This window comes from Hemitrygon akajei, chromosome 25 (assembly GCF_048418815.1).
Source record: "Hemitrygon akajei chromosome 25, sHemAka1.3, whole genome shotgun sequence".
In the NCBI taxonomy this organism is placed as follows: domain Eukaryota; kingdom Metazoa; phylum Chordata; class Chondrichthyes; order Myliobatiformes; family Dasyatidae; genus Hemitrygon; species Hemitrygon akajei.
In genome coordinates this window covers 43,731,786-44,020,143 of record NC_133148.1, presented here as the reverse complement: position 1 = coordinate 44,020,143, position 288,358 = coordinate 43,731,786, and the positions used below count along the sequence as shown (strand labels likewise).

The following is a 288,358-nucleotide window of genomic DNA, read 5'->3' as shown; positions in this document are numbered from 1 at the left end:
TGTTTTATGGGAAGGATGTAATAGAGAAATGGAGGTCATTTAAAGATGAAATTTTGAGGGTACAGAACCTTTATGTTCCTGTTAGGTTGAAAGGAAAAGTTAAAAGTTTGAGAGAGCCATGGTTTTCAAGGGATATTGGAAACTTGGTTCAGAAAAAGAGAGAGATCTACAATGAATATAGGCAGCATGGAGTAAATGAGGTGCTCGAGGAATATAAAGAATGTAAAAAGAATCTTAAGAAAGAAATTAGAAAAGCTAAGATACGAGTAAACACGAGGAAATCTGAAGATGCTGGAAATTCAAACAACAACACACACAAAATGCTGGTGGAACACAGCAGGCCAGGCAGCATCTATAGGGAGAAGCGCTGTCGATGTTTCGGGCCGAGACCCTTCGTTGACAACGCTTCTCCCTATAGATGCTGCCTGGCCTGCTGTGTTCCAAGAAGATACGAGGTTGCTTTGGCAAGTAAGGTGAAAATAAATCCAAAGGGTTTCTACAATTATATTAATAGCAAAAGGATAGTGAGGGATAAAATTGGTCCCTTAGAGAATCAGAGTGGACAGCTATGTGTGGAGCCAAAAGAGATGGGGGAGATTTTGAACAATTTCTTTTCTTCGGTATTCACTAAGGAGAAGGATATTGAATTGTGTAAGGTAAGGGAAACAAGTAGGGAAGTTATGGAAACTATGATAATTAAAGAGGAGGAAGTACTGGTGCTTTTAAGGAATATAAAAGTGGATAAATCTCCAGATCCTGACAGGATATTCCCTAGGACCTTGAGGGAAGTTAGAGTAGAAATAGCAGGGGCTCTGACAGAAATATTTCAAATGTCATGGGAAACGGGGATGGTGCCGGAGGATTGACGTATTGTGGACATCAGTGGTGGGTAAATTAATGGAAAGTATTCTTAGAGATGGTATATATAATTATCTGGATAGACAGGGTCTGATTAGGAACAGTCAACATGGATTTGTGCGTGGAAGGTCATGTTTGACAAATCTTACTGAATTTTTTGAAGAGGTTACGTGGAAAGTTGATGAGGGTAAAGCAGTGGATGTTGTCTATATGGACTTCAGTAAAGGCCTTTGACAAGGTTCCGCATGGAAGGTTGAATCGTTAAGTATTAATATTGAAGTAGTAAAATGGATTCAACAGTGACTGGATGGGGAATGCCAGAGAGTAGTGATGGATAACTGTTTGTCAGGTTGGAGGCCGGTGACTAGTGGTGTGCCTCAGGGATCTGTACTGGGTCCAATGTTGTTTGTCATATACATTAATGATCTGGATGATGGGGTGGTAAATTGGATTAGTAAGTATGCAGATGATACTAAGATAGGTGGTGTTGTGAATAATGAAGTAGATTTTCAAAGCTTGCAGAGAGATTTAGGCCATTTAGAAGAGTGGGCTGAACGATGGCAGATGGAGTTTAATGCTGATAAGTGTGAGGTGCTACATTTTGATAGGAATAATCCAAATTGGACATACATGGTAAATGGTAGGGCATTGAAGAATGCAGTAGAACAGAGTGATTTAGGAATAATGGTGCATAGTTCCCTGAAGGTGGAATCTTATGTGGATAGGGTGGTGAAGAAAGCATTTGGTATGCTGGCCTTTAAAAATCAGAGCATTGAGTATAGGAGTTGGGATGTAATGTTAAAATTGTACAATGCACTGGTAAGGCCGAATTTGGAGTATTGTGTACAGTTCTGGTCACCAAATTATAGGAAAGATGTCAACAAGATAGAGAGAGTACAGAGAAGATTTACTAGAATGTTACCTGGGTTTCAGCACCTAAGTTACAGGGAAAGGTTGAACATGTTAGGTCTTTATTCTTTGGAGTATATCAAGAGGGGGGACTTGATATAGGTATTTAAAATTATGAGAGCTATAGATAGAATTGATGTGGATAGGGTTTTTCCATTGAGAGTAGGGGAGATTCAAACAAGAGGACATGAGTTGAGAGCTAGGGAGCAAAAGTTTAGGGGTAACACGAGGGGGAATTTCTTTACTCAGAGAGTGGTAGCTGTGTGGAATGAGCTTCCAGTAGAAGTGGTAGAGGCAGGTTCAGTATTGTCATTTAAAGTAAAATTGGGTAGGTATATGGACAGGAAAGGAATGGAGGGTTACGGGCTGAGTGCGGATCAGTGGGACTAGGTGAGAGTAAGCATTCAGCATGGACTAGAAGGACCGAGATGGCCTGTTTCCATGCTGTAATTGTTATATGGTTATAAATAATGGAATCTTCAGCAACAAATAACCTGATGAGGAACTCAGTGTTCCAAGCAGCATCTGTGGGGGCGCTGGGAGGAATGTAAGTGTTTTCGCCTGAAGCCTCAACTTTTTTCCCTCCATAGATGCCGCTCAGCCCCAGAGTTCTTCCACCAGATTGTCTATCTGTAGAGAATGAACTGTTAGTGGAATAGTGAATTCCCGGGATACAAGGTTATAAATTAACAAGCCTGCTTCGGGCAAGTTTGATAATGTTTACAGAAAGAATTTTCACAAATCTGGCATTTACCTTCAGAACAAACTTTCTCTTTATAACAACCTGATGTCAACCGAGAAGTCACTCATTCTAGAATGAATGTTCCCCCATCCAAAGTTTGCATTATTCTTGTACTATTTCTTGTCTACTTTTCCACTATGTCTACCCCACATGGGCTGTATACACATAAAGTGAGGTAAGTCTTTTGTGCGTGAGCTGTGTGCAGTTCCACTTTTACTTTGTATATACAGTGGCAGGCTTCCATCTTGGAGCTTTATGAAGCTGTTGCTAGGCCAGGAACCAGGAATCCGTTCACTATGGTTCACTTTGGCCTACAGTCTGAGGCTCTGGCCAGTTCAGCCTGTTACAGACTTTCAGTGCCTGCTATCTTTATCTCTCTAGCTACATGCTCATCTGCTCATTCCTCATCTCTCTCTGCTGTGCTACAGTAATGACCTGTGGCTGCACTGAGCTCTGTATCCTTGCGTTCACCTTGTGAATGTCCTTGTTCCTCTCCCCTCCCCCTTTAAACTGTCAATGAACAACCTGAAGGTTAACAGGTCAGGCTGGTCAGAAACGTGTGTGTTGTTCTCTGCAACTGAAGGTTAACAGGTTAGGCTGGTCAGAAATGTGTATGTTGCTCTCTGTAACTCAAGTCAGGCTGGTCGAAACTTGTGTGTTGTTCTCTGCATCTGAAGGTTAACAGGTCAGGTTGGTCAGAAACGTGTGTTATTCTCTGAAACAGCACAAAAGAGTAATATATAGGAAGTTGTGGGAAGGAATGTATTGTCTGTATTTTTTTTTGTTTATCACACCATTCTCTGTAAACTCTAGAGCCTGTGTGCATGCAAATTCCAGGAGATGAGCAGTTTTGTGAGATACTCAAACCACCTTAACTGCAACTTTCAATTAATCTACAGTCAAAATCAATTAAATCACACTTATGTCTCATTCTGATGTTTGGTCTGAACAACAACTGAACTTCTGAATCTGTTAAGCCTACAAGCAAACAGAAATGGGACGGTTGAGCGTAGTGGGACTAATGTTCTGTGTCATAGAGTCATGGTCAAACCATGCTCTAACTTCTGATTCCTGACTTTGAGAATTTAGTAACCACCCACTATCTGTTTTGACACTCTGCTTCCCATCCCCCTGCAGCTCTAGGTTAAACACCCCTGTGCAGTACTAGCAAATCTTGCCACTAGGATATCGTTCCCCTCCAGTTTAGGTGCAAACCATCGGTTCTTTACAGGTCCACCTTCCCTGGAAGAGAGACAAATAATCCAAAAATCTGCTCTCCCACCTACACCAACTCCTTAGCCACATGTTAAAACTGTTTGATCTGTATGAACCCTGGAGGTCCTGACCTTTAACCTGGCACCTAACTCACTGAACTCACTTTTCAGAATCTCATCCCTCTTCCTACTTATGTCATTGGTACCTACAGCATATGGACCATGACCTCTGGCTGCTCACTGTCCCACTTAAGAATGCTGAGGATTCGACCTAAAGTGTCCAAGACTCTGGAACCCTGGGACAACGTATCATTCGGGAATCTTGTTCTCATCCACAGAACCTTCTTTTTGTTCCCCTAACTAGTTAATCTCCTATCACTGCAGCTTGCCTCTCTTCCCCGTCCCCCTTTCTGAGCCAAAGAGCCTGACTTAGTGCCAGAGACCTGACCACTGTAACATGTTTCTACTAGATCGTCACCCTAAACAGAATCAAAGTTGTTCACCTATTATTGAGAGGGATGGCCACTGTGGTACTCTGCACTAGCTGTTTAATCCCTTTCACCCTTCTGACTGTCACCCAGTTTCCTGTCTCCAGCACCTTGGTTTAACTACCTCTCTGTACGGCCTGCCTGTCACCCCCTCAGCATCCCAAATAATCCAATGTTAGAGTCATAGAATACAGCAGAAAAACAGGCCCTTCAGCCCATCCAGTCCATGCCAAACCATTTAAACTGTCTAGTCCCATCGATCTGCACTCAAACCGTGGTCCTCCATACCCCTCCCATCCAGGTACATATCCAAACTTCTCTCAAACCTTGAAATCGAAATTACATCCACCACTTGCACTGGCAGCTCATTACACTCTCTCACCACTCTCTGGGTGAAGTTTTCTCTCATGTTTCCCTTAAGCATTTCACCTTTCACCCTTAACCCATGACCTCTAGTTCTAGTTTCACCCAACCTCAGCGTAAAGAGCCTGATTACATTTATCCTATCTATAACCTTCATAATTTTGTATATATCTATTCAATCTCCTCTCAGTCTTCTATATTCCAAGGAATAAGGTCCTAACCTATTCAATGTTTCCTTATAACTCAGATCCTCCAGACCCAGCAACATCCTTGTAAATTTTCTCTGTACTCTGTCAACCTTATTTACATCTTTCCTGTAGGTAGGTGACCAAAGCTGCACAAAATACTTCAAATGAGGCCTCACCAATCTCTTACACAACTTCAACATCTTCTGTACTCAATATTTTGAACTATGAAGGCCAATGTTTCAAATTATTTCTTAAATACCATATCTACCTATAATGCCACTTTCAATAATTAAATAATTGTATTCCCAGATCCCTTTGTTCTACCACAATCCTCAGCACCTTACTGCTCACTGTGTAAGGCGTATCCTCTTTAGTCTCCTCAAAGTGCAACACCTCACATGTGTCTGCATTAAATTCCATCTGCCGTTTTTCCAGCTTGTCTAGTTCCCATTGAAAGCTTTGATATTTCATCTAGTTCCAACTCCAACTCCTCAAAGTGGATCGTTCGAAGCTGCAGCTGAATGCACTTTCTTTCAGGTGAAGCCAACAGTCATCAATTGTTATCAACTTCTTTCTTCATCCTTCTTCCCCCACCTACCTGGTTTCAGCAATCACCTCCTCCTCCCCCTCTCCCCACTTCCACGTCATTATTTTGGCATCATTTCCAGTCTTGATGAAGGGTTTTGGTTCAAAAAGTCAACTTTTTTTTCTCATTTCTGCACATGCTACCTGACCTGCTGAGTTTCTCCGGCATTTTGTGTGTGTTACCAATTTTCAGCCCATTTTTCTAGCCAGTCCAGATCTTTCAGCAAGCATTGATAGTCTTCCTCCCTGTCCACTACACCCCCAATCTTGGTATCATCAGCAAATTTGCGACCCTGTTTACTATATTATCAACCATATCATTAAAGAACAGATACGGTACTGATTCCTGTGGTACACCACTATTCACAGGCCTCCAGTCAGAGAGGCAACAATCTACCACCATTCCCTAGCTTCTCGTATGACACCAATGTCTTATCCAATTTACCACCTTCTCCTGATGCCGACATAGGAAAGCAGCATCCATCGTCAAAGGTACTCACCACCCAGGCCATGTATTTTTCTTGGTGCTGCCAACAACTTGAAGGAACAGGTGCCTCAGGACTTGCACCACCAGGTTCAAGAACAGTTACTGCCCCTTAACCATCAGGCTCCTGAACAAAAGAGGACAACTACACTCATCTATTGAGATGTTCCACATCTAATGGTCTCACTTTAAGGAATCTTTATTGTGTTATTTCATGTTCTTATTATTTATTGATATATATTTACATTTGCACTTGCACAGTTTGTTGTCTTCTATGCTCTTGCTCTTTCATTGATCCTGTTGCAGTTACTATTCTATAGATTTGCTGAGTACGCCTGAAGGGAAAAGAATCTCAGGGTTGTATGAAGTGATATGTATGCACTCTGATAATAAATTTTACTTTGAACTTTTTATGCCAAGCAACTGAGCCTTCATAAACAAACTCCTACACAAGACATTGTCAAAGGCCTTGCAAAAGTCCATGTAGACAACATCCATTGCCTTGCTTTCATCAACTTCCCTGGTAACTTCCTTGGCAAATTTTATAAGATCGATTAGACATGATCTACTATACACAAAGCTATCTATCCCTAATCAGTCACTGTTTATCCAAATTCTTGTATATCCAGTCTCTTGAAATACTTTCCAATAACTTACCTACTACTGATAGAGCCATAGAAGAGTCATAAAAAAGTATATCAAAGCAACAGGCCCTTTAGCCCATCTAGTCTGTGCCAAACTATTTAAACTGCCTGCTCCCATCATCCGGTACCGGGTCCTAGCAATAATGTACCTATCCAAACTTCTTTTGAATGTTGAAATCGAGCTCGTATGCACCACTTGCACTGGCAGCTCGTTCCATACTCACATAACCCTCAGAGTGGAGAAGTTTTCCATCATGTTCCCCTTAAACTTTCACCTTTCTCTCTTAAATTAATGACCACTAGTTGTAGTCTCACCCAACCTCAGGGGAAAAAGCAAACTTGCATTTACCCAATCTATGCTCCTCATAATTTTGTAACGTCTATCAAATCTAGCCTCAATCTTTTATGTTCTGAGCAATAAAATCCTAACATATTAAATCTTCCCTTCTAACTCAAGTCTTCTAGTCCTGGCAGCATCCTTGTAAATTTTCTCTGTAATCTTTCAGCCCTATCTACAGCTTTCCTGTAGGCTGGCTCACTAGTTTATAATTTCTTGGCTTATTCTTGGAGCCTTTCTTTATCCTCCTGTCTTCTGGCACCTCACCAGTCACTAAGGATGTTCTGTTAGGGCCATTGCAGTTTCTGCACTAGTCTCCCATAACATCAGAAGGGGCACCTTGTCAGGTCCTAAGGATTTATCCACCCTAATTTGTCTCACGAATGCCAACACCTTCTCCTCTGTAATCTGTATGGGGTCTGTGATCTCACTGCTGCCTTTGCCTCGCTACTACAGACTCTGTCCGCCTTCTGAGTAAATGCAGATGTAAAAAAATCTACTTGGGTCTCCCCCATCTCTTTCAGTTTCATGCATAAATGACCATTCTGTGTCACAGGTCCTGTCTCATTCCCTATTAGGAGATCACTCTCTCCAATTGGGACCTCTTGATTAAGGAAACTTTCCTGGATACAATTCACAAAGTTTTTATAGCCTTTTTACAGTATGTGAATATAATATCACATTACGTTTCTTAAAATAGTCTGCGATCTCTCTATAACTTTGCTGCTCTAAATCCTGTTGACTATAATATAGTTGTTATGAATGTGAAGCAACTCTGAGGGGCCGAAGGGTACAAAGTCGCCCCCTCCTTTTTGAGAATCGCAAGATCGCTACTAATTCGGGTCTGGGACCCAGGAAATGAGAGAGAGACGTCCAGAATACACAAGGTTTGGTATGTGTCCAGACCTCAGCGAAATGGAACCACTGATAATGGCTATTGTCTCTTGGAGACGGAATTGTGTATTGAGTACTGTACTATTCATTGAAACCCCTCAGGGGACAACCAGAGTGGTCTGGTTAAGGGATTGCATCATCCCAACCTGATTGACATCTGAGACCCCGTGAGTAAGGATAAAAGAGGGGTCTGGGAAACAACCCCTTTAGACACACCAGGAGAAATGCTAGAGATCCCGTGACAGCGTTTAATAGCGACAGCCGGTGGGGGCTCGTGTGCGTCCTCCCTTGCCAGGGTGGCGGGCTCATCGCGGAAGAACGGTTTAGCTAAAGGAGAGGCCACAAGTGAAAGGCCACGACAACGAGACTCCTGACGGATCGAAATCATAAAAGGAAAGTCGGCAAGTTTTTCTCCAAATCTCTCTCTCTCTCTCCACCAATTGCAACACAGCGGTCCCCAACGGCTGCAGCCTGCATGAACTGAGTGAACTTTATATTTTCATCGGACAATACATTATCCCCTAGACAACGATAGAGCTTATTTCTTATTGATTATTATTATACCCGCACTTTTAGATTTAGTATTGACGACGTATACTATCTGTATATTTGCATTGATATTATTTTTGTGTATTAACTAAGTGATGTAACTTAGGGTCATCAGGTGTTTCTGGTCTTTCTACGTCAGGCACCATCACCCAGGCGACCCAGCTGTCATTGATCAAGGCACGATTTGTGCTACAGATCCCCCTGGACTTGCTCTCTTCACTCAGGGACTCAATCCAAGATATCCCTGACCCCAACACCTGGGAGCCACAAAGCCAGAGACTTGACCACTGTGGCTTTCCCTTCCCCCAACAGTAACTGGGAGGAATGGCAACTGGGTTCTCTTCACTGGCTGCATATCCTTTCCTTTACCTGATGGTCACACAGTTATCACCTTGTGTGCAATGACCTCCCTATATCACCTATCAATTAACCCTCTCAGCCTTCTGTATGATCCTGAACTCATCTATTTCCAACTCCAATTCTTTAACATGGCTCATTGTTAATTGATATATGTGCCTACCTGCTGTATCAGATGACAGTTGTTACTGAGATCCCTCTATCTGTTTCAAGCTTCTTTTAAACACCTTTGGATTAAAAACTCTAATGCAGGTTCAAAAGAGAAACAGAGGAGAAAGTCCTGAGAGACTTCCTGCACTATAATCAATTTCCTGTAAGCACCTCAAGGGGAAAGGACTGATGAGAACACTGTGCCTTCAGCTATCCAACCACCTCATATGGTTCACACACACTTCAAATTCACTGCTTTTTTCTATATTATTCAAGGTGGAATAAAGATAAGATATATTCATACTGTAGATGTACATACATCTGAAAAAGATATATTAATACTGCATTTTTCATTGCCATACAAGGCCTTTTATCTCTATATTTATCTGTTTCCCTCATTTAGTTTTAAAATGTAGAATGTAGGTACAGCACATTACAGGCCCTTAAACCCACAATGTTGTGCTGACCATGCTACCAACTCTAGAGACTGCCTAGAATTTCCCTAGTGCATAGCCCTCTATTTTTCTAAGTTTTCTACCTATCATTTCTTTATTTGTTCCCTCACTATTTATCTCTTCTTTCTCTTACCCCCATTCTATTTTTCTTTCTTTCTCTTTCTCTCTTTTTGGCCTTTTCTCTTTTCCCATCCCTCTCTCAGTCCCTTTCTGTCTCTGCCTCTCCATCCCTCTCTCCCCCATCTCTGTCGCTCTCTCTCTCTGACTCTCTGTCTCTATTTCTCTCTCTGTCTTTTTCTGGCTCTTTCCCTCTTTCTCTTTGACTCTGTCTCTATTTCTCTCTGTCTCTCTGCTCCCCCCCTTTCTCTTAATTGTCACTTAATCCAGACAAAAAGTAAATAAGTGGTGTGTGCTGAATGGATGTGTTATTTTTCAGAGGTTGTGATAGGAGACTGGGTCTGATTAGCCTGTCTACTCAAGCTGTCAAAATGGCAGTGGTCAGATGCTATAAAATTATGCACAATTCATCATGCATGTAAAGTCGGCCTTAGCCTACACTTTTGTGTGAAACACACCCTGAAGATGTTGAAAGAGTTCTATAAATCAATAAAACCACATTTGTTTCCTCCTTGTATGGTTCTGTCTCTGGAATATAAATCCATCAAGCTGATCCTGCCTGTGATAACACTGTCACTGACTGTACAAAAACCATTTAGTTATCAGATTCTGCAGTAATTTGGCAGTGGCGGTCTCCAATAACTGGAAGCATTCATTGTTGTTGCTGAACTCTATCAATCTGTCATTCTTTTCCCTCTGATCTATAAATTATTAGTGTCGTGACTTATCTGGGCAGTACTCTATCACGAGCGGTGAACACAGATGCAGAGATCAGCAACAGAATTGCTAAAGCCAGTGCCGCCTTTGGGAGACTCCGTGAGAATGTATGGGAGCGGAGAGGACTCACCCTTACCACCAAGCTGAAGGTCTACCGAGCAGTGGTTCTCACCATCCTCCTCTATGCCAGCGAGACCTGGACTGTCTACAGCAGACACACTAAACAGCTCAACCACTTCCACTTGAGCTGCCTCCACAGACTTCTCCACGTACGATGGCAGGACAAAGTCCCAGACACAGAGGTCCTGGAGCAGGCTAGCGCTCACAGCGTCTACACCCTCCTACAGAAAGCCCAAGCCAGATGGGTTGGCTATGTCGTCAGGATGTCTGACAGTCGACTACCAAAACAGCTGCTGTATGGAGAGCAGAGCCAGGGCAAGCGCTCAGTTGGAGAGCAGAAGAAACATTTCAAAGACTGCCTCAAAGTGTCCCTCAAAGACCTCAACATCAATCCCAGTAGCTGGGAATCACTTGCTCTGGACTGCCCAACCTGGTGGAGCAGGACCACTAAAGGAGCGTATGCAGCAGAAATCAGATGCACCGCAGAGGCTCAGAGGAAACGCGCCGCGCACAAGTCTCGAACTACCTCCACTTCCACTGCAGCACCTACCCTCATGTGTCCCACATGTGGGCGAGCTTTCAGGGCCCGGATTGGCCTCAGCAGTCACCTCTGGACCCACTGTCACAAGCCCTCCATCTGACAGAAGTTGTGGTCGTCTTCGTCTCCGAAGGATGAACAACATAAATTATTTGTGTCCTGATATCTTTTTGTGGTTTTCAGGTGAAGGAGATTTACCTGGATCACAAATGCTACAGATGTAGGAACCTGGAGTAAACAAAAAGAAAACTTCTGGAGGAAATTGACACTTGCTCTCCCTCCTCGCCTAATGTTAACTGTCCATTTCCATCCTCAAATGCTGCCTGACTTGTCAAATTCCTTCCGGAGATTACTGGCCGTTGTTTCAGACTTGAATATTCTGCCTTAATGAATTCATTTCAAAAATTTTCTCTTTGATTTATCAGGGATTTGGCACAATCTTCTGATGGTTAATAAAACTTTAAGTCAGCTTTGAGACTTGTAAAAATTTGACATGTGGGCCAGGAATGAAATGACAGGAAGTGAGTTCAAAGGAGATGTGCAGAGTAAGTTTTCTTACAGAGACTTACAGATGCCTGAATGTGCTGCCAGAAGTGGTGCTGGAGGCAATTATGTATAGCTTGCTGTAAGGTTTCACTGCTGTGTAACATGCTGTAAGGTTTCATTGATAATGTAATGGTTTCTCTGTAGCAGCAATGGTTGGGTTATGACTAGAGATATTGGGGTTTGGAATGCTGTTGTTCTTTCTTGTGAGTCTGGAAGAGAGACTTTCGCAGGTTTTTGTCAGCAAGAGGAGAAGAAGGAAGACGCATGTGGAGAGGGCTGGAAGACCCCAAACGGAGTGGACTGCGAGTGAGGGTCCAAAGGTCGGCGAGGCTCGGAGGAGGTCGATGGTTAACGATCACTTATCAGTGAGCTTCAACATTGTGCACAGACTGTTTAATAAGATTAGACCTTTTTTTTCTTTTTTTCGTTGTCTTTACTAACCATATAGTCCAAATAAGAATTATAAAGCTTAATTGTTTAATCGCATATTGTGTACTGTTTGTTATTTCGGGGTATTGATTTGTAACGGGACACATCGCGCAGCATCCACCCAAACGAGATTTCTTAAGTTTGGCTGGGCCGGGAGCTATCACCCCCTATATTAAGCTACTAGCTGAAGTTACAAATGATAGAAGCATTTGAATATGCAGGGTGTGGAGGAATATGGACCATGTGCAGGTAGAAGGGACTAGTTTAATTAGACATCATTAGCTTAATTACTTCAGCACAACATTTGGGACAAAGGGCCTGTTTGTATACTGTACAAACGTGTACATGTATACATGTATTGGGCCGCTCTGATCTCTACCTACTCTATGCTTCCCAAATTACATCCTACAGGCATCTCAGGGTATGGAACCTGCCTCAGTGATTATCGTCCAGAAGCACTCAACTATCTGAGAGGTTGGGCGTGAACCATATTAACTCCTGCCTGAGGAGTAACCTGGATCCAATCCAATTTGCTACTGTCACAACAGGTCAACAACAGAAGCTTAAGGGGAGGGGGGGTGGGAAACAGTACAATAGAGCTGAAGGTGAGCCAGCAGGTTTACAAGTAGACAATGTAATATGTAATATGAATGTAATGAAAAATACAACTGCAGACAGTGCAAAGAGTAAAGTTGTACCACAGAGTCAAAATTCATAAAGGCGAAGAATGCAGGACTGAAGGTGCTGTACTTAAATGCACGTAGCATTCAGAATAGGGTGGACGAACTCATGGTGCATTAGAGATCAGTTGGTATGATGTTGTGGGTATCACTGAGTCATGGCTGAAAGAAGGTCACAGTTGGGAGCTTAACATCAAAGGATATACTTTGTCTCAAAAGGACAGGCAGGAAGGCATAGGTAGTGGTGTGATTCTGTTGGTAAGAGATGGAATTACATCTTTAGAAAGATGTCATAGGGTCAGAGAATATCAGATCTTTGTGGGTGGAGTTAAGAAACTGCAAGGGTAAAAATAAACATTATGAGAATCATATATAGGCCTCCAAATTGTAACCAAGATGTAGGGTTGAGATTGCAAAGGGAGCTGGAAGGGGCATGTAATAAGGGTAATGTCGCAATTGTAAAATCGGGGACTTCAATATGCAAGGGGATTGGGAAAATCAGGTTAGTGTCAGATTGCAAGAGAGGGATTTTGTTGAATGCTTATGAGATGGCTTTTTTGGAAAAGCTCCACTTTTTAAGAAGGGAGGAAGGCAAAAGAAAGGAGATTATAGGCTTGTAAGCCTATCTTCAGTGGTTGGGGAAGTGTTGGAGTCCATTATTAAGGGCGAGGTTTCAGGAATTTGGAGACTTATAAGTCAAAGTCAGCATGGTGTCTGTGAAGGGAAAACTTGCCTAACAAATCTGTTAGAATTTTTCAAGGGAGTAACAAGCAATGTGGACAAAGGAGAGGTAGTGGATGTCACTTATTTAGATTATCAGAAGACATTTGATAAGGTCCCTCACATGAGGCTGCTTAACAAGATTAAATTCTACAGTGTTGCAGGAAATATACTGGCATGGATAGAGGAATGGCTGACAGGTGGTTGGTTGCCAGTGACTGGTGGCGTTCCTCAGGGGTCAATATTGGGACCGCGACTTTTCGCATTGGTGTCAATGATTTAGATAGTGGAATTGATGGCTTTGTGGCAAAGTTTGCAGATGACATGAAGATAGGTGGAGGGGTAGGTTGTGCTGAGGAAGCAATGCAATTTCAGCAGGACTTAGACAAATTGGAAGAATGGGCAAAAAAGTGACAGATGGAATACAGTGTTGGAAAATGTATGATAATATATTTTGGTAAAAGAAACAATAGTGCAGATTATTCAATGGGGAGAAAATTCAAACATCAAAGATGCAAGGGGACTTGGGAGTTCTCGTGCAAGACTCCCAAAAAAGTTAATTTACAGGTTGAGTTTGTGGTAAAGAAGGTAAATGCAATGTTTGCATTTTATCAAGGGGAATAGAATATAAAAGCAAGGAGATAATGCTGAAGCTTTATAAGACACTAATCAGGCCACACTTGGAATATTGTCAACAGTTTTGGCCCCTTTATCTCAGAAAAGATATATTGTCATTGGAGAGAATCCAGAGGAAGTTCATGAAGATGATTCCGGGAATGAAGGGGTTAACACATGAGGAGCATTTGGCAGCTTTGGCCTGTACTCACTAGAATTTAGAAGAATGCTTGGTGATCTCATTGAAACCTACCAAATAATAAAAGGGCTAGATAAGGTGGATATGGAGAGGTTATTTCCTCTGGTAGAAGTAGCCAGAACTAGAGGGCACAGCCTCAAAATTGAGCGGATGACCTTTTAGAACAGAAGTAATGAAGAATTTTTTTAGCGAAATAGTGGTGAATCTGCAGAATGCCGTGCCACAGACTGCGGTGGAAGCCAAGTCTGTGGGTATATTTAAAGTGGAAGTGGAAGTTGATAGATTCCTGATTGGTCGGGGCATCAAGGGATAAAAGAGGGCAGGTGTATGGGGCTGAATGGGATAAGACATGCTGAAATGGCAGCACAGACTTGATGAGCTGAATGTCCTAATTTAGCTCCTATGTCTTATGGCTTTTTGGTCTAAGCCGTTTACCTGGCCCTTCATGCAGCTCTGGGAGACCTTGTCAATGAAGGTGACTACAGCTTGGTATTCAATACTATCATCCTCTAAAAACTCATCATTAGGCTCCAAGACCTGGACTTTTCATCCTCCCTGATAACAGTGGCCTCATCAGCCTCAGAAGCCACAAAACCAGGGTAGAAGCAAATCACCCTCAATCCCAGGAGACAGCATGAGAAGAAGAAGAATTGTTCAGGGAAAATGACATTACACGGAATAGACAATAGACATTCAAGACAATAGACATCCATTTCTTGATTTCGAGGATACCGCATGGAATAAGAATAAGAATTAATTTAGTTTATTTCATATGAGTGAACACTCTGGGTGAGAAAAGAACAGAGAGTTTCACTTGCAGAGAAGTAATCTACAATGATCATAGTTTATTCGTCAACATGATAGGAAACTTAGCTTAACAAGCTGTGGATGCTGGATCACTGTGTGAAGACCATAAGACCCAGATTCAAAGAATCATAGATAAGTACTGTACAGAAATAGGCACTTTGGCCCATCTAGTCCATGCTGAGCTATTTAAACTGCCTACTCTCATCAACCTGCTCTGGAACCATCACCTACCTTCAAAGTACTTATCCAAACTTCTGTTAAACATTGAAGTCGAGCTTGCATGCACCACCTGTGCTGGCAGCTTGATGGGTTGAATGGCCCTCTCATGACTCTGAGTGAAGAAGTTTCCCCCCATATTCCTCTTAAACTTCTCACCTTTCACTCTTAACCCATGACCTCTGGTTGTTTTCCCACCCAACCTTGGTGAAAAAAGCCTACTTACATTTACCCTATCTATACCCCTTATTATTTTGTATACCTCTATCAAGTCTCCCCTCAATCTTCTATGTTCTAAGAAATAAAGTCCTAACCTATTCAATCTTTCCTTATAACTCAGGTCCTCAGGACCCAACAACATCCTTGTAAGTTTTCCCTGTTCTCTTTCATCTTTATTTACAGTACATCTTTCCTGTAGGTAGGTGACCAAAACTGCACAAAACACACCAAATTAGACCTCACCAACTCGCGTACAATGTCAACATAACATCCAATCTCCTCTACTTAATACTTTGATTTATGAAGGTCAATGTGCCTAAAGCTTTCTTTACAACTCTATCTACCTGTGACACAACTTTCAATGAATTATAGACACATATTCCCAGATCCCTTTGTACTACAGCACCTCTCAGTGCCCTACCATTCACTATGTAAGACCTACTCTGGTTGGTCCTCCCGACGTGCAATACCTTGCACTTGCCTGCTTTAAATTTCATCTACCATTTTTCAGACCATTTTTCCAGTTGGTTCAGATCCCACTGCAAGCTCTGATGGTCTTCATACTGTCCACTAAACTCCCAGTCTTGGTGTCATTTGTAAATTTGCTGATCCAGTTATCTGCATTATCATCCAGATCATTGATATAGATGACAAACAACAATGGACCCAGAAGTGATCCCTGCAGTACTCCATTAGTCACAGGCCTCCAGTCAGAGAGGCAACCATCTAGTGCCACTCTCTGACTTCTCCCACAAAGCCCAAGTGTAGTCTAATCTTGAGTGTCAAGTGACTGAACCTTCTTGACCAACCTCCCATGTGGGTCTTTGCTAAAGTCACAGCTTTGTGGGCCGAAGGGCTTGTATTGTGCTGTAGTGTTTCTATGTTTCTATGTTTTCTAAGTCCACGTAGACAACTTCCACAGCCTTGCTTTAATCAACTTTCCTGGAAACTTCCTTGAAAAATTCTAAAAGATTAGTTAGACATGACCTGCCGTGCATAAAGGCTTGCTGACTATCCCTAAACCAGTGGTTCCCAACCTTTTTTTGGCCATGCCCCACCTAATCACCTCTAAAATCCTGATGCCCCCTGTGGTGATATATAATTCTTATTATTCAAAAAGTAAACTCCTATTCACCTGAAGGAAGCCTAAAAGACCATTAACTTGGTTTAAACAAGCTTCCAAAGAACATAGCATTCATGAAAGAGAAAAATAAAAGAACCAAAGGACTGTTAAAGTTCTAAGGAAGAAATTACTAAGAAATTGTAAAAAAAAAGAACATTAAGTGATATTAAAATAATAATAATAATAAATAAATAAAACAATGCCGATTTGTTTCTACAGCATACAAAGACAGATACACTGTTTAAAAGAGATGACGCAATGTACACACCTTCACACCACCAAGAACTGCAAAAAGCAGCATTGGCGCGACCTCGTACGAGTTTCTTATGCGTTTGGACTTGTTCATTCGTTCCTTCCTACATCAGTCAATTCATTAATTTAATTATGAAAGCCATTTGATGGTTGTAATGATGGTGATACACTATATATACAGTACATATGCAATTACAAGTATTTTTATGTATGCATACTGAATATACACATATGTATTAATTCACACACACACTCATACTCACACAGACTTACTAGAAAAAATTCACTGTTAATAACTCATTCTCGAATTGCCCCCCTTAAAAATCAAATTACCCCCCTGTGGGGCGTACGCCCCATGTTGGGAACCACTGCCCTAAACAGTCCATATATATCCAAATACTCATATCCAGTCCCTTAGAATACCTTCCAATAACTTTCCCATAACTAATGTCACACTCACTGACCTATAATTTCCTGGTCTATTTTACAGCCTTTGTTAAACAGTGGAACAACATTAGCTATCCTGTAATTCTCTGGTACCTCATCTGTCACTAACAATAATTTAAATATCTCTGCTATGGCCCCTGCAATTTCTATGCTTGCCTCCCACAGGGTCCTATGAGCACAATTAGCCCATTCGGCCCATTGAGTATTCTCCACCATTTCATCATGGCTGATTACTATCCCTCTCAAGCCCATTCTCCTGCATTTTCCCTGTAACCTTTGACACCAAGATTATTCAAGAACCTCTGAACCTCCGCTTTAAATATACTCAATGACTTGGGTTGCAAAGCCATCTGTATCAAAGATCTCCATGGGTTCACCACCCTCTAGCTGAAGAAATTTTTCCTCAGCTCATTTCTAAATGGACATTCCTGTCTACATTGCAGTACATAAGTAAGATATTGTTTCAGACCCCAATGTCACAAATTAGCAAACAAAAGTACCCAAAGATACTGTATCAAGTTCTGTTAAGCCAAAATCATTCAATGAACTAGAAAACTGGTGAATGCTAAACCAACAATGAATAATGAGATGGTTTAAACTGAGATTCAGTAACTTCATCATTCACTGATGAGACTCACCAACCTTACAAGGTGTAAAGTTATTTAATGTTAAAATTTGACTCAAAAGAAAGCTCCTTTCAAATGCTGAGGCCCCAGATCCAAAGCATTGTAAATCACATTATAAATGTATTGATTAATCGGAATCATGTTTAATATCACTGGCACTGGTCATGAAATTTGTTGTTGTCTTTGCAGAACAATACAATGCAATACCTAATAATAAAAAACAAATGTGAATTACAGTAAGTATGTATATATTAAATAGTTAAATACATAGTTCAAAAATGGAAATAAAATGTAGTGAGGTAGTGTTCATGAGTTCAACGTCCATTCAGAAATCAAATGGCAGATGGGGAGAAGCTAGTCCTGAATCTTTCAATATGTGTCTTCACACTTCTGCACCTCCTGCCTGATGGTAGCAATGAGAACAAGACATGACTTAGGTGATGGGAGTCCTTACGGTGGACACCACTTTTTTGAGGCATCACTCCTTAAAGATTCTTGGATACTGTGGAGGCTAGTGCCTATGAGAGAGATGAAACTCTCTGAGATGAAAAGAGAGAGATGAAAAGTAAGATAAAAGCTTACTTTTATCTTGTGCAGTAGCATCCCCCCCCCCCCATACTTGATGGTGATGCAGCCAATTAGAATGTTCTCCATGATACAACTGTAGAAATCTATGTGTGTTAGGCGACATACCAAATCTTCTCAAATTCCTAATGAAATATACCCACCGTCATGCCTTCTTTGTAGCTGCATTGATATGTTGGATACAGTTTAGATCCTCAGATCGTGACATCTAGGAATTTTAAATTGCCCATTCTCTCCACTTCTGGTGTGTGTTCCCTCTCTTTCCCTTTCTGAAGTCCACATCAGTTCTTTGGTCTTACTGATGTAGAGTGCAAAATTGTTGCTGCGACACCACTCAACTAACTAGCTCTCTTATCACCATCTAACCAAAATTGGAAAAAAGCCTTGCAGATCTTGTACAGCTGAATGAACAGTTGAATGTCCTGGAGATACTCAGCAGGTCAGGCAGCAACTATGGAGAAAGGAAACTACACTCAGAGGCCACTTTATTAACTCTCCTGCACACCGCATTTGTTATTTGAGTAACTGTCGTCTTCCTGTCAGCTTGAACCCATCTGGTCATTCTCCTCTGACCTCTCATTAACAAGGTGTTTTTGCCCACAGATGTGTTACTCACTGGATGTGCTTTTTTTTTCATTTTTCACACCATTCGCCATAAACTATAGAGACTGTTGTGTGTGAAAATTGCAAGAGATGAGCAGTTTCTGACATTCTCAAAATCCCCGTCTGGCAATCATGAAAATCATTCCACGGTCAAAGAAACTTAGATCACATTACTTCCCCATCCTGATGTTTGGTCTGAAAACTGAACCTCTTGACCATGTCTGCATGCTTTTATGCATTGAATTGCTGGCACGTGATTGGCTGATTATATATTTGCATTAATGAGAAGGTGTACAGGTGCACAAAGACACACATAAACACGCACCAACACAGAAAAACACACATAGACACACACCGACACAGAAAGACACACATAGACAAGGACCGACACAGAAAGACACACATAGAGACACACCAACACAGAAAGACATGCATAAACATGCACTGATACAGAAAGACACACATAGACACACACCGACACAGAAAGACACACAGAGACACGTATCAACATAGAAAGACACATATAGACATGCATCGACACAGAAAGACACACATAGACAAAGACCGACACAGAAAGACACACAGAAACACACACCGACACAGAAAGACACACATAGACACATACATATCAGTAAACTCCACTAGACATAAGAACAGCCATGAAATCACTTATCCATCCACAAACCAACACAATGCAGAATGCACACATACAGCGATGAGCACAAAGTTATGAAATGTTCTGTTTTCATTGGGTCTTGCACAATATTGAAACAGGTTCAGACTCATCTGTCTCAGACGCCAGCCTTTCAAAGTACGCCAAACCATAATAAAGAATTTCCTATAGTATGTTTAACCCTTTTCTAATGGCAATAACCTAACAAAAGACCTTTATTCACATTTGAATGAGTCAGTTTGTTAATATTAATAATTAATGTGAAAACAACCCTGTGGTATCTTCAGCTATCTCAGGTTATAGTGGTAGTAGTAAGCAGCCATCGATCCCAGGGGTAGACTGTGTCCTCTCCAGGGTGCAAGCCTGGGTGGGAAGATTTGAAGAACCGGCTGTTGCCCATGTAGCCGGTTCCCCCCTCCATGTCAATGACATGGTCAAAGGGAATGGCAAGTGTCAATACAGTTTGGCACCAGTGTTGTCACAGAGGTTGCCAGAGTAAAGTTGTAAACATCAATCTGCCTTAGGGACTCCAGCTCTGAAATTCTTCCTCAAGATTTACTACCAAAGCCTTTCCCATGGGTGAGTATGGCCACAAGGCAGTGGAGGTTTAAAATCAGAGTTTTTCTTCTCCTAGGCGGGCTACTGTCCAAAGCTGACGAGCCCCAACTGCCCAAATATCTCAGGCAATGTATAGTAAAAGTTGAAGTCCTCAGAACATCAGCCCCCAAACATCCACTGCTAGAAGCCATCAACATAAAGCAAGGTGCAAGAAATCAACAGGGAATTTGGAAGAAACCTTTACTCAAAGAATGGTGGAAATATGGAACTTGCTTGCACAGAGTGTGGACACTGCGGGGTAGGTAAGGGGAGGTTGGACAAGCAGTCAAGAGAAGGATGTATGTAAGGCGACACAGCGATTAAGCTACAAAAGTTGCCCCTAAAAACTGAAACTGAATTGGAGTCGCCAAATACAAAAGGTGACTACAAGAGCATGTTATAGGCTGAAATCCTAACTCACCTCCTATCTCCAGCATTGGCAAGGCTCAAGTCAGGAGTGTGATCGAACACTATCCTCTTGCCTGGATAAGTGTAGCTTCAACAGCACACAAGAAGCTTGACAATATACCGTCCACTTGATAGGCAGCATATCTACAATCTCCAATGCCAATGCACAGTAGCAGTTGTGTGAGCCAACTTATAGGATGTACTGCTGCAGCTCCTTAGATAGCATGATCCAAACACACCATCTCAAACAGTTGGAAGAACAAGGGTAGTAGAACAAGGCCACATACTTGGCCTCCACCACAGAATGTGTCTAAACTTGAAATTTTGCCAGTTCTTTCAAGAAGTGGGAGGAGCTAGAAAAGATGGCGCCAGAGGTTTTTGCGGACCAGGGCGACTTCCAGTTTGTCCACAATTCTTCTTTTAGAAGATAGAATATAGTACATAGAAAACCAACAGCACAATACAGGCCCTTTGGCCCACAATGCTGTGCCAAACATGTACTTACTTTAGAAATTACCTAGGGTTACCCATAGCCTCAATTTTTCTAAGCTTCATGTACCTATCCAAGAGTCTCTTAAAAGAGCCTATTGTATCCGCCTCCACCACCATCGCCGGCGGCTCATTCCACTCTCTGTGTAAAAAACTTAACCCTGACATCTCCTCTGTACCTATTTCCAAGCACCTTAAAATTTTGCCCTCTCATGCTAGCCATTTCAGCCCTGGGAAAAAGCCTTTGACTATCCATATGATCAATTCCTCTCATCATTTTTCCACCTCTATCAGGCCACCTTTCATCCTCCATCGCTCCAAGGAGAAAAGACCGAGTTCACTCAACCTATTCCCATAAGGCATGCTCCGCAATCCAGGCAACATCTTTGTAAATCTTCTCTACACCCTTTCAATGGTTTACACATCCTTCCTATAGTGAGGTGATACATACGTTTGGATGCTGTTCATAGACTTCAGTTCAGCATTCAACACAATCATCCCTCAGAAACTGATTGGAAAGCTGAGCCTACTTGGCCTGAACACCTCCCTCTGCAACTGGATCCTAGACTTCCTGACGGGTCAGTCAGTCACTCAGTCAATCTGGATCAGGAGCAGCATCTCCAACACCATCACACTGAGCATGGGGGCTCCCCAGGGCTGCATGCTCGGTCCACTGCTGTTCACTCTGCTGACCCACGACTGTGCTGCAACACACAGCTCGAACCACATCATCAAGTTCGCTGATGACACAACCGTGATGGGTCTCATCAGCAAGAATGATGAGTCAGCTTACAGAGAGGAGATGCAGTGGCTAACGGACTGGTGCAGAGCCAACAACCTGTCTCTGAATGTGAACAAAACAAAAGAGATAGTTGTTGACTTCAGGAGAGCATGGAGCGACCACTCTCCGCTGAACATCGACGGCTCCTCGGTAGAGATCGTTAAGAGCACCAAATTTCTTGGTGTTCACCTGGCGGAGAATCTCACCTGGTCCCTCAACACCAGCTCCATAGCAAAGAAAGCCCAGCAGCGTCTCTACTTTCTGCAAAGGCTGAGGAAAGTCCATCTCCCACACCCCATCCTCATCTCATTCTACAGGGGTTGTATTGAGAGCATCCTGAGCAGCTGCATCACTGCCTGGTTCTGAAATTGCACCATCTCGGATCGCAAGACCCTGCAGTCTTGCAGGGTCTCTCTTCCCGCCATCACGGACATTTACACTACATGCTGCATCCGCAAAGGAAACAGCATTATGAAGAACCCCATGCACCCCTCATACAATCTCTTCTCCCTCCTGCCATCTGGGAAAAGGCTTCGAAGCATTCGGGCTCTCACGACCAGACTATGTAACAGTTTCTTCCCCCAAGCTATCAAACTCCTCAATACCCAGAGCCTGGACTGACACCTTGCCCTATTATCCTGTTTATTATTTGTTGTAATGCCTGCACTGTCTTATGCACTTTACACAATCCTGTGTAGGTCTGTAGTCTAGTGTAGTTTTCTCTGTGTTGTTTTTTATGTAGTTCAGTCTAGTTTTTGTACTATGTCATGTAACACCATGGTCCTGAAAAACGTTGTCCCATTTTTACCATGTACTGTACCAGCAATTATGGTCAAAATGACAATAAAAATGACTTGACTTGACTTGACTTGAGAATTGAGCACAGTACTCCAAGTGGGGTCTGACATGAATTTTCTCAAGTCTCTTTTCTCTTTTCAAAGTGGCAGGGGTTCTGTCAGAGTCCATGATCTACAGCTGCAGCTCAAACTATGGTTCTCCATGAGTAGGTTCTCAGAATTGCCATGCAGCCTTGTGTTTCGATATCCTCAGGTATGGCCTAGAAGATATGCACCTTTGGGGTATGGTTACTTGCTGATATTGCCGACTGAAGTGCCATGGGAGACTGAAACTTCGGGACAGCAGACGTTGGGACTACTGTTGGATGAAGGCCTCTATACTCAAGCAATACTCTCTCTCCTTTGATGGTGAGTGAGAGCCTGTCAGTCCTTGAGCTGGGGGACTCGGAGAAGCGATGTGGAAGATTGTAACATCAAAACAGTGAGCTGCTGGTCTCCCACTCTCTATGGCAGAGGAGCGATACTAGTGAGAGAGCCTGTCTGAGGTACTGAGATGTTGGGATGGACTGTAGCTTTTGATGGACTCTAGATCAAGATCTTTCTGGTGGCTTTTGCTATTGCTTACACAGTGGCGGTGGGGATGGGGTCAGTGCTTTTGCTGGAATATGTGGAGGGAGGGGAACGGGAGGGTTGATGCTTAGCTGCTTTGTGTGTGGCAGGGGGAGGGGGGCTTTGAGATTCAGACATTTCTGTCATTCATTCTTTGGGGTTTTTTCCTGTTTCATGGATGTATGCAAAGAGTAAATATATCAAGTTGAATCCTGTATACATTCTCTGATATTAAACTGAGCAATTGAACAATTGAACCAAAAATGTAAAAGGAAATAACTTTTCATGGTGTGGAAGTTTTGGCTTCTGTACCTATTTTAGCTGTGAGAAGATGGCATGACCCAGATGGTGGGGATCTTTGATGATGGATGTTGCCTTCTTGAGGCAGTGTGTCCTGTAGATATTACTGACAGTGAGGAGGTATGTCTCCATGAAAGCATGGCGAGAGGAATAGAAGGATACCTTCTTGTAAAACAGAGAGAGATATTAAGTAGGTGTTTGTAATTCAGCTCCTTTATCACTGATATACTTGACAGCTTAAGACACTTAGCAGTAGATTTGTCACCAGGTTTGGATATGGCCCAAGTGTGGAATAAGAGACACTGAAGCAGGTCGATAGATCACAGTCTTTAATGCGAACAGTGTTAAAGGGAAAGAAATCAATAAACGCTAGGTCCAACAGGGCCATTAACTAAAATTCTCAAATGGAAAACGAAGCCTACACTGTGCCTGAAAAGAACAACTAAGCATTAAACGAATACCACTAGTCTTGAGATTCAGTTGACTCAATAGTCCAATTTCTCAGGCAAGGCAGAATACAGATAACGAAGCTTAACTGTGTCCAAGTCTCGACAAATGCTACGATGGAATGAATAGAGTTAAATATTATCACAATTAAATAACAATTAGCTGACACGTGCATATTCACGAGCGCAACTGCTGAATCTGCTGCGCTACTGAATCCATGGTTGTGACAAGATCACCAAAGGGAGCAGTGGTGAGTCCCCGGCTGTTTGCAATCAGTGATATGAATGGGCATGGGGGTAATCAAGAGTAATATATCCAAGAATGAGTGGCAACAAGAGTGGTGATGAAAATGAAAAACAGTCTTCAAGGCTTCAAGGAAATATAGTCAGGATATTATGGCAAATTAATATAAATGAAACAATTTAAAATCCAGTTTGGTAGAAAAAAAGATACATGTTGAGATATTGCAAAGTGTTGGACTTCAGAAGGACTTGGTAGTCCCTGACCATATGTAGATACAATAAGCAATAAAGAAGGCAAATGGCATATTGTCCTTTATTGGAGAAGGATTTCAGTATAAAAGATATCTTACTGTGATTATACAGAACATTGAAGAGATTGCATCGAGTGGCCTGGTTTCTCTAATGAAGGAAGGATACACTTGTCTTATAAGCTGAGCAACAAAGCTGTGGTTCTTTGAATGCAGTCTAAACATACGACCATTTCATGACTGATCATCGTTCATCACCACCAGAGTCAGATTGTTGAAAGCATGGCTGGAAAAGAGAAGGCAGAGATTTACTATTTGTGAGCATCAGGAGGCCTGTCCAAGCATGGCACTCCCACTGACTCAGATGATAAAGAAAAAGACCTGTAACATCATTCAGTTTGGCAACTTGCCCAAGACCGTAAAAAAATTGCAGAGAGATGTGAATGTAACCCAGTCCATCACAAAATCCAACCACCTCTTCATTGACACTGTCTACACTTCCTGTTACTGCAGGAATGCAGTCAACATAATCAAAGACAACTCCCCAGCCCAGTTCTTCTCTCTTCTCCCCCTCCCATATAACAGAAGATACAGCAGTTTGAGAACATGCACCATCAGGCTGGAAGGCTCATGAATGGATTTCTTATATATTGAAAATGAATTCTCTGACTCAGACTCTTGGTCTACTTTGCACATTATTTGTCTACCTCACTGCACTTCCTCCGTAACAACAATATGTTCTGCGTTCTGCTGTCTAGATTTGTAATACGCAGATGCATTTATCTATGGTATGATCTGCGTGAGTAACACACAAGCAAAAGCTTTCCACTGTTATCTGGGTGTAGATGATTATAATTAATTATCAATTATATAGCACCACCCCTTATAGCAGCATATCCTCTCCTCACTTCCTCACCATCACTGAGCTGAGTAACAGGAAATCTTAAAGCTTCGCCATGCAGGAAACACGGCAACCGAAATTCACACAGCAAGATCCCACAAGTAGGACTGAGGCAAACACTCTGATACCCTTGGAAAACTCCAGTATTCTGGCATTCAATTCTCTGGAAAGCCCAGCAATCCTACATCCTGCATCTGGTTTACCTGTTAGTCTGGAATGTGAGTCAGGGGTCCAGTGTGTGACCAGCGTTTGTAAAATCAGGGGAGCTGGAGTTTGGGTCAGAAATGCGGGAGATTTTGAAACCAGCTTCCCACTTCCATTAAACCTACTGTTTCACTGAAAAACTTATCATACTACTGTGGAACATGGAAATCAAAGGGAAATAAAATTGTATTTTGGTTATTTTTGGAGTAACATCCAATAATCCAGCAAATCTGCTAGTCCAGAACCAGAAAGAGTGCTGTGATAACCCCGTTTGGCCTCTCTGAGTTTCTGCACAAGCCATTTGGGCTGAAAAATGAAACACAGACTTTCCAACGACTGATGGACTCTGTATTAAAAGATTTAGATCTTCTTTATGTTTACCTGGATGACATACTTGTCGCTAGTGAATCCAAATCTGAACACCTATCCTGTCCCTGCATACTGTTTGAGCACTTAAGCTAGCATGGGTTGATTATTAACCCTGATAAATGCCAGTCTGGATGTCAACCATTGACTTTCTCAGCCATCGCATCTCAGTACAAGGTGCGAAACACTCCCGTCAAAGATAGTTGCTATTATGGATTTTCCACTTCCCTGCACTGCTAAAATACTACAGGAGTTTTTAGGCATGATTAATTTCTATTACTGCTTCATTTTGCAAGTTGCTGAACTTAGGCTCCCCCTGTGTGCTTAAAGGCAATTTCCCCTAATCAAGTCCTTGACTGATCAGTGGACATGACCAGGGCATTTGATGCTACCAAACGAGCTCTTTCAAATGACCCTACTGGCAGCCGCTTCCCGAAGCACCTTTAGCCATTATTACTGAAACTTCAGACTACGCTCTGGTTGCCGTGCACAGTTGATCAGAGTCATGTGGCAGCCGCTCGCCATCTTCAGCTGGCAGCTCCTTCTCTCCGAAAGAAAGTACAGCACATTTGACTGTAAGCTTCTCGGTCTCTATCTGACTTTGTAGCATTTTTGTTTTCTTCTAAAGGGTCACCACTTCACAGCATTCATTGACCACAGATTCCTCGGTGCACACAATGACAAATTATCAGACCATTGCATGGCAGCAACACCACCTGGCCTACATCTCAGAGTTCATAACTGATGTACAACGTATCAAGGGGAAAAATAATGCCATGGCTGATTTCCTCTCTCGGCCAGACATTGAGGCCATACACATAAGCCAACATGCCAGCCGACCAAGCAACTGACCCAGAGGTCCATGCTTACTGAACAGCAGTCACAGGCCTGTGGTTATAGCTGACATTAAGTTTAGGGAAGCTGGGGTTTCTCTCCTGTGTGATGTCACAACCGGTCACCCACACCCCATAGCGCCTACAAACTGGAGGCAGACTGTTTTTAACTCCATATGTGGTCTCTCGCATCCAGGCCGGAAGGCCTCACAGAAACTGGTTGCACTGAAGTTTCTGTGGCACAGCCTAGGAAAGGACGTGTGTGATCGGACTGCAGCCTGTGTGGAATGCCAGTGGGCAAAAAATAACCATCGTTCAGGCACCATTACCACCTTTTGAGGTCTCTGAGCAAAGATTTGACCATGTCAAAGTGGACCTTGTTGGTCCTCTTTACTCCTCCCACTGTTTCACGCACCTCCTTACCATGGTGGACTGTACCATCGGGTGGCCAGAGATCATCCTCTATCATTTATGACAGCCACAGATGTGGCTTGGGCATTCATCAGCACCAGGGTTGCGTGGTTTGGTTCCCCATCAGATATTTCTCATGACCGTGGTCCCCAATTCATTTCAAGCCTCTGGGCTGCAATGGCCCAGAACCTCAACATTAGGCTACAGCACACCTCAGCATATCACCTGCATTCCAATGGCCTATGTGAATGGTTTCACCGCTCCTTAAAGACTACTCTGAGGGCTTCCCTGACAGCTGAGTATTGGTATGATCATCTCCTGTGGGTCCAGCTGTGACTCAGAACAGCTCCAAATGAAGACCTGCAGTCATCCACAGCTGAGCTAGTATACAGGCAGCCATTATGTGTGCCTTTTAGTCCCAAATTATGAGTGATTTTAGTCCTGACGCCATGACCGCCTGGTTGGTCTCCCAAGAACATTGCACCTATTCCCTTGCACCTATTCCTACCTCCCATCATGGTGTACAGTGCTCTTGGGTTCCTGTTGAATTACATTCCGCCTTGTTTGTTTCCATCCACCACAATGCACACCCACATCCCTTAGGCCACCTTATAATGCCCGTTCTGCATTTTGGAATGGAGAGAAAAGACGTTTCTCATAGATAAGAGGGGTAAACCTGAATGTGTTTCAGTAGATTCTCTTAAACTGGCCCACCAATATTTGGAGGATTCCACCAACATGCTGTCCTGCCATTGTGACATGAGCATGAGCATGTCAACATACTTCTGGACGACCAGAGGCACCTGCTGTTCCTCCACCCGTGGAACACTGTACTCGAGCCGGGCGGCTCTGAGTTCCAGACAGGCTCACAATGTCGGTTTTAGTGAATCCTGGGGGGTGGAGGGATGGGGGGACTGTGTAGAGTAATGTAATTGGTGGAAACGTACATAATTCACAGCCACCGACAGTGAGTTGGGGTTCATTGTAAGAGGTTGGTCTGGTGTGATGACGTAATTGCAAAAAGGATTTTTAGCGCATTTTTTTGTTCAGGAATTGGAGTTCAATAAAATGTGTTACAGTTTTTCTTAAACGTAAACCTCCTCACTTGGTTTTATTTGTGAAAACCTACAACCTGTCCTGGACCCAGCATATAGTTGCGATCACAAGGAAGGTGCACCATCATTTCTACTTTTTTAGAAGATTAGAGAAGTTATCATGTCACCAAACACTAACAAGCTTCTGTGGATATACTGTTGAAAGGGTCCTGACAGACTGTATCATGGTCAGAACAGCAACTCAAATCCACAAGAACGAAGGAAATTGCAGAGAGTAGTATACTGAGCCCAAAACATCAAGGTCACATCTGTCCCCATCATCAGTAGTATCTACATGAGATGCTGCCTGAGGAAGACATTTATCATTAAAGGTCCTCACCATCCAAGTCACCTTTTGCAGCTACCATCAGGCATGAGGAACAGAATTCTTAAATCTCACACTGCCAGATTCAAAAGCAACTACTTTCCTTCAACCATTAAGTGTTTAAACCATCCTGCACAACTCAAATCACTACAGTTCAGCAACATTATGATCATGTTGCACTATAATGGATGTTTTTTCACATTCAAAGTGAAGTTAATTTATTATCAAAGTACGTATATGTTATCATTTGCTATCTTGAGATTCATTTTCTTGCAGACATTTACAGAAAAGTGAAGAAATACAATAGAAATGAAAAACTACACATGAACAATGACTGACAAGCAACTAATGTGCAAAAGAAGACAAACTGTGCAGATTACAAAAAAATACTAAGAACGTGGGTTGTAGAGACTTTTAAAGTGAGTCTGTGGGCTGTGGAATCAGTTCAGTGTTGAGTGAAGTTATCCATGCCAGTTCAAGAACTTGAAGGTTGAGGGGTAATAACTTTTCCTGAACCTGGTGGTGTGGGCCCGAAGGCTCCTGTACCTCCTTCCCAATGGCAGCCGCAAGAAGATAACATGGCCTGGATGATGGGGGTCCTTGATTATGAATTCTGCTTTCTTGTGGTAGCGCTCCATATGAGTGTGCTCAATGGCGGGGTGAGCTTTATCTGTGATGGACTAGGATATACCCACCACTTTTAGTAGGCTCTTCTGTTCTTGGGCTTTGGTGTTTCCATACCAGGCCTTGATACAACCACTGAGGACACTCTCCACTGTGCATCTATAGATGTTTATGTATTAGGAACAGAATTCTTAAATCTCACTCTGGAGGGCAGCACCAAAGGGAGAATCCAGACCCCCAACCTGGCATGTATGTGGCACTACATTGCCTTCGCTGTCTCCTTTCCTGGTCTGCTACACCAGGCAAACCCGTGGCTTAAGGCCTAGTCCTTGCTGTAAACCAAGACAATGCAGCTCCCCAGGCATCTGTCTCATCAATAATCAAGGAAAACAAACTTGCCAATGTCCAACAGAGTCTCGCGATCACAAAAGAAATGTCCAAGGCGATCTCTCAGAATTAAACTGTCCACTGCCTTCATGCATCAACTCTGATGCCTTCTTGTAGCAATTAGTAATATGATCTGCACCAAGTCTAGCTCCTCTAAGTCCTCTGCCAACGAGCAGCTTTTGATGGGGTAGACCTGCAGTACTTGAAGTTCTTAATGTTCAGCATTGTCTTGCAATTGTTAAAAAGACAGTTAAAAAAGACAAAAACACCATTGGCTGGCCTCCAAGAGGCCGTTGTATCTGAACGTGTTGCCACCTTATTGGAAGAAAGAAATTACCGATAGAAATTTATATAACTATATATAGTTATATAAAAATGTATGTGTGTATATGGTGTGGAAGTATTGCAGGAAGGTAGACAGGAGGGGCCAAATGGCCTGTCCCTCCCCTATCTACTTCTTAGTACCTATGCTCAAAGTTGAAAGTATTATTCAAAGTACATTTATTATTAAAGGGTTGGGGGCCTTCAAGATTGTGAGAGGACAGAAATGGGAAACAGAATCCAGTTGAAGGCAGCAGGGGTCAGGCTTGGAGCATGGGGATATCAGTCATGGTTAGGGAGTGTGTCTAAGGATCGAGGAACATACAAAGATGGAAACTGTGGGGAGAATTGGGGACAGAATGGTTGGGTGGATCTGAGGTGCAGTGGATGGTGAGAGGGTATTCACCTAGGTTGTCCATGAATATACAAGAATCCCTGTGGGTAAGGTTAGGTTCCACCTCAGTGGAACTGGAAACTCCTTCCTCATTAGTGAATCCAACTATTCCCCAATAGTCTCTCACCTGCATCACCTATGACTCAGACCTAGACATTGCAAAATGAAAGACCTCCTCGTTAAAAAGATCTGTCCTTTCTTCTCCAACTTAGCTTCCATTCATCACTGTCACTACCCCTTGAATCCATGTTTTTGAGTTAAAGCTTAGTTTTATTTGTCACAAGTACATCGAAACATAAAGTGAAATGTATCATTTTCATCAATGACAAACACAATCCTTGCTGGAGGCAGCCACAAATGTCCACACTTCTGGTGCTGACATAACTTACTCTAACCCTAACTGTACATCTTTAGAATGTGAGGGGAACCTGGAGCACCTGCAGAAAATCCACACAGTCACAGGGAGGATGTATAAACTCCTTACAGACAGTGGTGGGAATTAAACCCCATTTGGTGATTGCTGGAGATAAAGGGTGCAAACTATTCCCACCTCCAGAGAACTGGTGTGAGGCTGGGATCTGTGCTGAACAATATGAACATCACTCTGAACCTATTCCAGTGCCCTGGTTCTGACTTCCCTATATAAAGTCCAATTCTCCTGACTCTGTCCACCCTACACAAAGTCCCAGTACACTGGCTCTGACCTCCCTATATAAAGTCCCAGTCTCCTGACTCTGACCACCCTACACAAAGTCCCAGTCTCCTGACTTTGACCTCCCTATATAAAGTCCCACTGACCTGCACCTGGCCCATATCTCTCCATACACCTCTCATCCATGTACCTGTCCAAGTTTTTTTAAATGTTAAAATGGCTCTGACCATTTAAGAAGTATCTGGAAGAGCAACACCTGGCTACAGATCAGGTACCAGAAAATGGATTAGTATAGATGGGTGTTTAAAGGTGAGCATGGCCATGATGGACTGAAGAAGCTGTTATTGCACTGTACTGCAGACCTGAGTGTGTCATCCTCCAGGAGCTCTTCATCTATTCCAGCATCTTCTTCCCAAACTCCAGTAGGAATGTGTGGGCTGCAGGGGGAAAGAAATACCTGATTCATGATTCACAATCAATTGATCTCTTTAGCTTTGTGAGTGATCACGGCTCACATTGTTCCCATAATGTCCAGTGATAAATAATCTCCAGATACATCTCCATGTCTGTGCAAATCTTTTTGTCCATCAACATTAATCCTGTTTGCCTGCATCTAGGACCATTTCCATCTGTCCCTTTTCTCTGCTCTCCTTATCTACATACCTCTATTACTATTTCTCTTCTCTCCTATGCCCAACATATTTATGCAATTATGAAAAAGGCACAGCATTGGCTGTATTTCATTAGGAGTTTGAGGACATTTTATATGTCACCAGAGACTCTAGCAGAATTACACAGATGTATTGTGGAGAGCATTCTGGCTGGATGCTTCACTATCTGGTATAGAGGGGCCAATGTACAGGCTTGGTATAAGTTGCAGGGTTGTAAACTCATTCAGCTCCATCATGGAGCTCCCCACTACTGAGAACATCTTCAAAGGCAATGCTTCAAAAAAGGCATCATCTTTCATTAAGGACCCACACCATCAAAGACATGCCCTGTTCTCATTATACCATCAAGAAGGAGGTACAGGAGCCTAAAGGCACACATGCAACATTTTAGGAACAGCTCCTTCCCTTCTGCTATCAGATTTCTGAAACCCATGAATACTACCTCACTATCTTGCTGTCTTTTTGCACTGCTTTGTGTTATATATTGTAAATTGCTCTGTTTTTATGTTTTGCACTGTACTGCTGCTGCAAAACAATACATTTCATGACATATGGTGGGTAAAATCAGAGCTCATGGCATTGGGGGGAAGATATTGACATGGATAGAAAACTGGTTGGCAGATAGAAAGCAAAGGGTAGCGGTGAATGGGTGTTTCTCGGAATGGCAGGTGGTGACTAGTGGGGTGCCACAGGGCTCGGTATTGGGACCACAGCTGTTTATGATTTACATCAATGATTTAGATGAAGGCATTGAGAATAACATCAGCAAGTTTGCTGATGATACTAAGCTGGGTGGCAGTGTGACGTGATGAGGATGTTAGGAGAATTCAGGGTGACTTGGATAGGCTGGGTGAGTGGGCAGATACTTGGCAGATTATGTTTAATGTGAGTAAAAGTGTGAGGTTATCCACTTTGGGAGTAAGAACAGGAAGGCAGATTATTATCTGAATGGTGTAGAGTTAGGTAAGGGAGAAATACAAAGAGATCTAGGAGTCCTTGTTCATCAGTCACTGAAGGTGAATGAGCAAGTGCAGCAGGCAGTGAAGAAGGCTAATGGAATGTTGGCCTTTATTACAGAGTGAGTTGAGTACAAGAGCAAGGAAATCCTCTTGCATTTGTACAGAGCCCTGGGGAGACCACACCTGGAGTATTGTGTACAGTTTTGGTCTCCAGGGTTAAGGAAGGACATCCTGGCTGTAGAGGAAGTGCAGCATAGATTCACAAGGTTAATTCCTGGGATGTCAGGACTGTCTTACGCAGAGAGGTTAGAGAGACTGGGCTTGTACACACTGGAATTAAGGAGATTGAGAGGGGATCTGATTGCAACATATAAGATTATTAAGGGATTGGATAAGATAGAAGCAGGAAATATGTTCCAGATGCTGGGAGAGTCCAGTGGTTTAAGAATAAGGGGTAGGTCATTTAGGACAAAGTTAAGGAAAAACTTCTTCTTCCAGAGAGTTGTGGGGGTGTGGAATGCACTGCCTCAGAAGGTAATGGAGGCCAATTCTCTGGATGCTTTCAAGAAGGAGCTAGATAGGTATCTTATGGATAGGGGAATCAAGGGATATGGGGACAAGGCAGGAACCGGGTATTGACAGTAGATGATCAGCCATGATCTCAGAATGGCGGAGCAGGCTCAAAGGGCTGAATGGTCTACTTATGCACCTATTGTCTATTGTCTATTGTCTATATGTCACTGATAAGAAATCTGATGCTGTTTCTGATTATGATCTGGCTCCTCCACTCTCCATCTGCCCATCACCCAAACACTCCTCCCACTGGTCCCGTCTACCATTGCTTCCCTTTGTCCTCCCCATCTCCTGTCCTGCTCCACCTTCTATCACCATCAGTCCCTTGTCATCTTCCTAGTGTCATTCCCACTTTCTTCTGCCCAATCTGCCTATCAACCCCATCTCTCATCTGAATCTACCTACCACCTGCCTGCCCACTCCTGTCCCAGCCCTCCTGCCCACATTTTCATCCTGGTTATCTCCCTTCTACTTTCAGTTCACATGAAGAGATTCAACTTGAAATGTTGACTTCCATTTCCCTCCGTAGATGCTGACTGACCTGTTGAGTTCCTCCATCATTTTGTCTGTGGCTTCATATTCTAACATCTGCAGTCTCTTGTGTATCCATGTATTTCAATTCCTTGCCTGTTTAAAGTGTCTATCAAAATGCTTCTTAATGTAGCGGTTGCATCCAATTCCACCATCTCCTCTGGCAGCACTTTCCAGCACTCTTACCCCTCAGATCCTCTTTAAAACACCTAGATCTTATCTTAAACCCATGTCCTCTCATTTTTGACACCCTTACTATAGGTACATTGTACAGTAGCCTTGTGGCCAGACAAATTCCAGTTAAACTTCTTCCTCTAATGCTCTTGAGGGGAGAGAATGCCTGTCTGTAAAGTTGCTGCTGCCACCTGGTGCATGGTTTGATCAGAGTTGCCATGGTTATATTCTGTAAATACTCTTCTTTTAGAGATACAGCACGGTAAAAGTCCCTTCCAGCCTAATTACATCCTAGCAACCAATTAAACTACTAACACTTCGGATGTGAGTCGGAGCCTGAGGACCCAGAGGAAACCCTCATGTTTAGGAAGAGAACATACCGACAGTAATGCTACTGTCAGTATGTTCTCTGCCCTAAACAGGAGGGTTTCCTCTGGGTTGGTGTTATTGTCACTGTTTTTTTTTGTGAGGTAGGGGATTGAGGAGTTGGTGTTATTGTCACTGTTTCGAATTGAACCTGGGTTGTTGGCACTGTAACGATGTTACGCTCCCATGTTACCCAATCTAACCTGCCATTGGCACATGATAAGGCACAGCCAGTTTAGAGACTTGCATATTTTATACAGCAGAGCAGCATCAAGAGGCTTCGCAACTGGGCATTCCACATGCTTATTCTACTAATCCCATTTCCAGCATTTGCACTGTAGACATTACCTCAGTGATTCAAATGCAAGGTCTGTTTGTGAGAGGACTGAGTTGAGGAATTGGGATCTGATATTCTTGTTGCTATTTTTCTGTGTGGGTGATCTGTTAGTTTTTTGTGTGTGAGGGAGGGGGTGTAGGTTTTGATGTTATTGTTACCGTTCTTCTCTGAAAGGGAGGGGATGGTGGTTTTGATACTATTGTCACCATTCTTTTCTGCAAGGGAGGGGTTTGACGAGTTGGTGTTATTGTTGCTGTTCTTTGTGAGGGAGGGGTTTGAGGGGTTGGTGTTATTGTCATTTTTTTAGTGAGGGAGGGGTTTGGGGATTTGGGGTTTGATGTTCCAGCTGCCATTTTCCATGTGGGCAATATGTTAGTATTTTGGGCGATGGAAGGTTTGGTGAGGGGGGGGGTGGTTTGCTTGCAAGTTTCGTTTTTCTCTTTTTCATGCCAGAGGTGAAGTCTTTTCTTTCAACACACTATGATGGTTTTTACGTATGCCATGGCTATCTGGAGAAGACAAATATCAGAGTTGTATTGTACAGGTATACTTTGACAATAAATTAAACCTTTGAACCTTTGTTTCCCCTGGACTGGAGGAGGTTAAAGATTAGATAAAGACTAGCTTTATTTGTCACATGTGCTTTAAAACATACAGTGAAATGTGTTGTCTTGTGTGTTTTGTGTCAATGACTAAGATAATCCAAGGATGTACTGGAAGCAGTCCACAAGTGTCATCATGCTTCCAACACCAAGCATGCCCACAGCTTACTAGCATTCACTGATCCGGGTTCAGTTCCGCAGCTGTCTGAGAGGAGCTTGTTCGTTCTCTCCGTGACTGCAAGGGTTTCCTCCAGGTGCTCCGGTTCTCTCTCACATTCCAAAGACGTAGGGGTTAGTAGTTTAATTGGACATATGGGTGTAATTGAGTTGCATGGACTCATTGGTCTGGAAGGGACTGTAACCATTGTGTAGCTCTAAAAGGGAAAGATTTACAGAATATTACCATGACAACTCTGATCAAACCATGGACCAGGTCTTTGGAACGTGGAAGACCACTGGAGCACCCAGAGGAAACCCACATGGTTATGGGGAGAACATACAAACTCCTTACTGGCATCAGGAGGAATTGAACCCATGCTGGTGCTGTAAAGTGTTATGCCAACCCTATACTATTGTGCCATCCACAAAAGGTTACGAAGAAAGGACTAGAAATATTAAACTGCATGAAACTTTTCCCCAAATCAGAAATAACTAAAACTAGAGGAATCTGATTTAAGGTGAGGGTAATAGAATTAAAGGGAAACTGTATGGACCTTGTACCTCCAGAAGATTTGCAACTCTGAGACAAATCAGGGTGGATAAATCCCCAGGGTCCAACAGAGCTATTTAAAATATCCTTAACGACAAGAGGTACCAGAGGATTGGGGGATAACAAATGTTGTTCCACTGTTACTAAAAAAAAAGGCTCTAAACAGAAACTAGGCAATTATAGGCCAGTGAGTCTGACATCATTTGTGGGAAAGCTATTGGAAGGTATTCTAAGGGACTGGATATGTGAGTATTTGGATAGACATGGACTGATTAAAGATAATCAGCATGACTTCATGTGTGGCAGGTCATGTCTAACTAATCTTATAGAGTTTTTCAAGGAAGTTACCAGGAGAGTGGATGGAGGCAAGGCAGTGAATGTTGTCTACATGGACTTTAGCAAGGTGTTTTACAAGGCTCTGCATAGGAGGTTGGTCAAGAAGGTTCAGTCACTTGGCAGTCAGGATGAGGTGGTAAATTGGATTGGTCATTAGCTTTGTGTGAGAAGCCAGAGTGTGGTCATAGAGGGTTGCCTCTCTGACTGGAGGCCTGTGGACTAGTGGTGTACTGCAGGGGTCAGTGTTAGGTCCTTTGTTCTTTGTCAAGTGTATCAATGTAGACAACAAGATAAGCAAATTTGCAGATAACACCAAGATTGGGGTTGCAGTGGATGGTGAGGAAGGCTATCATGGCTTGCAGAGGGATCTGCATCAGCTGGAAAAATGAGCTGATAAATGGTAGATGGAATTGAAAACAGACAAGTGCAAGGTATTGAACTTTGGCATGACTTACCAATCTGAGCCTGCAGCTCTGAAGAAACAGAAACATAGCAAACCTACAGCACATAACAGGCCCTTCGGCCCACAATGCTGTGCTGAACATGTACTTACTTTAGAACTTACCTAGGGTTACCCATAGCCTTCTATTTTTCTAAGCTCCAGGAACCTATCCAGGTGTCTCTGAAAAGACCCTATCATATCTACCTCCACCACCATCGCCGGCAGCCCATTCCACGCACTCACCACTCTGCGTAAAAGACTTACCCCTGACATCTCCTCTGTACCTACTTCCAAGCACCTTAAAACTGTGCCCTCTCGTGCTAGCCATTTCAGCCCTGGGAAAAAGCCTCTGACTATCCATAGGAAACAGGGAGCAAATAAGGTGCTTGAAGAGTATAAAAAGTGCAAAAAATACCTAAGAAAGAAATCAGGAGGGCTAAAAGAAGACATGAGGTAGCTTTGGCAGTCAAGGTGAAGGATAATCCAAAGAGCTTCTACAGGTATATTAATAGCAAAAGGATAGTAAGGGATAAAATTGGTCCTCTTGAAGATCAGAGTGGTCGGCTATGTATGGAACCAAAAGAAATGGGGGAGATCTTAAATAGTTTTTTTTGGTGTCTGTATTTACTAAGGAAACTGGCATGGAGACAATGGAAATAAGGCAAACAAGTAGTGAAGTCATGGAACCTATACAGAATGAAGAGGAGGAGGTGCTTGCTATCTTGAGGCAAATCAGAATAGTTAAATCCACAGGACCTGACAGGGTATTCCCTCAGACCTTGAAGGAGACTAGTGTTGAAATTGCAGGGGCCCTGGCAGATATATTTAAAATGTCGATAACTACAGCTGAGGTGCTGGAGGATTGGAGGATGGCTCATTTTGTTCTGTTGTTTAAAAAAGACTCTAAAAGTAATCCAGAAAATTATAGACTGGTAGGTTTGATGTCAGCAGTAGGTAAATTATTGGAAGGAGTACTAAAAGATAGGATCTACAAGTATTTAGATAGACAGGGACTTATTAAGGAGAGTCAACACGGCTTTGTGCGTGGTAGGTCATGTTTAACAAATCTATTAGAGTTTTTCGAGGAGGTTACAAGGAAAGTGGATGAAGGGAAGGCAGTGGATGTTGTCTACTTGGTCTTCAGTAAAGCCTTTGACAAGGTCCCACATGGGAGGTTAGTTAGGAAGATTCATTTGCTAGGTATACATGGTGAGGTAGTAAATTGGATTAGCCATTGACTCAATGGGAGAAGCCAGAGAGTGGTAGTGGAGGATTGCTTCTCTGAGTTGAGGCCTGTGACTAGTGGAGTGCCACAGGGATCAGTGCTGGGTCCATTGTTATTTGTCATCTATATCAATGATCTGGATGATAATGTGGTGAATTGGATCAGTAAATTTGCTGATGATACAAAGATTGAAGGTGTAGTGGACAGTGTGGAAGGTTTTCAAAGCTTGCAAAGGGATTTGGACCAGCTGGAAAAATGTGCTGAAAAATGGCAGATGGAGTTAAATACAGACAAGTGTGAGGTATTGCACTTTGGAAGGAAAAACCAAGGTAGAACATGCAAGGTAAATGGTAGGGCACTGAGGAGTGCAGTAGAACAGAGGGATCTAGAAATACAGATACAAAATTCCTTAAAAGTGATGTCACAGGTAGATAGGGTAGTGAAGAGAGCTTTTGGTACATTGGCCTTTATAAATCAAAGTACTGAGTATAAGAGTTGGAATGTTATAGTGAGGTTGTATAAGGCATTGGTGAGGCCAAATTTGGAGCATTGTGTGCAGTTTTAGTCACTGAATTACGGGAAGGATATTAATAAGGTTGAAAGAGTGCAGAGAAGGTTTACAAGGATGTTGCCGGGACTTGAGAAACTGAGTTACAGAGAAAGGTTGAATAGGTTAGGACTTTATTCCCTGGAGCGTAGAAGAATGAGGGGAGATTTGATAGAGGTATATAAGATTATGATGGGTATAGATAGAGTGAATGCAAGCAGGCTTTTTCCTCTGAGGCCGGGGAGGAAAAAAACCAGAGGACATGGGTTAAGGGTGAAGGGGGAAAAGTTTAAAGGGAACATTAGGGGGGGCTTCTTCACACAGAGAGTGGTGGGAGTGTGGAATGAGCTGCCAGATGAAGCGGTAAATGCAGGCTCACTTTTAACATTTAAAAAAACTTGGACAGGTACATGGATGAGTGGTGTATGGAGAGATAAGGGCCAGGTGCCAGTCAGTGGGACTAGGCAGAAAAATAGTTTGGCACAGCCAAGAAGGGCCAAAAGGCCTGTTTCTGTGCTGTAATGTTCTATGGTTCTATCCACACGATCTATGCCTCTCATCATCTTATACACCTCTATTGGGTCACCTCACTTCCTCCGCCTCTTCAAGGAGAAAAGGCTGAGTTCACTCAACCTATTCTCATAAAGGAGATAGAATTGTGATCACTATCTCCAAAATGCTTTCCCTCTGAGAGACCTGACTCTGACCAGGTTCATTTTCCAATACCAGATCAACTATAGCCTCTCCTCTTGTAGGCTTATCTACATATTGTGTCAGGAAACTTTCCTGAACCCACCTAACAAACTCCATGCCATCTAAAACCCTTGCTCTAGGGAGATGCCAATCAATATTTGGGAAATTAAAACGTCCCACCATGACAACCCTGTTATTATTATTTATTTCTAGAATCTACCTCCCTATGTCCCTGTTACTATTGGGTGATCTATAAAAAACAGCCAGTAGAGTTATTGACCCCTTCCTGTTTCTAACTTCCACCCACAGACTCCGTAGACAATCCCTCCATGGCTTCCTCCTTTTCTGCAGCCGTGACATTATCTCTGATCAGCAGTGCCACACACCCACCTCTTTTGCCTCCCTCCCTGTCCTTTCTGGAGTATAGTAAAACAAAGGGATGTGGGAATATAGATACATAATTCATTGAAAGTGGTGTCATAGGTAGATAGGGTTGTAAAGAAAGCCTTTGGCATTTTGGTCTTTATAAATCAAAGTATTGAGTGTAGAAGATGGGATGTTATGTTGAAGTTGTATAAGACGTTGGTGAGTACTAATTGGGAGTATTGTGTGCAGTTTTGGTCACCTACCTACAAGAAAGATGTAAATAAAGTTGAAAGAGTGTGGAGAAGATTTACAAGGAGGTTCCTGGGTCTGGAGGATCTGAGTTATAAGGAAAGATTGAATAGGTTAGAACTGTATTCTTTAGAATGTGGTAGATTTAGAGGAGCTTTGATAGAGGTGTACAAAATTATGAGGGGTATAGATAGAGTAAATGCAAGCAGGCTTTTTGCCACTGAGGTTGGGTGGGATTTTAACCAGAGGTCATAGTTTAAGGGTGAAAGGTGAGAATTTTAAGGTGAACATGAGGGAATACTTCACTCAGAGAGTCATGAGAGCGTGGAATGAGCTGCCAGCACAAGTGGTCCATGCAAGCTTGATTTCAATGTTTAAGAGAAATTTGGATAGATACTTGGAATGTAGGGAAATGGAGGTATATGGTCCCAGTGCAGGTGGATTGGAGTAGGCAGTTCAAATGGTTTCAGCAGGAACTAGATGGGCCAAAGGGTCTGTTTCTGTACTGTACTTCTCTATGATACTATGGCTCTAAGGTGATGAGTACCAGAATGCAGTGGTGGAAACAGAGCTCCTGGCATCATTTAAGAAACGTCTGAACAAGCACTGGAATTGTCTGGGCATAGAAGGTTATAGGCCAAATGCTTGAAGGTGGGATTTTTACAGATGGGTACCCATTGGTTGGTGTACACAGGAGCCCAACAGCAAATGTCCTGTAACGTTTTGACTGTATGATATCAGCATTTCACCACATTCTAGGTCTTTCTCTCCAGCATTTCATGGGATGTGATACAGCACCTCTCCCTGGGTAGCAGCTTCCTCTGTACATGGCGAATCGAGGCATGGCGCAACTTGGCCCTCACCGTATCTGACAGCAACATCTTGCGGTACTGAAAGAGGCAATGCGCATCACATTACATCAGTGGCCACTTTATTAGATATACCTTTACACCTGCTTGCTAATGTAAATATCTAATCAGCCAATCATTTGGCAGCAACTCAATGTAAAGAAGTATGCAGACGTGGTCAAGAGATTCAATTGTTGTTCAGACCAAACATCAGAATGAAGAGGAAATGTGATCTGTGACCTTGACTGTGGAATGAATGTTGGTGCCAGACAGGGTGGTTTGAGTATCTCAGAAACTGTTGATCTTCTGGGATTTTCACACACAACAGTTCCTAGAGTTTACAGAGAATGGTGTGAAAAACAAAAATCATCCAGTAGGCAGCAGTTCTGTGGGTGAAAATTCCTTTCTTAATGAGAGTTAGTCGGAGGAGAATAGCCAGACTGGTTCAAGCTGACAGAAAGATGACAGTAACTCAAGTGACCAAGCATTCCAGCAGTAGTGAAGCACCACATGTCGAACCTTGAAGTGGATGGGCTACAGCAGCAGAAGACCATGAACATACACTCAGTGCCAGAATGTATGGAATAAAGTGGATGGGATGCAGCAGCAGCAGGTACTGATCTCATATCAGGCAATACAGAAGAATAGGCAGGAAGGTAAGTGAGGTGGTGTAGATTGATGAAATCGGGCCGATAGTGAGAGACGATATAAGATCTAAGGAGCAGTATGTTGAATCCATCTGGGTAGAGATTAGGAATAGTAAAGAGAAAAAATCCCTTTACTATTGGCTGGTGGGAGTTGGCTATCAGCCACTGAATAATAACATTACAGTGGCACAGGGAATAAACAGAAATATCTGAGGCATGTAAGAATGGAACAGCAGTTATCATGGGGTACTTTAACTTGCAGATTGGATGAATCAAGATGGTTGAGTCAGTCTTGAGGAGGACTTCATAGAATGCATCCGTGATGGCTTTCTTGAACAACTTGTTACTGATCCCTACAAGGGAACGTGCTATCTCATATCTGCTCTTGTGCAATGAAACAGGTAAAATTAGTGAACTTGTAGTTAGGAATCCTCTTGGAAAGAGTGATCACCGTATGATTGAGATGTTCATACAAATGGTGGGTACAATAGTTTGATCTAAAACTATTCAAAAAAGGATGTAGATAAAAGGCAGGTAACTATAGGCCAGTTAATTTAACGTCTGTAGTTGGGAAAATACTTGAAGCTATCATTAAAGAAGAAATAGCAAGGCATCTGGAAAGAAATGGATCCATCAGGCAGACGCAGCATGGATTCAGCAAAGGCAGGTTCTGTTTGGCAAACTTACTGGAGTTCTTTGAGGATATAATGAGCCCAGTAGATAGAGGGGAACAGATGGATGTTACTTACTTGGATTTCCAGAAGGTGTTCGATAAGGTGCTGCATAAAAGACTTATCCATAAGATAAGGATGCTTAGAGTTGGGGGTGATGTATTGGCATGGATAGAGGATTGGTTAACTAATAGAAAGCAGAGAGTTGGGATACATGGGTGTTTCTCTGGTTGGGAATCAGTGGTGAATGGTTTTTGCAGGGGTCAGTGCTGGGCACCGCAAGTGTTCATGATATACATTAACGATTAGAAAAGGGGAATGAGTGTAGTATCTAAATTTGCTGATGACACTAAATTGAGTGGAAAAGCAAATTGTGCAAAAGATACAGAGAGTCTGCAGAGAGATATAGATAGGTTAAGTGAGTGGGCAAGGATCTGGCAGATGGAATAATATGTTGATAAATGTGAGGTCATCCAATTTGGAAGGAAAAATGAAAGAGCAGATTATTATTTAAATGGTAAAAAATTGCATCATGCTGCTGTGCAGATGGATTTGGGAGTGAGTGCTTGTGCTTGAATCACAAAAGCTTGGATTGTAGGTGCAGCAGGCTACCAAGAAAGAAAATAGAACGTTGGCTTTCATTGCTAGAAGGATTGAACATGAGAGCAGGGAGATTATGCTGCAACGGTACAGGGTACTGGTGAGGCTGTACCTGGAGTACTGCATATAGTTCTGGTCTCCTTATTTGAGGAAGGATATACTGGCTTTGGAGGCAGTGTAGAGAAGGTTCACCAGGTTGATTTCAGAGATGAGGGAATTTGTCTATGAGGAGTGATTGAGTCGCCTGTGACTGGAATTCAGAAGAATGAGAAGAGATCTTATAGAAACATACATAATTATGGAAGGGATAGATAAAATAGAGGCAGGAAAGTTGTTTCCACTGGTAGGTGAGACTAGAATTAGGGGACATAGCCTCAAGATTTTGGGGAGTACATTTAGGATAGAAATGAGGAGGAACTGCTTTTCCCAGAGTTGTGAATCTGTGGAAATCTTTACCCAATGAAGCAGTGGAGGCTACCTAAGTAAGTGTATTTAAGACAAGATTGGATAGATTGTTGCATTGTAGGGGAATTAAAGATTATGGGGAAAAGTCAGTTAGTTGGAGATGAGCCCATGGCCAGATGAGCCATTATCTTATTGAGCGGCGGAGCATGCTCGACAGGCCAGGTGGTCTCCTCCTGCTCTTATTTCTTATGTTCTTATGTACCTAATGAAGTGGATGGGATACAGCAGAAGAAGACCATAAGTACACATTCAGTGGTCACTTTATTAGCAATTTTATTAGGATGAACAGTGACTGACAGATAAAGCAGTAAATGCTGATTATCAGATGGAAAAATGACTGACAGAAAGTTCAGAATCAGAATCAAGTTTGAGATCACTGGCATATATTATGAAATTTGTTAACTTTGCAACAGCAGTACAATGAAATAAGTACATGATAAATATAGAAAAAAATCTGTATTTCAGTAAGTATACATAAGTATATTAAATAGTTAAATTAAGTGCTTGACAGGTAAAGCAATTCTTAACAAATGGGACTGTGTCAAACAGACTCTTTTGCTGGTTCAGGAGTAGTTGTCTACCTCCGGCCATCGGACTCCTGGACAGGCTTCACTCACTTCAGTGCTGAACAACCTCCATGGGTGTGGCCTGTAGCTATTGGGCTTCTGGACTGGCTTCACTTGCCTCAGAGCTAAATGGAGTATTGTGAACAGGTTTGGGTCCCTTTTCTTAGAAAGGATTTGCTGAAACTGGAGAGGGTTCAAAGGAGGTTCATGAAAATGATTCCAGGATTGAATGGCTTGTCATGTGAGGAGTATTTGATGGCTCTGGGTCTATATTCACTAGAATTCAGAAGAATGAAGGGTGACTTCAATGAAACCTATTGAAGGGTGAAAAGCCTTGATAGAGCGGATGGGTGGAAGAGCCTAAAACCAGAGGACACAGCCTCAGGCATTCTTTAAGAACAGAGATGAGAAGGAATTTCTTTCGCCAGAGAGTGGCAAATCTGTGGAGTTCTTTGCCACAGGCAGCTGGGGAGGTCAAGTCCTTATGTATATAAGGACTCTGTGGTTAAGAAGGTATACAGTGCATTGGCCTTCATCGATCGTGGGATTGAGTTTGGGAGCCGAGAGGTAATGTTGCAGCTATATAGGACCCTGATCAGACCCCACTTGGAGTATTGTGCTCAGTTCTGGTCGTCTCACCACAGGAAGCATGTGGAAACTATAGAAATTTATAAGGACATTTACAAGGATATTGCCTGGATTGGGGGGGGGGGGCATAACTTATAAGAATAGGTTGAGTGAACTTGGCCTTTTCTCCTTGGATTGATGGAAGATGAGAAGTGACCTGATAGAGGTGTATAAGATGATGAGAGGCATTGATTGTGTGGATAGTCAGAGGCTTTTTCTCAGGGCTGAAATGGCTAGCACAAGAGGGCACAGTTTTAAGTGCTTGGAAGTAGGTACAGAGGAGATGTCAGGGGTAAGTTTTTTATACAGAGAGTGGTGAGTGCATGGAATGGGCTGCCGGTGACGGTGGTGGAGGCGGATTCGATAGGGTCTTTTAAGAGACTCCTGGATAGGTACATGGAGCTTGGAAAAATAGAATGCTATGGGTAACCCTAGGTAATTTCTAAGGTAAGGACACGTTCGGCACAACTTTGTGGGCTGAAGGGCTTGTATTGCTCTGTACGTTTTCTATGTTTCTATATTTAAGGCAGAAGTTGATAGATTGTTGATTGGTCAGGACATGAGGGGATATGGAGATAGGGGTGAGAGAAATCAGCCGTGATGAAAAGGTGGAGCAGACTCAATGGGCCTAATTCTGCTCTCTGTCTCCTGGTCTTATGGTCTAAATGGACTCTATGGCCATCGTGCTCCTGGTACAGCTTCACTTGCCTCAGCGCTGAGCTGGCTCTGTGCAGTGGTCTCACTTTCGGCCACTCTGCATGCAGTTCATATTCTGTGTGTTATTTGTTTATTTTTTATTGTTTGCACAATTTGTTATTTTTTCACATATTGGGTGTTTGATGGCCTTTATTGTGCATTTTTTTTAATGGATTCCATTGTGTTTCTTTGAGACTGCCTGCAATAAAACAGATCTCAAGGTTCTATACAACTCTGGCAGGATACTTGGGAGTGTGGAGGAGCAGTGGGATCTGGGGGTACATGTCTACAGATCCCTGAAAGTTGCCTCATAGGTAGATAGGATAGTTAAGAAAGCTTATGGAGGGTTAGCTTTCATAAGTCGAGGGATAGAGTTTAAGAGTCGCGGGGTAATGATGCAGCTCTATAAAACTCTGTTTAGGCCACACTTGAACTATGTCCATTTCTGGTACCTCACTATAAGAAGGATGTGGAAGCATTGGAAAGGGTACAGAGGAGATTTGCCAGGATACTGCCTGGTTTAGAGAGTATGCATTATGATCAGAGATTAAGGGAGCTAGGGCTTTACTCTTTGGAGAGAAGGAGGATGAGAGGAGACATGATAGAGGTATACAAGATATTAAGAGGAATAGATAGAGTGGACAGCCAGTGTCTCTTCCCCAGGGCACCACTGCTCAATACAAGAGGACATGGTTTTAAGGTAAGGGGTGGGAAGTTCAAGGGGGATATTAGAGGAAAGTTTTTTTACCCAGAGAGTGGTTGGTGCATGGAATGCACTACCTGAGTCAGTGGTGGAGGCAGATACCCTAGTGAAATTTAAGAGACTACTAGACAGGTATATGGAGGAATTTAAGGAGGAAGGATTTTTGGGAAACAGGGTTTAAGGGTCGGCACAACATTGTGGGCCGAAGGGCCTGTACTGTGCTGTATTGTATTATGTTCTATGTTCTAACACACACAAAATGCTGGTGGAACGCAGCAGACCAGGCAGCATCTATAGGAAGAAGCACAGTTGACATTTCGGGCCGAGACCCTTCTTCAGGACTAAGCGAAATAAAAGATAGTAAGAGATTTGAAAGTAGGAGGGGGAGGGGGAAATCCAAAATGATAGGAGAAGATAGGAGAGGGAGGGGTGAAGCTAAGAGCTGGAAAAGTGATTGGCAAAAGGGATACAGAGCTGGAGAAGGGAAAGGATCATGGGATGGGAGGCCTAGGGAGAAAGAAAGGGAGAGGGGAGCACCAGAGGGAGATAAAGAAAAGGCAAAGAATGATAGTGAGATAGTGATAGCCACCCCACTCAGGATAGAGTTCCCCTTGTCCTCACCTACCTCCCCACCAGCCTCCAGGTCCAACATATAATTCTCCGTAACTTCCGCCACCTCCAACGGGATCCCACTACCAAGCACATCTTTCCCTCCCCCCTTTCTGTTTTCCATAGGGATCATTCCCTATGCGACTCCCTTGTCCATTCGTCCTCCCTGTCCATTCCCACTGATCTCCCTCCCAGAACTTATCCTTGTAAGTGGAACAAATGCTGCACCTGACCGTACACTTCCTCCCTCACTACCATTCAGGGCCCCAGACAGTCCTTCCAGGTGAGACGACACATCACCTGTGAGTCGGCTGGTGTGGTATACTGCGTCTGGTGCTCCCAGTGCGGCCTTTTATATATTGGTGAGACCCGACGCAGACTGAGAGACCATTTCACTGAACACCTACGCTCTGTCCACCAGAGAAAGCAGGATCTCCCGGTGGCCACACATTTTAATTCCACATCCCATTCCCAAACAGTTATGTCTATCCATGGCCTCGTCTACTGTCAAGATGAAGCCACACTCAGGTTGGAGGAACAACACCTTATATTCTGTCTGGGTGGCCTACAACCTGATGGCATGAACATTGATTTCTCAACTTCAATTAATGCCCCTCCTCCCCTTCTTACCCCATCCCTGATATATTTATTTATTCCACCCTCCTTTTTTTTCTCTCTCTGTCCCTCTCACTATCATTCCTTGCCTGTTCTCCATATCCCTCTGGTGCTCCCCTCCCCCTTATTTCTCCCTCGGCCTCCCATCCCATGATCCTTTCCCTTCTCCAGATGTGTATCCCTTTTGCCAATCACTTTTCCAGCTCTTAGCTTCACCCGTCCCCCTGCTGTCTTCTCCTATCACTTTGGATTTCCCCCTCCCCCTCCTACTTTCAAATCTCTTACCATCTTTTCTTTCAGTTAGTCCTGCCGAAGGGTCTCGGCCTGAAACTTCGACTGTGCTTCTTCCTATAGATGCTGCCTTGGCCTGCTGCGTTCCACCAGCATTTTGTGTGTGTTTCTTGAATTTCCAGCATCTGCAGACTTCCTCATGTCTCAAGGTTCTATACATAGTTTGATAACAAATGTACTTTGAACTTTGAACTGGATTGGATCAAGGCTGGAGAAGCCAAGGTAGTTGCTGATTGGAAGGGTGGATTATGGATTACTGCTGTAGTTACTAACCTGGATCTCACTGCTCTGAGTGGCTATTTTTTCCTGTGTCAATGTCACCATTTTATCAATTGACTCTCTGAAGTGAGCAAGGTGAGGGTTTAAAACCTGAGCACAGTTAGAGAAAGAACATAATTAATAAAACTGGCCATGGAATCACAACAAGAGTCCATACTCATGTAACAGAGAGAAATGGGGGTGGGGGGGAGAGAGAGATAGAAATAGGGAGAGAGAGGGCGGGAGAGGAAAGGGACAGAAGGAGCAGTGAAGAGGGAGATAGAGAGATTCTTAAATATGTAGAGAGAGAGAGAATCAGAATCAGACAAGTTTATTATCATTGACATGTCATGAAATTTATTGTTTTGCAGCAGCAGTATAGTGCATTACATTAAAAAACAAAAGTTACAACTTATAAATTACTATAAGTTACAATAAGAAATATAAATATATAAATAAGTAGTACAAGAAGAGAGCAAATACTGAGGTAATGTTCATGGGTTCACTCCATTCAGAAATCTGATGGCAGAGGGGAAGAAGCTACTCCTGAACATTGAATGCGTGTCTTCAGGCTCCTGTGCCTCCTCTTTAATGGTAACAATGAGAAGAGGGTATGTCCTGTTTGATGGGGATCTTTAGTGATGGATGTAACCTTCCTGAGACATTGCCTTTTGAAGATGCACTTGATGGCGGGGAGGTTAGTGCCCAGGATGGAGTTGGCTGAGTTTACAACCCTCTGCAGCTTTTTCCAGTCCTGTGCAGTGACCCCTTCATATCAGACAGGGATGCAACCAGTTAGAATGCTCTCCAAGCTACATCTGTAGAAATTTGCAGGAGTCCTTGGTGACATATCTGTAACGAGGTGACTGTAGAATATCATTTTTGTATTGTTGAAGTATTCATCCTAGTAATGCTGAAATCGCTTCCTGAGCCTTTAAGAGAAAACGGTGACGTCATTTTGCACGGGTGGAATAGAACGAAGAGTTGCCCTGTTGTAGAGAAAATGATGATCGAGTGCTTTCCCCATGTCAGGTGAGGAAAGACTTGCCAGTAAAATTTATCAGCGCTGGATTGCGTGATTGGTGACGTCTCCTATCGGCCGAGTAAGTTAGTCTTTGTAGTAATTCAACTACAAGACAATGTATTGTAAAAGTTTATTTTTGTCTTTCTTTCTAGTTTCATGACTGGGTGTGAATGCAACAGAGTAACGTGAATCTCCGTTTAATCTGTTCAAGGTTTAATCTCTGTTTACGTAGCGTGAGCGAGGAGAACTCGTTTCAAGGTCTCGCCTGTTTGTGTTTGGAAGTAAAGCACGTGGGTGCCAGAATATATCAGTTGGTTGAGATGAGATGTGTTTATTAATATTTTCGATGTTGTGTATAAGGTACAGGGTTGGTGGGATTCTAACATTGTATTGTTTTTTTTAGAATTACCACTACCGTATTGGTTTTGTATATTTTGTTTTAGTTATTTTCATACTGCATACGAAACGAGTATGGTGTGGGCCAAAATTAAACTGAGATTTTAACAGCGGGAACTGTGTTCTTTTTAAATTTATTTTGTCGTTTTTATTTTGATACTCTCTTTCTGCATTAAAATATCTAAAACAGTTAAAGGAATTAAAGACCCGAAAAAGTATTTGTTGTCTTGCGTGTGCAATTTTCCCCAGGCTACAAAATATCAAATCGCCTCAAACTCCTAATGAAATAAGTCCACGTGCTTTCTTTGTAATTGTATTAATATGTTGGGAAGACAGAGAGCGAGAGAGAGGAGAGAACTGGATTCATGAACGACAGATGGATAGAAGTTTGGATAAAATAATAAAAATGAGCTCTATTTGTCACATGTACATTGAAACTTCGAATATATGCTGGGGTCAGCCTGCAAATGTTGCCATGCTTCCGGAGTCCCCCGCACAGTGACGGGGAGAAGGTACTAATGGCTGCCGCTGGAATAACATTATGTTAACCACTGTGGTACTGTGCTGCACCCAGATGGCAGACATACGCATAGGTAGATAGAAAGGACCAGGAAGTGATGGACAAATGGATGAAAAACAAGTGAGATAGAGGTGTATAAGATGATAAGAGGCATTGATCGTGTGGATAGTCAGAGGCTTTTCCCTGGCTGAAATGGTTACCACAAGAGGACACAGGTTTAAGGTGCTGGGGACAGAGGAGATGTCAGGGGTAAGTTTCTCACTCAGAGTGATGAGTGCGTGGAATGGGCTGCCGGCAATGGTTGTGGAGGCAGATATGATAGGGTCTTTTAAGAGACTCCTGGATAGGTACATGGAGCTTAGTAAAATAGAGGGCTATGGGTAAACCTAGTAATTTCTAAGGTAGGGACAGCTTTGGGCTGAAGGGCCTGTATTGTGCTGTAGGTTTTCTATGTTTCTAAGAAAAGGACAGAGATAGAAAAGGGCAGGTAGGAAGAGGTGTGTGGATGAATACATAGAGAGAAGGAGAAATACATAGAGGAATAGAGAAGGATGGAGATAAATAGAAAGATAGGTGTGAGGTGGAAAATAATAAATACTGTATATAGATCAGTGAAGAGATAAAAAGGAGAATAAAGATAGACGGATGAAGAAAGAGGGAAAAGGAAAGAATGATACATGTATAGAGGGGGAGGGAAGTAAGATGTTTATATGGAGAGATAAACTAGGAGAGAGGAGGAAAGAGTAACAGAAGAGATAATCATGGGCGATGTTTTGCATTATGTTCATTATTGCCACACTTCAGGCATGTTAAAAAGGACTGCTGGTCTCATCGACCTGAAAGGTGTTTATTTAAAAAATATCTTTCAATCCCCAATTCCTTTGTTGGTCAGCCATGGCTACCTGACCACAGTATGGGCTTATTAGTGAGGGTAGTACCAGGTGGCTGCAAAGCAACTTTCCCTCTAATTTGTAATGACCAGTGTGTGCACAAAAATCCTGTGCTGTGCAACATTTTACGCAGTGACGTGTACACTGAATAATTTCTTCAAAAAAAAAACAGTATAAATAAGCCTGTTCTAAAATCTGCAGGCAAAATCATTGTACATTGTCAACACCGTCCACATCAGAAACCAGAAAAGGAAATGTGATTATGTACAGTCCTGAAATATACTCAACATGCCAGCAAAGTAGAGGGTGGCAACCTTTTGTGCGCAGTTAAGATTCCTTTGTGTACTAGTAGCAAAATGTGCATGAACGCACACATGCGCATACCTTCGAGGGGATGTTGCTGCAAATGTCCAGCACAGCTGTGGCAGGTCTGTCGCACAGCATGCCCTGATCTGTACTCAGCATTACCTTTGCACTGAGCCTTTGCCCCTGTTTACTAGGTAGCTGTGGGGTTCCTGAGTGAGAGTCCCAGGTAACAGATACCTAAGTAGGGCCTCACCTGTGTGTATATGCCTTGGTCCTCCATCCCCTTTTGCTTCACTTTGTGGGGCATTTTAAGAAACTGGATCCTAGAAAAAGACCACATTGTAATTTTTAAAAAGCTGGCTGGCTGTAGAACTTGTGTATAATCTGCATTTAGTTTATCTTTTTCTTGTGAATGTTATTTCTCTAAACTGTAAAATCCCACAACGTTTGAGGTGGTGCAGTATCCCAGCAGCCTCCCAGCTCCAGGGACCTGGATTCTATCCTGCCTCTGCTTTTGGCTGTGTGGAATTTGCACTTCCTCACTGTAACTACATTGCTTCTATTGGGTGCCCTCGTTTCTTCCCACACCCCAAAGACAGTGTGTTAATGGGTTGCTGTAAATTGCTGCCAGTGGAGTGTAAAGTACCAGACGGCTTGTAGAATCAGAGGTTGGGGGACATGTTGATAAGAATGTCCCACACCACCAGGTTCAAGAAAAGAAAAGCTAATTCCCTTCAACCATTCAATTCTTGAGCCAACCTGTACAATATTAATCACTATCTTGGTCGAGCAGCACTATATAAAACCTTCTTGTAAAACCTGTGTATAATCTGCATTTAATTTATCTTTTTCTTGTGAATGTTGTTTCTCTAATCTTCTGTGCCTGTACATAGGGGGTGGCATGGTATGGTAGCATAACATTTTATAGAGCCAGTGACGGAGATCAGGGTTCAATTCCCGCCACTGTCAGTGAGGAGTTTGTAAGTTCTGCCCAATACCGCGTGAGTTTCCTGTGGGTGCTCTCGCTTTCTCCCACATTCCAATAATGTATGGATTAGAGTTAGTAAACTGTGGGCTGTGCATTGGTGCCAGAAGCACAACAACACTTGTGGGTTGCCCCCAGCACATCCTAGGACTGTTTAGGTCATTGATGCAAAAGATGCATTTAACTGTAAGTTTCAATGTTTTGATGTATGTGTGACAAATAAAGCTAATCTATAGAGAGAAATAAAAAGTCAGTGTTTTGTGCCGACCCTTCATCAGAATGTATCAGGAGTCCTGACGAAGGGCCTTAGTCTGAAACATTGACTTTTTATTCCTCTCCATAGATGCTGCCTAATCTGCTGAGTACCTCCAGCATTTTGTGTGTGTTATTCTGGATTTGCAACTGCAGAATAAATGTGCTTAAAGTTAATCAGATGCTGCTGCAGAGAATGGAGGGATATGGACCATGTGAACTCCAAAGGAATTCACTTAATGAGCCATCATTATCATAATAGGTTCAACATGATATTGTGGGCTGAAGGATCTGTTCCTACAGTCATAGAGAAGTACAGCACAGAAAAAGGCCCTTCAGCCCATGTAATCTATGGTGAAACCATTTAGATTGCCTACTCCCAATGACTTGCACTGGACCATAGCCCTCCATATCACTACCATCCAAGTACCTATCCAAGCTTCTCTTAAATGTTGAAATTGAACTCGTATGGACCACTTGTGCTGGAAGCTCATTCTACACTCTCACGGCTCTGAATGAAGAAGTTTCCCCTCATGTTCCCCTTTAACTTTCACCCTTAAACCATGACCTCTGGTTGTAGTCCCACCCAACCTCAATGGAAATAGCCTATTTACATTTATCCTATCAATACCCCCTCATAATTTTATATACCTCTATCAAATCGCCTCTCAGTCTTCTATGTTCTAAAGAATACAGTCCTAACCTATTCAATCCTTCCTTATAACTCAGGTCCTCCAGCCCTGGCAAAATCCTTGTAAATTTTCTCAGTACTCTCTCAACCTTGTTTATATCTTTCCTTTAGATAGGTGACCAAAACTGCACACAATACTCGAAATTAGACCTCACCAACATCTTAAGCAGCTTCACTATAACATCCCATCTTCTGTACTCAATAAATTGAAGGCTAGTGTGCCGAAAGTTTGTATGACACTCCAGCCTTCCTGTGTTCGAATGCTCTGTAAAGATCCTCAAATCATCAAAGGAAGCAGGTTAGGCAGCATCTATAGAGAGGAAAGCTGAGCTAATATTACAGGTACACTAGAACTGGCCAGTTTTAAAGGCAAGGCAATGTGTGACAGACATAGAAGGCAATACCACCTTCTATGTTCTTGCTCACTTTTTCCATTTCTTTTTCTTTTTGCTCTTCGATCCTGAATCCTTTTCCTCTGCAACCCCTTTCCCGTCGATTGACTCCTCACCGAGACTCCTTTCTGCTGGAGGAATCACATTATTTATCATAGCATTCTCAGAGTCCAACTACCAATAATCATAATTGCAATGTCTACATTGTGGCAGCAACTACACTTCAAAGTCATGCATATTGTCATTTGCACAAGTAGAGGTGCAGCAGCTTCACAGGCACATAGCATTAAATACAGACCATTCATGGGAGAAATATGTTAAACATACATTATATCAACTTATACACAAGCGAATGCAATCAGAACAAAAATACAAAGTCCATTTTAGTGCAAAGGGATCAAGGTGGTCATACAGTAGTTTTGCCATATTGCCATATAGTGATTAGAAATGTGCAGGTTGGTTTCAAGAACTGAATAACTGAAGGGAAGTCCTGAACCTGGTGGTGTGGGACTTCAGGCTTCAAGGAACATCATTGGCTACAGGAATTCCTGTATGGAATGTTATGGGTTCAACTCCCGTTTAGAAAGGAGCCTGAAGTTCCAGTTATTTTCCTACAATCATCAGATTCTTGAACTGACCTGCACAACTCTAACCCTCCTGCTTAGAGGATTAAGGAGGTTCAGCAGGTCACTAAAATTTCTACAGATTTATTTTTGAAAGCATGATGATTTGTTACAGCAATCTAAGAAGCTGCAGAGGGTAGTGGACTCTGCCCAGTACACCAGGAGCGTTTCTCTCCCCATTATCAGCAGTACGTACATCAAGCAGCACCTCAGAAAGGCAATGTTTATCATCAAAGGTCACCACCATCCTGGCCATGCTATTTTCTTGAATCAGCCTTCTGGATGGAGGTATACAGAAGCCTAAAGTCCCACACGACAGAGTTCAAAAGGTTCAAAGGTTCATTTGTTATCAAAGTATGTATGCAGTATTCAACACTGAGATTTGTCTTCTCTGGATAGCCATGAAACAAAGAAAACCATGGAATTCATTCAAAGAAAAACATCAAATCTCCCCTGCACCAAAAAACCTACAGTTTGCCCCAAATTTAAATCTCAAGGGCAACAGGAGCATCAAACTCACCCCTCCTCCCACAAAAAAACAAATTGGTGAGCTGCCAGAATAACCCATTTTTGCCTGTTCTTTCTTGTTGCCTTCTGAGCTATTGTATTTGGGGGAAGAGGTTGGCAATAAGAAAGAATGGACCAAAACACAGAATATAGAAGACATAAAACTGCAAAAATGCCAGTTCAGTCCATAAATCACAGAACTATGATGCCATCCTCCAGCAGCCTCAAGGGGCAGCTTAGGAACAACTACTTCCTTTCAATAAAAACACAAAATGCTGGCAGAACTCAGCAGGCCAGACAGCATCTATGGGAGGAGGTAGTGATGACGTTTCGGGCCAAAACCCTTCATCAGGAGGGTGATGAGCATTTTGTGTTTTTATTTATTTCCAGCATCTGCAGATTCACTCATGTCATACTTCGTTTCAACTCTGGTACTAGAGCCGGTTCAACACTACCTCAGTATAGCAACACAAGGACCAGATTGTCTTATGATGGACATCATGTTTCTTTTGTTCTAATTGTGCATAATTTATGTTTATCTTGTGAATGTTGTTCTGCTTTGTGTCTGTGATACAGCTGAAGTAAGTATAATTTATGCTTACATTTTTTTTGTAAATGCTGCTTATCTGATCGTGTGTCTGTGATGCTGCAAGTAAGGTTTTCATTGCACCTGTGCATATGACAATAAACTCAACTTTGATGTTTGGCTTTTGACCTCTTGCATTATCAGAGCCTTGTTTATAATTGTACACTTTTCAACATCATCATGTAAAATTTACATTCTTTGTTATCTACAGTACTGTGCAAAATTCTTGGGCACTATGTCTAAGTGCCTAAGATTTTTACACAGTACTGTATTTGTCAACATGGAGCAGAGAGTGAGTTTGTAAATCTGGTGGGAGCAAAGGAAGTTGGGAATGACTTAGGTGGAGTGGTGCAGGAGGGGTGTAGAACTGTGGCAGAGAAGGAGTGCCAGGGTGTGGTGTGGCATAGGTGCAGGCACACCCAGCCCAGAGACACCAGGCAAGGTTACTTGATTCCAAACAATCGGTTTATTGATCTTTACAAAATGTCTCTCTGGTGCTTCCCACTCCTTCCCCTCTTCCTTGCCAGTTCAGAATGAGGTTTATCATCACTCACATGTCCATAAGACATAGGAGCAGAATAAGGCCATTCAGCCTATCAAGTCTGCTCTGCCATTCCATCACGGCTGATCCTGTATGTCATGAAATTTGGTCTTTTTGTGACAGCAGTACAGTAAAGTACATAAAATTACTACACAGTGCGAAGTCTTAGGCACCATATAAGAGTCTAATATTTTTGCACTAGTACTGTAAATCTATGTGCCGGTGATGCAGCTGCAAGCTTGTTTTTCATTATACCCTTACCTCCCTGTACTTCTGCATATGAAAGGAAACGTAACTGTGCAGAGTAATCCTGGCTGTCCCTGAGGGAGTGACATATTGACAGGTTATGTTTCCTGAGTTAAACCAGTGAGGAGGAGGTAAAAGATCCCGTGAAACTATTTTGGAAAACAATTGATTTGTTCATATACTGCAGGTCAATATTTTACGTATTATATTGTATTTGCTTATTATGGCACATGTACCAAGACAGTGAAAGCTTGTCTTGCGTACTATTCATGCTGATCAAATCATTACATGGTGCATAGAGGTTAAAACAAAATTAAAGAATAATTCAGGGGGGTAGATTTAAGACGGAGATGAGGAGGAACTGCTTTCCCAGTGAGTGGTGATTCTGTCGAGTTCTCTGTCCAACGAAGCAGTGGACGCTACCTCAGTAAATTTATTTAAGTCAAGGTTGGAGAGATTTTTGCATAGTAGGGAAATTAAGGGTTATGGGGAAAAGGCAGGTAGGCGGAGATGAGGCCCTGTCCAGATCAGCCATGATTTTATTGAATGTTGGAGCAGGCTCAACAGGCCAGGTGGCCGACTCCTGTTGTGACACAGCTCAGTCAGTCATGGAAACTAGCCTCCCGTTCATGGGCTATGTCTACACTCCTTTCTGCCTTGATAAAACTGCCAACACAACTAAAGACTCCACTATCCCAGAAATTCTCTCTTCTCTCTCCTCTCAGAAGATATGAAAGCCCGAAAGCACATACCACATGCTCAAGGACAGTTTCTATCTTGCTGTTATAAGAATATTGAACAGAAATCTTGTGTGGTAAGCTGGAGTTTTGACCTCATCTTCTAACTTTATTAACTGCCTGCACTGAATTGTAATCTGCTTTAATACCAGACTTATGTTGCTTTATGGCAGCAGTACATTGCAATAAGAAAAATACTATAAATTATATAAGAAATATATAAAACATATTTAATAAGTAGAGAAAAATGAGAGCAAAAATAGGTGTGTTCATTGACTCATTGTCCATTCAGAAATCTAATGGCAGAGGTGAAGAAGCTATTTCTAAAAAGTTGACTGTCTTCAGGCTCCTATACCTCTCTTAGAAACATAGAAAACCTACAGCACAATACAGGACCTTTGGCCCACAAAGTTGTGCCGACCATGTCCATACCTCAGAAATTACTAGGCCCTCTATTTTACTAAGCTCCATGTACCTATCTGAAAGCCTCTTAAAATACCCTATTGTATCCGCCTCCACCACTGTTGCCGGAAGCCCCTTCCATGCACTCACCCCCACTCTCTGAGTAAAAAACTTACCCCCTGACATCTCCTCTGTACCTACTCCCCAGCACCTTAAACCTGTGTCCTCTTGTGGCAAACATTTCAATCCTGGGAAAAAGCCTCTGACTATCCACATGATCAGTGCCGCTCATCATCTTGTACACCTCTATCAGGTCACCTCTCATCCTCCTTCGTTCCAAGGAGAAAAGGCCGAGTTCACTCAACCTATTCTCATAAGGCATGCTCTCCAATCCAGGCAACATCCTTGTAAATCTCCTCTGCACCCTTTCTATGGCTTTCACATCCTTACAGTACTCCAAGTGGGGTCTGACCAGGGTCCTATATAGATGCAACATTACCTCTTGGCTCCTAAATTCAGTTCCATGACTGATGAAGGCCAATACACCATACGTCTTCTTAACCAAAGAGTCAACCTGCGCAGCTACTTTGAGCGTCTTATGGACTCGGAACCCCAAAGATCCCTTGGGGATCCTCCACACCACTAAGAGTCTTACCATTGAAGTAAGGGGAATTATGAGGCTATCAGGCAGAAATTGGAGGCTTAAATTGGAAACGGATGTTCTCAGGGAAAAGTACAGAAGAAATGTGCTATTATTCTGCCATCACATTTGATCTACCAAAATGAACCACTTCACACCCATCTGTATGAACTCTATCTGCCACTTCTCAGCCCAGTTTTGCTTCCAATATAACTCAGAGTCCTGCCATGTGCAGAAGTTCGCTGATGACACGGCCATAGTGGGGTGTGTCAGGAATGGACAGGAGGAGGAGGAGTATAGGAAACTGATACAGGACTTTGTGATATGGTGCAACTCAAACTACCTGCGTCTCAATATCACCAAGACCAAGGAGTTGGTGGTGGACTGTAGGAGATCTAGGCCTCATATGGAGCCAGTGATCATTAATGGAGAATGTGTGGAGCAGGTTAAGACCTACAAGTATCTGGGAGTACAGTTAGACGAGAAGCTAGACTGGACTGCCAACACAGGTGCCTTGTGCAGGAAGGCACAGAGTCGACTGTACTTCCTAAGAAGGTTGGCATCATTCAATGTCTGTAGTGAGATGCTGAAGATGTTCTATAGGTCAGTTGTGGAGAGCGCCCTCTTCTTTGTGGTGGCGTGTTGGGGAGGAAGCATTAAGAAGAGGGACGCCTCACGTCTTAATAAGCTGGTAAGGAAGGCGGGCTCTGTCGTGGGCAAAGTACTGGAGAGTTTAACATCGGTAGCTGAGCGAAGGGCGCTGGGTAGGCTACGGTCAATTATGGATAACTCTGAACATCCTCTACATAGCACCATCCAGAGACAGAGAAGCAGTTTCAGCGACAGGTTACTATCGATGCAATGCTCCTCAGACAGGATGAAGAGGTCAATACTCCCCAATGCCATTAGGCTTTACAATTCTACCGCCAGGACTTAAGAACTTTTTAAAAGCTACTATTAATGCTTTTTGAGATGGTGATTTAGATGCATATCATATTTTTTTTTACTGAGGTAAGTATTGTATGTAATTAGTTCTGCTACAACAAGTGTATGGGACATTGGAAAAAAAGTTGAATTTCCCCATGGGGATGAATAAAGTATCTATCTATCTATCAATGTCCCGCTGTAACCTCTGACAGCCCTCCACACTATCCACAACACTTCCAACCTTAGTGTCATCAGCAAACTTACTAACCCATCCCTCCACTTTCTCATCCAGGTCATTTATAAAAAATCACGAAGAGTAAGGGTCCCAGAATAGATCGCTGAGGTGCTCCACTGGTGACCGACCTCCATGCAGAATATGACCTGTCTACAACCACTTGCCTTCTGTGGGCAAGCCAGTTCTGGATCCACAAAGCAATATCCCCTTAGATCCCATGCCTGCTTACTTTCTCAATAAGCCTTGCATGGGGTACTTTATCAAATGCCTTGCTGAAATCCATATACACTACATCTACTACTCTTCCTTTATCAATGTGTTTAGTCACATCCTCAAAAAATTCAATCAGGTTAGTAAGGCACAACCTGCCCTTGACAAAGCCATGCTGACTATTCCTAATCATATTATACCTCTCCAAACATTCATAAATCCTGCCTCTCAGGATCTTCTCCATCAACTTACCAATCACTGGGATAAGACTCGCTGGTCTATAATTTCCTGGGCTATCTCTATTCCCTTTCTTGAATAAAGGAACAACATCCACAACCCTCCAATCCTCCAGAACCTCTCCCATCCCCATTGATGCAAAGATCATCACCAGAGGCTCAGCAATCCCCTCCCTCACCTCCCACAGTAGCCTGGGGTATATTTCGTCCAGTCCTGGTGACTTATCCAACTTGATGCTTTCCAAAAGCTCCAGCACATCCTCTTTCTTAATATCTACATGCTCAAGCTTTTCAGTCTGTTGCAAGTCATCACTAAAATCACTTTTCCATAGTGAATACTGAAGTAAAGTATTCATTAAGTACCTCTGCTATTTCCTCTGCTTCCATACACACTTTCCCACTGTCACACTTGATAGGTCCTATTCTTTCACGTCTGATCATCTTGCGCTTCACATACTTGTAGAATGCCTTGGGGTTTTCCTTAATTCTCCCCGCCAAGGCCTTCTCATGGCCCCTTCTGGCTATTCTAATTTCCTTCTTAAGCTCCTTCCTGTTCGCCTTATAATCTTCTGGATCTCTAATATTACCTAGTTCTCTGAACCTTTTTGTAAGCTTTTCTTCTTTACTAGATTTATTACAGCCTTTGTACACCACGGTTCCTGTACCCTACCGTAACTTCCCTGTCTCATTGGAACGTACCTATACAGAATTCTATACAAATATCCCCTGAATATTTGCCACATTTCTTCCATACTTTTCCCTGAGAACATCTGTTTCCAATTTAATCCTCCAATTTCCTGCCTGATAGTCTCATAATTCCCCTTACTCCAATTAAATGCTTTTTTAACTTGTCTGTTCCTATATCTCTCCAATGCTATTGTAAGGGAGATAGAATTATGATCACTATCTCAAAAATGCTCTCCACTGAGAGATCTGACACCTGATCAGGTTCATTTCCCAATACCAAATCAAGTACAGCCTCTCCTCTTGTAAACTTATCAACATACTGTGTCAAGAAACCTTCCTGAACACACCTAACAAACACCACCCCATCTGAACCCCTTTCCCAAGGGGTTCTCTGATGATTGTAATAAGAAGAGAGCACATCCTGGGAGGTGGGGCTTTTTAATGATGGATGCTGCCTACATGAGGTATTGCCTTTTGATGATGTCCTCAATGCTTAATGAGGCTATGGTGGAGGTGATGATGGAGCTGATTGAGTTTATAATAATATTCAGATTTTTCTTATCTTGTATAATGGTGTCTCGCTACCAGACAATGATGCAATCAGTTAGAATGCTCTCTACAGTATATCTGTAGAAACTTGTTTGACTGCTTTCTAAGTAACTGTAACACTCTATTCTGCATTTTATTACTGCTTTTCCTTTGTACGACCTCAATGTACTGATGTGATGAAATTATCTGTATGGATGGCATGCTAAGCAAAAGTTTTCACTGTATCTTGATACATGTGACATTAATATACTAATTAACAAATAACCATTTCCAAAGGAAGCAAGGAACCCCCCCCCCTCATTTCAGAACAAATGTCCCTCCCTGAAATGATATTATCAACCAAAATCAAACATTAAACCATTGGAAGAAACAATGCTTTGGGTGATAAACCTTCCCTGGTTTATCCTGACTTTGGTATCTCAGGCAGCCTTTTCATTTCCATTGTCTCAACATTGTGGGCAGGAGTCTCCTACCTGACATGTTACTGACTACGTGGTGATAGAGATGAGGGCTCTGATATTCAACAGAGGGAAGATGTCAGCAGTCGCGGGAGATGGTTGGTCAGCGAATGATCTCACATGGAGTGTGGAACAGGAGCACTGTGTTGGAAAATTGCCAGAGGTGGGTTGGAAGATCTCTGAAGAGATATGCTTCATCAAGTTGCTTGCAATTTGAATTAGAAGGTTAACACAGGGACCTCACTGGAGATTCATGACAGAGTGTAGATGCTTTATGATGTTGTGAGGATGCTTTTGTGACATCACAGTTGATGATGATAGAATTGCGGAAAGGTCAGGGAACAAGATGAGACCATTGAACAACAATTACACGTAGCCACTTTATTCAGTATCTCCTGTACTAATAAAGTGACCACTGAGTGCATGTCCATCATCTTAGAATGTAGAATATAAAATTAAACAGCACAGGAACAGGTCCTTTGGCCCACTACATTGTGACAAACCAATTAAATTAGCAACTAAATGGCTAACTAAGCTAATCCCTTCTTCCATTTTCCTCACATTCATGTGCCTATCTAAACATCTCTTAAAAGTCTCTAGTGCTTCTGCCTCTACCACCACTCCAGTCTATGCTTTCCAAGGACCCACCATGCTCTGTGTAATAAAAAAAAACTTGCCCTCCACTTCTCCTTTGAAATTGCCCTTTTACCCTTTCTCACTTTAAACACATGCCTCTGTTATTAGACATTTCAACCCCTGGAAAAAGTTATTGTCTGTCTATCAGTGCCTCTCATAATCTTACAAACCTCTTTCAGATCTCCCTTCAGCATCAGCCGCTCCAGAGAAAACAACCCAGATTTGTCCAACCACTCCTTATAGCACATGCCTCTAATCCAGGCAACATCCTGGTGAACATCTCTGCACCTTCTCCAAAGCCTAAATATCCTCCCTATAGCAGTACGACTGGAACTGTATGCAATACTCCAGAAAAGGTGCAACCAGAGTTTTATAAAGCTGCAACATAACTTACCAATTTTTGAACTGAAAGACTTAACTGATAAAGGCAAACATGCTGTATGCCTTCTCAACCACCCTCGCAACCTGTATAGCCACTGTCGGGGAGCTATGAACTTGAACCCCAAGATCTTGAGCATGTAGATATTAAGAAAGAGGATGTGCTGGAGCTTTTGGAAATCATCAAGTTGGATAAGTCGCCGGGACCGGATGAAATGTAACCCAGGCTACTGTGGGAGGCGAGGGAGGAGATTGCTGAGCCTCTGGCGATGATCTTTGCAAAATCAATGGGGATGGGAGAGATTCTGGAGGATTGGAGGGTTGCGGATGTTGTTCCTTTTTTTTCAAGAAGGGGAGTAGAGATAGCCCAGGAAATTATAGACCAGTGAGTCTTACCTCAGTGGTTGGTAAGTTGATGGAGAATATCCTGAGAGGCAGGATTTATGAACATTTAGAGAGGTATATATAATATGATTAGGAGTAGTCAACATGGCTTTGTAAAGGGCAGGTTTATTGAATTTGAATAATTTATTTGAATTTTCTGAGGATGTGACTAAGCACATTGATGAAGGAAGAGCATTTGATGTAGTGTATATGGATTTCAGCAAGGCATTTGATAAAGTACCCCATGCAAGGCTTACTGAGAAAGTAAGGTGGCATGGGATCCAAGTGGACATTGCTTTGTGGACCCAGAACTGGCTTGCCCACAGAAGGCAAAGAGTGGTTGTAGATGGGTCATATTCTGCATGGAAGTCGGTCACCAGTGGTGTGCCTCAGGGATCTGTTCTGGGACCCCTACTCTTCATGTTTTTTAAAAATGACCCGGATGAGGAAGTGGAGGGATGGGTTAGTAAGTTTGCTGATGACACTAAGGTTGGAGGTGTTGTGGATAGTGTGAAGGGCTGTCAGAGGTTAGAGTGGCACATTGATAGGATACAAAACTGGGCTGAGAAGTGGCAGATGGAGTTCAACCCAGATAAGTGTGAAGTGGTTCATTTTGGTAGGTCAAATGTGATGGCAGAATATAGTATTAATGGTAAGACTCTTGGCAGTGTGGAGAATCAGAGGGATCTTGGGTTTCGAGTCCATAGGATGCTCAAAGCAGCTGCGCAGGTTGACTCTGTGGTTAAGAAGGCATATGGTGTATTGGCCTTCATCAATCATGGAACTGAATTTAGGAGCCGAGAAGTAATGTTGCAGCTATATAGGACCCTGGTCAGATGCCACTTGGAGTGCTGTGCTCAGTTCTGGTCGCTGCACTACAGGAAGGATGTAGAAACCATAGAAAGGGTGCAGAGGAGATTGAAAAGGATATTACCTGGCTTGGTGAGCATGCCTTATGAGAATAGGTTGAGTGAACTCGGCCTTTCCTCCTTGGAGTGAAGGAGGATGAGAGGTGACCTGATAGAGGTGTACAAAATGATGTGAGGCATTGATCGTGTGGATAGAGGCTATTTCCCAGGGTTGAAATGGTTGCCACAAGAGGACACTGGTTTAAGGTGCTGGGGAGTAGGTACAGAGGAGATGTCAGGGGTAAGTTTTTAACTCAGAGTGGTGAGTGCATGGAATGGGCTGCTGGCAATGGTGGTGGAGACGGATACGATAGGGTTTTAGAGACTTTTAGATAGATACATGGAGCTTAGTAAAATAAAGGGCTATGGGTCAGTCTAGTAATTTCTAAGGTAGGGACATGTTCAGCATAACTTTGTGGGCCAAAGGGCCTGTATTGTGCTGTAGGTTTTCTATGTTTCTATCTCTCTACTTAGCTAGGGTCTTGTCCTTAATAGTGTACTGTAACTTTACATTTAACCTGCCAACATGCAACACTTCACATTTGGCTGGGTTAAACGTCATCTGCCATTTCTCCACCCATATCTGTAACTGATCTATATCCTGCTGTATTCTTTGACAGTCTCTACTCTATCCACAACACCATCATTCTTAATAACATCTGCATACTAACCAACCCATCTAAATTGTGTGTGTGTGTGTGTGTGTGTGTGTGTGTGTGTGTGTGTGTGTGTGTGTGTGTGTGTGTGTGTGTGTGTGTGTGTGTGTGTGTGTGTGTGTGTGTGTAAGTAAAAGTGTAACAGCAGAGGGCCCCAGTACAGATCCCTAAGGAGCACCAGTAATCAGAGGCCTCCAGTTAGAATAAGCTCTTTCAACTACTACTCTGTCTTTCTTAGGCAAGCTAGTTTTGAATCAAAATGGCCAATTCGCCATGGATCCCACACATCATAACTTCCTGGATGAGTCTCCCATGAGAGACCATATAAAATAGGAGCATAATTAGGCCATTTGGTCCATTGAGTCTGCTCCACAATTCATGGCTAATCTAATTTTCCTCTCGGATCCAATCTCCTGCCTTCTCCACATATCCCTCCATACCCTAACCAATCAAGAATCTATCAACCTCTGCCTTAAATATACATAAGGACTTGGCCTCCACAGCAGGGTGTGGCAAAGAATTCCACAGATTCACCACTCTGGCTGAATTTCTCTTGAACTCCGTTCTAAAAGGACGTCCCTCTATTCTCAGGCTGTGTCCTCTGGTTTTAGACTCTCACATCATAGGAAACATCCTCTGTACATCTGCTCTACCAAGGCCTTTCTGCATTCGACAAATTTCAATGAGGTCACCCAAAATTCTAAAGTCCAGTGAATACAAGCCCTGAGCTATGAAACGTTCTTCATATGACAAGCCATTCAATCCTGGAAACATTTTTGTGAACCTCCTTTGAACCCTCTCCAGTTTCAGCATATCTTTTCTAAGATAAGAGGCACAAACCTGCTCACAGTGGTCCAAGTGAAGTCTCACCAGTGCTTCATAAATTTTCAACATTACATCCTTGTTGGAATGAATTCTAACATTGCATTTGCCTTCCTTACCACAGATTCAACTTGCAAATTAGCCTGTAGGGAATCCTGCACAAGGACTCCCAAATCTCTTTGCAACTCAGTTTTGTCTACTTTCTCTCCTTTTAGAAAGTAGTGAAACCCTTTAATTTCTTCTACCAAAATGCATGAACATACACTTCCTGACACTGTATTGCATCTAGCATTCCTTTGCCCATTCTCTTAATCTGACTAAGTCCTTCTGTAGCCTTTCTACTTCCTCAAGACTACCTGCCCCTCCATTTATCTTCTTATCATCTGCAAACTTTGCAACAAAGCTATCAATTCTATCATCCAAATCATTGACATATAACATAAAAAGAATTGGTTCCAACACAGAAAAGGCCCCCTTTATACCCACTCTGTCTCCTGCCAATCAGCCTCTGCTTTATCCATTCTAGAATCTTTCCTGTAATGTTACGTGTGGCATCTTGTTAAAGGCCTCTGAAAATCCAAGTACACAACATCAACAGATTCTCCTTTGTCTATCCTGCTTGTTTTCCTTAATAATTTACTCCTACATCTTCTCTACGATAGAGGTCAGACTACAGTTGGCCTGCAGTTTCCTTGCTTCTGCATCTCTCCTTCTTGAAGAGTGGAGTGACATTTGCATTTTTCCAGTCTTCCAGGACCATTCCAGAATCTACAGATTCGTGAAAGATCATTACTAATGCCTCTACAATCAATTCAGCTACCACTTTCAGAATGTGGGGTGTATACCGTCTGGTGTATATGACTTTCATATGAAGAAAGACTGGATCGACTAGGCTTATACTCACTGGAATTTAGAAGATTGAGGGGGGATCTAATTGAAACGTATAAAATTCTAAAGGGATTGGACAGGCTAGATGCAGGAAGATTGTTTCCGATGTTGGGGAAGTCCAGAACGAGGGGTCACAGTTTAAGGATAAAGGGGAAGCCTTTTAGGACCGAGATGAGGAAAAACTTCTTCACACAAAGAGTGGTGAATCTGTGGAATTCTCTACCACAGGAAACAGTTGAGGCTGGTTCATTGGCTATATTTAAGAGGAAGTTAGATATGGCCCTTGTGGCTAAAGGGATCGGGGGTATGGAGAGAAAGCAGGTACAGGGTTCTGAGTTGGATGATCAGCCATGATCATACTGAATGGCAGTGCAGGCTCAAAGGGCCAAATGGCCTACTCCTGCACCTATTTTCTATGTTTCTATGGTGCAGGTGACTTATCTACCTTTAGACCTTTCACTTTGCTAGGAAACTCCTCTCTAGTAATAGTAACTTCACACACGTCATGACTCCTAACACCAGAAACTAGTGTCTTCCACAGTGAACACTGATGCAAAATGCTTATTCAGTTTGTCCACTATTTCGTTGTCCCCCATTACCTTTCCAGTATCGATTTCCAGGGGTCCCACATCCACTCTTGCCTCTCTTTTGCATTTTATGTATCTGAAGAAACTTTAGTATTAATATTATTGACTAGCTTACTTTTGTATTCCACCATTACCTTCTTAATGACTTTTTTTAGTTGCCTTCTGTTGGTTTTTGTAACAAAAAGGGCAATGTTACAATAATCATGGGGGATTTCAAAATGCAGATAAGTTGGGGAAATCAAGTTGGTGCTAGATTCTCTAATCCTCTAACTTCACAAAAATTTTTGCTCTAACATTTTCCCTCTCTTTGGCTTTTAATGTTGTCTTTGACTTGTCTTGTTAGCCACGGTTGTGTCATCTTTCCTTCAGAATGATTCTTCCTCTTTGGGATGTATGTATCCACTGCCTTCCAAATTGCTTCCTGAAATCCCAGCTGTTGCTGTGCTGCAGTCATCCCTACCAATGTTCTTTTCCAATCAATTCCTGCTAACTCCTCTGTCTTGCCTCTGTAATTTCCTTTTACTCCACTGTAATACTGATACACTTGCTTTTACCTTCTCCTCCTCAAATTTCAGGGTGAATTCTATCATATTGTGATTACTTTCCCTAAGATATCTTCAGCTCCTTAATCAATTCTGGTTCATTGCCGAACAGTCAATCCAAAATAGCTGATCCCCTAGTGGGCTCAACCGAGTTCACTGACATCAGTGGTTGGGAAGTTGTTGAAATCAATTGTTAGGGATGAGATTATGGTGTACCTGGAGGCACATGGCAAGATAGCCCAAAGCCAGCATGGTTTCCTGAAAGAAAGATCCTGCCTGACAAACCTACTGCAATTCTTTGAGGAAGTTAAAAGCAGGGTAGACAAAGGAGATGCAGTAGACATGGGGTACTTGGATTTTCTGAAGGCATTTGACAAGGTGCTACACATCAGGCTGCTTAGCAAGATAAGAGCCCATGGAATACAGGGAAGTTACTAGCATAGGTGGAACATTGGCTGGTCAGCAGAAAACAGAGAGTGGGAATAAAGGGATCCTATTCTGGCTGGCTGCTGGTTACCAGTGGAGTTCCACAGGGGTCAGTGTTGGGACTGCTGCTTTTTACAATTTATGTCAATGATTTGGACTATGGTATTAAGGGATTGGTGGCTAAATTTGCCTATGATACAAAGATAGGTGGAGGAGTGGGTAGTGTTCAGGAAACAGAGAGCCTGCAGAGAGACTTAGATATTTTAGAGGAATGGGCAAAGAAGTGGCAAATGAAATACAATGTTGGAAAGTGTATGGTCATGCACTTTGGTGGAAGAAATAAACTATTACCTAGATGGGGAGAGAATTCAAAATGCAGAGATGCAAAGAGACTTGGGAGTCCTTGCGCAAGATACCCTAAAGGTTAACCTGCAGGTTGAGTCGGTTGTGAAGAAGGCGAATGCAATGTTGGCATTCATTTCTAGAGGTATAGAATATAAGAGCAGGGATGTGATGTTGAGGCTCTTTCAGGCACTCGTGAGACCACACTTGGAGTATTGTGTGCAGTTTTGGGTTCCTTATTTTAGGAAGGATATACTGACATTGGAGAGGGTTCAAAGAAGATTCACGAGAATGATTTCAGGAATGAGAGGGTTACCGTATGAGAAGCGTCTGGCAGCTCTTGTGCTGTATTCCCTGGAGTTCAGGAGAATGAGGGGGGGACTCATAGAAACATTACAAATGTTAAAAGGCCTGAACAGATTAGATGTGGCAAAGTTATTTCCCATGATACGGGATTCTAGGACAAGAGGGCATGACTTCAGGATTGAAGGATGTCCTTTTAGAACTGAGATGTGTAGAAATTACTTTAGTCAGAGGGTGGTAAATTTGTTGCCAAAAGTGGCTATGGAGGCCAAGTCATTGGGTGTATTTAAGGCAGAGATAGATAGGTTCTTGATTAGCTGGGGCATCAAAGGATTTGGGGTGAAAGCAGGGGAATGGGGATGACTGGATGAAGTGAATCAGCCCATGATTGAATAGCGAAGAAGACTCGATAGGCCAAATGGCCTACTTATGCTCCTAAATCTTATGGTCTTATGAGATGCTCTCAAAAGCCATCTGATAGGCACTCTTTTCCCCATCCTGGAATCCAGCACCATCTTGATTTTCCCAACGTATCTGCATTTTGAAATCCCCCATGATTATTGTAGCATTGCCCTTTTGGCACGCATTTTCTATCTCCCATTGTAATTTGTTGACCACATTCTTACTACTGTTTAGGGTTCTGTATACAAATCCTATCAGGATCTTTTTCACTCTTGCAGTTCCTTAGCTCTATCTTCATCACATTCCAGCTCTATGTCACCTCTTTCTGATGATTTCATTTTTTTACCAACATTGCCCCTTCTGCCTTTCTGCCTGTCCTTTTGATAGAATATGTATTCTTGATCATTAAGCTCCCAGCTTTAATATTTTTACATCCATGATTCAGTGATGCCTACATCATACTTGCCAACCTGCAACTGTGCTGCAAGTTCATCCGCTTATTCCATATACTACGCATATTCAAATATAACCCCTTCACCTTTTTCAATTTTGTCCACCTTTTATGTTGCAACTCATCCCGTTGACTGCAATTTTGCCCTATCAACAGCCTCTCCTGCCTATATATTGCCTCTGTTTGTAGACCAGCTAACTCATCTTCAGGACTTTCCTATAATACCTCATGCATTGAAAAATACGCAGCTCAGGACAGTAGTCACACTATGTTCAACCTTTTGATTCTTAACTTTGAGGTTTCACTAACATCTGTCTACACAACCTCTCTACTAACTATGCAAACACAAGGAAATCTGCAGATGCTGGAAATTCAAGTGACACACACAAAATGCTGGTGGAATGCAGCAGGCCAGGCAGCATCTATAGGAAGAAGTACAGTTGACGTTTCGGGCCGAGACCCTTCGTCATACCCCTCCTCCCCTTCTTACCCCATCCTTTATTTATTTATTATCCTTTCTCTCTCCCCCCCCCCCCACCTTTTCCCCTTTTTTCTCTCTCTCTCTCTGTCCCTCTCACAATCACTCCTTGCCTGCTCTCCATCTCCATCTGGAGCTCCCCTCCCCTCCCCCTTTCTTTCTCCCTAGGCCTCCCATCCCATGATCCTTTCCCTTCTCCAGCTCTGTATCCTTTTTGCAAATCACCTTTCTAGCTCTTAGCTTCATCCCTCCCCCTCCTGTCTCTCCTATCGTTTCGGATCTCCCCCTCCCCCCTCCCACTTTCAAATCTCTTACTATCTCTTCTTTCAGTTAATCCTGACGAAGGGTCTTGGCCCAAAACATCGACTGTACTTCTTCCTATAGATGCTGCCTGGCCTGCTGCGTTCCACCAGCATTTTGTGTGTGTGTTGCTCTCCGCTAACTGGTTCCCATCCCCCTGCAGCTTTTGTTTCAACCCCATTGTGCAGTATTGATAAACCTTCCTGCTAAGATATTAGTCCCCTCCAGTGCTGGTACAAACTATCCCTTCCCTACACCTTCCCTGGAACTCCAAAGATCCACAAATCCTATGTCCTTCCTCCACCAACTCCTTAGCCATGTATTAAACTGTATAATCTTCCTTGTTCTGGTCTTACTAGCACATGGCACAGATCACAATCCTGAGATCACAACCCTGGAGGTCCTGCCTTTAACTTAGCATCTAACTCTCTGAACTCCCTATGCAGAACCCCGTCACTCATTCTACCCATGTCATTGGTACCTATATGGACCAAAATTTCTGACTGTTCACTTCCCACTTAAGAATGCTGAGAACTTGATCCACAATATCCCAGACTGTGACACCTGGGAAGCAATATACCTTCTGGGAATCTCGTTCTGTCCCACAGAATCTCCTGTCCGTTCCCCTATCACCACGGTGTCCTCCTTCCCTTCTAAGTCACAGAGCCAAACTCAGTGTCAGAGACACGACCACTGTGACTTTCCTCTGTTAGGTCAAACCCACCCCCCCAACCGTATCCATATCCAAAGTGATACACCTGCTGTTAAGGGCAATGGCCATAGGGGTACTCTGCACTGGCTCCTCAACCCCTTTTCCCGTCCTGAGTGTCACCCAGTTTCCTGTATCCTGCATCTCTATGTCTTATCTATCACCCCTTCAGCCTCCCAAATTATCCGGAGTTCATCCAGTCCCAGCTCCAATTCCTTTACACAGATTGTTAGAAACTGTAGCTGGATGCACTTCTCGCATTTGTAGTTATCAGGGACACAAAGTCTCCCTGCCTTCCCACATCCCACAAGAAGAACATTCAACTATCTTGCCTGGCATCTCTACTGCCCTAGCTGAACAAATATAAAGAAGGAAAGGAGAAAAAAACTTAACCATGAGCTTTTCTTTTCTTTGCTTTCTCTTAAGGCTTGAAGATCACCACTGACTCTGATGATACCACTGTCGTAGGCTGAATCAAAGGTGGTGATGAATCAGCATATAGGAGGGTTTAAAAATCTGCCTGAGTTGTGCTGCAACAACATCCAATGTCAGAAAGACCAAGGAGCTGATTATTAACTTCAGGAGCAGGAAACTGGAGGTCCATGAGCCAGTCCTCATCAGGGGATCAGAGGTAGAGAGGGTCAGTAACTTTAAATTCCTTGATGTTACTGTTTTGGAGGACCAGTCCTGGGCTCAGAACATAAGTGCAATTAAGAAGAAAGCATACCAGCATCTCTACTTAGGAGTTTGCAAAGATTCGGCATGACATCTAAAACTTTGAGATGTTTGGTGGAGAGTATATTGACAGGCTGCATCACAGCCTGGAATGGAAGCATAAATTCCTTGAACAGAAAATCCTACAAAAATGTGTCACAGACAAAACCCTCCTAACCATTCAGCACATCCATGCAAAATGTGGTCACAGAAAAACAAGAAAATGGATCTCATGGTTGTATATAGACAATAGACAATAGGTGCAGAAGTAGACCATTCGGCCCTTTGAGCCTGCACCACCATTTTGAGATCATGGCTGATCAATTACTATCAATACCCGGTTCCTGCCTTGTCCCCATATCCCTTGATTTCCCCTATCCATAAGATACCTATCTAGCTCCTTCTTGAAAGCATCCAGAGAATTGGCCTCCACTACCTTCCGAGGCAGTGCATTCCAGACCCACACAACTCTCTGGGAGAAGAAGTTTTTCCTTAACTCTGTCCTAAATGACCTACCCCTTATTCTCAAACCATGCCCTCTGGTACTGGACTCTCCCAGCATCTGGAACATATTTCCTGCCTCTATCTTGTCCAATCCCATAATAACTTTATATGTTTCAATCAGATCCCCTCTCAATCTCCTTAATTCCAGCGTGTACAAGCCCAGTCTCTCTAACCTCTCTACGTAAGACAGTCCAGACATCCCAAGAATTAACCTCGTGAATCTACACTGCACTTCCTCTACAGCCAGGATGTCCTTCCTTAACCCTGGAGACCAAAACTGTACACAATTCTCCAGGTGTGGTCTCACCAGGGCTCTGTACAAATGCAAGAGGATTTCCTTGCTCTTGTACTCAATTCCCTTTGTAATAAAGGCCAACATTCCATTAGCCTTCTTCACTGCCTGCTGCACTTGCTCATTCACCTTCAGTGACTGATGAACAAGGACTCCGAGATCTCTTTGTATTTCTTCCTTACCCAACTCTACACCGTTCAGATAATAATCTGCCTTCCTGTTCTTACTCCCAAAATGGATAACCTCACACTTATTCACATTAAATGCCATCTGCCAAGTATCTGCCCACTCACCCAGCCTATCCAAGTCACCCTGAATTCTCCTAACATCCTCATCACATGTCACACTGCCACCCAGCTTAGTATCATCAGCAAATTTGCTGATGTTATTTTCTATGCCTTCATCCAAATCGTTAACGTAAATGGTGAACAGCTGTGGTCCCAATACTGAGCCCTGTGGCACCCCACTAGTCACCACCTGCCATTCCGAGAAACACCCATTCACCGCTACACTTTGCTTTCTATCTGCCAACCAGTTTTCTATCTATGTCAATGCCTTCCCCCCGATGCCCTGAGCATTGATTTTACCCACCAATCTCCTATGTGGGACCTTATCAAATGCCTTCTGAAAATCGAGGTACACTACATTCACTGGATCTCCCCCATCTAACTTCCTGGTTACATCCTCGAAAAACTCCAACAGATTAGTCAAGCACGATTTACCCTTGGTAAATCCTGCTGGCTCGGCCCAATCCTATCACTGCTATCTAGATATGCCACTATTTCATCCTTAATAATGGACTCTAGCATCTTCCCCACCATCGATGTCAGGCTGACAGGTCGATAGTTCTCTGTTTTCTCCCTCCCTCCTTTCTTAAAAAGTGGGATAACATTAGCCATTTTCCAATCCTCAGGAACTGATCCTGAATCTAAGGAACATTGGAAAATGATTACCAATGCATCCGCAATTTCCAGGGCCACCTCCTTTAGTACCCTAGGGTGCAGACCATCTGGACCTGGGGATTTGTCAGCCTTCAGTCCCATCAGTCTTCTCATCACCGTTTCCTTCCGAATGTCAATCTGTTTCATTTCCTCTGTTACCCTATGTCCTTGGCCCATCCATACATCTGGGAGATTGCTTGTGTCTTCCTTAGTGAAAACAGATCTAAAGTACTCATTAAATTCTTCTGCCATTTCTCTGTTTCCCATAACAATTTCACCCAATTCATTCTTCAAGGGTCCAACATTGTTCTTAACTATCTTCTTTCTCTTCACATACCTAAAAAAGCTTTTGCTATCTTCCTTTATATTCCTGGCTAGCTTGCGTTCGTACCTCATTTTTTCTCCCCATATTGTCTTTTTAGTTAAGTTCTGTTGTTCCTTAAAAACTTCCCAATCATCTGTCCTCCCACTCACCTTAGCTCTGTCATATTTCCTTTTTTTTTTAATGCTATGCAATCTCTGACTTCCTTTGTCAACCACTATGGCCCCTTCCCCCCTTTGAATACTTCCTTCTCTGGGGGATGAACTGATTTTGCACATTGTGCATTATTCCCAAGAATACCTGCCATTGCTGTTCCACTGTCTTTTCTGCTAGGCTATCCGTCCAGTCAACTTTGGCCAGCAACTCCCTCATGGCTCCAGTTTCCCCTGTTCATCTGCAACACTGACACCTCCGAGCTGCCCTTATCCTTCTCAAATTGCAGATAAAAGCTTATCATATTGTGATCACTACCTCCTAATGGCTCCTTTACTGTGAGATCGCTTATCAAATCCTGTTCATTACATAACGCTAAATCCAGAATAGTCTTGTCCCTGGTCGGCTCTCGTACAAGCTGTTCCAAGAATGCATCCCGTAGGCACTCTACAAACTCCCTATCCTGTGGTCCAGCACCAACCTGATTCTCCCAGTTCATCTGCATGTTGAAATCCCCCATAACTACTGCGACATTGCCTTTACCACGTGCCAATGTTAACTCCCTATTCAACTTGCACCCAATATCCATGCTACTGTTTGGTGGCCTGTAGACAACACCCATTTGGGTCCTTTTGCCCTTACTGTTCCTCAGTTCTATCCACACAGACTCTACTTCTCCTGACCCTATGTCCCCCCTTGCAAAGGACTGAATCTCATTCCTCACCAACAGGGCCACCCCACCCCCTCTGCCCACATTTCTGTCCCTACGATAGCACGTATACCCTTGTACATTCATTTCCCAGGTCTGATCTCCCTGCAGCCATGTCTCCGTTATCCCAACAACATCATAGTTACCCATTCACACCTGGGCTTCAAGCTCATCCGCCTTATTTCTGACACTTCGTGCATTCAGATATAGAATTTTTAACCCATTTCTCCTCTCTCTGTTTGAATCGCTGCCTATTGTGCTTAACCCAGCTCCCCGAACTCCCATTGGGCTATACGCCCCTAGAATTTTTTTGTCCTTCCTAAATTTACTTATTCTTTCAACACATTTAACTCCATGTTCCGTCAGACCATCCCTCTGTACGAGTCCTCCTTATCACTTGTTCCGCCCCACCTTCCTCTACTACACACTTAATATTCCGGAACCGTGTAGTCCCCACCTGTCCTTTATTCTTCCTCTCGCTATCCTCTCTCACATTCTGGATCCCCGCCCCTGCAAATTTAGTTTAAACCCCCCCCCCCCCCCCAAGAAGCATTAACAAACTTCCCTGCAAGAATGTTAGTACCGCTCCAGTTCAGGTGTAAACCGTCTCTTCGGAACAGATCCCACCTTCCCTGGAACAAAGCCCAATTATCTACAAACCTGAAGCCCTCCCTCCTGTGACAATAAATTTACTTTGAACTTTGCTCCTCCCTTTTCTGCTATGGCCCTCTCTTCTAACAGATTCTTTCTTCTTATTTATCCTCTTCCACTCATCACCTCCCAGCTTCTCACTTCATCCCCCTTCCCACCCACCTACAATCCCCCTCACCCGGTTTCACCTATTACCTGCTAGCTTGTATTCCTTCCCTTCCCTTTCCAGACCTGATGAAGGGTGTTGGCCTGAAACATCGATTGTTTATTCCTCTCCACAAATGTTTCAGCATTTTGTATGTGCTTCTTCCTAAAGAATCCACCCCTCCCTCCCAAGACACCCCTCTCCAAATATCTCATATCCCACACTAAATAACCCTAGTCAAACTCCCCTCTGTTCTGAAAAACCCATCTCAGTTATCCTTCTCTAAACATTTCACCCTTAGCCATTCTAACCCAAACACAACCCACTTACCTGCGTCACCCACCAACCACTTCCTTTCCATCCCAATCCAGTCCATTACAGACCCCAACACATCCTCAGTGTCCCATCTGCTGATAGGTGCAGTGGGTCAGACGTTTATATCGTGAAGCCTTGCAACAGCAGAAACTTAATGTCTTACCCGAACTGCTGAGTTAGGGGGATTGCGACTCAGCAATTCGGCTAAGACATTAAGTTTCTGCTGTTGCAAGGCTTCACGATACAAACGTTACCTGATTAATTTTAGTTCAGTCCAATGACAATGAGACTAATATGACAATCATACTAATAAAGAGGATTTATTTAATAAAAAGCATGTACATCAATGTTTAACCGCGATACAGCTCTCAGCCTGAACAGCAACTAATAGATGCAATTAATTACAGCTTGAATCAAGTATATACACTTGTATAAAAACTTTTGTAAGAATAAGACCTGCAAAGATTAAGAAATCAATAATAGCACAAGCTTTGTCTGGAGTCTGCTACTTCCCAGGATATTCTGCTGCCAGGATATCTTGGACCAGTGGTAGGTGCTCTCTGTGGGTTTGGTTTGATGCAAAAGATTTTCAACTTTCAGATGTTTGGATATATAATCCCTCATCTTGGTAGATTTCACACAAATGCCATGTTTATGATGAAAACAGGTTGGAGATTGGGTAGAGTACTGGAAATGTTTGGAGTAGGAGTAAGGGGAATGGACAACAAAGGTCTTGGGTTACTGAGTAACCTTAAGGCATGATGGAGTCAGAGTCATACAACACAGAAACAGGCCCTTCAGTCCATCGAGTCTATGCCAGCCAGCCATTCACACTAATTCTACATTAATCCCCATTTGTTTATTCTTCCCTCATCCCCATCAACTCTCTCCAGATTCTACTGCTAATTGACACACCAGAATAATTAACCCACTAACTAGCATTAGTTTGGATGTGTGAGGAATCTGGAGAACCTGTGAAGAATCCCATATGGTTACACGAACAACACGGCGAAGAAACTGGAGAACCTGTGGAGAAATCCATGAGGTTACAGGGAGAATGTGATGAGGAAAGGAGAGAATCCGTGGAGGAACATGGCGAGGAATTTAGAGTACCTGTGGAGAAACCCATGAGGTTACAGGGAGAACATGCAGATTCAACACAGGCTGCACTGGTGGTCTGGATTGAGATGAGGTCACTGGCACTGTGTGCCATTTGTTCCATTGTGTTCCCCAGTGGCTCACAGGAAGGGCCAGGAGAAATGCAAACTAATGCACTCGGCAATCTTGGCCATTTGCTCCTTTGGAATGTTTCTTGCCCATAAACTTCAACAGATACCTTACTGAAATCGAAAAGTCAAGAGGGAATATTGTAGAAAAAACACATTGACCCCAGACCTCAAAGGTCAAAGTCATATTACTCCCAACTGTCAAGTTTATCCTGTTTTTCTTTGAGGGTAAATTTTGGTTCAGGAGAACACTTAACGCTTTTATTTTTGTTAAATTTTTAGTTAGAGATACAGCAGGGTAACAGGCCCTTCCAGCCCAATGAGGCTGTGCCACACAATTACACCCATGTCTCCAATTAACCTACTAACCCTACAACTTTGAAATGTGGAAGGAAACCAGAGCAACTGGAGGAAACTCATGCCGTCTCGGAGAGAATATACAAACTCCTTACAGTCAGCGGTGGGAATTGACTCCTTCAGGTGACTTGGTTCTGGCCTCAGGGTAGTTAAGAACCACCACTGCACAGGGAAGAGTTTTCCCACTCTGATTTTCCATCATTACTGGTTAGTAACCCAACCCAATTGGAGATAGGGAAGGTCTATTAGACTCTATCACCAAGTCCTCCAAAGGTCACTTTATCAGCTTGGACTTTATTTTTAGCTGCAAAGGTGTTAAATTACTGTGATGCTGATGTTGTATAGTAAATCCATTGAGTCCTTGCAAATGCTGGAAATCAGAAATATAAACTGAGACTGGTGGAAACTGTGGAGAAAGAGGAACATGCAGCAGGTCAGGCAGTGCCTGTAGAGAGAGGACTGGTTAATATTTCAGGTCACAGACCCTTTGTTAGATCTGAAACATTAACTCTGTTCCTCTTTTCACAGATCCTGCCTGACCTGCTGAGTGCTTCCAGCTTCTTATGATGAATAACTCTTCTGTCTAATTGCACACTGACAATTATACAGTACACTGACGCATTCTCTACAGAATGGCACATCCACCCATTCCTCTCACTGAAACCTAGTGTCTTAGACTTGAGGACAAACTTCTTTAGCCAGAGTGGTGAATCTGTTGAATTTATATCATTGGGTATATTTAAAGTGGAGGTTGGATAGGTTCTTGATTAGTAAGGGCATCAAAGATTATGGGGAGAAGGCAGGAGAATGAGATTGAGAGGGAGAATAAATCAGCCATGATGGAATGGAGGAGCAAACTTGTTGGGACAAGTGATCTAATTCTTCTTACTGTCTCAAAGACAGTCACAAACACACAGATGCATATTGCAGTCGGACAATTGAGTAGATTAAAAGGTAGGTGGCCAAAGATAATCAGGCTGTTAGCAGTGTGGTTAATATAGTTGTTGACTTTGGCAGTGTGTCTGAGTGGGGATGACAGAATTGTCCTGAATACTTCTGCAATGGTGAATAGCAACACTGAATCTCAGGAAGATACTTGCTGTTGTAGATTCCACCAGCATTTTGTGTGTGTTGTAGATTCAGTTGTGGTTATTGAAAATAGTATTAATTGAAGCCTGAATAAAAATGAAACCTTTGCTTGCCAAATTCCTAATGAAGTTCTGATGGGATTCTTCTGTTCAATCTTTCCTGCAGCCTTGCCCTCATATAACTGTGTTGTGTTGACAGTGGCCAATTACTCCAGTGTTGGTAGCTGTCTAACTAACCCAGAATGCTCGAAGGTGAGCCCCCTTCGTTGGTTAAGCATTCGGGCCCTGTACAGCCCCACTGCACCATGTGGGACCAAATGTTTTTGGCCTAGTACAAGCAACTGGAACTAACAGGTGGGCATGGACCAGATAGGCTGAAGGACCTGTTCCTATGCTGTCTGACTCTAAGACATAGCATGTTAATGCGGGGGACAGTTCATTCATAAGGAATTAAAAAAATCAACAATGGCAAATTGAATATGATAGAGCAATGAAAAAGTCAGTTTTTGATTGGTCAATTACTTTTGAATGTAGACAGTGGGTATCCCAGACTTCTCAGCGTACCATCAATGGAATAGGTATCTGGAAGGTGATTGGTCCATTTACACAACAGCCTCCTAATGAGTGCCATCCCCCTGGCTTGAGTTCACAGCAGAGTGTGCCTGAGGTCAAATGCCTCACAAAAACACCATATTAGTCTGCCCAGACACTGAAAGCCCAAAGATTGGGTCTCAATGGCTAAAACTGTCTTTTGCCCAAAGAGGTTTCTTTGGAACTAACTGCTGTCGGCGTTCAAAATTCAAATGGTTCTGGCTGTTGGGGTGGATGCTGACTCTCACCCCCAAAGCACCACTGCCAAGAAGTCTGATTTTCGCTCTCCTGGCTTATTTGGCTCCTTTTCCAAGCTACTACAGGCCTGGTTTGAAAAAGAGTTCAAAGTTGAGACACACCCAAATGCTTGCTAACAAAAAGCCAACTGCACAGAAAGCTGATGAAATATCTACTGGTTAAGATCACAATGAGCAGTGCTGGCCCACCACACTAGCAATTTTCCAGTAAGTTGGGAGAGGTGCAGAGTTATTGAGCTTTTGAACCAACACTTAATCCCAGAAGCAAAGTACCTAATAATTCAACCAGCACTGTGACACCAATGCTGGAACCCATGGTCTGGGTTTATCTTCCACACTGTGTGCAAGTGAGTCTAAAGTGCAGCATGTTCAATAGGCAGAGAGATCACAGTGTCTATACTTATCCAGCCCTCGAGACTGGTACAAAGTGCTCAATATTCAGCCTTTGAGTGATGTCTATGTGTTCAGTGTGGTGCTTGAGAAAGTCCCTTCCACAGAGGGAATGCTAACTATACCTCAGTTACCCAATAAGGATCCTTGCATTTATATTTGTTATCACTGAGATGAAATATGTCTGATTTTGAGTCCACTAGGGAGACACAGGAAGAAGCTTGGAAAGTAGCATGTTCTCAGAACATGGTCCTCTGCCTGTCTACACTTTGCTGCTAAAGTTTCTCCCTGTCATTCCAACTTTATCTTAAATAGTTAAGGAAAATATAAATTTTGAGGAAAACCTCATCTGATCCATTGTTAATAAATTTTTCTAAGTTACAAATATTTTCTTTTCCCATTGCCAAATATAAAAGTTAAAAAACAGAGTCCAAGGTTCCCGCAGAACTCACAACTCATTGACCATCAGTGAAAATGTAAGCTGGGTCATGGATACCCAGCATGCTAGGCCCCATAGTGACTGACTCCACCACCCCTCACCAACAAAAACTGAATTAAAATTCCAAAAGGTGCTCAGGATCCTGTTCTTGTTTGGGCGGCAATATCCCAGACTTCGCAGTGTGGTGTCACTGGGATAGGAAGCAGGGAGGTGATAAGGGAAAACTAGCTCCTGGTGAATGGAAGTCTGGAGATATCTCATCTTATGAATTCCACTTTAAAGGAAATGAAGAATGCCAAGCATTAACCAAGCAGGAAACTTTGCGTTTCATGGTATATGAGAGGTTTTGTGCTAAATAGATTGGGTTTGGGAATGGTTGATTTGATTGGTTTGTCTGTAACAATGGCTCCAGTTGCCACAGTTGCCAAGAAGTCTGTTCCCTGTACCACTGTGGTCATAGTGACTTTTGGAAGTGCCTGCTTGGAGCTGAATGGAGAGATTGTTGAAGGTAAGGCACTTGTAAACACAAAACATCGAGAATGGCACGCCATCTCTATCACTTGTACTCCTTCCCGCACAGCTCCTCCAGTGGAAGCTCATCAGCCAGGGAGCATGGATCATTGGCACTGGAGAGGGAGGCCATTGCCATGAGACGGGCTGTCTCAGCGGGCGGGCACAGGACGTAGCGGTCAACTGCGTCTGTCTGGTGGACGTCAACAGTGGTGGTGGTGGGCGCTTTGGAGAACTGCGAGCTGGAGTTCTTTAGACACTCCTCAAGGTCCCTGCCCCCCACCGCTCCCTGCTCGCAGTTGCTGTCCCGTCGCCCACAGGCATCTTCCATGTTGACGTAGAGGATCTCCTCTGGATCTGAAGGGTCTGGCAGGTCTTCTAGAATTTTCTCCAGCTGACAGCAGATTATCTCAAATGTTGGCCGTTCTCTAGGATTTAGTTGCCAGCAATAGTACATCAACTCGTACCTGCAAAGAGGAGTCAAGAGTCAATGGGAGGACCACACAGAGTTGGGGAGAGGGAGGGAAAGGGAGAGGGACAGAGAGAAATGAATAGGCCCTTCAGCCCATCAACTCTGTACTGAACACCCATTGTACTAATCCTACATTAACTCCTTTGGTTTATTATTGTACCAATGTACAGTGAAAAAATTAGTTTTGCATGCCAAAAATCCACAACACTGAGGAAGTAAAGAGGAAAACAATAACAGGATGCAGATTAAAGTGTTACAGTTACAAAGAAAGTGCAGTGCAGGTAAACAATGGCCATAATGAGTGGATTGTGAGGTCAAGAATCCATCTTATTGTACGAGAGAAACTCACTGCATAAAGAGAGGGACAGAGACTGTTTGAGCCTGGTGGCTCACGCTCTCAGGCTTTTGTGTCCTCTGCCTGATGGGTGGGGGCAGAAGAGAGAAGGTCTGGAGTGGGTGGGGTCTGATTATTTTTTGTTTCTCCAAGGCAGTGGGAGGTATAGACAGAGGTTGGTTTCCATGATGTCCCATACAGTGTCCACAACTCTTTGCAGTTTCTTATTTTCTGCCCAATTTCCCATGTACTTCCACAAGATTCTACCCCTCACCTACACACTCAGAGCAATTTAGAGATAGGCCTAATGTTTAGCACATGCCTACACCCCTCAAACACACTCTGTATTTAGAGTGAGTGGAACTCTGCCAGAGTCTCTGAGAATTGCTCATAATCCTAACAGACCATAACTCGGAAACCAACACAAACAGCGTGTGGGAGAGGATCATGGCAACTGTGGCAAAAGGAGAGTGAGCAGGCATGGGAAGAATGGCCACCAGGGAGGACCCCAGTGGAGGTCTCATTATGAAGGAGTCCTCCCACTTTACATTGGGGTCCTGGGGCAGAGCAGTACCATGCAATAAATTCTTGAATCAGTCTACGGACTCTCCAGCCATCTGACATTTGTGGCTGAGAGGAAACACTGCTTCATGTGTATATGGTGTGTGAGAGGTCACAGCCTCTGTTTGCATATCTGGAGGGGCTTCTCCTCCAGTTCTGGTGGCACTTCAGCCTCATATTCCTGATCTTCGGCCACACAGGGTGGAAGTCAGCGTGTGGGTGAGTCACTCAGGGATCTGCTGGGCCTGGCCATGCTGACCATTCATGGGTTCAGTGGCAGACAGTTGAGGATTCTGCCTGAGGTGGCTCCTCTCCCCTCTTTTGGAGTTATGTCTATGCTTGGGAAGTCCTATACATTATATTATAGCATGTTATGATATTGTGTTGTGTTACTTGAATAAACTTTTTAAATTAAGAAAAGCATAGCTGTCATATCTGTGAGTGAGTCTGTTCAGAGCTCCCAGCTCTGCTGCACACCAGCCCCTGAATGGGGAATGAAGGCCATGGAAATGCCCCAGTCCAACTGGACAGAAGATTCTGTGGATGCTGAAAATATTGAGCAACTGCACACAAGATGCTGGAGGAACTCAGCAGACAGGTGGCATCTATGGAGGGGAATGAAAAGTTGACCTGCCATTCAGGAGAAATTCTGTGCTCAGAACTGAAACTACAAATATATTAAACATTACAATGAAGGAATTCTCTATATTCCGAGTTGGAGGATACAGCATGTTTTGGGTGAGAGGGGTTAAAGGTTCTTACAGTACATCCAGACAGTCGGGAGGCTGTTTCAGTCTGTTGCCCTGCCGCAGGTAGTCGTAGATCTCGCTGTTCTCCACACCCGGGTAAGGGGTCTGTCCACGGGTTGCAATCTCCCACATGGTGACACCATAGGACCACTGCAAAGTAGAGAGAGAAAACATATCAGGCTGTGTCCCAGAACAGGCTGTAGTCTGGCAAATCAGACAGAACCCGGAAAACCCATCAGGCTGTCCCAGAACAGGCTTCAGATTGGCAAACTGGACAGAACATAAAACGTTCTAAGGACAGACCCTTCGGCCTACTAAGTCTCTACAGGTAAAACTGAGTCTCTTCTGTCTGCACGTGACCCATATCCCTCCATTCATATGTCCATCTAAAAGCCTCTGGAAGATCAATATTGTATCGACTTCCACCACTACACTGGCAGGTTAGTCACAGGATAGATTAAACAACCTTACCACTCTCATGTGAAAAAAACTTGCCCACGCATCCCCTTTAAACTCACCCCTCTCTTACTGTAATTGAAGTTTATTTAAATTTCTGTTCGCCCTGTTTGTAAAGTACTGTGTTGCTGCTGTAAGATTACTTTCATAATATTTATGCCTTAGGAAAGCCTTCTATGACAACAAATTTAACCTAAAGCCAAGCAGATTTAGAGAAAGGGAATAAAGACACAACCCAGACAAAATTGGAGACGACCAGAGATGCTGATGATGCCTCTCTAGTACACCCTATCCTCGCTATATGCATCTTCAGACTATGCAGATTCACAGTTATGCGAGGAACCTATTTCTACCAATGTCTTCTTATATGCATCCAAAACTCACAGTTATGCGAGGAGCACTGCTTTCCTGCCAATACAAGTCAGGTGCGTGCGCCTCACAATCTCACTCCCACCAGTCTCGCATTGGTTTTGGCAAGGTGTGGATGTGCGATCTTACGCTCTTAAACTTTTGTTGGTTTTACCTACGGTGCAGTGATTTTTTGCTTGAAATATTTAACTGTGCCTCCTAAGCATCCGATGTCATGTCCTGGGCCATCAGCTGAGCGGCAAAGAACTGCTTTAACACTTGAAAAAAAGTTGGAAATTATAAACAGCGTGGCATCAGGTGAAGGTAACACAGCTCTGGGACGCTACTGACTGGAACAGAATCTTGCCTTTAAAGTTCTTTTGTTGCTTGATGACGCACCAGCCCATCCTAAACATTTGGACAGCATTCATCCTAACATAACAGTGCGTTTCCTGCCGCCTAACACAACATTGCTGATTCAGCCACTCGACCAAGGTGTGATCCACATTCAGGGCGTATTTTCTTTTATGGCAAACTATCTCTCAGATGCTGCAAGCAACAGACGATTTTGAAAATCCCGGGAGGTTACCAACGGTGAGGGAATGGTGGAAGTCAGAACACTTAGCACAAATGGCAATGGACATGGACCCAAGTTTAGAACGGAGTCAGCATTTCAGTCGTTCCTTGCCGTCAACTCTTCTTCCTTACAAGCAAATTTATGCTGAAAAACAATATGCTGTGAAGCAAACAACCCTCACCACTTTCTTCAAACTGGTGCTGGCAGTTCTAAGAGTTCTGTGAGTCTTCCTTCACCCCTTGCTGTGTTTGGTATGATCCTGACGACCACAACCATCCATGCACCTTATCCACGTAAAGCTGCCCAACACCACAACAACCACTCATCTCCCGGAGTGAACACACCTGCTACTGTTGGTGAGTACGGTACACCCTAGTATGTTAACTTTCTGTGATTTATTACATTGAATATTACCTTAAATTGATGAAATATAATACTAATGTGCCTTGTGGTACTGCTTTTGTGTCGTATTGGTATGAAAAGTTACAGATAAAACATACTTAGGAAGCCCTCGGGAATGCATCACTATTTTTTCCATTTAAATAATTATTCACATTATGTGATTTCACATTATGTGCCGATTGCGAGGAACGTATCCCCCGCATGTAACGAGGATAGGGTGTACTACAAAACCACAGATTTCACAATATTCAATGTGTCAGTGGCAGTAAACCTGATTCTGATCTCTGGTGATGAGGATAACAAACTGATCGCTGCTCTCGGATCAATGCCATTCCCAGTCAACAGAAACATAGAACAGTACAGCATGGGAAAAGACTCTTCAGCCCATGATTTTGTGTCCAACTAATTAAACAAGAAATTAAATTACACTGATCCCTTCAGCCTATACAATGTCCATGTCCCTCCATTATCTGTCTGCCTAAAAGATTCTTACATGTCTCTCTGTATTTGCCACCATGACCTCCCAAATGCATTCCATATACTGACACAGAGTACAATGCATTCCAGACACCACCCAGTTTGTGTACAATGCATCTTAGACATCCCCACTCTGTGTACAATGCATTACAGACACCCCCAGTCTGTGTACAATGCATTCCAAACACCCCCCCAGTCTGTGTACAAAACATTCCAGACAGCCCCCCCACTCTGTGTGCAATGCATTCCATGCACCCCCGTCTGTGTACAATGTTTTACAGACACCCTCCATTCTGTGTAGAATGCATTCCAGACCCCCACACTCTGTACAATGCATTCCAGACCCCCACACTCTGTACAATGCATTCAAGACATCCCTCACTCCGTGTACAATGCATTCCAGTCAGCCCTATTCTGTTTGCAATGCACTCTAAACACCCCTACTCTTTGTGTAAAGGCCCATTGCATTAAAGTGTCATAGCTTAACTCCTCCTACATTTTCTTGTATTTTTCCTTATAGACATGTCATTTTTCAGTGAATTTTCAGTAATTGTATTATACCTGTTTCTGTATTTTTCTGGAAGTTTCTGAGTTTTACTGCTGTCACTCCACTTGATCCTACTTTATAGGCTATCTCAAATCAATGGAAATTGCCTTATCCCTTTGGACAGTGAGCTTAATGTATAAGATGACCTCAACTTCTTTGTCTTCTTGTCTTTTTTTAATCCTACTTTACTTTCTCTCCCTTACAGTAGAGTGAATTGGTTCCTGTTATTTTTAATTGTATGAACATAGAACATAGAAAACATAACAGCACAATAAAGGCCCTTTGGCCCACAAAGCTGTGCCGAACATGTCCCTACTTTAGAACTACCTAGGCTGCAACCGATGGCGACTCTACCAACTTAAAGGAGTACACAGCATTAGTGACCAGCTACATCAGCAAGCGCATTGATGATGTTACTCTGTCCAAGACCATCAATATACGCGCTAACCAGAAGCCATGGATGACCATGGAGGTGCGTGTGCTGCTGAGGTCCCGTGACTCCGCCTTCAGATCAGGCGATAAGGTAGTTCTAACAACAGCAAGGGCCAAACTGTCCCAAGCCATCAGAGGGGCAAAGCGTGCACACACCCAGCTAATCCACAGCCACTTCCAGGACAGCAGCGACACGCGGCGCATGTGGAAGGGCATCCAGGACATCACCAATTACAGGACAACATCACCTGACTGTGCAGGTGATGCCTCCCTCCCAGATGCGCTGAATAACTTCTACGCCCGGTTTGAGGCAGAAAATGACGTGGCAGCGAGGAAGTCCACCCCTCCTACAAATGACCAGGTGCTGTTTCTCACCATGGCCAACGTGAGAAGAACCCTGTGCAGGGTCAACCCACGGAAGGCTGCTGGACCAGACAACATCCCTGGTAGAGTGCTCAGAGGATGTGCAGACCAGCTAGCAGATGTTCTCACTGACATCTTCAACATCTCCCTGAGCAGCACCACCGTTCCAACGTGCTTCAAGGCCGCCACCATCGTCCCCATGCCGAAGAAGTCTTCAGTGTGCTGCCTAAATGAATACCGTCCCGTTGCACTTACATCCATCATCATGAAGTGTTTCGACAGGCTCGTCATGAGGCATATCAAGACCCTGCTGCCCCCCTCACTGGACCCCCTGCAGTTTGCGTACCATCCCAACCGCTCAACAGATGACGCCATTGCCACCACCCTCCACCTGGCCCTAACCCATCTAGACAAAAAAAGACACATACGTTCGGATGCTGTTCATAGACTTCAGTTCAGCATTCAACACAATCATCCCTCAGAAACTGATTGGAAAGCTGAGCCTACAGGGCCTGAACACCTCCCTCTGCAACTGGATCCTAGACTTCCTGACTGGGAGACCTCAGTCAGTCCGGATCAGGAGCAGCATCTCCAACACCATCACACTGAGCATGGGGGCTCCCCAGGGTTGCGTGCTCAGTCCACTGCTGTTCACACTGCTGACCCACGACTGTGCTGCAACACACAGCTCGAACCACATCATCAAGTTCGCCGATGACACGACCGTGATGGGTCTCATCAGCAAGAATGACGAGTCAGCTTACAGAGAGGAGGTGCAGCAGCTAACGGACTGGTGCAGAGCCAACAACCTGTCTCTTACTGTGAACAAAACTCCCCGCTGAACATCGACGGCTCCTCGGTAGAGATTGTAAAGAGCACCAAATTTCTTGGTGTTCACCTGACGGAGAATCTCACCTGGTCCCTCAACACCAGCTACTTAGCAAAGAAAGCCCAGCAGCATCTCTACTTTCTGCGAAGGCTGAAGAAAGTCCATCTCCCACCCCCCATCCTCATCACATTCTACAGGGGTTGTATTGAGAGCATCCTGAGCAGCTGCATCACTGCCTGGGTCTGAAATTGCACCATCTCGGATCGCAAGACCCTGCAGCAGATATTGAGGTCAGCTGAGAAGATCATCGGGGTCTCTCTTCCCGCCATCACGGACATTTACACTACACGCTGCATCCACAAAGGAAACAGCATTATGAAGAACCCCATGCACCCCTCATACAATCTCTTCTCCCTCCTGCCATCTGGGAAAAGGCTTCAAAGCATTCGGGCTCTCACGACCAGACTATGTAACAGTTTCTTCCCCCAAGCTATCAGACTCCTCAATACCCACAGCATGGACTGACACCTTCCCCTATTGTCCTGTTTATTATTTATTGTAATGCCTGCACTGTTTTTCTGCACTTTACGCAGTCCTGTGTAGGTCTGTAGTCTGACCAGGGTCCTATATAGCTACAACATTACCTCTCGGCTCTTTAAACTCAGTCCCACGACTGATGAAGGCCAATGCACCATATGCCTTCTTAACCACAGAACACCTAAAAAAAATTACTATAATTAAAAGATTGGCACCTTATTCTTAACTTCATAAGACTCTCTGTATGGCAACATCTCCAGTTCCAACAGGGAACTGCATACACTAAGATATTATTTTCCATGTTAAAGCTCCAAGTGGCTCAGGGTACAGTGTACATACCACATCACTCTTGCTTGTGTAAACTCTGTCTGCCAGGCTTTCGATTGCGATCCACTTCACGGGCATCTTTGAGATTCGGCCCTGGCGATAGTAATCCCCGTTGTAGATTTTTTTGGAAAGGCCAAAATCAGCCACACAGACACTCATGTTTTCATTCAACCTACAATGAGAGATAGAGGGGAGAAAGAGAATATGAAAGAGAGGTTGGAGAGATTGGAAAGGGAGGAGAAGGGGAGAAGGAAGTGGAGGGGAGAGGGAAGATGAGAAAGAAAGGGAGAATAATGAACCGAGACATCATACAGCCCACAGATTTTCAGTGACACTAACTGTGAGAATGAGTGGCTCTTAAAAAGCCTCTAAGAGGCTCTTAAAAGACCCTATTACATCCATTTCCACCACCGCTGCTGGCAGCCCATTCCATACACCCACCTGTGTGAAAAACTTACCCCTAACATCCCCTCTGTACCTATTTCCAAGCACCTTAAAACTATGCCCCCTTGTGTTAGCCATTTCAGCCCTGGAAAAAAGCCTCTGGCTATCCACACAATCAATGCCCCTCATCATCTTATACACCTCTATCAGGTCACCTTCTCATCCTCTGTCGCTCCACGGAGAGAAGAGCAAGTTCACTTAATGTATTCTCATAAGGTATGCCCTCCAATCCCGGCAACATTCTTGCAAATCGCCTCTGCACCTTTTCTATGGCTTCCACATCCTTTCTGTAGTGAGGTGACCAGAACTGAGCACAGTACTCCACATGGGGTCTGACCAAGGTCTTATATAGCTGCAACATTACCTCACGGCTCTTGAAGACAATCCCATGGTTGATGAAGGCCAACACACCATATGCCTTCTTAACAACACTATCAACCTGAGCAGCAGCTTTGAGTGTCCGATGGACATGGATTCAAGATCTCTCAGATCCTCCACACTGCCAAGCGTCTTACCATTAATATTATATTCCATCTTCAAATTTGACCTACCAAAATGAACCACTTCACACTTAGCTGGGTTGAAGTCCATATGCCACTTCTCAGCCCAGTGCTGCATCCTGTCAATATCCCACTGTAACCCCTGACAACCCCCCAGACTATCCACAACATCCCCCAACCTTTGTGTTATCAACAAACACTAACCAACCCTTCTACTTCTTCATCCAGGTCATTTATAAAAATCACAAAGAGGAGGGGTCCCAGAACAGATCCCTGTGGAACACCACTGGTCACCGACCTCCATGCAGAACACAAACCATCTACAACCACCCTTTGTCTTCTGTGGGCAAGCCAATTCTGAATCTACAAAGCAAGATCTCCTTGGATCCCATGCCCCTTTACTTTCTGAAGGAGCCTTGCATGGGAAAACTCATCAAATGCCTTACTAAAAACCATATACACTACATTCACTGCTCCACCTTCATTGATGAGTTTTGTTACATCCAATGTGTTCGTTTGACTCAGAAAACAACTGACTGAAACATAGAGAGAGTAAAATGGGTTTGGTGTAAATGGGAGTTCCGTAGTCAGGACCTACTGGATGGGCCAAAGGGCTTGTTTCAAAGTTGTATGACACTAATTCCAGGCTCGGAGTCGATGACTCAGCGTGAGATGGAAGAATCAGTGATTACAGCCACGCACACGCACGGTGCATGTTTGTGGATCAGCTTCCAACAAGACAACTTTAATGATTCAAAAGTTGTGTCCGGGTTCACGATCCCATGGATCTAACTAGGCTAGGAGAAATTGTGAGTGACAGCCAGCAGGTGCTTGGGGCATGACTGATTCCAGCCAGTACCCTGCTGAGATGTTATAGTCCTCTTCAACATTGATGGCAGAGTCAACTTTGGCCCAACCCAGTCAGTGTTTCCAAATTCACAGGAGTAATTTCCTCTGGTACCACTCCTCCTTCCAACTCAGTCAGCATTTCCAAGTTCACAGCAATAATTTTCTCTGGTACTCCTCCTCCTTCCCTTTCTCCCATGGTCCACTATCCTCTCCTATGAGATATGTTCTTCTTTAGCCCTTTATCTCTTACACCTACTGCCAGCCAACTTCTTACTTCTTCTCGATTCCCTACTCCCCATCTTTCCCTTCACCTAGTCTCACCCATTAGTTGTCAGCTTGTCCTCCTTCCCTTCCCCTCACCTCCTTATTCTGGCTTCCACTCCTTTCCACTCCTATCATGATGAAGGGTTTCAGCCAGAAATGGTGGCTGTTTATTCCTCTCCATAGATGCTGCCTCACCTGTTGAGTTTCTCCAGCATTTTGTGTGTGTTACTCTGGACTTCCAGCATTTGCAGAATCTCACGTGATTCCACTTGTATAATTTCTGTTTTTGTTTACTGTACACCTTTCCCGCTTGAGAAGAAGCCTTAAACTAGAGTTGCAGGCAGATGGGAACCAGAGTGCCAGGACAGTTAGTGGAGTGGTTGTGGAGGAAGATGTTGGTAAAGACCTCAGACAACGTTATGAATTGAAAAGTTGAGCATGCTGCTCAAAGGTATACAGTACACAAAAACAAACATTATACAAGTGGGATCACAAGAGATTCTGCAAATGCTGCCTATATTCCAATCCAAGAATTATCATAGGAAAGGCAGATAATAGTACTGAAGATGAGGTAGCTGGACAATGTGTAGTGAGGAGAGGCTGATGACAGGGCAATATTGCAGTCAACAGGATGAGTTGCAGTAAAAAGGCAGACAAAATTGAGAAGAGTGAATATAGGACTGAGGATGTTATATTTGAATACGCACAGTATACGGATTAAACTAGATGAACTTGCAGCACAATTGCACATTGGCAGGTATGATGATGTAGGCATCACTGAATTACGGCTGAAAGAAGATTATAGCTGGGAGCTTAATATCCTTTGCATCAAAAGGACAGGCAAGAAGGAAGAAGGGGCAGCATTGCTCTGTTGGTAAAAAATCAAATCAAATCATTAGATGAAGGTGACATAGGGTTAGAAGGTATTGAATCTCTGTGGATAGAACAAAGAACTGCAAGGGTAAAAAGACCCTGATGGGAGTTGTATAACTCCCCAAACAGTAGCAAGAATATGGTCTACAAAGAACAACAGGAGATAAAAATGCATGCCAAAAGGGCAAAGTTACAGTAGTCATGGGGGACTTCAGTATGCAAGTAGATTTGGAAAATCAGGTTGGTGCTGGATTCTGGGAGGGGGAGTTTCTAGAGTGCCTTTGAGAGGGCTTTTTAGAGCAGCTTGTGGTTGAGCCCAGTAGGGGATCGGCTATTCTGGATTGGATGTTGTGCAATGAACCAGAATTGATAAGAGATCTTAAGGAGAAGAACCCTTGGGGGAAAGTGATCATAATATGATCGAATTCACCCTGAAATTTAAGAAGCAGACACTAAAGTCAGATGTATCTGTACTACAGTGGAGTAAAGGGAATTACAGAGGCATGAGAGAGGAGTTGGCCAGAATTGATTGGAAAAGAACACTGGCAGGGATGACAGCAGAGCAGCAATGAGATTGGGGCTGAGAGGAAGGTTAGATCAGCCATGATGAAATGGTAGAGCAGACTTGATGGACCAAAGAGCCTAAAGATCCAGTCCCCAGAGATGTTCTGATGAAAGTGTCCTACATCATGGGCTGGTACAGCAATTCAAACATACAGGAATGTAAGAAGCTGCAAAGTAGTATGCTCAGTCCAATACATCATGGGCACAGCCCTCCTCCTCCACTGATAGTACCAACAGGAGGCTCTGCCTCAAGAAGGCAGCATCAATCATCAAAGAACCCACCGTCCAAACTATGCCCTCTTCTCACAGCTTCCATCGGGCAGGGGGTACAGAAGCCTGAAGTCTCACACCACCAGTTTCAGGAACAGCTACTTCACTGTAACCATTTGATTCTTGAAACAACTGCACGAACAGCAACACTGACCACTTTGCACTCGAGTTTTTTTTTCTGTTCTAGTTGTGTTCTTCTTTGTTAAAGTTGTGAATAATTCATATTTTTCTTCTGAAAGTTGTGCATCTGAAGCTACATGTCTGTGATGCAGCTGCAAATAAGTATTTTATTGCATCTGTGCATACATGTACTTGTGCAGATGACAATAAACCTGATTTTAAACTTTGGTGTCAGCTTGTGCCTCAGACATGATGTTGCTGAGTCTGCAGGTTGCATTGAGAGGGACTCAGTGGGCGGGAGAGTGCAGGGTGCATTCCACCCCAACTCACATGCAGTTGCGAGCAGCCAGGTCCCTGTGGATGAAGTTCTTGTTGCTGAGGTACTCCATCCCCCGGGCAACGTCCACCATGAACTTCACCAGGGTCTGTATCGGGAGGTACTGAAAGGGAAAGCACATCATCAGCATCTCACAAGGAGGCAAGGATAGAAGAGGCAGTGAGTCAGAGAGACAGATAAATTGGTATATTATGTCATATACTGAGGTACTGTGAAACAACACTCCCTCAGTGTCTGTGTGTGTGTGTGTAATTATGTATGTGTCCCAGTGTTTGTGTCTGTGTGTGTATGTGCGTGTGTGGGGTGTATTTGTGGAGAGAGGTTTGCAAATGGGGGATTGTGTCTGCAGGAGGCAGCGATGAAGGAAGGTGGTGAGACAGAACTTGCCTGTTCCCACACAGTGTTTGCAACTGCAGTATAGCAGAGTGGACAGCAGAGGGCACAGCTCTGCCTGCTTTTAACTAATGGGACCAAAATGGAAATTGCTGGAGGAACTCAATTCAATTCAAAGTAAATTTATAATTGAAGTACATATATATCACTATATAAAACCCTGAGATTAGTTTTTTCAGCAGGTCCAGCAGTGTCTGTGGAAAGCAGAAATAACCCTGTAGGTTATCCCATACCCCTGTCTCCACAGATTCCTCCAGGTTTCAGAACCTTAACATAGAAACACAAAGCAGGTCAGGCAGCATCTGTGGATATCAGGACACTCCAACCTGAAGCATTAGCTCCATTTTTCTCTCCACGGATGCTGCCTGACCTGTTGAGTATCTTGATTACATTTTGTTTCTATCTTTCAGCATCTCTTGCTTTATGTTCAACAGTCGAGAAGTTATGGAAGAGACATTCAATCAAAACAGGTGATATTGAAGATCACTCTTGCCTCTACTGTGAATTGTCCTGTTATTATCACCGATGTGTCACAGAAATACAACACTGCTGTTCTTTGAGGTCAACAATTGTATAAAACTGGAGGAGTAACTTTGCTTTGGGAAGGGTAATAAGCTTGTTCACACACAGTGTTTGCAACTGCAGTATAGCAGAGTGGACAGCAGAGGGCACAGCTGTTCCTTGCAGGTAACTGTATGAACACCAGCAAGCTCCATGCAACAGGTCACTTCCCTCCCCACCTGCCGAATGGCAAATAAAAACCCACAGATGTAGGAGAGCTGAAATAAAAGCAGAAAATGCTGGAGACACTCAGCAGCCCAGGTAGTTTCTGTGGAGGGAGAATCAGTTAACGCTTCTAGTTGAAGACTCAGTTTGAAAAGTCAAGAATATTGTGCAGAGGACAAAGGGACTGGCAGAGGGAGACTGAATGATGCAGCAGGTGGTGGCACTGACTGAGGAAGCTTAAGGGATCCTGTACTAGGATCCTGTAACAGACAGCAGGCTGTGGGACAAAACAATATGCTGGAACAGTGGAGGGGGAAGAATCGTTGAAATTTTGTATTGACGCCCTGAGTTTCAACTCAAAATGCTGACAATTCCTTCAGCTTACTACGGATACTGTTTGATTCAGAGTTCTTCTAGCAGATTGTGCACTGCATTCTCAAAGTGCCTTGCTTTGATGTCATTGCAGGTGCTGCTAGAGGCTGACTGGGATAAGCTGAGAGGAGGGACTGAGGGTGGAGGGGTTCCTGAACAAGGAGGGGTAGTTAGGTGGGGTTAGGCTAGTGGACAGAGGGAGACAGGCTCTTACCAGAGGGTTCTCCCCCAGCCGAGAGTACAGCAGGAAACTGTGCAGGTCTCCATGTTTCATGAAGGGCAGGATGACCACCGGGGAGGGAAAGCCTTCATTCTCATGGCTCTGCAGACACACCCCTGCACACAGAGTGAAAGATACATCAGGCACTTCAGCCCATCAAATCTGCTTTCCCATTACCCACCCATTTACACACATTATATTCCCCCATCAACGCTCCCCAGATTCCACCTCTTATCCATGTCCTGGGGGCAATTCACAATGACCTCTAAACCCTGCCAAACCCGTATGACATCTAGGATGTGCGAGGAACCTAGAGCATGGTGGGGTTGGGGGGTGGTGAGGGAAACCCACACAATCACAGAGAGTACATGCAAACTCCACACAGAGAATGTTGGAGCATGGGGAGGGGGGGTGAGGAGAACCCACACAATCACTTGGAGGTCGTGCAAACTCCACTCAGACAGTGTCAGAGGTCAGCACTGAACCCACTTCTCTGGGAGGTAGTAGCTCTGTGCTGCACGTAAGATTTACTGAAAAACTGTGGTGGCCACCTCAGTGGAACTGAGCCAAAACTGGGGAAATGTGTCTATCTCAAGAGTCACACAATCAGAAACAGGCCCTTTGGTCCATCGAGTCCATGCCGACCCCATTTTATTCTATCCACATTCCCATCATCTTCCCCCAAGATTTTACCACATATCTACACACCAGGGCCAATTAACCCACTGACCTGCATGCCACTGGGAGGTGGGGAAAAAACTGGGGTGAGATCTCCTGCAGCTTAATAATCAGCAGAGTCCAATTACCTTTGGTCCATTTATCCTCCAACACCTCCATCTCTTGATCGGTCCCAACCTTAGACAGGTCTCCAAGATCAACCCTGAGATTAACCCAGATGGGTCACCGACATCAACCCTGAGGTTAACCCAGTCAGGTCGTTAACATCAACCCTGAGGTTAATCCAGATGGGACACAAGAGGTCAACCTAGAGAGTCATCAAAGAAAGGCCCATTTGGTGGGGTGGACCTATCGCAGAGGGGCCAGCCCTGGATGTTGACCCCACAATGTAAGCTCTGAAGCCTTGACACAAACCATAATGAGAGAGTGGTCAGCCACGTGGGAGAGGGTGTCAACGCACAAAGTGGAAATTGGTGGATACATCAGCCCCAAGATGTTCATTCTGAGAATGGCCACCTTTGGGAAGTCAGCCGGGGGAAGGTTCCAGAGGGATCGGAATGTGTAATGGAGGCCCCACAATCATCCCCATCCATGCTATCGGGGGGGGGTCTGACAAAATGCAACACAAGTTTGGGAACACTAGGCTAAGTCCTTGCCATGACTGTAAGGCCATAAGATATAGGAGCAGAAGTAGGCCATTCAGCCCATCGAGTCTCCTCTGCCATGCAGTCATAGGCTGATCCAATTCTTCCAGTCAACCCCACTGCCCTGCCTTCTCCTCCCCATACCCTTTGACTGCATGGTAGACCAGACTGGCCACAGGAGCAGGGTCCACACCACCAGTTCGTTAAAGCAAATCACATGAGGTGATCTTTACCTAGCAGACGCATGACGTTGGGATGGTCAAACTCTTTCATGCAGACGGCCTCGCGGAGGAAGTCTTCCATCTCCGTCCGGGTACAGATCGCAACTGTGGACAATGAAGCATTGGTCAGCCCATGAGAGGTCAAAGCAGGAGGGCTTCTGCCCGCGATAGGTTAACACAAGAAGGAGGGAGTCAACCACAGAGGGGGTTGTTCTGCAAGACCTCAGTGCAAAGGAGGTCAGTGTAGCAGAGATGAGGGAGGGGTTAAGAAGATCGGGATCAGTCCTCACCCTTCTCTGAACTTTGTCCTGACAACATTCAATGTCTCCCTCTCCACAGCCACATAACATCCCCACCATTCCATAGCCACGTCTCCCCATGTCCAAGAAATACTGTAAGTTCAACTAGTGATCAGCAGGGTGAGAATACATGGAGGATATTTAATGAAGGGTCTGAACTCAAAACATCAACTGGCTGTTTCCCTGGACATATACCGTAGATTCCGGATTATAAGCCGCTACTTTTTTCCCACATTTTGAACAGCTTTGAACTCTGCGGCCTATAATCCAGAGCGGCTAATACATGGTTTTTTTTCATGCCGCCTAGTAAACATTTTGCCTCGTAACAGTAGACCAATAAAATTGATGAGTAGTTCACAGAGGTCCAATGAAATTGTACGATAAATCAAGCGCACTTTCACAATTAAATTATTGTAAATCAGTCATTTGTACTCACCCTCATCAACATGGAAAATACTCGAAGAAAAGCAAGACCCGAGCGCGTCAGACCCGATTAGACCCGATCGCGTTACGCAAGCGCGTCAGACCCGATTAGACCCGATCGCGTTACGCAAGCGCGTCAGACCCGAGCGAAAACGCTGCTTTTAAGTTAAAGTCGATCAATAACTTTTCCTGGTAGGCTGCAGTATATATATTTTTACCAGTCGCTAGGAGATATTGGAATGTTGTTCGTGCTGTTCAGTAAAAAAGTATATGCAACGTAATTTGTGTTACCGATACGTATGTATATTTAAAAGTAGCGGTGCGGCCTAAAATCCGGTGCGGCCTTTACAATTAAAAAATTGATTTTATTTCTAAAATTAGAGCCTGCGGCTTTTAATCAGGTGCGCTCTGTAGTCCGGAATCTACGGTATTGTCTAACCCGTTGAGTTAGAACATTGAACATTACAACACAGTACAGGTCTCAGACCAGGATGTAATGCCTTTTAACACAATTGAAGATTGATCTATCCCTACGTTCTTACATAACCCTCCATTTTTGTATCATCTGTGTGCCTATCTAAGAGTTTCTTAAATGTCCCTAATATATCTGCCTAATGTATCCCTAATGTGTCTCTTAAATCTAAACAATCTCCCTGAAAGAAAATTGGCAGCTCATATTTTTTGAACCAAGCTCCTAAACTGTGGAATGCAATACCTAAAACAAAAAAGGATGAAGACTCAGTTGACACCTCAAAACCTATTTATTTAACCTTGCTTTTAACTAAAATTTTACTTTTATTTTCATATTTGCACTTTATCCCATTGTAAAGCACTTAGAACCACATAATCTGTATAAAAAGTGCTTTATAAATAAGTTACTATTATTATTTTTAGTTATTTATTTCTCAGCTCAAGCTGGTAAAATCTGAGGTATGGCCATAGTCAAGCATACATATTTCTCAATTGCCAGGAACTTTCAAACTATTCTAGTGGTGTATAGTATTGTTGTTTTCAAAAGATTTACACAAATATTGCTATGTAGCCCTAATTGTTTAATACTATTGTGTAGTGCCTTTGGTATGATTCCAGTTGTGGATATTACTATTGGGACAATATATACCTTGTTCCAAAGTCTTTCAATTTCCTCTTTTAATTCAGCATATTTCTGGTGTTTTTTACTTATTGATTTTGGTAAATTATGTGTGTTTGGAATGGTTATATCTATTAAATAAATTGTTTTTGCATGCTTATCCTGTATTACTATATTCAGATGATTATTATGGATTGTCTTAGCTGTAATAACAGATTGGTCATGATATAATTTGTGGGATTCTGACTCTAAAACTGGGTCAAACTTGTATTTATGATAATGTATGGTTTGTTTTACTAGTTTGTATTTTAAAGCAAGATTTTGGTAAATGATGTTTGCCACTTACTGCGTAATTAATCAAATTAGTTAAATTGTTGCAGGATCCTATACTGTGTTGGATTGTTTCTGGTTTCTCTTGGCATTTTCTGCATTGAATTTGATGGTCTTTTATTATGTATTTCTGATCATTTTTTTATGTCAACCACCTGGTCCTGTATTGCCACAAGGAACCCTTCTGTTTCTGGGAAGAGATCTCCAACTCTGAACCAGGCTTTTGATGCTTCCTTGTTGACATTTAGTCTGCCTCAGATCGTGGGAATATCTTCCATGGAGGGTCATGCTCTTCCATTGGTTCACTTTTTCTTCAACTGAGAGCATCCTGACAGGCTGCATCACTTCCTGGTATGGGAACAGTACTTCCCTCAATCACAGGACTCTGCAGAGAGTGGTCCAGACAGCTCGGTGCATCTGTAGATGTGAACTTCCCTTGATTCAGGACATTTACAGAGACAGCTGTGTAACAAGGGCCAGAAGGATCATTGGGAACCCAAGTGACCCTAACCACAAACTGTTCCAGCTGCTACCATCCGGGAAATGATACCGCAGCATAAAAGCCAGGACCTACAGGCTCCGGGACAGCTTCTTCCACCAGGCCATCAGACTGATTAATTCACACTGATACAATTCTATTTCTATGCTACATTGACTGTCTTATTGTACATACTATTTATTATAAATTACTATAAATTGCACATTGCACATTTAGACGGAGATGTAACAAAGTTATTTACTCCTCATGTATGTGAAGGATGTAAGAAATAAAGTCAAATTCTAATTCAATAGTGATAATTTCTTCATTTTTTGGGGTTGTGTTTTCATTAAAATTTAGCCATGTATAATTCTTATCAGAATTGCATTATGTTCACATGGAGTGCTGATGAAAATATATCCTTAGAAATTTTATCTGACTGCTGTGTAAATTTTTATTATGTGCTATTCCTCTTCCCCCTTTAGTCCCAGGTAGTGTTAATCTAAGTGCGTCTGAGTGTACCTGTTTCCTGAAATTTGTCATTTCAGTTCTTATTTTTCTTTGTAAACTAAGGTCTTAAGCCAAAGGAATACATTAATATAGGTAAAGCGAAAGTCTTTATTGTCTTTGTTACATTTTTACTGCTCAGCTCTGTTCAAATCCAACAGATTTTCTTAAGCCTTGAAGTAAATTCTGTCAAAATGTTTCTCTTTATCACACTATATTTTCTTTGCGAGTTCATATCCCAGATACTTCCATGTTTCATATTCAGCAATCAGCAATCCTGCTGCTCTGTCTTGTATTCTACTAGCTCTAAGGCACCTATCTGTATTTAATGTTCTGTACTTATCTAATTTGAAGTTCATGTTTATATCATTTGAAAATAGCTCTTCTATTTGATTTAATTGCTTTAGCATTACTGATCATCCATGTATAGAAGGTGTGTCGATGTATACCGTAGATTCCGGATTATAAGCCGCTACTTTTTTCCCACATTTTGAACAGCTTTGAACTCTGCGGCCTATAATCCAGAGCGGCTAATACATGGTTTTTTTTCATGCCGCCTCGTAAACATTTTGCCTCGTAACAGTAGACCAATAAAATTGATGAGTAGTTCACAGAGGTCCAATGAAATTGTACGATAAATCAAGCGCACTTTCACAATTAAATTATTGTAAATCAGTCATTTGTACTCACCCTCATCAACATGGAAAATACTCGAAGAAAAGCAAGACCCGAGCGCGTCAGACCCGATTAGACCCGATCGCAATGCGCAAGCGTCAGACCCGATTAGACCCGAGCGCATTGCGCAAGCGCGTCAGACCCGATTAGACCCGATCGCATTGCGCAAGCGTGTCAGACCCGATTAGACCCGATCGCATTGCGCAAGCGTCAGACCCGATTAGACCCGATCGCATTGCGCAAGCGTGTCAGACCCGATTAGACCCGATCGCAATGCGCAAGTGTCAGACCCGATTAGACCCGATCGCAATGCGCAAGCGTCAGACCCGATTAGACCCGAGCGCATTGCGCAAGCGCGTCAGACCCGATTAGACCCGATCGCATTGCGCAAGCGTGTCAGACCCGATTAGACCCGATCGCATTGCGCAAGCGTCAGACCCGATTAGACCCGATCGCAATGCGCAAGCGTCAGACCCGATTAGACCCGAGCGCATTGCGCAAGCGCGTCAGACCCGATTAGACCCGATCGCATTGCGCAAGCGTGTCAGACCCGATTAGACCCGATCGCATTGCGCAAGCGTCAGACCCGATTAGACCCGATCGCAATGCGCAAGCGTCAGACCCGATTAGACCCGATCGCATTGCGCAAGCGTCAGACCCGATTAGACCCGATCGCAATGCGCAAGCGTCAGACCCGATTAGACCCGATCGCAATGCGCAAGCGTCAGACCCGATTAGACCCGATCGCATTGCGCAAGCGTCAGACCCGATTAGACCCGATCGCATTGCGCAAGCGTGTCAGACCCGATTAGACCCGATCGCAATGCGCAAGCGTCAGACCCGATTAGACCCGATCGCATTGCGCAAGCGTCAGACCCGATTAGACCCGATCGAAAACGCTGCTTTTAAGTTAAAGTCGATCAATAACTTTTCCTGGTAGGCTGCAGTATATATATTTTTACCAGTCGCTAGGAGATATTGGAATGTTGTTCGTGCTGTTCAGTAAAAAAGTATATGCAATGTAATTTGTGTTACCGATACGTATGTATATTTAAAAGTAGCGGTGCGGCCTAAAATCCGGTGCGGCCTTTACAATTAAAAAATTGATTTTATTTCTAAAATTAGAGCCTGCGGCTTTTAATCAGGTGCGCTCTGTAGTCCGGAATCTACGGTAGTTTGTTTGGTTTCTCTGATTAGATACCATATTTTGGTCCATTGCAGTGAATCAGAGTGTGTTTAAAGCTGGACAAAACCATAGTGGGCTTAGAGAGTTGCCCTGGAAAATGCCTCGGTTTGTTTTGATAATGATAATAATCATTCCAAATAAACTGATTCCTAAGCTCCGGAAACTGGGTCTTAGCACTCAGTTCTGCAGCTGGATCTTCAATTTCCTCACAGACAGGACCCAGGCTGTAAAAATAGGGGTCAAGCTCTCCTCTACAATCACTCTGAGCACCGGTGTGTACTCAGCCCCCTGCTGTACTCACTGTACACCCATGATTGTGTAGCCAAGTTTCCATCGAATTCAGTATATAAGTTTGCTGATGACACCACAATTGTAGGCTGTATCTTGGGTAATGATGAGTCTGAGTACAGAGAGGAAATTAGGAACCTGGTGGCATGGTGCGAAGACAATAACCTATCCCTCAACGTCAGCAAGACGAAGGAATTGGTTGTTGACTTCAGAAGGAGTAGCGGACCGCACACGACCCTGTCTACATCGGTGGTGCGCAGGTGGAACAGGTCAATAGCTTTACGTTCCTTGGGGTGAATATCACAAATGACCTGATTTGGTCTAACCTAGCAGAGTCCATTGCCAAGAAGGCCCACCAGTGCCTTTACCTCCTGTGAAAGCTGAAGAAATTTGGCCTGTCCCCTAAAACCCTCACTAATCTTTATAGATGCACCGTAGAAAGCATTCTTCTAGGGTGCATCACAACCTGCTTTGGAAGTTGTCCTATCCAAGACCAGAAGAAGCTGCAAAAGATAGTGAACATAGCCCAGCACATCACACAAACCAATCTTCCATCCTTGGACTCACTTTACACCAAACGCTGTCAGAACAGTGCTGCCAGGATAATCAAGGACACGACCCACCCAGCCAACACACTTTTTGTCCCTCTTCCCTCTGGGAGAAGGTTCAGGAGCATGAAGACTCGTATGGCCAGATTTGGGAACAGCTTCTTTCCAACTGTGATAAGACTGCTGAATGGATCCTGACCCGGATCTGGGCCGTACCTTCCAAATATCCTGACCTAACTTGCACTACCTTACTTTCCCTTTTCTATTTTCTAATTATGATTTATAATTTAAATTTTTTATTATATTTACTTGGATTTGTACTTCAGAGAGCGTGAAGCGCAGAATCAAATATCACTGTGATGATTGTACGCTCTAGTATCAATTGTTTGGTGACAATAAAGTAAAGTAAGGTAAAGTAAATGTTACTTTTTGGTTATTAGTCAATAGGGTCATTACAGTATACCAATGCTTCATCAGATGTTGCAGGAATTTCACAAGTAATGGGTGTCCATTTATATTACAAGCCTCTATTAAACATTAGTGTAGAACAGAATCAAAATCATTTTGCTAACATGAAAGATGACCACATTTCCACTGAGCTTGATTTCAGATCTTAAGACCATAAGATATAGGAGCAGAATCAGGCAATTTGGCCCATCAGTCTGCTCCACCACCTTATCAGGGCTGATCTATTTTCTATTCGGCCCCATCTCCTGCCTCTCACCCCCCACACCCCCGTATCCCTTTTTGCTCAGACCAATCAAGGGTCTACCAACCTCAGCCTTAAATATACATAAAGACTTGGCGCCCACAGCTGCCTGTGGCAAAGAATTCCACACATTCACCACTCTCTGGCTAAATAAATTCCTCCTCATCTCCATTCTAAAAGGATGCCCCTCTATTCTGAAGCTGTATCCTCTGGTCTTAGATTCTCCCACCATAGGAAATATCCTCTCCACACCCACTCGATCAAGGCCTTTCACCATTTGATAGGTTTCAATGAGGTCACCCTTCATTCTTCTGAATTCCTGTGAATACAGGCCCAGAGCCATCAAACGCTCTTCATGTGAAAAGCCACTTAATCCTAGAATCATTTTCATAAACCTCCACTGAACCCTCTCCAGTTTCAGCACATCCTTTCTAAGATAAGCGGCCAAAAACTGCTCACAATACTCCAAGTGAAGCCTCACCAGTGTTTTATAAAGTCTCAACATTACATCCTTACTTACATATTCTAGTCCTCTTGAAATGAACACGGACATCGCATTTGCCTTCCTCACCACAGACCCAACCTGCAAATTAACCTTTAGGGAATCCTACTCAAGGACTCCCAAGTCCCATTGTGCTTCAGATTTTTGCATTTTCTCTCCATTTAGAAAATAGTCAACCCTTTCATTTCCTCTACCAAAGTGTGAGACTGTATAGTTCCGGACACTGTATTCTATCTGTTATTTCTTTGCCCATTCTTCTAATCTAAGACCTTCTGTAGCCTCTCTTCTTCCACAAAACTACCTGCCCCTCCACCTATCTGCAAACTGCAACAAAGCCATCATCCAAATCGTTGGCATATAATGTAAAAAGAATTGGTCCCAACATAGACTCCTGTAGAACAACACTAGTCACCGGCAGCCAAGCAAAAAAGTCTCGCTTTATTCCCACTCTTTGCCTCCCGCCAATCAGCCACTGCTTTATCCATGCCAGAATCTTTCCTGTAATACCATGGGGTTTTATCCTATTAAACAACCTCATATGTGACACCTTGCAAAAGCCTTCTGAAAATCCAAGTACACAACATCCACCAATTCCATTTTATCTATCCTGCTTGTTATTTCCTCAAAGAAATCCAACAGATTGGTCAGGCAAGATTTTCCCTTGAGGAAACCAAGCTGACTATGGCCTATTTTATCATGTGCCTGCAAGAACCATGAAACCAATCCTTAACAATCAACTCCAACATCTTCACAACCTCTGAGGCCAGACTGACTGGCCTATAATTTCCTTTCTTCTGCCTCTTTCCTTTCTTGAAGACTGGGGTGACATTTGCAATTTTCCAGTCTTCCCGAACCATTCCAGAATCCAGTGATTCTTGAAATATTATTACTAATGCCTCCATAATCCCTTCAGCCACCTCTTTCAGAGCACCGGGGTGTACACCTTCTGTTCCAGGTGACTTTCTACCTTCATACTTTCAGTTTCTGAAGAACCTTCTTCCTGGTAATTGTAACTTCACACATTTCATGTCCCTTGACACATGGAACTTCCACCATACTGCTAGTGTTTTTTCCACAATGAAGACTGATGCAAAATATTTATTTACTTTTGGTATCCTCTTTACTATTATTAGCTAGCTTACTTTGTATTCCATCTTTACCTCTTAGTAACTTTTTTTTCATTGTCTTCTGTTGGTATTTAAAAGCTTCCCAATCCTCAAACTCCCAATAATTTTTGCTCTGTTACATACCCTCTCTTTGGCTTTTATGTTGGCTTTGACTTCCCTTTGTTAGGAATGGTGGTGTCATTCTGCCTCTAGAATACTTTTTCCTCTTTGAATAGATATATCCTGTGCCTTCTGAATTGTTTCCAGAAATTCCAGCCATTGTTGCTCTGCCAGTGTTCTTTTCCAATCAATTCTGGCCATCTCCTCTCTCATGCCTCTGCACTTCCCTTTACTCCACTGTAATACTGATACACATGACCTTGCTTCTCTTTCACAAATTTCAGGGTGAATTTGATCATTTTATGATCACTGTCCCCTAAGGGTTACTTTACCTTGAGGTCTCTGATTAATTCTGGTTCATTGCACAACACTGAGTCCAGAATAATTGATCCCCTAGTGGGCTCAACCAAGAGCTGCTCTAAAAAGCCTTCCTGTAGGCATTCTAGACATGCCCCCTCCTGGTATCCAGCACCAGCCTGATTTTCCCAATCTATCTGCATATTGAAGCCTCCCATGACTATTGTAAGACTGCCCTTTTGGCATGCATTTTCTACCTCCCATTGTAATCTGTAGGCCACATCCTGACTACTGTTTGGGGGTCTGTATATAACTTCCATCATGTTATTTTTAATTTGTTCTATCCACAATAATTCAACACCTTCCAACCCTATGTCACCTCTTTCTAATGATTTGATTTCATTTTTACCAACAGAGCAATGACACTCCTTCAGCCTTACTGCTTGTCCTTTTGTTACAATGTGTACCCTTGTACATTATGGTCCCAGCTATAATCTTCTCTCAGCTATGATTCAGTGATGCCTACAACATCATACCTACCAGTCTATAACTGTGCTATAAGTTCATCGACCTTATTCTGTATACTGCGTGCATTCAGACATAAAACCTCAGTCCTATACTCACCCTTTTCAATTTTCAATTCAGCATTGCTTCTGTTTATAAACCAATTACCTCACCTTCAGTACTATCACTCCAGTTCCCATCCTCCTGCCAAATTAGTTTAAACCTACACAAACAACTCTAGCCAACCTAGCCACAAGGATATTGGACCCCTCCGATTCTGGTGTATCCCATCCCTTTTGTACAGGTCATAAGTCTGAACCCTGCCCCTTACACCAGCTGCTCAGCCACACATTCACCTGCCATATCATCCTATTCTTACCCACAGTTGCATGTGGCACAGACAACAATCCAGAGATTACTACGCTGGAGGTCCTCTTTCTCAGCTTTCTACCTAGCTCCCTAAAATCTCTCTTCAGGACCTCCTCATCTTGTCTACCTATGTCTTTCATGCCAATATGTACCAAAACCTCTGGCTGCTCACCCTTATCTTTGAGAACGTCATGGACCCAATCTGAGACATCCCTGATCCTGGCACCAGGGAGGCAACATACCATCCGGGTGTCTCTATCATGCCCACAGAACCTCGCCTCTTCCTCTGACTAAGGAATCTCCTACTTCACCTCTCTGCTCTTCTCAGCCACAGCACCAGACTCAGAGCAGAGATCCGGTCACAGTGCGCACCCCCTACCCTACCCCCTCCCCCCCCCCCCCCCCAGTAGGACATGCCCCTTAATAGTATCTAAACTTACAAGACAATTTACCTCGCCTAAGCTTGAGAGTTACAGAATTTATTATCAGTTGCTCCTTATATCTTTTCATACCCTAATGCGGGGCATCCTTTCTGCTCTTTTGTAAGTGCATTTGGCTTATCTATGTAAGTGCTGATTAGTTATAAAATGCATGATGTGACAATTTTATATATTAGAATCAGAGAATCAGAATCAGAATCAGACTTTAATCGCCAAGTACCTATGCACATACAAGGAATTTACTTCCGGCAGATGTTGTCTCTCTGCTCATAACAATAATAATGATAAATATAAATGAAAATATAGATTATACATACAGGTAGTGCAATCCAAGTAATAGTTAGCCGACAGTTAACCGGCAGTTAACTGTTCAGCAAAGTGACCGCAGTAGGGAAAAAACTTCTCCAATGCCTATTAGTCTTAGTCTGGAGGGATCTGAAGCGCCTACCAGACGGAAGCAGATCAAACAGTCCGTGCGCAGGATGGGAGGAGTCCTTTATGATGTTCCCCGCCCTCTTCTTCAACCTGGAAGAGTACAGGTCCACAATAGAGGGCAGGGAGGCTCCAATGATGCGCTCGGCAGTCCTCACTGTGTGCTGTAGTCTGGTTCTATCCTGCTTGGTGGCGGCTCCAAACCACACAATGATGGAGGTGCACAGGACAGACTCAATGACTGCAGTGTAGAACTGCAGCAGCAATTCCTGAGGCAGACCGTATTTCCTCAAGAGCCGCAGGAAATACATCCGCTGCTGGGCCTTCTTCAGGATGGAGCTGATGTTCTGCTCCCACTTCAGATCCTGAGAGATGGTGGTTCCCAGGAACCTGAAGTTCTCCACGGTGGACACAGGGCTGCTGAGGACTGTGAGGGGAGACATAGCGGGGGGATGTCTCCTGAAATCCACTATCATCTCCTTTGTCTTGAGCGTGTTCAGCTCCAGATTGTTCCGACTGCACCAGAGCGCCAGTTGGTCCACCTGCTGTCAATATGCAGACTCATCACTATTCTGGATGAGTCCGATGACGGTAGTGTCGTCTGCAAACTTCAAAAGCTTCACATAGGGGTTGGAGGAGGTGCAGTCATTGGTGTAGAGGGAGAACAGCAGTGGAGAGAGGACACACCCCTGGGGGGCGCCGGTGTTGATGATTCGAATATCCGAGGTGACCTGTCCCATCCTTACCTGCTGACTTCTGTTGGTCAGGAAGCTGTAAATCCAATCGCAGAGGTCAGGTGGCACAGTAAGGTGAGACAATTTGGAGCAGAGGGTATGAGGGACGATGGTGTTAAACGCCGAACTGAAATCCACAAACAGCATCCGAGCATAGGTCCCAGGACGATCCAGATGTTGCAGGATATAGTGCAGTCCCAGGTTGACTGCATCGTCTACTGACCTATTTGCCCGGTAGGCAAACTGCAGGGGATCCAGCAGGCTGCTGGTGAGGGTCTTCAGGTGGTTCAACACCAAGCGTTCAAAGGATTTCATGACTACAGATGTCAGTGCGACAGGTCTGTAGTCGTTCAGTCCTGTGATGGTGGGTTTCTTGGGGACCGGGACGATGGTAGAGCGCTTGAAGCAAGTCGGAAACTCACTCAGCTCCAGAGATCTGTTAAAGAGCTGAGTGAAGATGGGAACCAGCTGATCAGCACAGGCTCGTAGACAGGAGGGGGAGACCCCATCTGGGCCTGGAGATTTTCGGGTCTTAAGTCGCTGGAACAGTCGACATACTTCTCCTTCGCTGATTCTAAGCTGTGATCCAGGGGGGCTGGGCAGAGATGGTGGGGAGGTGATTGCAGTGATTGGGGGATGAGTGCCAGTGAGTGATGGTCGAGGGAAGGCAGGAAGAGAGACCGAAGAGGGGGGAGGGACAGGTGTAAGATGGACCCTCTCAAATCTACAGTAAAAGGTATTAAGTTCGTCAGCCAAAGCTTTGTTAACCTCAGCGGGGGGGCAGGGCGTCTCCTGTAGCCAGTGACCTCCTGCAGGCCTCTCCACACCGACAATGAGTCGTTAGCTGAGAAATTATTCCTCAACTTTTCGGAGTAGAACCGCTTGGCCACTCTGATTTCTCTGGTCAGTGCATTTCTGGCCAGCCTGTACAGGGCCCTATTCCCACTCCTGTGGGCATACTCCTTAGCTTGGCGAAGATGTCTGAGTTTGGGGGTAAACCATGACTTATTGTTGGCGAAGGTCCGGAAAGTTTGTGGGTACACATGCATCCTCACAAAAACTGATGTAGGATGTCACAGTATCTGTCAGTTCATGTATATTGGTGGCTGCAGCTTCAAAGACACCCCAGTCAGCGGTGTCAAAACAGTCCTGAAGTTGCTGTTTCGCCTCACTGGTCCATTTCTTCACTGTCCTCACCACAGACTTAGCAGATTTAAGTCTCTGCCTATAGGCTGGGATGAGGTAGATCAGACAGTGGTCAGAGAGTCCTAAGGCTGCACGAGGAATAGAACGGTAAGCATTATTTAGGATAGTATAACAGTGGTCCAGAGTGTTACTGTCCCTGGTGGGGCAGTTAACATGTTGTCTGTATTTCGGGAGTTCGTAATTCAGTTTAGCTCTGTCGAAATCTCCGAGGATGATCAACAGCGAATCTGTGTGTTCCCGTTCTAAACACGTAATATGATCAGCCAGCCGCCGAACGGCCTCGCTCACGTTGGCCTGAGGTGGAACATAAACACCGACAAGGATAAATGAGGAAAACTCTCGCGGAGAATAGAAAGGCTTACAGTTCAGAACGAGAAACTCCAGGTTCGGGTCGCAGTGTCTGTGAAGAACCTTAACGTCAGTGCACCAGCCTTCATGGATGTAAAAGCAGATTCCACCACCCCTTGATTTCCCCGATAACTCCGTGACGCGGTCCGCTCGCAGCAGCTGGTAGCCGGGGACGTGCAGACCTCCGTCCGGAACGGAATCACCGAGCCACGTTTCAGTGAAACAAAGAGCCGCAGAATTCGCAAAGTCTCTGCTGGTTCTGGTCAGAAGAAGCAGCTCGTCCATCTTATTAGGAAGAGAGCGAACGTTGGCGAGGTGTATCGCTGGGAGCGCGGAGCGGAATCCCCGCAGTCTCAGTTTAACAAGCACACCGGCTCTCTTCCCTCGTTTACGACTCTTCCATAATCCATACAGAACCGCTGCTCCACCGACCAAGATCTCAGAAAAACTATTCGGGTCAGAGTGGAAAGTTGGAAGGTAGTTGTTAATGATCTGCCTGGTGTTCAGGAGCTCATCCCTGCTGAATATGACTGGATACGCTTGAACAAAAACACACAAAAAGCCAGAGAGCTCGGCACCGAGGCCGCCATCTGCGGCGCCATTTTGAATATATGGTTTATAAACAGTAATAGGATGATATTTCGATAGTTTATTTGTGATTTTTCCTTTAGGTAAGAGATAAGTTTTACTAATTTTATTATAAATGTTGTCATCACCCCTGGCAGGGTGTTCCACAAACCTACCACTCTCTGTGTAAAAAAACCTGCCTCTGACATCCCCATATACTTACCACCATCCCTTTAAAATGATGCCCCTCCACAGTTTGTCTTTTGTTCTAATGTCACATCCTCAGTCAGAAGACCATTTTAAGAACAAAACCTAAGTGTGTCAAACTTACTTTTCATCGTCTTCACAGCCACCTTGAGAAAATAATCATCTTGGTTTAATTGTCCTTCCATTACCGAACCAAACTCCCCTGGATAAAGAAAAGGAAAATTAGTGTGAAGTGGCCATTGACACCAACAGTGACAAGGCAAGATATTCTATCAGTAACTCATCCATCACTCTCAATTCAGCCTCGCTCTGATAGACTTGAAGAAAAGATTAGCCAACTTCACTAGAACAGATACAAAGGGCTGAATGGGCCCCTTCCACTCCTAAAATCAGCTTGTGGTTTCAGCAACAGCCTCATTCCTCAGGAGTCTGAGTCCAAGATCTCCAAACTAGTGCCCAAGACATTCTGCCTTCCAAATTTGGACCCCCTGTGGCTGTCCCAATATCAACCCTAATCCTGACCTCCAAACCTCAATGCGAAATCTGACTTCACCAACCCCATCCCTTACCAATTCCCAACATTCCAATCCTAACCCAACCCCACTCCCTGGTTGTGGATGACATAACTTCTGGAAGGAGCCACAGAAACATCAGGGTCTATACACAAAAACATAAGGAAAAGGCGCAGAATTAGGCTATTCAGCCCATAGAACCTACTCTACCATTTAATGATAGCTGATTTATTATCCTTCTCAACCCTCTTCTCCAGTCTTCTCCCTATAACCTTTGACACCTTTACTAAGAAACTATCAGCCTCCTCTTAAATATACCCAATCACTTGGCCTCCATAACCATCTGTGATAACGAATTCCAAAGAGTCACCATCTCCTAGCCAAAGAAGTTCGTCCTTAACTCTGTTAATAGATCCTTCTATTCTGCGACTGTACCCTCTGGTCCTAGATGCTCCTGCTATTGGAAACCTCCTCTCCATTTCCACTCTGTCTAGTACTCACTTGTGTATGCCAGCTCGCACCTCTGACTGAGTGCATGGTTAACGACCTGTTGGCTGTAAGCCTTAAGGTCTGTTTGGTGAAAACAGATCAATGTTACCGGTTAGTGTCAGTCCCCATGAAAGACATGAATATACGGCAGATGGTCATCACCCATGGCCGTGGACAATGAGCACATGGATCAGGTTATTGGATCCCTGTCACCACCATCAGACTGCGAGTAACAGCCCTCTGTCACCGTGATACCCACACTTACCTTCACCCAGGGTCTTGCCCAGGGCCAATTTGTGGCGGTCAATCATCACATCTTGGAGCTTCTCCTTGAGGTCATCGCTGATTCCCAGAGTGTTCACTGCAGCAGCAAGGGTGGGGGAAGAAGTGGAGTCAAAGGTCAAACATCAAAGGTTAATGGTGTCACTGTTGACTAGTCAGAGCTGATCTGTTCACCCTAACACCCATAATAAAGATTGAAAATCCTTATGAGGAGCAGAATCACTATTAATTCATCACCCAGCACAATACAGGGCAGCACAATAGTGTAGCAGTTACTGCGCCAGCTGTCATAGTTCAATTCCCACTGCAATCTGTAAGCAGTTTGTACATTCTCACCACGCCCACATGGGTTTCCTCCCCACACTCCAAAGGTGTACGGGTTAATAAAGGTTAGTCAGTTGGGGGTATATAGACACAGATGATAGATTCCACTGGATATGTCGGTCCACATGTGAATAGTAACGTTAATCTTTATATCTCTAATCACTTTAGCCACAACTATATGCCGAACTTTTAAACTAACTTATGACCAATCCATCCATTCCCACCTACATAGCCCATAACCCACCATTTCCTTTCACCTATGTGCCTATCTAAAAGTCGCTTAAATGACCCTATTTTTATCAAACTATACCACAACCCCTGGCAGTGTATTCCAGTCACCCACCACTCTATGTAAAAAACCTACTTCTGATCTCCACCCCCCGAAAACTCCTCCACTCACCTTAAACTATAAACCTTAAACTTTCCTCCACTCACCTTAAATACTACCTATTCCTTTTATCATCTTATACATATCTATCAAGTTGCCTCTCATCCTCCTTTGCTGCGAAGAGAAAAAATCCTGGCTTGCTCATAAGACATGTTCTCTAACCTAGAAGTTTAAGGAAATTTGACATATTAACAAATACTCTGAGCAAAACTTCTGTAGGTGCACTGTTGAAAGTATCCTAACTGTTTGCCTCATGGCCTGGTACAGCGCCAGAGAATCATGGAGGAGCGAACCTTGCAGAAAGTGAAGAGCAGAGTGGGGTAGGTAAAGATGTGTTTGGTGGTAGGACCACTAAAAGATGATAGATATTGCAGAAAATGATATGTTTGTTGTGTTCTGCACAAGGGAACATCTTGCCTGACAAATCTGTTGGAATTCTTCAAAGAATTAACAAGCAGGAAAGACAAAGGAGAAGTGGTTGATGTTGTGTACTTGGAATTACAGAAGGCCATTGACAAAATGACACACATGAGACTGCTTAACAAGCTATGAGCCCATGGTATTACAGGAAATATTCTAACATGATAAAGCAGTGGCTGATTGGCAGGAGGCAAAGAGTGGGAACAAAGAGAGCCTTTTCTGGTTGGCTGTCTGCGACTAGTGGTGTTTTTGTCTGTGTTGGGACTGCTTCTTTTTATGTTACATGTCAATGATTTTGCTGACAGAATTGATGGCTTTGTGCCAGGTTTGTGAACAATATGAAGATAAGTGTTACTTGAGGACTCTTCTACCAGAGATGAACCAGCCTGTGCTTTCAGGATGATGTGATCTCAGTCCTGCTGCCTGCTCTACCCCTGCAGCTCTTAAATGTTCCCCTTTAAGATCACATCAATTTCCTTTTGAAAGATGTAATTCCATTCATATTGTGCTGGATCAAAGAAAATTCTTTCATCTTCAAGAAAATTCTCATCACCTTCAATCTGACCTCTTCTCCTCCAACAGTTATACTGACTGGACGGCATGGTGGCATGGGGTTTAGTGTAATGCCTTATAGTGCCAGTGATCGGGGGTTCAGTTCCTGCCGCTGTCTGTAGGGAGCTTATACATTCTCCCTATGATTGCATTGGTTATCTCCAGGTGCTCCGGTTTCCTCTCCTACATTCTACTAGTGAGTTATGGGCATGCTATGTTGGTACTGGAAGCATGGAGACACTAACGGACTGCCCCCAGCACATTCTCGGACTTTGTTGTCATTGATGCAATCAAAGCACTTCACTATATGTCTTGAAGCTTCAATGAAAATGTGACAAATAATCTTTAACCTCCTTTAATCTTAGATATTGATTTATTATTGCCACATGTTCTGAGATACAGTGAAAATCTTAGCTTTGTAAGATATAGATTATTTCACAACATGAATACAGTGGTAAAGAAGTATCAGAACACAGAGTATGTTGTAAACATCACCAGAACCTTGTCCTGGTCTAACCATATAGACATCATGGCCAAGGTCTGTGCTTCTACAGCAGACTAAAGAAATACATAGGTTCACTAACTTTAGAGATTTTATTTATTTAGTGTTTTGGCTTGGAGTTGGCCTTTCCAACCCTTTGAGCCATGCTGCACCAGCAAACCCACAACCTAATTAGAGGACGATGTTCAATGACTAATTAACCCATCCAGTATGTCTTGGACTGAGGGAGGAAACTGGCGTTGCTGGGGAGAATCAACGCACTCCGCAGGGAGGACGAACAGAGACTCCCTATAGAATGGCGCCAGATTTGAACTCCAATAGATGCAACCACTGAAAGAATCCTAACCAGATCTGTCATGGCTTGGTGTGGCCATGACCGCAAGGAACCGCAGAGAGTATGTAAATCAATGAAACCAGCCTTCCTTCCATGGACTCTGTCTACACTTGCTGCCTGGCCAAAGCAGTCAATATAATCAAAAACCTTCCCACTCTAGATATTCGTACTTCTCCCCATGGGGCAGAGGATACAAATGCTTGAAAATGTGTACTGTATCATCAGGACAGCTTGTATCCATCTGATACTGTATATGATTCTTGAATAAATCTAGAGCACTCTTGTACAAAAAGATGAACACTTGACCTTACAATCTCACTTATCATGACCCTTGCTTCTTGCCTGCCTGAACTTCACTTTCTCTGTAAAATTGAAACAGTTTATTCTGAATTCTGTTATTGCCTTTCCCTTGTACGATCTAGATGTGATGAAATGGTCTGTATGGATGGCATGCAAACCAAATTTTTCACTGTACCTTGGTACATGTAATAATAATAAACCAACCTACCAATGGTTACAATTACAGAGAAAATGCAGTGCAGGTAGACAATAAGGAGCCAGGTAGATTGTAAGGTCAAGAGTTCATCTTTAACATACAGGAGGTTCATTAAAAAGTCTAATAAGGCTCTCCGTTTCAAAACTGTTGACATAGTTCTGTTGAAACTTCACTTCTGACCCATCCATTCTCTGGTCTGAAATGCACCATCCCACCATCCTTGTTTACACCTAATATTGACTGTTCTTCTGGCAGCAGCAGCCAATGATAGAATTGGATGAACAAGTGTTCAATTGTGCAGGCGACTGTGCAGTGATGTGACAAAACCTTTGGGAAGGTGTCCAGCTAGACTAGAGAACTTCAACACAAAACTATGCCAAAGTTAGGCAAAGTGCAGCAATAACCTAGGGAGTTAAGAAGTGGGAAGGACAAAAGCCATTCTAGAATCATGATCTGCTATCCTTCAAAGCTCTTTTCATGCACTTTCCCCTTCCCCTCAATTCCCCCTGGTTACAAACCTATTAACCTCAGCCCGAAGTATAGACAAGTACTTTGCCCTCCCTCACATTTCCCTCCAACCAGGGTTCCAAAGACTCATAATGCCTCTGCGAGATGAAATATTTAAATTGGAGGTCCTGCCCGGGGGCTTACAAATACCGGACATGACACCCCATACATATGAGCATGCGCTTGCGAGACCAGCAGGATGGGCAAAAGGGGGTTTGCTGGCTGCAAACATCTTCTGCTGAGTGAAATAGAGGCATTTCAATGGTCCTCTCTCCACAGCATGCCCCAGGCTACCCCTGAGCCTCAACAATTGGGGACTGTGTGCAGTCGAACAGAGTTGGGAGCCCTGAGTAGACTCACTCATAGAGTACGTGAGGCCAGCTGCCAGCAGTTTCTGTAATCCTCTGCCAAACATTGTGTTCATTTCTGACTTACAGACAGTCTGGATTACAATCAGTTATCGGGAACTGAACTGAATTGTTAACCAGGGACTCCCTAACACTGGAATGGTGGCTGGGCTGAGGTTATGATCCCTATTGTAACTTTAACCCTATTGTAAACCCAGGACTCCCTAACACTGGAACGGAAGCTGGGCTGAGAACTTAAAATAGTTAAAATGCTCTACACCTCATTTCTCTATCAAACATCATCAGTCACACTGAACACTGGCTCTGAGCAGAAAGGTCTTTGTATGAATTGGATTTTCCTGGACTTCGGCCAGTCTCCCTTGCCAGTGCCTGGGTTTCGCAACAAACAATCCCACCTCAGTTTCCTGTACTAATCTCATTCATTCTACTCTACTTACAAGCTCCAAGCACTTGACTTCTCAAAACAAGTGGCACCATGCTTCTAGCTTGCTGAGATTAGACCAACATGAATAGGGGAAAAGACTGCTTAATGATTCCCCACCCCAAGTCCACCAAATTCTTCCTCTCTCCTGTTGAAGAGTACAGGCATGTTTCAGACCAGTACAACAAAGTCTGTGAGCATTGCATGCTGAAGTTCTAGACATGAATGTGGAAAGAATGGATAGATATAGACCACATGCCTGACAGAAGGAATTAGGAGTCATTAACTCAGTTTGGCATAACATTATGGGCTAAGGGGCTGTTCTGGTGCTGTACTCTTCCATGTTCTAAGTTAGGAAATTAGTATTGCTTTGAAACCCACCCTTTCCCCACCTCCATACTGCTGGAACAAGAAATGCTCAAATCTGAGGTCAAAGAGGAACCAGAGACTGCAGATGCTGGAATCTGGAGCAACATCCAGTCTGCTGGAGGAACTCAGCGTGACAAGCAGCATCTACGGAGAGGGAAAGGAAGGTCAAGGTTTCAGGTTGAAATGCTGTATCAGGACTCATGAGGCAAGGTTTCAACCCAAAACCACAACAGTTCCTTCTTACCCACTGAGTTCCTCCAGCATAACATCACAAGACTTGGGAGCAGAATCACGACATCTGGCCCATCGAATGGTTAATTTATTTTCAACCCCATTCTCCTGTCTTCTCCCAGTAACCATTAACCCCCTTATTAAACAAAGAACTTAGTAATCTCTGTCTTCAATACAACCATTGACTTGGCCTCCACAACCCCCTTTATTTGACTTTGTTTAGAGATGCACCATGGTAACAGGCCCTTCCGGCCCAATAAACCCGCACAGCCCACTTACACTCACGTCACAAATAACCTTCTAACCCATACATCTTTGGAACAGAGGAGGAAACTGGAACTCCCATAGGAAACCTACACGGTCACAGGGAAAACATACAAACCCCTTACACACAGTGGCAGAATTGAACGCTGGCTGCTGACACTGTAATTGTGTTATACCAACTGATACCAACAAATTCCACAGATTCACTACCAGCTGGCTGTACAAATTCCAACTCATCTCAGTTTCAAAGGGTTGCCTTTTACTCTTGACGCTATACCCTGGGATCCAAGACCCTTCTTCTCCATGTCCACTCTATCTAGGCCTTTCAGTATTTAGATATCCCTATGTAATTCCAATCAGGGTCATTTTACCCTTTCAATTTCTTAACTCTACCCACAACAATTCTACATCTTCCGATCCTATGTCACCTCCTTCTAAGGATTTGATATTATTTTTAAGAACAGAGCCACACCACTCCCTTTGCCTACCTGCCTGTCCATTCAATACAATGTGTATCCTTGGATGTTAAGCTCCCAGCTATGATCTTCTTTCAGCCACGACTCAGTGATGTCCACGACATCACACATGCCAATTTCTAACTGTGCTGCAAGATTATCTACCTTATTCCATATACAGTGTGCATTCAAATATTACACCTTTTTGATTTTGTTCTCTGCTACATTGTAACTCATTCCTCTGACTGCAAATTTGCCCTATCATCTGCCTGTCCTTCCTAATAGTCTCACTACACACTGCCTCTGCTTGTACACCAATCACCTCACCCTTAGCCCTGTCACTCAGTTTCCCATCCTCTGCCAGCAAGGATATAGGTCCCCCTCAGGTTCAGGTATAACTCATCCCTTTTGTTCAGGTCGTAGCTTACCAGAAGAGATCCCAATGATCCATAAATCTGAACCCCTGTCCCCTGCACCAGTTCCATTTGCCAAATCATCCTGTCCTTACCCTCACTGGTATGTAGCACAGGCAGTAATCCAGAGATCACCACCCCAGAGGTCCTGCTTTATAGCTCTCTACCTAGCTCTCTAAATTCTCTCTTCGGGATCTCCTCTCTTTTCCTACCTATAGCATTGGTGCCAGTATTTACCAAGTCTTCTACCTGCTCACCCTTCCCCTTTAGAATGCCACAGACCCAATTCAAAACATCCCTGACCCTGGCAACATACATAGAGCATTGAACAGTACAGCAGAGGAAATGGCCATTCAGCCCACAATGTTGTGTTGAACCATTGAAAAAGCAAATCCAAAGCACCCAAACACTAATCCCTCCTACCTACACCATGCCCATATCCCTCCATCTTCCTTACATCCATGTGCCTGTCCATACATCTCTTGAAACCCTCTAATACCATCATACCAGGCAATACACTCCAGGCACAAAAATACAACTGCAGATGCTGTGGATCAAAGAATACGTACACGACGCTGGAAGAACTCAGCAGGTCAGGCAGCACCCATGAGTTCTCACAGATGCTGCCTGACCTGCTGAGTTCTTCCAGCGTCATGTACGTATTCTTTAGTACACTCCAGGCATCCCTGAATAAAAAACTTACCCTCACACCTCCTTTGACCTACTCCCTCTCACCTTCAATGCATGCCCTCTGGTATTAGACATATCAACTCTGGGAAACAGATACTGTCTGTCCACCCTGTTCATGCCTCTCATAGTCTTGTAAGCCTCTATCAGATCTCTCCTCAGCCTCTGACGCTACAAAGAAAACAACCCAACTTATCCAGTTTGCCTCTTCTGCACCCTCTTCAAAGCATCAATATCCTGGACTGTTCACAGTACTCCAGATGTGGACTAAACAAGAGCTTTGTAAAGTTGCAACATAACCTCCTGACTTTTGAACTCCGTGCCTCAACTAATAAAAGCAAGCATTCTCTAGGAATGGTCAATAAAGTCCACCTTATTGACCTGTGTATTTTCAAGGAGCTATGAACTTTGATCCCAAGATCTCTCTGCTCGCAACACTGTTAAGGACCTTGCACTGTCTCCTTGCACTACTATAACTCCAGCAAGCAACACACACAAACATTCCCCTCACACTTTCAAATCTCTTACTATCTTTCCTTTCAGTTAGTCCTGACAAAGGGTCTCGGCCCGAAACGTTGACAGCGCTTCTCCCTATAGATGCTGCCTGGCCTGCTGTGTTCCACCAGCATTTTGTGTGTGTTGCTTGAATTTCCAGCATCTGCAGATTTCCTCGTGTGTAACTCCAGCAATCTGGCTTCATTTCCTTGGCTGTAAGGAGTTTGCACGTTCACCCTGTGACCTCGTGGGTTTCTGGTTTCCTTCAATATTCCAAAGACATATGGGTTAATAGGTCAATTGGTCACATGGTGTAACTGGGTGGTTTGGCCACGTTGGGCCGGAAGGGCCAGTTACTGTGTTGAATCTCTAAATAAAATAAGATAAAAATTTCAGTGACATGTTTAGTCTTGTTAGATGGGGAATGTTCCTGTACTTAATAGATAAATATAAATTATTTAGAAGAGGATTATGAACTAGGCTATAATATTTGTTGTTCAATCTTCATCTTTGAGATTGGATTTTGTGCACATATCAGTTGTCTAAAGTGCAGCTGTATTGTTAAAAGTGAAAATGGTATTTTTGGAGGAATGGTCCATGATTACTTGTTTGTAAGTTAATGTGTTTTATAATCATAGATAGAAGAGTGTTCTTTGAAAATGTTTCTAGTGAGTTTCTGAGATTGATCTTCTTCATTCACTCTTATTCTGAGTATTTCTTCCCCAAGGTATTTTATTTTTTATTTCAGACAACTCAAGCAGCATGGAGAACTACAACCAAGAAACAGGCCTTTCAGCCCATGCTATCTAGCTCCCACTTACACTAATCCCATTTTATTCCTGCCACATTCTTATCAACTCTTCCCCCCACCCCCCCCCCCCCCAAGATTCAACCCCTTACCTACATTCTCGAGAAAATTCCAGCAACCTATTAACCTATCAACCTGCATGTCTTTGAGATGTGGGAAGAAACTGGATCAGCAGGGGGATTGTGAACACACACACACACACACACACACACACACACACACACACACACACACACACACACACACACACACACACACACACACACACTCACATAATCTGGGTCACTGGAGCTGTGTTAGTGGCTCTACACAGTTCAACACTCTGCCTCCTTGTAGTCATCCAGTGGGCCACTGACTGGTGGATCAGGTTGATAAATCCTTGCTCAGCATTTACTCATAGACCATAAGACATAAGAGCATAATTAGGCCATGTGGCCTATCAAGTCTGTTCCGCCATTCAATCATGGTTGGTCCTTTTTTTCTATCTCCTCCTCAATCCCAGTTCCCGGCCTTCTCCCCGTAACCTTTGATGCCATGTCCAATCGAGAACCTATCAGTCTCTGCCTTAAGTACGCCCAACGGCTTCCAACAGAGACTGGGACCAAACCACTCCACACTGAGCTGGGATTGAACTACACTGATTCTGCATTCAGATCAATTCAGAATTAGCTTGCCCACAGAAGGTAGAGGGTAGATGGAGCATATTCTGTCTGGAGGTCAGTGACCAGTGGTGTTTGTCAGGAATCTGTTCTGCGACCCCTGCTCTTTGTGACTTTTATAAATTATTTGGAAGAGGAAGTGGGAGGCTGGATTAGTAAGAGTGCAGATGAAACGAAGGCTGGTGGAGTTGTGGACACTCTAGAAGGTTGTTGTTATAACGGGACTTTGAAGGGAGGCAGAGCTGGGCTGAGAAGTGGCGGATGGAGTTCAACCAAAAAAGGTCAGAAGTGAATCACTTCAGAACATCAAGCTTGAAGGCAGAGTGCATGGTTAATGGCAGGATTATTAGCAGGTGTGTGGAACGTGCTGCCAGGTGTGTTGGTAGAGGCAGATACATGAGGGACATTTAAGAGACTCGTAGATATCATGTGGGAGGAAAGGCTAAAATTGATCTTGCAGTATCTTCTAAGTTTGGTACAATATCGTTAGCAGAAGGGCCTGTATTGTGCTATATTGTTCTATGTTCAATCAAGTACCTTGATTCAGATTTCATTTTGCATCATTCCCAATTGATTGCCATCCCAGCAGTTTATGGATGTGATAGCAGAGTTACTTTACCAGGATGTCACCTGGGAGGTGGTGTTTCCATCAGGAGGAGAGATTGGATAGACTGGATTTATTTTTCTTGGAGTGACCTGATGGAAGCGTCGAAAATTACAAGGATGATTCACAAGGGGAAAGATAGGAACCTTTACTCTTATGATGGCACTATGTAAAATGAAGTGGACATACAGTAGGTGTAAGGTGATAGGTAGTACATCTACAGAGGAATTATGTTAGTGCAGTGATTATTTGAATCTAAGGAGGTGCTGAAGGCAAATACTCTCCTATCATTTAAGCCTCAAGACAAGTGTTTGAATCACTATGACAAAGAAGGCTACAGACCAGACGTGAGTCGATAGGATGAATATGAATAGGTGCAATGGTTTGGCTGCCCCTTGTTTGGTGCTGTATGATTCCATGCAGCCCTGATAACATTCCACCAAATCTGAACTAAAGCAAATGCTTGTTAAGTTTCCAAGTTATTCATGACTGCTCAACAACTCAAAGTATTCAGGCTTTTTCCACTGAGGTTAGGTGGGACTACAACCAGAGGCCCTGGGTTAAAGGTGAGAAGTTTAAGGGGAACATGAAGGGAAACTTCTTCACTCAGAGGGCTGTGAGAGTCGGAATGATCTGCTAGGACAAGTGGTTCATGCGAGCTCAATTGCAATGTTCAAGAGAAGTTAGGATAGGTACATGGACAGTAGGGATATAGAGGGTTATGGTCCGGGTACAGGTCGACGGGAGTGGACAGTTTAAATTGTTTCAACGTGGACTAGATGGGCTGAAGGGCTTGTTTCTGTGCTGCACTTCTCTATGACTCTACGATCAGCCTGCTATATCCTGACCGTCAATTGCTTCCAATAATTCCCAAAGAGGGAACGAGGGATACACTGGTTACAACAAGAATAAAACATTTAACCGGCCAGTTCTTGGCATCCCAAAAACATTTTACCAGCTGTGCAGAGTCCTTGAACCTCCTACAGTAGGAAAAAATAGTATTAGAATCATTAGCTTTCTCATTGACCTCCACTTGACTCTCCAAACCAAATTAAATCACAAACAGAACAAATATGAAACCTTTGCCTGGGGTCCACAGCCCAGGCCCAGGCCCAGGCCCAGGCAATAGAACAATAGCTTGTGATGGCACACCAGGATTATAGCCACATTGCACACACTCTGCCCCTTCAGCCCATCCAGTCCATGATAACCATCAAGCACCTTTTTATTATTCCCAGTTCTTAAAAATTTCACCTACATTCCCATCAACTTCCCCAGATTCTGACACACCTATATGCAAGGGAAATCTTACCACAGCCAATTAACCACCACACTACACATATTGTGGTGTAGAAGAAAAGGCAAATGCTTTGTCCAAGAGGGTTGTGGATGTGAAAACAAGCCTCCCCTCCATGGACCCTGTCTACACCTCAATGCCTTGGAAAAGCTGCATCATAATCAAAGACTCCCCTCACAACTTGGATCCTCCCTCTTTGCCCCCTTCCAGAAGATACATGTTTAAAAGCACGCAGGCTCAAGGACAACTTCCCTCCTACAGTTCTTGAACAGACCTCGAAAGCTAGAGGTGAACTTCTGATCTCACAGTGTACCTTGACATGACCTTTGAACCTTATTGTCAACTTGCACTGCACTTACACTATATTTTATATTCAATTATTGCTTTCCACTGCTGTACAGTTGATTCTTATATCACAGAAGGCTCAAACACCATTGAGAGAGAGAGAGAGACAGCAGAGATACAGGCCAGTTGGCACACTGAGGTCATGCACCACATATGATGATGATGATGATGGCACCGATAGTCTCGCGAGACCACAGATCTGCACCTGGAAAGTCTCATCATCCGTGTTGTCCTGTCACAGTGAGGCAACGCTGGAGTGTCCTCTCCAGGGTGCAGGCCTGGGCAAGGTTGAATGGAAGACTGGCAGTTGCCCAAGCAGCAAGTCTCCCCTCTCCACGCCACTAATGTTGTCTGAGGGATGGGCGAGGGCCGATACAGCTTGGCACCAGTGACGTCACAGGAGTTACCAGAGCAAGGTTGAACCCAACATCGGACTGCCTTAGGGACTCCAGCTTCTGATTTGTCCTCTGGGTTTACTCCCAAAGCCTTTCCTGTAAGTGGCTATGGCCGCAAGGCAGCAGAGGTTTGAAATCAGAGTTTTCCTTCTCCTAGATGGACGGCTTTCCCAGGCTGACAAGCTCCATCTACCCGAAGCACTGGTTTTAAGGCGCCAAGACCCACCTTCGCCCCTTCTCCTGTCAGTAGAAACAGTTCCACTGGGCTTAGAGGCTAAGCCACACAAGAAGGCCAGGAGATGGACTTGGTTGTCAGAGGCTATTTGAGGTGCATGCCGTGAGGAGCACTTTTAGGTAGTGTGAGTTTGTCCCACTACCACTGTTCGGCACCACATATACTACTAGATAAGTAAGCTACTAGTTTTCTTTGTACCATCTCAGAGTAGTTATAGTTTGCAATGATCTGTATGGATGGCTTGCAAAATGTAGGTTTTCACTGTATCTCAGCACAATAAACCAATCCCGAATACCAAACTGGAGCACCTGGAGGAAACCCGACAAGGCCCGATAGAGCGGTTATATATCTCCTGGATTCACCAAGACCACGTATAAGTACAGGTCTCCTCTGTTCCAGTGGAAAGAGAAGCAGACAAAACAAAACTAATGTTGTACTTTAAAAGGTATCAATTAATTAGATCAAAAATAATTTGTTCTGTTCTTCATTTAGATCACCTATGATCTGCTTCTTAATTCCATTTGCCCACCTGAATCTCCTTCCTCAGCTAATGTCTTCCCTTGGGTAAGGAAGTGCCATCTGCCTTGGTGGAATGCCTTCTCTCTGTCAAATTCATAATCATAAATGATTGCCCAAAAACTTTCAATCTGTTGGGAATCAGCTGAATTTGCTGTGCAATGAAGAGGGTTGGAAATCCAGGCATTAATCTTGCTTAAAAATTCTCCATTGTGGCTGTATTCGTTCAAACATCTAACTGCGCAATAGCTGTAGAACACTCCTCATGTTCATGTGAACTGCATAGGGAACATTTCTCATCCTGAGCAACACACAAAATACTAAGGTAACTCAGCAGATTAGGCAGCATCCATGGAGCTGAATAAGCTATTGCCATTTTTGGCCAAGATCCTTCATCAGAACATCATCCTGGGTCTGGAGATCACCTTGAGACAAGTAGTAACAGGGTGACGCAGTGCTCTGAAGGAAGGATCTTTCCTCACAGTGGTTCAGCTGACAGAGCTGCTACCTGACAGAGTCAGAGAGCCACATTCAATCCCTACCTCCATTGCTGTCCATGTTGAGTCCACACATTCCCCTGAAACCATGTGGGCTTTCACCGTGTGCTCCTGTTTCTCCGGGTATCCAAAAGACATCCATAGGTGGCATGGTTAGTGTAACAGTCAATGTAATGTTATTACAGACTGGGGTTCAATTCCACCGCTGTCCGCAGGGAGTTAACAGATTCTGCCCGTGAGCATGTAGGTTTCTCTGGGTGCTATGAGCTCTACTGACATTCCAAAGCTGAATAGGTTAATAAATTAATTGGTTGCATGGGAGTAATTTGGTGGGACAAGCTCAGTGGGCTGGAAGGGCCTGTTATCATGCAGTATATGTAAATTAGCTAATGAACCAACTAATCAATTAAATAAACAAATAAACAAACAGACAAACAAGGAAATAATTGGTAGGTTAACTGGCCATAGTCAATAGCAGATTCTGTGGGTGGAGGGCGATGAGGATGTGGGCAGAATAACCAATAGGATTAAAGTAAATGGGTGGTAGACAGATAGATGGATAGATAAATATTTTATTGATACCAGAGGAAATTACAGATGGTGCATGCAAACTGGATGGGCTGGAGGACATACTCTGTACAATATCTCTCTATTCAATGAGTTGAATTACCACAACCTATACCAATCCCATCCACCACACAGTCAGGATCAGGCACTGAATATCATAATCTGTATAAACCCCCATCCACCACACTGTGTCAGGATCAGAAACTGATTACCACAAAGTCTGTATAAACCCCCATCCACCACACTGTGTCAGGATCAGAAACTGATTACCACAAAGTCTGTATAAACCCCCATCCACCACACTGTGTCAGGATCAGGCACTGATTACTACAGCCTGTACAAACTGTGCTGTATGATGACAATCGAGAGGCCTTCACTGACCTCTCACACAAAGTATGAGCTCAGAATACAGATAATCTTTTGCTCTTCACAGTTATCTCACCTACCCTTTACTGATTAGGGTTCTTCCTGTCAGTTGCTAATTTTCAGCTTTTTAATTTTATGAATGAATTGTTGGATTGTTCAGCCTGAACAATCTTCACTCTGATTACCCCTCTCCCTTTTACTGTCGCACTTCAGAATCTTTACGGTCCAGACCAGGTTTGTGGGAGTGATTTCAGGAAAGAAAGATTTATTATATTAGGAATGTTTGATGGTTCTGGGCTTGTACTTGCAGGAATTTAGAAGAATGAGGGGTAGGACCTCCTATCAAATGTGGAGAGGGAACTTCCTGTAGTGGGGGAATCTAGGACCAGAGGGCAGTCTCATAATACAAGGACATCCTCTTAGAACAGAGATGATTAGTCAGGGTGGTGAATCTTTGAAATTCATTGCCACAGTTGACTGTAGAGGTCAAGTTATTGAGTACATTTAAAGTGGAGGTAGATAGATTCTTAAGAAGTAAAATTAGGCCAAAATGTGGTGCTTAAGGTTACCGGGAGAAGGCAGGAGAATGGGATTGAAAGGGAACATAACTCAGCCATAATGAAATAGTAGAGATTTGATGGGCCAAATAGCCTGATTCTGCTTCTATGTCTTATGGTCTAAAAGCCTGAGTAATATAACCTTCCATGCCCCCAACTCCTCCTTAGTTAATCTCTGTGGATCAGGAAAGATGCTCAGTGCTGCTTCGCACAATCTCACTGATATGTGGGGACTTTCTCAGCAGAATGACCGAATGGTTTATGCATGAGCTACAGAGATTCTCAATCCTGCTTCTCACAATTCTTCTGATATGTCGGGACTTCTTCAGGGGAATGGCCAGATTGTTTATGCATGAGCTGCAAACTGTTGTGACTCATTCTGACAAGAATTATTCTTGCTCATTAACAGATTATTGGCGGCCACACGGCTGTAACATCTGTCCTATCTCCCCGACCTCACTCCTTCTGGGCACATGGAGCCCAGGAGTACATTTTCAGGCCATCTGGGAGATCCCCAAGTGCCATTGCATTTCTGAGACTGGGAAGACAATGCCAGCTAATGGCCTGAGACCAGGAACACAATACCAGCTGATGGAAGGTCTGAGGAAATGTTCTGACCTTATGTTGTTCACAACAGATGTATGGACACAGCTGTTTGGTTTGTATTTAGAGTATTATGAAACTTTTCCCTCCCACAATTACCAATCTATATCCATGATGTGGTGACACATTCATCTGCTCATTGTTGGCATGTGGACTACTTGAGCAACTCAAACCCTTACCCCAAGGGGGCAAGCTGCTGGCGGGGGTGGGGGGAGTTGTTTCACTGCTCCTAATAGAACAGGTACCACAGAGAAACACATACAAAATGCTGGAGGAACTTAGCAGATCAGGCAGTATCTATGGAGAGGAATAAATAGATGAAATTTCTGGCCAAGACCCTTCATCTGATAGGACCAGATCCCTGGCCAACCAAAATACGATAGCAGCATTCAAGGTCTAGTAATTTGGCCTGCTCGGGGCTTTACTGGTGCAGACTGGTAGATTTCCTGGAATTTCCACATCATTTCATGAATACTCCTACATACACTCAGTGGCCACTTTATTAAGTACAGAAGGTACGTAATAAAGTGGCCACTGATGCATTTTCATGCACTTGAAGTGGATGTAGCTTCAAAGTTTAATGTGCTGTCTGCTCACAGATGCTCTTCTACACACTACGGTTATAACACGTGGTTATCTGAGTTACTGTCACCTTCCTGTCATCCTGAACCAGTCAGGCCATTCTCCTCTGACCCCTCTCATTAACAAGGTGTTTTCACACACAGATCTGCTGCTCACTGGATGTTTTTGTTTTTGCTCCATTTTCTGTAAACTCTAGAGACTGTTGTTTGTGAAACTGCCAGGAGATCAGTAGCTTCTGAGATACTCAAACCACCCTGTCTGGCACCAACCATCATTTCACAGTTAAAGTCACTTAGATCACATTTCTTCGCCATTCCGATGTTTGTTCTGAACAACAACTGAATCTCTTGATCATATTTGCATGCTTTTATGCATTGAGTTTCTGCCACATGATTCGCTGATTAGATATTATTATTAATGAGCAAGAGTACAGATATACCAAATAAAGTGGCCATTGCATCTACAAACGTTTGTACTTTTAACTCATACTTTCTAAAATAAAGATGTTACTCAGTAATGAGACAATAAGACCATAAGATATAGGAGCAGAAGTAGGCCATTCGGCCCATTGAGTCTGCTCCTCCATTCAATTACGTGCTGATCCAATTCTCCCAGTCATCCCCTCTCCCCAAACCCTTTGATGCCCTGGCTAATCAAGAACATATCTATCTCTGCCTTAAATGCACCCAGTTATTTGGCCTCCACAGCCACTCATGGTAACAAATTCCATAGATTTACCACACTCTAAAGTAATTTCTCCGCATCTCTGTTCTAAATGAGCGTTCTTCAATCCTGAAGTCGTGTTCTCTTGTCCTAGATTCCCCTACCATGGGAAATAACTTTGCCATATTTAATCTCTTCAGGCCTTTTATCATTCAGAGTGTTTCTATGACATCCCCCCTCATTCTCCTGAACTCTAGGGAATACAGTCCAAGAGCTTCCAGACATTCCTCATACAGTAACTCTTTCATTCCTGGAATCGTTCTGGTGAATCTTCTCTGAACCCTCTCCAATGTCAGTATATCCTTTCTATAATAAGGAGCCCAAAACTGCACACAATACTCCAAATGTGGTCTCATGAGTGCCTTATAGAACCTCAACATCACATCCCTGCTCTTATATTCTATACCTCTAGAGATGAATGCCAACATTGCATTCACCTTCTTCACCACCGACTCAACCTGGAGGATAATCTTTAGCGTATCCTGCACAAGGACTCCCAAGCCCCTTTGCATCTCTGCATTTTGATTTCTCTCCCCATCTAAATAATAGTCTGCCCATTTATTTCTTCCACCAAAGTGCATGACCATACACTTTCCAACACTGTATTCCCCTAAACTATCCAAATCATCTGTAGACTCTCTGTTTCCTGAATACAATCGATTCCAACAACTTCCCAACCATTGATGTCAGACTAACAGGTCTATAGTTTCCTTTCTGCTGCCTCCCACCTTCTTAAATAGTGGTGTAACATTTACAGTTTTCCTGTCATCCGGTACAATGCCAGAATCTATCGATTCTTGAAAGATCATTGTTACTGCCTCTGCAATCTTTTCAGCTACTTCCTTCAGAACCCAAGGGTGCATTCCATCAGGTCTAGGAGATTTATCCACCCTCAGACCATTAAGCTTCCTGAGCACCTTCTCAGTCTTTTCACTGCACATACTTCACTTCCCTGACACTCTAGAAAGTCTGATATATAGCAGAAGTCTTCCACTGTGAAGACTGATGCAAAATATGAATTCAGTTCCTCTGCCGTCTCTGCATCTCTCATTACAATATCTCCAGTGTTATTTTCTATTGGTCCTATATCTGTCCTCAACTCTTTTTTTTTACCCTTTATATACTTAAAAAAGCTTTTAGTATCTCCTTTGATATTAGTCACCAGCTTCCTTTCATAATTCATCTTCTTCTTCCTAATGACCTTCTTCTTAGTTTCCTTCTGCAAGTTTTTAAAAGCTTCCGGATCCTCTATCTTCCCACTATCTTTGGCTTCTTTGTATGCCCTCTCTTTTGCTTTTACTTTCGCTCTGACTTTACTTGTCAGCCACGGTACTGTCCTTCTTCCATTTGAAAATTTCTTCTTTTTTGGAATATATCTGTCTTGCACTTCCCTCACTTTTCAGAAACTCCAGCCACTGATGCTGTGCTGTCCTTCCTGCTAGTGTCCCTTTCCAGTCAACCTTGGCCAGTTCCCCTCTCATGCCATTGTAATTTCCTTTATTCCACTGAAATACCGACACATTGAAATTTAGTTTCTCCTTCTCAAATTTCAAAGTTTACTCAATCATATTATGATCACTGTTCCCTAAGGGTTCCTTAACCTTAAGCTCTCTTATCACCTCCGGATCACTGCACACCACCCAATCCAGCACAGGCAATCCCCTTTTTATAACAGGCTGTTATAAAAAACCATCCCTTAGACATTCTACAAATTCTCTCTTGAGGTCCAGTACTGGCCTGGTTTTCCCAATCCACTTTCATGTTAAAATCCCCAACGATTATCATGATATTACCCTTCTGACACACCTTTTCTGTCTCCTGCTGTAATTTGTAATCCACAGGCTGCTGTTTGGAGGCCTGTATACAACTGCCATTAGGGTCCTTTTACCGTTGCCATTTCTTAACTCAACCCATAGAGATTCTACACCTTTCGATCCCATGTCATCCCTTTCTAATGATTTAATATTATTTCTTATACACAGGGCCACATCACTCCCTCTGCCTACTAACCTATCTATCCGATACACCGTATCCTTGGATGTTCAGTGGTTCAGTTAGTACAACAGAGTGTATGAAACAGAACCTGTAAAATTTAAAGGGAGTGCCAGAACCAGAATATAGACAAATGTTCAAGGGCTGCCAGAATCAAAGTACAGATAAGTGGAGTGCTGGAACCAGCGTAAAGGTAAATAGTAAAGGGGAAAGGGAACCAAACGAGAGGTAAATGGTCAGGGAGTGCCTGAACCACAGTACAGGTAAATGGTAAGGTGGTGCTTGGAACCAGGACCCTGGTGTGTTAATGGGAGTGTGGGAACCGGGACCGTGGTGTGTTAATGGGAGGGTGGGAACTGGGACCGTGGTGTGCTAATGAGAGCATAGGAACCAAGACCCTGGTGAAAGTGGAGATAGTCGATAACTTCAGGGTCCTGCATGTAAATGTCACCAGCCATCCACAGAAAGCTAAAGCCAATAAAGTACACTAGCACCTCCACCTCCTCAGAAGGCTTAGAAAATCTAATGACTCTTACCAGATATGCAGATACACCATAGAAAGTATCCTATCCGGATGCATCACAGCTTGGCATGGGAATTACTCTGTCCAAGATCACAAGAGTTGTGAACACAACCCAGTCCATCCCCCAAATCACTAACTCTTTCTATATTTTCCACTGCTTCAGGAAAGAATCCAATATAATCAAGAACCCCTCCCAACAGTCATTCTCTCTTCTCCCCTCTTCCACTGGACAGAATATATGAAAGCAGAGAACATGTACAAGGCTCAAGGGCAGCTTCTATCCCACTGTAATCAGAGGCTTGAATGGACCTCTCACATGCTAAAAGATGAACTCCTGACCTCCCAATCTATCTCATTGTGGCTCATGTACTTATCTGCATTACACCTTCTCTGTAACTATAACATTATATTCTGAATATTACACACAAAATACCAGAGGAACTCAGCAGGACAGGCAGCATTTATGGCAAAGAGCAAGCTCGATGTTTCAAGCCAAAACCCTTCATCAGGATTCTCTTGTTTGTGATTGGACTATATTCTGAATTCAGGTTTCTGTTTTACTATCTCTGTATCCTTATGCATGTCATGATCTGTCTGGATAGCATGTCAACAGGAGTTTTCACTGCATCTTGACCCATGATAATAATAAATCAATACAACTATTTCTCTTTCCACAGATGCTGACTGACTTGCAGAGTACTTCTCACAACAGGATTAAATGTTGCGGTGTCAGATTTGTGACAAATACTCACAGGTGGCCTCAGTGGTCCGTCTGCTGTATGATTTTCTGACTCGGTAACGTACCACCAACTCTCCTCTATCGATCATAGGCTCGAATGCCTCTCTGTGGAGCATAAGCAGGCATTCAGACAATGAACTGGCCCTGTTGCCGATTAACTTATTCATCAGTGTCTTATTGGGGAGAAAGTGACTGACAGTGAAGAATCATCCAATCAGCAACTGAAAAATATTCACTTGGCCGGGAGAAGGCTGAGCACTGTAAGGATAGAGATGCCTGGAAACCAGTGGTGTGAGAGAGGGGTAGAGCAATGGCAGTCGAAAGGTCCTTTGATGGAACATCCAGTCAGAGCTGGCAGAGCTACCCCAAGCTGAGCCACACTATGGAAAGGCCTCTGCTTGAAGAGGCTGTTACAGAAGAGGGAATATTACGTTTGATTAAGCTCCAATCAATCTCAAATCATTCTGAATAAATTATCTAGACTCTAAAATGGAGTAAGACTTCCCAATGGCTTTCTCCTTAATCTACGCCACACCAGTTATCTAGCCGTCTTACTGTAATAAACACTTGAGCATACAGAATCATTCAGCCCCTCAGCCTTGCTCCTACCTTCAGCAATAAGGTAACACAAAAAACTCAACTCTCCCCCAACTTACTGCCCAGTGAAATTTCTTTTTAATGAATTCAGGGATATGGACTTCACAGGCTGAACCAGCATTTAATTGCCCATCTCCTAGAAGGTGCTGGTGAGCTGCTGTAGTTCTTGAGGCGTGGGTACACTGACAGTGCTGTTAGGGAGGATGTTCTGTGACTTTGATCAGAGACTGTGAAGGAGCGGTGATAGATTTCCAAATCTGGAAAGTGTGGGGATGGAGGGCAACTTCCAGTTGGTCACCATACTTCTGTTGGCCTTTTCTCCAGCTGGTAGAAGTGGTGGATTTGGAAGGTGCTGTGTCAGCAGTCTCAGTGAGCTGCTGCTATGTGTGGGTGGTGGAGTGATTGAATAGTAGTGGATGGGCTGCCTCTCAAGTGGGCTGCTACGTTTTGTACAGTGTTGAGCTTCTTCAGGGCAAGACATGGGAGAGTCTGTAGACTGGATTTACTCAGCTGGTTGAAGGAACAGCAGAGATTTCCCTCCCCACACCTTCCTCCATTTAACACACATACCGCATCAGATGGTCACGAGGCATAAATTAAGGGTTCAGAGTAAAAGGGTGAGAGGTGATCTGAGCAGAAGCAAATGGTTGGAATCTGGAAAACACTCCTGCAGGGTGGTGGGGGCAGAGACTCTGGCAAGGGTATAAATTGCCAAGGATAGAATGCTAAGGACCAAATGCTTGTAAATCAGGTTAGTAACACAGACAAAATACTGGAGGAATTTAGCAGGTCAGGCAGCATCTATGGAGGAGAATAAGCAATCAATGTTTTGGGCAGGGACCCTTCATCAAGAGTGGAAAGAAAGCAGAATGAAGCCAGAATCAGAAGCTTGGGGGAGAGTAAGCAATACGAGCTGGAAGGTGAGGTAGAAGGTAGGTGGGGGAGGAGGATGAAGTGAGAAGCTGGGAGGAGATAGTTGGAAAAGGTAAAGGGCTGAAGAGGAAGGAATCTGATAGAAGGAGAGTAGACCATGGGAAAAGGGAGAATAGGATGAAGGTGATAGTCAGGTAAGTGAGAGGGAAACCAGAGATTAGTAGCAAGCAATAGTTGACTGCCTGCATGGACATAGTGGGCCGAATATCCTGTTTCAATGATTTTATGACAAAGACCACACATCCATCAGAGAACAAATTAGCCCATTCAAGTGGCCCTCACCCGTATCGGATCTCCTTCTTCAAGTGTCGGGCAACCAACACTGTGATGCACACTGCACAGGTTGCGGCCACTGCGACAGCCATCACAACGTACCACCAGTGCCAGGAGAACCCGCTCTGGGCTGCGTGCCCTAGAAGACAAAGAAACAAGATGAAGCCATGAAGGTAGGGTGGTTAAATTACCAGTCTAGAAAACACAAGGCTTGGACTACAAATCTCGAACCACAAGTTTAACTCCCATCATGGTAAGGAATTTAAACGCGATTCACAATCTGGAATTTTGAAGAACCCATTTCTTCAGCCCCATACACAATATAGATGCTGTCCAGCAGGTACTCAGCTGGAAGAATTCAGAAGAATAAGAGAGGGTCTTACGGAAACATAAAATTATGAAAAGGGAAGAAAAGATTGAGGCAGGAATGTTGTTTCCACTGATAGGTGAGACTAGAATGAGGGGACGTTGACTGGTAAGTGAGACTAGATTCAGGACGGATTTGAGGACAAACTGTTTTCCTCAGAGATTGGAATTTCTGCCCAGGAAAGTTGTAGAGACCACCTCATTAAATATATTTAAGACATGGTTAGATTTTTGCATAGCAGCGGAATTAAGGGTTAAGGAGATGAGTCCATAACCAGATCAGCCATGATTGCATCGAATGTGAAACAGGTTCAACGGGCCAGATAGCTGAATCCTGCTTCCGTTTCTTGTGTCCTTATGTAGTGTTCCATGAAGGGCTTTGGAAGAGGGCAGACACAGTACATGATAGAGCTATAAGCAATCTGCTGGAGGAACTCAGCAGGTCAAAGAGTCTGATGCAGGGTTTCAACGCAAAATGTTGATAATTCTTTTCCCCATACAGATGGTGCTCGAGGCACTGAGGTCCTCTAGCACACTGTCTATTGATCCATCCATAATTGTGTTCCCTGCCACAAGCTACTGGAGGAACTCAGCAGGTTGAACAGTATCAGCTGGCGGGAGATGTTTCATCCCTTCATTAGGATGCTCAAGTTCTTCCAGTCCAGTGCCTGCAGGGATGGAAGGCATGCCTGGAGCTGCCAACAATGAACTGTGAGCCACAGCCAGGGATGCCAGGAATGTGGAGACAGGGAGGGGAAAATGGTGTCACCACCCACCCTCATTGCAGCAATGACCCACATCCGTGCCAAATGCAAGGCCTACAGGGAGCCTCAAACATTCCAAGCAGGGCACATTGGGAGACAGGATGTCTGATGCATCCCCTTTTTGCTGACCCAGTCACCTGCTCATTCCTCAAGCTCTTAGCCAAGAAGGGAGTTGACAGGCTGTGATGCCCCTTTCTCCATACTACCTCTAGGCTGTGTTTCCGTTGGCCTTTATTCAAGGGCCAATTGTATCACCATGCAATCAAGTCACACCATGACTAGACCTGTCCAAACAACCTGGATCAGCAAGACCAGCCCTGGCAAAACACGGTAAGCAATAGAACAGGTAGAGTGTAAAACACTAAAACTGAACCCTGGGAGATGTTGGGAGGGAACTGTAAAAGGCACAGGATCCCTTTCAAACCTGTGCTCCTCGTGATGCAATTAAAACCCAGTTGTATTCAGGACCCCTGCCACCAGGAAGGAGGTATGGGAAACTTAGAAAATAGAACATACTGTACAATACTGTACAGCACAGTACAGGCCCTTCGGCCCACAATGTTGTGCCGATCCTTAAACCCTGCCTCCCATATATCCCCCCACCACCTTAAATTCCTCCATATACCTGTCTAGTATATGGAGGAATTTCCCACACCACCAGGTTTCAGGAACAATATTACCCCTCAACCTTAAACCAGTGTAGATAACTTCATTCATCTCAACTCTGAACTGATTCCACAACCTACAGACTCACTTTCAAGGACTCTATGACTCATGTTCTCAGTATTATCGATCTATCTATTATTATTTTTTGTAGGCACAGTTTTGCACATTGGTTGTCTTTCAGTCTTTTTACATAGTTTTTCATTGATTCTATTGTATTTCTTTGCAAGCAAATGAACCTCAGGGTAGTATATGATGACATTTACTGTAGGTACTTTATGAATTTACTTTGAACTTTGGACCTTGATGTAGTGGGTGACCTCTTACCTATTGTGTGGCTTGTTTCCATTGGGCTATCTGTCAAAAAAAAACAAAAATAACATTGTGGGTGATGGCAGCTAAACAGAGAACATCCTGTTAAACTGATCCATGGGCTCTGCTCAGCATTCCTGAGGTCGCCAAATTGCCTGCCCACCATGAATTGGATTGGGTGGCCATAGTACTTCCAAATGGGATTTGAAGGCAATAGGTGGGAGGGACATTGGGTCAGCAACAAGTTTATTCGGTCCTTCACTAAGTCATGTCCAATCAGTATTGCCCAGCTTTGGGAAGGTAAAGGTGGGGCATTGTGGGGGGAGCACAAACTGATATGGATGGGAGGGATTACTAGGTAGTTAGGGGAAATGTTTAGAATCACAGGCTTGTGTAAGCACTGGTGAAGGGTGGAACTGGCTCTTTCACATCTCCTACTTTGCAAATCCTAACCTCAGCCTACTCTCTTCTAACCAATCCATCAGCCAAACACTCCTCCCTCTGTGTTTTCTCTCCGTGCCCCCAATCCCTTCTTCCCACCCACCCGCATCCTTTACTTGGCTCCATACTCCATCATCTGCCTTTGCCTATCACCTCCCAACCTCAATCACTATCTCTACTCCTCCCTCCTCTATCTGCCTATTGCCCCACCTCACCCCTTCCCCCATCTCTTTAAACTGGATCTCTGTCCACTGAAGGGTCTCTTGCCAAGCCAGCCCCACAGATGCTATCTGACCTCCTGAAAACCACCAGCAGCTCAATTCTTTGACCTAAAATGCACCAGGCTTGTTGGGCGAAGCGTGCTTGTGTGTCTGGTGTGTGGAATGAACAATCACGCAGACCCACAGGGCTCTCTGAGAAGCCGCAGTCAAATCGTCTCACCTGAGCTAAGCAGGTTAACTATGATGGGATCACTCCAGGGACCATCGCCAGCTCTCGTGTAGGCTGCCACACGCAGACTCAGGTTCGTAATGGGCAGTACCACCTCCAGAGTGATGTTCGATATCATCCCATTGTCCACAATCACCTACAAGACAAGGAAAGGGATTTAAATGCCAATACAGCATCAACAGGCCTCTCCCACCACTCTTTGGGAGTTAATTGTTCATTCCGAAATGTGATGGAGAAAGGAACAAAGCTGCTCCTAAAATGTTGAGGGCAAGTCTAAGGAACAGCTTCTTCATAAAAATCCTCCTTCTGGACTGAAAGACAGAGGAGAGATACCCAGTGTAAAGAGGTAAGGGGAATGAGTGGAGCAACGATGTTTCCACTAACAGTGGGATGCATCACAAGGCAAGGTAATGTGTCCACTACTAGAAGGACACGTCACAGGACAGGGTAATGACCTGCATCTCACTGTGCCACCCACAAAGTGAAGCCCACTCACCTCAGTATAGTCCTGGATCTGATAAGCAACTTTGTACCCTTGCAGAAGCCCATTAAGGCCGGTGGATGGCTCCGTCCACTCAAAGACCAGAACACTGCCATTGTAGTGGTAAGTTACATTGTTTGGCGCCGTATCTGGCTCTGAAAAGATAAAGCAATAAGCCAGATGTTACCAGCCAATCTCAGCCTGTCATCATGAGTAATGCCAACCTGTGCTCCAACAAGTAAAGAAAGTACTAACATTCAAAGGTCAGGATATGTCAGAAGCAACACTGACTGCTGCAGACTGATGCTCTCTTAGTTTCAAATATGACTGGTTTTATACATTTTAACAAAATTTTCTATTCCTGCGCCTGAGGCATCCAAGTCTCTGTAATGGTCACAAGTTCATAGTTCCATGTACTGATCCACGCCCTAAGTTTGTCCGCCTTGCTTATGATACCCTTGCATTAGATACATCTCAAACCACCTGACTGAGTGCATTTTGCTGTATCATCTGCTTATCCTTCCTCACAAACTCCCTTCAGGCTGTCGCTGCTTGTGCACTAACTGCCTCATCCTCTGCCTCTTCACTTCGGTTTCCTCAACCTGCAAGTCTAGTTTAAACTCCCCCAATGGCATTAGCAAACCTCTCTCCCAGGACAGTGGTTCCCCTCCAATGCAACCCGTCCCACTCAGACAGGTCACTCCTTCCCCAAAAAAGGTTTCAATGATCCAAGAACTTGATACCATTATCCTGGAAAGAGTGCCGAAGGTTTACAAGGATGTCTTCAGGGCTTGAGGGACTGAGTTATGAAGAGCGGTTGAGTAGATTGGGATGTTGATCAATGGAGCATAGGAGAATGGGAAATGATCTTATAGAGGTACATAAAATCATGGAGTTTCAATAGGAGAATGGGAAATTATCTTATAGAGGTTATGAAATCATGGAGTTTCAATAGGAGAATGAGGGATGACCTTATGGAGGTGTATATACTCATGGAGATTCAATTGGAGAATGGATAATGATCTTACAAAAGTGTATAAAATCATGAGGGGATAGGTAGAGAGAACACACCAGGTTTTTCTTATGTGGGGGAATTAAAAACAAGAGGGAATACATTTAAGGTGAGAGGGAAGAGATTTTATAAGAACCTGAGGGACAACCTTTTCACACAGAGAGTGGTCAATATGTGGAATGAGCTGCCAGAGGAAGTGGTTGACACAGGTATATTGACGATTTTTTAAATAAACATGGATGGGAAAGGTTTTGAGTGATACAGTATGGGCCAAATGTGGCATGAGGGACTTGCTTAGACAGGAATCTTGGTGAGTGTGGACCATTTGGGCTGCAGGGCCTGTTTCATGCTACCTGACTCTATGCTGCCCTGGTGATGTGTCTAATCTCTGTCAACCAACCTAGTTCCCATCTGAGTCAGGAAATGTTTTCAATGCAGTTTCTGCTCCAATTCCTCACACATTTCCAGTTACAGATCCTGGGAATAGCTACAATTCCCCATCCACTCAGCTCTCTCCAAACTCTTCCCTTCCATCCCTGAACGTCCTTTGGCTCTGCATTCTGCCACGTCGGGAAAAAAATGTGATTCATAAAATAAAAACAATGATCCAAAACTAATAAAACTTCATCTCCTGCTAAAGAAATGAATATGGAGTTTCTCAAATGATTAAGCTGCTAGGAGCTACGATTTACCACACCGCCCCACACTAATCCCGAACACTGAACCATCCAGCCACATTGGAAAACATCAGGTGGTGAAATCAGGAGTTCCAACTGATTGCTGCCACACTCCTACCGCTGGTACTTGAAATGTCTGTCATTAACCTGCACAGCAGTCCCCTCAAAGTTCAAAGTAAATTTAGAATCAAAGTATGTACTGTGTTATGTCACCATATACAACCCTGAGATTCATTTTCTTACAGGAATTCACAGAGAAATACAATAGAATCAATGAGAAACTACACATGAAGACTGACAAACATCCAATGTGCAAAAGGAAGCAAACTGCAAATGCAAAAAATAAATTTACTCCCTTCCCCTGAATAGTTTGGAAAGCTAGTTAGCCAATTGGATGATACTTGCCTGTCAATCGAAGAGTATTATCGTTTTACAAAACTTTTATTTTAATAATTAATAAATTTAAGCAATTAAATATAATTTCTTTAAAATTTCAGTGCGAGTAGGAATTTGCTTCTGGTTTAGCAATGTGATGTTATGAGACAAGAATCGATATTGTACAAATGTTCATTATGACTTTGCATATTCAGCACATACCTACCATAACACTGGAGACCATTCAGCCCATACAGTCCATCTGGGTCCCCAGACCAGATATTTATCAGTCTCATTCCCCTTCACCTGTAGACCTGCAACTCACTCTGAGATGAGTGGGTGTACAGGACTGCAGTATACCAGCTAATTGTGTGGTGGTGCAGCATCAATCTTGCACTCAATGTCAGTAAGGTGAAAGAGCTGATTATGGACTTCAGGAATGGGAAGACAAGGGAACATTGAGGGATCAGAAGTGGAGAGAGTGAGCACTTTCAAGTTCTGAGGTGTCAAGATCTCTGAGGATCTAACCTGGTCCCAACATATTGATGCAGCTATAAAGAAGACGAGACAATGGCTATATTTCATTAGGAGGTTGAAGAGATTTGGTTTTTCAACTAAAACACTTGAAAACTTCTACAAATGTACCAAGGAGAGCATTGTAATAGGCTGCTTCACTGTCTGGTATGAGGGGAGGCTACTGCACAGGACCGAAAGAAGCTACGAAAGTTGTAAAATCAGTCAGCTCCATCTTGGGTACTAGCCTCCATAGAACCCAAGACATCTTCAAGAAGTGGTGTCCATCAGTAAGGACCACTATCACCCAGCACTTGCGCTCTTCTCATTTTTTACCATCAGGAAGGAGGTACAGAAGGCTGAAGGCACGATTTCAGTGATTCAGGAACAACTTCTTCTCTGCCATATGGTTCCTAAATGGACATTGAACCCATGAAAACTACCTCATTTTTAAAAATATACATTGTTTCTGTTTTTACACCATTTTAATCTATTCATATACATACTGTAATTGATTATTTTCCTTCTATATTACATAAGAAATAGGAGCAGGAGTAGGCCATCTGGCATGTCGAGCCTGTTCTACCATTCAATAAGATCATGGCTGATCTGGCCACGGACTTTTCCCCATAACCCTTAATTCCCCTACTATGCAAAAATCTATCCAACCTTGTCTTAAATATATTTACTGAGGTAGCTTCGCTACTTCATTGGACAGAGAATTCCACAGATTCACCACTATCTGAGAAAAGCAGTTCCTCCTCATTTCCATCCTAAAACTCCTCTGAATCTTCAGGCTACGTCCCCTAGTTCTGGTCTCACCTACCAGTGGAAACAACTTTCCTGCCTCTATCTTATTTACTCCTTTCATAATTTTATATGTTTAAATAAAATCTCGTTGGTGATAATAAAGCTGATTCTGATTCTCACACGCACTTCCAAACACTGTTTCAACTTGTTTTGTCTGCCACTCACCTGTACGTTGAGTTGATCTACAGTCGCCAATATACGCACCAGTAGGCCCTTGGAACGTGGGAGGAAACCAAAGCTTTTGAATAGAGAAACAGGGAGAGAGTGTGCAGGCTACCATCTCTTCTGAGTCAGTCACTGAGGGTTATACCCACATAGTCAGAAAGAACATGCAAACTCCACACAGACAGCTCCAAAGATTATCATCGAACCTGGTCTGCTAGAGCTAGCTGCACCTTTGAACTTAATCTGGGGTATTCAGTGAATGGGACAGGAGAGAGGAGGTGAGCAGTGTGCTTCCGGTTAGATTGACATCAAGCAGATTAGATGAGCAGTAAAATCCAACTGGCAACTCAAGAGAAAGATCCTCCCCTAGGATACAAACCAAGCAGAGGAAGAACTACTGCAATAAAACATTTTTTATTGTCTCAGATGAGCATTTAAATCGTGAATAGAATGTGGAACTTACTGCCCCAGGCACTCCAAGGGAAGAGAAATGGGTTAAACACACAAAGATAAAGGAATATTTGGAGTTTGGAGCTGGCTGGATGAGGACATGAGGAAGGATGCGTATATGAAATATAAGCGTATATTCAAACCTTCCTCCCACTCTGTCAAACCCTACCAACATCAACAGACTGTTGGGAACCTTCTCCTGCACATACTGTTGTGTTGCACATGCTATCCTTACATGGAAATACACTCAGTGGCCACTTCATTAGGCACACCTGTACACCTGCTCATTAATTCAAATATCTAATCAGCCAATCATGCGGCAGCAACTCAATACATAAAAGCAGACATGGTTAAGATGTTCAGTTGTTGCTCAGACCAAATATCAGAATAGGGAAGAATGTGATCTAAGTGACTTTGATCGTGGAATGATTGTTGTTGCCAGACAGGGTGGTTTGAGTATCTTAGAAACTGCTGATCTCCATAAGACCATAAGGTCATAAAATGTAGGAGCAGAATTAGGCCATTTGACCCATGGAGTCTGCTCCACCATTTCATCATGGCTGATTCGATTTCTCCCTCAGCCCCAATTTCCTGCTGTTTCCCCATATCCCTTCATGCCCTGACCAATCAGGAATCTATTGACCTCTGCCTTAAATGTACCCAAAGACTTGGCCTCCACAGCCACCTGTGGCAATGAATTCCACAGCTTCACCATGCTCTGGTTAAAGGAATTCCTCCTCACCTCTCTTCTAAAAGGATGGCACTCTATTTTGAGGCTGTGTCCTCCGGTCTTAGACTTACCCACCGCAGGAAACATCCTCTCCACACCCACTCTACTGAGGCCTTTCCACATTCAATGAGGTCACCCCTCATTCTTCTGAATTCCAGTAAGTAGAGGCCCAGAGCGATCAATCATCTCCTGGGATTTTCACTCACAATAGTCTCCAGGGTTTACAGAGAATGGTGCAAGAAACAAAAAAAAATTCATTAAGTGGTAGTTCTGTTAATTAGAGAGGTTAATGGAGAATGGTCAGACTGGTTCAAGCTGAGTGCATCTCTGAACGCACAACATGTCACACCTTGAAGTGAATGGGCTACAGCAGCAGAAGTCCATGGACATACAGAAATACATTCAGTGGCCACTTTATTAGATAGCTCTTGTATCTAATGAAGGGGCCACTGGGTGTAATCACTGATCCTCCATTATCACTGGGTCAAAATCCCTTCCATCCCATCACTTACCAACAAAACCATGGAAGAACCATCCCCACACAAACTGCAGCACTTCATGAAGGCAAATGACCACCATTTTGGAAAGATGTTATTAAAATCTAACAAATGAGGAGGAGATTTATGAGGTGCTTGCCAGGACACAAGGGGATGAGTTATACAGAAAGACTGAGCATACTGTGACATTATACTTTGGAGAGTAAAAGAATGAGGGGCGATATTATTAAGCTATTCAAAAAATCATCTGGGGTATATCAGCAGCATATGAGGAGCGTTCAATGGCTCTGGGCTTGTACTCACTGGAGTTTAGAAGTGGGGGATATCATTAAAACTTACCAAATATTAAAAGGCCTAGATAGAATGGACATAGAGAGGATATTTCAAGTGGTAGGAGAGTCTGGGACCAGAGGTCACAGTGTCAGAATAGAAAGATATGACTTTAGACTAGATAAAAGGAGCTTCTTCACCCAGAGTGTGGTGAATCTGTGGAATTCATTGCCACAGATGACTGTGGAGGCCAAGATATTGGGTATAAAGTATTTAAAGATAGGTTCTTGATTAGTCAGGGCATGAAAGGTTAAAGTGAGAAGGCAGGAGAATGGGTTGAGAGGAAAAATAAATCAGCCAAGTCTGAACGGTGGAGCAAACAATGAGCCAAATGGCCAATTCTGCTCCTACTTATACAGAGATAGTCTTTACAGAGATAGTCTTTTTCCCTGTGTTGGGGAATCAAGAACTAGAGGGCAGAGGTTTAAGTAAAAGCAGAGAAATGTAATAGGAACTCGAAAAGCAAAGTTTTCACCCAGAGGGTAGTCTGTATGTGGAATGAGCTGCCAGAGGAAGTGCTTAAGGCAGGATCAATAACAAGATTTAAAAGAAATTTGGCCAGGTGCCTGGTTAGGAAAGGTTTAGAGGGAACCCAGGCAAATGGGACTATCTTAGATGAGAACTTTGGACTGGATGGGCCAAACGGACCAAAGGGTGAGGTACTGTAAGACTATGATTATCTCAAGTGCATCAGGGATGTGCGATAAATGCTGGCTTTGTCAGTAACACACAGATCCCATGCATTAATAAACATGATAAGTTTGTTGAGGAGCAGTTCTGTGAGGGATTCACTTAAGAACTGAGGATTTCTGTCTAATCCATTTCCACTGGCATTGTCAGCAGTTATAGTTTTTGTTTAGCCTATTCCCATTTGCCTTGTCACCATTTATAGTCCATCCTCTATTTCCTCTGATCAGACAGGTAACATTTAACCACATTGATAGGTCTACAATTACATACAGGTCAAATCGGGGAAGAATAATTAGAATCCCTTCCCTGACACTTGTACTAACACAGATGGCTGTTGAATACACATTCATACTTTCACACTCACGATCACTGTGACCACACTTAAAAAAAAAACTAAAATAAAATTACAGACTTTTATTTTATCACTCCAAACTTCTTGGCGTTCCCATTACTGAGATTTTAACTGTTGATCTAGATCAATGGTCCCGAACTTCTTAGCATTCCCGTTAGTGAGAGTTGTTCCTGACTCTAGATCAATGGCCCTGAACATGTTGGCATTCTCATTAGTGTGATTTGAACTCCTGACTCCAGGTCAATAGTTCCGAACTTCTTAGCATTTCCATAAGTGAGAACTCTGACATCACACCACCACATGTCACACACCTCAACAACTTAGTAACGAGCCACGTGGCATGAAGCTGAACAGTTTCAATCTCCAGCCAGCTTGGCAATATTTGACCATCTCCAGAATAGGTGTTGCCAAATCCTGATCAGGGAGGAATAATAATCCCAAGGGGAACCAACGTGCTTGGAAGGGGAAGAGTGCAGATGATGACCCACACAGCTGAAGACATTATTCATATTCCAGGTTAACATGTATAGATGGGTTGCTTTGGAAAGATGCTGGAGGTTGGGTTTTGGAACTGTGCATCCCTCTGAGCTTGCGGTATTACTGTTTATCTTATAGACCTAGCAGTCCCCCATCTCCCAGTCCCCTACCTATCCCATTCTCCACCACACCCTCTCACTCCGTGAACAACTACGCCCTCTTCCCACCCTTCTAGATACAACCTTTGCACCCCACTGTCTTCCGCAATCTCATCCACTCCTCTACACACACTATCTCCCCCTCACATCAACTCTCTCCCTCTGCCTCTCCCATGCACTCCCCCTCCCTCCCTAACTCCCAGCTCCCCTCTTCTATCCACTTCCTTACTCACTCTTTCTCTCTTCCATTAACTCACCCACTTCCTCACACTCTAACCCATCCATACCACTCCTACTTCCCTCTCTTGCAGCACTGCCTGTTCTCCTATCCCATCCACCCTCTCTACTTCCCATCCAAGAGCCCCTCCCTCAACATTTCTGTTCTCAAAACAGACTCCTAATCACCACTCATTGGTAACCTTCCTCCTTTCTCTCTCCCTCAGTCCTTTCTTTTATCTCTCCCACCATTCACTCTCACACTCTCATCTGCTATTCCTAATACGCCATGGAACTATGGGAATGAAGTCCTAGTGTATGTGAAAGGCAGTTGGTTTGATGAAGGAACCTAGCAGAAGACAATATTTATTTGTCAATGCTATGTTTATAAACCATTCCTGTCTCTGTGCCTTTGGGCAGTTCCATTCCTGATGTGGCTGGCAGGCCAGTACTCCCACCCTGGCTGTTGCTTTGTAGGCGAACGCCTGCCAGTGACCTCACACACTTGTCAATCAGAGCCAGCATGTAAACAATTGCCTCTTTGTGCCTGATGCAAGGGAGAAAGAAAGGAACAGGCCAGTGGAACACTTCAACGAGTTTTGACAGTTAATGCCAACACAAAGCACTTCCAGCTTTATTACACTTGAACAGCGTCATTTTAGGGACTGCATTCCCATAGCTGACTTTCACTGTGAGAATTCCACGCTGGTCAACAGGTCCTGACTTCTTCACACACATCTCCTGCACTGAACTGCCACTCTGCCTAGCACTGCGCCAAAGAATTTGATCCGCAGAGAGTGAAGTGCCTTCTCCTGTGCCCTAATAATGGCCTAACATTGCCCTCTGAACCCATCTTGCACAGTCAGTGCTTCATAGCCAGAAACTGCTTCAAACTAAGGCTGTTCTGAATCACTCCTAATCAGATAGATTCTTTTACCATATATGTGCTTTAGGGAAAGATTATACTAATTTGCACAAAAATACTAATACTTCCTGGGCAACACACACAAAATGCTGGAGGAACTCAGGAAAGGAAATGTACAGTTAATGTTTCAAGCCGAGAGCTTTCATCAGGACTGGAAAGGATGGGTGGAGAAGCTAGAATAAGAAGATGAGGAGGAGGGGAAGGAGTAAAAGCTGGGAGGTGATAGATGAGACCAGTTGGAATGAAGTCAGAAGCTGGGAGGTGATAGGTGGAAGGGGTGAAGGGCTGAAGAAAAAGGAATCTGACAGGAGTGGACCAAGGGAAGGAGGTGGGGCACCAAAGGGAAGTGATGGGCAGGTGAGCAGGAGAAGGGGTGCCAGTGGAACCAGAGCGGAGAATGGGGGAGTAATTAGCAAAATTTGAACAAATATGCTTCCTAATACTTCTATTAAGCAAACAGACTTAGCAGCACACACAAAATGAAGGGTCTTAGCCCGAAACTTTGACTGTGCTCTTTTCCATAGATGCTGCCTGGCCTGCAGAGTACTGCTGGCATTTTGTGTGTTGCTTGGATTTCCAGTATCTGCAGATTTTCTCTTGTTTGTGAGTGGTAGTGCTGTAGATTACCATTCCATTGTAGGATTTTGTTTAGAGTCACTGACCAGCATAACCCCACCCAACTCTCATAATACCACTCACTCATGTCAACTCACATAACCCCACCAACTCACATATCAACTTCTACAATGCTGCCCACTCACATGTCAACTGCCATAAACCTACCCACTCACATATCAACTCCCAAAACCTCCCAGCCAAATGGCCTACTTCTAATCCTATATCTTATGGTCAATGGCCTAACCCACATATCATAACCCATCATATCCCATAACCCCACCCACTCACATGTCAATTTCCATAACCTCCCAACCCACATGTCAACTCCCAGAAACCCACCCACTCATGTGTCAACTCCCATAACCTCACCCATCCAAATGTCAGCTCCAATAACCACAGGCACTCACATGTCAACTGTAATTAGCCCACTCACTCCAGGGCTTTCCCTGGAATCTGGAGTAATCACTTGGACTATTTTCAGGTAATTGGCCCTTTGGAGTCTCCCACAGAATTTTGCATGCGGGCACGATTTGCCCAGTGATGGGGTCTGGGATGATACCTCACATGATGCTTTCCCTGGTAAGAGGTTACCGGGTGCTGCCAATATCCCAGTCCCTGCGCTCCTTCAGTGTCTCACTTAATTTAAACTAATAAGTGGGGGGGGGGGGGGAGGAGACGAACTGGAAATATAAGTATGGAGTTAAAGGGAAAGAGAGAATAAGAAAAGTTAAGAAAGACATCAGAATAGACGGGGCAGAAAGCTCAGGAAGGGGTCGGAGAGTATGGCCAAGTGCAACAGGGATGTGTGAGAAGCGAGAGGAGTAATGGATTAAAAGTATTATATATGAATGCACGAAGTATAAGAAATAAAGTGGATGACCTTGAAGCTCAGTTGGAAGTTGGTAAGTATGATTTTGTAGGAATAACAGAGACATGGCTGCAAGAGGACCAGGGCTGGGAAATGAATATTCAAGGATATACATCCTATCAAAAGGACAGACAGGTGGACAGAGGGGGTGGGGTGGCTGATGCACCATCAATAACTCTCTGAGACGTGAGGCGAGATATCGGCTTTTATTGGCTGGAAGAAAGAACAAGCAGCAATTGACCACCACACTGCATCCTGGAGACTGAGACCGGGGCGGAGCCCCCAATCGCCTTTATACCGGGGTCCGTGGGAGGAGCCACAGTCAGTGGGAGGAGTCACAGGAGCAGTCAGCGGGGGGGGGGGGGGGGGTGGAGTCCAGACAGGTATATGTAGTTCACCACAGTAGCTCTGCTGGTGAGGAATAAAATTCAGTCCCTTGTGAGAGGTGACATAGAATCAGGAGATGTAGAGTCAGTATGGATAGAACTGAGAAATTGTAAGGGTAAAAAGACCCTAATGGGAGTTACATACAGGCCCCCAAATAGTAGCCTGGATATAGGGTGCAAGTTGAATCAAGAGCTAAAATTAGCATGTCGCAAAGGTAATGCTACAGTTGTAATGGGGGATTTCAACATGCGGGTAGACTGGGAAAATCAGGTTGGTACTGGACCCCAAGAAAGGGAGTTTGTGGAGTGCCTCCGAGATGGATTCTTAGAGCAGCTCATACTGGAGCCTACCAGGGAGAAGGCAATTCTGGATCTAGTATTACGTAATGAACCAGATTTGATAAGGGAATTCAAGGTAAAGGAGCCATTAGGAGGTAGTGACCATAATATGATAAATTTTAATCTACAATTTGAGAGGGGGTAGGGAAAATCGGAAGTGTCAGTATTACAGTTGAACAAAGGGGACTATGGAGCCATGAGGGAGGAGCTGGCCAAAGTTGACTGGAAGGATACTCTCGCAGGGATGACAGTGGAACAACAATGGCAGGTATTTCTGGGAATAATTCAGAAGGTGCAGGATCAGTTCATTCCAAAGAGGAAGAAAGACTCTAAGGGGAGTAGGGGGTGACAGTGGCTGACAAGGGAAGTCAAAGACAATATAAAGATAAAAGAGAAGAAGTATAACATAGCAAAGATGAGCGGGAAGCCAGAGGATTGGGAAACTTTTAAAGAGCAACAGAAGATTACTAAAAAGGCAATATGGGGAGAAAAGATGAGGTACGAAGGTAAGCTAGCCAAGAATATAAAGGAGGATAGTAAAAGCTCCTTTAGGTATGTGAAAAGGAAAAAATTAGTTAACACCAAAGTTGGGCCCTTGAAGGCAGAAATGGGTGAATTTATTATGGGGAAAAAGGAAATGGCAGACGAGTTGAACAGGTACTTTGGATCCGTCTTCACTAGGACACAAACAATCTCCCAGATGTAATAGTGGCCAGAGGACCTAGGGTAATGGAGGAACTGAAGGAAATTCACATTAGGCAGAAAATGGTGTTGGGTAGACTGATGGGACTGAAGGCCGATAAATCCCCAGGGCCTGATGGTCTGCATCCCAGGGTACTTAAGGAGGTGGCTGTAGAAATCGTGGAAGCATTGGTAATCATTTTCCAATGTTCTATAGATTCAGGATCAGTTCCTGAGGATTGGAGGATAACTAATGTTATCCCACTTTTTAAGAAAGGAGGGAGAGAGAAAACAGGGAATTATAGACCAGTTAGCCTGACATCAGTGGTGGGAAAGATGCTGGAGTCAATTATAAAAGATGAAATAACTGCACATTTGGATAACAGTAACACGATCAGTCTGAGTCAGTGTGGATTTATGAAGGGAAATCATGCTTGACTAATCTTCTGGAATTTTTTGAGGATGTAACTATGAAAATGGACAAGGGAGAGCCAGTGGATGTAGTGTACCTAGACTTTCAGAAAGCCTTTGATAAGGTCCCACATAGGAGATTAGTGTGCAAAATTAAAGCACATGCTATTGGGGGTAGGGTACTCACATGGTTAGAAAATTGATTGGCAGACAGGAAACAAAGAATAGGGATTAACGGGTCCTTTTCAGAATGGCAGGCAGTGACTAGTGGGGTACCACAAGGCTCGGTGCTGGGACGGCAGCTATTCACAATATACATTAATGATTTTAATGAAGGGATTAAAAGTAACATTAGCAAATTTGCAGATGACACAAATCTGGGTAGTAGTGTGAAATATGAGGAGGATGTTAGGAGAATGCAGGGTGACTTGGACAGGTTGGGTGAGTGGGCAGATGCATGGCAAATGTAATTTAATGTGGATAAATGTGAGGTTATCCACTTTGGTGGCAAGAACAGGAAGGCAGGTTACTATCTGAATGGTGTCAAGTTAGGAAAAGGAGAAGTACAATGAGATCTAGGTGTCCTTGTTCATCAGTCACTGAAAGTAAGCATGCAGGTACAGCAGGCAGTGAAGAAAGCTAATGGCATGTTGGCCTTCATAACAAGGGGAGTTGAGTATAGGAGCAAAAAGGTCCTTCTGCAGTTGTACAGGGCCCTGGTGAGACCACACCTGGAGTATTGTGTTCAGTTTTGGTCTCCAAATTTGAGGAAGGACATCTTGCTATTGAGGGAGTACAGCGTAGGTTCACGAGGTTAATTCCCGGGATGGCGGGACTGTCATATGTTGAAAGATTGGAGCAACTGGGCTTGTATACACTGGAATTTAGAAGGATGAGAGGGGATCTGATTGAAACATATAAGATTATTAAGAGATTGGACACGCTAGAGGCAGGAAAAATGTTCCCAATGTTGGGGGAGTCCAGAACCAGAGGCCACAGTTTAAGAATAAGGGGTAGGCCAGTTAGAACAGAGTTGAGGAAAAACTTTTTCACCCAGAGAGTTGTGGATCTATAGAATGCTCTGCCTCAGAAGGCAGTGGAGGCCAATTCTCTGGATGCTTTCAAGGACGAGTTAGATAGAGCTCTTAAAGATAGCGGAGTCAAGGGATATGGGGAGAAGGCAGGAACGGGGTACTGATTGTGGATGATCAACCATGATCACATTGAATGGCGGTGCTGGCTCGAAGGGCAGAATGGCCTACTCATGCACCTATTGTCTATTGTCTATAATTATACATGGAGGCTAACTCCAGAGCTCCATATACGAGGACAATGAACACTACCTCACTATTTTTGCTCTCTATTTGCACTAATCTAATTCATTAATATATTTTATTGCCTTCCATAGTGTATTTTATGTATTTCACTGTACTGCAGCCGCACAACAATAAATTTCACACCACCTATTACCAATAATAAACCGGATTGTGGTTCTGAGTCTGGACTGAGCTGTCAGGAATGGTGATAGAGGTAGATATGATAGAGGGTTTAGAGCCACATAAATGGAGGAATCTGCACTTTGTTTACACAGAAGGGATTCGTTTAGTTGGGCATTTAATTATTTCAGGATAACATGGCAGGCCAAAGGCCCTCTTTGTGTGCTATACTGTTCTGTGCTTTCTGTTCTATCCCTTTATGTTTTCCCTTCCTCCCCTCCAGGCCGTTATCCAATGGTCACTGGTTAATGACCAGTTCACAACAGCTTTTAGAAACATAGAAAACCTACAGCACAATGGTGTGCTGAACATGTCCTTACTTTAAAAATTACCTAGGGTTACCCATAGCCCTCTATTTTTCTAAGCTCCATGTACTTGTCCAGGAATCTCTTAAAAGACTCTATAGTATCCTCCTCCACCACTGTCACCGGCAGCCCATTCCACGCACTCACCACTCTCTGTGTACAAAACTTACCCCTGCCATCTCCTCTGTACCTACTTCCAAGCACCTTAAAACTATGGGAAAAAGCCTCTGACTATCCGCATACCTCTATCAGGTCACCTCTCATCCTCTATCGCTCCAAGGAGAAAAGGCCGAGTTCACTCAACCTATTCTCATAAGGCATGCTCCCAATCTAGGCAACATCCTTGTAAATCTCCTCTGTACCCTTTCTGTGGTTTCCACATCCTTGCTGTAGTGAGGCGAGCAGAACTGAGCACAGTGGGGTCTGACCAGGGTCCTATATAGCTACAACATTACCTCTTGGCTCCTAAACTCAATTCCATGGTTGATGAAGGCCAATGCACCTTATGCCTTCTTAACCATGGAGTCAACCTCCGTAGCAGCTTTGAGAGTCCTATGGACTCAGACCCCAAGATCCCTCTGATCCTCCACACTGCCAAGTCTTAACCATTAATACTATATTCTGCCATCATATTTGACCTACCAAAATGAACCACCTCACACTTACCTGGGTTCTCCTTAATCCTGTCAGCCAAGGCCTTCTCATGGCCTCTTCTGGCTCTCTTAATTTCATTCTTAAGCTCCTTCCTGCTAGCCTTATAATCTTCTAGATCTCTATCATTACCTAGTTTTTTGAAACTTCGTAAACTTGCCTTTTCTTCTTGACTAGATTTACAACAGCATTTGTACACCGCGGTTCCTGTACCCTACTATCCTTTCCCTGTGTCATTGGAACGTACCTATGCAGAACTCCACGCAAATATTCCCTGAACATTTGTCACATTTCTGCCATACATTTCCCTGAGAACATCTGTTCCCAGTTTATACTTCCAAGTTCCTGCCTGATAGCCTCATATTTCCCCTAACTCCAATTAAATACTTTCCTAATTTGTCTGTTCCTATCCCTCTCGAATGCTATGGTAAAGGAGATAGAATTGTGATCACTTTCTCCAAAATGCTCTCCCACTGAGAGACCTGACACCTGACTGGGTTCATTTCCCAATACCAGATCAAGTACAGCCTCTCCTCTTGTAGGCTTATCTACATATTGTGTCAAGAAACCTCCTGATCACACCTAACAAACTCTACCCCATCTAAACCCTTTGCTCTAGGAAGATGCCAATCAATATTTGGGGAATTATAATCTCCCACCACGACAACCCTGTTATTATTACATGTTTCCAGAATCTGTCTCCCTATCTGCTCCTCAATGTCCCTGTACTATTGGATGGTCTATAAAAAATACCCAGTAGGGTTATTGACCCCATCCTGTTCCTAACTTCCACCTACAGAGACTCAGTAGACAATCCCTCCATGACTTCCTCCTTTTCTACAGCCATAACACTGTCTCTGATCAGCAGTGCCACACCCCCACCTCTTTTGCCTCCCTTCCTGTCCTTTCTGAAACATCTAAAGCCTGGTACTCTAAGTAACTATTCCTGTCCCTGAACCATCCAAGTCTCTGTAATGGCCACAACATCACAGCTCCAATTACTGATCCACACTCTAAGCTCAACCACTTTATTCATAACACTCCTTGCATTAAAACAGACACATTTCAAACCATTGGTCTGAGCGTGTCCCTTCTCTATTACCTGCCTATCCTCCCTCTTGCACTGTCTCCAAGCTTTCTCTATTTGTGAGCCAACTTCCCCCTCCTTTGTCTCTTCAGTTTGGTTCCCATCCCCCAGCAATTCTAGTTTAAACTCTCCCCAGTAGCCTTAGCAAAACCTCCCAGCCAGGATATTGGTCCCCCTCAGATTCAAGTGCAACCCATCCTTTTTGTACAGGGCATACCTGCCCCAAAAGAGGTCCCAATGATCCAGAAATCTGAATCCCTGCCTCCTGCTCCAATCCCTCAACCACACATTCATCCTCCACCTCACTCTATTCCTATACTCATTGTCACGTGGCACAGACAGTAATCCCGAGATTTCTATCTTCTCAACTTCCTTCCTAACTCCCTGTAGTCTGCTTTCAGGACCTCCTCCCTGTTCCTACCTATGTTGTTAGTACCAATATGTACCAAAGCCTCTGGCTGTTCTCCTTCCCACTTCAGAATATCGTGGACGCGATCAGAAACATCCCGGACCTTGGCACCTGAGAGGCAAACTACCATCCATGTTTCTTTCCTGCTACACAAAATCGCCTGTCTGACCCCCTAATTATAGAGTGCCCTATCACTGCTGCCATCCTCTTCCTTTCCCTACCCTTGAGCCATAGGGCCAGACTCTGTGCCGGAGGCATGGCCACTGTTGCCTCCCCCAGTACTAACAGTACTTAAACAGGAGTACTTATTGTTAAGGGGGACAGCCACTGGAGTATCTGACTCTTGCCCTTCCCTCTCCTGACTGTTACTCACTTATCTGTCTCTCGAGGCCCTAGTGCCTATAGCTCCTCTCTATCACCTCCTCACTCTCCCTAACCAGACAGAGGTCATCAAGCTGCATCTCCAGTTCCCTAACATGGTTCCTCAGGATCTGCAGCTCGACGCACCTGGCGCAGATGTGGAAGTCCAGGAGGCTGGGAGTCTCCCGAACATCCCACATCTGACACCCAGTACAGAAATCTGGCCTCACACACATACTTCCTGTCTCTATTCTACACAGATAACCTACCTCGCCTCGACCTGTTATCATCTAAGCCCTGTTGTGCCAAAGCCCTCCTACTCTGTCCCCCGCTACTCTGTCGCCTGCTCCTTTGATGCCTGCTCTATAAAGCTGTCTTCTTTTTTAACTCTTCTCCCTTCTAACCGGCTGACGTCCACACACTTGCGCAGTCGTGCCTCGATCAAGCTTTATAAAGCTTTTCTGTATTAAAACCACCTGTCAACACCAACACTTACCGGTACTTACTTTGTGATACAGTGCAGAACAGGCCCCTCTGGTCCTTCGAGCCACTCCACCCAACAATCCTTGACAAACGGGACAATTTCAATGGCCAGTACTCTTGATCTACTACACTGGCTCTAGTATAACAGACCACATCTGCCCTCATACTGGATCCAGTGTGACAGAACAACACCCACCAAGCATGATAGAGCCACTACTGCCCCACACTAGACCCAGCTTCACAGACCCACATCCTTACTGGATTCAGTGTTGCAGAACCACATCTGCCTTCACTGGATCAATGTCGCAGTTTGACATCTGACAACCTTCTTCTAAAGTTTAATGGTGGTTGGCATCTTAGGGCAGCAGGGGGAAAATGGAGGACCTGGAGAAAACCCAGGCATTCCATGGAGAGGGCGTACAGACATTCCTTATGGCAGACACCACAACTGAGCTCCAAACTCCAACGTCCTGTGCTGTAATGTGTCACGGTAATGGCTGCGCTAACATGGCACCCAAACCTCTGCGACCTTTCAATGGGATTTAACCTTAGACTCCTATCTTCCATCCCTGCAACATCCTGTACTGTTAATAAGCAGAAATCTCCACAGAACTTGGATTGTGTAGAAAGTTGTTGCATTCTCTCCTTCCCTTGGCATTTTCTTTCTTGCCTTTTACTGTTTCCAAGTAGCAATAGCTTATCTGCTTTCTTAATCAGCCTAATTACTTGAAGCACAGAACTTAATGATTTGTGCTTTAGGAGTAACACACACAAAATGCAGCAGGAACTCAGCAGGTCATGCAGCATCTTTGGAAATGAATAAACTGTGGACGTTTCAGGCTGAGACCCTTCATAAGGACTGGAAAGGAAGGAGGAAGACACCAGAATAAGAGGTGGGGTGAAGGGAAGGAGGACAAGCTAGAAAGTAATAGGTGAAGCCAGGTGGGTGGGAAACGTAAAGAGCTGGTAAGGAATCAGATAGGAGAGGAGAGTGGGCCTTGGGAGAAAAGGAAGAAGGAGGGGCACCAGGAGTAGATGACAAGCAGGTGGTGAGAAGAGGTAAGATGCAGAGTGGGAATAGAAGAAGAGGGAAAAGGGAGGCAAATATCCACACTTTATGAGAGAGAAGAGGGACAGGAGGGGAGGAGAGAGGGAGGGAGGGAGGGGGAGAGGGGGAAATGGGGGGAGTGAGAGAGAGAGAGAGAGAGAGGAACACATGCATGTGTGTACTGTACATCTATAAGTGTGAACTTGCATGAGTGTATGTGACTAAATACACACATTGTATTCCTTACTGTTAATCTCACCTGAAATCATTTCTCTGCATTCACCAGTCAGGGTTCAGTTCCGCTACTGTCTGCACGGAGTTTGTATATTCTCCTCGTGACCAGGTGGGTTTCCTTCGGCTGCTCTGGTTTATTTCCACATTGCAAAGTCAGGGTTGTTGAGCTATGGGAATATTATGTTGGCACCGGAAGTGTGGCGCCCCTTGCAGGCTGCTCAGCACAATCCTCACTGATTCTACTTGATGCAAAAGATGCATTTCACTCTGTTTAGACATACACATGTCAAATAAAGCTTTTTTTTATATTTTATTAAGCATGTATGTATATACAGTACTATGCAAAAGTCTTAGGTACATATATATAGTTAGGGTGCCTATGACTGTTGCACAGTACTGCAAATTGGTTAAAATAGGAAAGTGGTTGGGAAAGAAAAATAAGAATACTTGGCTTTCTATTAGCTCAGTGGTATTAAGTATTATTTGATAACTGGAAAGATATAATTAACAGTACTGTACAAAAGTCTTAGGCACTCGGGCTACATATAGGTACCTAAGACTTTTGCACAGTACTGCAGATGAATAATACTGTAGTGTGGGTTTGTGTTTGCACATCTGTATGTTCATGAGCTTCCACTATGTGCACATTTGTATACATATTTCTCTGAATATGTGCGCACAGACCTGTTCACCAAGGCATTGTAACACATCTGCAACAAATGTACAGTGTGTATGAATAAACAACCTCCCATGCAGAGCTATGACAGAAAAATCATTGCAGCCAAGAAGAGCAATAAGGAAGTGATTTGAGGCTATTGGTTTGTTTTGTCCAGGTTTAAACAAAGCCTTATCAGGGATTGAATAAATGCAGTGTGTTCTGGCAGGCTGCCAAGTCAAACATTTCTCTGCTTTACCAGTGGATGATCTAACAGCTTCTCAACATGAACCTGTCCCAGGATCAATAAGCAAAACTTCCCTACTGTTAAATTCTTGACAAGGCAGATGTGGGGAATGCTGCCTTGGGGGGTGGGGAGGGTTCTAGAACAAGAACTCATTTTAAAATTAAGGGATTACCCACTGAGGATGAAATGGCACCAACTGTCTTCTCTCAGAGGGAGAATCTCTCTCCCTGAAAGGGCAGTGGAAGTGGGGCGTTGAATATTGTTAAGACAGAACATAGAATATAGAAACTTACAGCACATTACAGGCCCTTCGACCCACATTGTTGTGCCGACTGTGTAACCTTCTGTAGAAACTATCTAGAATTTCCCTAGCACATAGCCCTCTATTTTTCTAAGTTCCATGTACCTATCTAAGAGGCTCTTAAAAGACCCTATTGTATCCAAAAAATAAGTAGATAGGTTCTTGATAAGTAAAGAACTTCTTACAACAGAGGAGGCTGATCAGCCCATCCAGTACATGCTAGATCTCAGGAGAGAAAGCCGTGTCCCATCTCTTCTTATTTCATTCCCTCATTTCCATTCTCCTGACACTCAGCTACATTAAGGGACAGTTTACAGCAGTGGGCATCACGGTGCTATGGCAGTTAGCAGAGACTGTTACTGAGCCAGTCAGCTGGGTTCAATCCCCACGCAGACTGTACGTTCTCCCCGTGATTTGCGTGGGTTTTCTCCGAGTACTCCAGTTTCTTCCATATTCCAAAGTTGTTCATGTTAGTAGGTTAATTGGTTTCAGGGGTATAATTTGGTGGTGCAGGCTAGTAGGGTCGGGGGGGGGGGGGGGGGGGGTGGTGGTGGTGGTGGTGGTGGTGGTGGTGGTGGGTGGGTGTGTGTGTGTGTGTGTGTGTGTGTGTGTGTGTGTGTGTGTGTGTGTGTGTGTGTGTGTGTGTGTGTGTGTGTGTGTGTGTGTGTGTGTGTGTGTGTGTGTGTGTGTGTGTGTGTGTGTGTGTGTGTGTGTGTGTGTGTGGAAAGCATGCAAGGAGCTAGCCAGATTCAAACCCAGAACCATTCTCCTCGAAGTCCGGTTTGGATGCCACTACACCACTGGCTGGCTCTGTGCACTTGGAATGAACTGCCAGAAATTGTGGTTGAAGTGGGCACAAAAGCCACATCTAAATGCCATCTCAATAAGTATCTGCATAGAGGACAGGCCAAACATGAGCAGATGAGATAAGCTTGCTGGGTAGGAGAAGTTGGACTGCAGGGCCTTCCTTTGTGCTGTATGACTGCATGATAGTGGGTAATGGTCTTGAAGCCATAGCTTCCTAGTTCATTGTGTGAGACCCAACACTCAACTAGAGGATGTTGCCACGGCAGTGTGTAAAGTAGAAGACGTTTGACAATGATGAATAAATCTAAGTATTTAGTGGGTTCTCGCTTCCTTTCTGAGAAGGAAACGATGACATGAATAGTTACTGCCTCCATTAACATTCTCTGAGGAAGATGGATCATTGAACACTTCTGCACAGTAAAGGCCCTTCTGCACACGATGTTATGCAACCTTTTAACCTACTCAAAGTTTACCTAACTATCCTCTCCAACAGAGCCCTCCATTTTTCTAACATCCATGTGCCTAATGTATCCCTAAAGTCTAAGTGTCCCTAATGTATCTGCCTCTACCACCACCTGGCAGCATGTTCCACATACCCACCACTCTCTGTGTAAATAAACTATCCTCCAAACGGCTTAACGTTCTTCCATATTACCAATGTCAAGACTAGGATATGAGTCAGGAACTATCAGAGTTAAATACTGTGCCTTCTCACCTGGCTTGCATCCAAGAATAACTCAGATCCCAGATGCACAATTCCACCCAGCTAGAATACTTCCTGTTGCTGATTCGCTGAAATTCCTGAGGGTTTAATGCTGAGCTGTTAGCAGCAGGCATGTGTCACTGGGATGCTTGGGTGTTGTTAATAGCACCAGTGACACAGTGAAAGCTGATCTACACGCCTTCCTACTGCATTCGCATCAGGCAGGCTGGTCACTGAAACACCTGGGCTCCATTAGTGCTTCAAATTACAGAATCCAGCTGCCAACAGCTTCCTGATCCTCCAGTACTAGCATCTCCACATCACCCCGTATCAATTCAGCACAAGGTGAGATTCAGTTGGTTTTGAATGGGTTTGTGAGGCCCACAGATAAAGTAGCCCAGATTCCCACTTTAGTAACAGTCCAGGTGAAGAGTCTCAACTCAAAAGATCAGTTATCCATTTCTTGAGAATCTTCACCTGAAACATCACCTGTTTATTTCACTCCATCACTGCTCCCTAACTTGTTGTCCGTCCAGTATTCTGTGTGACCCTTCCATCCCTATTCCCTAACCTGTTGTCCATCCAGTATTCTGTGGGACCCTTCCAACACTATTCCCTAACCTGTTGTCCATCCAGCATTCTGTGTGACCTTTCCATCCCTATTCCATGACCTGTTGTCTCTCCAGCATTCTGTGTGACCTTTCCATCGCTGTTCCATGATCTGTTTGTTTCTCCAGCACTTTGGGTGTTGCTCCTGATTCTAGAATCTGCACCCTTTTGTATCTCATTCTCATCCACAAATCCCACAGAGTTTTGGGTCACTCGCACAATGTGCTAGGAAGTTGTGGGTTCAAGACCCACAATCTCCCTGTCTTACAGCATGGAGACAGCTCATCAGACCATCTCATCCATGCCCAGCAAGCTCATCATATCTGTCTGCGTTTGGCTTATAGTCTCGTAAATGTCTTTTATGCATATCTTCTTTCTTCAATGACATTTCCACCAACTACTGCTCTATCCTGCACCTCATGGTCAAGAGAATTACAAGGATTCACCACCTCCCACTGAAGTGAAACAATTTCTCCTCATCACCAGCCCAAATCTTCACTCTGAGTCCTGTTTCTAGACCCCTCAACCACTGAGAAAACATCCAGCCTGTCAAACCTTTCACAAATTTTCAGGCCAGCTGGATGTTTTCAGTATTTTGTTTGTATTTCCAACAACTTTTTAAAAAATCTTCCTTCTGTAGAAGGTTGTCAGTCTGAAACATACTCTGTTTCTCTCCCAACATCTGCAATCTCACCTGATGATTTTCTCCAGCATTCTGTTTTTATTTAAGGATTTTGTAAGTTCTAGAGGTACAAATCACACAATCAATATTGAAGTTTCAGACATTTAGAGAGTTAAAATTCCTCAGTAGTGTTTTGGAACTATTTCATCAGCTGTAAATATGAAAGACTCTGTTTAATCATAGGAACACACACAAAATGCTGGGTGAACACAGCAGGCCAGGCAGCATCTATAAGGAGAAGCACTGTCGACGTTTCGGACCGAGACCCTTCGTCAGAACTAAGCATCCTAATCATAGGCCTTTCTTTTGTCAGTGTGTGATTTGGGTAAAAACTTTGAGCACAGCAAGATCCCATAAAGGTAGAAAATTATGTTTAGGGTAAACATTAATGGATGGAGTTTGACTACATTTGATGGCACCTAATTCCATCTGAAATGACTGCTGGGTTTAAAATCTTTTTCAATATGTCATTCAGTAATGGAGGATTGGAGAAAAGTTTGAAGTCCAAAACTTCTTATCATGCTTCACGCTCTTTGTCCCTTCATCCCTTATGGAAGTAGTAGACCAGAGACGAGTGGCAAGCCCAAAGGGCACTATCAGGTCAATTGGAGGTCCAGATCAAGGCCCAAAGGCCGATCCAAGTTGAGTGCCAATGGCCAGAGCCTGGGTCTACAAATCACTGTCAGTCTCCTGGGGATGTTAGGACCCAGTGTTTGCAATTCCATGACTTTTCTGGAATTACTGGAAGACATCCTGTCCTGGGATTAGTGGAGTGTGTGTGTTTGAGTGTCTATATATGTCTGTATGTGTGTGTGTTGTGTGTATATGTCTGTCTGTGTGTGTGCCTGTGTGTGTCTGTGTTTCTGTGAGTGTGTGAGAGTGTGTGTGAGTGTGAGTGTGTGTGTAAGTCTGTCTGTGTGGTCTGTGAGCGTATGTGTATTGGTGTGTGTGCGTTTGTGTGTGTGTATATATATATCTGTGTGTGTCTTTATCTGTGTCTGTGTGTGTGTGTGTATATATATATCTGTGTGTGTCTTTATCTGTGTCTGTGTGTGTGTGTGTATATATATATATATGTGTGTGTGTGTGTGTGTGTGTGTACGTGTCTGAGCCTCTGTGTGTGTGTGAGTATGTGTGTTTGAGTGAGGGGTGTGTGTGTGTGTGTGTGTATATGTGTGTCTTTATATGTGTGTGTGTGTGTGTGAGTGCGTGTCTGAGCCTCTGTATGTGTGTGTGTGTGAGAGAGCGCGTGTGCTTGAGTGGATGTGCGTGTGAGAATGTGTGTCTGTGCTTGTCTGTGTGTGTGTGAGAGAGGATTGTTCTGCCGAGCACATAGGACATGTTATGTTGCCTCAGGAGTGCCTAACAACACTTGCAGGCTGCCCCCAGCAGATCTTAGTGTACGTTGGTTGCTAATGAAATGATACATTTCACCAACAAGAGAAAGTCTGCAGATGCAGTGAATCCAAGCAACACCACAAAATGCTGGAGGAACTCAGCAGCATCTGAAGAGTCTAAGCCAAAAACGTCGACTGTACTCTCTTCCACTGATGCTGCCTTGCCTGCTGTTCCTGCAGATTTTGTGTGTGAAGATGCATTACGTCATAAGTTCCAATGTACATGTGATAAATAAATCTGAATCTAAATTAGGTGAACCACTGTAATGCAACACCACACTGAAAGTGCCCTCACCTCCTTCGATTGTCGCGGCCGTCACGTGGTCACTCCAGCGTGAGCGTCCGATCCCAGTACTGCAGAACAGGTGGATACTGAACTCCGAGTATGGCATCAATCCTCGGATAACGTGGCTGAATGGCGGAACAGTGACTTCCTCAAAGTAGACCTCCTGGCTAGCATTGCCCTTGGATTGGTTGGTCTGGGAGGAAAGAAACAGGAACAGCCAGCAGGTCATTTTAGTTAAAGGATTTGTCTGCACAATCAGGCCCCTGCTGCATCATGTTGTCACTCTGAAAATGCAGAAGTGGTTACTCAGGATAAGGAATGTGCTCACACACACGTTACGTCCTCTTAGCCAAGTAAGCAAAAGTCTTGTGCGTCAAAAAAGACTCCGAGGAAATCGAAACACAGCCTTACCCTGTCTGTCTCCAGTGAAACCGCTCCCCTCCTCTCTGGCACTTCTCCCAACACTGTGCCGCAGTACCTCACAAAGAATTTGGCTGGTGGTCAGTGGTTTTAAGGTGCCATTTACAAGCACCATGCAGACGAGGTGAATTGGGTGTATTTTCATTGATTATATGTTGTGAAATTTGTTGTTTGTATTACCAATACAGAACAAGGCAACAATATTACTATCAGTTACACGAAAATAATAAAGAAAAAAAGAGATAGTGAAGTAGTGACTATAGACTGTTCAGAAATTTAATGGTGGAGATGAGGATGCTGTTCCTAAAACGTTGAGTGTGCATCTTGCAGCAATGAGGAGAGGGCATGTGTCAGATGGTAAGGATGCTGGTTTCTGGAAGATGTCCTCAGTGGTGGGGAAGATTGTGCAGATGACGGAGCTGACCAAATCTGCGAACCTCTGAAGCCTCTTGCGATACTGTACATTGGAGCCTCCACACCAGGTAGTGATGCAATCATATAGAGCACTCTCCATGGTACATCCATAGGGAATTGTGGGACTTTGGTGACATACCAAATCTCCTAATGAAGTATAGCCACTGGCATTGTAAATGTGCTGGGCAGTGCAAGGACAGCAGGAACTCCAGGAGGCTTCAACATACAACAATCTCCTTCATTATTCATTGAATTTTTATAACACAGAAGGAAACCAATCAGCCAGTCTGCATTCTCTTCACAGCCGACAGTCACTCAGTCAGATTCCCTCTGCCCTTTCTTCACAGCCCAAACGCACCCAGATACCCTCTTCACCCTCTTCACAGCCCAAACTCACCCTGTCAGATACCTTCTGCCTTTTCTTCACAGCCAGCAGGACCACCCAGCTTTGTGTTTGTTTAGTAATGAGCACGTTTTCTGCTCAGGCCCACGGGAGAGACAACTCCTGCTGAGTGATGCTTCCAGAGGCATGAGCCTCAGACTGGCAGTTACCTCGCCACTGGTCACTCAGTGCAGAAACAGTCTGTTCAGCCCATCTCATCCATGAAGCCCAAGATCCCTTGCTAAGCTCAAACCACTTGCCTGAATTTGGCCCATTTCTAGAAACTTTTCATGTCCAAGCACCTCCCTGCTCTTGGAGAACTATTATGAAGGGTACCTTACCCCAACCTGTTTTTATTTTGGAATTGGAATTGGGTTATTATTGTCACATGTACCAGGATACAGTGAAAAGCTTTTCTTACTTACTGTTCATAGAGATCAAGTCACTACACAGTGTATTGAAGAAGAACAGGGTAAAACAAGAACAATGCAGAATAGAAAGTGGAAAAGCTACCGAATAGGTGCAGTGTCAGTGAACGATAAAGTGCAAGATCACAATGTGCTCCATAATGGGTAAAGTACTCCCCACCAATGAGCACATTTACACAGCATGCCGTTACAGGAAAGTGGCATCCAGCATCAGAAACCCCTATCATCCCGGATATGCTCTCTTCTCATTGCTGCCATCAGGAAGAAGATACAAGAGCCTTAGGACCCACATCACCAGTTTAAGGAACAGTTACTACCTCTCAACCATCAGAATCTTCAACCAAAGGGGATAACTTTACTCAACTTCATTTGCCCCATTATGGAATTAGTCCCACAACCAATGGACTCACTTTCAAAGATTCTTCATCTCATGCTCTCGATATTCGTTCCTTATTTATTGTTATTATTTCTTTGTTCTTGTATTTACACAGTTTTGTTGTCTTTTGCACACTGGTTGAACACCAAGTTGGTGAGGTCTTTCATTGATTCTATTATGATTATTATTCTATTATGGCTTTGTTGAGAACACCCACAAGAAAATGAATTTCAGGAATGTATATGGTGACATATATGTACTTTGATAATAAATGTACTTTGAAACTTTGAACTTTGAGTTGGATTTTGGCCGAGAGGTCAACTTATCAAATAAGAGGCCCATTCAAGAGTCTGTAAGACCATAAGATATAAAAGCAGAAGTAGGCCATTCAGCCCATTGAGTCTGCTCCACCATTCAATGTTGGGCTGATCCAATTTTTCCAGTCATCCCCATTCGCCTGCCTTCTCTCCATACCCTTTGATGGCCTGGCAAATCAAGAACCTATCTATCTCTGCCTTAAATGCACCCAATGACTTGGTCTCCACAGCTGCACGGGGCAACAAGTTCCAAATAATAGTAGTCAAGTCAGTGGGACTGAAGCTGTCCTTAAATCTGCTGGTATGGCTTTCAGACTTTTGTCTGATGGGAGAGGGGAGAAGAGAGGATGTTCTGGTTGAGTCATGTCTTTATTTCTGCTGGCTGCTTTACTGAGGCAAAGAAAAGTTCATGTTCCTGTGACACTCACCACCCAGATGATGGGGAGAGTATAGATGGCACAGTGATTCAGCTAGTGGAGCTGCTACTTCATCGCTGGCCTCTGATGCTGTCTGTGTGGAGTTTGCAAGTTCTCATCATGAGCCATTGGGCTCCCTCTGTGCAGTGTGGTAATGAACCATAAACCTCTGGTCCAGCTGTATGACCCCATGACCTCTGGTCTTGTTCAGCCAAGGCATTTAACTCAGGTTACCCTGGTTCCCCCAAGCTGTCCCAATGAATTGCGTAAAGTGTTTTTGAGAAGTCAATGAATGGAAGAACAGACTCATTCTGAAACCAGGGAAATGGGAAGTGAAAGAGATGATTCCACAAATCCAGCCTACTGCCAACCTCAGAAACACCATTGATAAAATGCTGTGCTATGTAAATTTCTTCCAGAACCTCATGGAATTGTTTGGGCAATTATTTTCTGATCAATTTTAAAAATTGTCTTTCTTTGTCTTGGGAAGTCCCTTGGAATTGCATGTGTTTCATGGGTTCTGAGGTGGCTGATGAAATCAATGCAGCATCCACAGACTCAGCCAGAGCAGGGACAGGAGTGAGACGCTGGGGTGGTAAGGCAGTGTGTCTGTGCACGGTGTCTTGATACTCCTACTGGAGTCCCTCAAGATTCTGATACTCCTTTGAGCATCTCGGGGTAGAGATTTAGGAATCAGTGGGAATTTTCCATTTCTCCAAGAAGACCTTGAGAACATCCTTGAATCATTTCCTCTGCCCAAATGGAATTCTCTACCCTAATTTCTTTGCATCAAGGTGACTCTTTTAATCGAGACTGCACAAAAACTTCCAGTAGTTCACAGAAGACTTCTCTGCATGCTTCCATGAGATTCCAGTGGGTTAGATGCTCGTAGAGGAGAAATAGGCTACTCCACAGTGGATATATCCCTTAACACAATCCCATCTCTTCCAGAGCCTACAAACACACTTACTTTACAACAAAATCCCATCTCTTCCGGAGCCTACAAACACACTTACTTTACAACAAAATCCCATCTCTTCTGGAGCCTACAAACACACTTACTTTACAACAAAATCCCATCTCTTCCGGAGCCTACAAACACACTTACTTTACAACAAAATCCCATCTCTTCCGGAGCCTACAAACACACTTACTTTACAACAAAATCCCATCTCTTCCGGAGCCTACAAACACACTTACTTTACAACAAAATCCCATCTCTTCCGGAGCCTACAAACACACTTACTTTACAATAAAATGCCCTGAACCATGTTCAAGAATCATCAAGCTCCAGGATGAGGATGGCTTGAATAGACCCGGTCTTGCCTGGTACAGCATGTGCAGTGCTGCAAGGTGCTGTGTTGGGTTTCAATATTAAGACAAAGCCACATTTATGGAGAAGATTTATGAGGTTATTACCAGGACTTGAGGGCCTGAGCTTTAAGGAGAATTTGGGCAGGATTTCTTTATTCCAGATGCATAGGAGACTGAGGGGTGACCTTATAGAGGTGTATAAAATCATTACAAGCATAGATAAAAAGTCTTCCTCCAGGGAAAGGGAACTAAACACTAGTATATGTTTAAGCTTCAAAAGGCAATGCCTCACAAAAGGCAGTATTCATCATTAAAGACCCCATCACCCAGGTCATCATTACTATCAGGGAGGAGATATAGGAGACTGAAGACTTAACGTTTTAGGAACAGCTTCTTGTCCCTCTCCACCCCCACCATCAGATTTCTGAATGGACCATGACCCATGAACACTACCTCACTATTTTTGTTCTCTTTTTGCATTGCTAGCTTAATTTATTTATATGTTTCTTATTGTAATTTATTGTATTTTAATGCACTGCTCATCAATGCTGCCACAAAACAACAAATTTCATGACATAAGTCAGTGTTATTAAACCTGATCCTGATTTAAGCTGAGAGGGGAAAGATTTCAAAGAGATCTGAGGGGCTACATCTTCACACATGTGTTTATAATGCTCAGTGCTACTGATGCTGCTGCAAGACAATTTATGTGGCATTATTTCCTGTGTGCTTTGGCTCTTGGTAAACATGCCAAGCAGGTCAAAGGGTAGAGGCCAAACTAAGATTGGTCCACTGATCCTCCAGATTCAGGGGTTCAGCTCAGGGCCAACCACTTTGACTGGTAAAATAAAATTGTTATGAAAACAGCAATGAAGAGAACTTCTATGTCTGTGTGTGACTGTATGGACAGATAGAGATGGAGGACCTTCATTGCTGCCCTAAATGACAGCAGCATAATGGGCAGAAAGCCAGTAAGTTATACCTTGTGTGTATGCATGTCTAAGACAATAAACTTCAACTCAAACTTTGTCAGGTACAGTCTCACGAAAGAGACACAATCCGAAGCAAAACAAATGAAGCTACAGGAGGAACTCAGCATCTCTGGAGGGGTGCAGTCATTCAAAACTTGACTTTTCATTTCACCAAGGTCATATCCCAATGCAAATACACCTCCCTTTTCCTGTATTCAAATCCATGTCTAATAAAGTCTCTCACATGTTTACCCCCTAATTGTTTGCTGCACCTGTCTATTGGCCTTTAGTAATCTGGTCCCTTTGACCAACAACTACTTAATCCTCAAAAAGGTTACGATAAAGCAATGACTTGGTTTATGGAAGGGACAAGGGTGAATGACCCAGAGACTGAAACACCACAAGTGTGTGCATAACTGGATCAGCAAATTAGCAGGTGACACCAAGTTTGTGGGTGTAGTGGAATGCGAGGAAGGCTATCATGGCTTGCAGCGAGATCTGGACCAGCTGGAAAAATGAGCTGAAAATGGCATATGGAATTTAATGCAGACAAGTACGAGATGTTGCACATCAGTAGGACCCACCAGTGCAGGTCTTATACAGTGAATGGTAGAGCACTGAGGAATGTGGTACGACAAAGAGAGCTGAGAATACAGGTCTTTAATCCACTGAAAGTGGAGTCACAGGTTAATATGGTCATAAAGAAAGCTTTTGACACATTGGCCTTCATCAATCAAAGTACTGAATACAGGAGATAGGGTGTTAAGTTGAGTTTGTGTAAGATTTTGATGAAGCCTAATTTGGAATATTGTATGTAGTTTTGGTCACCTACCTACAGGAAAAATACACACAAGTTTGAAAGAGTGCAGAGAAAATTTACAAGGATGTTGCCAGGTCTGGAGGACCTGAGTTAAAAGGAAAGATTCAATAGGTTAGGAATTGATTCCTTGGAACGTAGAAGATTGAGAGGAGGTTTGATAGAGGTATACAAAATTATGAGGGGTATAGATAGGGTGAGTGCAGGCAGTCTCTTTCCACTGAGGTTGGCTACAACCAGAGGTCATGGGTTAAGGGTGAAAGGTGAAAAGTTTAAGGGGAACATGATGGGAAACCTCTTCATTCAGATGGTCATAAGAGTGTGAAATGAACTGCCAGCACAAGTGGTGCAAGCGAGCTTGATTTCAACATTTAAGGGAAGTTTGGATAGGTATTTGGATGGGAAGGGTATGTAGGGCTATGGTTCCAGTGTAGGTTGATGGGAGTAGGCATTTTAAATGATTCAGTATGGACTAGGTGGGCTGAATGGCCTGTTTCTATGCTATACTTTTCTATGACTCTATGACTATGAGAGAAAGATAGTAAATGTGAAATGTGTGTGAGTGTCTGGTGGTCCTTACCTGGACTGAGCAGGAAGTGAGTGGGGCAGAGCCACTTAATCCAGCCTTCCAGGAGATGCCCAAAGCCTGTGAGCTGACAAATGTCACCGTTACATTTTCTGGCTGATCTGGTAGAACTGGGAGAGAGGAAATAAATCACTGAACCATCACCATTAATTCACAATAAGCCCCACGTAGAGCCGTGACATCTTTCACTGCAGCTCTGGTTCAAATGCTCTGCACCCGCAAAAGTCCTACTGAAGGTGCCTCTCCAACTGGTCTTCTGGGTGCCCCCTGCCACCAGCCATACCCTATGGGTGAACCCAGAGCCAACCTCCTTAGAGACCAGTGAGAGAGATCTGCACCCCTCTACAGAGACAGTTGTACAGACCTGGCCTGGCCTAACTTGTGTGTTAGAGATAACATAAGTCACCATAAGTAACAAGTAACTAGGTGACCGGAGAGAACCAGTTCTTCATGTTGGGTATTTTGAACAAAAGAACATTACTTTTGTACTTAAGTTACAGAGAAAGGTTGAACAAGTTAGGTCTCTATTCATTGGAGCGTAGAAGGTTGAGGGGGGATTTGATCGAGGTATTTAAAATGTTGAGAGGGCTAGATAGAGTTGACGTGAATAGGCTGTTTCCATTGAGAGTAGGGGAGATTCAAACGAGAGGACATGATTTGAGAGTTAGGGGGCAAAAGTTTAAGGGAAACACGAGGGGGTATTTCTTTACTCAGAGAGTGATAGCTGTGTGGAATGAGCTTCCTGTAGAAGTAGTAGAGGCCAGTTCAGTTGTGTCATTTAAGGTAAAATTGGATAGGTATATGGACAGGAAAGGAGTGGAGGATTATGGGCTGAGCGCGGGTAGGTGGGACTAGGTGAGATTAAGAGTTCGGCACGGACTAGGAGGGCCGGAATGGCCTGTTTTCCGTGCTGTGATTGTTATATGGTTATATGGTTATATACTTAACTAGGTTAACAAGGTTAGTCTGGAAATGCCCTGCACAGGGAAACAATGAAAAACTTAGAAATCTCTGCCCCCCATCCCCCTTCTTCCACAACAGAGTCTCCAGCATAGATGCACTATGTCGAATGGCCTTTTGCACTGTCCTTTCATTGTGGTTCTACACTGGGTGGAGCATTCACCCACTGAGCACTCTAGGGATTTGGGGAGTGGAGGAAGCAGAGTAGAGATGATGGTCAAATGCTCTAATTTTACTCCTGTGTTTTAAGGTCTCCTTCATCTTAAGGTTTTACAATAGTTTGTCCTCCAGAGGGATTGGGAGATGGGGGGAGTAAGGAGCTCCAGGTACAATTTACCAACTTCCACGGATCATTGAGAGGATTAGAAGGAATCAGAGAGCAACTGAACAGGCCCTTTGGCCCGCTGCTTCCATTCTAACCATCCACCCAGTTAGGCTAATCCCATGTTAATCACATTTTATTCTCCCCAGATTCCACCCCTCACACACACAAGGGGATTATTACTATGGACAATTAACATACCCAACTCCCCTCAGATTCTAACCCTCACCCACACTAGGGGCAAATTACAGTGACACAGAGTTTGTATTCAGCAATCCTTCCCAAACAGCAGTGAGATAGTGGTTGAGGGACCATTGGCCAGGATAGTGAGGAAATCTTCCTCACTCATTGTCATATGTCTCATTCAAATGCAAGTATGGATGAAGCTGAATTTTTTTAATTCAGCTCCCTGGAGCAGGTTTTGAACCATCAAATCTCTAGCTGTTGAGTGAAAGAGGTGCCAGCTGAATCGTGAAATGACTTGGGAGAAAGGGGTGGGCAAAACTCTTCAATAGAATGAGTGGGATAGAGAAAAAAACAGGGAAGGGAGAGAGTGAGACAGAGAACATGAAAGAAAGAGAATCAGAGATGAGAGGGGGAGAGAAAGGGAAAATAGATAGAAATAGAACAAGGGTTAAAGTAAAAGAGTAAATAGAAAATACAAAGCAAGAGAGAAGGGATAAAGAGTAAAAATGATTCAGTAGAAAGAGAAATTAGAGATGGGGATAAAGAGAGAAGAGGAAAGAATGAGAAAGGGAAGCAAAGAGAGAGTGAGAGTGAAAAAGAGAGGACGGAGACAAAAAAGGAGGGAGAACACAGGAGAGGAGACCAAGGAATGGAATGTGAGATTGTTAAGGGGAGAATACATTAACAGAACAAACGAGGACAGGTTCTGAGGGAAGATGACACGTGGCCCTCAGCCACTGGCAGAGAGGAAAACCGCTTGGAGGGCTTAAAGCGACTGGGTCTCATTGGAGTGTGCACAGGGCATGGAAAACTCACTCAAGAACAAATCAGATTCTTTACAATTAAAGAAATAGTCTCATTGTAACTTCATTCTTTCTACACTCAAATGTCAATTGAAAATTCCATGGTGATCTGTAGTAAAATATTCTGCGATCTGGGACCTATAAGTTATGATGAAGCAAGATGGGATCCAAGATGTGTACAGTTTTAAAAGATGTGGGACTGCAGTTTAACTTGGCTTCTATTTAGTGAGGCCCAGGGAGATGATTGAATTATACACTCCGATCCATTTCATCGACTTCGACAACTGCTTTGAACCTCAGACTGTATGCATGACTAGAAAAACAATGAAGAGCTCCCTTACCTCCCCCAGATGCTGCTGTCTGGCTAGGTGACAGGAAGGAGGAATGTTGGAGCGGAGAGAACAGGGGGAGGGGGTGGGAGGGAGACCAGCTGACATGGCAGTAGCTGCAAGAACCTGAAGGAATGAATGAAAACAGAAAATAGTCTTCACAGTGGAAGACATTAGCGACATTAGCAACATACCTGATAGCCAGAGGTCTCAGGGAATAGAATTAGGTACAAGATTACTACAGAGAAAGCGCTTAGGAATCTAAATGGACTAAGGATTGATAAGTTTCCTGGACCGGATGAGGTGCACCCACAGGTTCTGAAGGAGGTGGCTTTGGAGATTGTGGAGGCATTAGAAATGATCTTCCAGGAATCAATAAACCCTGGTTCCAGAGGACTGGAAGGTCACAAATGTAGTTCCGCTGTTTAAGAAAGGAGGGAGACAGCAAAAACAAATTTACAGACCTATTAGTCTGACATCAGTAGTTGGAAAGTTATTGGAGTCGATCCTCAAGGATGAGATTATGAATTACCTTAGGTGCATGACAAAATAGGCCCAAGCCAGCATGGTTTCATGAAGGGAAGATCCTGCCTCACCAACCTATTGGAATTTTTTGAGGTAATCTTAAATAAGATTGACAAGGGAGAGGCTGTGAATGTTGTGTATTTGGATTTTCAAAAGGCCTTCAATAAGGTGCCGGATAAGAGGCTGCTTAATAAGATGAGAGCCCATGGAATTACAGGAAAGATATCGGAATGGGTGGAGAATTCACTGATAGGCAGAAAGCAAAGGGTTCGAATAAAGGGATCCTATTCTGGTTGGTTGTCGGTTACTAGTGGAGTTCCGTAGGGGTCGGTGTTGGGGCCACTTCTTTTTACACTGTATATCGATGATTTAGATTATGGATTAAATGGTTTTGTGGCTAAGTTTGTGGATGACATCAAGATAGGTGGAGGAGCAGGAAGTGTTGAAGAAACAGAAAGGTTGCAGAGAGACTTGGTCAGTTTAGGAGAGTGGGCAAAGAAATGCCAGATGAGATACAATGTTGAGAAATGTACGGTTGGAAGAAGAAATAATCGGGCAGATTATTACTTAGATGGGGAGAAAATTCAAAAATCGGAAGTGCAAAGGGACTTGGCGGTCCTCGTGCAGGATACCCTAAAGTAGTGGTCGCCAACCCGTCGATCGTGATCGACTGGTCGATCTTTCAAACTTTCCCAGTAGATCCCGAAAAAAATGAAAAATAAATACACAAGTACTGTTGAGAGATTGTTTCCGGGTTGCAGAGTTTTAGTTCCGATCTTTCTGCCCAGTGCGCATGCGCATAGCTCCCCCGCACTACACAGTGGTCCCCAACCACTGGACCGCGAGGAAACAATATGAATCAGCTGCACCTTTCCTCATTCCCTGTCACGGCCACTGTTGAACTTGAACCCACACGAGGTCATCAGCCGCCTAAACGCCGTGATACCCTCGCGCCAGTGTATGCTTTGCACGGCCGGTGAGAACCGCCGATGCTACTGGCCTGGAGCGTGGCCGGTGGGAAGTGTCGATGCTACTGGTCTGGAGCGCAGCTGGCGGGAAGTATCGTTGGTACTGGCCTGGAATACAGACAGATGGGCACTGCCTCTAAACCTGTTTAGCACACCGAATGTTCGTGGGGAACCCTGTGCTAAAATATTCGCAGACAACCTAATCCAGGCTCAGGGTTTTGTAAGTAGCAGAGCAGCTACCTTGCTGTGATCTGCTGAAATAAACTTTTGTCGGCCGATAGATCCTACAAGGGGGGTGGGCAAGGGCCTGTCACACTTCTCTCTCAGTCGGTCACTCTGTCCGGACTGTGACTGCCGCGGCCCTGGTACGGGGACCTCCGGCCCTGACCTTGTCCTCTCACCCCACCCATGACCAGCCGCACCTGGCCAGGGTGTCTGGTGGCAGACGGGCAGAGGCTGGAGTTCAGGCCGGGAGGCTGTCTAATGAGGCAATGAAGCCCTCAAAACTGCTTCGGTACCCTGAATCCAAGCACCCAGCACTTAAAGACGAACCCGCTGAGTTTTTTCAGCGGAAAAAACGTGAGCAAGCGGGACAGAAGCTAAATGCCAAGAGCCGTGAAAACTATATTGCGGAATAGACTGGACATAAGGAGCCTCCTTCGAGTAGCGCTGTATTCCCGTCGTGTTTAACACCTCCCCCCACTGTCAGCCGGTCCGCAAGAATATTGTCAATATTAAACCGGTGCAAAAAACGGAGGGTACCCCTGGTGTTTATGCATTATTTCTACTTCCAGGTTGCAGGGTTTCCAGGTTGTGTGTAACTAATCGATCTGGGGTTGATCTCACCTTTCACTAAGGCCGAGGTAGGGGATCTTGGGCTTAAAAAGGTTGGTGACCACTACCCAAAAGGTTAACCACCAGGTTGGATCGGCAATAAGGAAAGCAAATGCTATGTTGGCATTCATTTCAAGCAGAATAGTGTATAAGAGTAAGGAGGTGTTGATGAGGCTCTATGGGGCACTGGTGAGACCTCATTTGGAATACTGTGTGCAGTTTTGGGCCCCCTATCTTAGGAGGGATGTACTGATGTTGCAGAGAGTTCAGAGAAGATTCACTAGGATGATTCCTGGAATGCAGGGGCTAACATGTGAGAAGCTTTTGTCAGCTCTTGGGCTGTAATCATTAGAGTATAGAAGAATGAGAGGAGATCTCATAGAAATATTTTGAATGTTGAAAGGGTTGGACAAAGTAGATGTGAAAAGGTTGTTTCCCTTGGTGGGTGAGTCCAGGACAAGAGGCCACAGTTTTAGAATTAGAGGGTACCCATTTGAAACAGAGATGAGGAGAATTTTTTTTTAGCCAGAGGGTTGTGGATTTATGGAATGCATTGCCACATACAGCTGTGGAGGCCTAATCATTGAGGATGTTTAAGGAGGAGATTGATAGGTATCTAATTAGTCAGGGTATCAAGGGATATGGGGAAAAAGCCAGAAATTGGAACTAGATGGGAGAATAATTTAGCTCATGGTGGAGTGGCGGAGCAGACTCAATGGGCCAAATGGCCTACTTCTGCTCCTTTGTCTTGTGACCTTGTGATGAAGGAAGAAGAAAACAAAACAAAGTGAGTGAAGGTTCAGATGGAAATAAGTTATTCATTTAGGTTAACAAACAATTGCATGAGTAGAGAGAGTAATGGGGAGAAGCAGGAAACCTACCTGGGGCTGAATACCAGGTAGAGGCTTCAATGCCAATATCTAAGAAAAAAAGCACTGGCTTTGGAGAGGCTCCAGAGATTGATGAGAATAATCACAGGAATGAAAGAGTTAACATATGAAGAGCATTTAATGGCTCTGGGCCTGTACTTGCTGGAGTTTAGAAGAATGAGAAGGGATCTCATTGAAACCTACTGAATATTGAAAAGCCCTAGATAGAGTGAATGTATAGAGGGTGTCTCCTATGGTGGGTGTCTCTAGGACCAGAGGTCACGGCCTCAGAATACAAAGACATCCCTTTAGAACAGACTTGATGAGGTATTTCTTCGGTCAGAGGGTGGAGAATCTGTGGAATTCATTGCCACAGATGGCCATCAAAGCTAATTCATTTGGTATATTTAAAGTGGAAGTTTATAGGTTCTTGATTGGTAAAGGCATCAGAAATAAGAAGGCAGCAGAATGAGGATGAGAGGGATAATAAATCAGCCATGGTCAAATGGTGGAACCAACTCGATGGGCTGAATGACCTACCGTAGATTCCGGACTACAGAGCGCACCTGATTAAAAGCCGCTGGCTCTAATTTTAGAAATAAAATCAATTTTTTACTTGTACAGGCTGCACCGGATTTTCGGCCGCAGGTGTCCCATGTTGTAATATGAGATATTTACACAGAAAGATATTACACGTGAGGATTTTTTAACTTTTAATTAAATCCATATGGTAACATAAACAAATACATATTGCAAATGCTTTTTTTCGAACCGTGCCTGTAACGCGGCTACTTTTAAATATACGTTGCGTATACTTCTTTACTGAACAACATTCCAATATCTCCTAACGACTGGTAAAAAATATATATACTGCAGCCTACCAGGAAAAGTTATTGATCGCCTTTAACTTAAAAGCAGCGTTTTCGCTCCGCCGCTCACCCCCCTCCTTCCCGTTTATCGCAAACCGGTATTTTTCCCACAAGACACGGCGAAACCGGGTGTGACGTCATAGCATCCCGCGATGTAGTACAGAAAACAAATATAGTTAAAACAGTTCTAACTTTAACTAACAAATGAATTACTAAGCGAAAATATTATAAACTAAATAACTGCCATAAAGGCAGCACAATGCTTTTCTTCGAGTGTTTTCCATGTTGATGAGGGTGAGTACAAATGACTGATTTACAATAATTTAATTGTGAAAGTGCGCTTGATTTATCGTACAATTTCATTGGACCTCTGTGAACTACTCATCAATTTTATTGGTCTACTGTTACGAGGCAAAATGTTTTTGGCGGCATGAAAAAAAATAATGCATTAGCCGCTCCGTATTAAAGGCCGCAGAGTTCAAAGCTGTTCAAAATGTGGGAAAAAAGTAGCGGCTTAAAATCCGGAATCTACGGTAATTCTACTCCTACGTCTTTTGGTCTAATACAGTTCCATTGGGGTGAAAAAAAAGGAGCCAGTTTCAACTGTAGGAGCATCAATTACTTCTGCAGGATTGACAGATCCCATGAGTGAGCTTCTTGGTAAAGAGGTGAATTGGAGACGCAGGCTAATAGTCGCTATTCTGGGGAGGAGCAACTCTTCCACAGTTCGTGCAGTAAGGAGGCCAAAGACAAAGAGCAGACTGTGCTGCCCTGTTCTCGGAACCTCTGAACGTTCCTGTGCAGCCCGTCTCAGGTCAATAGCAGCTCCTTGGGAACTGCTGGTCAGTTGTGGTAGGCAGTGAAAATGTAATCTATGAATAGGAGTGTCATCTGACAGGGGAACTGTCCATGCCCACTGTCCATTAGAGAGAGAATGAAAGAGAAAAAGAGTGTGATAGCGAAAGTGCGTCAGAGTTTGGCAGATAAGGAGGGAGGGAGAGAGGGAGAGAGGGAGAGAGGGAGAGAGAGAGAGAGAGAGAGAGAGAGAGAGAGAGAGAGAGAGAGAGAGAGAGCGAGAGAGCGAGAGAGCGAGAGAGCGAGAGAGCGAGAGAGAGAGAGAGAGAGAGAGAGAGAGAGAGAGAGAGAGAGAGAGAGAGAGAGAGAGAGAGAGAGAGAGAGAGAGAGAGAGAGAGAGAGAGAGAGAGAGAGAGAGAGAGAGAGAGAGAGAGAGAGAAGAATGACAGTGAAGGAGCGGTGGAGAAATGAAGGGCCAAGTGTCATGGGGAGTGAGATGCAGAGACTGGGAGTGAGGGAGAGAGAAAGAGAAACTCAGAAGTGGAAAGAAACTGAACACTTCCTCAAACATCCAACAATACAGACTATTTTTAACCATTTTCCCAATCACTGCTGCTTCTAAGAAGTTGGTGACAGCACAGCTACAAAGCCAGAGTGAGAACACGCTGATTGCTGAGTCACCTCTGTGTTTATAGTTGTATCAATCGCCTGATCTTCAGTTTACTGTGTGGGTCCAATAACTGTGTCTCTCCTGCACTGTGATGAATCATCTCCCAGGAGAGGAAATGAAAAAGGTAGAGACGTGCACCCCACCCGGTTGATTGAAGTGAAGGCATCCAGGTGAGGAAAAGGGATTTTTAAATAAACCCGCTATGTATGGAAGGTTGAAAACTGTCAGCCAGAAACATCATATCAAAGACAGAGAGGATTAGAAAAGCACTTCCTTCAGCACCGGAACCAGTCACAGTTCTCTGTGTCACCTCAGTAGCTGGCAGGCTACATGAGCAGGAAGGAGCAACGGACTGACCTTGGAGTTGCATCCATGCCATCTTCCACTCTCCCTCACATCCTCCTTCCTAACTCACCCCCCCCCTTAGAAAAAGGCCAATTACTCATTCTCTCAATTCGATCTTCCTGACTCCTGAAGTAAATGGACTCTGCCCTACCCCAACCAACATACTTTCCTGATCAATATGTCCCTATCTCCCTACCCCACTAAAACACCCCCATCTCACCCTCACACTAACACGGCTCAATCTCACTTCCCGCCACGAACACGCTCCAACCTCACTTCCCCCTCACTACCTAGCCCCAACACATTGAACATTCCCCCCCACCCTCCATAAACACACCTCCATCTCCCTTACCCCACCTCCATCTCCATATCCACCAAGTTTGGTGAGGGATGCCATGAAGATTCAGGACTGGAAGATGGACTGACAATAACTCCCTGTGGTAGGGTTCCTGTCGACGCCCAGCCCCTGTGGTAGATTTCCCATTGATGCCCACCCTCTGCAGGCGCCCTCAGCCCCAGCCCCCATGGAATATTTCCACTTGACTGCCACCCCTCATAGTGAGCCCCACCCCCTGTGGTAGAGACCACAAAAGAGATAGGCTGCACCTGAATCTGAGGGGAACCCATATTCTCGCGGGCAGGTTGATTAGCTCTGTTGGGACTAATTTGGCAGGGGGATGGGAACCAGAATGAAGAGACTCAGGATAGGACAGTTGGAAAAAAGCAAAGATAGTGTGCAGTCAGACTGTCAGGAAGGGCAAGCAGATGATAGGAAAAAATTGCAGCCAACAGGGTGAGTATCAGTGTATTAGGAATGCAGAGTCAAAAAGGATAGCAAATACAGTACTCAAAGTGTTCAATGCACAAAGTATAAGGTGGATGATCTCGTTGCACTTTTACAGATTCTCAGGTATGATGTGGCCATCAATGAATTGCGGCTGAACGATGGTTGTAGTTGAGAGCTGAATTTCCAAGTTACACGTTGTATCGGAAGGATAGGAAAGTAGGCAGAGCGGGTGGCATGGCTCTGATGGTAAAGAAGGGTATCAAATTATTAGGAAGATGGGATCGGAAGATGTTGAATACTTGTGAGTTGAGTTAAGAAAATGCAAGGGTAAAAGGAACCTGATGGCAGTTATATACAGACCTCCAAACAGAAGCTGGGATGTGGCTTATAAATAACAACGGGAAATAGAAAAGGCATGTCAAAAGGGTAATCTTATGATAGTCATGGGAGATTTCAACATGCAGGTCGATTGGGAAAATCAGGTTGATAATGGATCTCAAAAGAGTGAATTTGTTGAAAGCCTACAAGATGGCTTTTTAGAGAAGGTTGTTTTTGAGCCTACTAGGGGATCAGCTACACTGGTTTGGATGTTATGTAACAAACCGGAGGTGATTAGGGAGCTTAAGGTAAAGGAACTCTTAGGAAGCAGTGATCACAATATGATTGAGTTCAACTTGAAATTTGGTAGGGAGAAAGTAAAAGTTTAACATAGCAGTATTTCAGTGGAGTAAAGGAAATTACAGTGGTTTGGGAGAGGAATTAGTCAAAGTAAACTGGAAGGAGCCTTTGGCAGGGATGTCAGCAGAGGAGCAATGGCTAGAGTTTCTGGGAAAAATGAGGAAGATGCAGGATAGATATATTCCAAAAACAAAGAAATACTCAAACTGCAAAATAGTACAACCATAGCTTAAAAGATAAGTCAAAGCTAATGTAAAAACATAAGAGAGGGCATGCAAACAAGCAAAAATTAGCTGGAAAATAGAGGATTGGGAAACTTTTAAAAAACTACAGATAGCATCTAAAATAATCATTAAGAGGGAAAGGATGAAATAGGAAAGCAAGTTAGCAAACATTAACAAAATGGATAGAAAAAGTTTTTTGAAGTATATAAAAAATAAAAGAGAGATGACAGTGGATATAGGACCACTAGAAAATGAGGCCGGAGAAATAATAACAGGGGACAAGGAGATGGTAGATGAACTAAATGAGTACTTTGCATTAGTCTTCACTATGGAAGATACTGTCAGTGTGCCAGATGTTGAAGCGTGTGAGGGAAGAGAAGTGAGTGCAGTTACTATTACAAGGGAGAAGGTGCTCAAAAAGCTGAAAGACCTGAAAGTTTATAAGTTAGCCGGACCAGATGAACTACGCCTTTGGGTTCTGGAGATTGTGGAGGTATTAGTAATGATCTTTTAAGAATCATTGGACTCTGGCATGGTGCCAGAGGCCTGAAAAATTACAAATGTCACTTCACTCTTTATGAAAGGAGGGAGGCAGCAGAAAGGAAATTACAGACAAGTTAACCTGACCTCAGTAGTTGGGAAGATGTTGGAGTCAGTTGTTAAGGATGAGGTTATGTAGCACTTGGTGACACAGGTCAAGACAGGACAAAGTCAGCATGGTTTCCTTAAGGGAAAATCTTGCCTGATGAACCTGTTGGAATTCTTTGAGGAGATTACAAATAGGATAGATAAAGGGGATGTAATAGATGTTGTATATTTGGACTTTCCGAAGGCCTTTGACAGTGTCACATGTGAGGGTGCTTACCAAGTTAAGAGCCCATGGTATTACAGGAAAATTACAGCATTGGCTGATTGTTTGGAGGCAGCTTGGTTAAAGATTCACTTGCAGGTTGAATCAGTGATTAAGGAGACAAATGCAAAATTGGCATTCATTTCAAGAGTTCTAGAATATAAAAGCAGGGATGTGAGGGAGGCTTTATAAGGCACTGGTGAGACCTCACCTTGATTATTGTGAATTGCTTTGGACTCCTGATCCAAGAAGAGATGTGTTGGCATTGGAGTGAGTTCAGAGAAGGTTCAGAGTGATGATTCCAGGAATAAAAGAGTTATCATATGAGGAACATTTGATGGCTCTGGGCTTGTACTTGATGGAATTTAGAAGGATGATGGGGGGAATCTCATTGAAACTTTTCGAATCTTGAAAGGCCTAGACAGAGTAGATGTGGAAAGGATGTTTTCCATGGTGGGGGTGTCTAGAAGAAGAGGGCACAGCCTCAGGATAGAGGGGCATCCGTTTAAAACAGAGGTGTGGAAACATTTCTTTAGCCAGAGGCTGGTGAATTTGTTACCACAGCAGCTGTGGAGGCCAGATGGTAGGGTGTATTTAAGTCTGAGATTGATAGGTTCTTGATTGGCCATGGCATCAAAGGTAATGGGGAAAAGGCCAGGGAGTGGAGCTGAGAAGGGTAAAATAGGATCAGCTGTCATTGAATGGTGGAGCAGACTCGATGAGCCAAATGGCCCAATTCTGCTACTATGTCTTATAGTCTTAAAACCCCAAACCACTGTGGTAAGTCACCCCTCGACCCACTCCCTGTGGTAGACCTCCGCTCAACTCACCCCCAACATCTGTGGTAGATGTCCCATTGTGGTAGACTTCCTCTGGATCCCAGACCGTGTGGTAGACCTCATGACACCCAACCCCTGTGGTAGACTTCCCCTTGATCACATTCCTTGCTGTAGATCTCCCCTTGATCCCAACCTCTGTGGTAGACTTACTATCGAACCTACTCCTTGTGGTAGACTTCCCCTCAATCCCACCCCCATGCTAGATCGCACTCTCTGTGGTAGACTACCATTCAATCCCCACCACATATGGTAAACTTATCCCTGCCCCCACCTCCTGTGATAGACTTACCCTTGAACGCGCCCTGGAGGTAGACTCACACTCGACCCCACCCTCTGTGGAAGACTTGCCCTCAAACCCCACCACCCACCGTAGATTTCACCTTGAACCCACTCTGTGGTAGACTTCCCCTCATACTCCACCCTGTGTGATAGACGCCCTGGTACCCCACCTCCTGAGGTACATATCCTATCGTACCCCACCACCTGTGATAATCTTCCCCCTAACCCATTCCCATTGTAGACTTCCACCTATTCCATCACCTGTGGGAGACTTTCCCTCATACCCCACACCCTGTGGTAGACTATCCCTCTAATCCCACACCCTGTGGTAGACTTTCCCTCATACCCCACACCCTGTGGTAGACCTCCCCTCATACCCTACCCCTGAGGTAGACCCCATCCCCTGTGGTAATTTCCTTTCGGACCTTTTGTCATGAGGTAGACCACCTTCATCACCATTTTCTGTAGCATGCCCAAGACTCCACCCTATGTTGTAGACTTCCACTCAAACCCTCCTTCTGTGGCGGAGCCTACTCCATGGTAGACTTCCCCACTGATCGTCATTCCTAAGTTGGACCTCATTGGGACCTTATTCCTGAGATTTACCCTATTGGACCCTCAATCCTAAGGTAGACCCCATGGACATCATCTCCTATGGTAAACTTCCCCTCAAGACTCCCACCTCCTGAGTACCTTGCTCCCCATTGCTCACTCTGTCTCAGCTTTGCATCACGGTCTGCAGTAACCTCTTCAGCCCAAGGTAATCAATGGATACTCCTTTCAGACCTTGAGACTGGTGATATTCCATATGCTACACATCAATTGCTGATAGGTTCTGCTCCCCCACAGTCACCCTGCTGGTATCCCAGAGGTCATGGCCCTAGAATGATGAGGGTTGACCTTCACCGCACCCATCTGTGTTTCATGAACCAGGGCACATGGTGTTGCAACAATATCTGCCCACAACGTCCACTGAAAACCCGCTGACACCACAGGGATACACTTACTTCTGATTGTGGCAGTCCTGGAGGTGGCGACTCCCTTGGCATTGTGAGCCTCACACCGGAAGGTTGTTGACTTCCACAGTCCTGCATGGACAAGGATCTGCAGTTAGTCTTGCTGGCACGGAATGAGCCCAGGTACAGAATGAGACCAGACACAGATTAAGTCGTGGCACAGATTGAATTGAACATGGATTAAGCCCAGGCATGAAGCAAGTCCAGGCCTAAACAGATACGGCAAAGAAACAACTCAGATGTTAAAGTCAAGCCTCTTGCATGCCCATCAACTCCAAGGTTTGTCCACTAACTCTGAGGTTACCCCATTTACCTTCCAATTTCATTTGCTTTCCCCAATGCCAAAACAAATTTGTCAATGTTTATTGTGGAAGTTGTAGTTACCCAGAAAATGGCCTCTTCAGTTTATATTCTTATTCTCCATAATTTGCTTTAATTAAGTTATACAGCTCAGAAACAGGCCCTTCAGCCCAACTTGTCTCTGCTGAACATGTTGTCTACTTGAGCTAGGCACGTTGGCCTGTGTTTGTCCTATAGCCCTCTCTAAACCTCCTGTGGTAGAGTCATTGATAGAGTAAAAGGCCCTTCAGCTCACAAAGTCCACACTGACCACAAACCATGCATATTGACACAAATCCTATCCTAATGTCAAATCCATTTCACTCTTCCCCATGCACATGGAGGGCTATGGTCCAGTTGAGTTCTTTGGGAAGAGGCAGTTTAAATGGTTTGGTACAGACTAGGTGGACTGAATGGGCTGTTCCAGTGCTGTTCTTTTTAATGACTGTGAATCTATGACATTCCCATCAACAGCTCCAGATTCTACCACTGGATGCAATTTCCAATAACTGATTAATATACTGGCTCACACACCCTTGGGAAACCAGAGCTTATTTTTTCCATTTTCTGTAACCACTATGAGTCTGGGAGGTTATTATATGTGGATTATCAACTGCTTGTATCTGTACTTTAACCTATTAATTATGTACTCTCAAGCTCTTTGTACTTGATGTTTTTCTTATTATGCTTGTTTAAAGTTAATAAAAAGATGTAAAAAAAAGAAAGAGAAACCAGAGCACCTAAGTGGAGACCAATGGGGAGATTATCTCATCTTACAATAGAACATAAAACATTCGAGCACAGTGCTGGACCTTTGCCCCCAATGTTGTGTCAATTTTTTAACCTACTCTAAGATCAATCTAGCCCTTCCCTCCTACATAGCCCTTATCTCTCCTTCTATCTCTCTTATCCTCCTTCATATCCAAAAAGAAAAGCCCTAACTTGTTCAACCTATCCTTACAAGACAAGCTCTGTAGTCTAGGCAGCATCCTGGTAAATCTCCTCTGCACTCTCTCTGAATAAAACTAATCTTATCTTAAAATCTTACAAAACAATCTTATCTTTCTTCTCTACTCTCAGTTGTGATGTAAAGTATTGACCTAAAATGTCAACAGATTTCTTCCCAACACCAGTCATCTTCAGTTGCAGCTTGTCCCGCTGTGTTCCTCCAGCAGTTTTTTTACCCCACAGTATGGGATTTGAACTCAAGATGATAAGGCCAGTCCTCCTATCATTTGTTCATACGCTTACCATGGTACCCATAAAAACTACATCAACATTTCCCTGTATTTTAATTGCTTGTATTTATGATCCTGACCATCTCCTCTTTCCCAGTGTGACTAAACCCAGTCATTTCATGTCTCCATCTTGCTTGCTTGTTTGCCCTTCCCCAAGCTACAAAGTTAGTTTTAATCCCATTCCTCTCTGCTACGTTTTCACATTTCAACATAACAATAAATCAGGCTGAGGGAAATTTTAATTGGAAAGTATTAACTGTAAGTGAAGTGAGAGGACTAACCACAGACACCACATCGTAGGCAGCTGACTCACCCTTCTACACACTGACTTTTCATTTTTATTTTTATCTGTTTCAAAGTACACACGGCAACAGGCCCTTCCATCCTGATGAGGCCGTGATGCCCAATTACACCAATTAACCTAATAAACCATACCTCTTTAGAAGCGCGAGGAAACCGGAGCACCCGGATGAAACCCACATAATAACAGGGAAAAGGTACATACCCCTTACAGACAGCAGCGGAATTGAATCCAGATTGTTGGAATTGTCATACACTAAACACTATGTCACTGTGTCACCCCTCTTTTTGATACTTTTTATCAGATACCATGAAACAAGTCATTCAAGTATTTTTCCAAGGAAAGGATTGGAGTTCTTTATTAAAGAAATTATATTTAAAGATTATATATTTTGCACAATTCAAGATTCAAGATTGTTTCATGTCATTTCCAGTACACAAGTGCAAAGGAGAACAAAATAATTATTACTCCAGTTACGATGCAGCACAAAAAGCATAATAAAGTAAAGAACTCAATAGTAAAACAATATATAAATAGAGAAGATAGACATAGATTAATTGTATGTCCATAAAGTGACACAAGGTGCAGGAATGTCTATACACAAGGTGACTGACAGGAAATGATGAAGTAGCGGTGGTTGAGAATGTGGAGAGGTGGGGTAGTGGGTGGAGGTGTTCATCAGCCTTACTGCTTAGGGAAAGTAACTGTTTTTTGAGTCTGATGGTCTTGGCCTGGATGCCATGTACCTCCTCCCTGATGGGAGTGTGACAAACAGTCCATGAACAGAGCACATGGGATCCTTCATGTTCAATGTTACTACACAAAAGACACAGGATATAACATAGGGATCTTCCCAATATCCCAGTGAGCACTTAGTTAGCCTGTCTAATTAACATCCTCTACTCATCAGGATGAGTACCAAAGACCCCCCAAGACCCATCCCCTTGTTCCTATCCTGGTATACAGATCAAACCTCACTGACATTTCATTGCCCTAACCCCTTGCTGCTTAATTCCCTGAGTATATAAAAATCCTGAACATACCCATCAATCGACAGCATAGTTACACAGTTACTAGCTCCACTGTCTCGCAGTCTCAGTGACTTGGTTTCACTCCTAACCTCCAGAGTTGTTTACATAGAGTTTGCATGCTCATGACCACATGGCTTCACTTGGGTATTACATAGCAGGCCCCACAGTCCATCCAGTCCATGCCAAAACTCCCACAAAGTCCTGTTACAGTTTCTTCCAACGTCTCAACAACATGAGGGTCAGTAACTTAATTAACACAATCTGCTCCAAGGGTCAGATATGTGATAAAATTTTGTAGAGGTGGAGCTGATGAAAATGTAGATAGAACAAAATAAGTTAGGGTAGGATTAATGTAAAAATGGGTTCTGAAAGGTCGACATGGTAGGCAGAAGGGCTGTTTCCATGCTCTATGTCTCTGTGACTCTGTAACTGTTATTCTGAATGCAGAACAGCAGTTCTTTAAGTGAAGGAGTACAGCATATGGAGCATGAACTCTTCTCATTACTACCATCAGAAAGGAGGTGCAGGAGCCTAAAGATGTACAGTTAATGATTTAGGAACAGCTTCTTCCCTTCCATGGACCCTGGACACTATCTCACTATTCTTCTTTTGCACTATTTATTCATCTTATTTTAGATTGCAACTTTGAGTTAGTTTTCTTGTCTTTGCACAGAACAAAACATTTCACAACAAGTCAGTGACAATAAGCCTGATTCTGATTCAGCTCACTTGAACAGAGAAAAGAACACAGATAAGCAATGGTCGGAGACCTACAGCAGAGATTTAGGCCAGTGCTCAATGGAGTCATGAGGCCCTGCCTATTCTCTTCATTTTAGTAGATCTTTGAAATCCTCTCTCTTTCCTGTACACATATTGCTCCTCTTCAACCCTAACCTTAACCCTCTTCAACATGGCAATGGGGAGGTTCACCGACTGAACTGCAGAAATCTACTCATCACAGTTGTTTACCCCTGTTGTGAATGGACTCTTTAGTGTTTTGTACCTCGTCAGAGCAAATGGCCCACTCTGTGGGTGGCACAGCAGTGTAGTGGTTCATATAATGTTATTACAGTGCCAGCAACCTGGGCTGAGATCCCGCTGCTGTCTGTGATGAGATTGTGCATTCTCTCCATAACTGCATTGGGTTCTTCTGGCAGCTCCAGTTGCCTCCCTCAATCCAAAGGCATAACCATTAGGGTTACTCAGTTGTGTGTACGCTTTGCTGGCGCTGGAAGTATGGTGACACTTATAGGCTGCCCCCAGTGCATCCTTGACCTGGCTGGTCGTTGATGCAAATGACACATTTCACTGTATGTTTTGATGTACATGTGACAAATAAAACTAATCTTTATCATTTGCTCCTGATTGATATGAATTGGTGATGGTAATGCCATTGAATGGCAAGAGACGGTGAGTGCTTTGATCCTTAATTGATAGAGATGGTCATTCACAGCCAGTCTCGCAGTGTCAACATTAGTTGACTGTTCTGAACGAATGGCTGGCTGCCATGGAGGTCTCGCTGCAGGCAAGTTATCACTGCTTTATTTGCTGATGAATTTGAATGGAATCAAAGTTAAGACAGCACAGAAACAGACCCGTCTGCCCACCACCTCTATGCTAACCATGACAATTGTGGAACGCAATTTAATGTCTTTGAAAGGAGTAAGTCTTTGCTCTGGAATCACTCCTAACAAACTAACTTGTCATGTCAGGTGAAGCTGGAAAACTCAGAGAGGGTCATCAGAAAGTTTCCTACAGCATTAGGTTGGTACAAGTGTAAAAAAGAGTTTTGGAGTGAGGAAGAGAATCAACAAAGCAGAAGGAACGATGAGCTTATGCTGACGAGAGAGAAACTGAAGGAGGTGCCATAGGGAAGGAAGATTTGCAAAACAGTGACTTGACCTTAGGAAATCCTAATCACTCTGATTCAGCTTTCCTCTGTTGTGAACAGATTCTTCCTTGTTTTGTACCTTGTCCCATCAGGGTCAGTGCAAGGGCATTACAGACATTCACATCACACGCTGCACCCGCAAAGCTAACAGCATTGTGAAGGACCCCACGCACCCCTCACACAAAAGCTCTTCTCCCTCCTGCCATCTGGCAAAAGGTACCGAAGCATTCGGGCTCTCATGACCAGACTGTGCAACAGTGTCTTCCCCCAAGCTATCAGACTCCTCAATACCCAGAGTCTAGACTGTCATCTACATCATTTATTATTATATTGAAATTTGTCCTCTACTGTGCCCATTGTCTTGTTTATTAATTATTGTACTGCCCTGCACTGTTTTGTGCACTTTATGTAGTCTTGTGTAGGTCTGTAGTCTGTTGTAGTTTTTGTGTTATTTTACATAGTCTAGTGTAGCCTTGAGTTGTCTCACATAGTCTAGTGTAGTTTTATGTTGTTTCAAGTAGCACCATGGTCCTGGAGGAATGTTGCTTCATTTTTACTGTGTACTGTACCAGCAGTTTATGGTTGAAATGACAATAAAAAGCAACTTGACTTGACTTGACTTGAAGGACTGCATCTTCCAAACATAAAAATGCTGGAAATCTTGAGCAACACACAAAAAATGATGGAGGTACTCTGCAATTCCAGGTGAATACCAATTCCTCATGAAGGGTCTTGGCCTGAAATGGCAACTATTTATCCCCTTCCATAGATACTGCCTGACTTGATGAGTTCCTCCAGCATTTTGTGTGGATTTTCTATAACTAATCATAAGCGTGTCCTATTGATAACCCACTGTCTGTTTAGATATTAGGCAGTGAATATCTTTTGGTGCTGTGTCCTCCATCGATTAGGGAGAAGGGAAGGGGGCAGGTGTTGTATGATAAGCTCCCAGCTGGCAGAGCAGAATTGATGGTGTTATGTCTTATGTCTCCTATGTCTTATGGTGTTATGATCTATCTCTACTGGGGCACAGATCAACCCTGCAGATGGCAAAGGGAAAAAGTTCTGTTTCTTTCCCATGCCTTAAACAAGAAATGCAGAAGGCTCAGCAAGTCAGGCAATATCTGTGGAAAGGGAATTAGCTAACTGCTTCTTTCTTCACAGAGGCTGCTTGACCTGCTGGGTATCCAACATTTTCGCCTTTCCAACAGCTGCAGTTTTTGTTTTATTTTCATTTCCCAAAGACATTATTAAGCTGGAAAGAGTGTAAAGAAGATTTACAAGAATGTTGCCAGAACTTGAGGGTCCGAATTATAGCGAGAGTTTAGGCAGGTTTGGACTTTTTCTTTAAGAGTGTAGCAGACTGACGTCTGACCTTATGGAGTTGTATAAGATCACAAGGGGCATAGATAGGCTGAAAGCACAGTCGTTTCTTCCAAGGAAATTGAATTAAAACTAGAGGGTATAGGTTTAAGGTGAGAAGGAAAAGATTTAAAAGAGACCTGAGGGAAAAATTCTTCACAGAGACAAGGAACAAGCTGCCAAAGCAAGTGGATGAGGCAAGTACAATAACAACATTTAAAAGACACAATGACAGGTACATGGATAGTAAAGGTTTAGGAGATGTGTGTCAAATACAGACAAATGGGACTAGCTTAGATGGGGCATCTTGGTCCCCTCTCCTCTCCAATCAGATTCCTTCTTCTGTAGCCCTTTACCTTTTCAAGGGGCCTATTTCTATACTAATAACTCTATGACTCAGAGTAGAGTGTAAGCAAAAGAGAGGAAACACATTTAGAAACTGTCCTGCTTCTAGTTAGTAACATCAGGAACAAGACAAGAGAGTGTCACTACCATCAGAGAAGGGGTACAGATCTGTATAGACCCACACTCAGTGATTCAGAAACCGCTTCTTCACCTCTGCATGAGATTTTTAAACTATCCCTGAACCCATGAACACTACTTTATTATTCCTTTATTTTGCAATTTATTGTAATTTTTGTTTTTAATTTATGGCAATTTTATGCAGAAAACAACAAATTTCATGCCATATAAGTCAATGATAAAAATATAATTCTGATTCTGAAGATCACACTTTAAAAAATAAAACTCACCACTTACATGGCATAATTCTTTTTCTCTGGCTGTTTTTGGCCTTAAACAAGTGAGATCAGCACAGATTAGAAATGCTCAGTGTACGCCTGATTGCCGTTGTCAACTTCAGCCTGCCTGAATCTGCCTTCCTAATCTTTTTTTGGTTACTGGGCTCATTTGCCAAATTATGAAACAGGGCCAAATCCTTATCGCCTCAGGCTGTTAACCTCAGAGTTTCAGAGTAACACTTCCCATTGTAACCTCTGACATCATGTAAACTTACAGCAGTTGGAGAAAGGAACCAGGCAGCTGATCTCTCAGCAAAGCTTCTGAAGTTCAAGTGAAGCTTTGCCACACACTGGAGACAGACAGTGACCCCAGGCAAGGCTCTATACCTTCTAGTCACAAGCAAAACCATCTCTACCATTCAGTGGGTGAGAGATTCTGGGGTTCAAGTGCACGTCCCCTTGGCCTGAGCACAAGGTGGGGCTCACTAAACACCCTAATGCATAGGGATGCAACCAATAGAGCCACTGTCTCACATCCCCTGAGATCCGGGTTCAATCCCGACCTCCGATGTTATCAGTGTGGAGTTTTCACATGTTCTTCCTGTGACCTTGTGGGTGCTTCACTTTCCTTCCACCTCCCAAAGACATGCAGGTTGGTGGGTTAATTAACTGCTGCAAATTGCAAATACTGGAGGAACTTTGCAAGTCAGTCAGCATCTATGGAGGGGAATAAACAGTCAACGTTTCAGGTTAAGACCTCTCATTGGGACTGGAAAAGAGAGAGAGTAAGAGGAAGAAGATGGGGGAGGGGAGGAGAACAAGTTGACAGGTGACAGGTGAGACCAGGTGAGGAGGGAGGTACTGTAGTGGGTTGGTGGGGGAGGGAGGAAATGAAGTGAGAAGCTGGGAGGTGATAGGTAGAAAATGTAAAGGACTGGTGAAGATGGAATCTGATAGGAAAGGAGAATAGACCATAGGAGAAAGGGAAGGAGGAGGGGCAGCAGAGGAAGGTGATAGGCAGGTGATGAGAAGAAAGGAGGAACAGGATAACCAGAATGGAAAATGGAAAAAGGGAGAAGGGGCTAGTCTTTAGCTGAAGTTAGATAGATCAATGTTCATGTCAGGATGGAGGCTGCCCAGATGGAATATGAGGTGTTGATCCTCCAACCTGAGTTTGGCCTCATCATGGTAGTAGGGAAGGCCATGGACAGACATGTGACAATGCGACTGGGAAGTCAAATTGAAATTGAATTTGATGGGAATATGGGGAGAATCAACCAGCATTGCTGCTGATGGTCAGGACTGATTTGGTGGACTGAATGCCCTGTTTCTGTGCTATATCTCTCTATATGTTCCAAGTTCCAGGCTCATCTGTGTAGAGATGTGGATCCTAAAAGCAGCAAGGTCGATCTGTTAGATAAATTTAACGAATCATCCTTAGGAGCAGAGTGGTCTGCTCATAATTTACTTCTGAAAAAAAAATCTACGTAAGATTACAACTGCCTGGGTCCTTCTGGAAGTGAATGCCAGCATTTAGACTTCAGTACATGCCACTGCTGGGGCAGTGATTGGGACTGACACTGAGTCAGTCATACTGCCTACAGAGGTTCTCTACAGAGAAGTTTCAAGTTAAATCAAAAAGGTGGCATTCGTCATGAAGGACACCAATCATCCAGGACGTGCTCTCTTCTTATTACTACCATTGGAGAAGAGCCTGAAGACACACACATCATTTTAGGAACAGCTTCTTCCCTTCCGCCATCAGATTTCTGAACAGAGAATGAACACAACCTCACTGTTTTTGCTTTTGCTTTCTTGTTCCATCACTCCCCAGGCTTGGAATGTGGAGCACGTCCTTGGTAAACACTCGCTGCTTTTCCCTGCGGCCAACAAGCTCCAGAAGAGGATAGCTCTCTGAACCAGCTGTCTGAATGAGCAGTGTTAAGCGGGTCCGGCAGACCATGGGGAGGATCCGTCTGCAACAGGAAGTGAGCAACATGCCTTGGGACAGGCTGGTGGGGGTGGGGGAAGTGAAGAGAACACTGCTTAAAACTGTGAAGTTTCAAGTTAAATCAAAAATGTGGCATTCGTCATGAAGGACACCAATCATCCAGGACGTGCTCTCTTCTTATTACTACCATTGGAGAAGAGCCTGAAGACACACACATCATTTTAGGAACAGCTTCTTCCCTTCCGCCATCAGATTTCTGAACAGAGAATGAACACAACCTCACTGTTTTTGCTTTCTTGTTCCACTACTTATTTAATTTACATTTTAACATGTATTTCTTATTGCAATTTAATAGTTGTTACGTATTGCACTGTACTCCTGCTGCAAAACAACAAATTTCCATGATATATGCAAGTGATATTAAACATTATTATGATTCTGATTAACTATCCATCTTGCACGGCAACAACTCTACTGTAAAACGATTGAAATCAGTCGTTCACCTTTTTCCAGCAAGCAATGTCAGCAAGGTTCCAGTAATCAGGCAGCCTTCAAACTTTGGTGGTGCTGGAACAGCAATTTTCTGGAACATTGGAGGTCATTCCTTTACATACACTGTTGTATTAAATTCTATAAAACATTGTTGGATGTCTGAAGGGTGACGTTCATGTGGGGTCAGTTAATGGCTCTAGATTGTCTGTTGGTCTCTTTTAGAGCTAGGTTGATGATTCTTTTAGTGTCTGCATTCAGGCTTATTATTTATGTGCGTAGACATTAATATCCTTTTGTAAATCCAAAGGAATGCTGTGCCCAAACAATGGATTAATGGCTGAGGAGTGACCATTACAATGTCTAATTGATTTATGAGCCTATGCTGAACGCTGTGTTAATGGAGACAGGATGTATTTGAAAAAAGACAAGCTGTGTTGAGAGAAAGGATCAAAGAGTTTGACTGTCCCATGGTTGCTCTGCACTTATGAAACTTGTATTTATTGAAGTGTCTTTCCTGGTTTCATCGAACTTCAACCAGGGCCAGAGATTGTGATTGGTACCAATGACCTAGGGGTGGTTTCATGAGCGAATCAGAATTCAGAGTTCCCCCAACAACAATCGAGTAGTGACTAAGAATTTTGAGCCCTGACATCTTCGTGACTTACTATGTAGTATTTTGTGGTTTATTTGTGCATTCTATTTAATGATAATAAATTAGGCTTAAATTACTTTGGTGTGCTTGTACCCATTACCACATCTCCTAGACATGCAAATTGTTGGGTCTGATTAATCCAGCTCATTACATCCACCAACACACATTTAGTTCAAAGCACAAACAGCTGGAGGAACTAACTGGGTCAGACAGCATCTGTAGAGGGAAATGGGAGACGCTAGGAGACCTCAGATAAAGGATTATTTGGCATGTGGAGCTGAATACTGGAAGTCTTAGTTCAGTGGTATAAGGGATTGGAAAATTGGTTTATTATTGTCACATGTATCAAGGTACAGTGAAAACTGTGGCAGTGAGGAAGGCAAAATACAATTTAAGCATTTATTTCAAGCAGACTAGCATGTAAATACAAGGATGTAATGTGAGGCTTTCTGAGGCATAGGTCAGACCACAACTGGAACATTGTGAGAAGTACAGGGCCCCATATCTAAGAAAGACTGTGCTGGCATTGGAGAGGGTCTAGAGGAGGTTGACAGGAATGATCCTGGAACTGAAAGTGTTAACATACGAGAAGTGTTTTATAAATCTGGGCCTGTACTCACTAGAGTTTAGAAGAATGAGGGGGGATCTCATCTACCAGACATTGCAAGGCTAAGACAGAGTGGACCTGGTGAGGATATTTCTAATAATAGGGGAGTCTAGGACCAAAGAGCACAGGCTCAGAATACAAAGACATCCCTTTATAACAGAGTGAGGAGGACTTCCTTTACCAAAGGGAGGTGAATGTTTGGAATTTATTGCCACAGATGGCTATAGAGGCCGTCATTGTGTATATTTAAAGCAGAGGCCCCTTATCTAAGAAAAGATGTGATGGCATTGGAGAGGGTCCAGGGGAGGTTCATGACAATGATTCCAGGAAGAGAAAGGTTTATTATTTGTTTATTATTGTCACAAGGGCTAAGGTACAGTGAAAAACTATTGGTAATGAGGAAGGCAAATGCAATGTCAGCATTTATTTTAAGTGAATTAGAATATAACAATAAGGATGTTATATTCAGGCTTTACATAAAGAGTGTTTGATGGCTCTTACTCGCTGGAGTTTAGAAAGATAACTGGGATCCCATTGAAACCTATTGAAAATTGAAAGGTTTAGATAGAGTGAACGTTGAGAGGATATTGTCTATGTTGGGGGAGTCTAGGACCAGAGGGCGCAGGCTCAGAATAGAGGGACACTCATTTAGAACATCATTGGGTATTTTTTAAAGCAGAAGTAGATAGGTCCTTGATTAGTAAGGGAGAAGGCAGAAGAATGGAGCTGAGAAGGAAAATGATGGAATGACAGAAGAGACTCAACAGGCCAAATGGCCTAATTCTGCTCCTATGTCTTATGGTTTATCTTTTCATTACATCAGTATATTGAATTCATGAAAGGGAAAACAATAAATGAATAAAGTGCTATGGTTACAGAGAAATTTCATTGAAGGCAGGCAATAATGTGCAAGGTCATAACACGGTCGGTTGTCAGGTGAAGTGTCCATTTTATTGTACTAGGGAACCATTCAATAATCTTACAATAGTAGGAAAGAAGTTGCTACAAGACTACTGGTGCGATTGGCTTCAACAAACCTGACAACCACACCTGCAAGAAGTGCATCCAGCTGCAGCTTCTAACAGACCACGTTAAGGAGTTGGAGCTGGAACTGGATGAACTCTGGATCATTTGAGTGGCTGACGAGGTGATAGATAGGACATACAGGGAGCTAGCTACACTCACAGTGCAGGACACAGGTAACTGGGTGACTGTCAGGAGGGGGAAAGAGGATAGGCAGCCTGTGCTGAGTACCCCTGTAACCATTCACTTCAACAACTGAGTTACCATTTTGGATACTGTTGGGGGGAATAACCTGGTGAGGAAAGCCACAGCAGTCAGGCTTCTGGCACTGAGTCTGGCTCTGTGACTCAGAAGGGAAGGAGGGGAGACGAGGCACGCTGTCGTACATAACATAAGAACATAAGAAATAGGAGGAGTAGGCCATCTGGCCCATCAAGCCTGCCCCGCCATTCAATAAGATCATGGCTGATCTGTCTGTAAACTCAGCTCCATCTACCTGCCTTTTCTTCATAATCCTTAATTCCCTTACTATGTAAAAACCTATCTAACAGTATCTTAAATATATCTAATGAAGAAACCTCAACTGCTTCCCTGGGCAGAGAATTCCACAGATTCACCACTCTCTGGGAAAAACAGTTTCTCCTCATCTCCATCCTAAATCTTTTCCCCAAATCTTGAGGCAATGTATGCTAGTTCTAGTTTCACCTACCAATGGAAACAACTTTCCTACTTCTATCTTAACTATCCCTTTCAAAATTTTGTATGTTTCTGTAAGATCCCCTCTCATTCTTCTGAACTCCAGAGAGTATAGTCCCAGGCAACTCAATCTCTCCTCATAGGTTAACCCCTTCATCCTTGGGATCAAACTGGTGAACCTCCTCCGCACTGCCTCCAAAGCCAGTATATCCTTCTTCAAGTACAGAAACCAGAACTGCACACAGTATTCCAGATGCGGCCTTACCAGTACCCTGTATAGTTGCAGCGTGACCTCCCTGCTCTTGAATTCAATCCCTCTATCAATGAAGGCCAACATTCCATTTGTGTTCTTAATAACCTGCTGTACCTGTAGCCAACTTTTTGCAATTCATAAACAAGCACTCCCAAGTCCCTCTGCACAACAGCATGCTTCAATCTTTCACCATTTATATAATAATCTGCTCTTCTATTATTCCTTCCAAAGTGGATGATCTCGCATTTACCAACCATCTGCCAGACCTCGCCCACTCACTTAACCTATCTATATCCCTCTGTACAATTTGCTTTTCCACTCAGTTTGTTGTCATCAGCAAATTTTGCTACGCTATACTCAGTCCCCTCTTCCAAATCATCAATGTAAATGGTAAACAGCTGCGGGCTGGGCCCAGCACCGACCCCTGTGGCACTCCACTTACCACCAACTGCCAACCGGAGAAACACCAACTTACACCAACTCTCTGCCTTCTAATGGTCAACCAATCCACTATCCATGCCAATACACTTCCTCCGACTCCATGCATCCGTATCTTATTTACAAGTCTCTTTGCGGCACTTTATCGAACGCCTTCTGGAAATCCAAGTATACAACATCCACCTGTTCCCCTCTATCCACTACACTCATTATGTCCTCAAAGAACTCCATTAAATTTGTCAAACAGGACCTGCCCTTTCTGAATCCATGCTGCATCTCTCTAATGGAACCACTCCTTTCTAAATGTTTCGCTATTTCTTCCTTAATGACAGCTTCAAGCATTTTCCCAACTACAGATGTTAAGCTAACTGGCCTACAGTTGCCCATCTTTTGCCTACATCCTTTTTTAAAATGTGGCGTGACACTTGATGTCTTCCAATCCACCGAGACCCGCCCAGAGTCTAGAGAGTTTTGATAAATGGTTACCAACACGTCTACTATAATCTCTGCCAATTCCTTCAGCACCCTGGGAAGCATCCCATCAGGACCAGGGGACTTATCTACCTTCAGGCCCTCTAGTTTGTTCATCACTATCTCTTTAGTTACAGTAATTTTGTCAAGGTCCTCACCTCACATTTCATCCATAACATCCTTCTTTGGCATATTAGTCATGTCCTCCACTGTGAAGACCGGCACAAAATAGTCGGTCAATGCCTCAATCATTTCCTTATCACCCAATGTCAATTTCCCCTTCTCGTCTTCCAAGGGACCTACGTTGACTTTAGCCACCCTCTTCTGCTTTATATATTTATAAAAACTTTTGCTGTTTTTATATTTTGTGCTAATTTACTTTCATACTCTATCTTCCCTTTCCCTATTTCTTGTTTAGCTGTTTTGTTGCTTTTTAAAGTTTTCCCAATCCTCCAGTCTCCCACTACTCTTTGCAATTTTGTACACAAGTTTTTAATTTGATACTACAGAACTTATAACACCTAAATCAATGGAAGTGCTATGTAAATAGTTGTTACACTGTCTTGTTTAGGGAATATTGACAAGAAAAAAATCTGTACATTTTCCTCTCGCTCACAACACAAGCAGCGAACGAACGAGACGCGAGGTGAACAATGATCAAACAACCAGTAAAACTTGAAATACCTGTACAGTAGTTGTTACACTGACTTGTTTAGGGAATAAGGATGCTTTGGAGGAGGCTCAATAATACTAAAGTCAGGAGCTGTAGAGGTTGAGGGTTGAGGATCTTCAAGCGTTGAACGTCAAGACTTCAGAATTGCAGATGCTTTAGTTAGAAACATTGTTATAGGAAGCTGTCTCCCGTGATCTTTACGTTCTTAAGGCTGTAGCGCTTTACATAGCCAGCCAGCCATCCCTTACTAGCCTTAAACCCTTTTCTCTCGCTCTCATCAACCCCGTCACAGTAGTACTCATAGAGACTTAGAGCTTTTTCAAATATAATTTGGCCATCAACAGGGATATGCTTCTGTGACATGTTCTACTTTCTTGGCGAGAGATAGCACTTTACTTTCCCTCTTAGCCTTTGAGGAATTGCTTTGACTACGTAATTGCTTTTTAGGAGCCATTTTTTCACAGGAACAAAATAGCTAACGAACAAGACGCGCAGCGAACAATGCTTGAACAACAAGTGCTGGAAGAGCACTCGATTCACGATTGGTTGAATTTGTGCATACGGAACTCACGGATAAGGAGGCCTGACTGTATCTTTTATTTCCTTAGTTATCCAAGGCTGACTCTCCCCACACTTACTGCCCTTACTTTTGACTGGAATATACTTCTGTGGAGCATTGTGAAAAATCTCCTTGAAAGTATTCCCCTGTTCCTCAACTGTCCTACCAAATAACCTGTGCTCCCTCATTATTCAAGCATAATACACTAGTTTTAGATCTAACTATTTCATCCTCCATCTGTATGCGAAATTCAATCCTACTATGATCACTCTTTCCAAGAGGATCCCTGACTACGAGATCATTAATCTTACCTGTCTCATTGCACAGGACTAGATCTAAGATAGTATTTTCCTTTGTAGGTTCACTAACATGCTGCTCAAGAAAGTCATCACGGGTGCATTCTACGAAGTCCTTGTCAAGACTTCCTTGACCAACCTGATAGAGGATCAATTGGTTAGGGGAACAGAAAGAAGATCTGTAGATGAGAACAAGATTCCTGGATGGTTTGTTGTCTCCCTATGTGTCATGGTCAGTTGACATCTCAGATCAAGTCCATTGTATTCTTATGTGGAAGCGTAAGCAGCCAGATGTCGTGGACTACATCAATACCAATGACTTGGGTAGGAGGGATGACAACATACTTCAGGGAGTTAGGTGTGAAGTTAAAGGACAGGACCTCCAGGGTTGTAAAGAGGCCAGAAATAGGAAGATCATTCAGTCTAACACGTGGCTAAGGAGATGGTGCAGGAGGGAGGGCTTCAGATTTTTAGATCATTGAGCTCTCTTCCAGGGAAGGTGAGACCTGTACAGAAGGGATAGTTTGCACCTGAACTGGAGGGGCACTAATATCTTAGCAGGAAGGTTTGCTAGTGTTGTATGAGGTGGGGTTAAGCTAGTTGAAGAGCATGGGATCAGAGTGTCAGAATAAGTAGTGAGGAGGTTGTGAGGAAAGATGGTGTAAAGCCTACATACAAAGTCAGAAATCAAAAGGTAGAGCATGGTGAGATTAATGTTTTGAGTTGTATGTATTTCAATACAAGGAGTATTGTAGGAAAGGCAGATGAGCTTAGGGCATGGATCACGTGGAATTATGACATTGTAGCCATTAGTAAGATTTGGTTGCAGGAGGACAGGACTGGCAGTTCAGTGTTCTGTGGGTCTATTGTTTTAGACATAATAGGGCAGGTGGGATTAAGGGAGGAGGGATAACAATACTAGTCAGGGAAAATGGCACGGCAGTGCTCAGGACTGAAAACTAGTGAGGCTTTATGGGTAGAATTGAGGAATAAGAAAGGTATGACCACGTTAATGGGATTATATTATAGACCAAATTATAGTAAATTGAATTAGCCATTGGCTTCATGGGAGAAGCCAAAGTGTGGTAGCAGATAGTGGCCTCTATGACTGGAGACCTGTGACTAGTGCTGCAGGGGTCAGTGCTGGGTCCATTGTTGTTTGTCATCTACATCAATGATCTGGATGATAATGTGGTAAACTAGATCAGCAAATTTGCAGATGACACCAAGACTGGGGGTAGTGGACAGAGAGGAAAACTATCAAAACTTGCAGCGGGATCTGGACTAGCTGGAAAAATAACAGACAGAATTTAATGCGGACAAGTGAGAGGTGTTGCCCTTTGGGAGGATCAACAAGAATAGGACTTACACAGTGAACAGTAGGGCACTAAGGAGTGCGATAGAACAGAGGGAATAAAGTGCCGTCACAGGTAGATTGGGTCGTAAAGAAAGCTTTTGGGACATTGGTCTTCATAAATCAATGTACTCAGTGCAGGAGTTGGGATGTTATGCAACAGACACAAAATGCTGGAAGAACTCAACAGGCCTGGCAGCATCTATGGAAAAGAGTAAACAATCGACATTCGGGCCAAGGCCCTTCGTGAGTCCTGATGAAGGATCTTGGCCTGAACTGTCGATTGTTTACTTTTTTCTACAGATGCTGCATGGCCTGCTGAATTCCTCCAGCATTTTGTGTCGGTTGTTTTGGATTTCCAACATCTGCAGATTTTCTTGTGGTTGGGATGTTATGTTGAAGTTGTAATAAGACATTGGTGAGGCCTAATTTGGAGTATTATGTGTAGTTTTGCTCTCCTACCTACTGGAGAGATGTAAATAAGATTGAATAAAATTCACAGCGCAAATAAAATTTACAAGAGTGTTGCCAGGACTTGAGGACCTGAGTTATACAGAAATGTGAAATAGGTTAGGACTTTGTTCCCTAGAATGTAGAAGAATGAGGGGAGATTTCATAAAGGTATACAAAATTATGAAGGGTATAGATACAGTAAATACAAGAAGCCTTTTTCCACTGAGGTGGATGAGACTATGACTAGAGGTCATGGGTTAAGGGTATAAGGTGAAATGTTTAAGGGGAACCTGAGGGGGAACTTCTTCACCAGAGGGTGGTGAGTGTGGAATGAGCTGCCAGAACAAGTGGTAGATGCAGATTCAATTTCAACATTTTAGAGAAATATGGATGGGAGTGGTACGGTCCAGACCCAGGTCCAAGTCAATGGGACGAGGCAGATTAATAATTCGGAGTGGACTATTTGAGCCAAGGGGTCTTTTCCTGTGCTATTGTGTTCAATGATCCTATGACTCTAACCATCAGATTCCTGAACCAGTGTGGATAACTTCACTCACCTCTAACTGAACTGATTCCACACCTTATAGACTCACTTTCAAGGTTCTGCAACTCACGTTCTCAATAATATTTACTTACTTATTTAATTACTATTATTTGTTCTATTTACACATTGGTCGTTTGTCAGTCTTTGTGTGTAGTTTTTCATTGATTCTATTGTATTTTTTTGTTCTATTGTGAATGCCTGCAAGAAAATAAATCTCAGGGTAGTATATGGAGACATATACGTACTTTTATAATAAATCTACTTTGAACTTTGATGAAGGGTCTAGACTGAAAACTTTGTCCATTTCCACTCACAGACGCTGCTGAAATGCTGAGTTCCTCCAGCAGATTGTTTTCACTCCAGATTCCAGCTTCTGCCATCTCTTGGGTCTACACTTTTAATTATTCTTTGTTGTAGATTTTCTGCAGCAGTGTAATAAATTTTCCAGTGAGTGTGGTGAGTTGAAAGGAGAGTTGGAATAGGGCCCAGTGAATTGGAAAGGAGAGGGGTGAGAAGTTTCCCAAGAGTTGAAAGGATTGTGGAAATGGGATCCTGCTGTGTTTTAAGGGTGTGTGGGGAACAGAAGCTGGTGAGCAGATGCATAATTATTGGGATTTACAAAAAATCAGAATGTGGAGTATTAAAGTATATCCCACCATTTGATGGAACAGAGTACACAGAGAAGCAGTTCGATGTTATGCATTTTACTTCAGCCTCTGCAAGTATGCCATCTCCAGGTTGGCTGAAGGTGGGCAGATCATTGGAGTGGGATTGTACTGTGCCTGTTTAAACCTATCACACCTTTGAGGTGGATCAGAACTTTGAGTAGGGCTGAAAATACCAGATGTGTCAGAGCTTTGACAGGCGTGAGTGGGGCTGGGGATATGAGCATATACCAAGACAAGGGTAAAATTTCAAGGATAGTATGACTCAGACGTAGTCGGCGGGACCACGAGGATGGGTGGGGCCAGAGAGGATGGCGAGTCAGGTGGACAGCTAGATGATATGCAGGCAGTGCATGGTGGGAGAGGTTCAGTAGTTGGAGTCAGGCAAGAGGGAGTTAAGAGTCAGACACACTGTAGGAGGAAAGATTTTACAGCACAATTAGACTCTCATAATCTGGCAGGCTCAGGAATTTGGAGGTGTTGGACTGGAGATTTTCCAGACTGTGGAAAGATGTAAGAGCAGAAATGGGCCATTCGGCCCATCAAGTCTGCTCCATCATTCCGTCATGGTTGATGTATTGTCCCTCCCAACACCAGTCTCCTACATTCTCCCCTACCCTTCTCTAACCTGAATTAAGAATCTTTCAACCTCCACTTTAAATACACCCAATGACAATCTCCACCCTTGGATGTATTAAACCAACAAGGACTGTTGGACCTGAGTAAAAAGGAAAGATTGAATAGGATAGGATATTATTGCTTGGAACATAGAAGACTGAGGGAGATTTGATGGAGGTTTACAAAATTATGAGTATAGATAGGGTAAATGCAAGCAGACTTTTCCCTCTGAAGTTGGGTGGGACTGGTAGAGGTCATGGGTTAAGAGAGCAAGGTGATCAGGTCAATAGGAGTAGGTAGTTTAAATGGTTTGGCAAGGACTAGATAAGCTGAAGGGGCAGTTTGTGCTGTGCTTTACTATGACTCCATGTGTTTACCCTTTAATTCATTATTTTACTTTGAAGTTGTTGCACAGGATAATAAATTTCTGAGTGAATCTCCTAAGTTTAAAGGAAGCATGAGAAATAAGGCCCTGGTCAATTTAAGAAAAAGCTCAGGAATTAGGGCAACAGTGAGTGGCCAAAAACCAGGGGATCATTGAGTAGAACAGAGAGCAGAAACTGGGACCACAATGAGTGGGCAGGCACCAGGCAGAACCAGGGGCCCAATGAATAGAACAGAGAGCAGAAACTGGGACCGCAGTGAGAGGGGAGGACCCAGGAGCCTGTTGTGAGGAGCAGAGAGCAGGAACTGGGATCACAGTGAGTGGGCAGGAACCAGGGGATTATTAAATGGAACTGAGTGAAGGAACAGGGATAGTGAATGGGCTAGAACCAGGGGCCCAATAAGTGGAAAAGAATGCAGGGACTGGGACCAGACTAAGTGGAAAGAGGGTACAGGAAAAGGGGGTCGCAGTAACTGGGAGGAGAGGAAGAAATTGGGTCATCATCAAGAAGAATTAAGGGTAGAATATGTGGCTCCTGTGAGTGGGATGGACCATAGGATCTTCACCTGGTGATCAAGATGCTTGAACCATTAGAAGTTTGAACTAATCAGATAGTGAGTTATCAGAGTAGTACTGTACTTAGACCTTACTTTGCACTCTGTTCCACTCAAGGGGCCCCTGATTCCTGCCCACTCACTGTGGTACCTGTTTCTACTCTCTGTTCTACTCATCGGCCCCTAGTTCCTGCCCTCTCATTACCCAGCAACCAAATGTATGAAGGGAAATGTTGGTTGTAGTTTGATCAACCTTGTTTGTGTGGGAGCTCACAACATCCTCATTACTCTGTACCCCAACCATTTAAAGTAATAAAACATTTTGTGAAGTGCTCTTCGCTGCTATATTAGCATTTTGTTTTTATTTGTGAATTCGCACACCCAACAATTGATCTGCTGAAGGATTGGAGCCCAGGTTCTCTTCCCCACCCACGCCATCCCTGCTCGCTGTCACGATAACAAGTCATTGACTGAGGCCACACCAAGGGGAGGAGATGGAGTCAAATAGCCCATTCCCTCTGGCAATGGGGTGGAATGTGACTGAATGAATTGACAAGAGTCCCTCCACCATCTCCCTTCCTGCATCTTTCTGTGACCAAACCAAATTCAACTAGGATGGATCCCACCATCTTGCATTCTCCCAGAATCATTTGGTTGACTATTATCATTGTCCCATATACAGTGAAATACTTGTCTTGCATACTGTTCATACAGATCAGGTCATTACACAGCCCATTGAGCTCGAATAAGGTAAAACATTAGCAATGAAGATTAAAGTGTATCAGCTACAGAGAAAGTGCAGTGCAGTAAAGATCATAACGAGGTAGACAATGAGGTCAAGAGTCCATCGTTGAAGAGTCTGATAATAGTGGGATAGAAACTGTCTTTCAGTCTGATGGTATGTGCTTTCAGGCTTTTGTATCTTCCGCCCGATGGGAAAGGGGAGAAGAGAGAATGTTCGGGGTGGTTCGGGTTTTTGATGATGCTGGCTGCTTTACTGATGCCGTGAGGGTCCATGGGGGAAGGCTGGTTTCCACAACGTGCTAAGATGTGTCCACAACTCTGTAGTTTCTTGCAGCCACGCACAGAGCAGTTATTATACCAAAGTTCAAAGTAAATTTATTATCAATTTATTATTTATATTTATATTTAAATTTATTATTATATTTATAAATTATAAATTTATTATCACTACACAACCCTGAAATTCGTTCACAATAAATACAAATAGACACAATGAAAAACTGCTCACAAACACATTCAGTGTGCAAAAGACATCAAATTGTAAGAATACGAAAAGAAAAAACAAAATAATAATAAATAAATAATTTTGAAAACATGAGTTATAGAGTCTTTGTAAGTGACTCTATAGGTTATAGTGTTGAGGTGAGTAGCTATCCACTCTGGTTCAGGATGCTAACGGTTGAGAGGGTAATAACTTCCTGAACCAAACCAATATGTATCCAGATGGAAAGTTTCTCCAGTATATTGATAAAAATTTCCAGAATAAGTGGGAAGCATGAAAATAAAACTATATTTTCCCATTTTCTCTGTAGTCTTCTATTGACAAAAATATCCCCAAGAGAGGTCATGCCTGAAGACAGGAATGGGAAATCATGGCTTGCTGCCCTGTTTTTATTTGGAGTGGTAAGGATGACCCCAGGGTCGTTCTGCACCCATCAGAAACTTAGTTGGACATTTTCAGCTTGGGATACCCCTCATGTCTGCATCTATCTCAGGTGGGGAGATGCTGGAGATGAGGTGGGGAAATGTTGAACAGTTTGGTAGTGGTTTAGTATTGTTAAATGCACTCAGATGCAGTGAAAAGCTTATGTCTGATGCCATAGAGAGAGAGATTATTCTTCAAATAAATTACATTGCGGTAGTGAAAAGGAGAACAATAACAGAATTTACGTCCCCACAACTAGTTCTCTCTCGGTTCTCCCTTATTCCCCAGGCAACCAATCTACAACTTTGGGACGTGGGAGGAAACCAGCGTCAGAGGGGAACCATGCAAATGCCACACAGACAGCATGAAGGAACTCACAATTGAATCTATGTCCCTGAGGCTTTTCTCCAATTCACTAAGATGTTCACGCAAATATCTGCTAATGCATCCTCGTGCTCAAAGGTTGAATCAGATAGGATTTCACCGCTACTGAACCCCAGTATTCTCACCTCTGACTGCGAAGATTGAAGGAGATAATGCCCCTGCCTTCTCTTTGCGAGGAACTGGAAGCCCATCCCGCAGCCATACCAGCTCCTGAACGCTGGGCGATCCTGCGGCAGCACAGCTCAGATTAAAGGGCATGCCCGCAAACACATTGAGGTCCTGTGGCTCCTCAGTAAAGTGGGGCAAACCTGAGGAAGCAACAGAAGGGAGACATTTAAGGAATGACTTATTGGAACAATCAATGGCAATTGGTTTCAAAGCCACAACATCACGTCCAGCATTGGAAACCATATAACAATTACAGCACGGAAACAGGCCATCTTGGCCCTTCTAGTCCATGCTGATGCTTACACTCACCTAATCCCACTGGCCTGCACTCAGCCCATAACCCTCCATTCCTTTCCTATCCATATACCTATCCAATTTTACTTTAAATGACAATACCGAACCTGCCTCTACCACTTCTACTGGAAGCTCATTCCACACAGCTACCATTCTCTGAGTAAAGAAATTTCCCCTCGTGTTACCCTTAAACTTTTGCCCCCTAACTCTCAAATCATGTCCTCTTGTTTGAATCTCCCCTACTCTCAATGGAAAAAACCTATCCCCCTCATAATTTTAAATACCTCTATCAAGTCCCCCTCAATCTTCTACGCTCCAAAGAATAAAGACCTAACTTGTTCAACCTTTCTGTGTAACTTAGGTGCTGAAACCCAGGTAACATTCTAGTAAATCTTCTCTGTACTCTCTCTATTTTGTTGATATCTTTCCTATAATTCGGTGACCAGAACTGTACACAATACTCCAAATTCGGCCTTACCAATGCCTTGTACAATTTTAACATTACATCCCAACTCCTATACTCAATGCTCTGATTTATAAAGGCCAGCATACCAAAAGCTTTCTTCACCACCCTATCCACATGAGATTCCACCTTCAGGGAACTATGCACCATTAATCCTAGATCACTCTGTTCTACTGCATTCTTCAATGCCCTATCATTTACCATGTATGTCCTATTTGGATTATTCCTACCAAAATGTAGCACCTCACACTTATCAGCATGAAACTCCATCTGCCATTGTTCAGCCCTCTCTTCTAACTGGCCTAAATCTTTCTGCAAGCTTTGAAAACCTACTTCATTATCCACAACGCCTCCTACCTTAGTATCATCTGCATACTTACTAATCCAATTTACCACCCCATCATCCAGATCATTAATGTATATGACAAACAACATTGGACCCAATACAGATCCCTGAGGCACACCACTAGTCACCGGCCTCCAACCTGACAAACAGTTATCCACCACTACTCTCTGGCATCTCCCATCCAGCTACTGTTGAATCCATTTTACTACTTCAATATTAATACCTAATGATTGAACCTTCCCAACTAACCTTCCGTGTGGAACCTTGTCAAAGGCCTTACTGAAGTCCATATAGACAACATCCACTGCTTTACCCTCGTCAACTTTCCTCGTAAACTCTTCAAAAAATTCAATAAGATTTGTCAAACATGACCTTCCACGCACAAATCCATGCTGACTATTCCTAATCAGACCCTGTCTATCCAGATAATTATATATACCATCTCTAAGAACACTTTCTATTAATTTGCCCACTACTGACATCAAACTGACAGGCCTATAATTGCTAGGTTTACTCTTAGAACCCTTTTTAAACAATGGAACCACATGAGCAATAAGCCAATCCTCCGGCACCATCCCCGTTTTTAATGACATTTGAAATATTTCTGTCAGAGCCCCTGCTATTTCTACACAAACTTCCTCAATGGATAGACATATGAGAATGGGAATGAGACGTGGAATTAAAATGTGTGGCCACTGGGAGATCCTGCTTTCTCTGGCGGACCGAGCGTAGGTGTTCAGCAAAACAGTCTCCGACGTTCCATTCCCATTCTGGTATGTCGATCCATGGCCTCCTCTACTGTCAAGATAAAGCCACACTCAGGTTGGAGGAACAACACCTTATATACCGGCTGGGTAGCCTCCAACCTGATGGCATGAACATTGATTACTCTAACTTCCATTAATACCCCTCCTACCATTCTAACCCCATCCCTGATATATTTCGTTTTTTTCTCCCCCTCCCTTTTTTTCTTTCTCTCTCTGCCCATCACTCTGCCCGTTCTCCATCTCCCTCTGGTGCTTCCCTCCCCCTTTCTTTCTCCCTAGGTCTCCCGTCCCATGATCCTTTCCCTTCTCCAGCTCTGTATCCCTTTTGTGATACACAAAAGGTGATTTCCCTCTGAATCACCTTTCCGGCTCTCAGCTCCACCCCACCCCCTCCGGTCTTCTCCTATCATTTCGCATTTTCCCCTCTCCCTCCTACTTTCAAATCTCTTACTATCTTTTCTTTCAGTTAGTCCTGAAGAAGGGTATCGGCCCGAAACGTCAACAGTGCTTCGCCCTATAGATGCTGCCTGGCCTGCTGCATTCCACCAGCATTTTGTGTGTGTTGATCAAAGTTTGGATTTGTTCCTGTACCGATCAGTATTCATCAAACCCACTTTCATTGCCAACGTACCTTCCGTGTCCAGCTGAGCTTCTTTGGAAACAATTTCTTTCCCTTTGACTGAAGTGACACAGCGGTAACTCCCAGCATCAGAGCGGTGAATGGAAGGAATACTGTGAATAAAAGGATATCAGAATTTGAGGACATGATTTCAGGTGCATGGAGATTTAAGAGATTAGCTTGATTTGCCACATGTACATTGAAACAAACAGTGAAATGTGTCATTTGCCTCGACAACCGATACACTCCTAGGATGTGCTGAGGACAGCCATGCTTCCGGCACCAACGTACTGTGTCCACAACTCACTCACCCTAACCAGTACGTCTTTGGAATGTGGGAGGAAACCAGAGCCCATGGTCATGGGGAGAATGTACAAACTCCTTACAGATAGTGGCAGGAATTGAACCCGGGTGGCTGGTACTGTAATGGTGTTACACTAAGCCATCATTCTGTGACCTTGCAGTAAGCTTCGTTTGTAATTCAGCATTGTATTAAGTGTGTTTCATTCCACAGATACTACCTGCCTTGCACAATTTCAAATTTTATTCCACCATCTGCAGTTTTTTATCTTTACACGTTTGGCAGCCGATAATGTACGTTCAAGGAGCTGACACTGCTGCAACACATTCCTTTTTCATTTTACAGTTGAAACATTAACTCTTCCTCTCTCCACAAATGTTGCCGGACCTGCTGAGAGATTCCAGAATTTGCTGTTTTATGATACAAGAATTTCTTTACTGTCATATTTCCCTTCGACACTACTTGCCAAGTGTTGGGTGACACAGGGGCATTAGATGAAACACACTCAAAGCATTATTGCTTTCCACGCTCGCACAAGGTTTGCTGTCAACACAGATTGACTTCCTTAGAGCAGAAGTTCCTCACAGCTCGTATTGGGCAGGAGGTACTGAAGTCCCACACCACCAGGTTCAAGAACAGTCACTTCCCTTCAATCACTCGGTTCTTGAACTAACTAGCAAACCCTGATCCCAGCACAGCAACACTTTGAGCACCTGGATTACTTTGATTTTTTTTTCTCTCTTATTCTGTTCTTTCTTGTCAAAGCTGTATTTAATTTATCTTTAATTTATGCTTTTCTTGTGAATTCTGCTTATATGTCTCTGTGATGCTGCTACAAGTAAGATTTTCATTATACCTGTGTGTCCATGCAATCACACACAAACTATGAACCTGATGATGACTTTGTGTCATCTGTGGCTCTCTGAATGATGCATTCAAACTCTGACCTCATACCTCTCCATTTAAAAGAAATACCTGTTGCCCACCTCTGGAGCTAAGTCGGCCTTTCTTGAAATTCTCTTCCGTTCCAATGAGATTCCTGGATTCCAGTGAGACACAGTCATAGGGAAATACAAGACAGAAAAAGCCCCTTCAGCCCACATTCCAATGATATTCCCGGATTCCAGTGAGACACAGTCAGAGAGAGATACAAGACAGAAAAAACCCCTTCAGCCTGTATTCCGATGATATTCCTAGATTCCAGTAAGACACCGTCAGAGAGAAAGTCAAGACAGAAAAAACCCTAGAGCCCACATTCCAATGAGAATCCTGGATTCAGTGAGACACCATCACAGAAAAATACAAGGCAGAAAAAAACCCCTTCAGCCCAAATTCCGATGAGATCCCGGACTCCACAGAGTCAGAGACAGATACAGCTTGGAAACAGCCCATCAAGTCTGCACTGTTCACTGACCACCTATTTACCTAATCCCATTTTTAATTCACCCCACATCCTTAGCAACTCCTTCCAGATTCTACTCAGCACCTATGCACCGGGGCAATTTACCGCAGTCGATTAACCTACTAACCCCCACATCTTTAGGATGTGGACAGAAATCAGGAGCACCGGGAGAAACCCACACATGCACGGGGAGAACATGCAAACTCCACACAGACAGCGCTCAAGGTCAGAATCGAACCCAGGTCTCTGTAGCTGTAAAGTTTCACTCTGACTGACATGTAAGCTTATGTTTAATTTATGTTGACTTAATTTATGTTCATGAAGTACCGTGCCACTGCTGCATCGCAGGAACATATAAACATTTGTCTGGACAGATATTGGACTGAAAGACCAGTGTAAACTTTTGCTGGTGGGCTCCCAGGGCCAATGCTAGGTGGGTTCCAGAGTCAGAATATCATGCAACAGGAATAACGAGGTCTTATTACCCCCTGGGTTCATGAGACCAGAGTCTGAGGCCTAGTGTTTCAGGTTCCAACATCGGAGCATCCAGTGTTTGAGCCTGGTGTTTAGTAATTAGTTGTTGCTGAGGACTGAGGCCTGAGAATTGGTTCAGAAGTCCGGGGCTGAGGCCTGTTGGCCGGATCTTTGCAAGTCTGTCGTGGTAGTCGAAGGCCCAATGTCTGCATGTCCAAGTCCATTGGAGACTGGGGGCTGAAGAATATGGCCTGATCTGGGGTTTAGCGGACTGTGTATATGCCTGGGGGAGTGCGGAATGGAGGTATGCAGCTCATTTTGCTGCTGTTGTTTTGTTGCTTGCTGTGTTCTATGTTGTTCTGTCATATGTTGACGCTGGAATATGCAGCAAAACATGGGCGCTGCCCCCTCAAGTGTGTTGATTATTAATGCAAATGACACATTTCACTGTATGTTTCAAAGTACACATGATAAATAAACTTGAATCTTAAATTTATACCCTCTGTGACCATAAAGGCTGATTTATAGTTCTGCGTATGGGCTACACCATAGCCTACGCCGTCGGCCTGATTTATACTTATGCATAGGCGTACGCCATAGCAAGCATGCGTTGGTGTGCGCCAAAACGTTAGTTGGTGGTGGCGTTTCTATGCCACTGTGTTGAGTTTCTTCATGAGAGATATGGACGTGGAAATGCATTTCAAACATTTTCGCATGTCGTCAGGTAGATTTGATGATTTGGTTCATCTATTTTGGATCAGTTACAGACATGGCGGAGAAGAAGCAACCGGAAATGCGGTGCTACCGAGTGGACCGATCACAGTTGTTGCGGTCTGCATTGCCACAATGCGCGAGTTACTTACTTTTTCGGGGAGGTGCACATCACCCTACGGCATAGGTACGGCGTAGGGTACGCGGTACCTATGGCGTAGATGCGATACAGAAGTATAAATCAGCCTTAAGCATGTGACAGCAATAACTTTGAAGGTGAACTGTTAAGCTGTCATGGTTACACTCACTTACCTCAGCTCACTGATGGCCAGCCACTCCAAGTCATTCAGAGGTACGAGCATTTGGTTGACATTGGCTACGTACGGAGCGCCATCCCGCTGCCAGTTTATTTCAGGGAGTTCGTCAGTCACCTTGATGGAACATCGCAGTTTCACCTGCTTCCCCTGGGAGGACACGGTGCTCTCTGGATCCTGCAGGAAACGCACTTCTGCAGAAAGGAGAATAATTGAGTGATGTTACATTCAGAGACTTCTTTGGAAAAGAAGGTGGTGAGTTCTTCTAAACTGGGTACCCCTGTATATTATCTGCAATTAACAATCTGCTGGAAGAACTCTACAGGTTAACCAGCATTTGTAGGAGGAAAATATGTTTTATTTCCCAAAAAAAAATCTTTATGCCTTATAAAATGTATACTCAGTGGCCACTTTATTAGGTACACTTAATCTGCTCATTCATGCAAATATCTAATCAGCTAATTATTTGCAGCAACTCAATGCATAAAAGCATGCAGGCATGGTCAAGAGGTTCAGTTGTTGTTCAACCCAAACATCAGAATGGGCAAGAAATGTGATCTAAGTGACTTTTGCCGTGAAATGATAATTGGTGCCAGTCGGGGTGGTTTAAGTATCTCAGAAACTGCTTATCTCCCCGCATTTCCTCGCACAACCGTCTCTAGCATTTACAGAGAATGGTGTGAAAAACAAAAAACATCCAGTGAGAGGCAGTTCTGCGGGTGAAATTGCCTTGTTAGGTTTAGAGGAGAATGACCAGACTGTTCAGGCTGACAGGAAGGTGACAGTAACTCAAACCACCACGCGTTACAACAGTGGTATGCAGAAGAGCATCTCTGAATGCACAACACATCGAACCTTGAAGTGAATGGGCTACAGAGCAGCAGACCACAAACACACACTCAGAGGCCACGTTATTAGGTGCAGGAGGTATGCAATAAGGTGGCCACAGAGCATACACAGAAAGAAAAATACTGGAGAAAACCTTTTACATTCCTAGTGCCATTTGGTCAATAGATTCAGTAGTGTTATCACAGCATCATTGCCACTCATGTGGCCCCTGGGATGACACACCCTTTCAATGTCTGAGGGACTCCCCCACTTGACTCAGCCACTCCATGCCCAGTAGTAGAAGGAGCCTAGACATCACCTTTGTACACCGCTGCACCATCCCTCAACATGTTCTCCTGTGCCAGTCAACAGCATACTTTATGGACATCTCGCAGTGCTGGAAGAACAACAAGCTTCAGAGCTGTTGGCAAATCAGGTCAAAACCCCTGCATTGGGACGGTGAGTGGAGAGGTGATAAAGATAGATCTGGTCCTCAGGTTGAGGTTCTAAACTGGAAAGAGGCCAAATTTGAAGAAATGAGAAAGGATCTAAAGAGCATGAATTGGGTCAGGTTGTTCTCTGGCAAGGATGTCGTTGGTAAGTGGGAGGCCTTCAAAGGAGAAATTTTGAGAGTGCAGAGTTTGTATGTTCCTGTCAGGATTAAAGGCAAAGTGAATAAGGATAAGAAACCTTGGTTCTCAGGGATATTGGATAAAGAAGAAGAGAGAGATGTATGACATGTATAGGAAACAGGGAGCAAATAAGGTACTTGAGTATAAAAAGAGCAAAAAAGTACTTAAGAAAGACATCAAGAGGGCTAGAAGAAGACATGAGGTAGCTTTGGCAGTCAAGGTGAAGGATAATCCAAAGAGCTTCTACAGGTATATTAAAAGCAAAATAGTAAGGGATAAAATTGATCCTCTTGAAGATCAGAGTGGTCGGCTATGTATGGAACCAAAAGAAATCTTAAATGGGTTTTTTTGCGTCTGTATTTACTAAGGAAACTGGCATGGAGTCAATGGAAATAAGGCAAACAAGTAATGAGGTCATGGAAGCTATACAGATTGAAGAGGAGGAGGTGCTTGCTATCTTGAGGAAAATCAGAGTAGATAAATCCCCAGTACATGACAGGGTATTCCCTTGGACCTTGAAGGAGACTGGATTTGAAATTGCAGGGGCCCTGGCAGATATATTTAAAATGTCGGTATCTACGGGTGAGGTGCCAGAGGACTGGAGGATAGCTCATGTTGTTACGTTGTTTAAAAAAGGCTCTAAAAGTAATCCGGGAAATTATAGGCTGGTAAGTTTGATGTCAGTAGTAGGCAAATTATTGGACGGAGTACTAAGAGATAGGATCTACAAATATTTAGATAGACAGGAACTTATTAGGGAGAGTCAACATGGTTTTGTGCGTGGTAGGTCATGTTTAACAAATCTATTAGATTTTTTCAAGGAGGTTACAAGGAAAGTGGATGAAGGGAAGGCAGTGGATGTTGTCTACATGGACTTCAGTAAGGCCTTTGACAAGGTCCCACATGGGAGGTTAGTTAGGAAGATTCAGTCGCTAGGTATACATGGTGAGGTAGTAAATTGGATTAAACATTGGCTCAATGGGAGAAGTCAGAGAGTGGTAGTGGAGGATTGCTTATCTGAGTGGAGGCCTGTGACTAGTTGTGTGCCACCGGGATCAGTGCTAAGTCCATTGTTATTTGTCATCTATATTAATGACCTGGATGATAATGTGGTAAATTGGATCAGCAAATTTGCTGATGATACAAAGATTGGAGGTGTAGTGGATAGTGTGGAAAGTTTTCAAAGCTTGCAGAGGGATTTGGACCAGCTGGAAAAATGGGCTGAAAAATGGCAGATGGAGTTTAATACAGACAAGTGTGAGATACTTTACTTTATTGTCACCAAACAATTGATACTAGAGAGTACAATCATCACAGCGATATTTGTTTCAGCGCTTCACGCTCCCTGAAGTACAAATCGAATATAATAAAAATTTAAATTATAAATCATAATTAGAAAAATAGAAAAGGGAAAATCAGGTAGTGCAAGTCAGATCCAGATATTTGGAAGGTATGGCCCAGATCTGGGTCAGGATCCATTCAGCAGTCTTATCACAGTTGGAAAGAAGCTGTTCCCAAATCTGGCTGTACGAGTCTTCATGCTCCTGGACCTTCTCCGGGAGGGAAGTGGGACAAAAAGTGTGTTGGCTGGGTGGGTCTTGTCCTTGATTATTATGGCAGCACTGCTCTGACAGCGTGTGATGTAAAGTGAGTCCAAGGATGGAAGATTGGTTTGTGTGATGTGCTGGTATTGCACTTTGGAAGGAAAAACCAAGGTAGAATATACAAGGTAAATGGTAGGGCACTGAGGAGTGCAGTAGAACAGAGGGATCTAGGAATACAGATAAAAAAATTCCCTAAAAGTGGTGTCACAGGTAGACAGGGTAGTAAAGAGAGGTTTTGATACATTGGCCTTTATAAATCGAAGTATTGAGTATAAGAGTTGGAATGTAATGGTGAGGTTGTATAAGACATTGGTGAAGCTGAATTTGGAGTACTGTGTGCAGTTTTAGTCACTGAATTACAGGAAGGATATTAATAAGGTTGAAAGAGTGCAGAGAAGGTTTACAAGGATGTTGCCGGGACTTGAGAAACTGAGTTACAGAGAAAGGTTGAATAGGTTAGGACTTTATTCCCTGGAGCGTAGAAGAATGAGAGGAGATTTGACAGAGGTATATAAAATTATGATGGGTATAGATAGAGTGAATGCAAGCAGGCTTTTTCCACTGAGACTAGGGGAGAAAAAAAACCAGAGGACATGGGTTAAAGGTGAAGGGGGAAAAGCTTAAAGGGAACCTTGTGGGGGCTTCTTCACACAGAGAGTGGTCGGAGTGTGGAATGAGCTGCCAGATGAAGTGGTAAATGTGGGCTCACTTTTAACATTTAAGAAAAACTTGGACAGGTACATGGATGAGAGGTGTATGGAGGGATATGGGCCAGGTGCAGGTTAGTGGGAATAGGCAGAAAAATGGTCCAGCACAGTTAAGAAGGGCCAAAGGACCTGTTTCTGTGCTGTAATGTTCTATGGTTCTATGGCCAGGATATAGAGAGGGGAGAGGGAGTAGCAAGAAACAATTCCAAGGTGACAAGGCGTCCAAGATGAGATGCAGGTAGCCACAGATAGGGGATGGGGCAGGTGTGGAGATGGGAGAAAGCAGTAGGTAAATGATAAGGGGAGGGATGGAGAGAGAAGTGAAGAGAGAGAGGGGAGAGAGACAAAGGACATGGGGAGAGAGACAGACAGAAAGAGAGAAAGATGGAGAGAGGGAGAGAGAGGGGAGAGAGACAAAGGACATGGGGAGAGACAGACAGAGAGAGTTAGAGAGAGGCAGAGTGGAAGAGACAGACAGAGAGAGGGGGAGGAGGGGAGAAACAGAGACAGATAGACAGACAGAGAGAGAGGGAGGGGAGGGGGGAGAAATAGTCAGAGAGAGATAGAGACAGACAGAAAATAGAACATAAGATAGTATTCATTCACCCTTCATGTTAATGAATTCTTCAAAAAATAAACTGATTTAGTTTGGTTAGACATTTAATCCTCTCAAATTCTGACTCTTATCAACTTATACTCACCCACACTTTCCTGATGATAGCAACCAACTATTTCCCACAATACTGATAAATTTTCAGATTAATCATTAACTACCGTAGATGTCGGATTATAAGCCGCTACTTTTTTCCCATGCTTTGAACAGCATTGAACACTGCGGCTTTTAATACGGTGCGGCTAATAAATGGGTTTTTTTCATGCCGCCAAAACATTTTACCTCGTAACAGTAGACCAATAAAATTGATGAGTAGTTCACAGAGGTCCAATGAAATTGTACGATAAATCAAGCGCACTTCACAAATTATTGTAAATCAGCCATTTGTACTCACCCTCATCAACATGGAAAACACTCGAAGAAAAGCATATGATGCAGCTTTTAAGTTAAAGGCAATCAATCTGGCGGTTGAAGAAGGAAATCGAGCTGCTGCGCGTAATCTTGGCATACATGAATCGATGGTGAGAAGGTGGAGACGCCAGCGCGAAGAACTGAATCAATGCAAAAAGACGACAAAAGCTTTCAGAGGTAATCACAGCAGATGGCCCGAACTTGAAAACTTTCTTGAAGACTGGGTTAACACACAGAGAGCAGGCGGCCGCGGTGTTTTCACCGTGCAGATCAGACTGAAGGCTAAAGCAATCGCCACCAAAATGAAAATCGAAGATTTTAGAGGTGGGCCATCGTGGTGTTTTAGATTTATGAGACGAAAAGGCCTGTCCATCAGGGTACGCACGACTCTCTGTCAGCAGCTCCCTCCCGACCATGAGGAAAAACTTGCTAACTTCCGCACATTCACTCAAACAAAGATAGCGGAGAATTCCATCGGGCCAGATGAAATCATAAATATGGATGAAGTACCTTTGACGTTTGACCTGCCTCTCACTCGGACTGTTAATAAAAAAGGTGACTCGTCCATCATACGGAAAACAAGTGGCCATGAGAGAACGCATTTTACTTGTGTTCTGAGCTGCACAGCATCCGGACTAAAGCTTCCACCGATGGTGATTTTTAAGCGGCTGACAATGCCAAAGGAAAAATTCCCAAAAGAAATCGTGGTGAAAGTCAATAAGAAAGGTTGGATGATGGAGAGTCTAATGAAGGATTGGCTCAGAGAGTGCTACGCCAAGCGACCGGGGGGATTTTTTCACATAAAAAAAGCGTTGCTCGTTATGGACAGCATGAGGGCTCATATAACAGATTCAGTGAAAGCTGCCATCAAGAGTACAAACTCAATTCCAGCTGTGATTCCTGGGGGCACCACGAAGTATTTGCAGCCACTGGACATCAGCGTGAACCGGGCATTTAAAGTGGCACTACGCATTGAGTGGGAGACTTGGATGACGAGCGGCGAGAAATCCTTTACCAAAACAGGCCACATGCGAAGAGCATCTTTAACTCAAGTCTGCCAGTGGATCCTAAATGCTTGGAGCCATGTCACAACATCCACCATCACCAACGGGTTTCGAAAGGCTGGACTGCTGCGTGATGAAGAGGATCGCGTGCGCTCAAGTGAGAGCGACAACGAAGAGACTGAAGTGAGTGATGAGATCCTGAGGTTGTTCAATTCGGACACTGAAGAAGAGGACTTGATGGTTTTAGTGCGCAGGAGGAAGATGAAGAAGGCGATCAATAACTTTTCCTGGTAGGCTGCAGTATATATATTTTTTTTAACCAGTCGTTAGGAGATGTTGGAATGTTGTTCATGCACTGTTCAGTAAAAAAGTATACCCAACGTAATTTGTGTGTTACCGATAGGTATGTATTTTAAAAGTAGCCGTGTTACAGGCACGGTTCGAAAAAAAGCATTTGCAATATGTATTTGTTTATGTTACCATACGGATTTAATTAAAAGTTTAAAAAATCCTCACGTGTGTTAGGATTAATTTGGGACTGCCGCTTCAGGTCAGGAGTGGCTCACGTGATATTAGACAGCAGTACAAGGGAGGGAGGGAGCGAAACTGAGGATTCCGCTGCACCGAAACTGCTAGCGATTCAGTAAACAAAAAAACAGGAAAACTCGTGAGTGAATGGTATCGGGCCAATAAGGACACAAGTGTCCGATGTTACCAAATAGGTATAACAAAGTTTAGCCTTGCCAAATATGTGTAGCGAGGGTTTGGTTTGGGGGAAAAAGGGGTATAAATAAGAGCAGAATGTAAGGGGAAGGCAGAACGCGTTCTGCAATAAAGCCACGCTGCACTATAATCCGGTGTTGGTTGTCTCTCTTCCAAAATGAACACAGGGCAGAATTTGAAGCCCAACACGTGTAATATCTTTCTGTGTAAATATCTCATATTACAACGTGGGACACCTGCGGCCGAAAATCCGGTGCGGCCGGAAATCCGGTGCGGCCTAAAATCCGGTGCGGCCTGTACAATTAAAAAATTGATTTTATTTCTAAAATTAGAGCCAGCGGCTTTTAATCAGGTGCGCTCTGTAGTCCGGAATCTACGGTAGTCTCCCCCTGTCTCCCTGGTTAAATGAAGGAGAAAAGATTAAAACTTCTCAATTCTATGCTGCAGTTCCTGACAGGAACATTATAGCAAATATCCATTAATTGCTTTTAATACCACACGAGTAAATCCGCAGATCCTGAGGAGTTTGTCTTCCTTAAATCCTAGTATGTTTCTGCAAGACTGACTTTAGACATGATCATCAATGTGTACTTAGTTTCCCAGTGCAGCTACATTTTGCCAATTATAATGTTGGTCTTTCCTTGCATTTATCTAAACATTATTTATAGCCTAATTACACAGGAACCTGAAATATTTGCCTTAAAGATCTTAAACTGTTCCAAATATTTTTCCATCTCATGACTAAAATCAAATTCGATCGGATCTGTGTTCCTGAGATATTACCTACCCCTCCCAACTGTTGGTTAGTTATTCACCACTAGATTTGTTTCCTCATTGGTTGGAGAAAAAGTAAAAACACAAGACATTCTCCAAATATTGGAGATCCAGAGCAACACACACAAAGTACTAGAGGAACTCAATAAGGCCAGGCGGCATCTATGGAAATGAATAAACAGTTAACGTTTCGGGCTGAGACACTTCGGCAGGACTCAGTCACGTTTGCTAACTGTCCAGTCATATCAGCACATATATATCATACTGCCAAAATTTACTTTAGTAGAACAGATTAAAACCCATATAAATGGACATTAAAACTATCTACAGACACTCGAAACCTTACATAAAAACAGAAAATTGCTGGAAATACTCAGCAGGTCACACAGCATCTATAGAAGAAACAGAGATGAAGTTTATTTTGTCAGAATGGTGGTGGGAGGGGGGGGGGACTTCTCTTGCCTGGCTTTGCAACCTAAACTGCTTCTCAAAGTAGACAGTCAGAAAATGTTCTCCATGACAGAGTCAAAAACTAGTTTTAGGGTAAGGGCCATAGTTTAAGAAGGGACATGAGGAAGACCTTTCTCACTTAGTAGGTGGTTGCAATCTAGAACACACCGCATGAGGAGATGGTGAAGGCAGAGATTCTCACATTGTTTAAACTGTATCTAGACAAGAGTGAACAGTCAACACACAAGACTACAGACTTGTAAATCAGATCAGTGTGGTTGGGTAAATGATGTCCAGTATGGGCACAGCAGGCTAAGGGGCCAGTTTCTGTTCTACTATGGCACTGTTAAAATCGCTCTTATTTTTGCCGTTTGTGTTTGGATCCCACCCACCCCCAAGTTCCTCTACTCTCAACTTCCCCACTACATTGCAACAGCCAGCTGTAAAAAGATGTCCCACTACAGACTTATATCCTGTGCGAATTCCACTTTCACTGCCTGCTACCTCTTTCAGAAATCCTCATTTTCCATACTTTTTTTTACATAATTCATCAATATAGCTTATCCTTTTTTCCTGACCTTCCTAAAGATCCCTAACTGAGATCCCAAACAGAGCTACTGTTTTATCTACTTAATCATTGTCTTAGGATCCAGGAAAGACCAGCATTAATTACCAATCCCTAATTGGCCTTGAGACGGTGAAGGGTCACGCTCGTGATCCGCTGTGATCTGTGCACTGAATATGCAACCATAGAGATATTGGGGGCGGGGGGGGGTGACAGGATTTAGATCCAGTAACAAGAAGGAACAATGATACAATGTAATGCTGAAGCTTTATAAGGCATTGGTCAGACCACATTTGGAGCAGTTTTGGGCCTCTTATCTAACAAAACATAGAAGCATAGAAAATATAGAAAAACTACAGCACAATACAGGCCCTTCAGCCCACAATGCTGTGTGCCAAACATGTCTTTACTTTAGAAATTACCTAGGGTTACTCATAGCCCTCTATTTTACTAAATTCCTTGTACCTATCCAGGAGTCTCTTAAAAGACCCTACCGTATCCGCCTCCACCACCAACACCAGCAGCCCATTCCATGCACTCACCACTCTCTGTGTAAAAAACTTACCAATGAAATCTCCTCCATACCTCCTTCCAAGCACCTTAAAACTGTGCTCTCTCATGCTAACCATTTCAGCCCTGGGAAAAAGCCTCTGACTATCCACACAATCAATGCATCTCATCATCTTATACACCTCTATCAGGTCACCTCTCATCCTCCGTCGCTCCAAGGAGAAAAGGCCAAGTTCACTCAACCTATTCTCACAAGGCATGCTCCCTAGCCCAGGCAATATCCTTGTAAATCTCCTCTGCAGCCTTTCTACAGTTTCCACATCCTTCCTGTAGTGAGGTGACCAGAACTGAGCACAGTACTCCGAGTGGGGTCTGACTGGGGTCCTATATAGCTGTAAGTAAGGATGTGCTGGCATAGGAGAGGGTTCAAAGGGGGGTGGAGGGGGAGTTATACCAGAATGATCCTGAGAATGAAAGGGTTAAAGCATGAGGAGCATTGGGGGGCTGCTTATGTACTCACTGGAGTTTTGAAAAATGAGGGGGGTGTCATTGAAACCTATTGAATATTGGAAGGCTTTGATAGAGTGGATGTAGAGCAACCAGGACTAGAGGACACAACCTCAGAATAGAAAGATATTGCTTTAAAACAGAAATGAGGAGGAATTCTTTAGACAGAGAGTGGTGAATCTGTGGAAATCATTGCCGTGGATGACTGAAAAGACCAAGTCATAGGGTATGTTAAAAGCAGTGATTAATTAGTACGGACATCAAAGGTTACTGGGAGAAGGCAGGAGAATGGGGTTAAGAGGGATAATAAATTAGCCATGATGGAATGACAGAACAGACTCGTCAGCAAATGGCCTCATTCTGCTGCTTTGTTTCAGAGGCACTTGGATGAATAGATAGAGACGTGGGAATTGGAGTGAGGCACTTGGACAGGTAGATGGAGACATGGAGATTGGGGGAAGCACCTGGATAGGTAGATGGAGAATTGGGATTGGATGAAGCATTTGGATAGATAGATGGAGTGGGGATTGGAGGGAAGCACTCGGATAGGTAGACAGAGGAGTAGGAATTGGAGGAAGCACTTGAATGCTCAATGTACTGCTGTAATAGAGCCATCTTTTCTCTGTGACCTGCTACCTGAATTGCTAATGCTTTGCACAATTCCAGAAGCAATTTTCCATGTGGTTTTCCATAGCTTCTGTTTCATGTTTCACTGGGAGTTCTGTTACTTTCATAACATCTTTAACAATAAGCTTTTTTGCAGCTGCTGTATTCAATTTTAGCCTCAGTCCTGTTTCTTTTTGAACCTTTGTTGCCAATTCTTCCCATTTTATCCTTTGCTGTGATCTTCTCCCAAACAGTGGGCAACAATATGGCACAGTAGATGGTGCTACTGTATCATAGACCCAGATTCAATACTTAACCTATGGCACAGATTGTGCTCCGTTTCCTCCCAATTTACCAAGGACATACAACAGTACAGCACTCTGCAGCATTGCATTGTAGCAGCAGACTGGCTTAGATTTTCACATCCAGGTGTGGGATTTCAACTCACCGACCCCTGACTCAAAATAAAATTCACTACAGCCTAGCTCCACGGCAGTTTTGATCTTTACCAATGAGTAAGATGTTTGACTATAAGATGAATTCTGTTAAGCACAACTGTTGCCAAAAGACACCAGATTTTGGTGACTGGAACAAGACACCAAAAGCTGAAGGAAGTCAACAGCTCAGCCAACATCTACAGAGGGAAATATTCCTGATGAAGCTCTAGTCCTGAAACATCACTCCCATAGTTTCTTGTACTGAGTTTAGTTCAGATATTTGACAGCAAGATCATAACTGAGACCTATACCTTATGATTGCAAGACCATAGATATGGGGAAAATGAGGCCTTTTGGCCCATTAAGGCTGTTGCACCATTCAATCATGTCCATTTTTCTTCTTTACATTATCCTTAATCGCCTTACCAATCAAAAGCCTGTTGATATCTGCCTTAAATGCATAAAACATAGCTCTACATAGGTAATAAATTCCATGGATTTACCTCCCTCTGGCTAGGAAAAAAAAAACTCCCCCCTCATTTCAGTTTTAAAGAGATGTTTTTGTATTTCTAGTCTGTGCCTCACATCTAGACTCTCCTACTAATGGAAACATACTTTCCACATCCACAATATCCAGGTCCAGTTGCATCTGTATCCAATTACCAGATACACATATATTTCAGGGGATGACCAAGGACACCGATTGGAACTGAAAGTCTCTAACTATCATTATCCTAGACTGCTTTTGCAGCCCTTAAGCCATCCTCTCTCTAACGGTTTGGCATCAACCAAAGATTTAGGTTATCATTCCCAGAGCCCAACTTCAGCCAAGTCACCAGGCTTCGATCATCTTGGCTGTGATTAGGGGAGCTCCAGCCTAGCGATAATATGGTCACAACTAACAACCAACAGATTCTCATAAAATATTGTTTTATAATAAAAACACAACTACATAATAAAAAAACAAGACAGAGAAAGCTACACTAGACTACAGACCTACACAGGACACTGCATAAAGTGCACCAAAAAAGTGCAGGCATTTACAATAAATAATAAACAGGACAGAATGGCAAGGTGTCAGTCCAGGCTTCGGGTATTGAGGAGTCTGATAGCTTGGGAGAAGAAACTGTTACATAATCTGGTCGTGAGAGCCCGAATGCTTCGGAGCCTTTTCCCAGATGGCAGGAGGGAGAAGAGATTGTATGAGGGGTGCATGGGGTCCTTCATAATGCTGTTTCCTTTGCGGATGCAACGTGTAGTGTAAATGTCCATGATGGCTAGAAGAGAGACCCCGATGATCTTCTCAGCTGACCTCACTATCCGCTGCAGGGTCTTGCGATCCAAGATGGTGCAATTTCCGAACCAGGCAGTGATGCAGCTGCTCAGGATACTCTCAATACAACCCCTGTAGAATGAGATGAGGATGGGGGGTGGGAGATAGACTTTCCTCAGCCTTCACAAAAAGTAGAGACGCTGCTGGGCTTTCTTTGCTATGGAGCTGGTGTTGAGGGACCAGGTGAGATTCTCCGTCAGGTGAACACCAAGAAATTTGGTGCTCCTTATGATCTCTACTGAGGAGCTGTTGATGTTCAGCGGGGAGTGGTCACTCCGTGCCCTCCTGAAGTCAACAACCATCTCTTTTGTTTTGTTCACATTAAGAGACAGGTTGTTGGCTCTGCACCAGTCCGTTAGCCACTGCACCTCCTCTCTGTAAGCTGACTCGTCGTTCTTGCTGATGAGACCCACCACGGTTGTGTCATCGGCGAACTTGATGATATGGTTCGCGCTGTGTGTTGCAGCACAGTCGTGGGTCAGCTGAGTGAACAGCAGTGGACTGAGCACACAGCCCTGGGGAGCCCCCGTGCTTGGTGTGATGGTGTTGGAGATGCTGCTCCCGATCCAGACTGACTGAGGTCTCCCAGTCAGGAAGTCTAGGATCTAGTTGCAGAGGGAGGTGTTCAGGCCCAGTAGGCTCAGCTTTCCAATCAGTTTCTGAGGGATGATTGTGTTGAATGCTGAACTGAAGTCTATGAACAGCATCCAAACGCATGTGTCTTTTTTGTCCAGGTGGGTTAGGGCCAGGTGGAGGGTGGTGGCAATGGCGTCATCTGTTGAGCAGTTGGGACGGTACGCAAACTGCAGGGGGTCCAGTGAGGGGGGCAGCAGGATCTTGATATGCCTCATGACGAGCCTGTCGAAACACTTCATGATGATGGATGTAAGTGCAACGGGACGGTAGTCATTTAGGCAGGACACTGAAGACTTCTTCGGCACGGGGACGATGGTGGTGGCCTTGAAGCATGTTGGAATGGCGGCGCTGCTCAGGGAGATGTTGAAGATGTCAGTGAGAACATCTGCTAGCTGGTCTACACATCCTCTGAGCTCTCTACCAGGGATGTTGTCTGGTCCAGCAGCCTTCCATGGGTTGACCCTGCACAGGGTTCTTCTCACGTCGGCTGCAGTGAGAAACAGCACCTGGTCATTCGCCACGTCATTTTCCGCCTCAAACCAGGCGTAGAAGGCGTAGGCATAGTGGGATTAGTGTAGATGGACATTATTGAATGGCCATTTTCTGACTGCAAGTGGGACATGAGCTGGGTGGAAAAATGCTGGACATTCACAGTAGTGTAATGGTTAGCGTAAGGATATTACAGCACCCATAATGATGCTTCCAATTCTGCTGCCACCTGTGAGCAGTGTGCACATTCTCCCCATGACTGAGTGGATTTCCTCCGGGTGCTCTGGTTTCCTTCCACATTCCACAGACATACAGTTTAGTAGGTTAATTGGTCACATGGATGTAATAGGGTTGTGAGAGCTCGTTGGGCCAGAAGGACCTATTAAAATAAAATTGTCACAGGTACACAGCTATGGCTTAATGAGGCTAAGGCGAGATAATATCATAGAAGCATCTACCAAAAACATCGCTGTTTCCATTACACGTGGAGATGAATTGGCTACCTTGAGAAACCACAAGACCCAGCATGAATCTCTCTGCAAACCAACATTGGTGGCCAGAACTTACAGTAGCTAAGCAGGAGGTCTGTGGTCAAGGTCATAGTGAAACAGTGATTCAGTTCTGTGGTGTGACCTTCTCTGATTCAGTGTACTATGTTATAGACCCACTCCAAATCCCGAGGATAATTCCTCCACAAACACTGCCATGCGCCCAAAGGTAACCCTGAGAGCTCTAGAATTATCACCCATCATTGCACCCCACATCTCACTGCCCAACATCCCAGCAGTTAAGGACAAGGTCAGTCCTTAATCTACATTTGGATGGCACAGTGAGTACAGGTTCAGCCAAGACCCAAGTTTGACCATGACATCCACTGCTGCCATTCGACCTGCGACCTCTTTCCCCTGCTTCTCTACTACTGAGCAGCTCAATAGCTTAGCAGTTATAGCGAGGGTTCAATTCTTCCACTGTCCGTAAGGAGTTGATATGTTCTTCCCATGAATTAAAATGGATTAGGGGTAGGATTAGTGTGAAACTGGGTGTTTGATTATCAGCATGACAGCCCTCTTTCCATTCTGTAAGACTTCACACTTGGAGGTGATGGATCCTATTGAGTGGAAGTGTTTCTCTCCACTGATGCTGCCTGACCTGCTGAGAAATTCCAGCATTCTCTCCATCCATCCCATGCCATGTGCAGTTAGTTCATCAGGAAGTTAACCCAGCTTCCTCTCCTCTCGACCCCAGACCCTCCTCCCACCCAGACATAGGGAAGAGAAAATGTATGAAGGTTGTCCATCCATTACCTCAGCTATTACTGCAGCAAACCAAAGTTAATGTCAAAGTAAACCTATTATTAAGGTACTTATATGCTAAATGGTGAATTTATTGGTACCACCTGTACGCAATAAAATGGCCACTGAGTACATGCTTGTGGTCTCCTGCTGCTGAACCTCATCCATAAGACCATAAGACATAGGAGCAGAATTAGGCCATTCAGTCTTCTTCACTATGCCATTATTTATTATCCCTCCTATCCCCATTCTCCTGCCTTCTTCCTATACCCTTTGAAATCCCTGACTAATCAAGTAATTATCTATCTCTGCATCAGGCAGTAAAGGGACGAGGTGAGGTAGGTTTACCTGTGTTAATTGTGGAAAGGAAGTATGCGTGTGTGAGGCCTGTGTTCTGTCCTCAGTGTCAGATGTGGGAAGTCCTGGAGTCTCCCAGCCAGCCATATCTGAACCGGTGTGTCGAGGTGCAGCTCCTAAGGGACCATGTTAGGGAACTGGAGTTGCAGTTCGACAACCTTCGTCTGGTCAGGGAGAGCAAGGAGGTGATAGAAAGGAGTTATAGGCAGGTGGTCACACCAGGGCAACGGCAGACAGACAAGTGGGTCAGAGTCAGGAGAGGAAAGGGGAAAAATCAAGTACTAGAGAGTACCCCTGTGGCTGCCCGGAACAATATGTACTCCTGTTTGAGTACTGTTGGGGAGGACAGCCTACCTGGGAGAAGTGACAGTGGCTGTGCCTCTGGCAGAGTCTGGTCCTGTGGCTCAGAAGGGTAGGGAAAGGAAGAGGAAGGCAGTAGTGATAGGGGACTCTATAGTTAGGGGGTCAGACAGGCGATTCTGTGGATGCAGGAAAGAAATACAGATGGTAATTTGCCTCTCAGGTGCCAGAGTCCGGGATGTTTCAGATCGCGTCCTGCAGTGGGAGGGAGAACAGCCAGAAGTCATGGTACATATTGGTACCAATGACATACGTAGGAAAAGGGAAGAGGTTCTATAAAAAGACTACAGGGAGTTAGGAAGGAAGTTGAGAAACAGGACCGCAAAGGTAGTAATCTCGGGATTACTGCTTGTGCCACGCGACAGTGAGTATAGGAATAGAATGAGGTGGAGGATAAATGCGTGGCTGAGGGATTGGAACAGGAGGCAGGGATTCAGGTTTCTGGATCATTGGGACCTCTTTTGGGGCAGTTGTGTCCTGTACAAAAAGGACGGGTTACACTTAAATCCCAGGGGGACCAATATCATGGCGGAAAGGTTTGCTAAGGCTACTGGGGAGAATTTAAACTAGAATTGTTGGGGGTTGGGAACCGAACTGAAGAGACTGGGGAAGGGGCGGTTGGCTCACAAATAGAGAAAGCTAGGAGACAGTGTGTGAGGGAGGATAGGCAGGTGATAGAGAAAGGATATGTTCAGACTGACAGTTCAAGATGTGTCTATTTTAAAGCAAGGAATATTGTGAACAAAGCGGATGAGCTTAGAGCGTGGATCAGTACTTGGAGATATGATGTGGTGGCCATTACAGAGACTTGGATGGCTCAGGGACAGTAATGGTTACTTCAAGTGCCGGGTTTTAGATGTTTCAGAAAGGACAGGGAGGGAGCAAAAGAGGTGGGGGCGTGGCACTGTTGATCAAAGATAGTGTCATGGCTGCAGAAAAGGTGGACGTCATGGACAGATTGTCTACGGAGTCTCTGTAGGGGGAGGTTATGAACAGGAAGGGATCGATAACTCTACTGGGTGTTTTTTATAGGCCGCCCAATAGTAACAGGGATGTTGAGGAGCAGATATGGAAACAGATACTGGAAAGGTGTAATAATAACAGAGTTGTCATGGTGGGAGATTTAATTTCCCAAATATCAATTGGCATCTCCCTACAGCAAGGGGTTTAGATGGCGTGGAGTTTGCTAGGTGTGCTCAGGAAGGTTTCTTGACACAATATGTAGATAAGCCTACAAGAGGAGAGACTGTACTTGATTTGATATTGGGAAATGAACCTGGGTGTCAGATCTCTCAGTGGGAGAGCATTTTGGAGATGGTGATCATAATTCTATCTCCTTTACAATAGCACTGGAGAGGGATAGGAACAGACAAGTTAGAAAAGCGTTTAATTGGAGTAAGGGGAATTATGAGGCTATCAGGTAGGAACTTGGAAGCTTAAATTGGGAACAGATGTTTTCAGGGAAAGGTACGGAAGAAATGTGGCAAATGTTCAGTGGATATTTGTGTGGCGTTCTGCATAGGTACATTCCAATGAGACGGGAGTTATGGTAGGGTACAGGAACCGTGGTGTACAAAGGCTGTTGTAAATCTAGCCAAGAAGAAAAGAAAAGCTTACAAAAGGTTCAGAGAGCTAGGTAATGTTAGAGATCTAGAAGATTATAAGGCTAACAGGGAGGAGCTTAAGAAGGAAATTGGGAGAGCCAGAAAGGGCCATGAGAAGGCCTTGGCGGGCAGGATTAAGGAAACCCCAAGGCATTCTACAAGTATGTGAAGAGCAAGAGGATAAGACATGAAAGAATAGGACCCATCAAGTGTGACAGTGGGAAAGTGTGTATGGAACCAGAGGAAATAGCAGAGGTACTTACTGAATACTTTACATCAGTATTCACTATGGAAAAGGATCTTGGTGATTATAGTGATGACTTATAGCAGGCTGAAAAGCTTGAGCATGTAGATATTAAGAAAGAGGATGTGCTGGAGCTTCAGGAAAGCATCAAGTTGGATAAGTTGCCGGGACCAGATGAGAAGTACCCTAGGCTACTGTGGGAGGCGAGGGAGGAGATTGATGAGCCTCTGGTGATGATCTTTGCATCATCAATGGGGACAGGAGATGTTCTGGAGGATTGGAGGGTTGCGGATGTTGTTCCCTTATTCAAGAAAGGGAGTAGAAATAGCTCAGGAAATTATAGACCAGTGGTTGGTAAGTTGATGAAGATCCTGAGAAGCAGGATTTATGAACATTTGGAGAGGTATCATATGATTAGGAATAGTCAGCATGGCTTTGTCAAGGGCTGGTCGTGCCTTACGAGCCTGATTGAATTTTTTGAGGATGTGACTAAACACATTGATGAAGGTAGAGCAGTAGATGCAGTGTATATGGATTTCAGCAAGGCATTTGATAAGGTACCCCATGCAAGGCTTATTGAGAAAGAGGCATGGGATCCAAGGAGAAATTGCTTTGTAGATCCAAAACTGACTTGCCCACAGAAGGCAAAGAGTGATTGTAGACGGGTCATATTCTGCATGGAGGTCAGTGACCAGTGGTGTGCCTCAGGGATCAGTTCTGGGACCCTTACTCTTCATGATTTTTAAAAATGACCTGAATGAGGAAGTGGAGGGATGGGTTAGTAAGTTTGCTGATGACACTAAGGTTGAAGGTGTTGTGGATAGTGTGGAGGGCTGTCAGAGGTTAGAGCTGCACATTGATAGGATGCAAAACTGGGCTGAGAACTGGCAGATGGAGTTCAACCCAGATAAGTGTGAAGTGGTTCATTTTAGTAGGTCAAATATGAAGGCAGAATATAGCAGCAATGATAAGACTCTTGGCAATGTGGAGGATCAGAGGGATCTTGAGGTCCAAGTCCATAGGACGCTCAAATCAGTGTTTGATTCAGTCAGGGTTGATTCTGTGGTTAAGAAGGCGTATGGTGTATTGGCCTTCATCAATCGTGGAATTGAATCTAGGAACCGAGAGGTAATGTTGCGGCTATATAGGACCCTGGTCAGACCCCCACTTGAAGTACTGTGCTCAGTTCTGGTTGCCTCACTACAGGAAGGATGTGGAAACCACAGAAAGGGTGCAGAGGAGATTTACAAGGATGTTGCCTGGATTGGGGAGCGTGGCTTATGAAAACAAGTTGAGTGAACTCGGTCTTTTCTCCTTGGAGAGATGGAGGATGAGAGGTGACCTGATAGAGGTGCATAAGATGATGAGAGGCATTGATCGTGTGGATAGTCAGATGCTTTTTCCTACGGCTGAAATGGCTGCCACAAGAGGGCACAGGTTTAAGGTGCTGGGCAATAGGTACAGAGGAGATGTCGGGGTAAGTTTTTTATTTATGCAGAGAGTGGTGAGTGCGTGGAATGGGCTGCCAGCAATGGTGGTGGCGGCGGATATGATAGGGTCTTTTATGAGTCTTTTGGATAGGTACATGGAGCTTAGGAAAATAGAGGACTATGGGTAACTCTAGTAATTTCTAAGGTAGGGACATGTTCGGCACAACTTTGTGGGCCAAAGGGCCTGTATTGTGCTGTAGGTTTTCTATGTTTCTATTAAATATACGCAGTGACTTGGACTCCACAGCCATCTGTGGCAACGAATTCCACAGATTCACCACTCTCTGGATAAAGAAATTCCTCCTCATCTCTGTTCTAAAGAAAATTCAGAAATCAGAGATGCAAAAGGCCTTGGAAGTCCTTGTGGATACTTTGCAGGATGAGTCAGTGGTCAGTGTTTTCGCCCACAGAACTGCCACTCACTGGATTTTTTTCACACAATTCTCGATATGCTCTGAAACTACCGGTAATTCTAAGAACATTAGCTGTAGAGTCCTTGAAAGTGAGTCCATAATTGTGGAATCAGTTCAGAGCTGAGGTGAATGAAGTTATCCACTCTGGTTCAGGAGCCTGATGGTTGAAGGGTAATAACTGTTCCTGAACCTGGTGGTGTGAGACCTAAGGCTCCTGTACCTCCTGTCTGATGGCAGCAACAAGAAGAAAGTGTGGCCTGGATGGTGGGGGTCCTTGATGATGGATGCTGCTGTCTTCTGGCAGTCCTCCTTGTAGATGTGCTCAGTGGTGGGGAGGGCTTTGCCTGTGATGGACTTGGCAGTATCTACCCTTTTCTGTAGTTTTTTTTTCATTTATAGACGTTGGAGTTTCCATACCAGGCCGTGATGCAACCAGTCAGGTTTTCCTCCACTGTGCATCTACAGAAGTCCAGGTGTAAAGCCTGGCAGGTTACCTACCCCTAGTGTAGTAAATTGCAGGTGGGGGCAATGTACAAGGGAAGTAAATGGGATTATTGCTGAGAGAAACTGCATACACTTGAAAGAACAAAAGGCCACATTCCATGTCCCAGACACATCCTCAAGAAGAAAGAGGAAACAAAACAAGGAAGATCTGCATTTACATGGCGCCATGAAGACAGGATTTGTTTTACAGCAGACAAAATCATCCAATTGGTGTATATACAGTTGTATTCATTGTTACCATGTTTTCCCATTATTACCAATGGTTTCAGCACAGACTAGATGGGCCAAAGGGCCTGTTTCTATGCTGTCCTCTTTGACTCTATAGTTCTATGTACACCTGTCTAGTTGGTAAATTTCACACAACCAAGGAACTTCATTGCACTCTGGTGGGTATGACAATAAACATATATGACCTAAATCTAATGTCATCAGCAAGATCCCAAAGACATGCCTGACATGATAACTACATGGTCTGCTTTAGTGATATATGCAGAGGAATAAATATTGACCAGAACTCACGTGAGAAACCCCCTAAGCATCCTTCTCCCAAACGGTGTCCTGACATGCCTCACACACTCGCGACAGGAGACAGCGTCTCAGCTTAACATCTCATTTGAGAGATGACAGGGCAGAGAGGAGATTACAACCACTATGCCATGATCAACGCTACCTTAAATAAAACCTAATTGTGGTAAATACATTGCAATCATTGGCCAAACAGATAGCTCCTAAAAGATGACCCATCTAAATCTAAATTTAATTTAGTTAGATTTAATAATACTATGCCAGATTAAAGAGATGGGCAAGAAAAAGGCCTGGGATATGTAACTTCAATGACTGGAATTTGCAAAGAATTAATAGTAGTGCAATCACTCGAATCAAGTATTACATTCTCCGAAGGTGTTGTCCCAGATGTTAGGGTAGGGTCCCTTAATGGAGAACACCCATGTGTGAAGGCTAATGCATAGGCAACCACACATGGTCTTTGATAGATCAGGCTCCAGTGGCATGGAATGCAAGACGACTGGGGACCCTTCACTGCTGCAGCCTTCTCCATCTTCACTGCCGTTTTGATGTGTCATCATCATCCACCAGCTCCAGCATCGTCTTGGTTGGATCACACTTTGTCTGGAACCTCCCCCTCGACCTTACCACCATGGGTGGCCCTACCGGGAACTAAACTCCACGCAGCATCACTCTCTGGATCTCAGGAACTCACAGCATCTCCACCTTGACAAGGTGATGATCCTCGGAGAAGTTGCAAAGGATTAGGACAGCTGTGAAGCATTATTGCTCAACACATCTCTCCCCCTCTCTCTCATGTTCACACACACACTTGTTTGCACCCACACACACATGCCTTCACCCACACATTGTGGCAACAAGGCAAGTAGTTACCCTAGGTCATCATTCAAGTATATGGTTATATGGTTATTGGACAGGAGAGTCAGAGATGCTGTTTTGTGAGGCAACAATAATCCTTAACACAAAGTGTCTAATCTTCGATACAAACTTTTCAGTCACCTCAACTCTGAACTGACTCCACAACCTATGGACCCATTTGCAACAACTCTACAACTCGTGTTCTTAGTATTGATTTATTTATTTTTGACTTGTACAGTTTGCTTTCTTTAGCACACTGGTTGTTTGTCAGACTTTGTGTATAGTTCTTCATTGATTCTACTGAACTTCTCTGTTCTACTGTGAATGCCTGCAAGAAAATGAATCTCTGGGTAGTATATGGTGACATATATGTACTTGGACAATAAATTTACTTTGAACTTTGAGAGTTTATCGGTAGATTATTTAGCCTCTGTATTTTATGTTTAAATGATGTTTTTCTTGTGAATACTGTTTATCTGATCCTGTGTGTCTGTGGTGCTGCTGATTTTCATTGGACCTTTGTCTAGACTTACTTGTGTGTATGACACTAAACTCGACTTTGACCCATTCCCAATCAACCCACCATACACAACACTCTGCACTCCCCCCCCCCCCCCACACAAAGAGTTTCAAATGGCTAATGATTCCGTGTACAGATTCTGTTTGATTGTGGTTCCAGATTCCAGCTTTGGCAGTCTCTTCTACCTCCACAGTAACACACACAAAATGCTGGAGGAACTCAGCAGGTCAGGCAGCGTCTATGGACAGAAATAAACAGTCGATGCTTAGACCCTCCACACGTTTAGCCGTGAGTTTTGGGCCTCAGCATTCTGGCTGGGAATTTAAGCCAAGGATAACATTTCCTACCTTTTATAACCCCTTCACTGCACCACTTCCCCGTCACAGAAAACAAGAATATTTGATATCAAAAATCAAGCTGGGACCTGCATTCTGGCTCTGTCCAACATTGGAAAATCAACGTTGGCACTAAATGATGGTCAGATGAGCAGGCAGTCTCAAGCAAGTGAAGCCAGACCACAACAAGCTTTCACGCTGTTGCTAGATTTACGCTGCACCTCTCCAGCAATCTCAACACCTCCCAGCGCATACACAAGATGCAGCTTAAACTCCTCCCTCTTTGTCCCACTTCCACGGTGTATCTCCAGCTGGGAACTGCCAGCTCCAACCTGGTGTGTCCCTGGAGGCCTTGTTATATGACAAGTCAGGAACATGAACACACCTAAAACTGTCACTCAAAGCAGCACAGAGCCTAGACCTGTCATTCAGAGCCCAGACCTGTCACTCAGAGTTCATTCGTCTCTCAGAGCCCAGACCCGATACTCAGAGCCTAGACCTGTCACTCAGGGCAGCACATATAATATAGTCAAAGTCAGAGAATCCTTTTATCCTAATGATATAAAAGGGGTGTCACGGTACCATAGCAGATAATGTGATGCTATTGCAGCTTGGACGCCATCTCTTTGGGCTTTTGTACGTTCTCCCTGTGACCACGTGGGTTTTCTCTGGGTGCTCCAGTTTCTTCCCACGTTCTAAAGATGTACTGGTTAGTGGGTGAATCGGTCTGTGATTAGGGAAGAGTTCAGTTGGTGGGTTGCTGGGTAGCACAGCGCGTTGAGCCAGGAGGGCCTTATCCGTGCGGCATCTCTAAATAAAGAAAAAACTCAAATAATGCACTACCTGTGATGTTTGCTCCATTCTCTGTCCACTGACCAGGGCCCCAGTTCACCTGTTTCTGTTCCCTGTGTTCCCAATTTACTGGGTAGATTGAAAGCTGGGGAGTAATAACTTAGTATTGGCATTAGTTTATTAGTACCATGTACACTGAGAAACAATGAAAAGCATTAGCTTGTGTGCCAGTCAGACAGATCATGCTGTCCATAAATACACAGAGGCTATAAATAGAAAACGAAACATTGAAATCAGGGTCGCACGATAGAGTAGCAGTTAGCATAGACCTGGATTCAATTCCACTGTCGTCTGTCAGGTTTGTACATTCTTGACACTGCATGGATGCTCCACTTCCATCTCACATTCTTGGGCAAACGGTGCGGGTCACATAGGTGTAATTAGGGAGTGCTGTCTCAGGGGTTAACGTGCTGACTCTTTAATAATTGAATGAAAATTCTGCTGCCATGGGGGGAGTGGAGGAGCTAAAAACAACAGAAGCATTTAAGTTGCTCTTAGATATGCACATGAATGAGCAAAGAATGAATGGATATGGATATGGATTGTGTGCAGGCAGCAGGGAAAATGTGTCATTAAGTTAGATTGTTCAGCCCATTACTGTGGAGTGAGGAGTGGTCCTGTACAGTAACGTTTGATATCCCATGTTCTACACTGTGGAGTGAGGAGTAGTCCTGTACGGTAACGTTTGATATCCCATGTTCTACACTGTGAAGTGAGAAGTAGTCCTGTACAGTAATGTTTGATATCCCATGTTCTACATTGAGGAGTGGTCCTGTATGGTAATGTTTGATATTCAATGTTCTGCTCTGTGGAGTGAGGAGTGGTCCTCTATGGTAACATTTGATATTCCATGTTCTAAAATGTAGCAGCTACAGAGAAAGTGATGTGCAAGTAAATAGAGAAAGTGAATATTAGAATTGCATTAATACTAGAAGTGAATTAATACTAGAATATTAATGAAGTGATACATGACACTCAGGAGTACTTGCTAATGTAGCACCACTAGGTTTGACATGCCAGATTAACAGTTTTGAGTGTGAGTACTATCACATGTTCCGAGTTATTATCACACATACTGAGTATTATCACACTCACTGAGTATTATCACTTCTGAGTAATGTCACACGTACTGAGTATTATCACAGGTACCAAGTATTATGACACGAGTATTATCAGAAGTAATGAGTATTATCACACGTACCAAGTATTATCACACTCACTGAGTATTATCACACGAGTATTATCACATTGCTGAGTATTATCACAGGTACCGAGTATTATGACATGTACGAGTATTATCACAAGTAACTAGTATCATCACACATATGAGTATTATCACACATACTGAGTATTAATACATGTACTGAATGTTATCACACACATGTACTGAGTATTATCACATGTACCAAGTATTATCACACTCACCAAGTATTATCCATGTACTGAGTATTATCACACACACACTCAGTATCATAGGTACTGAATATTATCACATGTACTAAGTATTATCACGGTACCGAGTATTATGACGTGTACGAGTATTATCACACATGCTGAGTATTAGCACACACTGAGTATTAGCACACGTACTGAGTATTATCACACACACTCAGTATTATCATAGGTACTGAATATTATCACACGTACTGAGGATTAGCACAGATACCAAGTATTATGATACATGAGTATTATGACACATACGAGTATTATCACATGTACTAAGTATCATCACACGCACTGAGTATTATCACACGCATTGTGTATTATCACACATACTGAGTATTATCACGTGACAAGAATTATCACACGTACCGTATTATCACAGTTATTTGATTTGTGGCCAACTTTGTGGGCGAAAGTTTCCGCTATTAGCTGCACAGTTCCATGATCCATGTTCCATATTGAGATAGTACAAATGGAAAAATGAACAGAATACAGAAAATAGTGTTAGTTACAGAGAAAGATGGCTGGCATGGTGGAAAGAAGGGCTGTAAAGGTAGGCACTGTTATCGGCCTTCTCAGAGGCACTGAAGAATGAATAATAAGCCATGAGATCTGATACACGATTCGGCCCGATACGTCGTCTGGTTATTCATCTCCATAACCGCTGCCTGATCTGCTGAATGCCTCCAACATTTTGTGTGTGTGTTGCTCTGGATACTAAATATTGAAGCTGCCAGAGACATTCATGAGTCATAACCATCAGTCTTAGAAAACCGTCCAGGGTCATAAACTCTTCCCCACCAGCTTTCCATTTTTCTGACCAGCTTCATCCAGGTGGCCCGGTAGCCTAGAGGTTGGTACAACGCTTTAAAGTGTAGGCAGTTGCTGGATGGTGTACCTCAAAGGGCTGGAAGGACCTGTGCTGTCCACGCTGTATCGCAATAAAATAAATAAAAATAAAATCCCTCCCCACTTAGAACTGAAGACCTAAAGCAAACTCTCCTGTCTCCAAATGCAGATGTGACGGTGCTTGGGAACCCACAGAGATTTGTCGTGCAGATCCAGTTATTGATGAGCACCAGCAAGTGGGATGGAATGCATATTTCCCTCTGGCTTCTCGGTGTGAAGTGCCATCTCAGGAGTCTGACTCCAATTCGCTGAACTAAAAATAGTTCCTGAATTCAGCTGCCAAGTCAACATGCCTCCTTTTTTCCAATGTACCGTCCCAATGATGATGTCACACTGACTAGTTCATTGGCAGTGGTTCAGCTTGTGGCCTCATCACTGGGCTGAATCACTGTGAAATCACAAGCACAGCACATTAACCCTTTACAGAGACCAGGAGCAGCTAATTTGCCTCCAGGCCCTGAACCAAGAACTTCACTGTGCAAACCTGACCCACTGTTGTGCGATAAGATAGACTCTTGACATGGTCACAATCTTGCACTTTATTGATCACCTGCACTGCACTTTCTCAATAGCTTTTACACTTGAGAATCAAGTTGATTGTCACTGACAGAGTCATTAAAATTATTGCTTCATGGCAACAGCACATTAAAGGCATCACAAATTACTGTCAGTTACACTGGGTGCTACGGTAACATAGCTGTTAGTATGACACTATTACAGCTCAGGGTGTTCTGGAGTTCAGAGTTCAATTCCAGCACCATCTCTGTCTGGGTTTTCTCCATGTGCTCTGGTTTCCTCCCAGTCTGAAGACGTACCAGTTAATTGGTTATTATAAATTGTCTTGTGATTAGGCTAGGGTGAAATTGACAGGTTCCTGGGCAGCACAGCTCATTGGGTCAGGAAGGTCTATTCTGCACTGTATCTTTAAATAAATAAATAAATAACGCGGGGGGGGGGGGGGGTGGGGGGGAAGAGACTGTTCCTAAACCATTGAGTGTGGATCTTTAGGATTATTTCTTTATTCTTTCTTTCTTTTTCTCTTTTTTCTACCACAATATTTCAAAGAAATTCAAAAGACATTTGGATAAGAGCGGCTGAGAAGGCTTAGAGGGCTTCTCTGAGGATCGACACCTTGTCATGGAGGAGAGGATTGTGTGTTGAGATCCCAAGAGCGATGACGTCTGGAGCTTAGCTCCTGGTAAGGTCACCCATGGTGATAAGGTCAACAGGGAGGATCCAGGCAAAGAGCGACCTCAACGGTCTCAGCTGGCGGAAAATGATGATACATCACAATGGCAGTGAATGTGAAGGAAGGCTGCAGCAGTGAAGGGTGCACTGTCAATCTCCATTATGAGAATAACCCCTTGGGAGAACATCATACTCAACTCAAATGATCACCCTACTATTACTAGAGGGATGGGCAAACATAGGCAAATGGGTCTAGGTTGGTAGGCACCATGGTTGGTATGGGCAAGTTGGGCCAAAACCCTGTTTCCATGCTATATTGCCGAGTTCTTGGTCTGACATGGGGTTAAGATTGGGACCCATCAGTGCCAACTCTGGTGCTGAGGCACACAGAGGAGAAGAGGTTGAGGCTAAAATCTGGCTTGCCTGAATTTGCAATTCTCACTTTGGAACCATGTAGCTCATCTGCATACCTTAATGGAATTTCAATCTGACCCCAATCTAGATTGATATTCAAGACTTCAAGTACCAAATATTAACATCCCAGGCATTGCGGTAAAAATGGCAGAAATAAAATCATAGGAGAACCTGGGGCTATGTAGGAGGGAAGGTTTAGATTGACCTTAGAGCAAGTTAAAGGACCGGTACAACACTGCAGGCCAAAGGACCTGTTCTATGCTGTAATGTTCTACGTCCTATGTTCAAATTTTAAAAGTAAGCCTGATTATTAAACTAACAAAACTTTCTTACTGGGCAGCAGTTAATGTAATCCTTTACAGCACCAACAATCCAAAGGTTGTGGTTCAATTCTGCCACTATCTGTAAGGAGTTTGTACCTTCTCGCGTGACTACATGGGTTTCCTCCAGTTGCTCCGGTTTCCTCACATATTCCAAAAAGTACACAGGGGCTAGGGTCTGAAAGTGTGGCAATACTTGTGGGCTGCCTCCAGCACATCTTTATGATGTGTTGGTCATTGATATGTTTCACTATACGTTTCGATATTCACATGTACACGTGACAAATGAAACTAAACTAATTCCATCTTTCTTTGAATGGATAAAAGAGGGAGAGAAAGATTCTTGATTCACAGGCAAGATTCACCTAATCGAGCATTAAACAAGTCAATAATGGAGGAACTCTGTGGGCCAGACAGCATCTGGGGAGGGAAAGTCAAGTTGAGTTTATTGTACAATGAAAAACTTAGAAACAGCATCACAGGCACCTACAGTAGATACAGATGTTTCAAGACAAGACCTTCATGATTTCTCTCTCTGCTGGAGGATACTAAGAGGATACTAAGCTGGGTGGCAGTGTGACATGTGATGAGAATGTTAGGAGAATTCAGGGTGACTTGGATAGGCTGGGTGAGTGGGGAGATACTTGGCAGATGACGGTTAATGTGAATAAGAGTGAGGTTATCCACTTTGGGAGTAAGAACAGGAAGGCAGATTATTATCTGAATGGTGTAGAGTTGGGTAAGGGAGAAATACAAAGAGATCTAGGAGTCCTTGTTCATCAGTCACTAAAGGTGAATGAGCAAGTGCAGCAGGCAGTGAAGAAGGCTAATGGAATGTTGGCCTTTATTACAAAGGGAATTGAGTACAAGAGCAAGGAAATCCTCTTGCATTTGTACAGAGCCCTGGTGAGACCACACCTGGAGTATTGTGTACAGTTTTGGTCTCCAGGGTTAAGGAAGGACATCCTGGCTATAGAGGAAGTGCAGCGTAGGTTCACAAGGTTAATTCCTGGGATGTCAGGACTGTCTTACGCAGAGAGGTTAGAGAGACTGGGCTTGTACACGCTGGAATTAAGGAGATTGAGAGGGGATCTGATTGCAACATATAAGATTATTAAGGGATTGGACAAGATAGAGGCAGGAAATATGTTCCAGATGCTGGGAGAGTCCAGTACCAGAGGGCATGGTTTGAGAATAAGGGGTAGGTCATTTAGGACAGAGTTAAGGAAAAAGTTCTTCTCCCAGAGAGTTGTGGGGGTCTGGAATGCACTGCCTCGGAAGGTAGTGGAGGCCAGTTCTCTGGATGCTTTCAAGAAAGAGCTAGATAGGTACCTTATGGATAGGGGAATCAAGGGATATGGGGACAAGGCAGGAACCAGGTATTGATAGTAGATGATCAGCCATGATCTCAAAATGGCGGTGCAGGCTCGAAGGGCTGAATGGTCTACTTCTGCACCTATTGTCTATTGACTGGTCAATAAAAAAATTCCCAAAATTGATAGAAAACTACAATGCAAAGCAGCTAAATAGCATTGAGTTACGATCAGCTACTGATCAAATGGGAGATAGACTGGATTATTCCTTGTTGTTATCACACCTGCCCTTTCAAACTCAGATCCAGGTCACTGGGTCAGGTATGATTGCTAAATGGTTTATCATTATCACATGTACTGAAAAAGACTTTGTTTTACTTCCATCCAGACAGATCATTCCAAACATAAGTACACAAGGTAGTACATATTTATTGCAGATAGTGAGAAAGTGCAGAACAGCAAGACAACCATGATGAGATAGATTGAGAGATCAAGAGATCATCTTTATCTTACAAGGGGTCCATTGAAGACATGAACACCAGCAGGATAACAGCTGTCCTTGAGCCTCACACTGTCATATCTTCTGCCCAGTGGAAGAGGGTAGAAGAAACAATGACCGGGGTGGGTGGGGTCTTAGATTAACACATACAAAATACAGGAGAACTCACCAGGTCAGGCAGCATCTATGGAGGGGAATAAACAGTCAATGTTTTGGGCTGAGAGCCTTCGTTAGGACAGCAAAGGAATGGGAAGAAGCCAGAATAATAAGATGTGAGGAGGAGGAGAAGGAGTACAAGCTGGCAGGTGACAGATGACGGCTGAAGAAGAAGGAATCTGATAGGAAAGGACAATGGATCATAGAAGAAAGGGAAGGAGGAAGGGAACCAGAGAGAGGTGATGGACAGGTGAAGAAAAGAGAACTGGTAAGAAGTGAGCCAAAATGGGGAATAGGAAAAGATCAAAGATAGAAAGGTGAGAAATAACCAAAGTTAGAGAAATTGATGTCCATACCATCAAGTTGGAGGCTACCCAGACGGACTATGAGATGTTTATCCTCCTACCTGAGTGTGGCCTTATAATGGCAGTAGAGGAGGTCATGGACCAACATATTGGAATAGGAATAGGAAGACAAATTGAAATGGGTGGCCAGCTGCTTTCTCAAGGCAGTGGGAAGTGTAAATGTAGAGAGAGAAGGAAGGATAAGAGGCATTGTTGCTTGTGGAACCACTGTGCAAAAAAAGGGAATGTGCAGGAGGAACATTATGGAAGCATAGTCAAACTGAATCTCTTAGGGTTATAATTTGCTGCCCCACTGCGAAGTCTCTTCAAGGTATACCTACTCTGAAGAAGTTTAAATCGTCTCTTTGATGGGAGTTCAGTGAGATCCTCTTTCACTGCTCCCCCTCTGTGATCCACACTCCTCTCCTATCACATTCCTCCTTCTTCAGCCCTTTACTTTTCCAACTATTACCACCCAGCTCCTTACTTCATTCCCACTCCCCCATCTACCTACCTTCCCCCTCACCTGGCTTCCCTTATCATGGGAGCTTGTACTCCATCCCCTCCCCCCTCTACCTTCTTATTCTCGCTTTTCCAGCCTTGATGAGGGCCCTCAGCCCAAAACGATGATTGTTTATTAATCTCCATAGATGCTGCCTGATCTGTTGAGTTTCTCCAGTGTTTTGTGTGTGTTGCTCTGAACTGGATACGGAACTGCTTTTTGAGGATTGTTACCCTTGTAACACTGAGCTCACAGTGTTGGCTGGTATAGCAAGTTGTCTGATCCTGTAGTCTGGCACTGATGTAGTGCCACGTCAGTAACATACTACCCTGTGATGATACAGGAAATGCCAAGGAACCCGTTCGGCCAGAAGGGAAGTGCAATGAACTCTGAGCATGCAACTTCAATCCCAAATCGAGGAAACTCTCCAACACCTTCCAGTTAGACAACACTATTTCACCTTTAAAATGTTAATGAAGAGAAAAAAAGACTAAAGCTCTTCCAACCCAAGAAAAAAAACTCTTTTTCCAACTCTGAGCTGGAGTTTTCTGAAATTAATCCCACATTCCTGGTCTTTCCCATGAGCCTGGAATCTTTCCTTAAAAAATGGTCTTTTCTGTAGTTCTGGCAACACATTCCAAGGTCCATCAAGCCTCTGACTTACTGTGAATTCCTGCAGCTCACAATGGCAGGTCATCAAAGACTTTCCAACCACAGGAAATGGGTTCATCACTGGAGTGAGATGAGAGCAAGAGAGATTGGGGGGGGGGGGGGGAGAGAGGGGAGAGGGAGGGGGGGGGAGGGGGGGAGAGGGAGTAGAGGGAGAGGAGGTAGAGGGGGAGAGGGAGAGGGGGAGAGGGAGAGGGAGAGGGGGAGAGGGAGAGGTAGAGAGGGGGTAGAGGGGGGTAGGGGGGGTAGGGGGGGTAGGGGGGGTAGGGGGGGTAGGGGGGGTAGGGGGGTAGAGGGGGGTAGAGGGGGGTAGAGGGGGGGTAGAGGGGGGGTAGAGAGGGGGTAGAGAGGGGGTAGAGAGGGGGTAGAGAGGGGGTAGAGGGGGGTAGAGAGGGGTAGAGAGGGGGTAGAGAGAGAGGAGACAGGTGCACAGAACACAGAGAAAATGACAAAGAACAGTTAGAGTGGGAGTCACAAGATGCTCTGATGACAAGGAGAGGATTTGAAGAAATGAACACGACAGATACAGAAATCATTATTTACTGCAGCCTGAATTCAATTGACCTAAAATAAAATAGTGCAGGTGGTTCATGGGAATGAAAGGAAAAATAGATGCTAGATGGAGTTGTCATCATCTTGATTGCAGGCAACGTTTGAGAAAGAGCAGGAGAGAGAGGATGTTGCCTCCTATCACTATTCAGAACTGCCTGCAACAAACTCTCCCTTTCCTTAAGAAGGATTCAAACTAGTGAACTAACTTGTTCCAACAGAATAGTATCGGCAAAGTCCTTCACTCGAACGTCAAGAAAACCAGTGATTAGGTGAGGTAACTCATAACCTGTTCAAAGAAGCAGTTTTATGGAGGATCTTGAAGGAATGATGGAGTTAAGGGAGCTGGCCATACAAAGAACCGGATATTCAGGGGAGAAGGCTGTTTTTCTGAATAATGTAAAGACAGGAGCAGAAGGATTTCAGGAATTTTAAACTCAGGATGAGATGTAGAAAACAAAAAGGAGAACAGTGAATGTGCCAGACTATTTAACCCCCAGGCCCTAAATATTAAAAAAAAGAACTTAGTCCAGAGGGAGCTGTGGAATGTAAACATGACCAAACTCCACGTGATCACTGGTTCTTTACTCTGAATCTTTTCAGAGGCTCGAGTGAACATTAGGTCGTTTGGACAAAGGGTTACTTCAAATTCCCAAGTTTAGACTGGGGATTTGAACACGTCCAACTCTGGAGCCTCAGTCTGTTGTGAACTGCAATCATAAAGCTTTAATAAGTCCCAAGATGAAAGGCATGCGTAGTTTATTTAATCCAAGGCTCCTACTTAACCACCAGTGTGAGTGTAGAGCCAAGCAATAGTATAGTGCTGTTGGATATATCATCTAGACCTCAACTTTCCGAAGTGTTACAAAATGAAAACAACAAAAAAAATTGATCCCAAGAATTGAATTCCAAGTTCCTTCACTTGAAACCTAGAACTGGTCCAAAATAAAGAGGTTCATTAGCCATTGGAGGTGTCAGCTGTCACTTGGACTGGTTTGGACATCTGAAGTCAGAGTTTCCGCAGACAGTAACAAACCAGCTGTTTGACTTGATGTGGAACCCTGGCACATGCCAGAAATGAGGAACTGGGTAATAATGGTGAGTGCAATGTCTGGGCACTTTAGAAAGTTCCTTTACCACATTCAGGGATGGAGGAGGCAGTGAAGACAGCACTGCCAGCTGTTAGTTGGACATATTCCTCGGGAAATGCGCCACTGAATCCCAGTTCAAACTATTTGTCACCCATCTACACTCCTCTATCACAACCCAAATTGTTAAAACACTTTCTCCAATCCTATACCAGTACAGCCTAGAAACAGGCTAGTCCAGAGCGAAAAACAAACTGCTCAAAGAGTTCAGCGCATTAAGCAGTATCTGTAGAGGGAAATGGAGAGTTGTAATTTCCGGCCAAAATCTAGACAGTGTGGTCTATACTAGTCCAGCGAATCTGCTGGAGGCTAGAGGCCGAAGATGACCTTTCCTGAGGTTAGAGGACTGTGTATGTGTGTGGGTGGATGGATGGATGGGTGGGAGGGAGGGAGGATTGGGCTGTTAGCCACTGTTGTTGCTTAGCCAGTTGGTATGTTCTGTTTCATCGTGTTCTGTGTTGCTCTGACAAGTACGTTGGCCATATTATATTGGCGCCGTAAGGTGCAGCAAGACTTGCAAGCTGCCGCCAGTACATCCATACATGTGTTGATTGTCAACACAAATGATACATTTCACTGCATGTTTCCATGTACCTGTGATAAATTAATCTGAAATGTTCCTCATGAGTCCTTTCCACTCTACCACCTCACACCTTATCAGCACAGCAACCCCAAAGCCAGCATCTTTACTTTCTTAAGAAGATTAAGGAGGTTCGGTTTGTCACCAAACTATCTAACAAACTCATACAAGGAGTACCTTTGACTCCATCATGGTCTGGTACAGAAATTTGAATGTGCAGCACTGTAAGAAGCTACAGAGAGTAGTGGCCCTTGGCCAATACATCACAGGCACACCCACCCCCTCCATCAGTACTATCTACAGGAGGGACCAACTCAATAAGAAAATATCTATCATCAAAGATCCCCACCATTCAGGACAAGCCATCTTAAGACCACAAGACCATAAGATATAGGAGCAGAAGTATGCCATTTGGCCCATCGAGTCTGCTCCGCCATTCAATCATGGGCTGATCCAATTCCTCCAGTCATCCCCACTCCCCTTAAACATTAAACATCTTCTCACAGCTACCATCAGGCAAGAGGCACAGAAGCCTGAAGTCCCACACCACCAGTTTCAGGAACAGTCATTTGGATCTTGTAATGATTGGCACAGCCCAGATCACTAGGGTTTTGCAACACCATGACCACTTTGCACTAAAATGGACATTGCTTATTTTTATTCTAGTTGTGTTCTTTACTGTAAAGATACTTTAATTTATTATTTAATTGGTTTTTCCCTGAAAATGCTGCTTTTCTAATGCTATGTGCCTATGATGTTATTTTTCATTGTAGATGTGCATGCATGAAATGTTTAAGGGGAACCTCTTCACTCAGTGGGTGGTGAGAGTGTGGAACAGCTGCCAGCACAAGTGGGGTCAATTTCAACATCTAAGAAAAGTTTGGATAAGTATGTGGTTAAGAGGGGTATGAAAAGCTATGGTCCAGGTGTTGGTCGATGGGATTGGGCAGAATAAATAGTTCAGCATGGACTAGATGGGCCAAATGGCCTGTTTTTGTGTTGTAGTGATCCATAATTTATGTATTTGTGTAAAGGGCAATAATCTGAATTTTGTCCTTGATTTTCACTTATTTAATTCTCTCATATCAGCTTAACACTGATTTAATTCCCTCAACAAGTGCTCCAAAGTGAAAACAAATTCACAATGCAAAGATTTATTTTCTCTTTGCAACACCAGTTGGAGGTAATAAACATGCACACAACCCACGGAGCTGAAGGGTGAGGATGCCGGGAGCAGTGTTCCAAAGGAATTATTCTGAGAAACTAAAAGCAGACTAGGGGAGGGGTCAGAGAGGTTATCTTGCAGAACCAAGAAGGTAATTAAGATCTATCCCACTGCCGGGTCATGAACCATGAAAGGATGTGTTTCAAGTCAATGTCAGTCTCTCATTTGGAGACGTCCCCTAACAAAGCAGCAACTGAGTGTGTACCAATTAGAGAACTGGGTCTGCGGCATACTGCCCAGTACAGATAGTGATGTTCTATTGATGAAGTAGACCGCCCGTTGTCTACATGTTAAAGCTTAATAGAGATGTCTGTGTAACTATCCCCATTCTTCAGCAACACAGGCAGTTTAATCTATTCAGTGCCTGCTCCAGGTTCATGGTGTCATAGAACTCAAAAAAAGCCCCTGAGCCCAACTTATCCATGCTGACCCACCAAGCTCATCCCATTTGCCCACATTTAGCTAAACCCTTCCTGTCCCTGTCCTCATCCGTACGTCTTTTGAATGTTGTTACTGTACCTGCCTCAACCACTTCCTTTGTCAGCTCATTCCATGGGAGCTCCAGCCTCTGCATGAAGAAGATACCCCTCAGGAGCTTTTTAAATCTTTCACCTCTCATTCTAAGACAATGCCCTCTAGCAGAAGTGATTTGTTTTTAGGAATAGTAATTCCCATTCTGAGCAGGAGAGATTCCTGTAGAAAACTGATAAATACACAGAGCCCCCAGATATATAATACAATTGACATCAATGCCGATACATTGTTAAAAATTTAACACTTTGATTTTATATATTTAATCTGTACACTCAAATCTCACACCACCACCAGGTTCAGGAACAGTTATTACCCCTCAGCTATCAACTTTCTGAACCATAAGACTACAAGCACACAAGAGCAGAATTAGGTCCATTTGGCCCATTGTCTGCACTGCCATTTCATCATGACTGATCCATTTTCCCTCTCAGCCCCAATCTCTTGCCTTCTTCCTGTGTCCCTTCATGCCCTGCCTAATCAAGAATCTAACAATCTCAGCCTTAAATATATGACTAGGCCAGTGGCAACAAATTCCACGGATTCAACACTCTCTGGCTAAAGAAATTCCTCCTCATCTCCATTCTAAAAGGACGCCCGCCCCTCTATTCTGAGGCTATGTCCTCTGGTCTTGGACTCCCCCACCATAGGAAAAATCCTCTATATATCCACTCTATCGAGGCTTTTCACCATTCGATAGTTTTATTGAGGTCACCCCTCATTCTTCTGAATTCCAGTGGGCAGAAACCGAGAGCCATGAAACACTCTTCATGGAGTAAGCCTTCCAATCCTGGAATAATTTTCATGAACCTCCTTTGAACCCTCTCCAATGTCAGCACATCAGTTCTTAGATAAGGGGCCCAAAACTGCTCACAATATTTCAGTCCTGACAAAGGGTCTCGGCCCAAAACGTTGACTGCTCATTTCAACGGATGCTGCCCAACCTGCTGAGTTCATCCAGCTTGTTTGTACATGTTTATTAGCTTACAATATTCCAAGTGAGGCCTCACCAGTGCATTATAAAGCCTCAACATTACATCCTTGCTTTTATATTCTAGTCCTTATGAAATGAATGCAAATATTGCAATTGCCTTCCTCACCACGGACTCAACCTGCAAATGAACCTTGTCCCAAGTTCCCTGCACCTCAGATTTTGGAATTTTCTCTCCATTTAGAAAATTCTCCATTCTCTTTCATTCCTTCTAACAAAGTGCATGACCGTACACTTCCCAACCCTGTATTCCATCTGCCACTTCTTTGCCCACTCTCATGGCAGCATGGATAACTTCATTCACCTCAGCACTGAATTGATTCCACAACCTATGGACTAACTTTCAAGGACTCTACAACTGATATTCAAAGTAATACTTATTTATTAATATTTTTTGCACAGTTTGTCTTCTTTTACACATTGGTTGTTTGTCAGTCTCTGTGTGTAGTTTTTCATTGATTCTATTGTAGTTCTTTGTCCTATTGTGAAAGTCTGTAAGAAAATTAATCTCAAGGAGTAGATGGTACTTTGTAATATATTTACTCAGAACTATGAATTTACTGTGAACAGTGAATAACAAATTCCTCTCTACTTCTACAGTCAATCAAACCTCTGAATTTGCTTTGCACCTACTCTGGCCCAGAGTGCAACACCCCCTCCTTTGTTATTGCATTAGTTTGTTTATTTATTTATATTTATTTTTGTTTTTATTTATCGGGATACAGCATAGAATCGGCCCTTTTGGCCCTCTGAGCTGCACTGCCCAGCATTCCCCCAATTTAAACTTATGCATGCACTCCTCCCTTCTCTCCAGCTTCCAACCCATCTCTGAGAAAACCTACCCCCTCCAGTCCAACAGGGACACTGAGGTTATCTAACGCAGCCTGTTCCTGTGAAGAGCCAGTGCTGATGGCGCTATATAAATGCACACCATTGTTGCTGTATCATAATGAGAGGTCCAGGTTTTGAAATTATTGCTCTGCCTGACACGGCCAGGAAATAGCAAAGGCTGCCCTTGAGACTTAGTCGAGAGTTACAGAGAATTCCTTGTACAGAGAAGCTTTGAAAGCACTGCCCAGCCCTCACTGGTAAAGTGAGGAATAGGCTACACACACAAAATGCTGGAGGAACTCAGCAGCTCAGGCAACATCTATAGAGAGGAATAAACAGTTCACATTTCGGACCAAGACCCTTCATTGGGGTTGGAAAGGAAGACAGCAGAAGCAGAAGTGAAAAGGTGGGAGGAGGGGGAGAAGCACAAGGGTACAAGGAGTATAAGCTTTTAGTCGTCCCATACCCCCACCTTCTCATTAGAAGTGAGAGAGAATGTGAGGGGCAACATTATTACATAGCACGTGGTAGATACGTGGTGCCGGCTGCCAGACAAAGTGGTTGAGGTAGCTACATTAGATATGTGTACACAGCTATATAAATGACAGGAGTTTCAGGGGAAATAGACCAAGTGCTGCAAAATGGGATTAGCTAAACCATAAGACAAAGGATCGAAATTAGGCCATTCAGCCCATCGAATCTGCTGATTTATTATCCCTCTCACCCCATTCTCCTGCCTTCACCCCATAACCTTTGACATCCTGACTAATCAAGAACCTGTCAACCTTTGCTTTAAATGTACTCAATGACGACCTCCACAGCCATCTGTGCCAATGAATTCCACAGATCCACCACTCTCTGGCTGAAGAAATTCCTCCTTATCTTTGTTCTAAATGGATGGCCCTTTGCTCCTAGATACCCCCACTACAGGAAACATCCACTCCATGTCCACTCTTTCGAGGCCTTTCAACATTTGATAGGTTTCTAAGAGATTTCCCCACTCATTCTTCTAAACTCCAGTGACTACAGGCCCAGAGCCATCAAATGCTCATCTTTATATAGAATATAGCTTATATAGCTATATTAAACGTAGCTTGTAGACAAGTACAGGCTGAAAGCCTTTTTCCATGTTCTACCACTCTGGAATCCGTGATCCTTGAGAGAAAAGGAATTGAGACGCAAAAAGCTATTGACACTGGATTACTGGGCAAAAATAAAAACAAGTTGCTGGAGGAACTCAGCAAAAGGCAAATGGAGTCAGCTGCGAATGGGAAGGATGAAGACAGCGACAGAGGTCTGAGCATTTTGCATCATAATCCCAGGGACTTCATCTGCTCCCTTTTGCTCTCCTTATCTGTCTTAACTTATCAGCCTCCAGCCCCAGCACCAACTCCACCCATAGAACACTACAGCACAGAAAACAGGCCATTCGGCCCTTCTAGTCTGTGCCAAAACTTTATTCCGCTAGTCCCATTGACCTGCACCCAGTCCATAACCCTCCAGACCTCTCCCATCCATGTATCTATCCAATTTATTCTTAAAACTTAAGAGTGAACCCACATTTACCTCGTCAGATGGCAGCTCATTCAACACTCCCACCACTCTCCGAGTGAAGAAGTTCCCCCTAAACCTTTCCCCTTTCACCTGTTATGTACCCCGTAACTGGGTCACTTACCAGCAAAGATAGAGAGGTCCAATGAAGTCTGATGGTACTATTTTTAACAGTATTTATTGATAGAAATACACAAAAATAATATCAATGCAAACACACAGATAATATACGTCGTCAATACTAAATCTAAAAGCGCGGGTATAATAATAATCAATAAGAAATAAGCTGTATCGTTGTCTAGGGGATAATGAATTGTCCGATGGAAATATATAGTTCGTTCAGTTCATACAGGCTGCAGCCATTGGGGACCCTGTGTGGCAATTGTTGGAGAGAGAGACGGGTTAAAACTTGCCCATTCCGTTTATGATGTCAATTCTTCGAGAGTCGTTGGGAGTTGAGTTCCCCGTTGTTAGCTAAAAACCGTTTTTCCGTGGCAAAGGTCACCGATTCCGGGCAAATGGAAGCGGACGCATGTGGCCTTCCACCGGCTTTCGCTATTACGGGATCGCTAGCATTTCTTCTGGTGCGTCTGAGGGGCTGTTCCCACAGACCCTCTTTTTATGCTGACTCACAGGGTCTCAGGTGTCAATCAGGTTGGGATGATGCAATCCCTCCACCAACCTCCTCTTTGGTTCATTGCCTGGGGCTTTGATTGCATCGTACAGGATGCAATACACAAGTCCGTCTCCAAGAGACAATAGCCGGTATCAATGGGTCCGCCTTTTGGAGGCCAGGACACATTCTAACCCTTTTGTGGATTCTGCATGTCTCTCATTTCCTGTGTCCCCTGAACTGACTTAATAGTGATCTTGTGATTCTCACAAAGGAGGGGGCTACCCCGCACCCTTCGGCCCCTTAGAGCTGTGGCACATTCGTAACACACCCTAAAGCCATGCCCTCTCATATATATCTCTCCTAATCTAAGTGGAAAGAGCCTACTCGCATTCATGCTGAATATACCCCTCATAATTTTGTAAACCTCTATCAAATTCCCCCCTCATTCTTCTACGCTCCAAGGAATAAAGTCCTAACCTGTTCAATCTTTCACGTAACTCAACTCCTGAAGACCTGGGAACATCCTAGTGAATCTTCTCTGCACTCTTTCAATCTTACTGACATCCTTCCTATGGTTAGGTGACCAGAACTGCGCAGAATACTCCAAATTTGGCCTCACCAATGCCTCACCATAACATCCCAAATCCTATGCTGTACTCAGTACTTTGATTTATGAATGCCAGGATGCCAAAAGCCTTCTTTACAACCCTGTCTACCTGTGACGCCACTTTCATAGAAACATAGAAAATAGGTGCAGGAGTAGGCCATTCGGCCCTTCAAGCCTGCACCGCCATTCAGTATGATCATGGCTGATCATCCAACTCAGAACCCTGTACCTGCTTTCTCTCCATACCCCCTGATCCCTTTAGCCACAAGGGCCATATCTAACTTCCTCTTAAATATAGCCAATGAACTGGCCTCAACTGTTTCCTGTGGCAGAGAATTCCACAGATTCACTTTCAGGGAATTATGTATATAAACTCCCAGATCCCTTTGTCCCTCCGCACTCCTCAGTGCCCTACCATTTATTGTGTATGTCCTACCTTGATTTGTCCTTCCAAAATGCAACACCTCACACTTGTCTGCATTAAATTTCATCTGCCATTTTTCAGCCCATTTTTCCAGTTGGTCCAGATCCTTCTGCAAGCTTTGATAGCCTTCCTCATTGTCCACAACGCCTCCAATCTTAATGTCATCAGCAAACTTGCTGATCCAATTTACCACATTATCATCTAGATCATTGATATAGACAAGAAATAACAATGGTCCCAGCACAGATCCCTGAGGCACACCACTAATCACAGGCCTCCAGTCTGAGAAACAATCATCCACTACCACTCTGTCTTCTCCCACACAGCCAATTTTGAATCCAGTTTATAACCTCTCCATGGATACCTAGTGTCTGAACCTTCTGAACTAACCTCCCATGTGGGACCTTGTCAAAGGCCTTACTGAAGTCCATGTAGACAACATCCACAGCCTTTCCTTCATCTACCTTCTTGGTAACCTCCTCGAAAAACTCTACAAGATTCGTTAAACACGATCTACCACGCCGAAAGCCATGTTGACTATCCTTAATCAGCCCTTGGCTGTCCAAATACTTATATATCCAATCTCTCACAACACCTTTCAATAATTTACCTACTACTGATGTCAGGCTCACCAGCCTGTAATTACGGTACCTGGTTTACTTTTGAAGCCTTTTTTTTAAAACAACAGAACAACATGAGCTACCCTCCAATCCTCCGGCACCGCACCTGTGGCTAAGGACATTTTAAATATTTCTGACAGGGCCCCTGCAATTTCTACACTAAATCTCTCTCAAGGTCCAAGGAAATATCATGTCAAGCCCGGGGGATTTATCTACCTTGATTCACTGTAAGGCAGCAAGCACCTCCTCCTCTTTAATCTCTATATGTTCCATGACACTACTGCTTATTTCCCTTCCTTCCGTATACGCTATGCCAGTTTCCTGTGTAAATACTGATGCAAAAAAACTGCTTACAATCTCCCCCATCTCATGAGGCTCCACACATAGATGACCACTCTGATCTTCCAGGGGACCAATTTTGTCCCTTACTATCCTTTTACTCTTAATATACTTGCAGAAACCCTTCAGGTTTACCTTCACATTTTCTGCCTTCCTGATTTAGTATTTTCTTACATTTTCTATACTCTTCAAGTACCTTATTTTTTCCTTGTTGCCTATACCTACTATACACTTCTCTCATTTTCTTAACCAGAGTGCCAATATCCCTTGAAAACCAAGGTTCCCTATGCTTGTTAACTTTGCCTTTAATCCTTTAAACTCCTTTAGTTTAATCCTTTAAACTCTGCACTCTCAAAACTCTGCCTTTAAAGGCCTTCCACTTACTGAACACATCCTTGCCAGAAAACAACTTATCCCAATCCACTCTTCCTAGGTCCTTTCTCATTTCCACAAAATTGGCCCTTCTCCAATTTAGAACCTCAACTCAAGGACCAGACCTATCCTTATCCATATTTAACTTGAAACTAACGATATTATGGTCACTGGACCCAAAATGTTCGCCTACGCATACTTCTATCATACTTCTGCCACCCCTCCCCAGAGCAAATGTTCCATATCCAAGACCCTTCCGCAGATCGACCATCTATAGCCTTTCCTGTGGAATATTGCTGTGTATGACCTTTTTCTGTTTTTCAACAAAGACAAGTCCCCAGTATTTCAACAGCCAGAAATTACATGTCAAGGACTAGAGGAAATTAACTAAAGGTGAGAGAGGGAGAAGTTTAAAAGAGATGTATGGGGCAAGATACTTTTATATAAAATGTGGGTACATGAAATGTGCTGCCAGGGGTAGTGATGGAGGATGTTACAATACTGGCATTTAACAAGCTTTTAGACAGGCACATGAACATACAGGGGATGGAGAGACATGGATCACGTGCAAACAGAAGAGATGTTGTTTAATCCAGCATTATGCTTAGTGCAGACATTGTGGGTTGAATTGTCTGTACTGTTCTATCTTCTATTTGAGATATAAGACTTTCAGAGGTTGTAAGAAGCTCCACATAAATGCAAACTCCTTCTGGAAGACAATCTTTCATTTCTCCCCTATGCAGAACAGATGTTTTCAGAATGAGCCAGCTCCTGACAGGTTATTCTGAAGACTTGCTCACACCTGGGTCCAATACTGGAACCATGGCTTCATCCACATATAGGGCAAGAAGTCCCTGACTGTCATGAGTCCTAGAGTCCTCTGTGGCTTGCCAGAGAATGTTGATCTTCTAGCTTTCAAAACACCTGTATTTGCTATCCATTACCTTAACTGGGGCTGTTAAACTCTTGTACTTTCAGTTTAATCCCGTCAAGTTAATTGCGACTGGCATTTGTTTCTGGCAATCAATGATTATTTAAAGAGGACTCTCTTTAGATCCTTAGCAGAGTCATTGTGTTCGACAGAATGATTTGTCTCACAGAGTTGCTCAGTCGTTCCTCCAGGGCTCTGCTGGTATTCCTATGTCTTAACCTCTTCATAGGGATTCTGCCATTTCTCTGCACTTGGGACCAGTCCCGTGAGTGCACACCATGACACTGACAGAGAGTGTGAACAGCAATTGAATTGGTGCCCAGACACAGGGGAAATATCCCTCGGACCCTTTGAACTGTGCTGAGTGAACTACGAGTCTAAGCCTTGAGCACAACTGTTAGGCATTAAGCCATCACTACTGGGCAAAGGACAGGACTTGGCACGATGCCTTCAACAGTTCAATAGCCTGATGATCCATATACAGGCTTAAGGAGAGTGGCAAAAGATCCTCACAGAGACCAGTGCTTATAGTGGTCCAATTGTATCAAGGACAAAGAATAAGACAGTTCTTCATCCATTCCAGAATATCTCTCTGCTCTGAATTTCTACGATGAATGGGGCCGGAATTACTCAGAAAACAAGGATCTTCTCCAGCTGGAGTGTGAAAGGATTTGACTCCAACTCAGCAACTTTGCCCCTCATTGTTACCACAGCATCAAGACTAGGGTCACCTTTAGTGGGGCGAAACACCATAGGATCAGACCCAACCATGACTGTACCTACACAGAGCAACTGACAAATACCATCTCAATAACTTCCTTCCACTCTGGTCTGTGGGTGATGAGGCCTTTCATGGATCCACAGACCCTTCAACAGATGGTGCAAGAGGTGTCGGACAGGGTGGGTGAGGTGTATGGGGATGTGGGACAGGATGGGTGAGGGGCATAGGGGCTGTCAGACAGGGTGGATGAGAGTATCGGGGGTGTCAGACAAGGTGGGTGAAGTTTATAGGGGGTGTCGGACAGGGTGGGTAAGGTTTATAGGGGGTGTCGGACAGGATGCGTGAGGTGTATAGGGGGTATCAGATAGGATGGGTGAGGTTTATAGGGTGTATCGGACAGAGTGAGTGAGGTTTATAGTGGGTGTTGGACAGGGTGGGTGAGGCTTACAAGGGTGTCAGACAGGGTGGGTGAAGTTTATAGGGGGTGTCATGTCGGACGGCCTGGGTGAGGTATACAGGGTTTTCAGACAGGGTGCGTGAGGTGTATAGAAAGATTTCTGTCACACACCAATTTGCAACATCTCGTCCACTATGGCTGTGAGCTTTGCCCCCAATCTACTCAGTTTTTATTTCTAAATTTGAGACTCAGTACAGCTCCTATGTCATATGTACATTTGTTTATGTTACCACAGTTTGTGACTGAATCAGCATATAGGAGGGAGATTGGAACCTTTCACTTAAAGTCAGCAACACTGTGGAGTTGATTATTGACGACAGGACGAGGAAACTGGAATTCTATGATCTGGTCCCTATCAGGGGGTCAGTAGCTTTGAATTCCTTGTTGTTAACATATCTGAGGATCTGTCCCAGCACAAACGTGTCATTGCGAAGGCACAAGAGCACCTCATTTTCTTTGAGGTTGGCACAGAATCAGTCAACTGCATGGTAGGAAACACCAATGCTGAGGAACAGAATATATGTAATTTATAGCATTTACATATGTATGTTATTGCAATTTACAGCACATTTATTGCACTATTTTGCTGTCACAAAACAACAAATTTCACGACATATGTCTGTGAGACTAAATCTGATTCTGCCAACTGAGCACAGAGAGCTATGAAGAAGCAGTGGTAACGATGTCACCTTGTCCTTCTCTTGGTTCTTTTTGTATTTAACAGTTGCTGCATTCCTTCGTTATAATTCAATATTTAAAGCTGTAAAGCAGTGGCGTACAAATACAAGCTTGCAACTTACACCAGTATCTGCATCATTAACGCCTTCTTCCAGCTGATTGACATGTTTACTCTTGGTAAAGTTTGATGCTATTCAGGTCTGGTGACTGAGCTGCTCTCCTGTATCCCAACACACTCCCTCCGTTGCTACCACTCACGTGAGGGAAGCAGTCTGTTCCTCAGATCCCTCAGTGCATTTAATCCAATGTCATGCTCCAGCCAAAGAGAAAATCATTCATTAATTGCAAGTATATAATTCCCCATTAATTTTGACATTTATTAATAAAGTATTTATTAATGTATTGATAATTTTATTGTTGAATTAAATTATTTATTTATAAATAATTGCTTCCATAATTTGTCTCAATATATTCCAATTTTGTGTTGATATCAAAGAGGAAATGACTTGTTAATACTAAGAGTAGATACTAACTTATCAATCAAAACATAAAGAAATAAATACATTTACAAATATATTTATTAACTTGCAGGTACCAAAGTATTGATTTATTTATTGGCTCACTTTTGCAAATATAAAGTATTAATTTATTTATTAATTTATTACTTTAAGAATTTATTTATGAATTTAATAATTGCAAGTGCAAAGTCATTCCTATTCCATATTTTGGCCATTAAAGAGAAAATAAGTACAAAACATTATTGATCTATTTACTTATTTTTTAATTAATTTATTAATTGAAAGTACAAAACCTTTCAGAATTTATGCTACAAAATTTCATGTTACAAGGAGCTGTGGTTCAGGAAAGCAACATCCATCATTGGGGCCCCTCACCGTTTAGCCCATGCCCCTCTTCTTGCTGCTGCCATTGGGCAGGAGGCACAGAAGCCTCAGGTTCAGGAACAACTATTACCCCTCAAACATCAAAGTTCAAAGCAAATTTTAGTATCAAAGTGCATATAATGCACCATATACAACTTGAGATTAATTTTCTCATGGGCACACTCAATAAATCTACAGAATAACCATAACAGACTTGATGAAAGATCACCCAACTAGGGAATTCAACTAGGGTGCAAAAGACAACAAGCTTCTTAAATTCAAAAAGAGGAAATAATAATCATAAATGAATAAGCAATAAATTTTGAAAACATGAAATGAAGAGTCTTTGAAAGTGAATCCATTGTTTGTGGGAACATTTCAGTGATGGGGCAAGTGAAGTTATCCGCTCTGGTTCAAGAACCTGATGGCTGAGAATTGATAACTGTTTGTGAACCTGATGGTGCGAGTCCTGAGGCTCCTGTACTTCTTCCTGATGGCAACAGTGAGAAGAGAGCATATCCTGGGTGGCGGGTGTCCCTGATGATGGATGCTGCTTTCCAGTGACAGCATTTCACGTAGATGTGCTCAATGGTGGAAGGGCTTTACCCATGATGGAATGGGCCGTATCCACTACTTCTTATAGGATCTTAAACCATTGAATAACTTCACGTTCCTGAACTAGCATAAATAACTTAACTCACCTCAACTCTGAACTGCTTCCACAACCTATGGCTCACTTTCAAGGCCTCTATAACTCATGTTCTCAGAAGCATTTATTTGCACATTTTTGTCTGTCTTTGTGTGCAGTTTTTCATTAACTTTATATCGTGTTTCTTTGTTCTACTGTGAATGCCTGAAAGAAAATCTATCTCAGAGTAGTACGTGGTGACATCTGTGTACTTTGATAATAAATTTACTTAGTAGGTACAAAATATATCTTTGGAAAGGGCCACATTTACTATTTTCACCCTGAAGGACTGGCTGAAACCCTACGATTCCAGGCACTGATCAGAAGGGTACAATGCTACAATGTGTTCTCATCAAAGTACAAAAACTGTTGACAACAGCAAGACAAGGGCAACTTCCGTACTGAGTGTAATCCCGAGCAGTGTGTTGCAATCACTGCCAGCAGTGAACAGTTCAAAGGGCAACTACTGGGTACTTTGCTGATTGGACATAACCATCAAATTCCAGCAAACGATCCAGATGATTAATTCCATGCACAAAATAATAATTTATTGATTTGTTTATTAAGTTTTTAGAGTGATAGAAAAGTACAGCACAGAAATAGTATAGCCTATCAAGTCTATGCTGAAATCATTTAAACTGCCTACTCCCATCAACCTGTACCCAGACCATAGCCCTCCATATCCTTACCATCCACGTACCCATACAAACTTTGCTTAAACATTGAAATTGAGCTCACAAGCACCACTTGTACTGGAAATTTATTACACATTCTCACAACCCTCCGAGTGAAGAAGTTTTCCTTCATCTTCCCCTTAAACTTTTCACCTTTCATCCTTAACCCATGACCTCTGATTGCAGTCTCACCCAACCTCAATGCAAAAAGACTGCTTGCGTTTACCCTATCTATACCCCTCAATTTAGTATACCTCTATCAAATCTCCCTTCAATCTTCGATGTTCTAAAGAATAAAGTCCTAACCTATTCAATCTTCCCTTGTAATTCAGGCCCACCAGAACTGGCAACATCCTTGTAAATTTTCTCTGTACTCTTTCAAACCTATTTACATCTTTCCTGTTTAAATCTTTCCTTTAGATTTATTAATGTACTAATTGCTAGCACAAAATCTCTCAATACATTCCAATTTGATGTTGAGACCATTGAGGAGCTGACTGTTTATTTAGAAAGCATTCTATGCTGTATTTAAAGCTAAGAAGGGTTTTAGAAGACAACAACTGTAATAGTAAGAGAAGACTTGGAAGTATGGATTTAACTGGAAAAAATCCTGGTACAGTAAAGGGTCTTAGTGCAAAATGTTGACCTTTCCATAGATACTGCCTGACCTGCAGAGTTCCTGCTGCATTTTGTGGGTATTACTGATCATTTTTCAGCAACATTTTTGAAATCTGTAGGACTCTACATGCGTGCTGGAAGCAGAAGATTCAAAGGCTGGAGTTTGAAGGGCTGCGGGGCAAGATTAAGACATCGGACAATCTGGGGGATTCTTTAAGTGAATGCACAGAGTTGTGATGGTCTGAACAGAGTCATATATCATGGAAGTAGGTCCTTCGTCCCATATCGAGCATGGGCTGCCCCTACACACAAGCCTGCATTAATTGCCCCACATTCCCAACTACTGCCCTCAGAACCTACCCCTTATTAACACACTACCAGCAATCTATAGCAATTAACCTGTTAAAACATAGATGTCTCTGCAATTGGGGATGAAACAGGTGCCCCTGGGGGAAACATATGCAGTCACAATGGGAATGTGCAAACTCTGCACAGACAGCACTGGAGGTCGGGATCGAACCCAGACCTCTGTGTGAAGCAGCAGCATTATCAGTTTTACCACTGTAGTGTTCACTGTTCTACTTGAAATTGAGTTATCCCCTGAATGAACAGCAATGGAATGATATCTCATGCAGAATTTAATCGTGACCTCTCGCATTCCACAGATCTATTCCCAGGGACCCAGAAAGCTCTGAATCTTCTTGAAACTTCCAGCAGAACATTCAAATCCTCCCATAAACAGATACTAATCTAGCTCCTCACTGCCGTGGGAGCGGCTGTTCGTGATATGATAGATAGATAGATAGATAGATACTTTATTCATCCCCATGGGGAAATTCAACTTTTTTCCAATGTCCCATACACTTGTTGTAGCAAAACTAATTACATACAATACTTAACTCAGTAAAAAATATGATATGCATCTAAATCACTATCTCAAAAAGCATTAATAATAGCTTTTAAAAAGTTCTTAAGTCCTGGCGGTTGAATTGTAAAGCCTAATGGCATTGGGGAGTATTGACCTCTTCATCCTGTCTGAGGAGCATTGCATCGATATGACTTTATACCATGCCTTCTTGTTGACAAAAGTTTTTTTATCCTAAGTTGTCCAATGTTCTTTTCACATGGGGGGGTTTAATAGCAAAATATCATAGCTGCAGAGGTCAGAAAGGAAGATTGAGAGTGATTGTCACCAACCACAACAGGCTCACCTCTAAAATGGTACCAGTGTTCTCTCCACAGGTGTCACCAGGTCAGTTTTCTCTTTTACTCATTAAGTACAGGAATACAGCTCAGAAACAGACCCTTCAGCCAACTAAAATGCCCAATTTTGCACATGTTTGCCCCATATCGCTCCTAACCTTCACTGTTGGTTAAATGCCCCATCAGGTTCAGGGTCAATAGGTTGATGGAGTAGCATCTCCAGTGGACACAGTACAGTGTACTCCCAGTCTGCACCCACTGGCTGCCTATCCAGTGGATTTGTACTTCACCACTGGTTTTTCAGTGGATCTGTTGCCCAGGGACAGTCTCACCACTGCAGATATACCTCATCCACTGGCTGCCTATCTAGTGGAGCTGTATTTTGTAGCCAATCTGTCCAGTGGACCACTTACAGTCTATACAGTGGACCAACACCTCTCTCACTAGAAGACCCTTTTCTGGAATTTGCAACCTTAATCCAACCACTTCCATCCTTATCACTACTACAGCCGCCACATTTCCACTTTATGCAAATAAACGCTGTGTTGAGTATTTTCCAATATAGAATTTGCGATCTAAAAAAAATCACACAGAACCTTTCAATCACATATTTTTAAAAAATCTCACACACCCAAACACACACGGACCCTGCCAATTTGACCACAGCCCGACAGAATCTAAAGATGAATCACAACCGATAGAAAGCAGGGTCACTTAACCTCCTGTAGTCCCCAAACTAACCAGCCACCCATTTCACCCCCTGCCCCTTCAAGGGGCCCTCTGAACGCACAGGATATTAGGGGTCTCTTGGTTAGAAATTTTGTTTTGCAGAGACCAATGAGGAAGGAGGTTTTCTGTAAGATATAACATATGCTCATGGGGTTTGACTGCCCCTGGTTTAAACACTCCAAGCTCGCTTTCAATCACAGTTCATAGAGGGAGAGAGGTTACTGGATTCTCACCTTCTGGATCGGCGGTCTGAGTCAGAGACTCAACCCAAAAACAGAGCAAGACCAGCCCCACCGCTCGCATTCTCTTACAGATCGCAGGCTCTTTAATTCACGAGAATAAAGGCTCCCCGTCCAATTCAGCAAACGGCGCGCATCGGCCCCTGCTCCTTGAGGTCCCTCGACTTCCAATTCCGGCAAAACTTCACCAAATTTTTCCGGGACGTGGCGCGGGTCCCTTCGGCCGGAGACTCCGCGCAACTCTCGCCCCAGCGGAGAAATACGTCCCGCTGAAGTTTGTGTGGGAGGGGAAAGATGGGTGGACCCAACAAACAAAAAGTCAGGCTGCAACTTTCTTTAAAAAGTTAACAGTTCAGCATCTGTGCAAATTTATAAGAGCTGATCCCAGAGTACTCGGAAAAAGTTGGATAAATATCCCATTTTTAAAATCTGATTTTAGCCAAAAGACCGAGAAGCGATAAATATTCCGAATGAATTCCAAAACCTGAGGCTCCACTCCTGCTGGCCTTTACAACCTGACCTCTGACGAGTTTCAACCACTCCAGGTTCTGAACATCAACGCTTGGTTTGTATTAAGAATCGCTCAACGAGCAATTCAACCTCCCGCCCCTCATCTCTCTCTCTGGTGAGAGGACTGCCCCTAACCGTACCGACAGTCCACTCCCCGCCACCCAGAATGGATTGATTGTTATGGTAGAAATCGGTATACGGTAACTATGATATTTCAGCTCACGAACGCAGGCATCCGAACACAGAATTTAGACTGGTACAGTCCCTTCCCCAAACTCAGTAAACTTTCATCATCCACCACACATTTATATTGGAGTTAAAACGGAAAATGCTGGGGGAAAAAGTCCACAATTCACAGCCATTGTGGACCGGAAAGGTTGACTCGTTTTCAACAAACGCTGCCTGATTCTAACCTAAATAAAAACACAAAATGCTGGCAGAACTCAGCAGGCCAGACAGCATCTATGGGAGGAGGTAGTGACGACGTTTCTGGCCAAAACCCTTCATCGGGAGTCAGGTGATTCTAACCTGCTCAGTTCCCCGGCATTCTGCGTTTGTCCTTAAATTTCTGCTTCAATTTCAGATTTCCAGCATCTCCCGCTTTTCTGATAATCACTTATTACATACATCTTGCACTAATCCCGTTTCTGGCCAGGTAAAGGCTGTCAACCCAAAATATTGAGGGCCCTTTTCTCTCCACAGATGCTGCCTGACCTGCTGAGTTTATTTATTGAGAAACAGCGCGGAATCGGCTCTTCTGGCCCTTCGAGCTGTGCCACCCAGCAATCCCCTGAGCCTAATCACCGGGACAACTTAAAACGGTCAATTAACCTACCAACTGGTAGGTTTGGGAGGCAACCAGAGCACCCGGAAGAAACCCACAAGGAGAACATCCAAACTCCTTAAAGGTAGTGGCTGGAATTGCACATGGGTTGTCTGTACTGCAAAGCATTGTGCCCTTCCTGCACGTTGTTTCCAGATTCCAGCCTTTGGAGTCTTTTGTGTCACCATTTCACTGACCGCGCATTCAGATTTATCAAAGCAAAATGTACAAAATGCTGGAGGAACTCAGCAGACCAGACAGCATCCATGGAAAAAATTACAGTTGATATTTCAGGCAAGATCCTTTGGCAGGACTGGAGAAAAAAAAGAACAGGAGTAGATTTAAAAGTGGGGGGGGGGAGAGGTGAGAGAAACACAAGGTGACAGAAACCGGGAGGGGGAGGGATGAAGTTAAGACCTGGGAAGTTGATTGGTGAAAGGCTGGAGAAGGGGGAATCTGATAGGAGAGGGCAGAAGGCCATGGAAGAAAGACAATAGGTACAGGAGTAGGGCATTTGGCCCTTCGAGCCAGCACCACCATTCACTGTGATCATGGCTGATCATCCACAATCAGTACCTCGTTCCTGCCTTCTCCCCATATCCCTTGACTCCGCTATCTTTAAGAGCTCTATCTAACTCTTTCTTGAAAACATCCAGAAAATTGGCCTCCACTGCCAAAGGGGGGAGGAGCACCACAGGGACGTGATGGGCAGGCAAGGAGATAAGGTGAGAGAGGGAAAAGGGGATGGGGAATGGTGAAGAAGGAGGGGCCATTACTGGAAGTTGGAGGAATCAATGTTCGTACCATCAGGTGTTGTTCCCCCGGCCATGGATTACATTATTGAAATGAGAATGGGAAGTGGAATTAAAATGGGTGACCGCTGGGAGATCCTGTTTCTTCTGGCGGATGGAGCATAGGTGCTTGGTGAAGCAATCTCCCAATCTACATTGGGTCTTACCGATATACAGGAGGCCACACTGGGAGTACCAGACACAGTATATGACTCCAACAGACTCACAGGTGAAGTGTTGCCTCATCTAGAAAGATTGTTTGGGGTCCTGAATGGTAGTGAGGTAGGAGGTGTAGGGACAGGTGTAGCACTTGTTCTGCTTGCAAGGATAGTGCCAGGAGGAAGATCAGTGGTGAAGGAAGAATGGACAAGGAAGTCCCTTAGGGAGTGAACCCTGCAGAAAGCAGAAAGTGGGGGGGGGGGGTAAGGGAAAGATGTGCTCGGTCGTGGGACCCATTGGAGATGGTGGAAGTTCTGGAGAATTATGTTTTGGACGCATAGGCTGGTGGGGTGGTAGCTGAGGACGAGAGGAAGCTATCCTTGGTAGGGTGGTGGGAGGATGGGGTGAGAGCAGACATTTGTGAAATGGTGGAGATGTGGATAAGGGCAGCATTGATGGTGGAGGAAGGGAAGCCCCTTTCTTTGAGAAAGGAGGACATATCCTTCATTCTGGAATAAAAAGCATCCTGAGAGCAGATGCAGTGGAGAAGGAGGAATTGAGTACTGATATCTACTGATTTATATAACATGAAATTTGTTGTTTTGCAGCATCAGTACAGTGCAAAGGCATAAAATTATAATAGATTATAAAAAGTAAATAGTGAAAAATAAAAGGAATACTGAGGTGGTGTTCATGGGTTCATGTTACAGTTCAGGGATCAAATGGCAGAGGAGAAGACATTGTTCCTGAAGTTCAGTGTGAATCTTCAGGCTCCTTCCCAATGATAGTAAATTAAAGAGACAGCAAGATGGATGATGGGGTCCTTAGTGATGGGTACCTGCTTCTTGAGGCACCAGCTCTGGAAAATGTCCTCAATGGTGGGAAACCCATATGGTTAAGGGGAACATGCAAACTCCACACAGATTGAGTCCACCCAATCCAGGTTGTTGGTACCGAGACAATCAGCTCCATTGGACCTACTGTTGCTCTACCCTCTGCCAGTTGACAGGAATGGGGCAGAATAAAATGGGATAGGTGTGATGGGTTGATGTTAAAGGCCAGTCTCTATGCTCTATGATCATCTGTATCTGTGTCCTGATAAACAGTGACCCTCCCTTTGCCTTCATAGATGCTGTCCTCCCCTTTCTCCTTCTTACAGTGTGTCAGATTCCAGCATCTGTCATCTCATGTCTCCATGGTACCATTCTACCATGGAATCTGAATCAGAATCAGATTTAATATTACCAGCAGAAGTTGTGAAATGTATTTACAATGAAATACATGATAGATAGATACTTTATTCATCCCCATGGGGAAATTCAACATTTTTTCCAATGTCCCATACACTTGTTTTAGCAAAACTAATTACATACAATACTTAACTCAGTAAAAATATGATATGCATCTAAATCACTCTCTCAAAAAGCATTAATAATAGCTTTTAAAAAGTTCTTAAGTAGTTTACTTAGATACATTAAATACAATCAACCCCGGCACTTTAACATATCTTACTCCTGGCGGTTGAATTGTAAAGCCTAATGGCATTGGGGAGTATTGACCTCTTCATCCTGTCTGAGGAGCATTGCATCGATAGCAACCTGTCGCTGAAACTGCTTCTCTGTCTCTGGATGGTGCTATGTAGAGGATGTTCAGGGTTTTCCATAATTGAATATAGAGAAAAAACCATGAGTTTCATTAAGTATGTTGTATATATGTCTATTAACTAGTTAAGTTGAAATAAGTAATGCAAAAAAATAGAAATAAAAAAGTAGTGAAGTGGTATTCTTGGGTTCAATGTCCATTTAAAATCAGATGGCAGATGGGAAGAAGCTGTTCCTGAATCACTGAATGTGTACCTTCAGGTTTCCGTACCTCTTTCCCGATGGTAGCAGTGTGAAAAGGGCATGTCCTGGGTGGTGGGGATCCTTAATGAAGGCACTGCTCCTTGAAGATGTCTTGGATGCTGTGGAGGCTGACTTGACAGAGCTGACAAATTTTACAAGTCTCTGGAGGTACCCAATAAAGTGGCCACTGAGTTTATACTATATGGAAATGTAAGAAATGGTAAGCTGTTCCACTATAGAGGGTTAAGAATCCTCCAGTACTCACTGTAGTGAGAGATTTATTACACCTTTCATAAACTTCAAACATCCTAAAATTCTTTCCTGGTTCAGAAGAGGTGTGGAAAGAGAAACAGGGTTAACCTTTAAGTTCAAAGAGCCTTTATTAGAACTGAAGCATTAACTTTCCCTCTGCACATCGCTGCCTGACCAAAGGAGTATATGCAGCACCACTCTGTTTTTATTTCAGATTTCTGGCATCAACAATTTTTTTTACTGTCAGGTTTGTGAGAAATGCTTCTGTAGACACAATTAGAAAAAAAGTACCGATGTTCTGTCAGGGCCATGGAGGAGGATTGCCTGATCTCTCCTCCCTAAAGCCCCTACTCGGGTCAGGGAAGGGAACTGGGTATCTTCACCATCTTACCACTGTCACAGAGACGTACCCTGGAGACGTAAGAGATGGCAGATCCTGGACTCCAACAAAAAAAAAACTGCTTGAAGAACCAATGGATCAGTGGAGGCAAAGTTAGAGTCAATGTTACATCAGGACAAGGATAAGCAGAGTCTTACAGAATGGAGACAGGCACTTCAGCCCACCAAGGTCATGTTATTACATCGACCCATCGCACAAATCCCAATCTGTTCCCATTAATTGGCACAGCGGCAGATGCCCCACAGCCTGGCTTCATTGGAGATTGCATGTTCTCCCTGTGACCACATGAGTTGCCCCTGGGTGCTCCACTTTCCTCCCACATTCCAAAGATATGTAGGTTAGTAGATTGATTGACCAATGTAAATTGCCCCTCTTGTATTGGTGAGGGATAGAATCCCAGAAGAGCTGAGAAAAATTTGGGAAGAGAGAAAAACAGGAATAATGTAGGCCAATTAGCATGTTTTTGGAGACCTGATGCAGGATTTCAACCTGAAACATGAGCAATTTCTTCCCCCCCCCACCCCCCCCCCCCCGCCCCCACACACAGATGCTGCTTGACCTGCTGAGTCCCTCTAGCAGATTCTTTGCTGCTCCTGACTCCGGCACCTGCCATCTCTTGAGAATCTAGCCTGCTTTTTGATGTTCAACGTTCAAGTTAAAGTTATTATCAAAGTAGTTCATATGTCACCCTGATATTCGTTTTTTTTGCAGGCATTCACAGTAATTGCAAAGTAACACCACTGAATCAATGAAAAAACACACACAACAAAACAGACAAATGGACAGAGGTTGGTCATGGCTAGAATCAATTCGTGCTTTAGCAACGACCTGAACATTGCAATTTGCCTATCACCACAATAGAACAGTCTACAGCAGATATGATCTCATGTCTCCACACAACCTTGGATCACCTGAAGAATACAAATAACTATGTCAGGATATAGCTCAGCGTTTAACATCATAATTTCTGTAGTCCTGATCAAAATAACTACAGAATCTGGGCTTCTGCAACTGGATCTTTGACTTCCTAACTGGAAGACCACAATCTGTGCAGATCAGAAATAACATCTCCACCTCACTGACGATCCACACTGTTTCTAGCCCCCTGCTCTATTCTCTCTACACCCAAGACTTGTGGCTATAGCTCAAATGCCATCTATAGATTTGCTGGTGACATTACCATTGTTGGCAGAATCTCAGATGGTGACAAGAGGGTGTACAGTAGTGGGATATACCAGCTGCTTGAGTGATGTGACAGCAAAAACCTTGCACGCAAACCAGTCCTCATAGAGGGATCAGAAGTGGAGAGAGTGAGCAATTTCATGTTCCTGGGTTTTAATATCTCTGAAGACCTAACCTGGTCCCAACGTATCAATGTAGCTAGAAAGAAGACAAGACAGCAGTAATATCTCATTAGGAGTTTGAGGAGATTTGTTATGTCACCTAAAACACTTGTAAATTTCTATAGATGTGCTGTCAAAATCATTTTAACTGGCTGCCTCACCATCTGATATGGGGGAGGGAGAATCCAAGCAACCTGCAGAGAGTTGTAAAATTAGTCAGCTCCATCATGGCTACTAACCTCCGTAGTATCCAAGGCATCTTCAGGGAAGGTGGCATCTATCATTAAAGCCCCCCACCACTCAGGACATGCTCTCTTCTCATTTTTACCATCAGGAAGGAGGTACAGAAGCATGAAGACATGCACTCAGCAACTCAGGTTCTTCCCCTCTGCCATCCAATTTTTGAATGGATATTGAAAACTAGTGGTGAGGAGACTGCGGATCGGGGCACAAGCCAATGTTTGACTCCATTTCACTGATTAAAACTTCCATTGTTCGCCGATTTACATGACAAGATAGATTGAAACACTGAGGCGAATGCAGAAGGTAAGTGCTGGCTGCCTGCCTTTCGGTCACTGGTGGGATCACTCTGCTGCCAGAGAGGGAAGCGCGTGTGGCCTGCCACTGTGCCCGTTTTGGACACGGATATAGGTATGCACTCGGACAATAGACTATGGACTTTCTTTTCAATATTAAAGTTTTTTATATTCTGTGTTTTTCACCCAATATTTCTAATTTTTTGTGTTGGGGAGGGGGATTTGAGGGTCAACGTGCCTGTTTTGTTTTTGTTTGTTCTTTTTTGTGCAAGGGAGAGGGGTTTGGGGATTGATGATCATGTTGCAATTCTTTTTTTCTTGGTTTCATGGCTATCTGGAGAAGAAGTTGTTCAGAGTTGTATACTTTGATAATAAATGAACCTTTGATTTTGATGCGCAAAAGGCAACAAGCTGTACAAATACAAAAGGAAATAATAAATAAATATTGAAAATATTGACCTTTTCAGAATGGCAGGCAGTGACTAGTGGGGTACCGCAAGGCTCAGTGTTGGGACCCCAGTTGGTTACTATATATATATATATATATATAGATATGTGTGTGTGTGTGTGTGTGTGTGTGTATGTATGTGTGTGTATATATATATAAAATGATTTAGACGAGGGAATTAAATGCAGCATCTCCAAGTTTGTGGATGACACGAAGCTGGGCGGCGGTGTTAGCTGTGAGGAGGATGTCAAGAGGATGCAGGGTGACTTGGATAGGTTAGGTGAGTGGGCAAATTCATGGCAGATGCAATTTAATGTGGATAAATGTGAGGTTATCCACTTTGGTTGCAAGGACAGGAAAACAGATTATTATCTGAACGGTGGCCGATTAGGAAAAGGGGAGATGCAACGAGACCTGGGTGTCATTGTACACCAGTCATTGAAGGTGGGCATGCAGGTACAGCAGGCGGTGAAAAAGGCAAATGGTATGTTGGCATTCATAGCAAAACGATTTGAGTACAGGAGCAGGGAGGTTCTACTGCAGTTGTACAAGGCCTTGGTGAGACCGCACCTAGAATATTGTGTGCAGTTTTGGCCCCCTAATCTGAGGAAAGACATTCTTGCCATAGAGGGAGTACAGAGAAGGTTCACCAGATTGATTCCTGGGATGGCAGGACTTTCATATGAAGAAAGACTGAATCGACTAGGCTTATACTCACTGGAATTTAGAAGATTGAGGGGGGATCTTATTGAAACGTATAAAATTCTAAAGGGATTGGACAGGCTAGATGCAGGAAGATTGTTTCCGATGTTGGGGAAGTCTAGAACGAGGGGTCACAGTTTAAGGATAAAGGGGAAGCCTTTTAGGACCGAGATGAGGAAAAACTTCTTCACACAGAGAGTGGTGAATCTGTGGAATTCTCTGCCACAGGAAACAGTTGAGGCCGGTTCATTGGCTATATTTAAGAGGAAGTTAGATATGGCCCTTGTGGCTAAAGGGATCAGTGGGTATGGAGAGAAAGCAGGTACAGGGTTCTGAGTTGGATGATCAGCCATGATCATACTGAATGGCGGTGCAGGCTCGAAGGGCCAAATGGCCTACTCCTGCACCTATTTTCTATGTTTCTATGTAAAACATGAGATGAAGAGCTCTTGAAAGTGAATTCACATAGGTTATGAGAACAGTTCAGTGATCGGGTGAGTGATGTTATGATGTATGTGTTTGTACACAAAATCAGGTTTATTATCACTGACGTGTCATCAAATTTGTTGTTTGTAGTACAGTGTGAGACATTTAAAATTACTATTTTATAATAATAGATATATACATAATGTGAAAGAGGAAAAGCAAGGTAGTGTTCATGGGTTCATGGACGGCGGAGGGGAAGAAGCTTTTCCTAAGTCATTGAGTGTATGTCTTCAGGATCTGGTACCTCCTCTATAACTCCCCCCCCCCATTTTGTCAGCCATCTAGATGGGGGCACCACAGTAACACAGGGGTTAGCATGATGGAATCAGATTCCAAGTTCACTTTCTGTATGTCCTTCCCATGAGATGAGGGTTTTCCTCCAGTTTCCTCATACATTCCAATTCCAAAGACAAACCAGTTAGTTGTCAAACCAGTAAATTAATTAGTCATTGTAAATTCTCCTGTGATTAGCCTAAGGTTGCTAGACGACATGGCTCAGTGGCTGTGGCTGTTCAAGGCTGTGTCTCTAAATAAATAATAAGGACAATTAACCACAGCCAATTAATGCAGAAGTCATCAGGATGGAATTCCTTCTACAACCATCAAATTGAACAGACTGCAGTGGGAAGGGGCCTGGTGATTCCAAATGGGATTTTACATTCAGCAGCCTAAATGCAAAGCTCCTCATATGTTGATAACTGTTGTCCCAAAAAAATTTCCACAAAGCAGGCTTGACTTCAAAGCAAGGCATCTCCTTACATCATTAACACCAGAACCCCACTGCGCCTTCAGACAAAAGCAATTCCTAGTTCATTGTAAAGTCTGCCTGCCACCGAGCTTGGCTTTTAACACCCTTTTAATTATTTATGCAGTGACTTTTTTAACCAGCGTCTTGCTGGTTTTCCAATCCTCTTGAAGTCTTTGGTGACACACTGAGTCATGTTTCTAGTTGGGCTAGGATTCTCTCTGCCGCTTCCTGAGTTGTTTTCCAGGCTCCAAAATCACAATTAGGTTTCTCGTTGCTGCAAAATTTAACATTTATCAGAATCAGAATCAGGTTTATTATCACCGGCATGTGATGTGAAATTTGTTAAATTTGTTTATTTACAATAGGTAAATTAAAATTCATTAAATTTAGAACACTCTTCTCTCCTATCAGATACCTTCTTTCTTAGCTTCTTCCACTTATCACTTCCCACCTTCTTACTTCATCCCTCCTCCCCCACCAACCTCCTAGTTTCATTCATCACATATCAGCTTCTTCTCTACCCCCACCTTCTCATTCTGGTCTTTCCCTCTTCCTCTCCAGTTCTGATGAAGGGTCTCAGCCTGAAATATTGACTATTCATCTCCATAAAAACTGCCTGACTTGCTGAGTTCCTCAAGATTTCCAGCACCTGCAGAAACTCTTGTGTTTTTAATTAAATTAGTTTATTATTGTCACATGATAGAGGTCATAAGACATAGGAGCACAATTAGTCCATTCAGCCCATCGGGTCTGCTTTGCCATTCCAACATGGCTGATTTATCATCCCTCTCAACCTCAGTCTCCCTGTAACTAATCAAGAACCTATCAACTTCCTCTTTAAATATTTCCAATGACTTAGCCTCCATAGCCAGTTGTGGCAATGAATTTACAGATTCACCACTCTCTGACTGAAGAAATTCCTCCTAATCTTTGTTCTAATTGGTTGTTCCTCTACTCTGAGGCTATGCCCTCTGGTCCTAGAATCCCCCCACTATAGGAAACTTCCTCTCCATATTCATTCTATCTAGGCCTTTTAATATCCAGTGGGTTTCAATGAGGTCTGTTGTGTATTCAATATATCAGTAGTATTTGAGTAATATTGTAAATATATTGTTCAAGTAAGCAGACTTTATTTTTTAAATAATTCATTACATGTTGTACATTACAAGATCCAACGAGTACAGGCCCAGAAAACATTCCTTATATGTAACTCAAACACGAGGAAATCTGCAGATGCTGGAAATTCAAGCAACACACACAAAATGCTGGAGGAACACAACAAGCCAGGCAGCATCTATAGGAAGAAGTACAGTTGACATTCAGGCCGAGACCCTTGTACGTAATCCTTTCATTGCTAGAATCATGTACTGAGGTACAGTCACAAATACTTTGTTTTGCTTACCATCCATACAGATAATTTCATCAAACAGGACAAGGGAAAACAGTAATAGAATGCAGAATAAAGTATTAGTTACAGAAAAAGGGTAGTGCTGGAGTAGGTTTTCACAAGTAAATTGATGTGAGGCATTTATGTTCATGAAAAACCGTAACAACTCGTTTATTGTACTCCAAAACCTGAACACAAAGTGTGGTAACCAAACTTCATGCAATTACATCATCACGTCAGACCAGCCTCTCAAAGTGAACCTCACCCAAACTCAAAGTTGGTGGTTGTGAATTATATACATTACCCTACACTGGTAGACAATAAGGTGCAAGGTCATGACCAATGTTCCCTCTAAGGTGTGCATGTATGCTTTTGCTATTAGAACACAAAGGAATTTAAACTGCGCACAAAAGGTTATCAACCCTCTACCTCATTGGAATGTTAAATATATTTCACAAATGTACACAATCACATTTCTTTCCCAGTTTCTGATGTAGACAGTGTTGACAATGTGGAGTTTGAGAAGATTTGTCTGCAGATTTTACAATTTATACTGTTTTTAAATTGAAGAAATTATTCAGTGCACACATGTTGTCACTGGGCAAAAAAATTGCACAGACAGACAGACAGACATACTTTATTGATCCCGAGGGAAATTGGGTTTCGTTACAGTCACACCAACCAAGAATAGTGTAGAAATATAGCAATATAAAACCATAAATAATTAAATAATAATAAGTAAATTATGCCAAGTGGAAATAAGTCCAGGACCAGCCTATTGGCTCAGGGTGTCTGACACTCCAAGGGAGGAGTTGTAAAGTTTGATGGCCACAGGCAGGAACGACTTCATAAGATTTTTGCGCACACTGGTCCTTATAAATTAGAGGGAACGTTGGTCATGACCAGGTAGACTTAGTCCACTTCATCGTACAATATGTCTGTTTAATAACCTTATAAAAGCTGGATAGAAAACGATGGTGCTTGCACAACGAACTTTGCTATTACCAGCTGAGACGGGATGACTTGACTGCCCTCGGATCTTTAATGAAAGCCATTGAACTTGACTTGACATTGACTCTGTTTCCTCCACACAAGCTGATGAGCATTTTTGTTACTAACTCAGATCTACTCACACGGACTTTTTTTAGCATCGCCCCCAAATGTATCAATGGTGCATAAATGGAGAAGGTTAAGAGCTTCAATTTCACAGGTGTAAGTTGAAATACATAGACGCTATGCCAAGAAAGCACTCCAGTACTTCTACTTCCTCAGAAGGTAAAGGAAATTTGGAAAGTCCCTGATGACCCTCATCAATCTTTAAAGATGCACCATAGAACGCATCCTATCCAGGTGCGCCACAGCTTAGTATGGCAACTACTAGTAGACATCAGTCTATCATGAAAATCAGCCACCTCTCCATTGATTCTGTCTACACCACACTGCCTCAGGAAAGCAGCCAACAGAATAAAGGACTCCTCGCACCCTGGTTATTCTTCTTCTCCCCCTCCCACTGGACAGAACAACAAAAGCTTGAAAGCACCCACCACCAAACTCAAAGACTTCTTCTAGTCTGCTGTTGTAAGACACTTGAATGGACCTATAACAGAAGTAATGTTGTACTTACTACCTATTTACTTACTGAGATACAGTGTGGAATAGGCCCTCCGACCCTTCAAGCCATGCTGCTCAGCAGTCCCCTGCTTTAATCCGAGCCTAATCACAGGATAATTTTACAATGACCAATTAACCTACCAGCCAGTATTCCTTAACACTGTGGGAGGGAACCCACGCAGTCACGGGGAGAACATACAAATTCCTTACAGGCCACGGCAGGGATTGAACCAGGGTCATCTGTACTGTAAAGTGCTGTGCTAACTGTGATGCATACCCTCACAGGAAAATAGCCACTCACAGGAGACCTTGCCCACGCCCAGGATTACGGCTGCACAGGTGGAAGGTCTACTGAGGAAGATCTGTACCAGCAAGGCGGCTGGACCAAATGGAGTTTCCCCACGATTACTGAGGGCCTGTGCGACTGAGCTGGGAGAACCACTACAGCGCATCTTCAACATGAGCCTGGAGCAGAGAAGAGTACCCAGACAGTGGAAAACATCCTGTATTGTCCCGGTACCGAAGAAACCACAACCAAAGGAGTTGAATGACTTCAGACCTGTTGCCTTGACGTCGCACGTGATGAAGACCATGGAGCGGCTGATAATACAGAATCTGAGGCCACAAACCAGGCACGCCCGGGATCCTCTTCAGTTTGCGTATAAGGAGAAGGTGGGAGTGGAGGATGCTATCACGTATTTGCTGCACAAATCACTCTCTCACCTAGATGGGGTCAGTTGTGCTGTGAGGATTACATTCCTTGACTTCTCTAGTGCCTTTAACACCATCCAGCCCAAGATCTTAAGGCACAAACTAACGGAGATGGGAGTAGACTCTCACATGGTGGATTGGATAGTGGACTATTTGACAGATAGACCTCAGTATGTGCGGTTGGGAGACTGTAGGTCTGACACGGTGGTCAGCAGCACAGGAGCGCCGCAGGGAACCGTACTCTCTCCGGTCCTGTTCACCCTGTACACATCAGACTTCCAATATAACTCGGAGTCCTGCCATGTGCAGAAGTTCGCTGATGACACGGCCATAGTGGGGTGTGTCAGGAATGGACAGGAGGAGGAGTATAGGAAACTGATACAGGACTTTGTGATATGGTGCAACTCAAACTACCTGCGTCTCAATATCACCAAGACCAAGGAGATGGTGGTGGACTTTAGGAGATCTAGGCCTCATATGGAGCCAGTGATCATTAATGGAGAATGTGTGGAGCAGGTTAAGACCTACAAGTATCTGGGAGTACAGTTAGACGAGAAGCTAGACTGGACTGCCAACACAGATGGCTTGTGCAGGAAGGCACAGAGTCGACTGTACTTCCTTAGAAGGTTGGCGTCATTCAATGTCTGTAGTGAGATGCTGAAGATGTTCTATAGGTCAGTTGTGGAGAGCGCCCTCTTCTTTGTGGTGGCGTGTTGGGGAGGAAGCATTAAGAAGAGGGACGCCTCACGTCTTAATAAGCTGGTAAGGAAGGCGGGCTCTGTCGTGGGCAAAGTACTGGAGAGTTTAACATCGGTAGCTGAGCGAAGGGCGCTGAGTAGGCTACGGTCAATTATGGAAAACTCTGAACATCCTCTACATAGCACCATCCAGAGACAGAGAAGCAGTTTCAGCGACAGGTTACTATCGATGCAATGCTCCTCAGACAGGATGAAGAGGTCAATACTCCCCAATGCCATTAGGCTTTACAATTCAACCGCCAGGACTTAAGAACTTTTTAAAAGCTATTATTAATGCTTTTTGAGAGAGTGATTTAGATGCATATCATATTTTTTTACTGAGTTAAGTATTGTATGTAATTAGTTTTGCTACAACAAGTGTATGGGACATTGGAAAAAAGGTTGAATTTCCCCATGGGGATGAATAAAGTATCTATCTATCTATCTATCTATCTATCTAACCTACCGGTCAACCTCGACGTTTTGCAATTCGCCTGCCGGAGCAAGAGGTCAACGGCAGATGCCATCTCTCTGGCACTACATTCCTCCTTAGAACACCTGGAGAATAAAGACACATATGTAAGGCTCCTTTTCATTGACTACAGCTCTGCCTTTAAAACCATCATTTCAAATAAACTGATTCCTAAGCTCCGGAACCTGGGTCTTAGCACTCAGATCTGCAGCTGGATCTTCAACTTCCTCACAGACAGGACCCAGGCTGTAAAAATAGGGGACAAGCTCTCCTCTACAATCACTCTGAGCACCAGTGTCCCACAAGGCTGTGTACTCAGCCCCTTGCTGTACTCACTGTTACACCCATGATTGTGTAGCCAAGTTTCCATCAAACTCAATACATAAGTTTGCTGATGACAGCACAATTGTAGGCCATATCTTGGGTAATGATGAGTCTAAGTACAGAGAGGAAATTAAGAACCTGGTGGCATGGTGCGAAGACAATAACCTATCCCTCAACGTCAGCAAGATGAAGGAATTGGTTGTTGATTTCAGAAGGAGTAGCGGACCGCACAACCCCATCTACATCGGTGGTGCACAGGTGGAACAGTTCAAAAGCTTTAAGTTCCTCAGGGTGAATATCACAAATGACCTGACTTGGTCTAACCAAGCAGAGTCCATTGCCAAGAAGGCCCACCAGTGCCTTTACTTCCTGAGAAAGCTGAAGACATTTGGCCTGTCCCACTAATCTTTATAGGTGCACTGTGGAAAGCATTCTTCTAGGGTGCATCACAACCTGGTATGGAAGTTGTCCTGTCCAAGACCGGAAGAAGCTGCAGAAGATCATGAACATAGCCCAGCACATCACACAAACCAATCTTCCATCCTTGGACTCACTTTACACCGCACGCTGTCGGAGCAGTGCTGCCAGGATAATCAAGGACACGACCCACCCAGCCAACACACTTTTTGTCCCTCTTCTCTCCGGGAGAAGGTTCAGGAGCATGAAGATTCGTACGGCCAGATTTGGGAACAGCTTCTTTCCAACTGTGATAAGACCGCTGAACAGATCCTGACCCGGATCTGGGCCGTACCTTCCAAATATCCGGACCTGACTTGCACTACCTTACTTTCCCTTTTCTATTTTCTAATGATGATTTATAATTTAAATTTTTATTATATTTACTTTGATTTGTACTTCAGGGAGCGTGAAGTGCAGAATCAAATATCGCTGTGATGATTGTATGCTCTAGTATCAATTGTTTGGTGACGATAAAGTAAAGTAAGATTGAATAGGCAAGGGCATTATTTCTAAGAATGTAGAAGACTGAGAGATTTGATAAGAGGTATATAAAATTATGAGGGATATAGATAGGGTAAATGCAAGCAGGCTTTTTCCACTGATGGGACTACAATTAGAGGTCATAGGTTAAGGGTGGAAGGTGAAAAGTTTAAGGGGAACATGAGGGGCACCTCTTCACTCAAAGGGGTCTGAGAGTGTGGAATGAACTGCCAGTATGAGTGGTGCATGTGAGCTCGATTTCAACATTGAAGATAAGTTTGGATAGGTACATGGATGGTAGAGATATGGAGAGCTATGGCCCTAGTGCAGGTCAATGGTGGTTTAAATGGTTTCAGCATGGACTAGATGGGTCAAAGGGCCTGTTTCTGAGCTGTACTTCTCAATGCCACTATGAGTCAAGGTTGTATATGGTATTCATACTTTGATAATAAATGTACTTTGAACTTTAATTGGGAGATCAAGAGTACGGTATAGATAGATAGATAGATAGATAGATAGATAGATAGATAGATAGATAGATAGATAGATAGATAGATACTTTATTCATCCCCATGGGGAAATTCAACTTTTTTTCCAATGTCCCATACACTTGTTGTAGCAGAACTAATTACATACAATACTTAACTCAGTAAAAAATATGATATGCATCTAAATCACTCTCTCAAAAAGCATTAATAATAGCTTTTAAAAAGTTCTTAAGTCCTGGCGGTTGAATTGTAAAGCCTAATGGCATTGGGGAGTATTGACCTCTTCATCCTGTCTGAGGAGCATTGCATCGATAGTAACCTGTCGCTGAAACTGCTTCTCTGTCTCTGGATGGTGCTATGTAGAGGATGTTCAGAGTTTTCCATAATTGACCGTAGCCTACTCAGCACCCTTTGCTCAGCTACCGATGTTAAACTCTCCAGTACTTTGCCCACGACAGAGCCCGCCTTCCTTACCAGCTTATTAAGACGTGAGGCGTCCCTCTCCTTAATGCTTCCTCCCCAACACGCCACCACAAAGAAGAGGGCGCTCTCCACAACTGACCTATAGAACATCTTCAGCATCTCACTACAGACATTGAATGACGCCAACCTTCTAAGGAAGTACAGTCGACTCTGTGCCTTCCTGCACAAGCCATCTGTGTTGGCAGTCCAGTCTAGCTTCTCGTTTAACTGTACTCCCAGATACTTGTAGGTCTTAACCTGCTCCACACATTCTCCATTAATGATCACTGGCTCCATATGAGGCCTAGATCTCCTAAAGTCCACCACCATCTCCTTGGTCTTGGTGATATTGAGACGCAGGTAGTTTGAGTTGCACCATATCACAAAGTCCTGTATCAGTTTCCTATACTCCTCCTCCTGTCCATTCCTGACACACCCCACTATGGCCGTGTCATCAGCGAACTTCTGCACATGGCAGGACTCCGAGTTATATTGGAAGTCCGATGTGTACAGGGTGAACAGGACCGGAGAGAGCACGGTCCCCTGCGGCGCTCCTGTGCTGCTGACCACCGTGTCAGACCTACAGTCTCCCAACCGCACATACTGAGGTCTATCTGTCAAATAGTCCACTATCCAATCCACCATGTGAGAGTCTACTCCCATCTCCGTTAGTTTGTGCCTTAAGATCTTGGGCTGGATGGTGTTAAAGGCACTAGAGAAGTCAAGGAATGTAATCCTCACAGCACAACTGACCCCATCTAGGTGAGAGAGGGATTTGTGCAGCAAATGAGGTTGATGTGTGCCATAACCAATCGCTCGAAGCACTTCATAGCAATTGATGTTAGAGCCACAGGTCGGTAGTCATTCAGACATGCCACCTTGCTTTTCTTTGGCACTGGGATTATCGTTGCCTTCTTAAAACACAAGGGGATCTTATATTGAAGCAGGGAGCAGTTGAAGATGTCAGCAAGTACTCCAGCTAGCTCGCTTGTACAGGCCCGGAGAACCCGTCCCGGGACGCCATCTGGGCCCATCGCCTTCCTTGGATTTATCTTCAGGAAGGCTCTTCTAACGTCTTCCTCGGTGACGATGGATCTTGATGCCACCAGGTCTATTTCATCCAGAGGGGGCAGGACGCTCCTCTTCTGTTTGAATCTTGCGTAGAATACGTTAAGTTCGTCAGGAAGAGAAGCGCTACAGTTACTGATATTCCCAGCCTTTTCTTTGCGCTCAGTGATCTCATTTAGACCCTGCCATAGTCTACTCTGGTTAGCCTGGGCTTCCAACTTGGCTCGATACTGCCTCTTGGCACCCTTAATGGCTTTCCAGAGTTCACACCTTGATTCCATGTAGCGACTGGTATCTCCGGACCTAAAAGCCGCAGCTCTAGCCTTCAAAAGGGACTGGACCTCATAATTCATCCAAGGTTTCTGGTTAGGGAATACCTGGATCATCTTGTGAGACACACAGTCCTCTGTGCATTTCCAGATAAAGTCCATGACAGCTGAGGCATACTCATCGAAGTTAGCTGCCGAGTCCTTGAATACTAACCAGTCCACCGATTCAAAGCAGTCACGGAGGACCTCATCCGTTTCCTCTGTCCAACGCGACACCACTTTTGACACCATGACCTCCCGCTTCAGTTTCTGTTTGTAAGCCGGGAGGAGGAGTATGGCCTGATGGTCTGATTTTCCGAAGTGAGGTCGTTGGTCAGAACGAAAAGTTAAGATGCACGTGCTCTACACTATCCTATACCCGAGAAACCCTTCTAAACCTCCAATTTGCTACATCTACCAGGATCAACAACACCCTGGCAAAGTTACTGCCCCAGCTGGAGATCATAGAAACATAGAAAATAGGTTCAGGAGTAGGCCATTCGGCCCTTCAAGCCTGCACCACCATTCAGTATGATCATGGCTGATCATCCAACTCAAAACCTTGTAGCTGCTTTCTCTCCATACCCCCGATCCCTTTAGCCACAAGGGCCATATCTAACTTCCTCTTAAATATAGCCAATGAACTGGCCTCAACCGTTTCCTGTGGCAGAGAATTCCACAGATTCACCACTCTGTGTGAAGAAGTTTTTCCTCATCTCGGTCCTAAAAGGCTTCCCCTTTATCCTTAAACTGTGACCCCTCATTCTAGACTTCCCCAACATCGGAAACAATCTTCCTGCATCTAGCCTGTCCAATCCCTTTAGAATTTTATACGTTTCAATAAGATCCCCCCTCAATCTTCTAAATTCCAGTGAGTATAAGCCTAGACGATCCAGTCTTTCTTCATATGAAAGTCCTGCCATCCCAGGAATCAATCTGGTGAACCTTCTCTGTACTCCCTCTATGGCAAGAATGTCTTTCCTCAGATTAGGGGACCAAAACTGCACACAATATTCTAGGTGCGGTCTCACCAAGGCCTTGTACAACTGCAGTAGAACCTCCCTGCTCCTGTACTCAAATTGTTTTGCTATGAATGCCAACATACCATTTGCCTTTTTCACCGCCTGCTGTACTTGCATGCCCACCTTCAATGACTGGTGTACAATGACACCCAGGTCTCGTTGCATCTCCCCTTTTCCTAATCGGCCACTGTTCAGATAATAATCTGTTTTCCTGTTCTTGCAACCAAAGTGGATAACCTCACATTTATCCACATTAAATTGCATCTGCCATGAATTTGCCCACTCACCTAACCTATCCAAGTCACCCTGCATCCTCTTAGCATCCTTCTCACAGCTAACACCGCAGCCCATTTCATGTCATCCGCAAACTTGGAGATGCTGCATTTAATTCCCTCGTCTCAATCATTAATATATATTGTAAACAACTGGGGTCCCAGCACTGAGCCTTGCGGTACCCCACTAGTCACTGCCTGCCATTCTGAAAAGGTCCCGTTTACTCCCACTCTTTGCTTCCTGTCTGCCAACCAATTCTCTATCCACATCAATACCATATCCCCAATACTGTGTGCTTTAAGTTTGCACACTAATCTCCTGTGTTGGACCTTGTCAAAAGCCTTTTGAAAATCTAAATATACCACATCCACTGGCTCTACCCTGTCCACTCTACTAGTTACATCTTCAAAAAATTCTATAAGATTCGTCAGACATGATTTTCCTTTCACAAATCCATGCTGACTTTGTCCGATGAGTTCACCTCTTTCCAAATGTGCTGTTATCACATCTTTGATAACCGACTAGCATTTTCCCCACCACCGATGTCAGACTAACCGGTCTATAATTCCCCGGTTTCTCTCTCCCTCCTTTTTTAAAAAATGGGGTTACATTAGCCACCCTCCAATCCTCAGGAACTAATCCAGAATCTAAGGAGTTTTGAAAAATCATCACTAATGAATCCACTATTTCTTGGGCTACTTCCTTAAGCACTCTGGGATGCAGACCATCTGGCCCTGGGGATTTATCTGCCTTTAATCCCTTCAATTTACCTAACATCACTTCCCTACTAACATGTATTTCCCTCAGTTCCTCCATCTCACTAGACCCTCGGTCCCTTACTATTTCCAGAAGATTATTTATGTCCTCCTTAGTGAAGACAGAACCAAAGTAGTTATTCAATTGGTCTGCCATGTCTTTGTTCCCTATGATCAATTCACCTGTTTCTGACTGTAAAGGACCTACATTTGTCTTGACCAATCTTTTTCTTTTCACGTATCTATAAAAGCTTTTACAGTCAGTTTTTATGTTCCCTGCCAGCTTTCTCTCATAATCTTTTTTCCCTTTCCTAATTAAGCCCTTTGTCTTCCTCTGCTGGTCTCTGAATTTCTCCCAGTCCTCAGGTATGCTGCTTTTTTTTGCTAATTTATATGATTCTTCTTTGGACTTGATACTATCCCTAATTTCCCTTGTCAGCCACGGGTGCACTACCTTCCCTGGTTTATTCTTTTGCCAAACTGGGATGAACAATTGTTGTAGTTCATCCATGCGATCTTTAAATGCTTGCCATTGCATATCCACCATCAACCCTTTAAGTATCATTTGCCAGTCTATCTTAGCTAATTCACGTCTCATACCTTCAAAGTTACCCTTCTTTAAATTCAGGACCTTTGTTTCTGAATTAACTATGTCACCCTCCATCTTAATGAAGAATTCCACCATATTATGGTCACTCTTACCCAAGGGGCCTCGCACGACAAGATTGCTAACTAACCCTTCCTCATTGCTCAATACCCAATCTAGAATGGGTATTCAATCTAGAATCATCGACGCGCCAGAATTGCTTCAACTCCAGACTGCATCTGGACCCAATTGTCGAGGCCTGGTCCGAGGTCCACCACGTTCCCGGAGACCTGTGGCCTGCTACCGTGTCGGAGTGCCTGGAGATACGGGCTATTCCAACCAGCACCTCTCTGAAGCAGACAACCACACAGAAGTGATGTCAGAGACCTCAAGATACCCCAGACGCTTCCCCGGAGCAACCACCATAGAGCCCCATTGGTGGCCATCCACAGCTGCTGGAAGTGAGGCCTCCGCCACCGGCCTTGGAAATTGAGCCTGGGGCTCGGTTGGAGTGGAGGCTTCCGCAACTGTGACACAGTTCACGGACTTGTTTCAGCTGGCAGCCTGGCCCTCTGGGATTAAGTGTCAGCTTCGGGCCCCGACCCGATCGACAGCCTGGGCCCCTGGCAGTTGGAAGTGGCAGCGGAGCCTCCCCCATCACTCGGCCCGACCTGGAGCGCCTGACGACGCGACCCGCCGATCGATCCCCGCGGGACGTGTCCACCAACCTTTTTATAACTCAGGTCTTCAAGACCCAGCAACCTCCTTGTAAATTTTCTTTATACTCTTTCAACCTTATTTACATCTTTCTTGTAGGTAGGTGACCAAAACTGCACCCAATACTCTAAATTAGGCCTCTCCAGTGTTTTATACAACTTCAGTGTAACATCCTATCTCCTGTACTCAATACCTTGATTTATGAAGACTAATGTACCAAAAGCTTTCTTTACAACCCTTAACTACCTGTGATGCCACTTTCAATGAATTATGTACCTGTATACCCAGATCTCTTTGTTCTACCACTCCTCAGTGCCCGACCATTCACTGTGTAAGATATATCCTGATTAGTCCTGCCAAAGAGTAACACCTCGCATTTGTCTGTATTAAATTCCATCTGCCAATTTTCAGCCCATTTTTCCAGCTGATACAGATCCCTCTGTAAGCCATGACAGCCATCCTCACTGTCCATGACACCCCAATCATAGTGTCATCTGCAAATTTGCTGATCCAGTTAACCACATTACTTCCAAATCATTGAAACAGTTGACAAACAACAATAGACCCAGCACCAATCCCTGTGGCACACCACTAGTCGCAAGCCTCCAATCAGAGGGGCAACCCTCTACTACCATTCTCTGGCTTCTCCTATAAAGACAAAGCCTAATACAATTTACTACCTCATCTTGAATGCTGAGTGATTGAACCTTCTTGACCTTGTCAAATACCTTGCTAAAGTCCACGTAAATCCACTGCCTTGCCTTCATCCACTTTCCTGGTAACTTACTCGAAAACCTCTGTAAGATTGATTAGACATACCCTACCATGCACTAAGCCTTAATCAATCATTTGCCATTCCAATTTGCCTATTACCACAATAGGTCAACAGCAGTCGCAATCTCAATAGCTGTCCACATGGCTTTAGACCACCTGGACGACACAAACACCTACATCAGGATGCTGTTCATCGACTATAGCTCAGCATTTAATACCATCATTCCCACAATCCTGATTGAGAAATTGCAGAACCTGAGCCTCTGTACCTCCCTCTGCAATTGGATCCTCAGCTTCCTAACTGGAAGAGCACAATCTGTGTGGATTGGTGATAACATATCCTCCTCGCTGTGATCAACACTGGCACACCTCAAGGGTGTGTGCTTATCCACTGATCTACTCTCTCTATACCCATGACTATGTGGCTAGGCATAGCTCAAATACCATCAATAAATTTGCTGACAATACAACCATTGTTGGTAGAATCTCAGGTAGTGATGAGAGAGCGTACAGGAGTGAGATATGCCAACTAGTGGAATGGTGCTGCAGTAACAACCTGGCACTCAACGTCAGTAAGGCAAAAGAGCTGATTGTGAACTTCAGGAAGGGTAAGATGAAGGAACACATACCCATCCTCATAGAGGGATCAGAAGTGGAGAGAGTGTCAAGATCTCTGAGGATCTAACTGGGTCCCAACATATCAATGTAGTTATAAAGAAGGCAATACAGCGGCTATACTTTATTAGGAGTTTAAAGAGATTTGTTATGTCAACAAATACACTTAAAAACTTCTATAGTTGTAATGTGGAGAGCATTCTGACAGGCTGCATCACTGTCTAGTATGGAGGGGATACTGTACAGGACCGAAAGAAGCTGCAGAAGGTTGTAAATCTAGTCAGCTCCATCTTGGGCACTAGCCTACAAAGTACCCAGGACATCTTTAGGGAGCGGTGTCTCAGAAAGGCAGTGTCCATTATTAAGGACCTTCAGCACCCAGGGCATGCCCTTTTCTCACTGTTACCATCAGGTAGAAGGTACAGAAGCCTGAAGGCACACACTCAGTGATTCAGGAACAGCTTCTTCCCTTCTGCCATCGGATTCCTAAATGGACATTGAATCTTTGGACACTACCTCACTTTTTAAAAAATATAGTTTTTCTGTTTTTGCATGTTTTTAAAAAATGTATTCAATATACATAATTGATTTACTTGTTTATTTATTATTATTATATTTTTTGCTGCTAGATTATGTATTGCATTGAACTGCTGCTGTTAAGTTAACAAATTTCATGTCACATGTTGGTGATAATAAACTGATTCTGATTCTGGTTCTGATCAGTCCATGTCTAACCAAATACTTATATATCTGGTCCCTTAGAATACCTTCCAATAATTTCCCCACAACTGATAGCATAGTCATTGGCCTATAATTTCCTGGTTTACGTTCAGAGCCTTTTTTAATCAGTGGAACAACATTGGCTATCCTCTAATACTGCTCCTGTCACTAGGAATGATTTAAATACTGTATCTCTATGAGGACCATGGCAAGTTCTGCACTTGCCCTCCCCCCTCCCCCCTCCCCCTCCCCCCTCCCCATAGGGTCAGGCCTTGAGAATTTATCCACCCTGATTTGCCTCAAGGTAGCAAACGCCTCCTCCTCTGTAACCTGTACAGAGTCCATGATGCCACTTTGCCTCACTTCTATAGACTCTGTGTTCACCTTCTGAGTAAACACAGATGCAAAACATTTATTTAAAATCTCCCTCACCTGTTTTGGATCCACACATCGATTACCATTCTGATCTTTCAGAGGACCAATCTTGTCCATTACAATCCTTCTGCTCTTAACCTATCTGTAGAATCCCTTAAGATTCTCCTTCACCTTGTCTGCTTCAACAACTTCATGCCTCCTTTCAGCCTTCCTGATTTTTTAAGTGTTCTCTTGCACTTTTTATACTCCATGCACACTTCATTTGATCCTACCTGCTATGCACCTCCTTAACCAGGGCCTCAATATCTCTTGAAAACCAAGGTTCCCTGCACGTGTCATCCTTACCTTTTACTCTTACAGGGACAAACAAGCTTTGTACTCTCAGAGAAAATCTGCAGGTGTGTGTGTAGCATTAACAAGCCCCAATCCACACTTGTCCGATCCTTTCTGATACCATCAAAATTAGCCTTTCTCCAATTTAGAATCTACCCAAGGACCAGATCTATCTTTTGACATATTTACTTTGAAACTAATAGCATTGTGGTCACTGGTTGCAAAGAATTCCCCTACATAAACTTTTGTCACCTGTCCTGTCACAATCCCTAATAGCAAATCCACTATCATACATTCTTTCGATGGGACTTCTTTAAACAGATGAAAGAAACTTTCCTGAACCCATTTGACAAACTCTATCCCATCTAGTGCTTAAATGGAATTCCCAGTAAGTATGTGGAAAGTTAAGTTACCTACAATAACAGCCTTATATTTCTTCCAATTGTCTGCGATCTCTCTACAAATTTGTTCCTCTAAATCCTTAGGACTGTTGGGTGGTCTATAATATAGCCCCATTAATGTGGCCATATATTTCTTATTTCTCAGTTCCACCCATAACAGCTCACTATGGTGCTCTCCAGTCTGTCCTGACAGAGCATTGTTGTGACACTTTCCCTGACTAGTAATGCCACTCCTCCTCCTTTAATCCCTCCCGCTCTGTCACATCTAAAACAATGGAACCTCGGAATATTGAGCTGCCAGTTCTGCCCCTCTTGCCACCAGGTTTCACTAGTGACTACAATATCATAATTCCAGGTGTTGATCCATGCCCTGAGCTCATCTGCCTTTCCTACGATACCACTTGCATTGAAATATTCACAACTCAGAACACTAGTTGCACTATGCTCAACCTGTTGATTCCTGACTTTGTCTGAGGTCTTACCAAAATCTGCTCCACAACCTCTCCACTAACTGTTCTGGCACTCTGGATCCCATTCCCTTGCAACTCTAGTTCAAACTTTATCGTGCAGCACTAGTTCAAACCTTATCGTTCAGCATTAAGAAACATGAGAAAATCTACAGATGTGTGTGTAGCATTAACAAACAGGAGAAAATCTACAGATGTGTGTGTAGCATTAACAAACAGGAGAAAATCTGCAGATGTGTGTGTAGCATTAACAAACAGGAGAAAATCTGCAGATGTGTATGTAGCATTAACAAACAGGAGAAAATCTACAGATGTGTGTGTAGCATTAACAAACAGGAGAAAATCTGCAGATGTGTGTGTAGCATTAACAAACAGGAGAAAATCTACAGATGTGTGTGTAGCATTAACAAACAGGAGAAAATCTGCAGATGTGTATGTAGCATTAACTAACAGGAGAAAATCTGCAGATGTGTATGTAGCATTAACTAACAGGAGAAAATCTGCAGATGTGTGTGTAGCATTAACAAACAGGAGAAAATCTACAGATGTGTGTGTAGCATTAACAAACAGGAGAAAATCTGCAGATGTGTGTGTAGCATTAACAAACAGGAGAAAATCTACAGATGTGTGTGTAGCATTAACAAACAGGAGAAAATCTGCAGATGTGTATGTAGCATTAACTAACAGGAGAAAATCTGCAGATGTGTATGTAGCATTAACAAACAGGAGAAAATCTACAGATGTGTGTGTAGCATTAACAAACAGGAGAAAATCTGCAGATGTGTGTGTAGCATTAACTAACAGGAGAAAATCTGCAGATGTGTGTGTAGCATTAACAAACAGGAGAAAATCTACAGATGTGTGTGTAGCATTAACAAACAGGAGAAAATCTACAGATGTGTGTGTAGCATTAACAAACAGGAGAAAATCTGCAGATGTGATTGTGTGTGTAGCATTAACAAACAGGAGAAAATCTGCAGATGTGATTGTGTGTGTAGCATTAGCAAACCTTCAGATTCATTTTCTTGCAGACACCCACAAAACAAATTGACACAATAGAATCCACAAAAATCCCCATACACCAACGATCGGCAAACATCCAATGTGTGGAAGGAACAAATCACGCAATCAGTAAAAAGGTAAGCCAATAACATAGAGAGCGTGAGCCGCAGAATCTCCGAGAGTCACTGAGGTGAGTAAAGCCAGTCCTGGAGCCTTACAGCCACAGGGTAACAACAGCTCTCAAACCTGGTGGTGTGGACTCCAGATTTCTGTGCCACCCGCCCGAAGGTAGCAGGAGAAGAAAGGGAGATGGGGGAAACGTTGGCAAGCGGGATGGGATGCTGGGGACACAGCGTTTTGAGCTGAACACTGCTGTGAGCTGAACATTTTCTCTATAACACTAGATTCTACTTTCTGTCAACAAAAGAGATTGTGCAGATGCTGGACACGGAAGCAAGTGGAACAGGCTCTGATGGGGGATCCTGGGTGTCATGGCATCATGAGCAGAACGCTGCCACATCACGACTCTTTGTACGTAATCTGTCCAACTGCATTGCACTTTCTGTAACTGTAACACTCGGTCCTACATTCTGTGAACACGAGATGCTGGAAATCTTGAGCAATGCACAAAAAGTGCTGAAGGAACTCAGCAGATCAGACAGCATCTATGGAGGGAACTGAACAGCTAATGTCTTGGGTCGAGGCTCTTTGTCAGGACTGGAAAGGAAGGGGAAGAAATCAGCATTTTGGTAATTGCTTTTCCCTTTATACTACATCTGTATGGATGGCCAGGACAATTACCATCACCCAGGACATAGCAGCCTATGTTTATTCTCAGTCCATTAGCATCACAGCATTACCCTTGTACCCTCTACAAGGGTATAGAGATACCCTTGTTACAGGGCAGAGCCACTGCCTCACTGTCTCACGGACCCTGAGATCAGGATTCAATGCTGATCTCTGGTGCTATCTGTGTGGTGTTTGCATTTTCACTCTGTGGCCTGGGATCCAAGGAAGGGTTTGTGAAAATCAAAGTCAAAGTCAAGTTTATTATCATATGCACAAGCACATGTATGCACAGTAGGAATGAAAAATGAATCTGCAGCAGAATTACAGACACATAGCCCACATAATTATAGGAAAGATATCAATAAATTAGAGAGAGTGCAGAGATGATTTACTAGGAAGTTACCTGGGTTTCAGCACTTAAGTTACAGAGAAAGGTTGAACAAGTTAGGTCTCTATTCATTGGAGCGTAGAAGGTTGAGGGGGGATTTGATCAAGGTATTTAAAATTTTGAGAGGGATAGATAGAGTTGACGTGAATAGGCTGTTTCCATTGAGAGTAGGGGAGATTCAAATGAGAGGACATGATTTGAGAGTTAGGGGGCAAAAGTTTAAGGGAAACACGAGGGGGTATTTCTTTACTCAGAGAGTGATAGCTGTGTGGAATGAGCTTCCTGTAGAAGTAGTAGAGGCCAGTTCAGTTGTGTCATTTAAGGTAAAATTGGATAGGTATATGGACAGGAAAGGAGTGGAGGGTTATGGGCTGAGTGCGGGTAGGTGGGACTAGGTGAGATTAAGAGTTCGGCACGGACTAGGAGGGCCGGAATGGCCTGTTTCCATGCTGTGATTGTTATATGGTTATATAATATAATCAACATTCACTAGAAAAACATAAATTCTACAAAATTATACAAGAATTAGCACAATTAGAACAAAAAAGGTCCAATGTTGTGCAAAGTGCGCACATGTTGCTATACCAAGGCAATGATTAGGGTTTGCCAGTTGGCTCAGGAACCAAAAGGTTGAAGGGAAGCTGGTGGTGTGGGAGCTTCTTTACCTCCTGCCTGTTGGCAGCTGCATAAACATGGTGTGGCCCTGAAGGTTTGGGATCTTTGATGATAGTTACTGCCTTCTTAAGGCAGCAGCTTGTGTAGATACTACTGATGGCATGGGGGGCTTCATCTATTGGGCTGAGTCCTTTCAGCAGCTCATGTAGATACTACTGATGGTTTGTGTGTGTGGAGGGGGGCAATGTACCCAAGATCAATGGACTGAGTCTTCTCAGCTTCTCTGCAGCTTTTTGGGTTCCTGCACATTCAAGTTGTCATACCAGACCTGGATGATGATGGTGGAAGCAGAGATTGTAAACTAGTCGTCAGAAAGAAACCAAAAGATCCTTAGTAAATGGGTTCTTTTAAGACTTGAAAGATGTGATGAGTGGAGTACCCAGGGACTGCTTCTTGGATTTCAGTTACATTCACACCCTGGTACTGAATGTGAAGTTACCAAGATTTCCAAGTTTGACAAAGATACAAGGAGTTTGTAAAGGACATGTTGTCTTGATGACACTGATTGTGCTCCAGATTGAATCATGTGGCAAATCAAGTTTGATGTGGGAGGTGTGAAGTCATGCACTTTAGTAAGAGGAATCAAAAGGCAGATCGTTATCTGAATGGAAAGAAGCTGCAAGTGAGAACAGCTCACTGAGAGTTGGATGTTCCTGTGCACCAATCACAGAAAGCTAGTAGGCAGGCCCAACAAGCAATTATGAAGACTAATAGGACACAGGCCTTTATTGCAAAGTGATTGGGAGTGCAAGAATGGGAATCCTTAGTCATTGATTACAGAGTGCAGGTGAGACCACACTTGGAATACTAGGCATAGTTTTAATCCCCTTAACCAATAACAATGGATGCAATAGTACTGGAGGTCATCCAAACGAGAATCACCAGGCTAATTTCTGGGGTGAGAGAGTTATCCCATCAAGAGAGACTAGACAGCATTCTTTGAAAGGGGCAATCTCATTCAATTATATATAATCTAAGAGTATCTGGACTAGTGAAACAATCTGCACCACCATAGGCTATCCCCTAGAGTTCCTCCCCTTTTCTAGCAGCAACTGAGCACAAAGCTCACTTTTCTCTAACGTCTGCACTCTGCAAAGTTCTTCATTACTTCACAGGCTATTCTGAAAGGGATGAGAAAGACACAAGTCAGAATACAGAGACAGAGACAGACATAAATGATGGAGGAACTCAGCAGGCCAGGCAGCATCTATAGAGATGAATAAAGAGTTGAGGTCCTCCAGCCTTGGTGAAATGTGTCATAGCTGGGGGTGGTAATGGGGATAAGCTCCCACTACCTATAAAGTGCTCCTAATGGTGTGTGTCTCTAACAGCCTCTGACAACCAAGTACAACTCTTGGCCTTCACGTGTGGCTTAGTTACTAGGCATGGCAGAACTGTTTCTACTGACAAGAGAAGGGCAAAGGTGGACCACTGGTGTCTCAAAACCAGTTGCTTCAGGCAGGTGGGGCTCATCAGCCTTGGACGGCAGCCTGCTTGGAAGAAGGAAAAATCCAAATTTAAACCTCTGCTGCCTTCCCACCCATGGGAAAGGCTTTGGGAGTAAACCCTGAGGAAGAAATCTGGAGCTGGGGTCCCAAAGGCAGTTTGTTGTAGTTTACAACTTCACTCTGTGACGACACTGGTTCAAAGCTGTATTGGCACTTGGCCTTCCCTTGAACTACATCAGTGACATGGAGAAGGGAACCCGCTGCACGGGGAACATCCGGTTCTTCAAATCTTCCATCCCAGGCTTGCACCCTGGAGAGGACGCAGTCCATGATCAGTCCATGATCCCCTGGGATTGACAGCTGTCGACTACTACCACAAATACAAGTTCAGTCCTTCTTTCAAAAGCAGTCATAACCAAGTTATTATCTCACAAAATTGACTGTGGTAAGTGGTGGGAGTACTGAAATAAATTGTCAGCTCTTCTCTCTCTGTCATCCACTGAGGAGTGAGAGCACAGTCTGAGAGGAAAGGGCATTTTCCAGCAATGTTTACCCTTGAGTCACACAGAGAGAGCTAAAATTGAAATTCACCCTAAACTTAGTTAATATCTATGTCATAAGATTCCTCCTCCCCAAAAGCAATATAATCCATTACCCAAGTGTAGAGGTTACCAAATGAGCCATAGAATCTAGTAACCATATCAAACATATGTGGGCGTGGGATCTCTCACATCTGTGGGCGTGGGATCTCTCATATCTGTGGGCATGAGATCTCTCACATCTGTGGGCATAGGATTCCTCATATCTGTGGGCATGGGATCTCTCATATCTGTGTGTATGGGATCTCTCACATCTGTGGGCGTGGGATCTCTCACATCTGTGGGCGTGGGATCTCTCATATCTGTGGGCACGGGATCTCTCACATCTGTGGGCACAGGATCTCTAATATCTGTGGGCACGGGATCTCTCATATCTGTGGGCACGGGGTCTCTCATATCTGTGGGCACGGGGTCTCTCATATCTGTGGGCACAGGATCTCTCATATCTGTGGGCACGGGATCTCTAATATCTGTGGGCATGGGATCTCTCACATCTGTGGGCACAGGATCTCTCACATCTGTGGGCACAGGATCTCTCACATCTGTGTGCATGGGATCTCTCATATCTGTGGGCATGGGATCTCTCACATCTGTGGGCACAGGATCTCTCATATCTGTGGACACGGGATCTCTCATGTCTGTGGACACGGGATCTCTCATATCTGTGGGCATGGGAATTCTCATATCTGTGGGTATGGGATGTCTCACATCTGTGGACACGGGATCTCTCATATCTGTGGACACGGGATCTCTCATATCTGTGGGCATGGGATCTCATATCTGTGGGCATGGGATGTCTCACATCTGTGGACACGGGATCTCTCATATCTGTGGGCATGGGATCTCTCACATCTGTGGGCATAGGATTCCTCATATCTGTGGGCATGGGATCTCTCATATCTGTGTGTATGGGATCTCTCACATCTGTGGGCGTGGGATCTCTCACATCTGTGGGCGTGGGATCTCTCATATCTGTGGGCACGGGATCTCTCACATCTGTGGGCACAGGATCTCTAATATCTGTGGGCACGGGATCTCTCATATCTGTGGGCACGGGGTCTCTCATATCTGTGGGCACGGGATCTCTCATATCTGTGGGCACGGGGTCTCTCATATCTGTGGGCACGGGGTCTCTCATATCTGTGGGCACAGGATCTCTCATATCTGTGGGCACGGGATCTCTAATATCTGTGGGCATGGGATCTCTCACATCTGTGTGCATGGGATCTCTCACATCTGTGGGCACAGGATCTCTCATATCTGTGGACGGGATCTCTCATATCTGTGGGCATGGGATCTCTCATATCTGTGGGCGTGGAATCTCATATCTGTGGGCATGAGATCTCTCACATCTGTGTGCATGGGATCTCTCACATCTGTGGGCGTGGGATCTCTCATATCTGTGTGCACACATCTGATGAAACTTTGGACTTCAAGGCAGCAGAAGAAAGCAAGCATCCTGTATTGCAAGGGAAATACTATCTCTCATATTATGCCCGGTAATCTGTGTTTACTCCACTTAAAAGAATGTCTCTGTTCACACTGGATATATGTTCCCAGAATGTACTACTGGAAGATCCCAGCATATATTTGCAGTGCACAAAGCTTCCTCTACATAGTGCAGAAATATCCATTGTACTGCATCGGTACATTCACAAATGTTCACTGTATACATTTGCACAATTGTTTCATTCGGTATATACACTGCAGGGTGACAAGGGAACAGAGTGGTTAGTGTAAAACTATCAGGTTCAGTTCTGCCACTTTCTGTATGTCCTAATCCATGTCAACTGGGTTTCTTCTGGATGCTGTGGTTACCTCCCACATTCCAAAGATAATAGACAATAGACAATAGGTGCAGAAGTAGACCATTCAGCCCTTCAAGCCTGCACCGCCATTTTGAGATCATGGCTGATCATCTACTATCAATACCCGGTTCCTGCCTTGTCCCCATATCCCTTGATTCCCCTATCCATAAGGTACCTATCTAGCTCCTTCTTGAAAGCATCCAGAGAATTGGCCTCCACTGCCTTCCGAGGCAGTGCATTCCAGACCCCCACAACTCTCTGGGAGAAGAAGTTTTTCCTTAACTTTGTCCTAAATGACCTACCCCTTATTCTCAAACCATGCCCTCTGGTACTGGACTCTCCCAGCATCTGGAACATATTTCCTGCCTCTATCTTGTCCAATCCCTTAATAATCTTATATGTTGCAATCAGATCCCCTCTCAATCTCCTTAATTCCAGCGTGTACAAGCCCAGTCTCTCTAACCTCTCTGCGTAAGACAGTCCTGACATCCCAGGAATTAACCTTGTAAGGGTTAGTAAGTTAATTGGTCACATGGGTGTAAATGGGCGGAGCATGTTCTTTGGGCTGGAAGGCACTGTTACTGTGCTGTATCTCTGCAAGAAACATAAATAAATAAATGCTCCCTGTATACATTATACAAATCTTCTCTGGTAACACTGCACAAATATTCCCAGTATATAGTGCACAGATATTCCTATCACACACTGTACAAATGTTCCCTCTATATACTGGACAGATGTTCCCTCTGCACACTGTACAAATGCTCCCTCTATACACTGGAAAATATGTTCCCTGCACATTGTACAAATGCCCCATCTATACACTAGACAGATGTTCCTACCACACACTGTACAAACGCTCCCTCTATACACTGTTGTACCCCGCACACTGTTCAAATATGTCCCTCTATACACTGGACAGATATTTCCCACACTGTACAGATGCCCCCTCTACACACTGGACAGGTGCTCCTACCACACACGGTACAAATGCTCCCTCTATACACTGGACAGATGTTCCCTGCACACAGTACAAATGCTCCCTCTATACACTGGACAGGTATTCCCTCCGCACACCTCTACACACTGTGATGAAACAACTAATAAGAAAAGCTATAAAGTGAAAGAATGTGTTAATGGGAAAAGAATTAAATGGGTTTATTCTAGGTGCTTCTTCCTTTATTTCCTGTCCGGATGAAGAGTCTTGGCTTGAAACATCAACTGTTTATTCCTCTCTATAGGTCCTGCCTGACCTGTTGAGTTCCTCCAGCATTTCGTGTGTATTGCTCTGGATTTCCAGCATCTGCAAAATCTTTTGTGTTCATTCCTCTCCATAGATACTGCCTGACTTGCTGAGTTCCTCCAGCATTTTGTCATACATGCCTTCACTACCACCCCTGTCAGTGTATTCCAGACACCTGCCACATCTCCTTTAAGCCTACATCCCCTGACATTAATTGCATGCTGTCTAGTATTAGACATTTCAACCCTGAGAACAAATACTAGCTGTCTACTCTATCCAAGCCTCTCATAATCTTATAAACTTCTAACAGGTCTCTCCTCAGCCTCCTCCATTCCAGTGAAAACAATTTGTTTGGCCATCTTCCTCAAAGTACCAGGTTGCATCCTGTTAAGCCTCTTCTGCACCCTCTCCAGAGCCTCCCTATCCTTCCTATAGTGGGGGGACCAGAACTGTATTCAATACTCCAGATGTGGCCTAACCAGAGTTTTATAAAGCCGCAACATAACTTCCTGACTTTTGAACTCAGTGCCTTGACTAATAAAGGCAAGCATTCCATAAGCCTTCTTAACCACCCTGTCAACTGGTGATGTCACTTTCAGGGAGCTATGAATTTGGACCCTAAAATCCCTTTGTATATTTAGGGGCCTACATTCAATTGTGTGTTGTGTCCACCAATATTTTATCTCAATGTGCCATCTGTACATAAGGCGACTGCCAGGAAATTGTATCTAGTGTGAATTGATCTGTATGAACAGTTTGTTAGACAAGTTATACATGTAATAATCTTAAACCAGTTCCAATAATAAAACAATTCCAATTCCAACTATAAAATGGAAAAGGTATTTGGACAAATACATGGATAGAAAAGGTTTGGAGCAGGAGTTTGCAACCTTTTTTGTCATGAAGCCCTGTCATTAACCAAGGGATCCCCGGACCCCAGGTTGGGAACACTTGGTTTAGAGAGATAAGTGTCAAATGGAACTAACTCAGGGTTGGCATAGATGGCCTGGGCCAAATGGCATATACCTGTGTGGCACAGCTCTGAGGCTATGACTAAACAAACTCTGACGCAGGAAGTGAGTAGGGAGATCAGCTCTGGGACTTTCACCAAAGTTTACTCGGACCAACACTACACATTCCACAACTCTGTACATCCAGTGTTACATTTCAACCTCTCACAATCATGGAAAACAGGTCCTTCAGCCCACTGACACCCTACTGACCACCCAGCACACATCTACTCTAATCACATTTTATTTTCTCCACATTCCTAGCAACATCCCTCAGAATCTACCATCCACTCACGCATTTCACGGGAGTTTATCCCACAAATCCATACTTTTTTGGGAAGTGGGAGGAAACCAAAGCACCAGAGGAAAACCCATCTGGTGAGAGGAGGAACTTGCAAACTCCAGACTGTCAGCATTCAAGGTCAATATTGAGCAGAGCCATGAGGCAGAAGCACTAACGGCTGCATGGCAAGGATCACCACTATAATCCAGGTGCCATAATGTGGATATGATGATGTGTCATCCCTTTCCAGACCAGTGTTCACTCACACTCTCTCTCTCACTCTCTCTCTCTCTGTCCCCTTCTCTATCTCCCTCCCTCTCTCACTCTGTCCCCCTCATTCTTTCTCCCCTTTCCCTTTTTCTCTCCTATCTCTTTCTTCCCTCTCTCCTCTTTCTCTCTCTCTTCCCCATTCTTCTCTTTCCCAATTTCCTCTCCCTCCCTCACCCTTCCTCTCACTCTGCCTCCCTCTTTCACATACACCTGAGCTGATCTTTGATACAAAATCCTCTGAAATTATTCCTAGCCTGCTGCATAAAATGGGTTTCTGTAGCAGAAATATTTTCCCATACATCAAGCTCCCCAGGGGTTGAAAATCAACAAACCACAATGCAATTTTAAGATTAGATATGGCTGAGATCTCTTGTTCATTGGGATGGTCTGTATTTGAACAGGGTTGAGAAAGTTGTTTATATTTGACTTTCTCCTGGATCCGTCAGTGCTAGCACATTCTCATTAGAATTACAGAGCCTTGTGGGAGCAGCACAGCATGAAGGAGAGCCGATATCTTGCCTGTGTTTCCAAAGGGCCCAAAATCTCACAATAGCTGATGCAGGCTCTGCAGACACACAGAACATGAAAGGAACGTAAAGACAAGGTCAAATCCACAACCAGGCCTTGTTGAATACTTGGATCAGCACCAACACATTCATTCCATCTCCTTGTTGGGGTGGCACTGAGAGGGCAAATGTCACACACTGGATCTGAATTCACAGCCAGAATGAGAATCCAAATCATGTATAAGAACCCCCTTTCTTCCCGTGTGTCTCAGGAAACGGCTTGTTAGCCCTTGCTGGCAGTCTCCCAACTCAGTGCCAAGAAACCCATCGTTCTCTGATTGAGTACATGTAGGGAATACACACTCCAGTCCTGCCAAATCTGTGAGATTGGAATGTCCCTCCCACCCAAGCCCTGGTTTGTGTGAATCCTGTGTGATTTGCTGCCCTGTTACAGCTCATGGACAGGAATTAACAGACAGCACATTGCATATAATTAAAGAAGGTATATTTATGGATACTAACTTAAGAGATAGTAGAGAAAAGAAAAGAAAAAAACAGAAAGGGTCAATTATAATTAAACAGTCAGATGTACACAGTTTGGAGCTCAAATCTTCCAAAAGTCATACTCACCAAATTTTCAGTAGACTCCTGTACCTTGCTCATCGACTCATGGTCCCCACTGGATCGAATCCTACGACCCGTTCTCTCCAGTGTCTTTTTTCTTCCTCTCCTGCCAAGCAAAGACAAAGGCTCCCACTGGTGTCAGGCAAAAAAAAGGCCACCCAGCCTTCACTCCTGATTGGATAGCTCTCATTCCTAAGCACCAATTAACTCTATCAATGACCCTAACAGAAAGACCATTACATGAAATACCCTACAATGTTGGCAATGAAACATTTACCATGGTGTTACACTCTTCCCCCACCAAAAATGGTCATGTCCTCATGATTTTGAGATAATTTATCAGCCCTTCATGAATAACACAAATTTTCAAAGGTATTTTGTGATGTTAGTATCTCGGATCCATGTGTAAATGGCAGTGATCTCTCTCAATAAGAAGATAGGCGCGATGTTCTGTTTCCCTGTTGCAACATAGGCCAGCCTATCTGGGGGTTTCCTGACTCTTTGAGACATCCTTACCTCATCATCTACTTCTTCAGTTTCAGACATTCCCTGGGCTTTTTCCTGTCTATCTGGAGAGGCCTCTCCCTGTCCAGTACTCATGCCTCCTGACAACTCAGGTCCCCTTGTCACTTGGCTGAGCTCAGCTTCATGCCCAGTTAGTTTAGAGCCCAGTCTCCCATCACTGTCCAACTGCAAACCTGCCAGCCCACTTCTAGTTCCCCCCATTTCACCCGCATTAGCATGGGGAGGATAGGGAATATCAGCATCAATTATTGGAGAGTTTGCAAAGGGCAGCATATACCACACCCCCATTTCTTCATCCTATGAGTCTGTACCACATTCAGTGGTTAGGTCCTGTCCAGATCTTTCCACTGCTTGTCCTTCTGTTCTTCCAGGTCGCTGCAGAGTCCTCTTTTTAGATGTAGGGTCCATGTCAGGCTCTGGGTCAACACGTACCTCTTGTCCCAGAAGCAGAAGGTGATTCTGAAGGATGACTTTGACAGGTTCATTCCCATCCTCTGGTTTCACCTGGAAAACTGGTACATTTGGCATCTGACTCTCCACTTCATAAGGCATAGTTGCTCAGTGGTCAGTCAACTTGTGCGTCCCAGGTAGCCCCAAATTCTTTATGAGAACTCTGTATCCAGGCATCAGTTGGGAGAACCTAACCTTTTGATCAAATCTCCTCTTATTTCCTTGATTTTGTTTGGTAGCAGAGACCTCGACTAGTTCATAAGCAGTTCCCTCCTCTTATCAGATACATACTTCAGATAAGTCTTCTGTGGCAAATCTTCCC

General features: G+C 43.7%; 1 protein-coding gene across 2 annotated transcripts; it reads right to left on the bottom strand.

The window, feature by feature from the left end:
* Nucleotides 1-74,554: 74,554 nt before the first annotated feature.
* Nucleotides 74,555-252,416, bottom strand: axl (AXL receptor tyrosine kinase). Of its 2 annotated transcripts, XM_073029426.1 has the most exons (20): nucleotides 251,824-252,416; nucleotides 203,685-203,880; nucleotides 200,497-200,597; nucleotides 197,953-198,135; nucleotides 176,180-176,260; nucleotides 163,035-163,150; nucleotides 156,609-156,792; nucleotides 133,175-133,314; nucleotides 132,670-132,814; nucleotides 131,803-131,832; nucleotides 129,692-129,821; nucleotides 127,893-127,984; nucleotides 108,629-108,724; nucleotides 107,487-107,564; nucleotides 94,010-94,102; nucleotides 92,449-92,570; nucleotides 90,737-90,846; nucleotides 86,535-86,694; nucleotides 81,241-81,377; nucleotides 74,555-79,578 (listed from the first exon to the last, which is right to left on the bottom strand). In XM_073029426.1, exons 1-20 carry the CDS (start codon nucleotides 251,891-251,893, stop codon nucleotides 79,158-79,160), a joined length of 2,685 nt encoding a protein of 894 aa, XP_072885527.1. In that variant the 5' UTR covers nucleotides 251,894-252,416; the 3' UTR covers nucleotides 74,555-79,157. The 2 variants fall into 2 exon arrangements, with proteins under 2 accessions (XP_072885527.1, XP_072885528.1); XM_073029427.1 differs by lacking the exon at nucleotides 131,803-131,832.
* Nucleotides 252,417-288,358: the final 35,942 nt, after the last annotated feature.

Coding starts and splice junctions, on each gene's coding strand:
- axl (XM_073029426.1), bottom strand. CDS start 251,893: ATGCGAGCGGTGGGGCTGGTCTTGCTCTGTTTTTGGGTTGAGTCTCTG. Junction 127,985..129,691: donor AAGAAGGAGATCCGATACGG/GTGAGGGCCACT, acceptor TATGCTCCACAG/AGAGGCATTCGAGCCTATGA. Junction 81,378..86,534: donor ACACAAGCAAGAGTGATGTG/GTATGTACACTG, acceptor TCTACTTTGCAG/TGGTCCTATGGTGTCACCAT.